Source organism: Mustela nivalis (assembly GCF_964662115.1).
Source record: "Mustela nivalis genome assembly, chromosome: 9".
Lineage (NCBI taxonomy): Eukaryota > Metazoa > Chordata > Mammalia > Carnivora > Mustelidae > Mustela > Mustela nivalis.
This window is the reverse complement of record NC_139028.1, coordinates 90345828-90634185: the sequence shown is the minus strand read 5'-3', so window position 1 is coordinate 90634185 and position 288358 is coordinate 90345828. Positions and strand designations below refer to the sequence as shown.

Here is a 288358-nt window from a genome sequence, read left to right as displayed (position 1 = left end):
CCACAGGCTCCAAGGCTAAAGATGAGAGAACTACGGGCCTGTTACATTTCTACATGTTTCCCAAATGAGATCGTTTGAAAAGCATTTGTGAAGTCTATTAAGAAAATGATAAAGCAAAATTGTGGCTATAGAAATGCAAGGGAATACACTGGAGGCAATATGATTGTAGAAACCTTGACTGGGGAAGAGACACTTAGAAAAGCAGGGAGGGGGAGATGTGTGTGTGAGGGGGAAGCAGTGGGCAAGGTAGCCATGACCCCACACCCTCTGATGGCTTTAAGAAGCTCCTCTTTGCAGAAGACAAGGAGAGCAGCTTGTATTTAACAGTTCTGGAGCCCTTTTCTTGGAAGAATGCAAGCTTTTCTTATCTACACATGACAGTAGTAAGACTGTTGTATTAAGTATCTTTATATCAAATATTTTTTTATGTGCCAGACTCTGTACATGCATTCTTTCATTTAATCCCCACACACTGACCAGTTATCATGTGGGTAAAATATAGTGGAAGCAGAACCCACACTTGTGCCTTTTCACTGCAAGTCATAAACCCCCTTCTCAAAGAGGTGATAGTCTGTTTTGCAGCTAGGATTCACATATGAAAAAGAGAGTATGTGACAATGTGCTAAACCAGAGGCTGGAGTTGGCTGAGAAGATTTGCTGATTTGAGCCAAAGTCATCCCAGAAGGAGGAAGGGCTTGGACTTACTATCAAAGGGTCAGTAGGGTGCGGAAGAGGAAGCAAAGAAGGAGCAGAAGCAGAAAGGCACCAAAAAGAAAGTAGACTGAGTACGGTTGTTGAAGTATAAGGCACTGGGCCAGATATAAATACGAAGTGAAGGAGAGGTTTCTGCCCCCGGGATTTTCCAGCCCCTGAAGGAAGGTAGCCACAGACCCAGTCTACCAAGTTAGATGTTCTGTAATACGTTCTGTACCGAGGGAATGAAGGGCTTTTGAACTGATCATGAAATTTCCAAGAAGGCATCACAGAAGAAGCAGGTGGCATTGGCCAGGGACGTACCATAGACTTGCTGACAGGGAGAAATGTGGAGATAAGGACAACGGGCATTTGGGGTAAGCATAGTGCAAGGCAGATTTAGGGAATGTTGAGCTCTGGTATAGCAGGAATAGAGATTAATCAGGGGAACAGAGGATATGAGGCCAGACAGGCAACGCGGGAATGCCTTTTAACAGAAAGAACAGCTGGTCCTGGGATGGTTTGCTCTCATCCCAGAACACTGGTGACTCAGAATTCTCATAAGAAGGTGGGAAGGCCCAATGGGGTCACTCAGTGCACTCATGGAGCTTTGTTCCCAGTATTTGGCTGAACTTTCTCTAGCAAGGACAGGGGTGGGGTTTCTCCCTTCAGAGGCAGAAGTTTGTGCAATCCCACTACTGACTTCTCTCGGATAAAGGAATACCGAAGCCTTTCTAGATACTTCGGTTCCTGGTTTCACTTGAGTGTCTCACAAGCATGGAGCTGTTTAGGCTTGATCCAGGAATGAGAAGTCAGTAGCAGAGAACACCAAATCTTTAGACCATAAAACATAAAACATTTATTACCTGGGGCCAGCTCCAAGGCATACCCATTCCAGAATTTTGCCTCCAACTCAGTTGAAGAGTTAAGACGTCTTTGGTTTATTATTTTTCTAAAGATTCTCTACCAGTATTTCTCGAGCAGTGCTTGTGTGCTTGGCACTGGGCAATGAAGCCCTTTATGGGGCTGGCCTGGTTCAAGCTACTCATGAATCCTTCAAAGCTGTGAGACTAGTAGCCCCCTTTTTCAATAAGGAAATGGTTCTTCACCCAGACCTTGAAATGGCAGAGCTGGTTGGGAACCTAGTGTCCGACATCAGAACCTGAGCGCCCGTCCACTTACAACTCAGAGATGAGGGACCTATCCTCATTCAACTCATCCTCCACTCTCCACTCACTGTCCAGGAGCCTGTGTGCAGGAAGACCTTGAGCCTCACATAGCAGCACCCTACCGCAGTCAACTAGAGTGCCTTTGGTTCTTGGGGATCCCTCAGTCCCAGCAGGAAAGGTTGCCTTTCTTGAGATCCCCATTTCCAGCAGCATTTTCAAATGGATTATGTGTCTTCCCCAAGGTGAGAAACCATACCAGTGTGACTTCAAGGACTGTGAACGCAGGTTTTCTCGTTCAGACCAGCTCAAAAGACACCAAAGGAGACACACAGGTTTGTAGGCTCCCTTCTTGTTGCTGGTAGTATGTTCTCTTGGGTTGCCGTTGATTTTGTGATTCTCTTTATTGTTGAATATAGATGTGAGAGGGTTAGCCATTTGCTTAGCTTTTCCCAATAATTATGTCCCCCTCTCCCACCGCTGGAGATTTTCCTTTTCTTAAGAAGGAAAAAAAAAAAAAGATGAAGAAACATCCCACGTTTCTTCTCCTGCAGACCACAGAACAGTGGACTCCCACTAGCCATTTCCTGATGATATGCTGAATAGCAGTGAACCACAGGGTGGTGGAGAGCACGATCAATTTATAGTGTGTGATTCACTTTTTCAGTCTTGGACACAGCCGAGACTCTAGTGGGAAGCTGGACATTTGTGCTTAAGGGTTAGCAGCTCCCCAGACAGAAGCAGCTCTTCAGGGATTACATTACGGAATCAGGTGGTCCATGCCAGGCCTGGGGTGCGGGGGACATCTGAGAGAGATGCAGACATCATCACAGGGGGCTGGAAAGGCCCGTCTCCTCCGGCCACCTCCAGGAAGCTGGCCCCGGGGGCCTCCTTATGCTCCCACATTGTTAGGGCTGCGGCTAGACCTTCTCTGTCCATTTAGGTGTGAAACCATTCCAGTGTAAAACTTGTCAGCGAAAGTTCTCCCGGTCTGACCACCTGAAGACCCACACCAGGACTCATACAGGTAAAACAAGTGCGTAAACTTTTCTTCACATTTATTTTTCATTATTTTTTTTTTTTAAAATAAGGTTGAATGAAGTTGTTTGTATTGGGAGAGATGGGAAAAGATGAGTGTAGAAGTTCTGAGCAGGTGTAGCAAGAGAAAGAACAGTGCAGGGCTCTCTTTAACTAATAACATTGTTTCAGAAGGGATGGGGCTGGGAACTACAGAGCAGAAGGGAGAAATGAAAAGAACACTCCTTTACTGTGTGTCCAGAAAGAAAGAAGGAGAGGAGCTAGGTCCCCACTGTTCCTAGTTTGCTGCATTACACGGTGTCGCTCCATTTGATAAGATCATCAACTTTACAGAAAAATAACAGAAATTCTTGCAAGCCAAATAGTTACTCTCTAGAGAGCTCACATTTCATGACGCTATTTTCAGAGACCTGAATCCTTGCTGGGCTAAAAGTTAATGTCCCAGGAGCAGACATGGTTTCTGCCAAACGCATATCAGCATGTGGATATTATTCCCTCTTTACTAGTGTCGAGAGGGGAACAGGGCTTTTATTCACTGGTCGCTGAAACTTTTTGCTTTTCCACAAGCTTGGTGTGATTCCTAATGAAAATAGCACCACCTTTGCTGTGTATTTTCTAGCTTCGGAAGGAGGGTCAAGGCTTAGGGTTATCTCGCTGTATCTTTGCAACATCTTTGTAAGAAGAGGAGGGTAGGCATGTTTTATCCCCATTTTTCAGATGAGGAGACTGAGGCCCGTAGTGATGAAATGACTTGTCTACAGTCCCAAAGCTAGTAAGTAGCAATCCCAATTCCTTCTGCTCCCAGCCCACCACGTCCCATAGCTTTCTTTTTTGGAGAAAGAGTGTAGGTTCGTCTCACAGCCCAGGGAGGGTAGGAATCAGAAAGAGAGCCAAGGTCAGCAAAGCTGAGTGCCATTGAGAGACCGAGGAGAGTGAAGACCAACGAGAGAAAGGGTTGGGCTTTGTCCATTAGAACATGACCTTTGACAGCGTGGCTGGAGGTTGGGGTGCATAGCCAAGGGTCAGATCAGGAAGAGCAGAGGGATAGTTGAGTGGAAGATGAAGGAAAACATGAGGTTGTGAGCCCCCACGCAGTGGCAGATTCTCAGCCCCAATAGGCTGCACTTATAAACCTGTGCCCGCCCCAAAGTTGATGGGACAGGCCTCTCTTTTGCCCTTCTCAGGTGCCTCTCGTGTTTCTTCTTTTTCTTAGTCCTGAGCTCATAATTTGGTGAGAAAATTATCATTCCTTATATCCCGGCCCCCTCCTCCTGTAACCCTGTGTCTATAGGCATATGTGCAAAATGACCCATGCCACTGGCAGACTGTTTTACCCTATTTTGATCAGCCCCCAGTTCTGACCCTGGGACAGTGCCTCCCCTGGGACATTGCTCCCTGCTTTTGCCAACCAGTAGTTCTCAGAGGAGCTAAAGTGGGACCAATGATATCCTGGGAAGTTCTCCTTGGTTTGACAGAGATTGGCTTCTGAGGGATTTTTACTTGGGAAAAAGACACACATAGCTCTATCTCCATTAGGGCCAGGCCTGGGAGGGGGGATCCTGCCAAGCGCATGGGCTTAGGAACAGACAGGCCTGGGGGATTAAAGCCCTGTTTGGGTCTGCCCTTGCTAGTGGTCTAGCTTCAGCTCCAGAGTGGGGATACTAATGCTTGTCTTGCAGAGCTGTTGTAAGGGATACGTGAAATAAAGTATACAGAAGAGTCCAAGCACAAGGCTGGGCATATATTAGGCATTTCATAAATGCTGATTATCCTCCCTGTCCAGAATGAGGCTTGGAAGGAACTTCTGAGAGCTCCTTAGGTGGGGAGGTCTCGATCTTTCGGCAGGCTCGTTAAAAATCTTAAAACTATGCCTCGACTAGAACAGGGATTATGCTCTGAGGAACAATTGAAGGTAAAGGAAGCAAACACCCTGCCAAGTGGTATCAGCAACTTATTTTAAAATACACAGCCCATCCAGAATATCGACACAGACAGAGATAGGCAAGCTACAGTCCCAGCTCTACTACAGGAGGGCGACCAATCAGTAATACCCAGGGTCAGGAACCTGAGCTCCTGCAGCCCAGTGAAGCTGGATTCCCTGGGAAGACAGTGGAGGGGAAACATCTATGCAATTCACAAAACGGTCTAAGAGCAAAGGTTGAAACAAATGTTTTCCCCCTCGATTACATATGAATTGCCCATTTTGATTAACTAGACTCTTTCCTTTCCTGTCATTTCCCCAGTCCTCTGACTTAATAATATTTCATGCTTTCGACAGTCATTTAATCCTGAAGGGTCCAGAGGTGCTGCCATTCCAAGGATGCCCATGAAATGAGCCCGATTTGTTAGTCTAGGGAAAGAACTGGCTGGGGAGGGGGGTGGGGTCAGGGGTGAGTGCCTTGGGATGATTTAACTCAGGCCTTTGTGTTGAACTTGTGCCCAGTCTCTCCACTGCAAGTGTCTCTGACCGGCAATTGTATCAACAGGTGAAAAGCCCTTCAGCTGTCGGTGGCCCAGTTGTCAGAAAAAGTTTGCCCGCTCAGACGAATTAGTCCGCCATCACAACATGCACCAGAGAAACATGACCAAACTCCAGCTGGCGCTTTGAGGGGGTCCGACCGGGGGACATGCCTGTGTCCCAGGCAGGACGGTGTGTGAACTCCTTTCAAATCTGACTTTAAAATTCCTCCTCACTCACCTCTCTAAGAAGGAAATGGCCGGTGGTCTTCTTCAACCAGCTTCCAAGACAAGATGGCTGTGCTGCTGGATCCCGCCAGGTTTGCCCCAGGCCGCTGGGCTCTGCTTGGCTGGCTTTTCCAGAGACCCTGGAGAAGTGGCTGACAAGGTCCACTTAGTTCAAAGCCCATCTCCGCCATTTGGTCTGGGTTTTCCACTGGGAGAAGAGCCATTGTTGGTAACGTCCCCCCCCGCCCCCTCTTCTCCTTTTACGTTCCTTTTCACTAGGAATGGAGTCACTGTACTATTTTCCATCATAGAATATGGGGCATGTGTATGTGTCTGCTAATGTAAACTTTGTCATGGTTTCCACTTACTAACAGCCAGAAATAAATCAGAGAGCAAGGCACCGGGGCTGAGCCCCGTCTGACATTCCGGAGGCTAGGCAGGCCGCTAACCTGGACAGCGCGATGTACTGCTCCCAGGCCTCTGAAAAGACATGTGTGTTTCAAGCAGCCTAAGAAAGAATCAGAACTAACCAGTACCTCTGTAGAGAAATCAAAAAGAATCTTCCCTTTGAGCTAATTCAATGTTAACATTTGCACAATGCTGTTAAGAAGCTGTGCTTGGAGATCTGAGATTTGGGGTTTATTTTTGACTTTTTGGAGTTATAATCACATTCCTCTTCAGAGATGTACATCTCTCCTCACACAAAGGAAGTGGAATTCATTTTTATCATCTGGGGTGTCCTTAGAATGTACAGACCATGTTGGGTATGTGGCTTCAAGTTGTAAAAATTAAGTGATTCTAGAAGAAAATTGGGCTGGTCCAGCATCCCCACTGATAAGACTATTGTTAAGTAACTTTGAGTCTAAGAGTGTATGTGGCAAGATGAGACTTACTAGTGTGAGGAAATCCATTGTTTAAAGGTGGTTGAGTGTGTGTGTGCGTGTGTGTGTCTGTGCATGTGTGCTAAAGGAGGGTGTTTATTATTTACTGTTGCTTGAAATTATTGTGTAAATGTATATATCTGATCATGATTTGCTCTTTGACAACTAAACTTAGGAAATGTGTAAATGTTAGATGCATCACTGTTTTGGTGTTGATCTTACAACGTATCAATGATAACACTAAAAATGTAACCTGCATTTTTCACTTCACTCTCAATTAAAGTCTATTCAAAAGGAAAGTGGCAAGATTGTATCCGCTGCATTGTGTTCAAAATCTTAAGAAGGGTTGAGACTGTCTTAAACAGGTAAGAAGATGATATGGGACATCAAAGGTCACTGGTATAGTCTATTCACATCCTGGCTACTCTCTGTTTCTCTCTGTTGAACCCCAGGAGGCAGTTATCCGTCCTGGAAGCAGCCAGCCCCCCCCCCCCAGGTGATGGTGCTCGTGCTGTGGTCAGATGCCTTTATGGAGGGCTTGGTGAATTTAATCAGGCTATCCTTGTATCCCTAACAAGTGATACAAGATTCCAGGTCAGCGAATGAGACTAGGGATGCTAATGATGACTGGGCTCTGTCTGGAAAGTTCACAGGTACATACGGCAGTCGGGAGGCCAGAGGCTGAACACCTTGAACACCTAGCACAACTGAGTTGCCATCTGTGGTTGTTAGAAATCACCTCGGCAGGTGGAAAAGTGCTTAGACTTTCCAGGGCAGCCGAGTGTAAACGCAAAGGTCTACATTATGTATAAACTATAAACTCTTTTTCTGGTTCTGGTGTATGGTCTCTGAGCTGTAAATAAGGAGGTTGACTTGGTGGTGCCACTCCCAGCTCCAGTAGCTTGGAATGCGCCTGCACCCAGGTTTCACATCTTCCTCCATAGTGTACCCCGAGCAGACGGCCGCTCTGCCACGGAGACTCTCTCCAGCAGCTCAGAGTTCGGGCCGTCTAAAAGTCAGGTCCTGAGGCCCCCTCTTCGTTTGCATCTGGCTCTTGCATCATTGTTAATTATAGCTAGTATGGTGACTCATTTGTATCAGCCAGTTTTATCTTTTCCTGCCAGAAGACAGCATTTCTCTGGAGAAGCTCAGGACAAGCATGGCCAACGTCAGCAAGTCAGAGCGAGCCAGGTCTCACAACGACAGCAAAGCCGCATTGTCTCAACCGCAGGAGGAAGACCAGAGATTCTCACACTGCCCTAGCAGTTTAACAGGCGACAGCTAAGGTCACGACCAACCTGGGTTCAAATCCTAAATCCCTAGTTTCCTCTTCGGCAAGGTAGGAACAAAAGATTCCCCTGCTTCCTAGGATTGTTGTAAAGATTAAATTTAAAAAGAAAGAGAAGAAGGAAGAAAGAGGAAGGGAAGGGAAGGGAATGAAAAGAGAAGAGAAAAGAAAAAAGAAAAGATCCAGGACAAAGCAAAGGCTTAAGAAGCATTACCTAGGAAACGAATTAGATAAGAACTCACCTGCTAATTTCCTTTAGCTCTCTGCCCTGGGGATGTTTCCTGGCATTGTCCAGCCATCTTCATTGGTCAGCCCTGCAAAATAACAAATCCAGGACGCCTGGGTAGCTCAGTAGGTTAAAGCCTCTGCCTTCAGCTTGGGTCATGATCTCAGGGTCCTGGGATCGAGCCCCGATTTGGGCTCTCTTTTCAGCGGGGAGCCTGCTTCTTCCCCTCTTTCTCTGCCTACTTGTGATCTCTGCCTGTCAAATAAATAAATAAATAAATAAATAATCTTTTTTTTAAGATTTTATTTATTTATTTGTCAGAAAGAGAGCGAGCGAGAGCGAGCACAGGCAGACAGAGTGGCAGAGTCAGAGGGAGAAGCAGGATCCCTGCGGAGCAAGGAGCCCGATGTGGGACTTGATCCCAGAACGCTGGGATCATGACCTGAGCCGAAGGCAGCTGCTTAACCAACTGAGCCACCCAGGCGTCCCAATAAATAAATAATCTTAAAAAAAAAAAAAAAAAGATAAATCCATTTTCCTATACCCCCAAGCAGAGGTGAGGTTTGCAGCAAGAGGGCTCTTGCCGGCATCCGCACAGAGACGACATCTGCTCGCTCTGTGTCTTCTGTGAGGCTCTGGGTGGCAGTGAGTGTGTGCCTCACACACACGAGACTTACGGAGCTGAGCCTCAGTCAATCATCAGGGTGAAAGTCGGGGAAAGTTGGTCGGGGGAGCTCTCTGTACCTCCAGTGAGGTTGTGTTTGGTTCGTGTGTCAAAATGTGCATTTTCCCCTCTTGCTTGACTAGAGTGTCTAGTTCAGAATATGGTTTAATGTCTTTGACAGCCCCCTTCCCCTTTGCTGGATTACTCAGACTGTTGCAGTCCTCTGTAGCCCCCTCATGTCTGAACTTGTGTTGCATTCTAAGTCTGTAACAATAAATCGTAACTTCCGTGGGTGTAGTGCTTTCCCATCTAGGATGATCTGCAAGGTCAACGGGTCAAGTGTCATTGCCACTTTACAAACGAGAAGCTGAGGCAGGACTTGGTCTTGGTATCCTATACCCACCAATCAGGCTCAGTGATGTAGACTCGCACTCCCTCCACTGTTTCAGATCGGTGAAACGGTCTTCCCAGCCGGACGGTGAGCCTCTGGAGAGGAGCGGATCTGCCTCTCCTGGGTTACTTAGAGGAAGGCCTTCCTAACCTTCAGTGACCATGGGCATCACGTGAGGGATCGCCAAGGGGCGTACTCAGCTTTGGAAGCCCTGGGGCAGGGCCTGAGAGTCTGCATTTCTTACAAGCTCCCAGCTGGGCCGTAAACTGCCCTTTCCACAGCAAGGACCTAGAGAGTGGGCTCAATAAATCCTTGCTGAAAGGTGACTGGTGAGATTTGCTCTTGACAGTCCTGGGGCCACACTGAACCTGTCTAGCCCAGAGAGGGAGCAGCCAGGGAAGACAGCCCCAGGACTGTGCTGTGGTGGCCTGTGGAGCTGTGGGTAGGGACGCTCATACTACAGGTGTTACCCCGGTGGATCCGGGAGAACCCATGGGGAGTTCTGGTTTCCAGCCTGGTCTCCCCATCCTCTGTTGGTGACTTGCCACAAGCAGGGAGGCCTCCCTGGGCGAGACGAAGTGTGCTACGGATCCAGCACTTATGCCTCTCATGGTCCACGTTGCCAAAGCAGCCCTCAACCTCCCTGACACCCACAACTTGGAATTCTGTGGCTTTGGAGAGAACTGACTCCCCGTGAGCCAGCAGCCTTGCTGACAGGCAGGAATTCCCCATGTCCTGCTCCTACCAAGAACCACTTGCTTGGCACCTTGGGTGCCAGTGGGCAAAGGCAGTGGGTTCTAGAACCCTCTCCTCCCTGCCAGGTGCTTGCATTTCTGGTCTTGGACCAACAGGTGTGTCCAGGAGAGATTGTGTGTGTGTGTGTGTGTGCTCTCTCACCTGGGGGCATTTTTCTTCAAAGCCTCACTGCTGGCTGTGTGGCTACTAAGAATTTCTCACAGGTAAATGCTTAGGACAGTAAGGGAAAGCAAGCTTCCACAGGAAGGAAGACAGATCCCTAAGAAAATTCGAAGGTGTTGGCCCTTTTCATTTAGGTCTTTGCTTCTAATGACCGTGTTATGTGTCAAGGGATTAAAATCTCTGCAAAGCATAATAAGCAAGTTTAAATGCTCATGATGATGAAGATCACACCTGGTCTGGTTTCTTGCACTGAGAAAGCAGCTGCTTCAGGGGAGGGCGCCGGGCTTTTCTCCATTTTTCAAGAGAAACCCTGATTCTGTTAGTTCTTGAACTGGCCTTGAGAAGGAATGAGAGAGCCAGACATTAGAGGAAGGGGCCGGTGGGTTTCCAGCCCAGCCAGCAGACAGCCCTGTCTACTCAAGTCCTGAATAAGGCCGGTTTTCAGAGACAGAGGAGAGCAAACTCAAGACCCAGGGCTCTGGAGACTCCCTTGCCTTTAGTCCCAGACTGAAAACCAGCCGGGTATGAGGGGAAGCCTCAGACAGATCGCAGATGTAAGCAGCGGAGGCAGACCAAATCAGCACATGCGAGCTGAAGAGATAACAAGATATTTTTATGGAGCAGGGGAGGACGGAAGGCTGGGCCAGGGGAGATGGGGCCGAGATAAATGCGCAGGGTGGGTTGCTTGAAACAAGCAGCTTTTCCCCTCGCAGCGTCCCAGGGGCTTTGGGGATGTTGACACCGGGTAAGAAGGATTGCCTGACACGGCAAGGATTCTGAGGGCCACTGAGGAGGCAGCTGGACTCGGGAGAAAGGGGGAAGGAGGGATGGCAAGAGGGAGACAGACAGCTCTGGCAAGAAGGATGAGACGGATGAGGGATGAAGTGTGGATGTCAGGGAGGTCTGACAGGAAGAGGGGGCTTCTGTCTGACAGGGCCTGACCCCCACGTGAACCGGCGCCAGCACTGTGAACACGCACCCGGGGCTCTCCCACGTCGGAGATGCTCAAGTGCCAACAGGCAAGTGATCCTAACAGGGGCCATTTATTGGTCCTTCGTGTGTGGATGGAGCCAGGAGTTCTCCTGAGAACATTCCCATTTTACAGGTGAAGAAACAGGTTCCAAGAAGTACGTCCTACGAGGTAATATACAACCGGCTTATATAACCGGCTTGTACATGGCAGAGTTGAGATTCTCACTCGACTCTGACTCTTAGCCCCTTCCTTGTATCCTGTTTATCCTTCCGTCCCCACACCCGTTGGCCCCACAAACCTGAGGAGCAACCCCAATGCCTTGCCCGCTTGTTCGTTTGGATACTGGGAACGTTTGTCCGGTGTGGGGAGAAAGGATATGCTTGATCGGCGTGGTGGTCTCTCCCCACATTGCCGAGTTCTTTTGTAAAATATGTTTTCATTCAGTATTTTATATTAAATACCGGAACTTAAGAAATGACATAGCATAATGTGAGCCGGACAGTGATAAAAGGGGAAAATTGAGAAACACATTTAAAAGTTCAAGGTCAATGAGTACTTTTAAAAAGCAGCATCCTGCTTTCCCAAGGAGCTGAACGTCAGAGGGAATGGGCTGAGGAGGAAGCTGTTGGTTTCTGGCGATGGTGGGGGAGGGGGAGTCCTGTGGATGTGTCTCGTACATAGGACTGTCCCCACATCTCAGCAGGCAGCCTCCATGTTTCTAAGATGTCATTGGGTCCTTACTATCCAAATGAAGAGGGCCTGGGACACTGTCACAGATGCCTCTTGGACCAATTTTTCTGAGGTCTAAAAATATAATGACCCATGTCCCTGGCCTCAATTTGGGCACAGCTTTCCTTCCAGCCTCAACCCTAGCAAACCTCTCCCCTAGCCAGAGAGGAAGGGCATGGTGATGCTTGGTCAGAGTTTGTGGAGATCTTATGGGGGAAGATAATCAAGTGGGGCTGCGTGATAAAGATGTCTTTGAATTCACTGTGTGGATAGCCAAAATTCATTCTGAGGAAGTCTCCTGATGCTGCCTTCTGGAGACAAGCTGCCACCACTTTTTGACAGGGACCCTGAGCCCTCAGAAGAGGCAGCTGAAGAGATGTGAATTTTGAAAGACTCCTACATTCCCTAGGTGTTCTAGCAACATCCAACACTAGTGGCAAGACAGAATGGTTCTGTTTGCTGATCCAGCCACTCACCTCTGATGAGAGCAGCCCAGAAAGACCCAGAGCAGAGGATGAGGGCCGCTGAAGCAGACCGTGGGGTGAACATGTCCTCCAGTAGGCAGGAACACTCCAGCAGCATGACACAGCCACTAAGAGCACAGGCTCTGCCTTCACACCTGTGAGACATCAAACACCTGAACCTCCTGCAGGTTTGCCAGAAGATGGAAGGAGACCTTGCAGGTGCTTAGCCCAACTACCCTCAGTCAGAAGCAGCCAGGTCTCTGGCTGTTCATCAAACGGGCTCTAGGGTACCCCCTCCAGCAAGTTATGGTTCCGCCCCACTGCACAGAAGGGGGGGGCTGCCCTGGAGGAAGCTGGCCAAATTCCTCTTGTCTCACACAATTGTCTCCATTTTCCTTGTGTGATCCACGAAACTCAGGAGGTTGAAGGGACTGGTGTTGTACTTCCCCACCTGTCAGTCACCTCAGAGAGGAGGGTGTGGGCAGGTGGGACCGGGCAGGACCTACCCTCATCAAGGGTCCTGTGGCATCCTTTGTATAAAGGTCCTCTCTGAACCCATCAAAGTGCCTTCTGCAGGTTCAGCTTCCCAAATGAAAGGGGGAAAGTATTCAGAAGACTTCAGCGCAGGTGTGCGTGGGCAAGTGCGACAGTATCAAGGAATTGGGAACTCTATAGGTTTGCAGGCCAGTGGGGGCCTCAGAGACAACTTGCCATCTAAGTTGATGGCTGCATTGCCTGGTAGGTGCCCCAGATGAGCAGAGCAGTAGCTCAAATAACCAAAATCATCAGTGATTAAAAAGCTCTGGAACTGGGTTCTGGGATGAATTTATGGCGTGTGTGCGTGTTTAATCCATAATGGTAGATTCAGCTCTCAAATTATGGTCATCTCCATGATGCTACCAAACCTGGATGAAATGGGGCACCTGGGTGGCTCAGTCGGTTAAGTATCTGACGTTTCAGCTCAGGTCATGATCTCGGGGTTCTGGGATTGAGCCCCAGGTTAGGCTCCAGGCTCAGTGGGGAGTCTGCTTGAGATTTTCTCTCTCCCTCTCCCTCTGCTCCTCCCCCGCTTGTGTGCGCGCGCTCTCTCTCTCTCAAATAAAATCCACACATGCACAAAAACCTGGATGAAACTGAAAAATTTACTCATTTCTCTGACCATCCACTGCCAAATCGCAAGAAACTTCCTTTCATTTTGCCCCTTTTCCTCCACACTTGTCCTTTTAGGCTCTGTGAATAGATGACACATGGTTTCATTCCCCAGATCTGTCACTTACCAGCTCTGTGACTCTGGACAGGTTGACTTAACCTTTTCTTTGTTCATCTGTAAGATGGGACTATAGCATTGCCTTTATAGGACAGTTGGATGGGTTACATGGGGCCAAGCACCCGTGTGGTGCTCGGCCCATAGTAGGAACTTAATATACAGCAGCGTTTGCTCTTGTTTTATCTTTGATACCGTGGGCACCCCCTGGGTATCTGGCTATCGGTCTGGCTTGGCGTGCTGGGGGAAACCTCTTGGCTTTTCTCGGCACTGCCTCCCGGTTGGAAATTAAGAAGGGGGCCAGAATGATGGCTAGACGGGCCAGTATAGACAGGGCACTCAGTCCCGGGTGAGTCTCAGCCCTTGTCTTGCTGCAGGCATTCCTGCCTACAGCTCCAGAAGATGGAATGCAAACACCAGGCGAGTTCGGTACCATGCCCCAGACTGCCAGGATGCACTCCCAGAAGCAGATATGTGCAGGCTTCCCTCCCCACCCCACGCCCCCCACCCCCTGGCGCCCCCCACCTCCCATCAGAAGAACTCATTAGGACAGTCTGTGATAGGGTGCTGAAACCGGAGGCTCGTTCAGGCGGGCCATGCATGGGGAAGTCTCGTCCCTGCTGAGCCTCTACAGCTGATAAAGGCAGCCTCTGCTGGCAGATTTCATTTTTCACCCGGCCATCTGCATCCAGTCAAGGGTAGCTTGTCTTTCCGAAAAACCTCCTCATCAGCGTCAACCCTGCACAACCTCTCCCCTGGGTTAGCCGCCACTCCTGGTGCCCTGGCGGGGCGCGGGGACGGTGTGGTGTCAACGAACCAACCAGCGTCGCCAGACGGTGCCCAGAAGCAATGACATGGACGGGCTGTTTCTATGGCGGATGCCCTGCTGCTTTTCACCAGGCCGAGTTATTGCCGAGTTAGCGCTGTGTTAGCTGCTCTAGAAATCTCCAAAGCAGTGTTTTCATTTTCTTCACTTTATCATTGCTGGGATGCACGATTATCACCTGCGCATGGAGAGAACGTTGCTACTCTCTCCTGTCACTCTTCTTCCTTTCTCTCTTGCCCTTCACCTTTCCATTCCTTCCTTCCACTTCCCTCTGGCAGGTTGGAAGTTCCCAGTTTGAGATCGTCGGTCTGAGGTCACCCTGCCCTCTGATGCTGGGCTTCTCATGGCAGTCCCGAGGGGACACCCTGCACGACACTCCCCTGCAGTGGGTCCCTATAGAAGCCTCTTAGGTTTGAGGAGAGGGTACTTCAGAGAAGGACCAACTTTGAGCCTCAAAGCCCCCTACCTTTTTTTTTTTTTTTTTGGTTCACCCTGGGTATTCCCAGACTATCCCTTCAGAGCTGGGATGGGCCACTGTCACCCAATGACTATCGTTAGAACAGCTCTCATGGACCTTCTGGAGAAACAGACATTCTATGCAGGCTGAGGAGTCCTGTCACTCACTGCCGAATATGAAACCGGAAAGAAGTTTATAATTTTATTCACTTAGCAAACATATATCGTGAGCCTTCTATGTGTCTGACCCCTAGTTCAGAGATGAAGCAAGCATGGCCTTCTCCCCAAGAGCCTCATGGTCTAGTGGGAGAAGCAGGAACTTAAACAGATGGTGCAAGCGTGGGGGTAAAGATCAAGCATGAGCTTTGCTTAAAGAGCTTTGGGAAGGTTTAACAGAGTGTTTTTCAGCCTGGTCTTAAAGGATGCATAGGAGTTTCTGAGAAGGAAGAGAAGGGAAGAGCATTCCAGGTTCCAGGCAGAAGGAACTGCAAAAATTAAAAAGATAGGGAATATCTTAGTATACCTAAAGTCGTAGTGGGTGGGGGGGGGAGCAACTGGGCCATTGTCCCAAAAACTGCTGCTTTCTCAAGATGGCGCACCCTTGGATCTGGTTACACAGTGGTGTGTAGAGCTGGCTTCCACTGGCTTGTGAGCCAGGAGTAAATATTTAGAATTTTGTTGGGGCACCTGGGTGGCTCTGTTAGTTAAGCATCCAACTCTTGACCTCAGCTCTGTTCTTGATCTCAGGGTCGAGTTAAAGCCCTGCATTGGGCTCCATGCTGGGTGTGGAACCTACTTTAAAAAAAAAAAAAAAAAGATTAGACTTTTGCAAGACAGTTGTTAAAACATTAGTCGCTTGGGTTGGGAGTATTTATACCATAGAAACTGGCAGGTGCTACAAAGCGGAACTGCTTTTGCTCATTTGTTTTCTGGAGAGCCATCTTACAGCACCAAGTGTGTTTGTCCTCGGTTCAGTTATTCCCTTTTCCCAGGAAGGCCCCACTTTGGTTCTTTGTAAGCGTCTGGCCTTCAAAGACGGGGTCAAAGACAAGTAGAACAGCACTCTGCTTCTCTCTGTTTAGAAGAGGGCTTGGTGTGTGCAGGCCTTGTGCCTGCCTCATACCATATTCTTTGGCTTCCTCCCATGGGCCTATTCTAAAGCCTCACTGGGGCCCAACCTAAAGTCAGCCCTGATGGGATCGTGGTTTCAGCCCCGGGTTCCTCCCTCCGGGTGCAGCCACCCTTGCCCAGAAATAGCTCAGACCCACGCAGGAGATCGCAGCTCAGCCAGTGTCAAGGAAGGACCGACTTTTTAAAGAAACACTTTTTTTCTTTCTTTGCACCAAAAGGACCAGTTATTTCATTGATGGTGGACACAGCCTTGGCCTTGATAAGTCTATGTATGATTGCTCAGGGCCTGAAATCTCTGCCTCCCAAATGTCCTCCCACTGCAGCTTGATAGAAGGGGCAAAACAAAACATGTTCCCAATGCGGCTTAGCTGCTGGCTGGTAGTATGTACAAGTGTGTACAAGTTTCTTTACCTCTCTGAACCTCACTGTCCTCATCTGCGTAATGGGAATAGCAAGCTCACCTCCTGTGGTTGCTGGAAGGACTTAACTCGACCATGTGCGTAAAGGACCCGGCTGTGCCATTTCGTCTCTTTCCTCCACTTCAGCTCTCACCACCGCCCGACTACTTCCACCCACTGCCTTATCGTCAGTTAGCTAGCGGAGTCTGATGCTTACTTTTTCTTGTTTAAATCAATGATGGCTCTAATTTCACATTTCTTCTGCTGGACCCTATTTGGAGCGTATTCCTTAGGTTGGGAAAAAATCAGTGACCCTTCTGGGGAGAGAACTCGTGGCTATGGCTTTATTACTTCCAGGTTCAAACCCCTCTGAACCTGTAAATGTGAGCTTTTCTAGGTTTAATTAATTAATTAATTAATGTTTTAAAAGATTTTATTTATTTATTTGACAGAGAGAGATCACAAGCAAGCGGTGGGGGCGGGGGAAGCAGGCTCCCCACTATGCGGGGCTCTATCCCAGAACCCTGAGATCATGACCCTAGCCAAAGGCAGAGGCTTAACCCACTGAGCCACTTAGGCGCCCCATAGGTTTATTCATTTAATTTTAGAGATTTTATTTATTAGAGAGAGAGAGAGAGGGAGGGAGAAGCAGGCTCCCTGCTCAGCAGGGAGCCTGATGTGGGGCTCGATCCCAGGACCCTGGGATCATGACCTGAGCTGAAGGCAGATGCTTAACCGACTAAGCCACCCAGGCGCCCCTACCTTATGGGTTTATAGTGCGAATCAAATGAGACAATGCATTTAAGGCGGTTTGTGGTTTGGCAGGTGCCCTGTGAGCCGCCAGTGATGGGTTTCCCTGCCAGGGTTTCACTTGCTACGACTAAATGGAGTTGAAAGAATCATAGAACTGGAAGGAAGCTTAGAATCTAGTTCTTTCATTTACAACGACTTGAAGGGCCACAGAATGAGCGGCAAAGCCAGGACTCAAATCTAGGGATCCTAATTCACAGGTCAGAGTTCACCATGTCTCATCAGCAGGAAATGGTTAATCCTCACACAGGATTTTTTTTCCCTACTGAAGTTGGAAGACCAGAACAACCCTCAAGGAAGATCATTAATATTGGGATTTGTTATTTTGAGGCTAATTAGGACTCACATTGCTGTGATCCCCAAGGGAGAAACTGTAAGAGGAGCCTGGGGCCTCATTTCCAGGAATATGGAAGCTGTTACATGTTCCCTCTGAGTGCCCCAGTGGGGACCTGCGCCCCTGATTGCTGAATGGACATACATCATCCAGAAACCTGGATGCTCTGAGCCAAATAAGAGTACAGGCAAGACCCTCAAACTGGGATTTTAGTTGTCTCTTTAGGGAAATGAGGCATTTTATCAGATTAAGAGAAAACTGGGAAAATTGGCAAAAATCAAATATCAGCCTCATAATAAGTGTATTTGGGAAAGATATTGACCACATGTAATATGCGTGAAAGTGATTTTTAAATACAATTTCTTTTTCTTTTTTCTTTTTCTTCATGTTTATATTGGCCCTTCATTTGAGATGACCATTGACATTCATCACTGTTGAAAACCTTCCTCTAGGAGCTGGCCTTTTTTTTTTTTTTTCTTTTGCATTTTTGGCCCCCGTTTTAGTCTGAATACTCAAGACATAAAAGCATGGGAAAGGAGGGCCGAGGGGAGGTCAGCCCATCTCTCTCCCCCATGTGATGTCTTTACACCAATCCCTAGTTAGTTCAGCAGAGGGGTGAAAATCGAAGGCTTTGGAACCACAGGGCCTGGGTTTGTGTCCAGCTCTGCTGCATTCCTCACATGTTCCAAGGAAGTCATTTCACCTCTGCTCATCGCATTCTCTTATCTCTAAGAAGGAAATAATAGTACTACTTGCCTGTATCAGTCTGGGTCCAAGCAGGAGGCAGAAACCACACAGTGATTTGAACAGAGGTGGTTTAATCTAAAGAAGTATTAAGCATGGAGAGGTCAATAACTAGAAAGATGTGAAGAGAATTCTAGAGGGTACACCAGAGTTGAGGGAAGGTACCCAAGGGAAGGACGATCTTGGGGTGGGGAGGCCTTCCTTGAGGCTGGGGTTCAGACTCAGTTGGAGGTCGCAGCCCACCAGATGGCAGAGACGTTTGCTGGGCTGTTTGGCCCAGAGCTGGTATACAGTGGCCAGGGATAGGTGAGCCCAGGTAGGTGGGCAAAGGGAAGTAGGATGCTGGGAGTCTGCTTCCTGACTGGTAACACTTGGCCCAGGATTTGTGGTGTCGGTGTTGGGAGGGCCATAAGAGACCATCCTCCAGGACACAGACAAACCTGGTCTGGTGGGCAGGTGCATAGGAGAGCTGGGGAGTCTCAGGGAGGCCTGAGGTGTTTGCAGCAGGAAAGACACAGCGAGGTGGTCACTGGGCTCTGGGCAGGGACTGTGAGGCTGCTGAGGGACTGGGTACCCTGGGCAGAGCAGAGCACCCCTGGATGGCCCCCACATGGGGAGGGGTGAAATGCCTGGAGCCAGCAGAAGCCAAGGAGCACAGCACAACCAGGAAGAGACGCTTCTTCCTCCCATCACGTTCCTCCATTGCCCTCTACTGACAGAGTTTCACACAGTGGTCACGGTGAAGAAGACAGGCTCAGAGTCCCGTCAGTCATTGCAAGGCAGGTACTGAAGGGTGAGTTTGGAGCGGAGCGGCAATACACTGACTGACTGGCACACGGGTTCAAAGAGTTTTTTGAGGGACAAAATGAAAGAGGCACAGAGGGTCCCTATCACAATGCCTGGTAAATGGAATCTGTTCACTTGATTCCTGCTGGGGGGTATCAATCCACATTTCCCAAAATGTGTACCAAGTTCTTCAACTCCATTGTTAAAGAGAAGCCAGCTCAGAAGAACAGCTTGAATAACCAATAAAAGCTCCAGCCGAAAGCCATCCCAGAGGCCAGAGGCTTTGGATGGTGAGAATTAGCAGGTAAAACCTTTAGATCTGCTCTCTGGGCACCTGCAGCCTGGGCGCCCTGGGATAGGACTGCCCCTGCCCCCCATCCACCAAGATTTATGGTGAGGCTGGGGTGCTCACCAACAAGGCCACCTGTTTGTGTCCTTATACCCTCTCCCCGCCTCTGTCATGGCTTCCTGATGGTTCTTTCCCACATTTCCCTGCACGCAAGCGACTCCATTGGGTCCCCAAATCTTGTGAATGGTTTCATTAAAAGAGACTTTAGAGGCCACCTGAACTGACTTCATTTGCCTGATGAGGCACAGAAAGGTAAAGTAGATTTTCCCAAGTCATTCAGCTCCAGGCAAGACAGTGACTAGAATGCCGGTCTTCTGAGTGTGAGGCCCGTGTTTTATAACCGCAGATGGCGTTTCCAAAGGTGTGTCAATATAGGGGAGTGTATCGGCTTGGATGGTGGCCCCCCAAAATCGTGTCCTCCCTGGAATCGCAGAATATGACTTTATTTGAAAATAGCCTCATGGCGGAGGTAAAGTTTGTTAAGACGAGGTTATACTGGAGTAGGTGGGTCCTTAACCCAATAGGACTCCTGTGCTCATCAGAAGAGAAGGAAAAAAAAAAAAGAGAGAGAGAAGAAGAAAAGATGGAGACAGAGACAGAGACACAGAACAGAGATTGGAGTCATGACAATCCAAAGGACGTGAAGCATTGCTGGCATCCGTGAGAAGCTAGGAGACAGGCATGAACAGATGCTCCCTCTGAGCCCCCAACCGGTCCTTCTGGCACTTTCATTTCAGACTTCTGGCCTCCTGAACTGTGAGATAAATTTCTTTTGTTTTAAGCCCCTCCATGGTGGGAACCTTAATCCCATGTTCAAAGACGAACGTCCAGTGGTTTTGTGTGTCAGGAGATACCGCGCCTGGTGGATACCTGCAGTTGCTTGTCACATTTCACAGAAAACTTTATCTCAAGTCGTCAGTCTTGCCATCAGGATTTACCGGGCGTCTGTCCTCCATCCATCCTTTTGCTCTGGGATGAAGGAGATGCTGAAGCATAGAGAGGTGGAGAAATTTGCCAGGTCCTAAGGCCGGTGAGCGGTCTGATGGCATTGGGAGCTGTTCTCTTTGCATCCCAAGCCACTGCTCTTTCTACGGCACCATAAATAATCCTTTTTATTATACAAGTTCTTCCAAAATATCAGAGGTGGGCCTGTTAACTGAGGCTATTCTATGAATTGAATTTGGTTTTGATCTTTAAATGGAGAAGGACACAGCCCCACCTTGACCCTGCTTCCCCTACCACCAAAAATTTCAACTAATTTTACATGGGAAAAGATGCAAAAGCGGTATATCAAATTGTGTCTGTGAGAATAAACAACACATATGAAAAGAATTGTCCGCTATGGTAATACGAAATTTAATCTAGGAATAGAAGATGTAATTTGTAGAAACTATCAACAGTTTCCTATTTAACAAGAAAAATAAATATCTTCATAAATTCAAATGCCTTAATAAAGAGTCTATCATTTTCCTGGGTCATACTTAAAAATTTAATAGGAAGACTTTCTTGACACAGGCACATACACACATACTTACACTTGCAGATTAATCTCAACAATTGAGATGCCATTTCACATTTGCTAGAACAGTGAAAAAAACCCTAACAACGCCAAATACTGACAGAGATGTGGAACATCTGGAATTCTCATACACTGCTAGTAAGAGTTTAAAATGGTAAAGTCATTTTGGAAAACTTTTTGGAAGTTCCTCATAAAGTTAAATATACACCTATCCTCTGACCCAACAATTCACCCCTTAGTATCCACTCAAAAGAAATGAAAACATGTATCACCAGTAAGAATTACACGAGAATGTTTATATCACCTATAATCACAATAGTGAAAAACTAGAAACAACGCAAATGTCCATCGACAGGAAGATGAGTCAATAAATGGTGGCAAATTCATATAAGGGAATATTAGTCAGCAATAAAAAGGAATGAATCACTAATCAATGCAACCATCCAGATGAATCTCAACAGTAATTTGAGTAAAAGAAACCAGACACAAGAGAGAACATACTGAATGATTCCTTTTTTTTTTTTAAAGATTTTTTTTTTTTTTTTTGACAGAGACACAGTGAGAGAGGGAACACAAGCAGAGGGAGTAGGAGAGGGAGAAGCAGGCTCCCCGCAGAGCAGGGAGCCCAATGCGGGGCTCGATCCCAGGACTCTGAGATCATAACAGGACCCTGGGATCATGACCTGAGCTGAAGGCAGACGCTTAATGACTGAGTCCCCCAGGCACCCCTGAATGATTCCTTTTATATGAAGCTCAAGAAAAGGCAAAATAACTCGATGGTGATAGAAACCAGAACCGAGGTTGTCTATGGAGAGAGGAGATTAGCTGGAGGAGGGCATAAGGGAATTTTCTAGAGTGATGGAAATGTTCTGTATCTTGATCAAGGTTTCGATGACTTACTTGTATACATTTATCAAAAAATCATCAAATTTTCCCTTAAAAATCTGTACATTTCATTGATTTTGCTCCAGTTAAAAAAAAACCCTCGTGTCTGCGTCATTATCCTTAAGGAGGAGGAAGGGAATAGAACATTGGTAATAGGGTCAGTAAATAAAACAAGAAGAGAAAAATGTTAAAAATTGTTGAGTTTAGTGTTGAGTACAGGGTGGTTTAGTATCCCTGTCTCTCTACCTTTGTGCATGTTGAAACTTTCCACAAGAAAAAGTTTTTTTTTTTTTTAATTAAATACAAAACCCAAGCCATCCTTAGTGTAGAAGGACCAAAGCAATTCTTCTTGAAAATGAAAGCAGACAATGCTATGATCTCAGTTTCACAGGGATTAGGATCTCCTGGCAAGATCCATTCGCACGGCACCTTAAGAAGAATTGCAAAACCAATCTGTCAACTCTAATAGACCAAGTTCTCTTAAATGTTACACTTAAAGTCCCAAACATGTACTGAAATCTTAACACAAAAATGTTAATATTTTTGCTTGTTTATTTGATTCCCTTGCCATCTCTAGGCTTCTGTATGAAAACTCCTCCAGGTTTCAGAATTAAGGAAATTTTACCACCTGAAGAAACAACTTCATTACCCGCAAACATTTTTGGAGTTCCCTTTGGTAGGGTTGATAAGAATCTGGATGCTGACTACGGAACTGTCCACTGGACTGATGGGATTCACCGAGCTTTATACCTCCGGTCCTGTATCTCAGTGTCCTCCCCATGCAAGTTACAATTCCCAACTGTTCTCTGTACACACAGAATTCTGCACACCTCCCAGCCAGCTACTTCATCACTTGACTGGATTTCACATTTCTATGATGCTTGAGATATTTAAATGTCTCTGCTCTAGTTTGAAAGACCTTTAAACTTGGTAGAATCCTTCATTCTTTGAATATTTTTCCAGTCTTGGAGCCCAGCAACACGTAGAATCCATGAAAACAACAACCAACTGGATTCTGGATATTTCTCATTGCATTGCCTGACCTCAAACTCACAACTTCGAAAGTTATCCTGGTGACAGTGAAGGCAAGCCAGGAATTTGAAATGCTGTAACTATTTAGAGGTTAATGGTCCTTGAATTCCATTTTTCTCTTACGAAGTTGCTACTTTCATAATGGTAATACTTAAAGGAAATAAATTGCCTCCGGTAGCTCATAGATCATACAGTTTTTCCTTGTACCAAATGGTACTTTTGCCCGGAAAAATTAATTCCTCTCTCTGAGGGGCAAGTACTAATTAATTGCTCTCTGTGAGGGGGACATATGAATATTAAACTACTGGGAGAAATTGTCTCAGTCTTCTTACAAGTGTGCCCAGATGTGCAGACAGAGCTCCCTTTGATGGCAATGCTGGGTCGAAATCAGAGCTAAGAGGAGAATCAACTCACGGCTGCCACTGCTGATGTTGCTCCTCCCTCCCCCCCATTAAAAACCAACCAGCCTGGACTTCATCTTAGTGATCAGCCTGAGGAGTTTCCCTTCCGATTCCTCCAGGGACCATTGTGCACTCAGGGTAGTTTTGTTTTCTCTGTACTTGGTTAATGCTAATTGATGCCCCAACTTCAGCGGGCAAACTGTCTACCTTTTCTCTCTTCATCGATGGCTCTGAGAGTGAGAGCATGGACATACGTGCAGCGGCAGAATCACCCTGGTCCCTGCTCTCCCCGCATTTACTTGCTTTCCTTTTGTCCCCATCCCCTGCCCCCAGTGGCTCTCAGGGCATGGTTTACTGAAGCACAGCCCAGAACTGGATATAAAAGTAATAATACTAATCCTCACATTTACTGAGCATGTACTTTGTGCCAGCCACTGGGCTAAATGCACTCCGTGGACATTTCATTTACTCTTCACACGGACACAATGACATCTCTGTAGCCAACTGCTTCCCAGGCATCTCCACTTGATTCTCCCACAGGTACCAGCAAGTCAGCATGTTTAAAATGGAACCCATCATTTTCTTCCTCAAGCCTCCTCCTCCTCCCTCAGTGGCTCCAGCCAGAAACCTGGGAGTCATCCTGGTCTCCTCCTTCTTCCTTATGCCTTCACCCAACATCCAATCAATCACTAAGCCCTGACAGTCCTAAATCTAAATCTTTCTACACTGTCTCTACTTGTCTAGGGAACCCCACCTCCATCATCTGTCTCTGGATTATTGTAACAACCTCCTAACTGTTCTCTCCACTACCAGTCCTGCCCATTCCCATCTATACCAGTATAGCAGCCACCCACGAAGAACTTCTCTAAAATGCAGGTCTTCTTGTCTCACTGCCCTTTGCCCTGATGATAAAGTCTAGACATCCTGGGGGGTTACCAGGCCTTTGAACACCTGACCCCTACCTTGCAGCCTTGCTCAACAACTCACAGCTCCAAAGATCGACTTCTTTTTCTACCACCTTTGAGCCTTTGCTCTAAATTTTGTCTGGATCCCTCCTTCTGTAGCCTCCTCTTCCCATTCTCCCAAATCTCTTTTATTCATCCTCCAGGTTCCAACCTAAACAGAGAAGCATTTCCTGAACTCCCAATCTGCCATCCCTGAGACCTGTCCTACAGCCCCACGTTTCTCCTATAATCGCCCCTACCACAGCAACTCCAGACTCTTACCTCCTATTGCAGGCAGAGTAACGGCTCCCCAGATCTCCCCCTGGAGCTTTCGTGGGAATGCAGCTCTGATGATACACCTTGATTTTAGTCTAGTGAGAACCACTTTGGACTGCTGATCTTCTGAATTATAATATAATATATTTTTGTTGCTTAAAGCCACTGAGCTTGTGGGAATTTGTTATAGCAGCAATAGAAAACTAATACATACTCTATGTAGATTTTGTTTGCCTCTGTATCCCTAGCACCCAGAGCAATGACTGGCCCACAGTGTGTGCTCAACAATATGTTGGCCGGAGATACCACTTTGGAAATATTATCCTTTTTATTTTTCTCCAAGCATTCTGCTCTCCCTCTCCCAACTCTAGTTGCTGTTTCCTGGCTTCTTTTCCTCAGGGAATAGGTATGATAGGAAGAGATGGCTAGCTGAGTTTTTATGTATTTTTGTATTTGTATTTGCCATGAAGTGAAAGAAATCACGGAGGGAATGACTCAGAAAAGAAATCACCACAATGTAAAAGAAAAAAGGATTTCTTCTGAAGATCAGTAAGACATTCCTTTAGGCAGGAGGAGCGGCTTGGGAAAGGAGATGGCAAGAGTCGAGAAAGAGGTGACTAAGTGGTATGTCTTGGGAGACAGAGTGGTAGGGCACCATAGACCTCCCAGCTGAATGTCTAGTGCCCTCCAGACCTGAAGGGGACAGGCAGACAGGGGAAGGGTCTCAGTAAATACTTGCGTGCAAGGATTCCTGGAACAGCAAAAAGACAGTATTCCAGGCTTTGGCAGTGAGTGTCCTGGAACTTGCACTAGCCCTGTTAATATTAAACAAGATTGGACCCCAGGGACATGGGACTTTGACATAGGAATTAAGTTCCATTCTAGGAAAGTCAAGTTATATTAGTTCTCATGCTCTTAGGTGTGGATTGTAGTTCAGCTCCCCCTCATGTATCCATACCCCCAAAAGTCAACTCTGTCACTTTAGTAACAACTCTTTCTTAGCTGTGGAAGGAAAGATATGTTAATAACCTAGACCACAGCAAGTGTTTTAAGTCCATCTGGGTTTTTGAAATGAAAATTTGGATCTCTGAGGCTTCTATTTTTGTGTGTCCATTCATTGCATACATTCAAATAGTAAGATCACCCAGGACAGTGCTTCAGGGCAAGCACTCTGCTGGGTTCAAGCTCCCTGCTCAGTGACTTGCTAGTTGTGACCCTTGGTTGACTCTCTTAACCTCTTTACAAGAAGCTTGTGAGTTAAACTAACCCATAACCTCTCATCAAGATTACTTGAATGAGGGGTACCTGGGTGTCTCAGTGGGCTAAAGCCTCTGCCTTTGGCTTGGGATATAAAATATTTCTGTTTGGGTGTGATGCCTAATTTACTTTGTGTTGAACTTTTTTTTAACCTGATAAATGCATACAGATTGAACTAATGTCCCTTGCTGTAATTGGAAAAGGAGATGACTTCTTCATACAAAAGCACCCCTCTGGCAACTCGGGCAGGCACGCAAGGGCTAGTTGTTATTAGCCAGTGCAAGCCCTGTTCTAGGTCCTGGAATGTCAATGGATAAAACCAAAATTCTGCTCCCACGGAGCTTCCATTCATTGGGGGAAACAGACAAAAACAATAACAACAAAACCAAATGAATATTTATTAGACCAGCTGAAGAACAATAAGCAGGGATAAAGGGATGGGAACTCCATTTTAAATAGGATCATTATATGGTTAGAGACCCAAAGGAAGTCAGAGAGGAGGGAAGAGGGAGCATCCCAGGTACAACGGTCACGTTCAGGAGCCCAAGGTGGGGCATCGCCACGTAGGAGGACAGGAGGAGGCTGGTGTGTTGGGGCCAATGGGCAAGTAATAGGTGAGTTCAGAGAGGTTGCAGGATCTACCCTGTAGGGAATTGTAAAGACTTTTGCTTTTATTCTGGGGTGGGAAACTGCTGGAGGCTTTTGAGCAGAAGAGTAACTTGATCTGACTCAAAGATGAAGAAAATCAAGGCCCAGCAATTCCAATCCTAGGTAAGTTCCTCAAGTATTGAAAATGGGTAGTCCAAGGAAAACTTAGATGAGAATGTTCACAGCAGCACTGTTCCCAACAGTCAAAAGGTAGAAACAACCAAAGGTCCGTCAGCCGATAACGGGATAAATTAAATGTGGTATAGTCACACAATGGGATATTATTCAGCCATAAAAAACAATGAAGTACGGATATACACTATAACACGAGTGAGACATGAATACACGGTATGCAAGAGAAGCCAGACTAAAATGGTCTCATATTGTGGGAGTCCACTGTATGAGTGTCTGTGGGCAAATCCATAGAGACAGAAAGCAGACTCATGGTAGCCAGCGAGGGAAGGTGGAGAGTGGGCAGAGATGGCTTTAGGGGGGCCAGCTTCCTTTGGATGATGGAAGTGTTTTGGATCTAGACAGAGGTGATGGTTACTCAGCCTTGAGAATGGACTAAAAGCCACTGGATTACATATTGTAAAATATTTAATTTTATGCTATATGATTACTACCTCAGTAAAGAAATAAATAGAAGGATCCTTCAGGCTGCTATGTGGGAACAGGCTGAAGTGGGTGAGGACAAAGACCGGCGGGATGGTTCTTGCAATAATCCAACCGAGGCATCATGGCAGCGGGACAGGAGGTGGTGAGAAGTGGAGAGATTCCCGATATAGAATTTAAAAGAAAAGTCCCTCCATGTCCTCTCTGAGGCCCAGTGTTCAAGGGACCCCATGTGTTCGACACCTCCTATGGCCCTCGTGATTACTCTCGGCTCTGAGTAGGACTGGATTTAGGAAGCCTGGGTATTCTCCATCCTAAGGCAAATACTGAGCCTGAGGATGACCACAGGGAATGGGGTGTTGTGGGCCACGGAGACAATTTGCCTGGGACAGTGTGTTGTGAGTCACACGACCCCCATTGAAGGATTACACTCCACTTAAGAGTGGAGAGCATGTTAAACCTTTCTATAAACTGTTTTCTTCCTTCCCATCAATAAACATCGCTTGAGAGAGAGCCAAATGCACTTACAGGTCTTAATTGTTCAGAACAGTGACTAAGCCCCTCTTGGTCAAGATTTTCTTGACTTAGCAGCTGTCCAGAAAGTGACAAATTTATGATTTGAGAGCAATTTTGTTTTTTTTCCCCCCTGAATCACACAATAATTTGTGGGAATTAGCCACCTGATAAGATAAGGTGTGGGGGTGGAGAGGGGGGAGGGGAGGGGAGAGGGCATTCAATGCCTCTCAGTGTTCCAGGGAGGGCTGTGGAATTTTCAGAGCGGCTGGGACGCACTGCAGGGACCATTAAAGGATTAACAGGCCCTGGTCGGCGGCTGCATAGCGGTGAGGTTAGTAAATCATGGGAGGCCCGGTCATTATCCTGGGAATTAGTTCAAGTTGTATCCGCAGAGACAACAGCTATCAATCGGAGTCTCCAAGGGGAACACCAAAACCCGAAGCTGAACTCCAGGACTTGAGGGGCCGAGATTTCCAGGTCACAGGCAACCCGGCTCGCTTTCCCTTTCTGGCACAAACCTCCCAAACCTTCAATTCCGCTGTCACTATCAGCACATTTTTGAGGGGGGCAATCTGTTGCAAGTGTATTTCCCTCCACTAAATTGTATTCGCTTTGCACTGAGTTGCTTTAGGGGGAAAAAGAGATTATTTGAAACGTGAGAAAAAGCATTCATTGCATAAAAAGAAAGTTTCTTCCACGTTTCTTCCAGCGTTTGTCAACAACGGAGGCTTAGGTTTTTGCTTTTTCTCTTTCTTTGTAGTTTTTCTTTTTAGTCAGTGGAGGTGGGAGGGGGAGATGTATTTCATGCAAACATGGAATTGTTTTAAAAAAGAAACCAACCCACCCCAATCCATCTGGCCTATGGAATATGGAGGTTCTTGACAAAGGCAATAAGTGGAAATAAAAAATGTACTTGAATTGCTTGCGTTTCACTCCCCAGATGCCCAGCAAAACGGCAGCAAATCTTTCCCCCGACCCTCCTCGGGACATTTATTAATTATGCTGCCGAGTGAGACTCTGTTTGAGGAATCTGTCTCTGCGTCCTCGTGGAGTTCCCCACCATCTGAAAGAGCAATTTTGCAGAAAGAAGGGATTTTGTGTTGCTGGTTTAAGGGCTCTTAGACCCCTAATGCGCCATCGCTGAAGGGCTGTTAACAGACAAGGTGGAAGTATTTGGCTTGATTCAATCAACTAGCCCGCTACCAAGCAAAGGTTCTTGTGTCAGGTCCTGAGGTGGGGGCCGGATAAATGAACCAAGGAACAAGCCCGCTGGGGGAAGGCGGCAGGCGCGGTGCCTGAGCATCTGGACCTCCGCAGGGTTGCAGCCTGGGCGATGAAGTCTTGGCATGACCACTTTCTGTCTGTGACAAGACACTGGATGCTCCCTGAGCCTCAGTTTCTTCATTCGTAACACGAATAATGGTACCTTCCACGCAGGGCTCTTGTGAGAATCAGGAGATAATATTTATGAAGTGTCTGACGTAGAGTGAGAGCTAAGAACATGGTAGCTAGTTTTTATTTATTTTTGTTTTGGGGGGGTAAAAGATTGCTTCCTTGGCTGGGTCCAAGAAAAACAGAGCTCAGGCCCTGGGATTCTCACCGGTTGGACTGTGCTTTGTGGTTACTTGCCTAACCTAAGCTAGTGGAAGGGAAGGAACACTGGACGTGGGGTCAGAAGACCTGGCTTCAAGCACCTTCTCTTCTTCTATTGAGATGATTAGACCTGGGAAGAATTCCTTATTTGCTACCAGCCTCACTTTTCTAGTCTGTCAAGTGGGCCCACTCCTCTGGGCTTCGCCGATATGTTGTAAAGACCAAAATAGATAACTAATTCGCGTGGTTCTGTTGCATGGCCAGAAGCCACACTGTGAGTATAAGACGATGGCAACCGCAGTGGCTAATAATGAAGTCATGTGGGTTGTTAATGTCGCGGGCTGTCCTGGAACTCTGTGATGGTCTTGGTCTCAAGATAGGCGGGGTCAAAATGGTCCCAACGGTGAACACGCTTTTATTCCCTGGAGGTGGGATGGAAGAGTCACTTTCACTCACAGAAGCCAAGGTCTTCGCAGGGCCAGTCTCTGTCCTGGAGTATCACTACAATCATGTTAATAATAGCTAACTTAACCACTGCATTCTCTTACCTCCCCGGAAGAGCTATTTTGAAGTGTGGCAATCAGCCCTGCCCAGTACAAGCTCAAGAGGACTGGCCAAGGACACAAGTAGATGGAATGACTCCAGGCAATGTAATGGGCCTCCCTTCCCCACGGCCGGGAGAAATGGAGCAAAAGTTGACCCAAGGCTTTTCTCAACATCTTTGGTTTCATGGAGGGAGGAAAGCAGCAAAGACAGGCCAGGATTTAATTCAGAAGAGAAAGAAACCAAAGTCTCTTTCTTCCCTGCATGGCAAACCCCCTTTAGTATACCATGCTTTGGACTAAGCTCTATGGTTTTGCAAAAATCTACCCTTAGAGCAGTAAATGATTCCTGAACGCAAGGTACTTTACTTAGTACTTTTCTATGTTCTACTTGCTACCTTAGCAGGGAGTACAGATGGGAAGGGTGTCATGATCTGAAACATGATAGACCGAATTTCTACACCTCCTTATTGGGATCCCCGTGTGCATCACCAAATACCCCCAAATGTTAGCTTTCCCTGTGATCCGGGCCCTGGTATGGAACTGTGGGAGTTAAGGTTATCACTCTTCTTGCTTTTTTCAACTTTGCTCTTTTCAGATGAGGACTCAGCAGAAGACTGGCATCGATTTCTAAGAATAGAGATCTTTGATCCTAATGCTTTATGTGGTAGACCTCTCCAATGTAACCTAAAACGATTTGAGGAGATCATTCCAGAGTAATTTGCTCTTTCCTCACTGGGGACAAATTCTTTCAGAAATACATTTCTAGGATGCCTGGGTAGCTCAGTCGGTTAAGTATCTGCCTTCGGCTTAGGTCATGATCCCAGGGTCCTGGGATCGAGTCCCGCATTGGGCTCCTGGCTCAGCAGGGAGTCTGTTTCTCCCTCTCCTGCTCCCTCTGCTTATGCTTTCTCTCTCTCTCTCTTTCTGTCAAATAAATAAATAAAATCTTGAAATAAAAAGAAAAACATTTTTAAATTATTCCATTGCTATCCATTTGAATCTTTAAGTCCAGCAAACTTACATCTAAAGGGCCCTGCGATAGACCTTCCACATAACCTTGTATTCAGCCCCTTATATTCTGGTCCACACTAGAGTCTTCTGGAAGCATTGGTTTCAGTCAAGATCAATCTCCCAGAAAGGATAACTGCACTGTCTGACTCGTGGTCATGATTTCTATTTTTTGAAGGCTAAATTTCATTTTTTTTTAAAGATTTATTTATTTATTTATTTGACAGACAGAGGTCACAAGTAACCAGAGAGGCAGGCAGAGAGAGAAGGGGAAGCAGGCTCCCTGCTGAGCAGAGAGCCCAATGTGGGGCTCGATCCCAGGACCTTGAGATCATGACCTGAGCCGAAGGCAGAGGCTTTAACCCACTGAGCCACCCAGACGTCCCTGAAGGCTCAATTTTTAAGAAGATTACTACCAAAATAATATGTTTGCTGTATAAAATAATTCAAAATGAGGTATGCAAAAAAAAAAAAGGTAAAAAGTAAACTTTTCACTTGATGCTACTCTTGCAGGTATCAAATGTTCATTTATACATAACATTTGAAAGAAAAATGGAATCATGCTGAATATACTGTCCGCAACTTATCTTTTTGCACTTAAAAATATCTTGGACATCTTTCCATGAATATAAATTTTAGAGCAGGAAACTAGGGTCCATGGATCCCCTGGGAGATCCATGGATGGACTTCAAGAGTTCATGGACCCTGAAATTTTATGTGAACGCAGATGTGTGCATTTTCGGGTTCACAGTGTTCCATAAGTCTCGGGGAGCTCTATCACCCCCAAAGCATAGAAGCAAAATCACCCCAATCCTATGTTTAAGGCTTTTGTGTACTGGCTGCTCCGAAAATCACAGTTAAAACCTTTAGACGTCATTGTTGAATTGCCATTGTGATTTATGAGTCTAATGATGACTTTATGAAATTTCCTTTAAATGCTAAGTATCTTCAAGCGTAGAAACTCACTCTAACTCAGTAACTTGCTCAGTAGACCACATTGTACCTCTCCTTGCTCTGTAAATTTTGCAGCAGCCTCAAGCCAAAAACAATAAAATTTGACCTGGACAGATCCGTGCGGTAACAACCATGCTATTAATGGGGTCCCTGTGCTGTAGGGCTGTGTGCAACGTTCTATCCCAACCAAATGGAAACTGAAAAGAGGACAAGGCAGTCCTTCGTCCGGGAGCCATTTTGGAAGAGAAACGATTAAGGAACTGGAAGCCGAGATCGCAAATCCATATCTAATTCTTTGCTTTCTCCAACCACGGCACAGGTTAATGATTGTTCGAAATGCTCCAAGCCACCTCCAACCCTGCTTCGTCACCTGCAGGAATTACCCGAATGTGTATGTTTCCTTGTTTATTATCTGTCTCCTTTGACACCCCCCAGAATGGAAGTTCCGTCATCAGTCTTAGTATATCTTCAGCTGCCTAAGACAGTGTCTGGCAAAGAGCATTTAATCAAATCACTTAAATGAATGAATAAATTGATCAATCAGTGTGTGGACGCTACACTGTGAGCCCTTGGACACGCAGGCTGGCGTGTGCCCACACTTCCTAACTTCCCAGAGCTGCGTGAGGCACAGGCCCGGGTTCCTAAAGGAGGAACCAAGCTAGAAAGATGCTGATTGGAATTCCTAACTCAGGCCTGCAGCCTCTCAGCTCTCAGCAAGTCGTTAATTCCCGTTGTGGAGAGGATAACAAAAGACAAACATCTTTTCCATTCCCCGATTACAGAATGGGAGAATGCTGCTTTTTAAAAAATTTTTAACCTCGTCTTCAGTTTTAGGATGACAAAATGCACCAGCGTGTACCATGCAATGATTTCACCCTCTCACACCAGCCGAAGGGTCGAGTGCAGACATGAAGCAGCTGCTGGGCTATTCCCTGGCATTCTGACCCTGTTCCCGACCCAGGACGGGCAGCAGCCTGTCCTCTCGGCCTGCCCTGCAGCCTGAAGCTCGGCAAGGCAGCCAAGACTCTGGAGGGAGACGAGGCCACCCCCTGCCCCCCACCGCCCCCTCTCTAGCACAGCCTTGTCGTTTCTTGGACTCATAAATCCTGAGCCAGTATTTGATCCCACAAAGCAAGATTGCGGTTATCTGGGTGGATGGGCCTGTCATGGGGCCTGTAGACAAACCCCAGCCAGGCTGGGCCGTGCGGCATCATTAGTCACCAGGACAGAAGTTCTGCACCGGGTCAACCCCAGGGCCAGTCCAGCTCTGGCCTCAGACAAGGCCCCAGGAGGACAGCTCATTATTGTTCTCAGGAACTCACAGTCAAGCCTTCCCGTTCTTTTGGGAGGTGCAGAGGGTGGGGGGGTAGGTGAGCAAATAAATCTCTTGCATCTGTGTGCAGTGCCTCTTAGACCCCAGTGTACCTGGGAATTCTCCTACAGAGGGTGTTATAAAAGCAGTTTACCCAGAGATTCTGATTCAGTGGGCCTAGTTCCAAGATGACCCTTACCATCGACCCATGACCACCTTGTGACTGTGTGAGCTGCATCCCCGGCATGGGTTTCATGCTGTCTAGGCAAGGCTCCCCTGCATCCCTCCCAGCAGCCGCTCTGCAAGAGGCTGGAGGCCGGGGAGAAGGTCTCTGGGTTTCTGGAACAATTCAGTCCTCACCTTGCTGCTTCAGGGACAGAAGGCGACGAGCATGAGCAGCACTGGGACGAAGGAGCAGGAGAGCGGAGCCTGGAACGTCCCCCTCATGCCCTCCCCCAGCACTGGGAGACAGGTCAGCCTGTCAAGTGACAAGACTATGGATAATCGTCACAGTGGTCACCGCTAACCGAGCACTTCCATGCGCCGGGTACTGTGCTAAGCGGTTTCTCCGCACCCTCTCTTCCATAAGGAAAAACCCTATGTGATGGCTTCCATCTTTATGTCCATTTTACAGATGAGGTACTGAGAGGTTAAGTGACTTTCCGACCTCAGCAATAGGCCTGTGGAGACTGTTCAGTGTGGACTGAGACCCGGCACCAACGATGTCTGTGATGGTTTTAAAAACACGGTCACAAATGTGTCGATTCTCTTCCTCTCAAGTAGGTAGAGTCTCATTCTTCTCACCTTCCGTGTGGCCTTCTGACCAATAGAACATGGCAGATGGGATGGCATGTCGCTTCTGGGGTTACGTGTGAAAAGACTGTGGTTTCCGTCTCAGGTGAAGGAAAATCCCAGGTAAGCAGCCCTCTGGAGAGACCCACGCTGTGGAGGACAGAAGCCTCTTGCAACAGGACCCAACCGGGACACTCCTGGAAGCCGAGGGCCTGGGCCCTTCAGAGACTGCAGCCCGCACGACGGCTTGCTTGTCACTTCATGAGAGAACTCATGCCGGAATCTTCCAGCAAGGCTGCTCCCAGATGCCTGACCCTCGAACACGGTGTGAGACTATAAATCGTTGTGGTTTCGCACTGCTAAATTTTGTGGTAATTTGTTATGCAGCAATAGATAACTAACGTGGTTATCATCTGGGAGCTTTTTAGAAATGCAAGCCTGAAGCCTCACCCCAGATGTACCGATTCAGAAGGTGGGTGTTCGCAGACTCCCCCAGGTGATTCACAGGCCCGTTAAGTTTGAGAAACAGGAAGCCACTCCATTCTTGGTCAAGAATGCAGATATACATACAAGTGTCTATCTCCCTGCGCAAGCCTTTTATGTTAGCTCATCTGTGTCTTTCCTTTCCCCCTCTATCTTTTTCCCTTCACCGAGGAAACCAGAGCTTCTGCCCATTGCCCCACCCTGGCGGCCATGTTGGACATTGTTCCACTTTGTCCCAGACCCACAGGTGACAAGGCCTCCTTGTCTGAAGATCTCAGTGATGGCTTATGGGGAACAATTGAGGGAGTGCTTTTGCTGGGAACCCATGGAGAGGGGAGTAGGGAGAGATTGGAAGGGGTGTTTTGGATTCAAGTTATGAACAGAGAGTCACCAAGAGAACCCACATGTGGATGAGGATTTTTTTTGTGTGTGTCATGATTTACGCAGTGTGCCTGCTCCAGGTTTGGGGCCACAGACACTTCCTAGGAGACCAAAACTGGCTGCCAGGCCTCCAGACTCTGGAGGCAGCCTCACTAGCTAGCGGTGGGAATCAAGGGAGGAACCTTTGCTATTTCTCAGTCCCCAGATGGTGGCACATGTGGCAAGGGACTGTGACTCTTTGAAATCATTCTTCCTGACCTTGTTGGTCAGGCCACCTGAGAGGGTTCTTGGGAGTATTTCGGTCAGGTCAGAAAACACCACGGAATAGTTTGAGCAGGGAGGTGATTCGTGGCTGCAGGTAATCTTTCTTAGCTGTGTTTCTGGCCTGTCTCCATGATGGCTGTTTTTACTCCAGCCAAACAGAACACGTTCTTTTCTGCAGAAGCACTCTGGGTTTCACACCTAGACCTTTGGATATATACCCCCTCTGCTTGCAGTCTCTTCCTCCTTTTCCTATGGGAAACTTCTACTCATCCTTCAGTGCCTGACAGAAGTGTCACCTCCTGGGGGAGGCCACCCTAGATTCCTCCAGGTCTGGTTTCTATCCTACGTGCTTGAACAGCCCCCTGCTCAGTCCTTCCTCCTACCGTTTATCACTCTGTAATGGCTGATTTCCTCCTCCCCCTACAAAACTGGAAACTCCGTGAGTGGCCATGCTTCATTCATCGTTCCATTTATCCCAGTGTCTGGCACAGGGTAAGGGCTCAATATTTACTGTTGTATGAATGAACGAAAGGATATTAGCTGTGCCGAGAATGGCCCCCGGTACATGCTCAGTGAAGGTGTTTGGAATGAGTTGGTGTCTAGCGATTGTTTCTCTGGAGAGGTTAGAAAGGTGGCTGAGCTCTTGAAGACAGAACCCACATCCCCCCTTGGAAGTCCCCAGAAACCCATGCAAACCAGGAGACGCTCTGCCTCATCCCTCTGTCTTCTAGGAGAGCTAAAGTTTTGGCCTCCACCTCAGCTTAGCCAGTGCCCTGCTTTCATTAGTGCCTCTGCTTCTCTCCCTTCTCTTGACTTGATAAATAGAATTGAACTTTCTGGTCTGAAAGGTGCTGCCTTATTGATTCAAAAGCTGGCAACAGTGACCCCAGCCCAGAAACATTTCCTGGGGATCAAATAACCAGTTCCTCTCAGCCCTCATCAATCTGCAGCCAGGCTACACGTCCACTTACTCTAGGACTTACTACCTGAACCCTAACCCTAAGTCTCCCAGGCCAGGGGATGGCCCAGATAATTTACTATCATCTTGATTTCCCAGGGTTGTAATTTAGAAGGGTTTGCTGTCTGAGGCAAAACAAAGCCATACTTCGGTTCACTCGGGGTTCGGAGGGGTGCTACTTCTCTGGATTTAGATAATAATCCTGAGTCAGAAATACTTTGTACACAAATTTTCTTGCCTGGGTTATATAAAAAGCTAGAGATAATCATAAATATCTCCAGTTCATAAATAAGGAAATAAGCTAATAGAAGGTGAGTAAGATGGTCCTCTGGCCAGAGATATAATAATATTCTTAGTGATAATGATAAATAAAGTAGTAATAACAGTTACTTCTTTAGTGTTTAGTATGTGTTGTTTAATACTTCATATAGATCATCTGATTAAATGTTCACATTGATGTTATAGATTATGTATTACTATTAAAATTTTGGGGGGTGAAAAAGGGGATTAAGAGTACCCTGGTTATATGAACAGACATTTCTGCAAAGAAGACATCCAGATAGCCAACAGACACATGAAAAAGTGCTCCACATCACTCGGCATCAGGGAAATACAAATCAAAACCACAATGAGATACCACCTCACACCAGTCAGAATGGCTAAAATTAGTAAGTCGGAAATGGCAGATGCTGGTGAGGATGTGGAGAAAGGGGAACCCTCCTACACTGTTGGTGGGAATGCAAGCTGGTTCAACTCTGGAAAACAGCATGGAGGCTCCTCAAAAAGTTGAAAATAGAACTACCCTATGACCCAGCAATAGCACTACTGGGTATTTACCCCAAAGATACAAATGTAGTGATCCAAAGGGGCATGTGCATGCGAATATTTATAGCAGCAATGTCTACAATAGTCAAACTATGGAAAGAACCTAGATGTCCATCCATCAACAGATGAACGGATAAAGAAGATGTGGGATATATATATATATATATATATATATATATATATATATATACATCTATAATGGAATACTATACAGCCATCAAAAGAAATGAAATCTTGCCATTTGCAACGATGTAGTTGGAATTAGAGGGTATCATGCTTAGTGAAATAAGTCAATTGGAGAAAGACAACTGTCATATGATCTCCCTGATATGAGGAAGTGGAGATGCAACATGGGGGGTTTGGAGGGTAAGAAAAGAATAAATGAAACAAGATAGGATCGGGAGGGAGACAAACCATAAGTGACTCTTAATCTCACAAAACAAACTGAGGGTTGCTGGAGGGAGGGGGGTCTGGAGAGGGGTCATCTGCTTGTGGAGGGGGTGGTTAGGTTATGGACATTGGGGAGGGTATGTGCTATGGTGAGTGCTGTGAAGTGTGTACACCTGGTGATTCACATACCTGTACCCCTGGGGATAAAAATACATTATATGTTTATAAAAAAAAATTTAAAAAATTAAAAAAATTGACTATTAAAAAAAAAAGAGTACCCTGGTCATGATGAGCACTGAATGGCATATAGACTTGTTAAATCACAATGTTGTACACCTGTGAAACCAATATAACACTATTTGCTAACAATACTGGGAAAAAAAACAAAAACTTAATTAAAAAAAAAATTAAAAACACCTTCACAGCAAAAGCAAAAATTTTTTTTGAGTATAGTTGACACAGAAATTATGTGTTGTTGTGATTTTCATTGGACACTTGCATATACTGGATCTTAGGCAAGTTAAATAAACCACCCAGGGTCCTAAAGCCCATCAGTGGTAGCACCTATGGTCTACCTCTGGTTAACACAGCTCCTGAACCTTTTCTCTGAGTCATTCCTCTGTGAACCCCACTAGGACAGAGATCGCCGAGCCCTCCACTATGTCCTCACTACCAGCCAGAGCCAGCACATGGTAGGGCGTAAGTGCCTGCTACCACTCCTTCCAAATTGAATGTTGTAGGCAGACCTGTGCCGTGTGTTGGGAGGCTAGTTAGGCCCATTTCCCATCTGTCCCATTTCATCCTCTGAGCCTCAGTGAGCTCAAAGTCAGAAGGATCCTAAGCAGAGCCCCCACGTATCAAATATGAGGCACGTCCTCCGCACACGGCCAGGCCCTCTGTGAGCGAGCTCAGATCCAGTCCTCTGCCCCGCCCCGCAAGGGTTATTTCTGAGAGAGGTTGCTTGTGATTCAGACAGTTGTACAGTAACTAAGCGGTGGAGCTGGGTGGATGGGGAACCCACATCCAGGCCAAAGATAGACTCCACGATGTTATCTCTCTTTTTAAAAACAGCTCTATTGAGATATAAGACACCATCCACTAGGTCTATATATTAAAATGCACTGGTTTGGGATGGCTCAGTCGGTTAAGTGGCTGCCTTCAGCTCAGGTCATGATTCCAGGGTCCTGGGATCGAGTCCCACATCCAGCTCCTTGCTCCACAGGAAGCCTGCTTCTCCCTCTGCCTGTACTCTCTCTATCTCTCTGATAAATAAATAAATAAAATCTTTAAAAAAAATAAAATGCACTGGCTTTTAGTATAGTCACAGAGCTGTGTGTAACCATCACCACACTTGGTTTGGGAATATTTTCGTTACTCCCACTTTGGCTCTCTACCACCCCAACCCCATCATTCTCTTTCAGCCCTAGGCAACCACCAATCTATTCTCTGTCCCTACAGATTTGCCTGTTCTGGGCATTTTATAGAAAGGGAATCATACGATATATGGTCATTTGGGACTGACTTCTTTTTCTTAGTCTAATGCTGTCAAGGTTTGTCCCTATTGTGGCATGTTTCAGGCCTTCGTTCCTTTTTTACTGCTCCGTAATATTCTGTTATATGGTTATATCACATTGTACTTATCCATTCATCAGTCGGTGGACATGGCAGCTGTTTCCAATCTTATCTCTCTTACCTGCCCTAGTTGCTTCCCAGGGATGTCCTGAGGACCAAATAAAAATTAGACAAGAAAGCATTTTCTAACTCCCAAGTAGGAGGCAACCATTTTTATTGAGCTGATGGAAACAAATGAGGGCGAGTTGGCTTATGGTTGTTTGTTTCCAATGAAGCACAGGGAGAGCATCCTGCCTTGGGAGTTGGAAATCGAGTACTGGCATAAGAGCTGTTTGTGCTCTTATTGCTAGTGCCTCTTCAGCATGCCGTTTGGTGATAATGTTTTCTATCTTGACTTTTATTTTTTACTGTAAAACAAATGAGAGCAAGTGGCTCTTTAAGGGAAGGGTTTTTATTTGGAGTGATTCAAAAGTCTGGCATCTAACTTTAATGGAAAACAGATCTATCTTCTGCCACTAAACTAGGGAATTGTTGACTGGAAATAATCTTACTAAACCAATTAAAAAAAACCTCTTCACGGATCTTTCTCATCAGCAGTTCAGGAATTCATATATCTTTCAGATATCAGAAGGGGCTAATCTTGTGTGTGTTACTAAGGAATCCACCGAGTCTATTTTGTAAACACACTTAGATGAATCCAAGAAGAAAACCAGGACAGTTAGGACACTTGCATCCTTTTCTCTTCCTTATCCTGGGGTGAAATGAAACAGAAGTGGAAGATTATGTTCTCTTCCCCATCTTAATTTAGCAAACCAGGAATTGTTTCAACCAAGTCCTATAAAGGTTGCGTGCACAGATAGTCCTCGCGTACAACACACTTTGGGGGTAGGTGTTTCAGCCGCCAATCTGAACACAGCATACAAATATCCATGTAAAATCCTTCCTATTTGCAGCAAAAGAGTGCTTCCATTATTTTTAAAAGGGGCTCTACACCATTCAACAGGTTTACTGAGTGCTGACTGCATCTGGCAAAGGACACAGAGACAGGCATACAAGAGGTACCAGCCAGACAATGAGAAAAGTGATCACCCAGATGGGAAGGAAGGACCTGAGTAGGGCTGGCATTGCAGGGAAGGGGTCTGTGGTGGGACAGCGAGTAGAAGGGCCAAGATGGGCAGGAAACACTACAAGCTAATATTTTTGTTTGGCATTTACTGTTTGCTAGACACAGTGCTAAACTCTTAACCCATATTTTCTTACCCAATCACTGCAATTTAATAGGGGTATGCTCCACAAAGGGGTACCACGGTGGGTATCATTATTACCCCCCGTCCCCCTTTAAGTTATACCCTTAGTAAGTGAAGGAATTCAGGCCAAGTTTCTAACCACTGCTCAAATCTCCTCTCAAGCAAACAGAAACCAGTCTATTCAGGTTGCCTCATATCAGAAAGTAGATAATGACTTTTTAAAAGGAAAATGAAATAAATTTTCTTACTACAAATTATGCAACTTAGTTCTGAAATCCAAGTGTTGAATATGAAAAAATCAGAGTTTTACATTTTTTTTACCATCTGAGCATTTGGGGACTGAACATATTATTTCAGTGGCCCCAGGCGAGCCTGGGAACAGGATGATTCCTGTCTGTGATACTTCCACACCCCACCCTTTCTCCAACATGCAGGCCCCTTCTGTATCACCTTTTCAAGTTACCATCTGGCTGCCTGTTCCATCCACGCTGTCCTACGTCCCAAATCTGATATTTGTTTTCTTAGATAAAGCCAGCAGGAGGCTCTAGAGCTGAAAAAGACTGGGAGACGTGATCTGGTCTCTCTCCCATTTTGTGGAAATCTGGAGCCCAGAGAAGTGAATCACCCCAACTCACAGAGCTGGATAATAGGTCTCTGGTGAATTGCATCAATTCTTATGTGCCACTGTGTTGGTTTTTGGAGAAACATGAAAGGGACCCACAGAATTCCCCCCAGAGCCTGGGATGAAGACCATGGGTGGGTGGTTCCATAGATAATTTAGATGATGTTCAATAGCTCTTAACTTTTCTGCCAATCCTTCTGGTTTATTTAGGTCAAGGAGACAATTTCCATTTGGCCCTGTCTTTAACACCTAACACCTGGTAATCTCTCTTTTTAACAAAAAAGAGAACAAAGCTGAGGCACAGAGTCTTTGACAGACAACTAGCTAGGTAGCACCTAATAACATTGTTTTGTTTTCATGGTGTTTATTATTATGCCTCTATTTTTCACAAATGACACGGACTTTCCATTGATACTATTGAAGCAAACTTTTCCCTAAAACATATCTATTTGTCTTTAAAAATAGATATAAATTGTTAAGCTAATAATAATGCAGATGGTTCACAAATATGACAAAAATCTTCATGATGGTAAGCAAATGCCTTAAAAGCAAGAGATGTTGCTGTAAACCATTTGAACGGCAAAGAGCAATGACTTGGGACCCCTATGCAGATCCCCGAGGTAAACATATCTCAGATCATACTGCCCTAGCCCCTGGCCTATTTTGAGAAGGGTCATCTTTGCTTGAGGATTGGGGATAAATGGATGAATCACTTAGCATCGTCCATTCCCCGCCCCATGATGTTGTCATTCCCACAGCCTGACTTCTCCATGGTGTATGCTCTTCCGTTCCCCTGCCCCCTCACTCCCCACGTCTCCCTCCAGTCCTGCAATGGCCTCCAAATTCCCCTCACTTCTCCCCATAGACACTGACAGTAAAGATGGCAGACAGCCCACAGGGAATTACTGAATGTTGAGGAACAGTGGTTCACTGTGGCGTCCTTGAGCACGCTTGAGTGAATGAAAAAAATGCTGTGGGCCAAGGTAAAACCATGCTGGTGTGGGGGTTCCCGGGAACTTAATGGGCCTTGTATGGCAAGTTGCTCTGTCTCTCGGCCTCAGTTTCCTTTCTTAGCAGCCGCTGAGCCACCAGCCCTAAAATTCTGAGTTCCAACACTCTTCCCCCCATTTACCTCAACTCTCTGCTTGCAGGACGGTGCGTTGAAGAAAGGAGGATGAGGGAGAAAAGATGTGGTGAGGACAATGGGAGTTTCCTGACCTGTGAAATGAGAGAGTTGTGTGTAGCCTGTTAGAGGTCCAAAGGCACAGAGTTGTTGTGAGGATTAATTAAGATATCGTCTGAAATTGTCTTACCACAATACTCAGTGCACAGTATTATGTCATGGTAGTTAGTCCTACTGTCATGGCTTTGCTGAGGCAGTGAGTCAGCTTCTAGAGAGAGTGGAGGCCCCTGAGGGGCATCAGGCTTCACCCAGGGTCGTTGTATGGAGGAGTCACTCCGCAGGCCTTGCTCGCCTCTCCAAGGGCTGGGCTGGGAAATAGGCCTATTCCCTTCCACTGGGTCTGAGGCACCGTCAGAAAATAACAAAACAAAACAGAGACAAATGGCGCAGTCAGAAAAAAATAACACCAGGGAGAGAGTAAGGGAAATAGAGGCCCCTGCGTAGAGGTGGGAAAAAAATGACAAGGAACCAGTCAAAGGTCAGGAAATCAATTTTTTTCTCCTTACAGATCTATAAGTTTAGAGGCTTGTAAAGGTCAGCGTTGTCCTTTTAAAGTACCTCCAGGATTTACATCCTGAGTAACACTTGGTTTCCTCCATGGTAAACATGAAGATCCAATTAGTTTTCCCTATAATTCAAAGAGATCCGAGAAACAGGGACCTTTCCGGTTGGGAGTCAGTTTGGCTATAAAGTTTCTTGCTACACTATTCTGAGGATGAACTTTAATCCATATCTTATCTCCTGTTTGAAAATGAACATCCCTTCTCTTCTTATCATAATGTTTCTGCTTTCTTTTTCACTTTTTTTTCCCCTTTCCTGAGGAGCCTTGGCCATATTCCTTTTTGGCAATTAGAGTAAATTCTTCATACTTGGTTATTTGCTGCACTCAGTTACCTTAAGAATTTTTCTCCCTGACTTGACTCCAGAAGGCATTTTAAGGTCCTGTCAAAGCAGAATGTTGCTGGAACCCAAGCTTTTTGGGCCCTGATTCTAAGTCTTTTACAGCGATGTGGAACGGGGATCACTGAATATTTCTCTTTTTTATGGCATCCCTGACCAGGGATGAAATCACCAAAGCAGCCGTTCCAGGAACCTTGTTTACAGAGGCTGCTTCTCAGTCTCCAGGTTTCTCCCTCTCCCTCTGGGTCTACGAATCCATCCTGGTCTTTCCCCGGCAGACTAAGGGGTGAGGGGGCAGCAATACCCAAATATAAACATGCCCCAAGCTGGGCTTTCTTCTCACGCAGGGCATGGTGCTGGTGTGCTGTCGGGCTAGTTCTGGATTCCCAGGGTAAGAGGATAGATACAGCAGGGGAGAACCCCCTTTTCACAGAGAGTAAGAATCAATAGCATTTAAGTGCTCCAGGTCCTTCTGAAAGGCAGGAGTGAACTTTGATTAGGAGATCTATGTGTGAGCTAAGGAGTTGTGGGTCTCTTTAGAAATCCAAAGGATGGGGCGCTTGGGTGGCTCAGTGGGTTAAAGCCTCTGCCTTCAGCCCAGGTCATGATCCCAGGGTCCTGGGATCGAGCCCCACATCGGGCTCTCTGCTCTGCGGAGAGCCTGCTTCCTCCCCTCTCTCTGCCTGTGTCTCTGCCTACTTGTGATCTCTGCCTGTCAAATTAAAAAAAAAAAAAAAAAAAAGGAATCTTATTTTGCTCTCTTTTGACTGAAAGAAGAGGAATGAGCTCTTCAACATGATGATATCTTGTTCAAAGATCATTGGGAATATTGGGCAGGAGATATTGGTCTCCTCAGGGCAATCCCTAGTTGACAGAGGATTCGTTATCATCATAATAATCAACATCTACTGAGAGTTGACTATGAACAGGCTCTGTCAGAGGCACTTGACATGCATTCCCACATTTAGCCCCCATGCCTCTCTATGAGATGGGTACCATTATCACCTCCATTTTACCTGTATAGACACCAAGACAGACAGGCCAATTACTTGCTAAAGCCCTACAGAGTAAGTGGCATGTGACATTACATGGGACAACTTGATGTGTCATATTTTTCTCCAGCTTTGGTGAGTGAAAAAAAGGACGAATGACCATACATCTACCTAATATGGTGGAGATATGGAGGGATGCTTTCACTTTCGTTTCTTAAAATGCCTCCATTTGGTGTTCTTCTTTGTTGCCCATCTGTCCAGATAGGAGATGTGTCAAATCAGAAGGAGAACAGAAAATGCAACTCAAACTGACTTTAATAAAGTAGATTCATGAGCTCATGTAACGGTAAAACCAGGGTGATCTGGCACCTCAAGGACATTATCATGGACTCAGTTTCTTTTCATCTTTCTGTTTTGCCTTCTGTTTGCATTCCAGGCTTCATATGTGAGTAGTTCAGAAGGTAAAAGACCACTCACTTCCTAGCATTCCAAATACAAACCCAAAGTCCTCCCCGGTAGGACAACTTAAGTTGCAGCGAATCCTTGAATCAATCACCACTCAAAGCCAGGGGCGTGGAATTTGTTGATTGACTTAAGTCAACACATGATCGCCTCCGGATGTGGGGACAGAATCTGTACCCACTGGCTACATGAAATACATAAGAAGACTGGATACCCAAATAAAAACCCAGGTAGCGTCAGAAAAGGGAGAGCAGAGGATGGTTAGCAGGTAAATAATTTATATCCCTGAATAATTTAAAGATAATGGGGAGCCTGGGTGGCTGAGTTGGTTAAGCATCTGATTCTTGATTTTAGATCAGTTCATGGTCTCGTGGTTGTAAGATTGAGCCCTGAGTTTAACCCCATGTAGAGATCTGTGCTGCATGTGGAGCCTGCTTAAGATTCTCTCCCTCTGCCTCCCCTCCTCCATGTGCTCTCTCTCTCTCTTAAAGAAAAAAAAAAAAAAGATATTCATGTTTTTGGTTAAAAGTGATAGAATGCCCGCTGGCTGAAGTGTAGATTACTAGTCACACTTAGTATGAAATGTGCCAGTCTAATTGGTGTTGTGGCTCAAAGATGGCCCCAGGGACCCGGGCTTTTTCTGCTTTATCATACTCAGTGTTTCAGCAATGGTTACCAATGGCTGCTAAAGCTCCAGGTGTTACATTCTCAAATGTGACCCACAAAGAAGGAAGCAGGAAGGACGGACACAAAAGGGCTCTCTTCCCATGCATCTTGTCTTTTACTGAGATAGGAAAATCTTTCCCCAAACCCCCTTTCTCTTCCATCTAAACAGCCTCAACTGGATCATATGGCCATCTAGCTACAGAGGAGGCTGGGAAAATAAATACCTGGAATTTTCAGTCGCTGTAGTGGGAAGCTGGTGAGGAGGAAGTGGATTGAGAATGGCCTTGAGCAGTTATCCAATAATGTCTTGTTTGGGTAATTTTGTGCTAATGAAGTAGAGGCCATGTTCTAAGATTTTGCTAGTGCCCATTACGGAGAATATTACCAGGATCTTTTTAGTAAACCTCAAGACTCCTAGGTAGTTAGCTTTCATCCATATTACCTTCAAATACAAAATTCAATATAGTCTTAGATATTCAAGTGTTGACATCACTGAGACATTTACCAGAACCAAATTTCGGCAGCAGCCTACTTCACATTGTCAGCAGTAAATGAACGCTGCACACCTAATTAAAATTCAGATGTCTAAAGTAGCCTTATAAAAACTGGAAATCCCAATATAGACAGTTAATTATTCTGAAATTGTTTTTTTTTCTTTAGATGGCAAAAATATTTCTCTGCTAATTGATTGCCTAATCTTTGGGGCTATAAGCTCAGTCTCAAAGTACGTTACAAATATCCTATCACTCAATAAATTGCAGCTAGTATCAGCAAAACATTTTTGGCTTATTGGAGGACTAGAGCAATGAGGCCAAGAAAGTGACTCAATAGATTAGGGAAACGGTAGAGTGAAAGATGCTGAGAACAATCTGATTACACACACACATACATCCATTATGTTTTCAGTTTCAAACCATTCCAACTTTGGACATTTTTTTTTTCCCTTTCTGACTTCCTTTGAAAAATGACATGAACAAATTTTTCACTGCAGTTGGAAGCAGACTCTGGGAGAAGAAAGAGGCCAATATTCGGGGAAACGGTGACAAATGAATCTGCTAGGAGGAAAGAAAAACTTAAAACATTCAGAGAGCTAAAGATCCAGGAGTAATTGCAGTTTGGCTGGGCAGGGCTGATGCAGACTTACATTTCATACTGACTCACAACCAACATCTCATGGTGCTTTTAGCATTTATGAGGCATTTTTACTTATACTGCCAATTGGCCCATGCGCTAATAAATCTCCTCTAGAGCATATTTGGTATGTACAATTACACAGGGATGTAATAGGTTTTATTTTGGCACCCCAGTAGTTTATTCCCCATCTTTCCCTTTTCTGGCAGCCAATTCAAGCCTGGTTCATCACAGTATCCATTCACCTGAACCGCTGGAGAACCAATCTGGGTCTTCCCCTGGGATTTGGATGTAGAACCGGTAAAGTCATCCACCCACCCCATTGGCACCCTAAGTGGCAAAGCTCCAAAGGTTAGACTAGGGCTGCAGAGGGGAGCCGTGGAGATGGAGAGCACTTAGCGCCACTTCTGGAACCAGGATCCATCTTTGCCGGAAGCTGGTGGATGTCCTAGTTGGGTGGACCCCAAAAATTCTACTTCCAGCTTAGCTGGTTTGGTTGAGTATCTGTCACTTGCATAGAATCCTGATCAATACCACCATCTACACAAGCTACCATCCATCTTGACAGGTTCAGCTTGAATTGAGCCTCCTGGATGGGGCCTTCCCCAGGGACGGCCCCCTGCCCATCACTCTTTCCAGGTGTCACCCCATTCACTGGCTCTTACCAAACAATTGGCATGGTGTTGAGCACAATCACAAAACCCTCCGATTTTTCAAATGCTTTTCAGCTGTATTGTAAAATCTTATGGGAATGGATAATATGGTCCCCAGTAAATAAACAGAAGTTCTGAAAAAAAATTTTATTTTTTTTTGAAGTTGTTTGGTTAGGAGCTACACATCTCTGGAGAAGTAGTATAATGGTTGCGTTCCCAGGTTAGTTCACAAAAGCTCGTCTTATGAAAATGTGCGTACAATGGAAGAGAATGATAGAGGAATCATGCAGAAAACTGCTGCTTGAAAAAAAGTGAGTTTGATTTGAGAAAATAAGGAGAAACAGACTTTTCTGGATCATCTGGAGGAGTTTCAGAATTGCGTTTGTCTTTTTTTTTGGTCTGTTCTTTAAAAATTTTTACCTAACTTCCATTTCCATGTGGTTTGAAGAGTCAAATAGTTCAACAAGGCTTATCACAAAAAATAGCAGTTTCCAAACCACTCTGTCTCCTTAGTTTTCTGCTTTTTTTAGAGACAACTGCTTTTAAATCTTTTAGTTGTTTATTTTGGTACTTAACACATGTGTCTAAGCCACTTCTTGGTTTTTCTTTCATAAGTATTATCGACTGATTCCCAAGAATTTGGTTTTCGTGATCATTTGCCCACCCTGTTACACACCACTCATCTTCTCAAAGAAGTTCTATCATAACTGTGATTGGATCAGTGTTCCATGGTCAACATCTTGTGATGAGATACATGCAATTCACAGCTGAGCCACAGAGTATAAGAGTACCAAGATAATTTTTTAATTTCTATGCCAATTTGAGGTTTTCCCAGACATGACGATCATCCTGTTTGTTTGCTTAGGTTTTCATGTCCTTGTAATGTAGCCTCCAATTATCTCCCAGTTAGCTATATAAGTTCAGTAGACATTCTATTTTTCATTGATTCCTCTTTTTGGAGATGTCACTCCTAGAGCCTTCTGACCTGCTGCATTGTGGAGTGTTGTTCTCTGTGTCTCCTGGACAGCTGCTATCCTTGGATAGCATCTCCATCCTTATCCTGGGGATCCTTCTGGCCTGCTCTTGAGTTAGATTTCTTGCTTCCTGTATCCCAACTTTTCTCCTTCTTGTTCCACTCCCTCATTGGGGTGGTGTACCTTCTTCTCTAGTAGCTTTTTTTTTTTTCCTTTTGGTCAACATAATCTAAAATTTACCATTCTAACCATTTTTCAGTGTATAATTCAAAGGCATTAAGCATATTCACATTATCGTGCAACCATCACGACCATCCGTTTTCAAGACTTTTTCCATCTTCCCAAAGTGAAATTCTGTACCCATTAACCACTCCTTATTCTCACCTCTCTGCATACCTGTAACCAATGTTCTACGTTCTGTCTCTGTGCATTTGACTATTCTCGGTACCTCATAGAGTTGGAATTATATATTTGTCCTTAAGAAAGGGTATGTGAAAGGTAGATTTTTTTTTAAAGAACATGCATGCCTAAAAATATCTTTATTTCTCACTTACTGATAATTTAGCTGGATATATAATTTTGTGTTGATGTACTTTTCATGTCAAATTTCAAAAGCACTGTTTCAGTATGATATATCAATGAGATCTCAGACTTTGGAGCCAGACAGCCTGGATTCAATCCTAGTGCTTACCATTTATTATCTAGGTCATTTGGGCAAGTTTGTAGTTTGTTCCTTTGTACCTCAGATTTCTCACCTGTAAAATGGAGATAAGAAAAGCACCTATTTCATAAGGTTGTGGTAAGGATGAATTGTAAAACACTCACTATAGTCCAATAGAGCTAAAGTTAAGTCTATAATATTAGCTACCATTGTCTTACAACTTCTAGTGCTGTTGTCAAGAAGTCTGAAGTTATTTTTGATTCTTGATCCTTTCTAGGTCACTCTTTTTTTTTTTTTCTTTAGATGTGGTTCAAATCTATTTGTACTAATATTCTGAAATTTCATAGTGATGTTGCTTTGTGTAGGTTTATTTTAAACCATTTTTTCTGAGCACTCAAGATGCCCTTACCATCAGAAAACTCATGGCCTTCAGTGGGGGGAATCCTACTGATTAAACAATTAATTATTTAATGATAGCCTCCCCTCTATTGTTTTCAATCTTGTCTCCCTGGAATACTATCGTTTAGTTGATCTGGTCTTTCCTTTATTTTCACTTATATCTGTTATGCCTTATTATTTTCATATATATAATGTTGAAGAGCTCTGTCTTTTCTTAGTTCCCTTGTTTTTTAAACAGACTGTTCTTGTTCCATAGACTTATATCTTCTTTTATCTCTCTGAGAATTGTAATTTTAAAAAATGTTTTTTCTTCTTTTTTAAAAAAAAATATTTTATTTATTTATCTGGCAGACAGAGATCACAAGTAGGCAGAGAGGCAGGCAGAGAGAGAGGAGGAAGCAGGCTCCCTGCAGAGCAGAGAGCCTGATGTGGGGCTCAATCCCAGGACTCTGGGATCATGACCTGAGCTAAAGGCAGAGACTTTAATCCACTGAGCCACCCAGGTGCCTTCTTTTTATAGTTTTCATTTTTTTCTATTTGCTCTTACCACTTCTTTGACATTAGCATTTTCCTTCTAACATCTGGTGATTCTTGATATCTGCCAAGTGGGCAGAGAAACTCTGATTAGAAGCTTCGTGTGTGTGGATGGGTTTGTCAACTGTGGGCTTCACCAGAGCGCAGTTTTATGGGATCTGATCAGGAACCCTTCATGACATAGAGAAGAAATCTTGCAATCCCTTCCCTGGAGGATGTATGTCAGGCTTCCAGCCTGCTGGGGGAGAGTGTTGGGGCAATATTTAAATTTTCATCGAGTCCTCTTGTTTTTGAAACATTCACCCTCTCCAAAGAATAAACCTTCAGGGTTTTGCTGCCGTGGGGGGCGGCAGATGACTTGGAGAGCTTATCTAATTGATTCTTCAGTAGATTTCAAACTAAAACTCTGTTTTCGGCTGTTTCTCAGGTCTGCAGTTCAAAATCGGGATTCTTTTCTGTGTTCACTATCACCCCCTTAGGAGTTTGCTTTTGTGGGTCTTATGTCAGTTACCACTAGATTTTTTTTTTTTTTTAAACAAGAAGGGAGCGTTTGTTCATGTTCCCTTCTCACTTTACTCAACAAGATCTTTCCAAGTCAATAAATAATCTCTAAACTATGCTAATAGTCGTCTTGTATTCCTTCATATAGATGTGCCATCATTTATTTAACCAACTTTCTACTGCTAGACAAATTTGAGTTATTTCCAATTTTTGATACTGCAAGAAAGAAGGTGTTAAATATATATTTTTTAAAGATTTTATGTATTTATTTGACAGACAGAGATCACAAGAAGGCTGAGAGGCAGGCAGAGAGAGAGAGAGAGAGAGAGAAGAGGAGGAAACAGGGCCCTTGCTGAGGGGAGAGCCCAATGTGGGGCTTAATCCCAGGACCCTCGGATCATGACCCAAGCCAAAGGCAGAGGCTTTAACCCACTAAGCCACCCAGGCGCCCCGGTGTTAAATATTTTTGTTGCAAAAATTCTGTTTACCCTCTTAATTATTTCCTCAACTTCAATGCACTGCTCTTTCTGACAGTCCACTTTTGATAACTCATTAATTCCATGAGATGCTTTGTAAAATAAACTTTCTGCAAACAAATATGTTTGGGATTACTGACATTCTATGTGGGTCAGTAGTCTAAGAAGCTCCACAGATGACTTTATTGCACAGTGCAAATTGGAAGCTGCCATCATCACAGGCTCAGCTTCCATTTTATCAGGAAGGCTGTACTGATTGAGGCTTGAGTGAAACAGAAGAAAAACCAGCAGGTGTCTTAGCCCATTTGGGCTTGTTAGGACAGAATACCATAGACTCAGTAGCTTATAAACAACAGAAATTCCTCACAGTTCTGGAAGCTAGGATAACACTGGCAGATTTGGTGTCTGGTGGAAGCCATACCCTGGTTCAGCCATTCATCCCCGAGCTGTGTCTTACATGGCAGAAGGGTGAAGCAGCTTTCCCAAGCTGCTTATAAAGTCCTGAATCCCAGTAGGGATCATCTGACTTGATCATCTTCCAAAGGCCCCACCTCCAAATACCATCATGCTGGGGATGAGGTCTCACCATGAATTTTAGGGGACGCAAGCATTCAGTCAATAGCAGCAGGACAGGAGTGGGTCGGGCTAAGATTGACAAATAGCCCAACATTAGTGGAAGGCACTCAGCATAATTCACTTACCTAGTGGGTTTTTTTTTTTTTTTTAATTATTAGGATGTGCTCAGAGCCCTAGACAGTGGGAAGTAATGCTTTGACATATTTCTTTCTTTCTTTCTTTTTTTTAAATTCATGAAATAAGGCACAGTTTGTTTGGAAGCCAAATTTTGTGGCCTAAGGAAGAAGAAAAAAGGAAGAAGGAGAAGGAGAAGAAGAATGTTTAACACTGTTGAGAGTCTGGAGGCAGTGCTCCAGATGGAAAAACAAGCACCATTTCAGCAGTATCAAATAAAGGGCTAAGTCTAGTAATTCTCAAACCATACTGAGCAGAAACCTCGAAAGATAAGCTTCTAAGGATGCAGATTCCTGGGCCTCATCATTCTGAATCTAATTCATTTAGCTATAGTGTAGGCCCTAAATCCTGAATCTCTACCAAGGATCCCAGGATGTAGGTGGCCCCTGGACCACGATTTGAGAAACTGGCTTTAGATAATGTTTTACCAGAAATTACTAGGGTTGCTTCAGTCTGGAAACTTTTCTAGAATTCCCTTTGTTGGCTGTCACAGGATCTTGGGGTTGGGGCCGAGAATACTTTTTCCCATCAAACAGGGCACCACGCCCAGAAGACATGCTGGGGTGACCCGATTTGGAGTTTTCATGGGACCAAATGTACAGGCAAACATTTGGGATGGGAGGCCTTCTCACCGTCTTGTCTGGCTGGCGGTTTCCTGGGGTTACTGAAAATTCATGCAGGGCTGTCGGAACCGAAGCTATACAGAGCCTAGTTAAGCGCTCTTAAAAGCAGCAGAGAAAAAGAAAGAAAGAAAGAAAGAAAGAAAGAAAGAAAGGAAGAAAGAAAGAAAGAAAGAAAGAAAGAAAGAAAGAAAGAAAGAAAGAAAGTAGTTTTGTCGTTTGGTCTAAGGAATAGTAAGTGGCCGCTCAAAAATTGCAACTGTATTTTTGGGGTTCCCTGTTCTCTGCTCCTTAACCGTTTGTAACCTAATAATGCTCCTTTTTTCTCGTCCCGTGGTCTCCACTTTGAATAGCTCTAGGGTCTGATGAAAGCGCCCACACTCAAATCTCTGACCCCCACGAGTAACCAACGCCGTCACCCCAGATGCTGGGTCCGAAGTGGGGGTCCCGGCCCAGCAGGACCAAGCTCTCCCAAGCTCTCTCAGGAGTTTCCCTGCCCGCTCGGGAGGGGGCGCGGTCTTCGTCCTCCCAGGCCCGACCGCCGGTCAAAGGTCGCGGGCAGAGAGGCCCGCAGGCACCCCGCGCCGCGCTGCCCCGAGTGCGGAGACCCCAGCTCCCAGCGCGCCGGCCGCCGCGTCCCGCGCCACTTCCTCCCCACCCCCGCGCGCCGGGCCGGGACCCTGGAGACGCGAGCGCCACCGGCCGCCGACGGTAAGCGCCGCGCGACCCGCGCGAGTTCCGGCAGCAGACGGCGGCGGAGCTCCGCAGATCGGCGGCTCGGCCGGCCCTTCCGCGCGCCCGGCTCTCACGCTCCGATCTGCGGTGGCCCCGCGGCCGCCGTCCCGCTCTTCTAGGCCCCCGCGGGCCGAGCTGTGGTTCTGGGGCTTCACCTGCGCGCCGATCACACTTTCGGAGGCGGGGGCGCAGTGTCCGTGTCCCCGGCTCACTTGGGGCCCCTGCACACTTGGCCCTGGCGCAGCCAGGCCGCGCGCGGGTCCGCCGTGACCACACGCCCCGTTTGCCCGCCCCGCAGGAGTTGCCAGCTTTCTCTTTGCTCAGCTCACGAATCCTTTCTAGAAAACACACCGGAAGGGGGAGCTTTGGGCCAAGCGAAGCCTTTTCTTTGCAAAACGCCCTCCTCCCGCGCACCTGGTTTTAATAAGAGCCTGGGGGGAAATACGGCCAGGATCCCGAAGGATCCCCAAGAAGTTCCGTCCACGGAGAGAAAGAAGGGTGCACAGGGATTGTGCGTGAGCCGAAGCACTCACTGTACGAGGGTTTGTAAAGACCTCTTTCTTGCACTTCTCAACTTTATTTGTAGCCGGGAGAGGTTGTCGGTGGCGGTGATGTTGGAAATGGGACATGAACAGCAGTTAAAAACACATTTATTCACATTGAAGACAAGCAAATTGCACAGTTAAGCACAATGTATCTTTTATTCCCAGTTTTAATAGTAACAAAGGAATATTGAAAAACAACTGCCACCCCTTCCTAGTCTCCCATCGTCTTAATCCCTGTGCACACATTTTTTTTTTTTTTTTACATAGTTGCAATTAGGGGTAGGTGGTATTCTTATTTCAAAATCTGGAACAAGGGAGGTAAATTACATCCGGACAGAACGGATGTCTTCATTAGTTCTAGGAGAAAGATCTTTCAGTGCTTGAGCTGGAAGAGAAAGATTGTATCATGCTTTCAACCTATATTACAAAAGTTTAAAGGATAAAGGACATGAAAGGCTTTTTAAAAAGATCTTTGTGAGACATATAAATGTAAATATATATTCAAAGACATTCTTTTTGCATCTTCGTTTAAAGCCAAGGACAAATTTCTTTCCAACACAGCGCTTTGATCTTTATGCTCTTAAGGAAGTAACTCTACCATGTACTAGAATTTTGAGAGCACTAGTTTTTCATCAAACATTTTTTTTTAAACCCCTAATCAGCGTTTAATCAGAGACCTCAGGGTCTTGCACTTCTGTTCTCTCTGCCTAGAATGCTTTTCCCTTGCCTTTGCTTTGCTACCTCCTCCTTTAGATCTTAGTTCATATTCATTTCCCTGTCCACCCCCATGGGACAAAGATATTTTATTTTCTTCAAAGCACTAATCACGATCCGAAATTATTAGTTTGATTATTGCTGTCCCCCCCCCCCCCCCAATAATGTAGGGGACTTAGCCTACATTATTAGCAGACAGTTTGGAACCGTACCTCCAATCCCAGTATCTGCCAGGGCTGGTATTGAGTAAGTAACTTTACTGAAAAACCAATCTTCGCGATATGATATAGCCTTGGGAGCACTCGCTGAATGTGACCCTGGAGGAAAGATCTTTCTTTAGTATCCTGTCCCCCACCCCTTGCTTCTTTCTCTTAGTGGCTCTGGTGCAGCTGCTTTCAGATCTGCTGGGCCTTCTTAGGGCCCCACCCACTGTGACCCAGGTCAGCCTCAGGAAGTAGGCCCTGGAGGCAGCTGGGGCCTCAGGCAGTTATTTTGGGGGCAGATTTTGGACTAGAAAGTGCCCGGGATTCTCCCCCAGAGGCCTGGGACTGTTGGCTGCACGAACCCCCGACCCTTTAGCACTTCTCAGTGCTGGGCTGCATGCATGAGGCTGCAAGGTTCATGGTGGGAGCTGTTTGTGAAAAACGCTCTGTTATTGTTGGACTCCAAGCACACAGAATAATTAGGGGAGTGACATGTGCTCAAGTGGAGGCCTTTCCTTGTGGGCTGGGCCACGAGGCCGTAACTGGCCTGCTTGCTGGCAGAGGCTGTGGATTCCTGCGCAGTCCTACGTGGTTCCCATCTCAGAGGAAGCCTTGATGAGGAAGAGGCCGGGGGAGTGGGGCAGACAGTTTGGAATTTCCCGTGATTCCTTGGGGATTGATTGTTGTCGAGACCCACCCTGGCCAACACCAAGGTGAAGTGGCTGGGCCTGCTTGCCTGTCCTCAAGGCCACACACAGCTCGCGGGCGCTTCTAGACTGCCTGGGCCTGTGAGAGAGCTGGAGTCCGCTCCTGTGGAAGGAACCAGTGTTCTGGGAACTGTCAGGTGCTGGAGAGGAAGATGCTTTTCCTTAAACTCTGCAGTCCCCAGTCCGGTGCCTGGCACATGGTGGGTGTTAAGTCAGTGTCTGGTCATGGAGGGCGTGAGAGGGCCCTTAACACCCTGTGTCAAGCCTGGGTGTGTGGGAGAACAGGGACTCCGGAGGCCCACTGCGTGGATTCAAATGCTGGCAGCAACGTGTACAAACTGCCTGGGAGCATGCTGTCATAGTTCCTTGTGCCCTACGCTCTGCATCTGTAGATTGCCAGCGAGAATCCTGTCCACTTCGTGGGGCTGTGGGGAGGGTGAGAGGTGGACATTTTGGAAGGCACTTTGGACAGAGCCTGGCACATAGTAATAGGGTAAGTGCTAAACAAAAATTAAAAATAAAATATGGCAAAGGTCTGTTCCCTCATGAGGGAGGACAGGGAACGGGATCACGGAGGGGTACACTGGGCATTTCAACAGTAATTGCCAGTTGGGAACATGAGTTCCATTATACTGCTATTCTTTATGCGTTACACATATAAATGTTTTAATAATGATTGAGTATATAATAAAACATTAAAACTGCGCACCTCAGTGTATCCTATACCACATTTTAACACACTGAAGACAATTGGGGCATACATTTGTCCAACACCATCTTGCTCTTGTACAACCTTATGAGGGAAGAACCATTATTATTTCCAGTTTTCAGATGCAGAAACTGAGGCCCAATAACTTGCTTAAGGTCTGCATTGTTAAACAGAGGGGAGCCAGGGTTGGGAGCAGACTCTAGGTTCTTAATTGCTGTGTATGGCTTTCTTAATGTGTCACAGATCTAGCAGGTTGAATCTGAGCTTTAAAAAAATAGAATGTGTTACCCTGTCGATGTCCGCTCACATGAAGGTGCACGCTGTGACTTAGTGATGTGAGTCAGGGTTTTCTGAATCATGTGAAAAACCCAGAAATAGCTGGCTGAGTGCAAATCACTACTCGTAACCCTCTACTTCACATTTTATATTCATCGAAACAGCCTGCTATTCTCATAGTTCACTTAATAATAGGAAATGCTATAAATTTTAACTTAAAATAAATGTACATAAAGTGAGATGCCACTTATAAGTGCTTTATTCTGTATATAGAACACATATAAAATCTTCCCGTAAGACATATATTGGGATTCCATCTAAGATTTCATTAGGAAAAATATCTGTGATGTAAGAAAGAAAAAGGAATATGATCACTGGCTTAAGGATATAATTGAGGTTTAGGAATTTTATGGTGTGTATTAAATATTATTCAACAGACATTAAATGTTTTTGATGTATAAAGCATTACGTTAAGCATTTGGGGAAAGTAAGAGATGATAGCACAGTTTTTTTGTTTTTGTATTTTTAAAATTCATCTCCTTTTCTTATACCATCTCTCTTTTTTTTTTTTTTTTAAGATTTTTATTTATTTATTTGACAGACAGAGATCACAAGCAGGCAGAGAGGAAGGCAGAGAGAGAGATTGGAGGAAGCAGGCTCCCCACTGAACAGAGAGCCCGATGTGGGGCTCGATCCCAGAATCCTGGGATTATGACCTGAGCTGAAGGCAGAGGCCCCAACCCACTGAGCCACCCAGGTGCCCTGATAGCACAGTTTTATATTCAAATTTGTTTGTGGTCCTCCAATATGGAATACTTTAATATGTAGCTGACTTTTGAACTATACAGGTTTGAACTGTGTGGGTTAACTTAAATGTGGATTTTTTAAAAATAAATATGGTACAGTACTGTAAATGTATTTTCTCTTCCTTAAGATTTCTTTTAAAGATTTGTTTTTTTTGAGTGAGCGAGAGAGAGGTAGAAAGCATGCATGCTCGCAAGTGCATGGTGGGGAGGGGCAGAGGGAGCGAGAACCCCCAATCAGACTCTGTGCTGAGTGTGGAGCCTGGCCCGGGGTTTGCTCCCACAATCCCGAGATCACTACCTGAGCTGAAACCAAGAGGTGGAGGCTCAACCAACTGAGCCACCCCGCTGCCCACACTGATGATTTTCTTAATAATGTTTTCTCTAGCTTGTTTTAATGTAAGAACACAGTATATAATACATGTACCATATAAAATATGTGTTTATAGACTAGTAAAGCTTATGTGGATTTTCGACTGTGCAGTGGGTCGGTACCCCTAACCCCTGTGTTGTTCAAGGGTCAAGTGTACGGTTGACTATTTTGAAACTTACAACACTAAGCCAAGCTGAGTATATTATGAACTATGAGATTCCTACTGTTGAAGTGTCTGGGAGAATTCAAAGAAAAGATCAATGATTTCACAAAGTCCCCGCATTTAAGCCAGACTTCAAAGACAGAGAAAAACAAGGAGAGGCGTGCATGGGTGGCTCTGTTGGTTGAGCGTAGGACTCTTGGTTTTGATTCAGATCATGATCTCAGGGTTGTGAGGTCAAGCCCCAAGTCAGGCTCTGTACTCAGCAGGGAGTTTCTTGAGATTCTCTCTCCCTTGTCCCCTCTGCTCCTCCCCTTACTCTCGAGTGCTCCCCACTCCCAGGTTAAATAAATAAATCATTAAAAAAAAAATACAAGGAGAAAAGGAGGGGGTTCAGAACTGATTGAGGATGAGCAAGTGGCTGGTGGCGAGGGAGGGCGGGGTGTGATGGGAAACCTTGAGGTCCATTCAGAGAATGGAGAATTTTTGACTTGACAGTAGGGTTAATTTCCCTGTGGTGGCAAAGGTAGGAGGGCAGTTTGGAGTGAGAACCACAAAGAATATCACATGCCAGACTAAGGGGTCTGGTCTTTTTTATCCAGTGGGTAATGGGGAGCCACCGAAGTTTTTTAGGCATAGTTGTGACATGCTCAGCACAGTGATCTAGAACATTCTTCCGATGCAGGCTGTAAAGAGGGAAGAAAACAGATATGAAGACCAGGGAGGAAGCTACTGAGGTAGTTATAAGGACATAAACTAGTATGATGGCTGGGGACAAGGGAAAAAAAAGGAGATATTGTTAGAGCTGAATTTAGAGTTTGATGACTAATGGAATGTGTTGATGAAAGGAGGAATAAAAAAGACTCTAAAGATTTGAGATTGGATGCCACTTACAAAATAGAGAAATCAAGACGGGGAGGAGCTAGGCATATTTTAAAAATGCTCAGTGGGTGAGGATTTGCACAATTCAAATTTCTGTCTTACAGGACTCCTCTGAGCCTTTAGAGAGAGGTATCCTCCAGAATTTCCCAGGTTATCCCCAGAGACCCCTTCTCCTGCACCCCAAACTTCAAGCCTTAGACCTTTAGCAACATCAGCCCGACGCTGATAACAAGGAAACGTCTCGCAGGAAGCCTTACTCCCAGGACACTGTGTTCTAGTACCCAGGTGGGTTTGCATTTGCCTGTCTCTTCAAGCAGTCCTTCTAGGGCCTATTTTGTCACGCCTCGGATTTGCAGCATCGGGGAAGTGCATTATCGATTTTGAGAGGGAGAGGAGTGAGGATTTCACACTTGTGCCTGAAGGGTTGGAAACTGTGGAGGAAATTGGAAAATTCTTAGGAAAAAGGAGGTGGAAGCTCTTTTCTCTTCTCCATGCTGCTACAGTTCTCCTTTAGACATTGTTTCCTTTGGAACAGGCCTTTGGCTTTTGAAACATCCTGTGTGGATTTAACACCAGGTCCTCCAAATGGACTTATCTCTAGATCTGCTACAAGCTCTTCAACTGACATTGAAGGACGCGATTCCAGTTAAATCCAAGTCTTCTCTTAGCAGAAAGCCATCAGTGTAATTTTTTAAAAAATCAAATTATATACCTAACCTAAAATTTATCATTTTAACTTTTAAGTGTACAATTCAGTGGCCTTAAATACATTGACTGTTGTATAACTATTCTCCGGAACTGTTTCATCTTCCCAAACCGAAACCCCGTATCCACAAAACAATAACTCTGCACTCCTCACTCCCCCGGCTCCTGGGGACCTCTCTTCTCTTTTCTCTCTGTGAATCTGACCACTCTAGGGACCTCATTTAAGTAGAATCACACAGTATTAGTCCTTTTGTGACTAGCTTTCTTCACTTAGCATAATGTCTTTCAGGTTCATCCATGTTGTAGTGTGGGTCAGAATTTCCTTTCTTTTTAAGGCTGGTTAAGACACCATTGTATGGCTCGATAGACCACACTTGTCTGTTCATTTGGACCTTTGTGTTGTTTCCATTTCTCTGTGATCGCCAGGGACTTGTGTAAGCAGTCTCTGCATGGGACTTCCCTCCCCACAAATTGGAGATGCCTTTTGAGTTTGTTTTAGTCTTCTATTAGAATAGTGTTCTAACGTGTTCTATCAATTAGATAATTGATAATAGAAAATCACAAGCCGTCACATTAAATCAAGATGTGAGACTGAGCTCATTAAACTTTAGGGAAAAATACTTCTTAATCCAGACTTCAAGTGGTTTTGGATAGTAATTGTTCTGTACTTGTTGCGGGGAGCAGGGGGGCTTGGTCCCAGGAGCTCTGCAGGGAAAGATGAGGGCCAACTCAGTTAGCAGTTGAGTCTCTCTGTGTTCTCCTACATCTTTGTGCTGTGGGACCTGCTCTGCTCTCCTACATCTTTGTAGGAGACCCTCAGACTTTGCGGCGGAAAAGTGAGTAGGTTCGTTGGAGATCCTAGACACCACAGAAAAGAATTTGGGTGTTTCCCAGGAACATGCTGCTTCAGAGATTGCTGTTGTTCTTAGTTTTGAGTAGGAGAATCATTGGCAGAGGAATTTGGTGAAATAGGGATATAGAGAAACCACCAGAATCCAGCACTCAGCCTGGCTTCCCACACCATCCTTTTCTCCTTCCCCGAAGACTTCGGTTTAGAGAAAAAAAAAATAGTGTCGACTGAGTTATTAGGTTGGAATAACTTCAAGTCTAGTTTAATGAGTTTCTCCTCCTTTGCCAGCCTTACAGGGAATCAGCTTTATCATTTGAATTTACTGGTTCCCAAAATGTGTGCCATGGTGCCCATGGGCGCTGGAGTAAACATGCAGGGATACTATGAGATAAATTAAATTTTTAGGGGAAACACAACTATACTGGACGGTTGTGGGATACCCAAGAACTATGAGTTCAAGGTGCTCATAGTTTCAACATTAGGTCGCACTGCATTCCTTCCAATGGTGCCCTATCTTTGTGAAGCTGGGTGTTAGGTGGTTGTAAGTTGTGCTAAAAACTGAGTACCTAATGAAAATCAGTGTGGAGTAGGAGATGAGATCCGGTTCCAAAGTTTAAGAAGTTGTATGATGCCCAAGAGGGGTACACTATCCATTAATAAGTAATTGTGGCCATTTAAGAATGAAATAAAAATACATTTTTTCAATTTATGTGTATTATTCTTTCAAATGGCCACGAAATTATTAGGACATAAATACTTGGTAAGTTGTTTGGATTTTGACACTTAAGAAATGGAACTGTTAAGTATTTCTTTCATTCAAGGGGTGCTGCAAAAAAATTACTGAGACACTAAGGGCCCCATGTACCAAGAGAATTTGGGATTCTTTGCTTTAATTTATCAGAAAATTCCCAAAATATTTACTTTTAAATATATCAAATATGGGGCTGGAGGTGAGGTAACAAGAGAAATAAAATAAACACTTTGCTTGGAGATTTCTTAAAGGATACGTCTTTATTTTAATGATTATAAAATTTAATATGTATTATTTATTTTAAAAAACCCAAAAGGGTTCAGAATAGAAAATAAAATCTCCATACTCCCATTCTCTGTTCCTCCCCCACTTCCCAGAGATGACCGCTGTTAACATTTTGGTGGATATTCTTCCAGACTTTTATTTCTCTCACGTGTATTTAAGATTAGATGTTATACAAAAATTGGATCATAGACCTTCTATTTTGCTTATTCCTTTTAAAAATTCACTATATCACAGCTATCTTTCCATGTCAACATGAATAGATTTGTAATCATACATAATGCATATATATTTAAACAGATTTACAAATAGACCTTCAAGGGGAAAAAAACCCTTTCAATTCTAAAACCTAATTTATGAATAACTCTAGGAGGATTCCACTGGTACAGTGGCTCAATCGTGCCCCCTTGTGGCTTGGCATGATATGTAACATTTTTCTTCAAAGATTTGCGTGTAGTGCCTTGTATTCTGACATGGAAGATATAAAAGTGAATGAAATTGGATCTGTTTTAGAAACTCACAGTCCATAAGAGGAGATGAATTGTATAGCTAAATAACTATAGGAGTCAAGAAGAAGTAATTAGGCACATCATAAGAGAGCTACAGTTAAATATCCCATAGGAGCAAGGGGTTAGTCCGTCTGTGAAGATTAAGGACTTCATGGCACACTCACAGGGACAGCGGTAACGACAACAATAACAGAAAATGTTTAATGAGCGCTTTTAAGCCAGGCACTGCTCTTTGCACTTTTTATAGCAAAGATGGAATTCCTCTCTTCTAAGCTTTACTCAAGGGAAGGATTTCGACTCGTGGGGTGATGATGAGGAGATGGAATGAAGGCAGGGGATAGTACCCTCGGTAAGGGAGCGGCAGGAGCACATGCAGTCTGCACAGAGAGGATTGGGCCTTGTAGACTGCCGGGAATGAAGTGGGAAAGGACATCAGAAAGAGGAGAGTGCCTCAAATCCTAGGCTAAGGAATGTGATCTTAATTCTGCGGACAGGCAATGGTAACAAATGATCCAAGTTTTGTGATCAGGAGAGCCATTTTATTGGAGCTGGACTTTTGGAAGATTAACTTTTCAGCACTGTAAAGATGAGAGGCTACTGCAAAAGTCCGGGCAAGATATGATGTTGCTCAGAAGAGGTGCAGCAGAAAATGGAACGGAGACATGAATCTGAGCTTGGTTAGGATGGCGGCAATGACAGCATCTCTTTCTTGAATTTCAGTCTAATTACTGATGTAAAGCCACAGTAACATTTGGTGAACTTTGAATGGAGGTCTTCATACCCCATGGTTCATAGATTGATTTGCCAGGGCTCACATGCTGATTTCCTCCTTCTCCTCCAAACTAGTTATTTTAGGGATACAGCTAGAATGCATTATTCAGCCTCTCATTTGGTAATTTTGACAGAGCTCAGGTCCTCTGGTAGGGCGTACTATTCCTAGCCATTTAATATGGGATCGTGGCATGGTATGTGGAGAATGGTGTTATAATATGTTTCTCTTTTCCAGTGAATGTGACAGCAGAGGGAATTCGCTGAATCTGAGCAAACAGGGTTAGGACTAGGTCTGAGGAGCTGATTCTAAGGATGGAAGATAACTGGAGAGAAGTGGAATTGCAACGGTCAGGTGCAATTTTGTGGCCCTTTAAAAAGATGAGATGGTCAAATGAGATGATGGGAGTTTAGTTTGCCTTCCAGAATAATCTATTTGGTTTTTTTTTTTTTATAAATGGTTATCTAAGAAATCCAAATCCTGCCTTTAATATTATAAGCACGCAGGGTGGTAATTCTCAAAGCAAGGTCACCAGTTCAGTGGTGAGCCTTCAGGATCTTCTCGATGGGCTTAAGCGTATCCCATAAATGGACAGGGTGTAAGGCGCATCGGCTCACATTTATCTCTAATAAAGCTATAACAGATGATTCGGATCGCTTCCTCCCAGTTCTTGCTCCTCTCCGGCTTTCCCATGCTGATGTGGGAGCGTCCCTTACACAGCTCGGGGCTCACTCATGTGGAAAGAAGTGACCATATTGATTGCTCTTCCTGCATTTTCCCAGTAACTGGTGAACTTCTCTGCACTTCGTGGGTCCTCTGGAATATTGTTCCTTGAGAAAATGTCTTGAGTTGGATCACATTTGCAAGATAAGTTAAATTGAATGAGGGAAAGTTATGTCAGGTGTTCCTAGAGTATCCAGCGCCTAGAATTCAAAAAGCTTCATCTGGCTTTCCTCTCTGACTATTAGAGGATATGCTTTTGCCGGTGGGTAAAGAGGTGTGACCGAATAGAAATATATAACATAACATAATGCAGTTCTTGAATTTGTGGGTCACTAATTAACATGCTTGAGCTGTTTCAGACTTCACTGGAGTCATAATTCAAAACTGGTTTGTCATCGGTGTCCAGCAGTATCATATTTCAAACCCTATCAGATTATACTTGTGTACTTTATCACTTTTTAACTATTTAAATTACATTCCTGTTAATGGGATCTATGTTTTAACATCAACAGGCGGACTGGCGGTTTGCATGGTTCATGTCTAGTTGAGTTTTTATGGCTAATTGGGCACATATGTACTAAACTAACCCCTCTCTTCAGAAGTGAAGGATTTTACTAAAAATGAGCACATTTTTATTACAGGCAGTTTAGTTTCATCTCCTTAAGTAGTTTTTTAAACATGAACCATTTTTCAGTACAAGTGTGACTTAATGTGTTAACTGTATTTTTTAAATGCAGATTTCTTTCACTAACTTAATGGGAATTCACAGAAATCATAGCCTTTTAATTAAAGCCAATCTGTTTCAGTGCCAGACATTCTGAAAGATTCCAGTGAACCAAAAAAGAACACATTTCTGCACTGGAAGTGTGCATATGGGACCCTTCAGAAGCCTGACAGAAATGCCCGATGGAAGGATTTGAAACAGGAAAAAGATTAATAAAAAGAATGTCAGAGTAGTTTTCAGAATAGCTTAAATAATGTGTGTACTGAAATAATTTTCTACACCAAAGGATGACTTGATTGAAAAACGGTGACTCTTGCATAATCTTAATGCTATAAAGCCTAAATCTCACTTCAGAATGTTTATAGGAAAAAAAGAGAGCCCACGATGGCAATATTTTTCAAACCTAAAATTGATATAAGTGACTGTATTTTCAGAACTAATTCAAGCAGTCTGACAAGTCCAATTTGGAAGACAAAGGAACAGAATATTTAAAATTGAAAGCATCCTGGAAAATCTGGAATGTACAGTCATTGTAATGGCGGTTGTAAGGAAATCACAGGAGACATCTGGGTACAGTTTGGTCAAAAAGAAAGAGCCAGGGACCAGAAGTCAGAGGCACTTAACTAGCTGTGAGAGTGGACAAGTCCCTTAACTTTGCTGTATTTCTATTTTCTCTGTTGTAAACGGTGATTATATCTACCTTAACCATTATTGTGAGGATCCTAGTGAACTACTGGGTGTAAAAGCTTCTGGAAAAGTAAAGCTGAAGCGTTAGACACGTGGAATTGTTTCTGAGGTTTTGAGTTACCATGGCCAGGCAGGGGACATGTTTTATTTGCCATGGCCTCCAGCAAGTGCCTGGTGTAAGGAAAGGCTCCCTAGACAGAGCTGAAGGATGGACGGGAGGAGGGACGGAGAGACGGACGGACGGAGGGAGGGAGCGAGGGGAGAAGGAAGGAAGGAAGGAAGGAAAAAAAGAAGGAAGGGTTCTTGTTGTTCTTGTTTTATTCTCTCCCTCGGAGACTTGGGCCAAAAAAAAAAAAAAAACTAAATGTGTGATTTGGGATTCTTCGGAGTTTTCCGCAGGTGCGCTGTGCTGGTACCCATCCAAGTCTGAACCACATGTATAAATACAGATAGAGTCTGGTAGATATCCTAGTCGTACATGTGTACAGGCTATTTGGTGGGATGTCTGTCTGTGGTACTAGAAGCGTGGTCGCAGATGCAACATTTTAAGGAAAGCCAATGATAACGTGCCCCCTGCTCCTTCCCTTCTGCATCCCTTACCTTCCCCCTACTGTGGGGGCAGCCTACTACATCCTCCTACCTCTCGTCATTGACTCAAGCCTTCTCTCATCCCGAAGGCCTTTCATGGAGGTTCTGGGGGAAGGAAGAGAGGGGAGAGGCTTGTTGGCTGTAGCCTTTTGGAGCAAGACTGATTGATCATCCTTTCCCCCCCTTTCTATAAGGGAGCAGCAGAGGCTGGGGGTAATTCCTTCAACAAATTGAGGGGAGAAATTCCCTTTTGCTTGCAAGGAGGGAAAATTGGCTTTAGATGACCCGTTGGACACCCGCTTGGGTAGCAGCAGCCTTGCGGACTTGTCCCCTGGCCTGCTCAGCAGAGGAGATGACCAGAGACGGACTGCATGAGGCTTCAGGGCTGGCCGCCGGGCAGCCTGGTCATGTGCTGGGTGATGTGGCAAGGATGCCTGAGTTGATTGTGGTCAGGTGCGTGCTATGGGGCAGGGCTGTTGGGTTTGACTCTTTTGCTGGTTTTCTGGCCCCGAAGAGAAGCCTGCTGGGTGAGGAAGGACTCTGAAGACCGCCCTGTAGGAGAGGGAGGTGATGAGATTTAAATTGAGTCACACTGACATTTGAGACTGAACTAGCACGAAGTGACAATGACCCAGGAGGTGACAGAGCTTGCTTGAGACCCACTACTCCAATGGTGAAGGGCAATTTGACAGGACAGAATAGAAAGCAGAGATTAGAAGATAAACAGAAAACAACGTCAAACCCAAACGTTCAATGTTGTGCAGCACTGAGCAGAGATGTTCATGGAGTTATTACATTAATTAGAAACGGTCCTCATGGGGTTTGACTCCAGTTCCTTAATCACAGAACCAGACTCCAAGCAGATAAGACCTTAAAGATGATTCCTTCTAGGCTAGTAGATTTCAGATGCTGTTCCAGGAAGTCCAGGGTGGGGGTGGCGGCCAACAGAGGTTGCCCAGGACCCCTGGGGAAGGGATGAGGTGGGTGTAGACAGAGGCGGTGGGTGAGGAAGGGAGGGAGATACGCTGAGAAGGTGGGACTTCTGGTCTCTCTCCTTTTAGCTAGAAAAAGTTTGCTTTTATCTGCTTTATACTTCAGGTTTCGTTGCAAGATTACTTTTGTCCAGAGGGTTCCCTGATTTAAAGAAAAAGCTCCCTTGTAATCTAACCCTCTTAATTCTGAGATTAAGAAATTGAAGTTCAGTCTGGGGAAGCGACAAGCCCCAGGCCATGGAGCCGTGAGTGGCACAGTCAGGATCATAGACCATTTGGTTCTGAGCCCTGTCCCGAACCAAAGAGTGACATTAGCCTCATGAATTCAAGGCACATTTATTAAGCAGCTACTAGACAGAGTCATACGGTAGGCTTTTTTTTTTTTTTTTTTTTAAATTTCTCCTTCCTAAAAGATTAATGCAGTTACTGCATCCATTTGGTGCCTTTACTGCCGGAAAAATAACAGCCAGCAGGGGCTTTCTTGGGTTACCTTGGTAAGAGATCTCTGCAAGTCAAACACTATTAACTTTAATGAAGCGGCTTTGATGGTGGGGAAGAGACAGCTGACACCACATTTCCCTAACAATAAACCACTCTGACAGATAAAAACAAACAGGCTCCAGATAACATATAGCATTTCGGAGAACAGGGCCAATAATGAATGTAGACGGATGTGGATGTGAGCCGGGCTTTCGTCTAACGCTGTGTCCCTCCATCTGTGGTGGAAACTTCTAAAAGGCCAGGCACGATGATCTAATCCGGCTTTTTACAGAAACCGCTGCCTGGGTTTATTATAAGGATGGCCCGGTGGGGGGTGGGGGTGGGGGGAAGAAAACCTAGTAGTAAAAAGGTAGTAGTAGTAGTAGTAGTAGTAGTAGAAAACCTAGTAGTGGAAAACCTTCGTAAAGAAACCTAGTAGTATGCTGGGCTGTTTCTGAAGACCTGTTCTGCTCTGTGTTTGGTATCACACCTGAGCACTGATGGTTGGCTTGGCCAGAGCTAGCCGCTGCGGTAATACGCTTCGCCACCTTCCTGGCCCTGGTGTGGCCTCACCCACTGATGTCCTCTCCATGGGGCGTGCTCTCAGCCTCCAGGAGTGAACCTGAGATTCGCAACCACCAACAGAGCGGGCTGCCGGGGCTTTCCTCCGTCTTGGCAAATCCCAGGAGAGAACTTGGCTTAAAACAGCGATAGCAACAGCCATGAAAACCAGTGAGCGGTGGACCAGGTTTGGTGTTAATGCCTGTTGGAGTCCAAGAGGGAAATGGTGTATGGTTTGGAGCTTGGTCATGATGTGGTCGTTAGTCATTAAACCCAGATTTCAGTTAGACTAGGATGAATAACACATATTACTTTACAAAAGGCTTATTTCAGTTCCCTCACTGGGATGTGCCTTAACAAAATACCCTAAGGCATGGCTTGTCACTGGGGGCGGCTTGTATGTGTGCAGTGGGGGGGGAATCGTTATGATTGTACTTGTGAATTTTTAAGTCGTCTTCTCCATGTATTTTGTCATTTGGTGTTTACAACCTTCCTAGGAAGGTAGAGTTTTGATAGTCCCTCTGATTTGTCCAGGGACATACAGGGAGTACACAGATGAGTCAGCCCTGGATAAATTTCAAGACTTGTTCATCTCAGATGGAAAGCTCGGAGAGTTCTCTCTCTCTCTTTCTGTCTATTGGAGGTGGGGTGAGGGGTACTGGCTAGCAAGCAAAAGAGCCCACCCTGAATTACTACTGGAATTCACTGATCATTCCAGAGCCCTGGTGTACTCTTAAAAGCCATGCTCTTTCCTTGGGAGTATCTTTATTAACACAGCAAGTTTCCCAGGTACCTGCTTTCATAATGGCAATAATTATTAATGGGTCTCTAACTCAAAGTTTGAAAATAAGAGAAAGTTCCCATTGCATCTTCCCACGTCCTTGGCCGAGATCAGATTTCTGTCTGTTAGCCACACCAGACATGGGTTAGTGAGACCCTTCCTGCAGAAGTGGGTGATGGGATGTAATTCGCTTGAGCCCTTGTGTTTGGGTCCTCCGACCCGTGACAGGGGCTGCAAAGGGATTTAGGGCCCTGCAAAGACATTCTCTTGTCTTCCAGCTTGAGAAAGCCTCTCAGAGGCCAAAGTGACTGGGTTTTGTGGGAGCCCTCAGTGGGCTCCAGTCAGCCAACGACTGATTCAGGATTGCTCCAAGAATTTCTCCTGGCCCCTTTTCTCTGCATCACAGCAGCTCTAAGGGTGCTCCCTTCATCTTTGACTCTGGTTGCTGCAGGCTAACAGCCCAACAGAAGATGGAGAGTTTTCAGAGGGGGCTGAAAATAAGGGATGCTTTGGGCGCAGAGTTGATTTGCCACCTCTTCTCACCCAATTTTTTTTTTTTTTTTCCTTAAGTAGGCTTGCTGCCGGCTGTGGGTCTTGAACTCACTACCCTGAGACCAAGTGTCTCATGCTCCACCGACGGAGCCAGCCAGGCCCCCTCACCCAGTTATTTCATATGCCGGTGAAATCATAATAAGATGAACATCAGGGGCTTGGTCAAGGGAAGGACTACAGTGAAAGTAGCCTCAGGTGCGGCAGTGGAGCGTGCGGTTTAAGAGACCAGGAGGATGCGCGGGACGCTGGCTGGCTGAGCCTGTGCTCCCTCTTGGTCCCGTTCACTTGGAGCGCCCCCTTCTGGGCGACTCGGTATCAGGCGGTCTTGAGTTCCGCCCTGCCACCGCGCGGTTTCCTTCTCCCAGGGGAATAAGGGCCCTTCGGAGGTCTTGGCGGGCTCGGCGGTTAGTAATTTCGGAACATCACAAAGCTCTGCCCTCTAGTGGTTCTTTGGGAAACATTCACAATCTCTTAAAAAAAAAAATCAATAAAATAAAATAAAATAAAAGAAGAAACAAAACAAGACGGTGTTTAGTGCTCGCTGTATTTGAAACAGAATGGCCAGAGAGCAAGAAGACTGGAGAGAGCAGAGTCAGCTCCCCAGCTGAAACCGCTTTCTGCTTCTGTTGTCACTCCTTGGCCATTGGTAAGTTTAGGAGCCATCCAGATCCACTTAGGCTGTTTTAGTGAAAAAATGAAGCAACACGTCCCTGAAAACAAGGCTCTGTTTGGATTCCTCTGTCTGCTCAGGACAGTGCCTCGTGAGCCCTTTTGCCTATGATGCCCTTTGTTTACATTACTGACCACAAGAGAGTCGGTTCTGGGATTGCATCAACCTCCCCTCTGTTTCTTTATGAAATATCCCTTTGGCATTTCTCACCCTCTAACAAGTATTCCTGCTTTCTTGCATGTGGGGAAGAAAACGCCTTTAGTAACGCAGCCTTTCTCATATTCAGTTTTCTCCGTTTCTTTAAAGTGAGGACAGATCTTAATTTATATGGCAAGCTGAACTGTGTGCTTTCTTCCGAAAGTTTTTAACTTTACCCTTAAGTTGACTCTTGCCTACTCGGTGACCTTGTACCCTAATTTTTCCGTTTACTTCCTGTACTGCATTTGAAGTGCCTATAAATCACGTCTTGGGTCAGCCCTTTCCTTAACATGAATAATATTTGTATTCTCGCTGTGCAACACAATTTTACAACAATGCCAATTTATTTTTTTTGGCAGTCTAGACTTTCTTTTTTCTTTCCTTTTTCAAAGCCCTATTGAATTTCAAGCCTCTCTCTTAGTTCTTGTGGTGATTACTGCTTTAAGGCACTAACTTTTCACCTCTCAAGGCATATCTGGAAGATGTCACATGTGAGGTTCTAGGTGGGCTGACCCAGTTTGATGTGGGTGTAAAAGCAGAACTGGGCCCAGTCAGGCTGTGACGTGGACGTAGACGGGGAAGGTGGGGTGGTGAGAAAGGCCCAGGTGAGTCTCACCCAGTGCTTGGGTTGACCACTAGCAGGCTTACTGCCCCTCTCCTCTCCCTCTCTACGTAGGACCCTCCTTTAATTAAAATAACATACTTTAATGATCTCGTAATCACTGGTTTGTTTCCAGAAGCTATCAGGTTGTGTGTGTAAAAGTCAGTGGAGCAGAAACAAGATCCACTGACCTCATCTCCCAGGCTACAGAGGAGGGAATTTCAGCATTTTGGCACAGGGAGGGTAGAACCAAATAGAATGTTTATCCCCATCATATCTTCCAAGAGCCTAGCTTTTTATTTTTTATTTATTTATTTTTTAAATATTTTATTTATTTATTTGACAGAGAGAGATCACAAGCAGGCAGAGAGGCAGGCAGAGAGAGAGAGGAGGAAGCAGGCTCCCTGCTGAGCGGGACTCGATCCCTGGGCACTCAGAACTTCAGATTGTCTTCCCCTGGCATATTAGTATTGTGGCCCAGCTTTCTGGTACATGTAGCAAAATGTGAAGCAGTCAGGAGACTTCCTGGATCAGTTTGTATGGTATAGACCTGGACTTGTGGGGTCAGGAAGGCCCGAGTTTGGGTTCCTAACTCATCTGTATTAGCGCAGTGACCCTGGACCCTTATCTAACCACATGAGCCTGTGTGTTCCCCTCCACGAGTTGATGACCGTATCTGTCCCCCGCAGGCCTATTGTGAGGCTTCTGTTAGATACAGGATGTACGTGCTTGGCCAATCTCCGGTTCTCCACATCTTCTGAGATGCTGTGTGTTGTCTCCAGTAGGCATTTCAACCCTTGTTCCACTTGATATGAGTCAGAGATTAAGAAAAAGGGATCTCTTAGAATGACACCACCCCCACCCCATATTAAAAACAACCATTTAATACTTTCTTTCCAATATCTTCAAAAACCCAGGATTCTTCAGCTCTGCAATTTAAAACACTAACTCAGCTGCAACAAATATTGCCATTCTGCTAAAATTAAATGAATGCAACTGTTGTAACAGAACAATGGGTTGAAAGTTCTCCTCGTCATTCTGTAGGAGAACACAACTCCCTGATGGGGAAGGGTACACAGTGCCACCAAAGGTCCTCGGGGCGCCGAGTGCTTTGGATGGATGTGAACAGTCTGGTTGGAAAGAGGTCACGGCACGTACCTTCTGAGTGCCTGAGTCTCCTGGCTTGTACCTACGGACGTAGCTCTGGGCAGAATGTTTGTTTGAGTGTCCCAAAGAATTTTTTTTCTTTTGTAAATAAAGTATTCCGTTTATAATCCATGCTTTCTGGGGTTGCAGAGGTGAGAGAGGAGGTCGTCCACGAACATGGGAACTATACGTGAAAGCATTGTTCTGCTCTGCTCAGACGTGGGGCCTGTCGGCTGCACGGGCGAGTCCATGAAAAACAGCACCCACTTTGGTGTGAGCAGTCCGTTTTCTGCTTACGTATACAGACTTGATTTATAATCCCAGTCCGGACAGCATCTGAGTCTAATTACCTGGGTCTATGAAAGTTCGGGAGATCTCAGCTAAGTTTGCAATTCAGGGATGCGCTTTACCAGAAGCAGATGGAAAAAATAAAACACTTTAGTTTATGACTATTTTTCTATTTGGGGGAAGGAGAAAGAACAAAAAGGGTTGCCAAATTGATCCTTGTCAAGCACTAATTAAATATTATTCATGATTAATTCTGATGTTGATGTATTCAGTGTTTTAGCGGTGTCATAAATATCAGGAGGAATGAAATAACTCACTTTGTGTAGCTCTAACAAATCATGCATACCACAGTTCCCATGTGGCCTCGTGAGCCTGCCCCTTATTATTATTATTTTTAATGCATACACTTGTTAGTGACTTTTATGGAATATTATTAGAGATGTGAGGCAATCATTTCCTAATTATGCCTTGCAGTTGCCACGACATTCAGTTAGCAAATACTTTTAAAATTACGAAGAATGAACAGTTTCTATCGCTTAGAGATAGATACTGAAATATTTACAGATGAAATGTCTGGTGTCTGGTTAAAAAAAAAAATACATGTTGTCTGAAAGGGGGGGGTGAGTGGGTGGGAATTTAGATGAAGCAAGAGTAGCCACGAATGGATAATTCTTGAAGCTTAGGGATGGTCCATGGGGGTTCATTATAATATTTTCTGTTTGGGGGTCTTGGAGGGATTTTCCATAATGAAGTATCTGAGTGATTTTTTCCTTGGGAAGGCACTCAAGTTTATTTCTCAAGGAAAATTAGACTCATCGGTTTTTGTTTAAGCGCATGTTCCTTAAATTACAAATCATGGATCAGAAATTGTTGTAAATTCAGTTTGGGGCTGATAGACTGATGATGATGGTGAGGAGGAGGAGGAGGAGGAGGAGAAGGAAAATCCCAGTCGTGGCTTCTACTTCACTGAACATCCGCTGGGTGCCGGTCACGGGGCTGTGTGCTTTACACGTTTCTTTCATCCTCGAGATAGAGATGCTTGAGATTGGGATCTTGTAAAGATCACATGCTCGAAGGACAGAAACGAGGTATCCAGGTTCCCACAGCCAATTCTTTCTTTCTCTTTTTAATTTATAAGGAGACTGTCCTTGGTGACACAGTTGGGCTGGAATGATGAATTCAAGTAATTTGAGCAGGAGGGGACCTTAGAGAGGCTTTCTTTGGAGATGGCCAACAGATGACATGCTGAGTCCCCGCTCCTGGGCCCATGGTAGCGGACATGGCTAATGAATGGATTGTGGCTCAGAATCCCACTCAACACAGTGTCCCAAACAGGTCAGAGGCTCAGAATTGGCAATTATTTTAGAAACCTATTCATCACCTCTCATTCATCTGACCACCTTACTGGATGAGAAAACTGAGGTGTGGGGAGAGGCAGGACTTGCTCAAAATTTCTTGGACTTCATTTCTCCTGGCATCAGTCCAAGGCTCTTCCCCCACAGTAGTCCTTTCAGGTCCAGCTGTCTGTGATTCTCCGTGTGTGCATACATGGAAACTGCTTAGAACAGTGCCTGGTACATGCTAAGGACTGGATCAATTGGCTATTATTATTATTATTATTATCATTATTTGTTATAAGGAGGCAAAATATAAAATACACCAGCTCTCAGGTGTAAGAATGGTGACTAAGGGGCACCTGGGTGGGTCAGTGTGTTTAGCCTCTGCCTTTGGCTCAGGTCATGATCTCAGGGTCCTGGGATCGAGTCCTGCATCGGGCTCTCTGCTCAGCGGGGGGCCTGCTTCCCTCCTCTCTCTTTCTCTCTCTGCCTGCCTCTCTGCCTACTTGTGATCTCTCGCCATCAAATAAATAAAATCTCAAAAAAAACAAAAAACAAAAAACCAACAACCAAAACGGTGACTAAAACCAGGTCAGTTTGCAAAATCATCTGCTAGTTTCCTAAAACGGTAACAGAGCCCCAGGCGGAAGCCAGCCACAGAGCTGCAGCCCCAGACCCCAGGGCCCCCTGGCAACACAGACCGCTTGGCCTTCTGTCCCCAGTCACTGCTCCTCAGGAATTTGCGAGGAGAGCACTGTTTTGAGGGCTCCGTCTGGGGTAGATTGATGATGCAAAGCAGCCGACCTTAACATTGCATTTGAATGGTGCCAGCAGCAACCCCCCCACCTCACCTCTTCTGGGCCTGGCTGGTCCATAAACCACGAGGCTGGCTCCATGAGGCCCTGTTCTGACGTGGCACCCAGATCTGCGCTTAGCTCATAATCACGGGTCTCCCTCTCTGCCCCTGAAGACTTTTGAATCGTTTAATGACTCTGACCAACATTCCTTCCACCACCCATGGCAGTATGAAAATTCTGCCTGCTGAATTTTCTTTCCTGCTGCTCTAGTCTTTATTCTTGGGTAGTTTTGTGGGTTGGTTCTGCTTTCCCCAGGAGCTTAGGAATGATGCAGGTATTGTGAGTAGAATTTGTTTTTTTTTTTTTTTAAATCTGTGAATTAAACAGCTAAGAAGCCCATGTAATTTGTGTGACAAGTGACAGCTTGTGTGAAAATAACTTACCCATATCCTGTTACACATTTGCATCCATTATGCTGGGTAAAGCCGTATGTCACTGGTAGACCATTAAGTCGTAGTCACCAGTGTTTTCCTAGGTGAAAGGGTAATTATTTTTGCTGTTTGTTCATATTTATTAATAGTCAGTGAAGAACATTAGGGTAAAGGATTATTTCAAACAAAGTGACAGATCAAATGTGTGGAAGGCATAGTGATCTAGCGGTTGATAAGAAAAGCTATTAGCGTAAAGATAAGCTTTCGGTTGGGATCTGCATTTGCTACTACTGACTGGCATTTCAGATAAAATAGTTGCCTCCGGAAAACTGAATGGAAACTTATGGAGAATACCAGTAAATGGGTTTGCTTTGGATGGAATCAGCTGTGTTGTAGAATAAGAGTAAATTCCCTATAATGTTATATGCATGCTGGAGGTAGTTTGCAGAGTGATTTTAAGTGACACATGAATATTTGTTCTTTTAATAGTTACGTATTTATCTTATATGTGCTAGGAGAACAGTGTAACTTATAAAACACATGATTTCTTGGATTATTTATCGTTTATTTAAATTAGATATTAAAAAATGAGTTAAAGAAAAGGGAGTCAAAGAAAAGAAATAAGAGAATATTAGTAGAAGTGGTGGTCAAATCTGACAACAATTGAGATAATGATATGTGAATAAGTGATGTTTAAAGAGCATCGGACTATAGACTGGTTGGAACTTTGGGATTAGATTCGCTCATTGGGGATGGCCCTATGCCTCAACATAACATGTCTTATGGAGAAACCATCTGGAGCTCTTACAATATTCCACCTTTGATTTAAATTTTCAGCCTAATATTATACTTTGACTTGGGAAGCAAAAAGCAAAACAAAGCATGGAAGGTGATTCCGAGCAGGTGATGGGAGGAATCTTTCTTCTGAGTGTGAGATGAAAAAAAGATGAAAGTCTTAAGTGTGTCCTTGGCTTAAAGAAAAATTGAGGTCTTGCACAAACTCTGCCCCTCACTTCCTACTTGATCTCTGGGATGACCTCAACTTTCCCTGGACCTCAGTTTCCACATCTGTAAAAAGAGGACTTGAATTGATCTCCAGGTTGCCTCCTGGCCCTGAGTTTTTGATTCATTCAGAATTCTGAGAAGTGGGAAAAGTGAAGCCACCCTTAGTGGCCTGATGTTCTGGGAAATTTAGCCGTTGAAGAAGGGGCTACTAACATCAGAAACTCACTTGCTCTCTTCAAGGGGACTAAATAACTTCTTTAAAGAGGACAGCACTCATCTGGAATGTAAATTTGAGTGTGCTTGTTAAAGTGAAACACAGTCCTGCTTCTTCATCATCACACGCGGGAGGCTTCTGGTAATTGGTGTCCCCAGCCGGGCTCAGGGACAGGGTCAATGATGATTTCCCAAGCGAGCAGAACTCTAAAGCTGATTCTTATAAACAGAGAGGAAGTTAGAGGAATGGGCAAGACAGGCCAGTCAGAGAGGGTAGTTTGAACCAAGACCTGGAGAAGGAAAAGAACACAGTTCACTTAGGAAAATGCAAGTACTCATGGATACAGCGTGTGATCGTTGTGGCACCGACCTCCCCTGCCTCAACCATGCCAGGCACGTGACAAGTGACCAGGACAGATGGTTGCTTGGCTAGGCTGCAGCGCTTGGTGGCAGCAGTGGGGGAAGAAATGAGACGTTGGTGAGTGGGACTGTCTCCCGAAGGGGCTCCTGAAGGGCTTCTGAGGCCTTGCTGAGGAGTGAAGGGTTTGCCACTGCTACTGCCCACCGTTAAGGAGGCAATGGTTAAGGGACACCTGGCTGGCACAGCTGGAAGAGCACGTGACTCTTGATCTCAAGGTTGTGAGTTCGAGCCCCACGTTCAGTGTAGAGATTACTTAAAAATGGAGTCTTAAAAGAACAAACAAACAAAAACCTAAAAAAAAAAAAAAAGAAATAAGAAAGAAAGAAAGAAAGAAAGAAAGAAAGAAAGAAAGAAAGAAAAAGAAAAGGGGCGTCTGGGTGGCTCAGTTGGTTAAGCATCTGCCTTCCATCATGATCCCAGAGTCCTAGGATCAGGCCCCTGTCCATGAATCCTGGTTCTCTCTCTCTCTCTCTCAAATAAATAAATAAAATTTTAAAAAAGAAGAAGAGAGCTTTGAGATCAGTTTTGGGAAGGATAGAGGCTTTAGGATGTACGTGCCCTCCTCCAATAGCTTAGTCTCTGTTGGGGCCTTTCTTGTGAGGGAGTCTTGTCACTTGAACGCCCCCTTGAGGCTCTAATGATAAACGTCCTTGCCCCTCTAGCTGGAGGCCTGGGGAGCTCTAGTGACTGTGCCTAGCAAGGGTCCCACAGAGGTCTCAGATGCTGATTCACAAATCCCCCCACCCCTTCTTTTTTGGTGAAAGCAGAGTCTTCCCTTTGAGCTTCTTGATTGGACAAGGACGCACAATCTCAGGAGATATTTCTGTGGATTAAGAAACATGGGCATGTTTCTTCTTGTAGAAATTCTTCAATTTGTAGCTAATTTGCACAGAACATGTAAGTGCCATTCCAGAGTCAAGCTGCTTGTTCCCTTCTGCTGATTTCAGACACAAGCAGCCTGTTCCTTCCTAACAAGTAGGTCTGGGGAAGCCACCCCCAATTTGGTCACAGTACCGCTTTGGAGCCCAGGAGACTCAGCACTGAGCCAGGTACCCAGGGGAGGGCTTGGGTTTTCTCGTTAGCTCCGATGCGGAGAGAGGAGATGCAGCCTCAGAACCAGCCTCGTCTCACATGGAGTTGCACAAGCTATTTGAAACTACAGTAAAGAGAAGTACCCCCCAGACACCCCAAAACATAAAGAGCTCCACCACCCCTTTTCATTTTAAGCTTTGTATTTGATGTCTATCCATTTGAGGATAGACTGGCAGACTCGTTGGACTGCTGAAGGTCAAAATCTGTCCCTGCTGCTTGCTAGCTGTGGGGCCCAGTGCAAACGGAACAATAATATGCCTTCTTTAGAAGACTTCGGGGTGGAGGGAATGGAAGGAACTTGGCCAGGCTCTCGAGAGGTGTTCCATGAATGGTAGCTCTTGTTATTACCTGGCAGACGTTGTCGTTTTTCTGGTAATGATCACCTTTCCCCTGACGCTGAACCCCGTAGTAACCATTAACAACTTACACGCATGGAGTATAGAGTTTAGCAAAGTTTCTATGTTGTTTACAAATAGGCATTCAACTGAGCTGAACAGTAAGTAGGGCAACTGTTCCTTCCTTTGTGAGTAAACAAAAATTGGAGCAGGTAACGGATATGACCGAATTCCTAGAGTGAATAAAAGACGAATCAGCACACAGATTCAGTCTTCTGATTGAAGTCCTGTGCTTTTAATGGTGCCACAGTTTCACTCTTACTCCAAGAATGTCTCCTCACTCCTGTAAGTGAACCGCACCGCCGTTGCTCTTAAGTCTCAGAACACCACCAGCCGGCTGTGCCCTGATGTGACGCTCATCTGCTTTCCCGGTTTCAGGGGCAGGCAGGCGGGAGAGAAGTCAGCAGGGATTTGGTATGGCGGTTACAATCATGCCTGTGACAAATCTTGAAAACCCAAACCCATGGGACGCCTGGATGGCTCAGTGGGTTGAGGCCTCTGCCTTCGGCTCAGGTCATGATCCCAGGGTCCTGAGATCGAGCCCCACATCGGGCTCTCTGATCAGCAGGGGGCCTGCTTCCCTTCCTCTCTCTGCCTGCCTCTCTGCCTACTTGTGATCTCTCTCTCTGTTAAATAAATAAATAAAATCTTAAAAAAAAGAAAAACCCAAACCCAGTATTCCATTCTATTCACATGTAGGGGAGGGCTCCTTGCTGCTTTGTGGCTGCCTTGGGAAAATGTACAGGTGACATCAGCTTGGACAGTGAGTGTGATTGAGCCTTTGCAGAGGCAGCAACAGTTCCAGTGATGCCCCCTAAACACCCCCTGTGTAATTCGCAGCAGACATCAGGTTTGGGTCTGAGAGTATAATACTCCCCTCTCTCAGAAGGCTCCGACTCCATCTGCACCCCCCAGCATCATTTCTTGTTGGTTCATTGTGGTTTGTGGAACCAGGTCACCTGTACGTTGTAGATTCTAGTCCTGTCACTTTCAGGTTCTTTCTCATTAGAATGCGTCTTGGATTCCATAGGTTTGTGTTATTGCTTAAATGCCATTTCTTCACATCCGCAGAGACTAATTTCACTGCAACTGAAGACTTCAGTGTGAGCTATTCTTGCAGAATGTGCTGTGACGTCAGAGAGAGGGCAGGCCTGGGAGCAGCCCTGCCTGGGTCCTCATCTGGGTCCGCTTGCCGGGTGGGAAGGATCCTTCATCTCCGAGGCTGACGTTTTGTCTTGTCTATGATGAGAGAGTTGACTTCTGTATCCAAATCTTCAGCTTTTAGAGTCTGTGATGTTTTAAGCAGTGATTTAGGAACAATTTAGAAGAATTGATTGGAACACCTCACCAAAACTGAGAATTGCTGAGTTGTGGACACATGAATATTTGTATTTTTAAAAAAATTTGTCTTGTAGCTATACCAGGGATTCAAAAATCATATTATTAAGCAGTTTCTATGTATTGCCTTTGCATGGAAGCTAAAGGCTTTTTTTTTTTTTTTCAATTTAAAAGGGTGTTATTCTTATTTCCTTCAAAGATGTCTTAAGAGGGATTGTCCTCCCATCCAGAAGTTCCTATGCCTGGTTTATGGTCAGAAACATGGAGGACATATTTAAAAGGTGCTGGATTCCTAAGTATCTCCCAGACCCATGGAATTTGAATCTCTGCATTGGAAGACCCAGCAGTCTGTATTTCAAAACAAGCAGAGAGACACACAAACTTTCTGGGTGATTCTGATAAACAGCCGGGTCTGGGAAATCACTGCTGAGTCGGCTGATATTGTGTGATTACGGTGGAGTCAGTTTCTGATTCCTGGCTCTGCCTTTCTCCTTCCGGTAGTTTTGGCGTGCTCAGGGTGAGCTGTAGGGAATGCTCTGGGTTCCTGATTGGTTGGTGTGTATGAGCGGAGCAAGGCCTGTGTGGGTTGATCATCTGGCTGCATAGCACATCCTGTCTTTGGTGCCCTCTCCCCGGGGACTTCCGATCCCACACGTGCCCCTGATCCAAAGCCGCTCCCTCCTCATACACGTCAATAATCCCATCCTGTTTGGATTGCTTTCTTTCATTTTGGGATAACCGTTTCATTGCGGTGTCACTGACATTTCATACAGTCCACCATTTGAAGTGGGTCGCACGCTGGTTTTTAAGCATATACACAAATAAGTGCAATCATCTCTTTTCGAAGAGAGCCTGTTCCCTCGAGCTACCATTCTTCCATTGCCTGCCACATCCCCTGGCACCAGGCAGCCACTGATCTGGTTTCTGTCACAACAGATTTGCCTCCTCTAGACGTGTTCTATAAATGGTGTCATAGACTACGTGGCCTTTTCGTGACTCTGTTCACTTAGCATGTTTCCAATTTCATCCATGTAGCAGTGTGTATCCAGCCCTTCATTGCTTTAGTTGGTCAAATAACATTCCACCGTATGACTAGCCTGCATTTGATTGATCTATTTGTCCACAGGTGGACATTTGGGTTGTTTCCACGTTTTGGCTATTATGAATAATGCTGGGTGAACACCTGTGTACAGATTTTTTTGTGGCTCTATGTTTTCGTTTCTCTAAAATATATACTGAGGTAGGATATTGTGGGCCAGATGGTAACTTAATGTCAAACTTGGACTGTTTTCCAAAGTGGCCACACCATTTTACATTCCTTGCCAGCAGGATAGGAGGGTTCCAGTTTCTCCTAGTCCTTGTCAACACTTGTTATTATCTGGTAACAAAAACAGCCACTTGAATGATAGTGGAGTGATATCTCATTGTGGTTTCCTTTCTTCCTTTTTAAAGGGGATTCCTGCTAAATAGAATTTATTTAATCCATCTACAAAAGGTCTTTTTAAAATCAAAATGAACTTTTCATTGTTCATGGTAAAAACAAAAACAAAAAACAAACAAACAAAAAGCAAACCCTAGAAAATACAGATAAACAAAAAAGCAGAAAACCCCAATCACAATCTTACCACCTAGGGAAAACCAGTGTTACACAATGAAGCATCTCCTCTTAGATTTCTTTTTTATGTAGTATTCACTCTTTAGAGGAGAATTTGGTAGACTCAGTGAAACCAATTGGTAGGATTACAGGGGAGATTTTTTTTTTTAAAGATTTTATTTATTTCTTTGACAGAGACAGATCACAAGTAGGCAGAGAGGCAGGCAGAGAGAGGAGGAAGCAGGCTCCCTGCTGAGCATAGAGCCCGATGCAGGACTCGATCCCAGGACCCTGAGATCATGACCTGAGCTGAAGGCAGAGGCTTTAACCCATTGAGCCACCCAGGTGCCCCTTTAAAGATTTTATTTATTTATTTATTTGTCAGAGAGAGAGAGAGAGTGTGTGTGCATGAGCACAAGCAAGGGGAGCGGCAGGCAGAGGGAGAAGCAGGCTCCCAGCTGGGTGAGGAGCCTGATGCAGGACTTGGTACCAGGACCCTGGGATCATGACCTGAGCCAAAGGCAGCTGCTTCACCGACTGAGCCACCCAGGTGTCCCACAGGGGAGATATTTTTGAGCAAGAAGAACCCTGACCTTTCCCCTTCCCCCCCCTGAGATGAGAACAGGGTTGGGCCCCTTGGCTGTAGCCCCGTGAAGGTTCTGACCTATGTGGAAAATGGAAGAAATCGTCTTTCTGATCCCCACGGTCTATTGAGAAATGTGTCTAACTTTTAGCAATGTAGCTGTTAGTTGCTGAATGAAAGTCCCCGATGCCACTTAGACTTTGAATATGGCCTTGGGGGTGTGGGTTGGGGGTGGCGAGGTTCTCTAACACCCTGAACCTAAGAAACTTTTGACACATGCTGTGAGAGGCCTACTTTCTTTTTTAAACATGAATCACATTGGACTCACTGGATAACGGAAAAGATCATGTGTGTTGCAACCCCGCGTTTGATACATGACCCACATGTTGGTATTGATTTTAAAAAGGCAATCTTTTTCTAGCTGATTAAGAGTTCAGTGGTAACTTCTTATTTTCATAACAACTGAAGTTGTCAAGAGTTCATTTAGGGGTGCTTGGTGGCTCCGTTGGTTGGGCATCTGACTTCAGCTCAGGTCACGATCTCAGAGTCCTGGGATCGAGCCCTGCATCGGCTGCTCACTTGGTGGGGAGTCTGCTTGTTCTCTGCCCCCTCCCACTCATTCTCTCTCTCTCCCTGTCTCTTTCTTTCTCAAATGAATAAATAAAATCTTAGGAAAAAAAGGAGTTCATTGTAAATCTGTGATTTTGACCTTAGAATATATTCTCCCTTATCAGCAGTGGTGTTCTAACTGGCAGCCAGGTGCCAAAGCTAACACAATCTATTTTATATTTTAGCTCCAATAATAAAAACTAAATATTGTGGAGCCCTTGCTGTATGTTGGGTGCCCTCCAGTCTTTTACACGGATTATTTCACTTCATCTGCACAGCCACCTTAAGAGGGACGATTAATCACTCTCCCTGTATTATGGATAAGAAAGCTGAGGCTACATGACTCAGCTTGGACAAGCAGTCTGGCTGTGCTCGCATTCCAGAAAATGGTCCTTGTCTAAAACTCACAATGAAACAAAACAGGAAAACAGTGCGATCATAGAAAGGTTTGCTTGTCTGGACTGCCTACACCACTCCCTGAATGTAAGGTTCCTTCTTCTGTTTTTCTGTTGGGTGTCACACACTGGGCGACCTCAGGGGAGGGTTCCCGCTGTCCTGTGCCTACTGCTTGGAAAGGAGGTCTAGAATTAAGTGAGGTAAATCTCTCCTGGAGGGGACACCACTCCAACTATATTCTTTTGGCCAATTAAGCCCTTTTTCTGGGAATGCATTTGAGGAGTGAGAAGAAGCTAGGATTGGTTCAGCTTCTTTTTGTTGATTTCACCATCCTGAGACACCAGGTCATGAGAGGGATGAGAGCTGTGTTCTGGGAGCCTTAGGGGGGTGGGGTGGTAGCTCGGGCATGGGAGCCCTTGAAAGGGCCTTGTTGGGGAGCTGGAGTTCTGTGAGTGGTCCAGGGCATGGGGGCCGGAAAACAGTATTAACCGCCAGCCCGCTGTGAGCCAGGCGCTGGCCTGGGCTCTTCTTGGAGATTGTGTCATAACAAGTGCCATTGTCATCAATAGCTAATAAAATTCTATTTCATTCGGATCACTGCTCACTGAAGTACGTGTTATCAGCTGCCCGAAACCCTTTTGGAATAGAGCTGGTGTGAACAGTTAAGAGTGTCATCCCTGTTGGATGGACACGGTTTGTAGGTTCAGAGAGATGAAATAATGGGATTCCCCATCCCCATCCCACAGCACTCCAGTTCTGCTGTGACTCCAGAGGCCCCGTGAGTATATGGTTAGTTAATTTTCTGGAGCCTATGAATCTAAGTCCCGAGCGCTCGAGTGGGAGCAAGGGGTGGGGCTGGAACGAGCGGTCCTTTGGCCTGGTGGGAAGGAGGCCAAGAGTCCGTGATTGTTGAGTTCCTGTCCCACCTTTTACCCAAAACTAATTGGAATGAGCTGGGAGTTTTAAGCAGTGTCTTTAAAGCCGTTAGTGGTTAGGGACTCAGGATTAGGGTCCGACCTGGGTTGGAATTCAGACCTTGGGCTACTTATATATACTCCATTTGCTGTTATTTGTGAGGAGGGGATAAGACTGCCAATTTAGCAGAGCTGTTGGGATGATAATGCTTTGTACCTGGTAAACGGCCAAGAAACGTTAGCTGTCACTGGTTACCTCCAGAAGCCCTTCGTACTCTGGATGCCCTTTGTACTCCCCTGATGCTTTCCTTTTTCTTTTTTTTTTTTTTTAAGATTTATTTATTTATTTATTTGATGGGGACACAGAGAGAGAGAGAGTCTTAATCAGACTCTGTGCTGGGCGTGAAGCCCATGGGGGGCTCGATCTCACGACCCTGGATCGCAGCTCGAGCAGAAACCAAGAGTTGGCTGCTTCACCAACTGTACCACCCAGGCGCCCCTCCCCCCACTTTCTTATGGTCCCCCGGAAGGGGCCTCCTGGACACCCTCTGCCGTCCACGTCCACTGAGACCCACAAGATTCAGTGACTTTATGGAAAGTTATTTGGGAATTCCATTGATTCTGCCTTTGTTTGGAGTTTGCTGTTTGGATGCCTTCAGGCTCTGGGAGACTCATTTGCCGCACTTGGTCTTTCAAGGCTGCGTGTAGCTGCTATATTGACACCTATCTGGGGCCAGAGCTGCTCTATCAATTCTTTATTAAGACCAGTTATTTTTTATTTATGATGCTTGCGTGTTCATTAAAAATGGCACTCCCTGTTGGGGATACCATCAAGGCTTTTAGCCAGTTTTTATCAGGTTGTTAGAGTAGATATGAATATTTTAATAGAGAGAAAGAGCAAAGCCTTCAACAAACTTAATTTGTTCTGGAATCTAAGTGACAGGCTTAACAGGGGTGCCAAGTAATTCAGTATAATCAGTCCAGATAGTGGACAAAGAAACACAATTAAATGGACCAGGGAGCTTCTCCAGAGAGGTCTTGAGGGGGTTTTCCACCACTGAGTGGCTGTAAATCACTGTATCCTGCACCCTCTGAGTCCAGGTAAGATCCTGCATAGCCACAGGCAGCTTCTAGCCCCCGTCAAGTTCCCAGGAAGCCACGGGGAGTGTTTTTTGCAGATTCCATTTTAACATTTATAGAGTTCTTTTCCCAGGGTGCTGATCTTATTAAATTATGTACAAAATGATGGATAAGTCAGGTCAGTGTTGTGATTAAAAGCATATATTTGGGGACTCAGTCTGGATTGCCATCCTAGATACCCTGGCTGGTTTCTTGGTGTAGTTTAAGGATTATCCACTTGGGGGAGCTTTATGATTGAATTTTAAAATCCATATCAGCTTTTTATATGCGATGTGAGATCCCGATGAATACCACCCCCCCACACCCACTCCAGTGACAAGCTACTGAAGCAAACGATGGTTGCAGAAATACAATGATAAATCAATGTGAGTGGTTTTACTTTATTGGCAATTTCTCCCTCTGGATTTTGAAGTTATTCTTGATTTTTTAAAAGCTTCCCTTTCAAACTGAAATAGTTTAAAGATAAAATAAAGAGCAGCGGTACTTTCTGCTGTTTCTCGGATGAGTGTTCCACGTATGCGTGCAGACATCAATGCATACTTAAATAAATGCTTGTCCCAGTTAATCTGAAATAGCCAAAGCACCAGAAAAATCTCCTTTGAAGTTTTATGAACATGGTCAATTGCAGAGAAGATGAAATCATGAAGCCAAATGTCTGAGCAGAGAATGCCGTTTTCCAGAGTATTTGCCTCCCAACCCTCCATCATTCTTTCTCTCTTTCACGTAGGTGGGACAGGGAGAGGTCTAATGAAGGACAGTCCCTTGCTGCCCGGGCATATGTCCAGGTTCCAGATGGTCTTTGGGGTCTACCCAGATTTGGACAGTTTTGAAATAATGGAAAGCTAGTTAGGGTTCCTAATTAGGACATTTGCTAGAGAATGTTGTCACAATATGGACGCACTATTAACCCATTTTACTATGGAATAAAATGAAACCAATTATAAACCCACGTACACACAAGCGTGACTCTATGCGCCCACCTGCCCGCACAGAGGGAGCGGGAAAGTGTTTCTCAGAGGGGGGTGGCTGGCTCATTGTCTGAAGCTCAGTGTTGTTCTGTTCCCTTCTTTTCTCCTCTTTGTCTTCTCCTTTTGAGTTGTCAAGGCATTTATAGATTCTCCCCTCATTTACTTAGGGTTCAATTATTATATGAATATGGCTCTGCTATTTTGACAAAGCCTCTTTCTCATTTTTCCTTTTCTCTCTCCGGAAGAGGAAGGGAGGAATGCCAGAGGAGGGTCGCCTTTCAGCCTTTTGTCCCTCCGGTCAAGGGCATCTCTGACTCGGAGCAGCTGCCGCTGGCCCAGTCTTCGCTTCCTTCTGCGCTGCTCCCTCACCCCAGCGCGCTCAGGCTCACCTTCTCCCCCTCCCCTCCCCGGGCAGCCTGGCCTGTCTCCACACGAGCATCAGAGCGTCCCCCTCCGTGGTCTGCGAGGACAAGTCTCAGGTACCTGCTCTAGTGGGGACCCCGCTCTCCTCCTCCCCCCTGTCACTTGTTCACCATCGTCATTGGTCACATCGATATGACTTCCACTGTCTGCTCAGTGGAGGAGAAATCTCGCTTCCTCAGGAACCCTGTTGCTCCCACCAGGAAGGCTTTTCTCCAGGAGGAAAAAAAAAAAATTGCTGCCCACTCCTATTTTTATTTTTTGGTCTTTGTCTTTAGCTGAGTGGGTTTCAAAGTTTTCTCTGTTAACCACGGACTTTTTTTTTTTTTTTTTTTTTTACATAACTCATACTCAGAAGCCCGGACCAGTCCTTGCTGGACTTCAGAGAGCTCTGTGGCAGGTTGTTTTCTGAGGCAGCTGAAACCATTTCTGCTGCCGTCTTGTGCAGAAGGCCTTTGCTGCTTCTCCCATTTGGGGGTGGAATCAGTTTCTCCTCCCCCTGAATCTGGTGGCCCTTTCACTTGCTAAGACCATCAGAATGGGGCGATGGGGGAGAAGCAGTGCTGACCAGGTCCCAGCCCAGCTTCGAGCGGCCTCGCGGCTCTCACTTCCGTTTTCACGGGTCCTTGCCCTAAGACGACCGGGTGGAGAAACTGCCCCTTCTGTCCTCTTGGGTCCTTCCCCTCAGACCTCCAGGGGAAGAGGCTGCTCTGCTCTGCCAGAGGACGAGAGCCAGTGGGCAAGAGAGCTCCTGAGTGCTGGACACACAAGGAAGCATCTCGAACCCTCTGGTCCAGGTGACTCCCCAGCTGGTGGCAGGAGGATGAGCAAGCCCACCAGAAAAGCAGAGGAACCACCCAGCCAAGTGCAGAATCAAGAGAAATAGTCAATTCTTGGGATTTTAAGGCACTAAATTTGGGCTTAAATAGATGGCTGAACTAGCCATAGAAATAGATGGCTGAAAGAGGCATCCTTCAGGAAAATCTTATGTGAAGCCTGTAGTGTGTGTGTAAGCCAGCTTATTTTTAATTATGAAATCAGTTTCTGCGCTATGACAGTGGAAACGGAGAAGAGACGGCTTCCAGCGGCCCCGTGTTGCTGCCTCCCCCTTCTCCCTGCATGCCACACCACATCAAGGCTCAGCTTATTGTGTATGTGTCTACACCGTGAGCATTTTATAGATGCTTTGTGGAGGGCTTCACATAAAACTGGGCTTATGTTTACAAAGTCTTAACATCTCTTTCATCTCTTACGTTAGTCAAGAGATCCCTGTATCTAAGGGCACAGAAAGGTCCGTCTGCTCTGACGGCAGCAGGGCGAGGATCTGGGCCCCAACAGCCCAGCCTAACCCCTCTCCCTTGCGGCACTGTGGACGGGAAGGACAGCGGCTGGGAAGGCTGCTGGCTGAGCACACTCCAGTGCCTGCTGGGAAAATTAAGAGTCACGAAGATCAGCCAAACCGACTAGGTAGATGTAAGGTACATATGGTACTTTTCCACTGCAGGTGTGTGATTTTTTAAATTCTAAGGAGATAGCTGCTAGGGCTACCGTTGCACATTAACCTATCCTTGAACCTTGGACTTGGTGTCCATTTTGCTAGTACTGCCTGGGTAATAATTGCCATATTCCGACTCCTTACTGCGTATTGGGCTCTGTGCTAAGCCCTTCACATACATTGTCCCGTTGAGTTTTCCTAAAGACCCCATGAGGCAGGTAAAGCAGTGAGGACTCACAGCCCAGAGACTTAACCCAGCAGCGCCGGGGACACCGCACAACTCCAGGGGGCACCATTCACATGGTTGTCTGTGCATGCGGTTCACATGGTGGCCGGACCCGAGGTAGCAGCCAAGGGGGTGCAGAGTTGGGATTTCAGACTCCCAAATCTGAGCACTTCATTTTATGTGACTTCACTAAAACTTTTCACTTCTCTAAGCTACTTTATTTCTTCTATCTCTAGCTCTGTGTCCCCGTGTCAGTCTGTCCAGCCACCTGTTCATCCATCTATCCATCCAAGACCCCTCCATTCATCCATCCATCTTCCCACCCATCCGTGCCCCTTTCTCTCTGTCTACCACTCACCCAGTCTGTTGAGTCGTGTCATTGAAGGTAGTGAGTGTCAACAATTAAGGTCTGAATTTCCAGTATCTTGAAATATACATGGACACGTGAATTCTCTAATGTTCTTATTTTTAAGTTCATTTGAAAGGCTAGCATTACTGAACGTTTAAAACAATGAGGAAAGAAAATCATTTTCTAGAAACCCATGTGTCCACAATACAGATTTCATATTGTGCCATATTTGCTTCAGATTTCTTTTGTCTGTTTTAAAAATGAATATAGAATAATGAGAGTCAAAGCTCTGCCTTCCTCTCTTACTCCTTTCCCTCGCTTAAAGATGGCATGTCATACCCATGTCACACTCCCAGGCATGATCGTGTGTATTTACCTCATCTGTGTGTATCCATAAATAATATTTAGTATTATTTTGAATTTTATAGTTTGCATTTACCATGGATGTGCTTTTGCCCTTCAACACTGTATTTTTTGAGATTTATTCATTCTGACATGTATACATCTAACTGATGAGCCGTTAAGTTGTTTTACTTCTTTTGCTATTACGGATGATGCTGTAGTGAACACCTTGGAACAGTCTCCATGTTCACAGCCGCATGAGCTTCTGTAGGGCAGACCCGGGGGAGTGGCGCTGCACGACGTCTGCTTTCCTGTTCAAAATACTCTTTGAAGTGGTTGTGGCTGTTTACCCCCAACAGCGCTCTACTGCAGTTTCTGTTTTCCACCAGGCTCGCTACCGCCTGGGTTATCTAGTGTGTATCAAATGGTATCTCATTTTTTTATTTCCCTGAGCATCACTGTATAGTTGTGTAGGTCATTCAGATTTCCTTTTTGTGGAGTGCTTCCTCATAATATGCTTTGCCTATTTTTCTAACGGATAGTCTTTGCTTCTCTAATTGATTCATAGCAAGTTTCTTGTTTTCGGTGTTGTTGTTGTTAAATCTTTTCTGGAAACAGATCCTTTGTCAGTTAATTGCATTGCAAGTACCTTCTATGTCAATAAACACAGTTTGGCAAGCTCCATTCAGTCTCTTGCGACTGTGGGTTTTCTACATCTCCTAGGTAAACGTTCAGAATGTTGTAAGTCATTACATATTATTGGTCCTTACCGATGACTAGGTCAGTCAGACATGGCCAGACACCAACATGGTAAGGATTAAGGCATTGCTAATGACCTCATTTACTGGACCTGTATTTCTCTTCTCCTTAACCTGTGCCTATCAAAACCACAATCTAGCAGCTGCTAAGTCAGCACAAGGAACTAAAAAGGCTTGTTCCTGGTGGTAACTAATGAGTCAAATCAATGAAGGAGAATTAATTCACAATAATTCTATCTTACCTAAAACAAGCCAATCTTAAGCATAAATAACCCACATTATAGTTCATGTGTCCTGGAGAGAATAAGTTCATTTAATTGAATCTTCTCAGCCAGCTGCATGAACAGCTTCAGTAATGACCTGCAGGGTAGGTCACGGAATCTGCTCCAGAGGATTGTGATCTGTGGCCATATTTGGAAATCTCTGAATTAGGCCATCTGGTTTTCTGGGTACCACTCTGCCTTTACTGTGTGGCCACCTTCTCTGGAAGAGGGTATTTTTCTGCAAGACGAGGCAGGAAAGCAAATCCAGGGATGGAAAGAGCATCCCAAGGACGAACAGGAGCTTCCTCCCTATCTCAGGTACCCCCTCCAGACTAGCTTCCGGCCTAAAAATCTGTCTGACTCCCCCCAATGGCCATCAGGAATCTTCACAGCTTTTCCCGTCACTTGCCCAAATGAAACAAGCACTACAGAATACAACCTGTTGCATTTCCTCCAAAGGGAGACCAGAGGTCAGAGTGGGGGGATTGTTTTCTTACTGCTAACCTGGGCACTGGTCCCCTAATACCTAAGATTTTTTATTTTGTTTTTAGAAATGTGCTCTAAGTCCATTTAGAAGAACGGTCACAGCCACTCAACCTCTTGGAACAGAACCTTTAAGACTTGGTGTGACTCTGTGTTTTGCTAATGTTATCGAGATGAACCTTCTTGCTGATTGCTGGTCGGTTCCAGAGTCAGGCAGAAGGAACCCCTGGGTGGGTCTGAGGAAGGATGTGGGTAATTATTGAGTCCTGCGGTGCCTCCTGCCGGGCCTTTATTGCCTGCAGAGCTCTGTGACTTTCTGAACTGGTTGTTAGGACAGATATGGACCCAGGATTTTCTGTGCTGCCTAAGCTAAGGAAGCATTATGTTGGAACAGGTTTTAAGGTTTCAGTTTAACAGAGTAACGCGACCATCCTTGATTGCTTTAGTTCTCCTGGCAACACAGAAGCCTCCGAGGAGTCGGCCAGTTACATGGGACATGGGACAATGAATCTGGCCTTTCCTTCCTGCAAATCAGGTTTCCAGGAAGGTGAAGGGGTGCTTACACCCTTTCCGTGTTCTGCTCACACAGTCTAGTGCTATGGAGTCTGGCATCAGCTACAGAACAGACTCTTCATGGGGTTGCTTTAACTCTCGGACTAAGTCCATGGCCTTGATTGCATTACTTAGGAGCTGGTGCCCAGGTAGATGAGATGTCCTAGTTTCCTGGCTTACTCGGCTGTTTGTTCTCCCTTTTCTTCTTCTCTGTCTTCCTCTCTCAGTTCTTTCTACAGTTTCCTATGGAAAGAGCCAGTGTTCAAATCCTACCACTTGCTAACTGTGTGACCTTAGGCAAGTCCCTTAACCTCCGAAAGCCCCAGTTTTCCCTTCTTTAAAATAGGAGGAATAATAGTGCCAATCTCATAAGGTAGAATGAGGACTGATAATTTGTAGGGCCCAGTATAAATGAAAGTGTTGTGGGGCCCTTTATTAAAAAATTACTAAGAATTTCGAAATGGTGACTGTAGAAGGTGAAACCAAGGATGAGGCCCTTCTAAGCACAGGACCTTGTGTGCGTAGGTTACACACCCATGAAACCATGGAATCAGTGAGATAAGTAATATTACTATTACTCCTATTGGTTTGTGTCTTCTGTTTCCGTTTCGTGCTCTAGGTTTGCCGGGAAAAGCCAAACATGCCCTCCACTGAAATACGCACGCATGTACTCATTATCATTTGTTCTTAGGGCCCCTTAAGTCTGTTGCGTTTGCTTTTCTTTTTCTCTTTGCTTAAACCTAGTAACAGAAAGCATTAGGTATAAGGTTCTGATTTCATTCAGAATGCCTCTGTTTGTATATTCCACTTTTCCTCTGTCCTTCTCCATGCCCATATCCGAGTGTAATTACACCCACTACTTTTGTATTCTCCTTATCTCCATGTGCTTCCCTGGTTTTCCTCAGTTTTTAAAAAGAAAATCATGAAATCAGAGAGGGAGACAAACCAAAAGAGACTCTTAACCGGAAATAAACCGAGGGTTGCTGGGCGGGAGGTGGGTGGGGAGATGGGGTGGCTGGGTGATGGGCATTAAGGAGGGCACGTGATGTAATGAACACTGGGTGTTATATGCAACTGATGAATCACTGACCTCTGCCCCCGAAACTAATTAATACACTACACTATTCGTTAATTGAATTTAAGTAAAATAAAATAAAATTTAAAAAATAATAAAAGTCACTTTAAAAATTAATGAGAGGTTAATTCACTGTTAACAATGAAAACAGATGCTCAAGAAGAAGACTGGGGCTAGCAAGGGAGGAGATGGGATACGACTGAGAACTGGAGAGCAAGACAGAAGAGGTTTCTAGGGCTTGAGTGTTTCGGTGACTGGGGTTTGGTTCATAATAATTGCAGCTGATACGCTGTGCTGAGTGCGTTCCAGAGTTCATCTCATTTGATCCTTGCAATAACCTGAGAAGGGTAGATGGGGTTGTTGTCACTAGTAAACAGGAGAGAAACAGAGGCATTGAGGTCAAGGAACTTGACTTAGGTCACAGAGCTAGTCAGCGTCGGCTCCAAATAGGAACTACTGAGGCAGAGAAGTGCACTCGGAGTTGTGTGTGTTTTGTTGTGGTGGCTGTTAACGGAGACCGCAGCGTGTTGAAGTCCGTCCTTGTCCTTTTGTCATTTCACCCCTACGTAGTTCATTATGCCTTTCTAGAAAACATGCGTATTTTCTTATGGAACTGTAGTGTCGTAATGATATGTGATGAAATTAGTAGTAATTCTTTGGTATTCCATCTAACCCAATCATATTCAGATTCCGTTGGTTGTCCCCAAAACGTAATTTTAAAATCTTGATCCATACACACTAGGATGCAAATAAGGATCTCTGTATTGCCATGGTTGTTATATTTCTTAACGTTATTTTCATCTAGAGCAGACTCCTCTTTGAAAAAAAATGCCATTCACTGAAAAAGCCTAGTCAGCTGTCCCATAGGAGTCCCCAGTTGGGGTTTGTCTCTTTGCTCCTCCCTGATATTCCCTGACTTGCAGAACTCATTTTTTTTAAATTCCTACACTGTATGTCGCGTCTCTTCGAGGTGTTGTTCTGGGTCATGTGAAAATCAGTCTCCTTTTTAAAATCTCTTTGGAAGATATCAAAAAAGATTAAATTTATTTCTCAGTGCTTTTCCTTTGGATTTTTGGATTTGTTTTTAAATATCAGTCTCCTATTTCCCCTAGGGATGGATCATCATTTAACTCTTTTCTCTGCTGTTTTATGTACAGCTTTTCCCTTCTTTAAAAATGCTTTAGGGAACTTCTTTGCAAATATAATACTTTTATTTTATTTTAAGATTTTATTTATTTGACACAGAGACAGCGAGAGAGGGAACACAAGCAGAGGGAGTGGGAGAGGGAGAAGTAGTCTCCCTGCTGAGCAAGGAGCCCGAAGTGGGGCTCCATCCCAGGGCCCTGGGATCATGACCTGAGCTGAAGGCAGATGCTTAATGATTAAGCTGCCCAGGTGCCCCAAATATAATACTTTTTACCATTTCATTAAAATACTTTTTGTCATTTCTAACCCAGAGTTAGGGTGTCAAAAGTTATGATCATTTTAGTGGTTCAGAAAATTACTTCCCATAGGAATGTGGGTTTTTTTTTTTTAACTTTAAAAAATTAAAACTTAAGATTTCTCAGATTCAGTTGGAAGATCCCATGGGTTCTCTGGGTAACCACAGACTCAGGGGTGAATGTATAATTGAAGATTTGTCCCTACATCTTTCCTAATATTTTTCAAAGAAAAAAGAGATTGCATTGCATGACCCACAGCAACATTTCCAAGAGAGGCAACATACAGTGTAGGGTTGAAATGAAGATAATTGAAGTATTGTCCAGACATAGTACCTTAGTATGTCCCATTGTTGTAATTTTGGGCTCATTTCAGTACAACTTTTTTTTTTTTTTAAGACTTTATTTATTTATTTGACAGACAGAGATCACAAGTAGGCAGAGAGGCAGGCAGAGAAAGAGGAGGAAGCAGGTTCCTTGCTGAGCAGAGAGTCTGATGCAGGGCTCGATCCCAGGACCCTGGGATCATTACCTGAGCCGAAGGCAGAGGCTTTAACCCACTGAGCCGCCAAGGTGCCCCTTTTTTAAGGATTTTATTTTTAAGTAATCTCCACACCCAACATGGGGCTTGGACCCACAACCCCAAAGTCAAGAGTCTCTTGCTCCACCAACTGAGCCAGCCAGGTGCCCAGTACACTTGTTTTAAAGGAGATTTTGTTTTGGTATGATCTAGCAGGTTCCAGGTTGGTTGTTCCAATGGATTCTACCAAGAGCCAATCCATTTCAAAAAGATTCTTCTTCTGTTTAGGTATCTAAAGCAGAGGAAAAACAAGAAATGAAAAATCCCAGTATGTGTGGTCTGTTACATCCCAGATGGTTGGTTTTTGTTGTTTTGCTTTTTTCATTAGATGAAGTTTTGCAGTTGCCTTTTGTAGAGAATACTTTATTATGTTTAGGAATTAAAAATATGTTACAGTGCTGATTTCATAGAGAGTACAGTAATTAGAATATCAGTCTTCCTGATTCTCTCACATCCTCATGTCTGTCTTCTTACCTAAGTCTGTAGCATCTTTACCTTTTTCATGTGACACTTGTTGGTGTTATTAATTAGAGATCAGTTAAGCTGCTGTAACAAAGATCCTCTAAAAGTACAGTGGTTTAAATAATGTAGAAATGACGACTTTCCTCTCATGTAACAGTTCCAAGGTGGTCCAGGTAAATGGGACAGCTCTGCTCTGTGTCATTCAGGAACTTGGGCTCTTCCAAGCTTTTAAATCTGTTATCCCTTAGGATCTAGCTTGATCCTTGATATTGTGAATTCCAGTCCATGTGCATTAGAGAGAGGAAGTCTGGGGTTAGGGAATTTCTTTTGTCTTAGAAGTTGCACATGTTATTTCCACTCATATTCCTGTAATAAGAACTTTGTCAAATGGCCACACCTAAGTGTAGAAGAAGCTTAGCAGTGTAGTTTTTGGTGATGCACACATGTGCCCAGGAAGAAGAAGAGAATAGAGTTTGGTGGGCAAATAGCTGTGTGTGACATATTATTTATGACAGTGGGTTCTAGAGTCAGACAGACATGAGTTCCAATCTTGGCTCTGCCACTCACCATCAAGGTGACTTAGAACAAATAATTTATCTTCTTGATTTTTCTCATTAGAAAAATAGAGATTATGGGCGCCTGGGTGGCTCAGTGGATTAAGCCGCTGCCTTCGGCTCAGGTCATGATCTCAGGGTCCTGGGATCAAGTCCCGCATCGGGCTCTCTGCTCAGCAGGGAGCCTGCTTCCTTCTCTCTCTCTCTCTGGCTGCCTCTCTGTCTACTTGTGATTTCTCTCTGTTAAATAAATAAATCTTAAAAAAAAAAAGAAAAAAAAAAGAAAAATAGAGATTATAACTTCTATTTTCTTGGGGTTGTTATGAGAATCAAGTTGAATGAGCAAGTTCATGCAAAGTGCTTAAGAAAAAAAGCACTGGTGGGTAAGAGCACAGAATTGGAATCAAACTGGTTGAGTTAAAATCCTGATTCTACCTTTGCTGGCTGTGTGGCTTTAGAGAAATTATACAAAATTGCCTGAGATCCACTTTTTTTGTCTATAAAATGGAGATATTATTAGTACCTACCCACTGAAAAATGTGAATAGAAAATTTTCCAATGAAGACATCCACATGGCCAACAGACACATGAAAAGATGCTCAACATCACTCATCATCAGGGAAATACAAATCAAAACCACAATGACATACCACATCATATCTATCAGAATGGCTAAAATTAACAACTCAGGAAACAATAGGTGTTGGGGAGGATGTTGTGAAAGGGGAATCCTCTCAACGCTGTTGATGGGACCACAAACTGGTACAGCGGCTCTGGAAAACAGTGTGGAGGTTCCTCCCAAAGTTAAAAATATAACTATCCTACAACCCAACCAATGTTGTACTAGGTACTTAAAGGTTGCAAAAATGCTGAGTCAGAAGGGCACATGTACCACAATATTTATAGCAGCACTATCAACAATTGCCAAATTATGGAAAGAACCCAAATGTCCATTGACTGATGAATGGATAAAGATGTGGTGTATACACACACACACACACACACACACATACACACACACACGTGTGCGTGTGTGCACACACAATGGAATATTATTCAGCCATCAAAAAGAATGAAATCTTGTCATTTGCAGTGATGTGGATGGAACTAGAGTGTATTATGCTGAGAAAAATAAGCCAGTCAGAGAAAGATGAACATATGATTTCACTCATATGTGGAATTTAAGAAACAAAACAGATGAAATTAGGGGAAGGGAAGGAAAAATGAAATAAGATAAAAACAGAGAGGGAAGTAAACCATAAGAGACTCTTAAGTATAACAACCTGAGGATTTCTGGAGAAGAGGTGGGTAGGGGGATGGGCTTAAACAGGCGATGGGCATTAAGGAGGGCACTTGTTGAGATGAGCACTAGGTGTCGTATGTGGGTGATGATTCCGCTCCTGAAACCAGTGCTGCACTGTATGTTAACTAACTTGAATTTAAGTTAAAATGAAAAAAAAAAAAAAAAAGAAAGAAAGAAAGGATTCAGTGAGGTCCTCCATGCTGGATTTATTAAATATTTATTCAGACTCGATAAATCATGATGGTCTTCTTATAGTTATTACTGCGTCTGTTTATTTTTTGAACTCTTGAGTGTATCTCCGAAAAAGAAGTAGTAAATTTTCATGGTGTAAGCATGCATCTGTCATGAGTTGCTGCTTTCTCTTAAGTCCCTATTAGTGCTTTGGTCCTGCATCCTGTTAATAGGTTTCTATGTTCAGATTGTATACTGGTTCCTGTTTGATTTCTTGGGGAAGCATCTACTGATGACTTTCTAGTCTAAATCACATAGACTAGGCTAGTTAGTGTGACCTCTATAGCTTATTTCAGAGGTTGAGTACATTTGTTTTCATAATGGCCTCAATCTCCTGCAGCCTTTTGAATGGACCAAGCTGGCCAGAAGAAATCTCTCTATGGATAGCTAGGCAATGAAATAAAAATGGAAAACACAGGGATGATACAGGGCTGCTTTAATCTCAGGGTATCTCTCTCTTGTATCATTGCAATCACCCTGGATTTTATTGTTCAGGTCTAAGTTTGGGGTATATTTATAGAATTCTGCTTCCCTGGTTTCATGCAGGTAACCTTAAGCCCACAGTTGCTTCTCTTCTCTTCCAGGGACCCTTCCATGATTCCCATATAACTGCAGGGACACTTTCCTCTTGCCCCTCTTGCCGCCCACTACTTACAGAGCTGACATGCTGCTGTGTGGTACCATTGTGCTATCCTGAGTAGGTGACATTCAGCCTGGCGCCAATGACATGAAATGAGGGGTTATGTATGCCTTTTTCAAACTTGAGACTAGCAAAAGACAAAACCCCCTTTTGTTTGAAACCATTGCAAGTGTAGTTTTGAGTTCTTGTTCTTTTAGAGAAACTGTGGGGTGGGCCCTTTTCTTCCCTACACCCCCATCCACTGGCTGCTGTAGTTTTGCATGGAGTAATTGAGCAAATGAAATACCAAACCTATAAAAGGTAGCATTATCAAAGTGAATGAACGAACGCTTACCTAGCAGAACTGTAAGACATGGAAAAATAGGAAGACAAGTTAATGATCTAGAAATTGTATAGCTTTGCTGTCTTAGAATCATGGCAAATGGAACATATGGCATTGGGTCATTTTTTGCATTGATATGAAAAGAAAATGAGTTTATTTTACAAATAAATGGAGTTTGTGTTTCTGTTTGCTATTCATGACTGTAATGTTTACTTCTCTTGAAATAGAAATATGTCACCTAAATATTAAATATAGAGAAAAATTTTTTCAGCTATTAATGAAGAATTTTTTCTTTACATGCCATGCCTTCATCCACTTCAATAAACATTTTATGCTTTTTTCTTCATTTGCTATTACGTTGTCTAATGAGGCTGTCTGTGAACAGAGGCATCTGAAGGAAAAAAAAAGGTGGGGGCAATTGGTGAAAAGACAGACATGTTAAAATTGTTATTTGCACGAGTATTAGAATTTCAGATTAAGGCCTAGAATCAATTCACTTCATTTTCTCATGGATTTTAAGATAGAACAGTATTTCTGTTTCCTATTTTGAAATTCAGAATAGCCCCAGAATTCCATTAAGGTTGCCATTAAAAATTTACCACATTTATTGTAATTCTAGTGAACATTTAGTATTTTTTTTAATCTCCACAGCATCCCTTACTTCAGAAGCCTTCTTTTCTTTGTAGAAACGACCCCTGCCCTATTCTCAGTTCATGTGACCCAAGCCTGGCCAATCAAAGTCCCCAAGTTAGTCCAAGTCAGTTATAAGACTTTAGAGAAAAAGGAGTTCTCTGCCCATTGAAATTGCTGGTCGAGATGCAGTAGGAAGCTGGCACAGGTGACCTAGGCTTCTGCATGGTAAGAGTCTCCTGAGACTGAAACCAGCTCAGAGAAAATTGACCCAAGAGATGGAGCAAGATTTCTGGCCTTATTTTTTGAATACTCATGCCTGAAGTGATATTTATAACTTACTACTGAATTTCTTATTTTCCCCCTCAAAATATTCTGAGTCGGTTTCATCCACTTAGAGTTGGAAGAGTTCTGGCCAATACGGTTATCATCATTTTCCTCAGGGTGCGTTTTGTGCAACACTTGGATCACTGCATATTAATCACTTCACATATAATAGGAAGAGAGAGTATTCATTGAACAGTAAAATTAGCAGGATCATGTGACAGCTTTCTACCCAGTGCAGAACTCCCTTCCTCAGGATCCTTCATTGATAGTCACGCTAGAATCAAAATCACTTTGTTTCTTCAAGGTTTTCAAGACACACTAGTGTATTTGTTTTCTATTCTGAGTTTCAAAATAAGTCCTGAATTCCATTATGGTCTTTACTTTAAAAAGTACACCCAATTCACCATGCAAGATAGCTTACTATCTTACAAAGTAGTGCATCCCAATTTGGAAGTTCTAATTCTCAGAAGGTTTTTTTCTTCTTTTGAGTTGAAAAAGCTTTTATACTTATTTCACCCATTGGTCCCAATTCTGCTTGAAACCACACAGATCGAAGCAAAATCCCCCTTCTACAAGATAATGCTTCAGATATTTGAAATACCAGTCTTATCTCTGCTCTTCTTTGCTCCCAGCTACATAAGTGCAGTTTCTTCTCCCATCCTTCATGAAATGGAGATGTCCAGACTACCATGGTTTCCCTCGCCTCAATTTCTATTTGTTAAATGTTCATTTTATATGGGATCAGCACTGAGTTGGCACCCTTTGTTTTCCTCTAGATGCTTATTTGAGTGCAGTCTTATACTGAATTATATTTTGGGGCTTCTGTTCCCACTTGCAGTTTCTGATTTATAATAAGCTTGCTGTGGCCTAGTACTCTCTTTCCCTCCCCCCCCCCTTTTTTTTTTTTTTTTTTTGTCCAAAGAGTTTTTAAGCCAGGTCTGTGTTTGAGTTTTGATTATTTGAATCTGTATTAGGATTTTGCAAACAATCATAAGCTTTCCTTTCCTAAATATCCAGCACCATATGAAGGGTATCGTTTTGCCCATGTGTTTCTGCCTCATTTGTGACCTCCATTGTGTGGAATGTTGGAAGAATTCAAACGTTGACACTTGGGCTACTAAAATAGCCTGCTGACTAGATAAGAGTATTCATTTGATCAATTAGGAAGGATGTTCAGATCTGTGGGTAAGAAAGAATCTAGAAGAATGGCTTAAATACAAATAAGGTCATGTGGAGTGAGCTGGGATGATGTTTGCCTAAAGACATTAAGGACTCAGGCACCTTCTGTGTTAGGTTCCACCACTGCAATGTCTGGCATCTGCGCGCTCAACATTGCTTTCTAGTCCAAGCTTGTGCTTTCTAATATCCTGTCACATATATATCCCATATATTCCAGATGGTAGGACAAAATCAGGACTAGAACTTGGATCCCCACCCCCACCCCACAACAGTCCATAGCCTTAATTGTATAGAGAATGGACAAAAAAAATTGACCTGATATGTTTGAAATTTGCATATTACCTTCCTTTTGGGTATTCTCATAGTAGGGAGTCTGGGAGGCCTCTCTGACCATGTGTGACATCTAGCTCATCTTTCCTCCCAATAAAATACCCATCATCTCTTTTCTACCCTGAAACACATTCAGAGGTACTCAGGCCAATATTGCTCGGGGCCAGCCTACACCTGAAAAATCAGATGAGGTGGATGTTGCAAGATCCAACCCAGTGGGCACGTGAATCAGGACCACATTGTCGGGCTAAGATTCAAACAGTCTTAGAACTTAGGTTTGGTGATGGCTATACATTGTATTTTCCCTTTGTTTGAAATAGCTTGGTTTTGGGTGTTTTTTGTTTTGTTTTTTTTGAAGATCATTTAGGTAAAAATAGCATCTTTGTATTCTTGTCTGATTCTGATGCCTACTGTTCCTTTAAAGTCCTAATCCTGTGAGACCTGTGGATTAGACTGGATCATCAGGGATTATGGCCTCAGAAGAAACAGCTCATTGGAGAATCTCAAACTGAATGAACATAGACCTACCAAGGAGAAAAGACCCTGATTATTATTAAAGAAAAACTCTTGCACAAAAACAAAACAAAATAAAACAACAACAACAACAACAAAAAAAAAACAAGGGCAAGAACATAGAAGAGGAAAATTTTTATGAAATAGAGTTTAAAGAATATTTACATCTTTGGTGTGGGAGAAAAACATAACAAATTGGTGATAGTAGATGCCTCTGGAAAGAGGAGTGGATGGTGGGAGATCTAGGTAGGACAGACACTTTTCTATTTTGAACCATGTCTTCAAAGCCTTACCAAAATAATGAAAGGAAAACAAAATAAGTGCTATAAACTGTTCCTTGACCAGAAGTCTGTGCTTTGCTTTGAGAACTTCCACTGTTTTTTAATGCTTCAAGCAAATTTTGGTGAACGAGTTATAAAGACATCTCCCTTAGCCTTATTCTCTGGACTTAACTAATACGGGTTTTCTTTAGCTAAAATTTCAATTGTTGCTACCCTTAAGGGATTTTTTTCCCACCCAATACATCTTATCTCAGTATTTTGTGTCTTGGTATTAGTTGATTTTTATCATCCTAAACATTCAACACATTAGTAACACTCCGTTTTCCATCTTTCTAGTCTTCTTGCCCAATAACTGATATTTGGAAAATAGCTCCCAACCAACCTTATTTTCATGACATTTCTCTTATCCTCTTTAAAATGTGGTCCTTTCATTAATGGACCAATTTTATTCACCCAAAAGATGGATTATTGTGCCATTTGCTGGCTGTTTCAGTGTGTAACCGATTAAATCGGGGTTGGTAACTAAAGGTTTCACATTGGCATATAGGGAGATAGCAGTTCTCAGCGGGTACATCTTAATGGAGATTTTTTCCATTTTGAAAGACATGTTTTTTTGACGGCTCTGCCATGGTTTTGCCTCCTCTGGAAATAATACCAGAGTTGCCGTTATTTGTGATAGGAGAGAGACTGTAGAAAGAAAGGATGTTGGCTTCAAGGTAAAGGTTTTGGCAGATCCAGTGCCATCTCATTGGTTACAAAGCCTTTCTGGAAAGCGTGCAATTATTCAGCTTGTACAGCACAATTAAGTAAACAATTCATTTAGTCTCTCTATTGATACTCCATTGCAGAGGGACTTGGGTGGCTCGGGAGATTGGAAATGGGAGCTGGAGCTTTTTCCCTCGACGTAGGTGGTTTGGATTTGTTCCTTAGGGTAGTGACCACATAGTGTCTCCATCTGATGGCTGTGCAGTGACCCGTGGGAAACAGATTGGTGGTTTCAGGCCCATGGAGAGGCGGTCACATCTCAACATCCAGGATCCCAGCTGGCAGAAATATGTGAGGATTATACTGACATGATTCTATTCAGTTTGTGCTTTAGTGAAATTTATATGGTGGAAATCCTACTTGCAGAAAAGTGAGCTTTAGAATATCTTCATAAAACTCGGAAGGAGGGTATCGCAGCCTTCCACATTTGTCAGATGATTAGCACACTTGGCCTGTTTATTTTGGCTTCAAGCTTTCAAGAATTTTTAGGGTTGTAAGATTTCTCCCACATTTGTGAATGTCGAGGATAATGTATGTACTCACAGCTAGTACAGACTTCCTGAAGAAACACAGGGCTTGGGTACAGGATTCTCTTTTCATGTTTTTGTAAATTGTGGTACAACTTGGGACTTTTAGACTGAGTGAGGCTTCCTGAAATGAAACAGATATGCTTATAAATTATAAAGATGTGCTTATAAAGTACCATTCAGACCTAAGATATTTTTTAACCTAGGTCTGGGGGCCATGTTGATTGGCCCACTGTTCTACCTCCAGATTTTCTCTTTCCAATTCTAGTATTTCATGACCTTTTCTACACACACATGTGCACACATACAAAAATTACTACGTATGTTACTTGTTCTAGTTGGAGGAGGGAATCCACGCCTGGACCTCAGGTAGATAAGCTTTTCAAAACTGAATACCGTACCAAAGAAAAGGAATATGAATGTGTAAAGTCCTAGGGTGCCACAGTTGCCAGTAACGTCTGCATAACCCTGTGACACCATAGACAGTTGCCATTTGTCTCAAGGTTCTTTGAAGACTCAGAGTTAACCGCAGTGTTGAGCAGGTGAAGTATTAATAAAAAATGGGTAATAAAATTCTCTTTAGCGCTTGGGAGGAAGACATGGGTCCATGCAGAGGAAAGTCTCGCCTCTTCTTTTGCCCCAGCTCACCTATCCCTAATATTTTGCTGTGGTGGAAGGGTTTTCCTAAGGCTTGGATGCCTCTTGGTGAGGACATCAGCTAGGTCTAAGATTTCTGGAGTTTGATTTGTCAATATCAGGCATTCAGATGCAACGTGCCGTCAGATGCCCCCTCCCTTTCCCACGTGTGCGACAAGAGGTAAAGACGGAGGAGGCCACAGGTGAGAGTTAGTGTGGTCGAAGTTGGGAACGAAGTTCTGTTACCAACCATGATTCGTGTCCTTCCGAGGAGCCGACCTCGTGGGGGGCGTTGCTGGAGGCGGCCCGTGATTGGCCATCTGACGGACTACTTCCGTGTTGGGCCACATTGCATGTCAGATCAGTGCGCACCCACCGGGTCTGGTCTAGGCAGTGGGGTAGAGTGATGGGGCCGATGGGCGAGTCCAAGTGGGGAATGTGCCTCCGTGGAAGGGATATTTGCCTAGTTGTAGCTGGTAGTGGTATTTATTTCTCTAGGTTAACTATAATCATGGACTCTAACTCTCTTTTGGGTCCCCGTGAGTAGTAGACCACTACGATGAGACTATTTTTAAAACCCCTTGCTTTCTTGGCAGAAAAATGGAACATGCTGGAGAAAGGCATGGGAAAAATAAGCAGGCTTGGACCTTTCATCTTCTCCCGTTCCCTTTTCTGCCCAAGCCTGATGGTGTCAGGGGCTCACGAATCCCTTGGGCATGGACAGAGCCACTCTGCATAGGTCCTGAGAGAGCTTGGGCACGTGGTGGAGTTGAATTTGTGACGGCTCTCTTTGTTTATGACATGCTTAAAAAGGTCGGGGTTTGCTTTATTTTGTTGCTTGATTTAAGTTTATTATTTAAACTTTAAGGTATCACTTAAATACAGAACTGAATTGGAAGAGGGTTAACTTGGATCTTTTCACTGACAAGAAAATTATCAAGTTATATCTTTATCACTGAGTTACAGAAACACAGTTGGGTTTGTTTTTTTTTTTTTTTTTTTAAACTCCTTTGGTGAAGACTGAACTAATTCTTTTTGAAAATTATTTGAGAGGAATCTTGTGGGAGTTTATAGAACGAATTCAGTCGCTTTCAGGGAGACTGATCTGACTTTTCTCTCCTGAGGTTGGCAGTAAATGCTTTTTTTCAGTTTGGAGGAGAAGGGCTTTATAGCCTCCTCTTATCCATGACTCATAACTCTCTGAGCAGTCACATTCGGCTTTACAATGAGGGGTGTAATGAGAGTTTGGGGGAAAGCGTTACCTGAATTGAGCCAGCCATTTTGAGGGGAGAGCGTGAAATAAAGAAAGAGGGGCGATTGACCTTTCCTTTCCAAACTTCAAATCTGCAGTGTGCCCAGGCCCTAAGAACTAACTTTCCTGTTAAGAGGAAAAAAAATTTTTTTTTGGTGGATATCTTAAACAGAATTAATTCTGGCTTTAAAGCTTTCATACAGTCATTTTCAACTTGCATAGGCTGTCCATAATTTCAGGAAAAGTGGGTAGCTTCAGGCTAGATTGTTTTCTCTGTTGGTGGGTGTAAATGTGTATGGAAGCTATTTGTTTCTCATGTAAAATTGGATCTGTTGACATAAGCATTTTTTTTTTAAAGCTTGGAGATGTAAGTCTGCATGAAAGACTTCACTCAAAGTTGTCCTCCTGAGAACTTGAATTTAGTCAAACATGTTGCTGTGAGATGAGTCACAATTTGAAATATTTTACATAGATTTCTCTCTGAATTTTGTATCAGAATGGGTTTGTAAAGGAGAGTTAAAAGTAAGTGTCAGTAGATTGAGGAGCGAAATGGAATGCCTCTAGTGTTGAAATGTCATTTGGGAGGGGAATATTCCAGCTAAAATAACGATATTTTGTATTTATCATCTTCTCTCTTTTCACTTGTTACCTCTTTCTGAATTCACAATCTGTTCCTTTCTTCATATAGGAAACGAACTAGAACTGGACCACTAGAAAAATGGAAAATCCAATAAAATCTATCCTTAGCCTTAGGAAATTAAAATATTAAAAATTTCATTGCCATGTGTAGCCTGGTAAAGCAAAGGAGGGCATCACAGGTTCATATAGGTCCAAATTTGTTTATTTTCAACAAGATAATTGAGGCTAACATTTTTAGCTTTTTCCCCTCCCTCTCCTCTGGCCGCACGCTTGTCTTCTCTCCTCCCTTCCCTCCCTTCGACTCTCCCTCCTTCCCTTGCTTCTCTGCAGTAATACTTAGAGCTCTGTGCGGTTTAGTATCCCTTAGCGTATGTTGAGCAGGCTCTCTTCAAAACAGGATGCAAAATTTTATGCTCTCCTCCACCCATTTGCATTCAAATTTATTAAGAATTAGTGGAGGAAGGAAAGGAAAATGTAAATACAGAGCTATTAAGTCCATGTCCTTATTGTACCCATTGGTCATGCTGCCTCATTCATATTTTGCCTTGTTTCTAGGACAAAGATTCTAGCCTCAGTTCTGTCATTAACTGGCTCTTTAACTTGGGTCTTGGCTCCTCAACATCTCTGAGTTACACCTTTCTCATCTGTTAAAGTAAAGTGGTTGCAGCAGATGATCAATAAAGACCTTTGCTGGATTGTATGCATACTCTACAAATTCTCAGTTCTCTTTCTGCGGGCATTTTAGCCCATTTCCTGTCTGACTTCCCAGTTAATGGGGGATTTCACCCATGGCTGACAGGATGAAAAGTGAGAATTGAGTTCTGCAGAATTTTTCTCAAGGCAACTGGGAAGCTGCTTTCTCAAAGCCAGAGAGATGGGTCACAGTGCTCACCAGGTTGTTAATCCAGATACACAGAAGTCATCCATGTAGAAGTCATTTCCCTCTCTCCATTTCCCTCTCCATCTCTCTCTCTCTCTCTCATTTTCTCTCTCCACCTCTTTATCACCACCCCACCCAATCTCTCCTGTCATTTCTACTTCCTAAATATTTCTTGCCTCTGACTTATGTTTCTGTTGACAATGCCCCAGATCAGGCCACCACCACCTCTTCCCTAAATGACTACAGCAGCCTCATAACTGGTCTCCCTGCTGCCAGCCCTGCCCTATCCGTTTCCCAGACGGTAGCCAGTGAGATCTCATTTGATTCCACTCTTTGCCCCATTGGCGGCCTTCTTGATTCCTATAGCATGCCAAGCTCTTCCTCTTATCAGGAAACGTGCTAGCCCCTCTATCTGGAACATGCTTATTTATTTATTTATTTATTTATTTATTTTTACACATGCCTGGAACCTTCTCTTTCATCTCCTCTCAGCTTAAATATCACCTCTTTAGAGAGACCTTCTTTGACTAAGCACTTCTCTTTACTGTCTATCACTTTTCTCTTTCCTTCTTGGCACTCATTACAGGTTGTAATGTATGTATTTACATGTGTAGTGAGTGTCTTTATAAAAACTTAGGTGTACAGGGAGATGGGACGCTATTTCTCTATAGCTGAACCTAAGCCAGCTCATGAATCTTTCTCTCAATGATTTCCTCTCACCCTTCTTTTCTTCTCCCTTGAGGCCATTAAAATTCTGGAGGAGCTGAAGTGTTTTCACATCAGGGATGCAATGTCCAGTTTGTGCCATTTATCACTTATGGCCTCTAGTAGATGTATAGTGAGTTTTGAAGGGAATCAATAAATAATACTCTTCTTCCGCTCCCAAATTCTGGTCAGTTGAGCTGTAAGCAAAAGAGGGCAGCATAAGGAGATTGAAATAGCACCACTCTCACTAATAAAGCTGATGTTAGAGAATGTGTTTTACATTTGTGGGCAAGTGGATTTGCTCATCAAAGCTCTAGCCTGAGAACGAACACCTTCTTAAAATAGTTGCTAACTATAAATGCTGAGGTGGTTTTAATTAGAAAAGAACAGTAGTTGTCTTAATTTTTATTCTCCTGCATCTCTGCTTGTGGGAAGAGGAGGTTGGTCATGTTCTTGGTGAATTTTAACGATACAATTTCAGTTACTCCTTTTAAAGGAAAGTTCCAGAGCAGTGAGTGTCTGGTCCTTTTCAGCCCTCTGTAATATTTGTTCAAAGAAATAAAGTGTTTGTTATCCAGCAGCATGTTCTTAAATGAGTTCATTTAGTGTTAAGCCAGAAATGTTGGAAAACAAGAGTTATTTTCTAGGTGTTCATTTGTGTGTGTGTGTGTGTGTGTGTGTGTGTATCCCTTGATACACACATTGGAGACAACATTGGAGATAGGTAGGCTCTAAGGTGGCCCTAAGTGATCCTTGCCTCCTGGTTTGCAAACCTTTGTGTAATTCCCTTCTGCCTGAGCATAGGTTGGACCTGCCGGTGACTCACATGTAATGAATGACTATGGCAAAGTGGTGAGATGTCATTTTTGAGATCAGTGACATAAATACTGCCACTTCTCTCTCTCCCCTGTCATTTTCTGTCTCTGAGGGAAACTGGCTGCTACAGGATGAGCTGGCCCATGGAGAGACCCACGCAGCAAGGAACTGAGGGAGGGCTTTGGCTAACAGCCAAGAAGGAACGGAAGCCTTCGGTCTAACAGCTCTCGAGGAACTAGACCTTGCCAACAACCCGGTGAAGGAGCTTGGAAGTGGATCCCTCTCCACTTGACTCGAGTCTTCAGATGAGGCTGCAGCCCCATTTGATGGTTTGGGTGCAGCCTCTTTTTTTTTTTTTTTAAGATTTTATTTATATATTTGACAGAGATCACAAGTAGGCAGAGAGGCAGGCAGAGAGAAAGGAAGGGAAGCAGGCTCCCCGCTGAGCAGAGAGCCTGATGCGGGGCTTGATCCCAGGACCCTGGAATCAGGGCCTGAGCCCAAGGCAGAGGCTTTAACTCACTGAGCCACCCAGGCTCCCCTGGGTGCAGCTTCTTGAAAAATCTTGAGCTAGGGTCAAGCAAAACTGAACTGTGCCCAGATTCCTGACCCACAGAAACAGTGAGGTACTAAATATTTGTTGTTTTCAGCTGCGAAGTTTTAGGGTCAACCATCATGCTATAATACATAGTAATACATTATCCGTGTGAGGTAGGGAAAACAGAATGTATCCTATCCAGCATCTAGTGGCAGAAAGAGAGCACTGGGGAGGTATGCAGTAATGCTTATTGATATTAGTAAGTGATAGACAACCAAAATATCTGTTAAATTATTTTAGGAGTTAAAATTCTCATGTTGCCTTTTGGGGAGAAGGCAGACAACTGTAGAGGGGTACTTCTGTGTCTTTCATCTGGGTTTATTGTTAAGTGCGTGTTTCTGGATTAATAGCTGCTGCTAAGGTGAGGAGGGCATGGAGGGGCATACGAACAATTACAGCACATCACGGGTAGAATATGAAAAGTGATACCTACAGGAGAAAATTCCATTGAAAGGCAGGTCAGAAAATCTGGTGGAGGAAAAGACAGCTAAACCAAGTTTAGATGGACTTGGGATTTTGATGAGGTTAACAGATTTAAGTTGAGGGATAGTCTTTACATACATCAGTCTTAATGGTCTCCTGCCACTGCTGTATTTTGTTAATGCAAAATATTTTTATCATGCTCTTTGCCATTCTGCAGGGACTCAGAGGATCCCAGTATTATTGTAGATAGTCTCTGAACTAAGGTAATATATATGGAGTGGGAAAGCACAGTGGTGGGTCTTAGAGTCAGACGGGCAGTGCTCGAACATTTTTTTTTTTTTTAAGAGTAATTTATTTATTTATTCGAGAGAGAGAGTGTGAGAGAGAGAATGAGCATGAGAAATGGGAGGGTCAAAGGGAGAAGCAAACTCACCGCCGAGCAGGGAACCTGATAACGGGACTCGATCTGGGACTCCAGGATCATGACCTGAGCTGAAGGCAGTCGCTTAACCAATGGAGCTATCCAGGCGTCCCAGTGCTTGAACCTTCTGAGCTCCCCTATTTTACTCACTGAGCCCCAGTGTCCTCGACTTTAAAATCATAATGGTATCTACTGGGAGAAATAGGAATCCATATAAATATTTATCACGTTATAATAGCTGAATGGTAGCTGTCAGTCTTGTTACAAGTACTGAACACCATGGCTGGCACATAGGCATGCAGTAAATATCAATTTCCTGCCCCTTCTGTTTTTCCTCTACTTCCTAAAATCTAGCCCCTGGGGCACCTGGATGGCTCAGTGGGTTTAGCCGCTGCCTTCGGCTCAGGTCATGATCTCAGGGTCCTGGGATCGAGTCCCGCATTGGGCTCTCTGCTCAGTGGGGAGCCTGCTTCCCTCTCTCTCTCTCTCTGCCTGTCTCTCTGCCTACTTGTGATCTTTCTCTGTCAAATAAATAAATAAAATTTTTTTAAAAAATTAAAAATAAATAAATAAAATCTAGCCCGTATATTTTTATTTCTATTTATTGATTTTTTATTCTCCAGTGCAAGAAATATTTTGATGCAGGAAATCTTAAAAAGGCATTGCTCGTCTAAAGCCTCTTTGCTTTCTCCATTTATTCCTAAAGGTTTTATTGTTAGCAAAGCCTTCTGAGAGCTTTCAACATAAATAGCTTGAAATCACCAGATAACAGAAGATTTTTTTTTTTTCTTTAAATTTAGAGATTAGGAGCCAGCTGAGCTAGAGGGGAGATCTTTATCATGTCATTATTCTGGCTATGTAGGATTGAGTGCCATTTTGTGTCTTCTCTATGAGTATCAAATTAGCAGGAAGGGCTGTAGTTGTATGAAACTGGGGGGCGGGGGTAAGACAAGGGAACTGTGCTATATCAACAGGATGGAGTATAGTAGGAAAATTAGAGAAGAAAAATGAACAATAGGGGGTTGTTTTAGACAGAAGGCACAACGGTTAACAAGGGTTAACCTACACTACAATACATTTTAATTTTTCCTATTAAATAAAACTTTAATTTCAATTTAACAACATTGTGACTCTCAACAAGTTCTCAAAAATAATTCTGCTTTTGTAAGCTGTTGCATTTAAAATAACTCATTTGAAAGGAGTAATTTTTCATCTCAGCTCAGTGCCTATGATTGAATTGAATTCATTACTGAGTTTCTAGAAAGGTATTAGGCATATCAAAGACAAAAAAATTATGGTATTGCCAAGGAGCTGAATTCTCCACGGTCAGGTTTTCATGACATGTAAAGGAACAGGGGTGGGAGGGATTGTTAGGATACTTAGCAGTGAAGAAGAGTTTAAAATGCAAAGTAAACGTAATATAAGGAAATAGCATCTTGAAAGTGAAATCCAACAAAGTTGAGAGTTGATTCAAGTCCCTTCAGTTCTTCTTTTGTGTGGAAATGATTTTGTTTTTAAATAAAATCTTATCCGTGGTCATGTTCAAGTGTCCACGGATTATCCCTAAGCAAAACCATTGAGGGTTCACATCTTTGCTCCTTCATTCATTTGTTCACTGATCGATTCATTCAACAAATATTAATGAGTACCAGCTAATTGGCAGGCCCTGTATTAAGTCCTGAGATATAGTGGAGAGTCACACATGCCTGGGTTTGGGGAAATGCTGCCTTTTCTATTGAATCCCATTCCCCCTCTGCAGAAATATTCATAATGCCTGTTAGCACATTAAGGGCTCTGAGAAGTCCTGCAGTGAAGAAACCTGTTTAACCTTCTCTGATACAATGTTTCCTAGACCTTTGTATCCTTAAGGGACTATTCTTTCTGGGAATACACTGTGGGAAATCTAGGTTAAGATGAAAGAGGCTGTGCCGAAGGACAGGATGACTTTGGATAACAAGGCAGGTAAAACACTGCTTTAATTCATACTTGTTGATTCCAGGGGCTCTGTCACCAAGCAGTTTGGCCCTCCACTTAATGAAGAGGAAGCATGGACTGCCTCAATTTGGTCCAAGACCCTTTCTATTCTCTGTATTTCCAGTGGCCACATTTTTCGGCTCAGAAAATAATACAAGTTCAATATGACCAGCGAGGTTTTTCAGTCCATTCACAATGGTCCTGGAGCTAGCTGTTGGCCAAAAGAAACTTCCTTACTATTCACAATGCTTCATTTGGGGGAAATAGATGAAAATATTTAATATATGGTTAAATAGGATTCTTTTAAAACCATTCCAATACATCTACCATCTGAGAGACGAGGTAATCTTTGGATTGCCCTTTTTGAAGTTATGTACTTTCATAAAGTGAAAATACCCCTCAAAAATTATATGCGTGTACTACAAAAAAAATTAATACGTGGGAACTAATGTAAGCACATGGTACTTTTAATTTCTCTGTGGCCCCGGGGCACAGTTATCTGCTCTTTTCTGGGAAATCACTCATCATGTAGCTATTGGGGAAAGGGAGCATTTTGGCCCCCTTTCTGGGAGCAATCCAATGCAGTATGGATATTAATTAAATTTATTAAACAAATAACACAGCGACTCGGGGAAGCAGGGGTCCATCTGCTCGTTCTGCAGACAGATCTCTGCAGAGACGCGAGCTGAATGGTAGTTAAAGCGAAGTTGCCGAGCTCAGCAGATGGGCTCTTGTCTCCAGTGGGGGAGATTTGGTGGCGGTCCAGCAACTCTTCCCCCCACCCCCAGGTTTTTGTTCCTTGCAACTGTGATTGAAGAAGCCCTTTTCTGTCTTTTCCCAGCCTTGTGGCCCTCTCTCCCACCCCACCCCGCTTTGTTTATGTGAGCAATGTTTAAATCTGAGTGATTTGTTAGAGAGGCAAGTCCCGGCTGATCTCATTTTGTGTATGTGCTGTAAAGCTCAAGCAGAAGATAATTAGGAAAATGTAATCCCATTGACTTTACACCCCACTTGTGTACATTACAGCAACTCAGCCTCGTGCCCTGGAATAAAACCTCTGAACAGATTTGAATTTAGTCAGCATTCCCATTCCTTGCCTTTGGAAGTTATTATTCTGAGGTTTAGATGCTTATGGATCTTAACATCGTTCCTTGGATTGCCTTCAGACCTAGGCGCCTTTTAAGCCATGCAATTTAAGGATTCTTGTTTGTTTGCTTTTTCCGTATGTCTTCATATTCTGTTGGCAAGAGTCTGGGTGCCTTAAATCCCGGTGTCTCCTTCACTTGCCATCTGGGATGAGATGACAGTGTTAGATCAGCCCATTCGGGATCTGCTGTGTCTTTTAGAAACCCACCTCCCCACCTCCCCACCAGCCTCTTCCATGACAAAAGGTGGTGAGTTTGAAACCTTTCTGTAAGGAAGAACCACTTTACTTTCAGTGGATGACCGCTTCCCCGTATTTGTTGTAAGTTTTGACAAAAGCCCACTTGGACCCAATTTAATGCTAGCATGTTAGGTTAATGCAAATCACCCCTCCCGGCCTTTTATCCCTAACTGAATCTTTGCAATAATTATTTTTGTAGAAGGCTCAGTCATTTCTGGCATTTCATGTCCCCTCACCTGAGACCAGGGCCTTTTCGGGGAGGGGGGGGTGTAGGGGGGCAGACGAAGCCTGCTAGGCAGACTGTGTGCTCTATTCATGGTAAAGTTTTGGGCTAGATAGATGCCACTTTGGGCTGAGTCCTGAAATGCCCTTGTCTCAGAGAGATAGGTCTGGTTCCAGCCAAACTGCCAGTGGGACACATTTACAGAGATAAAGGCACCTCTGTGGGATAGAAACTCTTCCCATCAGAGTGTGTTCCCTCCCTGGCCCGCGATGCTCGGCCAGCAGAGGTCTCTGTTGATTACAGAACCCAAAGACAGAGCGGATGAATCTGGGGTTTCCATTATCTCCAGGTATGCCGAGTTTTGTGGGACGATGGAGGCCAAACCTTTTTTCCAGTTTGTAAGAAGAAGTTGGTTGTTTCTGTCGCTCATGAAGGTGTTCACCAAGTCCAGTTTTGATATTGGGCTGTGTTTGTGCTTTATGATACCGAACCTGAAACCCCAGTCTCATCACAACCAGGAGATGCAGTGTTTTAGCTGCTGGTGCCAGCCCCTGCCCCTCACTGGGGATCCAACAACCCCCCCCCCCCGCCCCGCCATGCTAATATTCATAATAGGAAGGCTTCCGTTACTATGGCAAATTGTTGGAATGAGGTGGAGATTTTGTTTTTCATTAGAGCCCTGCCAGCGATTATTGTGAACTCTGAGAGTTATCGTTCCATCCCAGTTTTTTTTATGGAATTTAAAAAGGCACAGCAAAAAAGACAGTCATGAAGTGTCTGGTGAAAAATGTTTGTTTACCAGCAAGTCGTAGGTGAACTGCCAATTTATTTCTCTAATTTGTTGGAAGTCAGAATTGGCTGGGGGCAGGGGGAAGACTCTACATTTTGAATTCATAGGCTATTTACCAGTGTCTGCTCCGTTTCTCCTTCCCCCCTGGTGTACCTGGGCTAATTCTGTTCTCTGATTTAAATCGCAATCTACTGGCTCTGGCATCTCAATTTAAGGGAAGATTGGATGTTGTTTTTCAAAGGGAATTGCAAGTGTTTTACTCTTGTCTGAAAACAGATTGTGGCTTCTTTCCCAAGGATAAGCTTAGGAATTACATATAAATCTCAGGGTTTCATTCTTAGCAAAATGTTTTCAACCCTCTTGTCCACACATTAGTATAAATGAATAAAACAGAGAAAAAGCCAGAAAACACCCTGACAGACAGTGTGTGAATATTTCTGATCTGCTTCCTCAGCCTGCCATTCTACTGAACACATTTTGTTTACTCTACGGCTTCTAATTGCTTTATTGCAGATTTTGTAGGCAGCGTGACAACTTGGGAGTAAAGGCATCAAAAAGCTCTTGATGGGCAACAGAAGTTAACACTCATCTGTAAGGAACCAGGGAGCAGCTTGAAAAATAACAATTTATTTTAAAATTCTCTGATAAGGGCAGGTATTTTTCAGATGTACTTGTTTATTTGATGATGTTGTACCTTTCTTCTGGGAACTCAAATGCAGACTTTAAAAATATTCACTCTGGGACTACTCCTTACTGTCTGTCATGCTTTTGCTGACTCTTTAGTCAAGAGGCCGTGTTTGGGAAGATCACCAACAGCCTTTTGTAGCCACTATCTCAGAATGACAATGTTGTAGCTCTTCAAAGCATGGAGCTCGCTGTGTAGGACAGAAACTGACGAAAGGTCTCTCCAAGCGAGACCCAGGCCTGGCAGCTTGTACCTGAAAACACTGACGGTTGACCTGGGCCTCGGGGGACACAGCCCAGCTCCTGAGAGAAAAAGTAAGGTTCATGGCCCTTGTCATCCCCCAGCCTGTTCCTGTGACTCTGTCTTATTTCTGTTACATGTCTAGAGCTTTTCATAATCCTGGATACAATAAATATTGATTGATTGTTGATTAAATTTGCATTTGGTTTCCAGGAGCCACGCAGAATAAGCCAGCACACTATGTTTTGGCCTCGGGCCATCTGAGTCTTCTCAGGTCCAGGAATCCCTTATCTTTGCTGTGCTGCAGAAAACAGCCTTCCATTCTTCTGATCTAGTCTTCTGAGGTCAAGCTGACCGAAGGGCCTTCTTGAGGCTGTGTGATTCTTTGTTCTCACTGTACTACTGTGTATTTTAATTCAAATTCAGAGTCTTGTGGCAGGAAGGGAATTTATAGACCCGTAGCCCAGCCCCCTCCCAGTGACAACCATGGTGGAGGGATCTCGCTGCTTGTCCATTTGTCCAGTTATCCAACGACAGAGAGTTTACTCCTGCGTTGTTGCAGTTTTTAATTTTGTGTTTTTAAAATACTCGAGATGTTAGAAGCTCCTTCTTTAAATTCATGAGTAGAAGTCACCATCTAAGGCAACCCGGACTTGGTTTCGAGAAGTGATGAAAATAAAATCCCAATTCAGCTCCGTGGTATCATGATATCCTTTTCTACATACTATGTCTTCAAGTAGGCTTATGTATATTTAATGTTCCCATATTTATACATTTCCAGATATGCATATGTTTAATGATCACTAGCTACCACTGCTAGTTCCTGGGCGAAGTGCTTTATATGCGTCATGCCGTTTAATCTTCCCATCGTACTGGTATTCTTATTTTAAAGATGAGAAGATTGAAGCAAGGAGATGCTGAGTGAGTTGCCCAAAGTCTAAGGAGTCTAAAATAATCTAACGTCGTAGCTCATAGCCAAGCCTGGAGTTGCAGCCAAGTCCACGGACTCCCATTTGGCCTCATTTAACTGCTCTGCTATGTTGCTAGCCTGTATTTACTCATTTCTCATTTCCTTACATCCCTAAGGAATCTGAAGCCTGTTCAAACAAAGGTGCACATAAAATAGCATAGTTCAAAGCCAGAAGAAAAAGAGAAATCATATGAGAACCCTTCAGATTTTTGGAGGGAGCAATCCCATTGTGCCTAACTTGGTACTTTCTAAGTCAACGTTGCCAATTTCTGAAGCTTTCTGCCTATTGGGAGGAAGGTGGGTTCCTACACCGGTAACTCTTTGGGGGCAGAGGCCTTGTCTTGCCACCACTGTGCTCCTGGGTCCTACCCGACAGCGTTAGGATTGGAGGAGAAGACTGGTGACAATGAAGCTGGATACCGAGGTTTGATTCAGGTTGTTGCTGCTGAAGCACGCTCATTCAGAGCAGGTGTGGGGTCAACTTGGATGGCATTTGTGACTTGGGAACCCAAGGCGAAAATGGGAATGGGAGGGGCGCCTGGGTTAAGCCTCTGCCTTTGGCTCAGGTCATGGTCTCAGGGTCCGGGATCGAGCCTCCGCATCAGGCTCTCTGCTCAGCAGGGAGCCTGCTTCCCCCGCTCTCTCTGCCTGCCTCTCTGCCTACTTGTGATCTCTCTCTCTCTCTCTGTCAAATAAATAAATAAAATCTTTTTAAAAAAATGGGGATGGGAGAGGAGGAGTGGTAGAATAAATATTTTATCATCTGTATGCTATTTTGCATTTTTTGTATGTATCACTGTAAAACACCTTGTATCCCTTTTAGAATGAGGCAGGGCATTAAAAAATGCTTATATATTATATAGAAGCACATACAAACACAGAAAATATTAGATCGAATTGACCCGTTTAATGACATCCTTTGCTGTCTGCTGACATAGACAGAGAAAGGGTGGAGGAGGCTAAGGATTGCCAGCTTTGCAGACTAGGTGGGGAGGCAGAGGGGCTCTCCGTGTGCTGTGGGAGCCACCCTGGCGAGCATCCCGGAGAGTGTGGCTTCTAGGCCTTTGCCACGCAGCTCATCTTCTTCTGGAACTTGAGAGTTCCCCCCCCCCAAAACTGAATGTACCTCAAATTCATGCAGGAAGAACAGACATGTTCTTACTTTATTACAAGCAATGGTACTTCCATTCACACAGCTGGGGATAGTACTGAAAACATTGCATACATCACATGCATGTCATATTGACTTTAGTCAACCAACCTCCCCCTTCCCCCCTGGTTTTCATGACAGATTCCCCGCCTTAGATTTGTGCACCTGACGTTTTATGCCTAAGTTCGTGGCTTGGCATTCGTTACTCCCATTTTTTGGGGAGAAGCAGGTTCAAGGAGGCTGGTTCAGTCTTCCTTGTCTTGTGTGGTCCCACCTTTTCTCTCCTGCCCTTGTGGCCCCTTCATTTTTATTTGTTTGCTCCCAGTCCTCAGCGTCATGTCCCTTGCTGTGGTTGATTCCATGTGTTTGTGACCAGATGGTACCAGAGCCCAGAGTGATGGGTTTTGAGGGAATTTTCACAATTATCTTCTCTGGGTGGGGAGTATTTGTAAAACACGGTAAGCAGCCCGTACTGGGGGTCTCTCATACTGTCTCATAGTATGCTAAAGTGACTGCCAGCCTTGCCCTGTCATCTTCACGTGCTAGGCCTCCAGCCCCTGGAGGAAGGGGAAGGAAGGAAGAAATCCTACACGGTTCGATCAGAACTCAACAGTCCAGTCATCACCGGGTGCCCTCGGCACACTCTTGCTTTGTTCTCCCCAGAGAAAGTTAGAGGGTGAGTGTGGCAGGCCTGTTCCACAGAGCTGCACGTGGCTCTCCTTGTCTAGTAACCGGTGCTGCTTGGCTGCGTTCAGGATGCCCAAGTCAGGTGGTGAGGTTTTGTTGTGTTCCATGGGAGCTCGTGGTGCACATCACTTACTTTCCATCAAGACAGGGAGTCGGTTCTTGAGTGGCTCTTTACAATCCAAGCCAGGCTGGATGAGTCTCACTCAACCTAAGAGTCTCTCAGACATCAAGACCTTTTGTTTATGAAGAAGAAAATTTTGGGATAGGGAAGAGCCTGATGAAAAAGATTCTTTCCTTTGGATAGGTTGCATCACAAAGAGGAGATTGTTTTCCTGTCTCCTCAACGGGGCTGCTGTTTCTCTGCTGGGATGACTCAGAGAATAAGAGTCATGAGACTCTTAAATAATGAGATAGTCCTTTTCATCTTAAATAATGAGATAGTCCTTTTCATCTCTGACATCTGTGTTTTTCCCAGCCCTTCCCAGGGGTCACTGAGGTGCAAAGACAAGCTTTGGGTCAGTTCTCCAGAACTTTTACTGTTTGTAATACTTGTTGTTCATTCATTCACCAAATATTTGTTGAGTGCTTTCTAGAATCAGGACAAACTAAGAAAGCAACAACAATGGGTCCCTGCCCTCCAGGAATCTCTGTCTAGAGAAGGAGAAAGATATCAATTAAAGAATTGATCATAGCAACAATATTATAATTACAAAAGTGGTAAATGATTTTAAAGAGACCGGACAGAGAGACCTCATTAGTCTAGTCGTCATGGGACAATTCCAGTAATCCCATCCACGAATGTGGATGCCCAGATGTGGGTTGGGGGCGGGATGAGAGTCAAGAACTAGTGTGGGTGGACAGTAGGGAACAAGATATTGAATAATGTGGTGGTAACTCTTTATAAAGGCAATGAGTTGATCTGTTTCATGTAATCCTCTTTTAGAGCTGGAATGTTTTAATCAAGTGTATATTTCCCTTTCATAATCAAAACTTATAAAATAAAAACTAGAGAAGATGGATTGTTGGCGTATACACAACATTTACTTCTCGCTGTTGTGGAGGTTGAGAAGTCCAAGACGAAGGTGCCAGGAGATCTGGTGTCTGGCTAGGGGTGACTTCTGCTTTATGGACACTTGTCTTCTCACTGTATAGATGGTGGGAGGCGTGAGGAAGTGCTCTGGAGTCTCTCTTATAAGGACACTAATCCCATTTCCTGAGACTCTCCGCTCATGACCTAAACACCTCCCAAACTCCCCACCTCCAAATACCATCCTGTTGGGGATTGGATTTCACCATATGAATTTTGGGGGGATATAAGCATTCAGTCTATAGCAGTGTATGATGCATCAATCTATTTATTCTTGGCCCTGTCCAAGGTGGGATGCCATTCTAGTGTGGAATCCTACTCTTCCTTAGGACATCTCAGGTCCCACTGTGAGCGAGGGTGTCAGCATCAACCCATATAACATATTCCAGTGACACATCATTTGTCTTTTAGTCTTGATATAAAAAAAAATAATAAATACAAGTGAAAGTTCTAGTATTTTCTTCCCACCTCTCCATGCTTCTCATCATTGGATCATCCTGGATAGACGCTTGAATGTATATCCCAGACTTTGGAGATCACTGGACTAGAGGACAGGAAGATTGTTGGGGGATACTAAAGGCAAGCAGAGTAAAGCATCATTTAAAAAATGTAGGGGTGGAAGTGAGTGATTCTCTGTGCAGCAGGTGAAGAGTTTGTTTCTTTTATTTGTTCATTCAACAAACAATAAATTGAGCATTCTGCCAAGTGCTGTATTATACACTGGGGAGAAAAAGATAATTCACTTGGTCCCTACCCCTGCGCAGCTCCCAGCTTCAGGAGGAAGACTGAAATGCAGATGAGAAATTGCAGAACAGTATGTGGAAAGAGTTAGTACAAAACTTTCAGAGGCCCTCACCTTCTGGGTGTCTTTGTTACTTTTTTAATGGACTCGACTCTGACCACTGCTTTCAGTTGCACTGCCTCTTCCGTACAGCCTTACCCCCACACGAGAGATGTTACCGTAGGTTTTATTCTACGTGCATCTTATCACCTTATAACAGTCTCTGTAATTACTTATTTATTATATTTATTTTTACTGTCTCCCACCCACAAGAATATAGCTTCCCAAGGGTAGGGATATTGGTCTGTTTGGCTCATTAAACTGTCCTAACTCCAGGAATAGTTTGTTGACTGACTGAATGAATGAATGGAGCAATCATCCATCTCTGTCTGATTGTTGAAGGTTGTAGACAGAGGCGGGGGGTGGGTGACCAAGGAGGATGTAATAAAGAAGGTGATGTTTGAGTGGGCTCTTAATATGGGCAGTTGAAATTTTAAGAGGAAAAGACATGTTGTGCAGAAGGAACTGTATATACAAAAATACAGAGATGAGAAATAGCCTAGTGGGTTAGGAAAACACAAATGGTTCAGTGTGGTTGGGACTTAGGGTATATGGTGGGGAGCAATAGAAGATGAATTCAGACAGTTGAGGAAGATTGTGAAGCCCCTCATATGTGGTGTTTATCATTGGGGAACTTCAGCGGAAGTACCTGAAGATCTGTAAAAAGAGAATTTGATAAAATTTGTGTAACATACAGAACATCTTACTTCCTTTATTTTCAAGCCTGATGTGCTTGTCCAGAGCATCATAGTCAAGGAAAGGACTTTAACGATGCCCTTGGGCTTCGGATGAGGCCTGAGAAGAAACGGAAAATCTAGGTTAGGAAACAGGTTGTTTCCGGCTGGCCCATCAACCACTCCATAGTAGTTGTTCCTGTATATATAGAGAACTAAATGAAAGAATACACTTTCTAAGCAGTGTCCAGATGACCTCCAAAGTGAAAAGGATAACACTTAGGTGGTGTTTGGTTTCATCCCATTGTTGCTGGTGTGAATGCCCCTGGATGTGTTTGTAGATCATCTCCAGAAATCCTTCCTGATGTTACAGTTTTGTGATTAAAAGCGTGAACTTTGGCTTTAGAACAACTTGAATTTGAGTCTTGACTCCTTCACTTGCTAGCTGCATGCCTTCTGTAAGTTCCTTAGCCTCTCTGAGTTTCACGTTCCTAATGGAAGGATGTCAGTGTCTAGGGTTGCTTAAGGATTAAATGAGGTGGTCTGTGGAAGAGTTTCAGGTACTCATGGGAATGTAGTGGACATTCAACAATGGGTGAAAGAAGATTCATTCCTTATGTTCATGGGGAGAAATGAGGTGTTTGGGGTCAACCTTGATAAGCGTGTATGGGGTTGAGACACATTGATGTTTCACTGTCTTTAGTCAAAAGCAGAATAAAATGAACATGACCCATTCCATTACTTAAAAAGTTGGTTAACATTTCCTTTGTGCCAGACAGTATTGATGGAAATAGAAACTCAGCAGTAGAATTACAGAAAAGATGCAGTTTTTCTAGTGACCCATAAGGACTGAACGTACCAGGTACTGTGTTCCTCTTCCACGCTGACACTTTGGGGTGCAATGTAAGAAAGAGAGTTGGTTAAATTGGGATGATACTAACAAGGTCAACGTTGTAAGTATGATGCCTGAAACCAACCAATCAGTGCCACATAGGGAAAGGGCCAGCCCTTTCATTCCACACAGCTCTGGAATGTTGAAAATGACACAGGATGGGTAGGAGGAAGGTTGGCTCCTCACTCATGGAAAGGTCCTTGAGCCTTATGCCCTCTTGGTGGTTCATTAATCTCAGCTACAATTTGATCTTGGTCTATCAGGCCCTGTGCTACCTGCTTTCTGCTGATCATCTCACTGTCTATGCATAAAAGCAATTTAAACATTATTTCCCCTACTATATATTCATTTGTGAAGCTTAGAGAAGTGAAGAATCTTGTCTAGTTTTCCTTGAGGAACAAGTGGTGGATTTGGGACTTGAATTTCTGTCTCGTTCACCCTGAATTGGTAACGTCTAAGCTATGCATTTTTGCTCCGAGGTACAGCTGTCCTGTGCTTCTTTGTTAATGAAGGTTAACCATTTTTTTTTTTTTTAAACATGCATTGGAGCAGTTTGAATTCCTGTAAGACACAGATGAATGTCTTTTTTCTTAGTATCCGGTGTCTAATGACTATGAAATGATAGCACAGTCATTTGTGAAGGTGACTTGGACAACCGTCCCTCCAATGAGCTCAACAATAGACCATTCTCTTGCTATTCTGTGTGTTCATTAAAACAAGCTTTAAAAAACTGCATGTGTTCATTTGGATACTGACTTCAGAGGGTAGGAAGAAGTGACATACCTAAGTAATCAGTTTGACTTATCTCGTGATGTTTTGTACGTTTGGGTATAATATGCTTAATTTATGTGTCATCAAGCTAAAATAAATTTTAACGTTCCTAGTTTCAGATAAGTATATTTTATAATAAAACATTAACTTTAAAAAGTCAGTGAAATGATCATTTGGGTAATAGGCTGGATTTAAGATACCCAAAAGATCAGATTACTGCGGTTGAAATTCTTCGTGGAGCATGAATCAAGCATTTTGGGAAGTGGCATTCATTCTGTTAGACTTGTTCAGGATAAAGTTTCAGCGGATTAACACAAGGTTCAAGAAGTCCAAACCTTCTGATATTCCTAAAAAGCCTGGACATCAGCCTGGACTGAAAATTTGATTTTTACACAATCACTTAGCTTTATGTTATTAACATGCCCAGGCCTGGCTTCCACCTGGACTGGTTATGAGCTACACATTGGCTTTTGGTCTTACCAGGGACTTGGTAAAATAGGGTAAATTGCTTGTGCAAATTTATCACCACTTCCCAAAAGGAGAGCGTACTGCTCCCCCCCCCCCCCTTCAAGCATGTGCTCTTTTCATAAATTCAGAGACTCTTTCTAGAGGGAGTAAGTGGTAACAGAAAATTTTAAAATGTTACCATGTGCTGGAATTTGGCCTTTGTTTACTTAAACATTATTCAGCCAGAGTTAAAATACACTGCTGGGGCCCTTTAAAACATTTTTTTGAGTTAGATTTTTAATTCAACTATAAAGACAATTCAAGTGAGAAACTTCAGCGCGTTGATTTTCTTCTTTGCGTCATTGCACTGTAATTAGCTGAGTTGTGTTTTAAATGCAGCACAAGAACATCTTTCTTGTCTGTTTATGTCAGAAAAAAATGGCTAATGAGCACTTATCAAAAAGATGAACATTTTTTCATTAGATTAAGTAAAATCAAAAGAGATTAATAATGTACTATTATGTTCCAGCTTGGAATAAATTGAGTAAAATAGCTAATATCTTCACAGCTTCTTGAGAATTTCTTCGCATGGCAGGATCCTCCCCCACCTACTTAGGCTTCCAGGATGTGCCCGTTTGTGGCGACTAGCTTTGTGAAGTCAAGGCACATTCTTAAAGGATTTGGAATGCCCTTAATATTATTTATAAAATCCGAGTATCTACGAAGCAGGTGTCAAAATTGATTTCCTTTGGATATGCTCATGTTCTTTGCTCCTTATCAATACAGTTCTTAAAAATCGTTTGAGAAAAGGATTTCCCTCTACTTTCTCTCAGAGATCAGTCACAATGCCACCTGGTACTTAGGACACGCAGAGCATTCTTTTATTTTGAGATTTTTTTTGGTGTTTGTTCATGTGAATGACTACTAGCCTCCGTGTTCCCAAAAGGTACAGGTGATAAAGGTTGATTCCTCGGGGAAGTTTAATGTAAAAATGTACAAATTTAAGAAACCTTCTCCTTATAAATGTCACTTAGATGGCAGGTTTTTTCCAGGTCATCAAAGGTTCTAAGACATTGCTTTCTTTTTTACTATGTGGAGTGAAAATCCATTTTTATCAGTGTGTTCTTGGGGCTGTATGTACATATCCACAAAGCAACTGATAGAACAAGGCCTTATATGGATAAAGAAGAATTTAACTTTCTCAAGTTTTTTGAGTTAGCATTAAGGTAAATGGAGAAGAAATAAATTCTCTATATAAAAAAAATGAAAAATAAACTGCTAGAGACTAAATATAATCATGTAACTTCTGTCCACTCAGCATACTTTTTGGGAAAACATTTTATTTTATTTTTTTAAAAGATTTTATTGATTTATTTGACAGAGATTACAAGTAGGCAGAGAGGCAGGCAGAGAGAGAGGGGGAAGCAGGCTTTCCTCGGAGCAGAGAGCTCGACTCAGGGCTTAATCCCAGGACTCTGGGATTATGACCTGAGCTGAAGGCAGAGGCTTTAACCCACTGAGCCACCCAGGCACCCTGGGAAAACATTTTAATTGAAGTACAGTACATTCATAAGTGAAAGAAGCCTGATAGGTTTCTACAGAGTGATATACCCATGTAAACATCACCCAGACCAAGTTGTAGAGCATTACTAACCCTGCAACAGCATTCTTTACTCCCTAGTACTTATTGAAAGTAGTAATTGTTCTGATTTCTGTCACTGTAGCTTACTCCTGGTGTTTTTGGAACTTCACACAACAAGTATTCTTTTGTGTTTTGCATCTTTCCCTCAAAATTATTTCTGTAAGATATCGTAATGTGATTATGTGTACCAGAAAGTCATTTTTCGTTGTTGTGTAGTACTCCATTCCAGCAATCTACCCCTGTTTATTTATCCATCCTTCTATTGGTTTTGTTACCAGTTTGGGGCTACATTAAGAATGTTGCTATAGGTATTCTTGTATGTGTCTTTTGGTGGACATATGAATGCATTCCTTTTGGATACATTCAAAGCAATGAAATTGCTGGGTCACAGGGTATGCGTGTGTGCAGTTTAGTAGCTACTGGGAATTCTGAGTTGTAGCTACCATTCACGTTCCCACCAGAAGAGTAATAAACTTCTAATTGCTCTACATATTCACCAACAAAATAAAATTTTAGCCATTCTTAGGGGTTTAAAAGTGAAATCATTGTGGTTATCATTGCATTTTCTTGATGGCTAATGATGATTAGCACCTTTTATCATGCTTATTGGCCATTTGGATATCCTTTTTCATTATGTGCCTACTTAAATCTTCTGCTTATTTGAAAAAAAAATGAATAGTCCATTTTTTTCTCATTGATTTTTAGAAGTTCTCTATATTTTGGATATGAATTCTTTGCTGGATATGTGTGTTGCATATCTTACTGGTATCTTTTGATAAATATAAATTCTTAAGTTTGAGGAAGTTATATTTATTAATCTTTTCTTTGTATGGTAAATGATTTTTATGTCCTGTATGCAGAAATTATTTTGCTCACCCCAACATTAAGAATATAGCCTGTGTTACTTTCCAGAAGGTTTAGTGTTCTTTTTACATTTACATTTACATGTAATTCATGTGGAATTGCTATGTATGTGTGCTCTGAGGTGGGTTAAAATTTCATTAAAAAATGTCAGTTATTAAACATACCATCTTTTCCCCCATTGCTTTGAGTAGTACTTTTTTCATAAATTAGGTGGTCTTATATGAGTGGTCTATTTTCTAGACCCTCTATTCTGTTTTGCTGATTTATTTGTCCATCGTATACCAATATCACTATTTTAATCAGCCCATACTTTATCGTACATCTTGATATTTCATAATGTAAATTCCTTAACTTTATTCCTTTTCATGGGTTTTTGTTTTGTTTTGTTTTTTGACTATTCTAGCTCTTTTGCCTTTCCATGTAAAATTTTAGGATCGGTTTATTAATTTTTATAGAAAAACCAGCTCAGGTTTTGGTTGGGTGTATAATGAACTTCAAGATCAATGAGGAGAACTTGACATCTTTGTAATACTTAGTTTTCTAATCCATGGACACAGCTATCTCTCCAGTCTTGTAGCTCTTCCTTAATTTCTCTCAGCAGTGCTTTATAGTTTTCAATGTATGGATCTTACACATTTTTTTATTAGCTTTTTTCCTAGGTATCTGGTATTTTTGATGCTGGGGATTCTTAGATAGCTTACATTATAGTAATGTAAATGATATTGTTTTAAAATTTCATTTTCCAGTTGTTCATTGTTAGTATAGAGAAATATAGTTGATTTTTTTAAAGTATGATGTCTGTATCCCATAATGGCTCAATTCACTTTTTAATCAATAGTTTATTTGTAGATTATTTTGAATTTTTAATGTATATAATCATATCATCTGTGATCAATGACACAGATTTTTCTTTTAAAACTTAGAAAAAAATAATTTTAATTTTAATTTCTTTTCTTTGGACCACCATGCTTAATAGAAACACACTGATGATAATGTAGCATTAAGATACCTAATAGAAGTGATGATTTCAGACACCCTGTTTCATTCCTAATCTCAGGGGAAAAGGAGGTTTCCTTCTATTACTAGTTTATCAAGATTTTTAAACATCATGAATGGGCACTGAATCTCATCAAATGTTTGTTTGGGGGCATCTACTGAGTGACTATACTTTTTCCTCTTTAGTTAATGGGGTAAATTCTATTGATTGATTTTCAAATGTTAAACTAGCCTTGTTATTACTGTTATAAATTAACTTGGTTGAAAAATCTTCTTTTTTCTGTATCATAGGACTTGATCCATTAATATGTTTGATTTTGTCAGATTCCTTCATCTATGTTCATGAGAGAGATTGGCTTATACTTTTCCTTTCTGGTAATAATTATTTTTTGGTAAGTTTTGGTAAAGGCCTCATAAAATGAGTTCAGAAGTGATTTTATTTTATTCATCCTATGAAATAATTTATATAAGATTAGTGTTGATTCTTTCTGAAGTGTTTAAAGAATTCACTGATGAAGCGATTTGGGCCTGAAGTCTTCTTAGGTAGACTTTAAATTACAGTTTCTTATTTTTAATGGACATAGGACTGTCTGGATTATCTATTTTTTTCTTGTATCACTTTTGATAAGTTAGTATTTTAAAAAAAGGTATCTGTCCATTTCATCAAAATCATATAATTTATTGGTCTAAAGTTATTTATAATGTCTCTTGTGTTTTTAATGACTATAAGTTCTGTAGTGATGTTCTTTTTTCCTTTATAGTATTACTATATTTTATGAAAAAAAATTCCTTTTTATTTAGAGAGCCAACTTTTGGTTTTGTTGTATTCCTCTATTGCATGGATTGGCAAAATATGACTCCTGGTTAGATCTACCCATCACTTGTTTTTGTAACTATAGTTTTATTGGAATACAGCTAAATCCATCCACTTATGTATTGTCTGTGCTTGGTTTTGTACTCTAATGGCAGAGTTGAATAGTGGTGACGGGTCATGTAGTCCACAGGGTCTGAAATATTTAGCCTTTGTCCTTTTACAGAAAAAGTTTACAGACCTGTGCTCTATTATACTTTTTTCTTTTTTAATTAATTTTTGCCTTTATCTCTTATTACTGCTCTTATATTTTCTATGAGTTTAATTTGCTGTTCTTTTTCATGCTTCTTGTTAGGCCATTGATTTTCATCCTTAGATTTTCATTTAACAGTTATATTTTCTCTAAGTACAGATGAGCTATATCCCACAAGTTGTTTTTTTTTTAAAAAGATTTTATTTATATTTTTATTTATTTGATGGATTGAGAGAGAGAGAAAGAGAGAGAGATCACAAGTAGGCAGAGAGGCAGGCAGAGAGAGAAGGGGAAGCAGGCTCCCCGCTGAGCAGAGAGCCTAATGCGGGGCTCTATCCCAGGACCCTGAGATCATGACCTGAGCTGAAGGCAGAGGCCCACTCAGCCATCCAGGTGCCCCTACCACAAGTTTTTATATGTCATATTTGTGTAATTATTCTGTTGAAAATGTCTTATTTTTCTATTGTGATTTCCTACTTAACTCAAAGGTTATTTACAACTTTATTAATTGATTTTCAGGCATTTAAGGATTTTCAAAGTTTTTTCCTTGTTATTAATTATTAGATTAATTTCACTCTGGTGAGAGAGCATACTCTGATTTTAATTCTTTGAAATTTGTTGAGATGTGTTTGATGACCTGGTATATGTTTTATTTTGGTAACTGTTCCATAGATACTTGAAAATAAAATATCCTGTAGTCATTGAGTGCTATGTTAAGTTTGTTGATCATGTTGTTCTAATTTTTTAAATTTTAACTAATTTATTTTCTGCTTGTTCTTTTAGCTACTGAGAGAGGTGTGTTAAAGCTTCCCACGGGGTTTGCGAATTTGTTACTTTTTTGGTTTTGTTAGATTTTACTACATTTGAGACTATGTTATGAGATCTTCATGTTGAATTGACCTCCTATCTTTACCAAATTTTTCTTTATATGTAGTAATATTTCTTGCCTTAAAATCTATTTTGTCTGTTTTTAGTACATTTATACCAGAATTTTTTTGGGTTAATGTTTGTATGTTTTCCATCTTTTTCCTCTCAGCTTTTCTGTGCCCTTACATTTAAGTAATGTGCAGTTGGGTTTTTAAAAAAATCCATTTTGACAATCTTTACCTATTATTTGGAGTATTTAATTACAACTAATGTAATTATTGTTTTTTTTTCCTCAAGTCTACTACCTCACTTTGTTTTTTGTTTGTCTCATCTGTGTTTTGGTCATTTCACCTTACATTATTTCCTTCTTTTGGATTTGAAGATTTTTTTATTGCTTAGTTTTCCTTTTGTTAACCAAATACACATTTTCTGTTATTTTTATGATTATCCTAGAGGTTACAACATGCATCCTGGATTTACAGTCAACCTTAAATTAGGATTGTCACCACTTACTGAAGAATGTGGAGACCTTGGAACACTATATATATATAGTGTTGTTATATATATGAACACTATATATATATAACAAAGTATTTATATGTATAACACTATTGTTATATATAACACTATATATATCACTGAATTTACTATCCCTTTGCTACTGCTGTGGAATATTTTAAATATCTACATATTTATATTATATATATTAAATACCATAAGATATTGTTATTATTATTTAAGGATTCAGTATTAATTTAAACTTACCTACTTATTTGCCCTTTCCCCTGCTCTTCATTCTTTTCTGCATTATTATGCTTTCATAGGAGGATCATTTTCCTCCTGCTTAAAGAGTACCATTCTATATTTCCTTTAGTGTAGGTCTGCTGGGATGAATTCTCTTAGGTTTTGTTAAAATGGCTGTTTATTTAGATTTTATTTTTGAAGGGTATTTTCTCTGGGTGTAGAATTCTAGCTTTGCAATTATTTAAGAGTTTTCAAGGTGCCATTCTTTTGTCTTCTGTTTTCCATTTTTTCATCAAATAAGTCAGCCTGTTGTTGTTGCTTTGAAGTTAAAATTTCTTTTTTTCTTCAAGATTCTCTTTGTCTTTGTCTTTGGTTTTCAGCAGTTTTATTTTGGTTGCTTTTCTTTAATTTAACAAACTTGGAGGATAATGATTCTTGAATCTGTGGTTCCATCTCTTTCAGTTTGGGAAAATTTTTCTGTCAGTATCTCTTCAAATATTGCTTCTTGCCCATTATCTGCTTCCTGTTTATCAGAACTTTAATTACAACAATTATATCACTTAAAAAAAAGTTCTGTCCTATGTGTGTCAGTTATGCTTGTTTGTATTTTAAATCTTTTTATCTGTTTGTATTTCAGTCTGTATATTCAAACTGATCTATGTTCCAGTTAGTTATTTTTTTTCTTCTACTGTGACTAATATGTTGTTTAACCTATCTACTGAATTAATAATATAATGATTATATTTCATAGATTCCAGTGCTCTGGTAAAATGGTTTTTTAAAATCTGTTTTTGAACATATGGATGATAGTTTTCAGGACAACTTTAATTTTTTTAATTTCAAATTTACAGAAAACCTGTAGGAACAGTGGAAAGCATTACTGTATATCTTCTACCAAGAGTCACAAATGTGTTACATCTTTTTTCCCCATTTGCTTTATCATCCTTACCTCCACACACAGGTGTTCTCCCAAGCCACATTCACACACACACTGTTTCTTTCTGAACCATTTGACAGGATGTTGCAGATGTCATGCTTCTTTATTCCTAAATTCTTCAGTTGAGTTTACTAAAAACAAGGAATTCATCTTACATAATTACAGTCCAGCTCTCAAAATTAAGAAGTTTCATATTGATACAATACTATTGTGTAATCTACAATCTAAATTCAAATTTATCAGTTATTCCAATAACGTCCTTATAGCTGCATTTTTTCCCCAGTCTAGTATGTGATTTAGGATCATCCATTACGATTAGTTGTCAGTGCTATTTAGTCTCTTTTAATTGAAAGTACCTCATTTGTCTTTCATGATCTTGATATTTTTTAAGAATATAGAACAATTATTGTGTAGAATGTTCTTCAATTTTGGTTTTTCTGATGTTCCATTATGATTAGATTCAGATAATGCCATAAATAACACAGAAGTGATATTGTATCTCTCAGTCTTTTGGTTTGTTATTGGTGTTATTGACTTGAATAACTTGTAAAATCATACTGTCTTTGTGTGTGATCCACCATAAAGCTACTGTTAGTGGTTTGTAATGAGTGAATAATTTGTGGAAGAAATATTTGGGGACCAAGAAATAGTATGTTCCTTACCAAACTTGTACCTAGTTTATTTTAGCATTCATTAATTATTCTTGACTGAATCAGTTATTACTATGATATTTGCAAAATGATGATTTTATAAATCTATTATCCTTTCTACATTTATTACTTGGCACACTTATGTAACAAAAAACTTTTCCCTTAACCCCATCTATTAATCTCATTTGTCTTTCATTTAAGAATTCTTATTTAATTGAGAAGATGATACTCCATCAATCTTTTTCTTTTAGAGAATGGGGAGAGGGGGCAGAAGGAGATAGATAGAGAGAGAATCCCAAGCAGGTTCCGTACCCAGCATGGAGCCTGATGCAAGGCTCATTGTCACAGCCCTGAGATTATGACCCAAGCTAAAATCAAGAGTCTTGTGCCCAACTGATTGACAACCCAGGCACCCTCCCCCCTTGATCTAATTTTTAAATCTAATGCTGAAATATTCCAAATTTGGCTATTTCAAATCCCGTTAGGCAGGGTCCTATGAACTTTTGCCATCTTCTTTGAACATTCTTTACCTGCTGGCACAACAAGATGTTCCAGGATCATCTTTTTTTTTTTTTTTTTATCTGCCTCAGCATTGGAATCAGTCATTTCTTTAAGGCATCCTGGTTTCTTTTAGTGGAGAAAGGTATTTAGAATCTAAGATCTGGACACTTAAGTAAGATCGTTTTGCTACTGGAGTGCCATTGTGTCTAGGCTCAATGGGGATAAGAAATCTCTATTTGTATTTCTAATCTATGAGTTCATATTGGTACTCCAAAATTTAATCTAACATCAGAAGGTTCATTTTAGTTTTTTCTCTTTTCTATTTGTAAATCCTTTCTCCAAGTGAGAAACCTGGCTCACATTATCCTTGACATATCTACTTGTTTTCTCAGTCTTAGAATTGCTAGCCATCCCACTATAAAAACACATGTGCACAAACCAGTGTTTAGAATTTGTTAAAAGATTTTTGTCTTTAGCCTGAGGGTATATAGTCAAAACTCTGTATTCAAAAATAATTATTTTCCCCTTCAGTGTGATTGTTAGTCATTTGAAATATAGTTGGACTCATTTGGTTGTGTTTATATTCCATTTTGTATCTCTTTCCCTTCCATCATTGTTAATTTCATTGCCATCATCATCATCATTACCATTATCATCATCATCTTATGTGAGTATGTAAAACATGAACATGGTCCCCAAACCCAAAATCACCCCAAAAGCTATATTCAGAGGAACATTACTTCCCCTTCTTCACCACCCCCCACCTTGTTAATGTACCCTCATTAGTTTCAGGTTCAACCTTCCTAAGTTTCCTTTTGTAAATATAAACAAATAATTATCTTATTAAACCATCAGCCTGAGGGATAGGCATCGGATCTAACACATCTAGTAGCCTTCTGGAACACCTCTAGGGATGGAGACTGGCTGGTGCCATCTTTATGCCCTCCCTTTGCCGTGCTCTAGAGCACCAGCTTCTCCTGGAAGGGAGCTTTTATGTGTATGGTGCCCTGGTTCTTGCAGCTGTTGCCCAGAGGACACCCCCTGATCCCTTGGCTCTAGTCGCCCACAATGGGGTAGGGGTATGTATACCTGGGTCCCAGGAAACTATGGCAGGCAGAGACAAAAATCTTTTAACAAATTCTAAACACTGGTTTGTGCACATGTTTTTTGTTTGTTTGTTTGTTTGTTTTATAGTGGGAGGGCTAGCAATTCTAAGACTTAGCAGGGTGTCACCCCCAGGACATTGCACAGATAGCAGACTGAAGCACCCCCCCTCCCCAGTCCTGTGACTGGCCTTTTTGCCAGGCCTGGAACTTGGGTCTGAGGAGCAGGCTCCAGGTCTGGCACACACCTAGTGCCCTGTAGAGCTGCTTTCAAGACATACAGGCTGTGGATATCACCTTGGTGCCCTCCCTCTGCCTCGCTCCAGCTATTTAGGATCTCCCAGAAAAGAGTTTATTTTCTCTTCTTTCTTATACAAAAGTAGCATACTGTGTATGTTTTCTTGTCTTTCGCTTATTTTGACTGACTGCAAATATATCCTGGAAATCCCTCCTTATATGCCTTCTTTAGTTTTTTTTTTTTTTTTTTTTTCCACAGCTATGTATTATACCATCATGTGAATGTACCATAGTTTATCAACCAACCTTCCATGTTGGTTTTATCCCAATATTTTTTTCAATAATAAATAATGATGTTCCTTATTTATATGTATTTTTGTATTCTTGAAGGTGTACCTTCAAGGTAAGTTCTTAGATATAGGTCAAAAGTTAAACTCACTTGTGATTTTATTAGATATTGCCACATTCTTCTCCCAGAGAGGTGGAGGACATTCCCACCCGCCGTGTGTGAGAGTGGCTCTTTCCTTACGGTCCTGTCAAGAGAATGTGCCATCAAGCTTTGTATTTTTACCAAATTTAATCACTGAGGAACAGTAATACAGCATAGTTATAATTTCTCATATTTGGACCGAAGTCCATCTTTCCATATGTTTAAAGGTCATTTAAAAACATTTGTGAATTGTCTCTTTGTGACTTTCACTTATTTTCCTTTTGAGTTTTTAAAACTCTTAACCCCCTCAATTTTAGAGATCTTTATGGGTTAGGGATGGATATTAGCCCTTTCTCTCTGAAGTCTAGTAATCATGGTTATTACAAAATTTGTGTGAGTCTCTGAGTCTCTTTATTGTCTTTTTTTTTTTTTTTTTAACAATTTGGGGTTTTGGTTGTTTGTTCCTCTATCCTGGTAGGTTTTGACTGAGTGCAGACTTCGTGCATGAAACGCTACTGAAGCTGTAGGTGGTGTTGTTTCCCTCCAGAGGTGATTTAGTTATCCACTGGCTCACAGATGATGTTTGGGTAGGTGAGCTTGATCAAGGCTGGTCAGTTTAAGGTTTGTCCTCCCTGTAAGAGAGGAGCCCTTCTCAGATTGCCCCTGAAAGTCTGGGGTCTTTGCCCTCCTCCTCAGCATCCCTGAAAGCTGATTTGTGTATCCACAGCAGTGAGACTCCTACTTTCTCCTTAGTTTTTTTTTTTTTTTTTTTTTTTTTTAGCCTTGTAGTAGTTGCTTTCCGCGGGTTTGTCTATCTCCTGAGAGCACCTGCTGTGTGGACGCAGTAGATGGCCTCCAGGGAACCTGTACCTCCCGGCTCACTTCTCTGCAGCTGGCCTATTACTGCTTGTCCCCTTTTCCAACACGACAAGACTCTCTTGAGCTGTAGGCTGCTGCTGTCTCGCAAGCTTTGTTCCCCCACACAGTGAGCCGGCATATACCCGAGTGAGGAACAACAGTGGCAAGTGCTGGGCTCCCTTGCATGTGTCTCCCTGTCCTGCTGCCTTGATTATTTGCTCCTAGCTTCAAGCAGCTCTTCTACATTTTCTGTAGCTTTGATAGTGCTTCTCGAACAGAGGGGTCACTCTGATACTGGTTATTCTATCAGCTGGTGGCACGAGTCCTCTCTCCACTTAGCACGTTTCATTGGATTTGTTTAGAAATGAGAGAACACAGTCAAATCGACAAAGTGTTTTAAAATTGACAAGGAAATTGACCTGCTTATACACTGCTGGGGAGGGTAGAAGTTGGTACCACCTTTCTGGAGGACACTGATTTATATCAAAGTCTTTAACAGTTCATTTGCCCTTGGACAATAATCGTGGGTGTGTGGGAAGATTTATTTACCAAGATTCTAATCCCAGTCAATAAAATTGGAGTCAGAATCCTAAGTACGCAGCAACAGAGGGTTTGATAAATTGTGCTGCTTCAATACAATGGAATGTTACCAGGAATCCAACCTTACAAATGATGTGGAAGAATATGTACACATGGTAACGACTTACTGTAAAGCAGAAGAGATAATGACATGGCGTGTGCAATATGGTTCAACTTAAGAATGCATATCCAGATACATGACTATAAAACTGGAATAATGCATATGGTTAGGGTCATTGGGTTGTTGGGTATCGCCCCTTTGTTATGCATATTTAAAATTTTTTCCATTTTTGGAAATTACCTTTGTTCCAGGGAAGAATATTCATAACCTTAAAAAAGTGCTGATAGTTGGTAGACCCAGCTGATGATATTTTCTGGCAAGCATTTTATATTATACTCGTTGCCTGAATTCTCTCTTTATACCCTTAGTGGTGTTACAGATTTCATCAGAAACGCACCCACCTCAGGGTGCCTGGATGGTGACATCAGTTAAGTGTCTGAGTCTTGGTTTCTCGGGCTCTTGAGGTTGAGCCCTGCCTGGGGCTCCATGCTCAGTGTAGAGTCTGCTTAAGACTTTCTCTCCCTCTGTTCCTATCCCCACTCTCAAATCAATCAATCAATCAATCAATCAATTGGAAAGGAAGGAAGGAAGTATAGAAGGAAGGAAGTTGCCTTGAAAATACTTTATGGAACAGAAGACCTCCTTACAAAATATACTTAAAATTCCCACTAGTCAGATTTAACAGAGGCTTCACTTGTTTTTGTCACTGTTTGCGAAAGCTTTTTTAGTAAGGAGTCCTTTAAAAAAGTAAATAGGTTTGTGATGAGTACTTGGATTATAAGGGAAGATTTATTTCCTAGGAGAAAAATCGAATTTCCTTTTGAAACCGATGGCCAAAATTTAATGAAATTGCTTTTGTAAACCTGAAATCAAGATTTCGGCACCCTATCTTTATCCTTTGTTGCTTTCTTCTTGAAGGTCGGCTCCAAGACCACAATCACCAGCTATGACCTGCTGGGTTTCCAGGTTGCTTCCTTGGAATGTCCGTTCCTTGAGCACATCACCAAAGAACCAGAGATTTGTGGATTGCTGTCGGCACCATGAGGCCTATGGGTACTTCTTACCCATCCAGACAAGGTGGCAGGACAATGACCAGTACGGCCATGTGAACAACGCCGTGTATTACAGCTACTTCGACACTATTATCAACCACTACCTGATCAGGTAGGCTTGGCTTCCGAGCCCCACATCCTCCTGTCATCCCTCCAGCGTGCCCTTTGCCGGGAGTCCATGCAGGGCATGATGGGAAGCGATTCCTTCCATTTTCTCGCACTAGGGCACCCTTTTGTTGAGCCCACTGAAAGTCACATGATTCAGGAGGGGAACGGGAGGACCCACACGTGAGTGAGCGAGCATCGCCCTGCTGCTCCTGCAGTCTCAGGTGTGCCTATATCTTGGTCCTTTGCACTAAATTGGCAGCAAATGTGCCGGCTTTGAATCTCAAATGACTGTCTACACAAAAAACCACATCTTTTTAAACTTGAGCAGACAATAACATCAGCCCTCAGGCCTTTTTGTGAGAAAAGCAGCTGCTCCCCCCAAACAGCGTACATAAGGGGGAAGGAGAGAGTAAAGATGTTGTTGTAGCCTCTGAATGCAGTGATGACATGATTGCCTTTGGATGTGTGTGTGCAAGGTGGTTGGTATATATTTGGTGAGTATAATTCTCTATATGAAAGATTGTGTTGTAGAAAGAAAGATTATGTCATGTAGACAGATCTGAGGAAATCCTACCACCACTTTGCATAAGCTGGGCCATTTTGTCAACTTATTTAATCATATTGAGTTTTCTGTAAAAATAACTACATCTATTGAGAGCTTTCTCTGTGTCTAGTTCTGTGAAGCATTTTATACAGACTTAAAATTGAGGGATAATTGACCTATAACATCATTACTAGTTTCAGGTATATAATGTTATGATTTGATATTTGTATACACTGTAATCACCGCATGAAGTCTGTTACTATCCATCACCATTCAAAGTTACAAAACCTTCTTTTTTTTTTTCTTGTGTTGGAAACTTTTAAGATTTACTCCTTCAGCAACTTTCAAATATACACAACAATACTATTGACGAGAGTCACTGTGCTTACATTACATCCCCATGATTGACTTCCTTTATAACTGGAAGCTCGTACTTTTTGACCCATTTCACCCCTTTCAGTCACCCTCTAGCCCCTTTCCCCTGTGGCACCACCACTCTGTTCTCTGGATCTGTGACTTTTAGTTGCTTTTAGATTCTACAAAGAAGTGAGTTCACATAGTATTTTTCTCTGACTTAATTTCACTCATCAGAATACACTCAAGGTCCATCCATGCTGTTGCAAAGGCAAAGTTTCATTATTTTTTATGACCGAGTAATTTTCCTCTGTGTGTGTGTGTGTGTGTGTGTGTGTGTACTCTGTCTTCTTTATCAATTCATCCATCAATGTGTACTTAATGTTGTTCCCATATCCTGGTTATGGTGAATGATACTGCTGTGAACATAGGGATGCATGTATCTTTCCAAATTAGTGTTTTCATTTACTTTGGATAAATGCCCAGAGGTGGAATTGCTGGCTCATATGGTATTTCCATTTTTAACTTTTTGAGGAACTTCCGTGGAACATTTACACTGTTTTCCGTGGTGTCTACACCAATTTTAAATCCCTACCAACAGTGCACAGGTGTTCCTTTTTTTCCACCTCCTTGCCAAAAGTTGTTATTCTTTGACTTTGAAATAGCCATTGTAATAGGTATGAGATGACATCTCATTGTGGTTTTGATTTTCATTTTTTTCCTTGTGCTGAGTGATGTTGAGCATCTCTTCCTGGTCTGTTGGCCATCTGTATGTCTTGTTTGGAAAGGTAGGTATTTAGATCCTCTGCCCATTTTTTTTTTTTTTTTTGGAGTGTTTGCTTTTTTGCTGTTGATTTGTATGAGTTTTTATGTATTTTGGATGTTAACCCCTTATCAGATCTATGACTTGCAAATATTTTGTCCCTTTCAGTATATTACCTTTCATTTTGTTGATGGTTTCTTGTGCTGTGCAGAATCCCTTTAATTTGATGTAGTCCCACTTGTTTATTTTTGCTTTTGTTGCCTTTGTTTTTGGAGTCAGATCCAAAATAGCACCAAGGACAATGTCCTGGAGTTTACCACCTACATTTTCTTCTAGGAGTTTTATGGTTTCAGGTCTTACATTCAAATCTAATCCACTTGTAGTTAATTTTTCCATATAGTGTAAGATAGTAATCTCATTTCATTCTTTTGCTTGTGGCTGTCAGGCTTTCTCAAAACCATTTATTAAAGAGACTGTTCTGGGCCGCCTTGGTGGCTCAGTGAGTTAAAGCCTCTGCCTCCAGCTCAGGTCATGATCCCAGGATCCAGGGATCGAGCCCTGCATCGGGCAGTCTGCTTGGCAGGGAGCCTGCTTCCTCCTCTCTCTCTGTCTGCCTCTCTGCTACTTGTGATCTCTGTTAAATAAATTTTAAAAAGTCTTTTTAAATAAATAAATAAATAAAGAGACTACCCTTTCCCCACTGTATATTGTTGCCTCCTTTATTGTAAATTCATTGGATCAATATGCATGGATATATTTCTGAGCTGTCTATTCTATTCCCTTGATCTATGTGTCTGTTTTTATGCCAGTATCATACTATTTTGATTATGATAGCTTTGTAATATAGTTTGAAATCAGGGAGCATGATATCTCCAGCTTTGTTCTTCTTTCTCAAGATTGGTTTGGCCATTTGGGGTCTTTGTGGTTCCATACAAATTTTAAGGTTGTTTGTTTTCTATCTCTGTGAAAAATTCCACTGGAATTTTGGTAGGGATTGCACTGAAGCAACCTTCTTCATCAGTGACTGGTGGGAGTAGGTATATAAATACCCCAGCTTCCTCACTTCTTGGATGAGATAACGCTGAGCCACCCACTTTACATAGGCTCCCAGCTTCTCCAGTGGGATTAAGCTCCAGTTCCCAGATTGGCATTTTTTTTTTAATTGAGTTAAAATTTATATAACATAAAATCTACTCGTTTATCTATTTTGAAGTATACAAATTCAGTGGTTTTTATTATATTCACAATGTTATGCAACCATCACCATTATCTGATTCTAGAACATTTCCATCACCCCTACAATGGGACCCCATACCTTTTAGCAGTCCCTCTCATTTCCATGTCCTCTCTTCCCTTGGCAACCATGAGTCTACTTTTTATCTCTATAGATTTGCCAATTCTTGACACATCATATGAATGGAATCATACAATATGTGCGCTTTTGTGTCTGTCTTATTTCACATAGCAAGATGTTTTCAAGGTTGATCCATGCTGTAGCCTCTCATATACTCCCTTCCTTTCTATGGCTGGATAATACTCAGTTGTACAGCTGAGCCACATTGTGTTTATTCATTCCTTAGGTGATGGACATTTGGGTTGTTTCCACTTTTTGACTTTCACGAATAATCTCATCTTGGGAACTCCACCCTCATGACCTCGTCTAAACCTAATTACCTCCCAAAGGCTCCATCTCCTAATACCACCCTATTGGGGGTTATGATTTCAAAATATGAAGCTTGGGGGGAATATAGTTCTGTAGTACATAACATGGCCTCTTTTGGCTTTTGAATATCTCTCATTTATGAATCTGGGAAGTCAATGTGCAGGTTGCAGGTGATGATGATTGAGTCCTCTATCCATGGAGGACTGTGTCTGTGTGGTTCCAGTTGTTTGAAACTGTTTCACACAAGATCTGTTTCTGCCAGTTTGGAGGGGGAAGGATAGGGGTTAGCAGCATGTAAGGAAGAACTCCTGACAAAACAGATTGTCCTTTCGCAGGTAGGGGTCTCCAGATGTTACACGTTTCCTCTAAAATTGTGAAAACACTCCGGCCACCAGGGACTTCCTAGTTGTGACATACTTTTTCTCAGAGACCTGAAGATAGTCTAAGAGGTGGCTCACTGACTGTCAGAAGCCAAGTCAACACCACATAAAGGTGTGAGAACATGGGGAAGATGAGCTGAAGAGAGCCAACCTCTTGTCTCACCGGCGTGAGGTAATGTGAGGAAGGGCAGCTGGTCTAGTCAAAGCAACGTGTCCTAGCCTGGCTGGCGCACTCCCCTCCTTTCAGCTGGCTCTCTGTGGATGGGCAGTGCTGTACGTGCACCAGACACCCATGGGATAGTCAATGAGCAACATCCCCAACTAGAACATTCTGTCTTTGAGGGGGACTTTCTGTAGGAGAGGGGACCAGGGAGTTGTGGAAGGCATGGTGGGGGAGGCTGAGAGAGACAGCAGAAGAGGCTGCAGCCTGCCCAAAGTTCCCATCACTTTGACACACGGAAGGGGTTAAGTCATTCTTGAACAGTTTATCGCTCATCAATTGTAATTAAATATGTTTATATTAAATTATGTTCTGTAATTAATGTAAAATCCTTTAGCCTGTGCTGTTATTAGAACCAGATGCTGAAGTACCAACAATATTTCAACATGACTGTGCTGCCTCGCCAGCTGTCTGACTGTAATTACTTTAATCTCAGCTTGTTATCTAATTATCACCTTTGTAAAGGGAAAAGTGCTCTCTAATGCTTACTGATTGTTTCAGAGGATGATGAGGAGCGGGGAACAGCTGTCAGAGATCGTGGGCCCTGCTTATCACAAGGAAGGAACTTATCCTGAAGCCTATTCAGGGCAAAACTGTTGGTGGGGGGGGCGTCCAGGGCGGGAACGGGTGCCTGGCCCGCAAGGCGAGACATTTGGAGCCGTGGTAAAGGGTGCGGGCCCTGTGGGCAAACTGTCAGGTGACACCGGCCCCTTCTAGGGATGGCTGGAGGATGAGTTACTCTGTGTGACGCTGTTGCTGTATCACATGGAGATGGTCACAGTGCTAGAATCTGCCTCGGGATGGTTGGGAAGATGCAGGGGGATAAGGAACCTGAGGAAGCCCTCAGCCCCGTGCTTGCCAAGATTTAGTAAATGTTAACTCTTGTTCCTTTAAATAAAAAAAACCCACTACTGCTTTTCTCCATCTTAGACTTTACAGACAAATCTGAAACGCCTGAAAATGGCTATCTACATGCCAGCAACTTGTATTGTAGAGACCAGGTTGTTTTCCAAATTATGTGTAAGTTCTGTCCTTTGGGGGCTGAAATTGACCTTTGCATTGCTTTTTCCGAAGTGGTTCATCCAAATCGGTCAAGAGTATAGGTAAGTATTGTCAGGGAAATCATGGTGCTCTCAAGGGGGAGGAGACTGGTTAGAAGTATCTTCTAGTACTTCGCGTACCCACTCGCATGTCAGCAGCTGAAGCGGTAACTGTAGTTCATTCTAAAATAATCATTACAGCATGTTCCCTTAAGAAGTTCATGAAGCTTTTCCTCTCCTCCGTCTTTACCACTCAGGAGCTGCGCTCCCGTCAGAGGGGAGGGGGCACCACTTGCCCTGCCTTGAGAATGGCAAGTCTATCTCCCCTGTTAGACTGTGAGCTCCTCAAGGGCAGGGGGTACCTTCGTCGTTTATCTAGACCAGGTGTATTGTCTTGCTGGGCACATATTTTGTTCCTCAGTGAGGGTCTCTGAAGAGTTACGCAAAATAGCTCATGGTGGGACCGTGTGGGATCACTCAGGGGTTTTTCTTTCCCGAAGGTGTGAAGAAGGACCCCTCCCGGGGCTGTGCAGGAGGTCTGTCTCCATGATTGTTCTTGCCCCCTCCATTACTGCCACGTCCTCATGTCAGGAAACAGCAAAGCAGGCCCGTGGCGGAGCACCCTGTCCAAGCACCCTGTGGCGGCTGACTGTAATGGTGATTAGCTAGCTGTGTCTGGAGCAAGAGGCCACAGCTGGCCTACTCCGAGGCATGCAGCCCAAGGAGGGCAACGCACTGTAATGGCAGGAGAGCCCAGTTGCAAAGGGGGATGCTTTATGAGTGGGGCTCCCACTGTTCATCAGAAGAGCATCCGCGTTACGAACTTCACGTCAACTCCCTTCAGTTTAAGGTACAAACCAGGCTCTGGAGTCACTTTTCCAATAGGGCATCCTTGCCTCTTAAAGGAAGTATCTCCAAATGAGAGAAATAACCCAGTGTTGATTTCCTTCAGGAAAGGTCTGCCTGTAGTCTCATCTCCCATCACTTCTGTTGCGGTTCTTTCTCTCGTGCAACAGTGAGCTGCGTGTGATTCCTTGCCAGCAGCTTGCTGAGGCTCTGCTGTGCCTTTGGTCCACCTGTTGTCTCTTCCTTGCATGTCCTGTTCCTGTTCTTCAACGCTCTCACTCTTCCCAGCTTCTGGTGACCATCCCACCACCACCTGTCAGGTAGACTATGTGCCCATTCTCGTTATTTCCATAGGCTCCTGGATTTTCTATCTCAGAGACCCAGCTACTAGATATGTTAGGCTTGGTTGGCTGTGGGTCTCTCTGTTGCAGCTACTCAGCCCCACTGGTGTAGCGGGAAAGCAGCCATAGGCCACATGTCCGCCAACACATGGCCGTGTTCCTGTAAAACTTTATGGTAGCTCCCTACTTACTCTGCTTTCTCTGTGCTCTTGTGTTTTTATAGCTTGAGTCATTGTTCTGGCTACTCGGTCATGGATTCTTAATCTCCCATTACTGAATTGTTCCTCTTGTAATGACCTGTCACCCTCCTCAACTCCTCAAGCTAGGAACATTAGTATCTTCACCTTGATTTCCCCGCAAAGCAGAGCTGAGACAAGCTCTTAACTATGAGTAGTGTGCTTTAGAAATTGATCCCAAGCAGCAAGAGTGAGGATCTAGGAGGTATGACCTAGAAGAAGGAAAGCCAGCCTGGCATGCCTGAGCTGATCGGCAGTGTGGACAACCGCGGCTGAATTCCACTGGGGATGGAATTCATCCCCGAGGAGCTGTGTAGAGGGGGCCTCAGAATTGTCTGCCTACAGGACTGAAACAGGGAGCCCTTACCTATTGGTTCCATCCCTCATTAGTCAAGGCTTGCCCTATGTGGTGTTAGCTCCCTGATTTTTCTAGGTCTGTGCAGGAGTCAGAATCGTCACCTGCTTCTGTTGGGGTTGGGGCAGAGACCCCTGGGGGCAGAAGAGACCCTTCATGCTGCCGAGGCAGGGTGCTATCAGGTCACTCCTCGGCATGGACAGTCGCTGCGGCAAGGCTGGAGGAGAAAGGAAGCTTCGGGGGATGCGAGGCAGCATAGCAGAGGTGTCCCACATGCGTGACATACATTTTTCTTCACCTAGCATGGGGACTTGTGTGTGCTGAGCAGCACTGCTTAAGAGGATGCCTGTTGGTACCAGGCTGCCCACGTTTTGATCCTGGATGCGCTCCTTACTGAATGTGTAATCCTAGGCAAACTCTCTCTGGTCCGCATTCCCTCATCTCCAAAGTGGGGATAATAGTACTTACAGCAGAGGCTGTTGTGAGGTTCAGAAAGGACTTAGAAAAGGACCCATATCACATGCTCCGCAGATGTTAGTTATTAATAGGCACTTAGTAAATACTAAAAAATTTTTAACAGTGGTCTTTTGTAAGTCAACACGGCTATCTTTGCTTATTTATTTTTTCTTGTTTTATTATGTGCCTTTATTTTATTCATTTATTGTATCTATTAAAAAATGGAAAAGCGAAGGACAAATTGGTAGGGCTACATGTCTCCAAGAAAATGAGAGGAAGTGTATTTCTTTGAGGATGTGAAGAATTTCCCTGTGTGTTTTCTTTTTTTAAAAAGATGTTATTAAAGTGTAGTTGGCATACAGTGTGACCCTATTTCAGGTTATCTTTGCTTATTCTTTCCAAATTGAACTTGAAATACCTTCCCAAATAAGACACTTAGAAATCATTCTTTTTTACTGGAAATAGAAAAATAAGAAGATAGAAGATAAGGAGGAAAAAGACCTAAAAACATCAACCCAATGCTGGTGTTTTATGAGGCTACTGTGCAAGACCTTAGTTTCTAAGCTTCCTGGCACCCAAGGAAACAGGAGAACGAGATGAGCCACGCAGTTCTTATTACCTTCTGGAAGAAAACATGGTATTTCTTTCAAAGAAACAGACCATTTTTTTTCCTCTCACATTAAATTTTAAAAGGAATTCAAAGGAATTTCCCAAGCAAGCTTGAACCATAAAATCCTATGTGTGTAAATAGCCTAAAAGAAGGGTTTTCTCTGTTTTGGGGCTTGACCCATGCTCAGTGTATATGGTGCTCAATGAGTAAAAGAATAACGGGAAGTGTTTCAGTAGCAGATTTGGTAAGAGGCCGCATGGTGCCGCGGATGACTGATATACAGGGGAGCTCTACTGGTAAGGTTTAGAGCCAGGGTGGAGGACAGAGGTCAGCGGGTCTGCCCCTGGGGGTTTGCTTGGGGGCTTGAGGAGCAGCTGGTAGGTCTTTTTGGCTGCCTTCCTTGCTGACCCCCCCCCACCATCCCCCGCCAGCCTCTACTGCGTCCTCTGTCCCATGATCTTGTTCCTTATTCCCCACCTCGGGCTCGACAAGCGGACTCAGCCGAGCAGCCCCCTCCTGTGGGCAGGTGAGAACAGCCTTCCTGGGGCCCTCGGCCAGCGCCAGGTTGCTCTGCTGGGGAGGCCGTGAGCTGTCCCAGGCAGGCAGGCAGCCTACGGGGCTCAGTTGTCACTTCTGCTGAGTGGCATCTCCCGGAGCCCAGCCAAGGCCACACTCCCTCTTGAGTACATTTGCATCTCAGGGCTTCTATTAACAGATGGATCCTCTGTCAGTCTGAAGGCCTCAGTTAAAATACTATGATCTGTCTCCTTGAGCCCAAGGAAATCTCATTATAAGTAAAGTAATCTCATTTGCGGGTGTGTTCTCTAACCCACAGGCCCGGGAATGTACGGATACAGTATGCCTGGGAAGGAGGGCTGTCAGATTAATACATTGTGTGAAAATTGGGGCCGGAGGTCATCAGTCTCCTGATACACAAATCTCCCTCTGAGAATCTCATTTCATTCAGACTATCAGTTAGATTAGAAATACCCTAATTATCCCACTGAAATTAAATTACTTTATGTTCGGGTGATATAATGAACAACCATAAAGAGGATATCTACAACCAATCATCTTATTAGTCACAGCAAGACCAGACCAGACACTCACCGGACCTTGCTGGTTATTGTCAGTCAGGCTTTCATACAACAAAGAAGAGAAAGAGGAAGATGGGAGAGGTCAGCGCTAGTTGTCCTTCTGGAGGGTTGTGTGTTTTTCCTGGACAGCTATGGGTTCCTCCTGTGTTCTTCCGCTGCGTCGCTAAGAGTTTTTCCCCAAAGACGCCCCACCCCCCCAGTCATGAATGAAAGAGCTATGAAAAGTCCACTGCATTCTTGACCTTATTCCCTGCCATCGTGGTGTGAGGCCTACTGACTTAACGGATAGGACCGAGTGTTCACTGCCTTTTACTTTTTATTCCACAAACATTCACAGGACCTGTCAAGTGATAGGACTCCATTGCTAAGGGAACTAATCTCTGTCACTTGTATTTGTTGATCATGCTTGCTGCTGTAATTACCTGCAAATCTCAATAACATAACCCAATAACTTATTTCTTGTTAAAGTCACTACCTAACAAAAGTCAGTGCGTGGTGTGTGTGTGTGTGTGTGTGTCCGTGTGTCTGTGTGTCCGTGTAGTCATTCAAGAACCCACCTTGTGGCTCTGCCCCCCTCTAGCTCAGAATTCACAGTAGTGGGACTATCAACGTTTTGGGGTAGGCTAATTCCTTGTAATGGATGGAGGACTGTCCTGTGCATTGTAGGATGTTTAGCTGTGTCCCTGGCCTCTCCCGCTAGACGCCAGTAGGACATTCTTCTAGGGTGACAACCAAGAATGTCCCCAGACATTGCCAAACGCTCTTGGGGAAAGGGGGAGAGAATTTCCTCCCAACTGAGAACCACTGCTCTATAGCAGTGGAACTGCCTGTGTTCACCAAGGGGTTGGGAAAATATAGCGAGGAGGATTCTGCAAGAGGTTTTTATAAGCCACGCCCAGAAGTGGCATCACTTCCATCTGTTGTCTGAGGCAGAAATCACGTGGCCTCACCTAACTGAAAGAGAAACGTAGTCTGGAAGTGTCTCCAGGAGAAGAAAGAAAGGGAGCTAAAGAAAGGGAGTTCAACATGAGGCATTTCGTGCCACACTGACCTTCTTGAAGGACAAACCAAGGATACACAGGAACTTGAGATTTACCTGCATGTGACACTTCAGCACTGCTGGTTGCCACCAGGGGAACCCATCCAGGCCTCCCTTTTTTTGTCTCCACCTTCTTTTGCCTCCCTGTCAAAGCTCATCCGTCTTGCCTTCCATTATTTGTGCAGAGCCCTGATTTCTAACTAATTAAATAATCTGATCCATGCTGATGTGGTCCAAAGAAGCTGATGGTCTCGCGTGAAACTCTTCTGTGGAGCATAGTTATGAATTTTTAACAGAAACAAAGAGAGGGAGAGTATGGGAGCCACTCTAGCAGATTGGGCAGAGGGGAAGGGGCAGAGCTCTGGGTAGACTCCGGGCAACATGGTCATAACAGGGTTGTTACAGAAAAAAATATTGACAATAGTTTAAAAATTAATACCATTATTTGGGTAGATCTTTTTATTAAATGATTAGCAAATAAGGAAGAATTTAACAAAATGAGCATGCTATGGACTACATGTTTGTGTCCCTCCAAAATCCCTATGTTGCAGCCCTAACTCCCAATGGAATGGTATCAAGAGGGCCTTTGGGAGATAATTGGGTTTGGGTGAGGTCATGAGAGTGGAGCCTTCATGAGGACATGAGGACATAGCAGTAGGGTGGCCACTGTAAGCCGGGAAGAAAGGCTTCACCAGAACAAAATCTGCCTGTGTCTTTATCGTGGACCTCAAGTCTGCAGAGTCATGAGCAGTAGATCTCCGGTAAGCCACCCAGTGCATGGTGTTCTGTACTGTGGCTGCCCAAACCAAGATGGAGCACACCGTACCCTAACTCTTCGATACCTAAACCTCTAATGAGGTGAGCCTGTGTTCACACACTTTGGTCCTTTGGGTGACCAGTTCTCTTCCTCATCTCAAGTGCATAAGCACATAGATAGTGACTGGAGTTAAATGGTTTTTACTCTTATCATTTTTGAAGAGCACACACTTGAACTTCTCTCTTAAGCATAGGATATGTCAACAGAGATAGTTGGAAAGAGATCACCAGGTGGGTGCTGCTTTCCCATTATTGGAGTTGGTACCTTACTGTTTGATTATTAGATTACTTGTTACTGTCAGTGCTGTCGTCTGGGACCCTGGGCTGTTTTCCAGAGAGGTCTAGGGTTTTGGTGCCTGGTTTACCAACTTACTCCCAGGAGCAAGTTGTGCTGTGCTACTAGGTAACACTGCAGTAGAAGGAGTTCTGGGGTAGGAGACTGGTACCCTGAATTCCTGAGTTGGCTGTGCCATTTCCCTTGTGGTTGTGGTTGAGTCAGATTTCTCCCATGGCAGCTAGGGCTCTGAACACCTTCTTGATGGGTTTTTGGCAAGCAGTTCATAGTCCCCCATGCCACCTCCTGCCCCACCTCCTAATATGGCCTCCATGGTGCAGCCAGAGAGACATTTCCTAATGGCATGATACTTACTATCTTTCCACCCTCACTCGCACTTAAAACTTCTCCATGGCATCAATTTGCATGTCAAATAAAGACCAAACTCCTTTGGTGTACTGCAAAGCCCTGCAGGGTCTGGTCCCTATTCAGGCTCCTCTGGTACCATGTTCCTCCTTGTTCACCAAACCGGATGATCCTAGCCTTTTCCCCAGTCCTCAGCACAGCCCTGCCCAGGAGGGGCTCTGGCCCTGCCATGCCCTCTGCCTTGAGGGTTTTCCTGTCTCTCTTCTGTTGTTAACTATTCCTTTTAGTTCTCAGCTTCTTCAGGACACCTTCTCGATGTGTTGGCTTGGCCTGTTTCCCCTCTCTGGGCTCTCCCAGGACCACCCACTACCTGACCTAGAGCATTGTCAGAGCTGCAGTTTTCATTTGTTGGAATAATTATGTGAAAGCATCCTTTCTCCATCGTTTGATTGCAAGCACCATGAGAGCCGTGACTGATAGCTGTGTCCATTGTTCTATCCCAGAGCTTGGCACATAGTAGGTGTGAATACACTTTCCTTGCATGAATGCATTAAAGATTTGGTCTCTCTGGAAATATTAGTCAATAAGGCTTGACACTGAGACGCAACCTGTTTGATTCACTGTGAAGCTGCTGACAATTTGGAAATCTGATTTTTTATGTTTTGGAGGGGCGCTTCGAAGAAAGCAAAAGTAGTTGGTGAAAGAAAAAAAAAACACAAATCGGTGTGGCATTCATTAAATCTTTGTCAGCTTGACTTCATTGCTTCTTTTGGAAATCTTAAAGAGCCCAGAAACCCCATAGTCCTCCAAAGCCTTTTATTTGAAATGCATGTCCCTGGGCCAGGCTTATTGTAGCTGGCAACCCCAGGGGCCTGACTCTGGTCAGAAAGCATGGTTTGCAGGTAGATAGCCTGGTTTGGGGTAGGAGAAGCCTGCTAAACATAGGGCAGGGACTCCAGCCCTCTGAGTTCACTAATTCCTGACCCAGGTTAAGGGATGGGGTGAGCAGCCCGGCACTGTGTAGATGCAGATGTGGGAGGAAGGCTGGGCAGCCCTTTGAGAGCCTCAACCTCTTACGATTCATACCATGCAACTGCCTCTCAGCTCTGAACAGAGTGAGGTATGAAATCATTTCCAAAGCAGCGTCTATGAAATTCCATTACACGGTGCTTTTCAATTTAAGGGGAAAGACCTTTGCAGAAACTAATTTGCAGTTGCTTTAATCATGGAGCTCAGAGACCGCACACTTTCCCCATCGCTGCTGCTAAAAAGGCTCACACCGGTTTTGCAGATCGGGTCTCCCTCCCCCCCACCCTCAGCCCCATCTCAGCTCCTGGATTCCTTCTGTGGTTGTTGTACATCCCCTAAGTTTTGCAATTTTTGAGACACAAAGGGAGTAATTATATTTGTTCCTCCTGGTGAATGTAAATGTTTTGGAGTCAGAACTCAGTTGAAAAGACTCAGAGTTAGATCAAAGCAAAAGGATTCACTCTAGGGAGGAGATCATCTTGGGCTTGTTTCTTCCTCCCTGGCAGCCTGTCCTGCGTCCCAGGGACTGTCTGTTGGATTCCCCTCGTTCTCTTATTCACGGACACCACTGTGATTGTCCTTGAGACCTGTGTCCTGGCCCAGCTCCCCTGTTTGCCAGATTTAGTCCTTTGGGAGACACGTTCAACCTTTCAGGATATCTCATTTAGCACATGAAGGCAGTAACACTTCCCATGAAGATCACATGGGGTTTGGGGGGAGGTTGGGTGAGGTAAAATCCGGGGAAGCATGTGAGTTCTCTCTACAGGTAAGAGGTTACTAGGGAGTCAGTGATCCTGGTTTACTAAGGTTCTTTCTTAAAGAGCAGTTGCCTCAGTGGAAAGACTTCATTACCGACCCCACACTCCGCAAGGTGAATTGCATAGCTGCTTGAAATTCTGCTGGGTTTGAAGCTTTATGGCTCCTGGAATCTCATGTGAAAATAGAAAGACTCGGGGGGGCAGTGGGGGGGGGGTGGCGGGAATCACACTAAGTAAACCATTTTCAGTTATCAAACATTAGGAGAGATTTCTTTATCAGATAACCAGTGACTTCATGGGGGAAGAACAGAGACACTGACATGTGGAAATAGGTAGATTTTCCAGACCAGAAGTTTTGTGGGGGTGTTGGGGGGAGGGGGGAGGGAGTTGGGGATGTCTTTATAATGGGGATGTCTTTATAACACAGATAAGGTACAATGAGAAAAGGGACAGGACGGTAACACATCAGGTACTAGATGAAGCATTTCATCTGCTTAATGCACATTAGTCGTTCTTGTTGGCTCTTAGCAACTAAACACACTTCCTATGATGACAGGAATCACCTCCTCCGCAACACACAGTACGGAGGCTGGAAATGCCAGGTACTTGTTTTCCCAGCCTCCTTTGTGGCCTCCTAGCTGCTGGCAAACGATCCAGCCTCTGCCAGTGCATCAGGCCCAGGCTGTGACCTAGCGGCGGGTGATGTATAGAAGTGGGGACAGTGGAGGGTAGGAGAGCGAGGGCAGCTGCCTCCTGCTTGCGCCGTGACCGTGTTTCTGGTGTCAGCCTCCACGGTGTGTCTGGGGACGGCGGTTGTGGCAGAGACTTCTTCCAGGGACTTGCTCTCTGATGTGATTTTGGGTGTCATTACAACATCGGCTTTAAACCTGTTTTTCAGCCTTTCTGGAGATCTCTGGGCTCTCCAGAATCCTTCCAATAAATCCCTTTTCATCCTAAATTAGCTGGACTTCATTTCTCTGGGTTGCAGTGCAAGATCCTGATGATAATATCTATGTCTGTATCTATATTTATATAATGTACTTTAATCTTCACAACCACCCAATTGAGATTGTGTATCTGTTGCTTGCATTTTATTATTGTGAAACTGAAATGCAGGGGTGGAGGGGTCAGGCAGAGGGGAGCAGATATTTCAGGGCAGAACCATGGAAATGTCGCGTGTGGGCCCGTGAGCCTGAGGCTGCGGAGAGAGACCTCACAGCCTCCCCTGCTGGGGACCCCCCCCCCCCCCGGGTAGGACCTGACTGACCTGGTGCAGAGGAAGGAGTGCTGAGCCGCTAAGGCCCTGCTAGTCTGCAGTCGCACCCCTCACCCCCAGGGGAGGCCCTGCTAGATGTCTGAAACCACGGCTAATACTGTGTTTTTTCCTATACATACATAACTTTGCTAAAGTGTAATTTCTGGATTAGGCACAGTCAGAGATGAACAACAATAACCAATAATAAAAAAGAATGGTTGTAACAATATACCGTCATAAAAGGGATGTGAATGGGGTCTCTCTAAGTATCTTACCATCCTGTACCCTCCCCTTCTGGCACTCCCCCTTCTTCTTGTGATCACGTGAGACGGTGAGATGCCCGCGAGCCGAGATGAAGCGAGGTGCGGGGCGTAGGCGTGAGGACGTAGCATGAGGCTCCTACTGACCTTCTGACCCTCTCTCTGCTTGAGGACTGCAGCTGACCTCGGGGGAGTGACCCTGTGGAAAGCAATATCATGGATAAAGGGACCGCCATATTCGAAGTTCTCTGGAAGCTACAGGAGGGGCTGTAGAAATGTGTTGGAGCCACAAGAGTAGTCACTACATAATGATGATGATGATAGTGATGGTGCCTCGTTAGGGGGCGCGAACAAAGGCCCCGATGATTCCCGGACACTTTTTCCAGGGACAGTGAAGCAGTCATTTTTACAGGAGAACTCAGTTTAGCCCTCTCACCGCAGGGGGGATTCCTGCCTCTTTTGTGGTTGGCCCCAGCAGCAAGAGAGTAGGTGCCCATTCCCTGGCTGGTTTGCGGAGCCACCGTGGGAGTGATCTACCCTGACTTTAGGCACAGGCTGGGTTTGCGTTACCCCAGAGCTGATTTTTCAATTTGTCTCACAGACACAATCCTCTTGTTTTTGAAGACTTTAGATTTGGTTGTAGTGAGTGCTGTAGGGGCTCCTACCTCTCCGCCCAACCTGACCCCCCCCTCCCAGACTCTGGAACTAAATGTGCCCTTGGTAAACTTTATGACTGTGTGATAAAATTACAACAAAGGAGAGTCAAAAGAAAGCGCGCAGGTGACTTGCCAGTCCGAAGCCGTGGCCGTGCGGAGCTCTGCTTCCTACTTGGGGAGCGTGGGAATGATTCATTTTACCTGCGCGTGTGTTTCTGAAGTAAAACATTTGTAGGTGGGCTTCTTTAGTAAGGCCAACGCAGGGAAGACATTCATCCCAGGTTGTGGGGTATGTTAAAATAACTGACAGAGCAAACGTATTTTCTTTTCCCTCACTTGGCATTAGAAATAGATTTGCATTCCGTCGTTAGCGCCTAGAGCTTATTTTTAAAGCAAGTTCCTCTCGATGGCTGCACGTGAAAGCCTTCTGCTGAGCAGGGAGGCTGATGGGGGGCTCGCCGCCTGCTGCCTGGGCAGGGGATGTGGACACACTTGGTCACACTTCCTCCCCCTCTGCCTGGGACCCTGTTTCTGAATCGCTAAGAGATGTAAAGTCAAGGGTAAGAGGCCCGTGAGTAGAATCATTTGAGGAGCCCCTTTGGGAAGAACAGCTCATCTGACAAAGGAAAGAGAACGAAAAAAAAAGTGAAGAGAATGAAAAATTGTATACTACAGTTATTTTCTATTTCTGTGGCTCTTTTTCCTCTCCTGCTGTTACCGGCAAGGGAAGCATCGCAGATGAGAAGCGGTGGAGGTTTTGCTCCATTTCTGATAGGCTTTGTAAGTTTTGTAATTATGCAGAAGGATTCTGATAAGGGCAGGAAACCCGGGAAACGGGAAGACACTTGTTCTTGCCACGTCAGGTAATGGAAGTGGTCAGTGCAGGTCCTGCAGCAGACCGTGTAGGTCGGAATCATGGTGGACAGGGCAGGGGACTTAGCCTCCCCATGTCTCAGGGGCCGCATCTGGAAAGGGGGGTAATAATGACACTAACCTTAGGGATTCTTGGGTGGAGCACTTAGAGGAATACTTGGTACATCCACAGACCGTGCTGGCTGTGTGTTCGCTGCTGTAGCTGTTGTCATTCACACTCTCACTCTCGTCCTCTGCATGTAGTGCCAGACACTTGTTGTGAGGTTTGAGCTGGGGGTCGGGGGGCGCATACATCCCCTTTCCGGGTCACACATTACTCCTCTTCTCACTGGCTTTCCACATTGCCTAATTCCTGTGCTTCTGTGAGAGGGGTCCCCTTTCCAGTGACTCTGAGCTTCGTCCTCAAGCATGGCTCGGTCTGTAATGGGAATGGGATACCACGCCAGTACCTGGGTTTGGGGAAGGGGAACCACTGGTCTGAGAATGAGTGGCTGATGAACCACTGACCTAGGCCAGTTTGCTCTTTGGATCAGAACTCAGAATACTCACCTTTTGCCAGGAGATACAGGTGGGGACAGGAATTCATTACTCAGGCATTACTAGGGATTCCCCAAGTTTCTCTTTCCCACCGCGTCTCTTTGCATGTGAGTGGTGTGTTCCACTTGTCCAAGATCCCCTGTTGTATGATGTCACTTGAATTTCACAAAGGCTATGCGAGGTGAGAAGGCAGATATGATCTTCCCATTCGAGAAAATTGAGGCCCAGAGAGGTTAAATAGTGTCCAGGGTTACATAGGTAATTAACTACAGAACCTAAACCAGAATTCAGGTCTCTTCTCATGCTGCCACTTGGATTTCCAAAGGTGGGAGCCACTGCACTATAGTGACATAACCTCTGATGTGGTCTCGTGTTCCTTTGCCCTTTGACTGTGTTTATCCTGGCAACATCACCCTGAGAATAGTCAAAATGCCCTTGCTAAAAATTTTGCTACTTCCTTACACGCCAGCCTTTGCTTTGTGGGAAAAGAAATGATCCAATATTTTCATACTCTGCTTGCTTCCAGCTGTTTGAGTCTAGAACAAAACTGCACACAGAAGTTCAGGACCCTGCTTCTGGCCTCCGGCAGGCTGTGCTCCAATCCTAGACCTTTCAGTTCCCTGTATCGCTTTGGGTGATTTATTTAGCATCTCGGGTTTCAATTTCTTTATCTCTAGAATGGAGATAGGAATAGTCCCATGTCATAAGTTTGCTCAAAATGAAATACAATAGGGATTGTAAGAGAGGTGAGAATCAGGAGTGGGTGGGGTCATGGGGGCAGTTTCAAGGAAGGAGTAACAAGGGTGAATCCTCTCTGAGGCCAAGGGTTGAAGAATGGATTCCTTGACATGAGGTCACTGGAAATGTTAACTTGGAGTCCTTGTGCAGTGTTGGAGCATAACTTTTTGCGGGGTAGGCTGGGAGTTTAAGAGTAAATACTAGCAGAAGAGATAGGAACAGAAAGTGTAGATGATTTTCTTTTAAAAGATTTTATTTACTAGAGAGAGAGAGTGCATATGCACAGGCAGGGGGAGGGGCAAGGAAGGGGAGAAGCAGACGCCCTGCTGAGCAGGGAGCCCAATGTGGGCCTCAGTCCCAGGACTGAGATCATGACCCGAGCCCAAGGCAGATACTTAACTGACTGAGCCACCCAGGCACCCTAGACAACTCTTTTAAACAATGTTGCTGGGAAGTGATTAAGAGATCATTTGAGAGTAAGGGATGGTGGGTGTGATCAATACACATATTTTTTATCATTAAGATGAGAAAGACACAAGCATGTTTAAATACTGCTGTGGACACAATTGAGAGGGCGAGGTTGAATCATGAAAGAGAAGAGATGACTGATAATCATCATTCCCTGAAGGGTAAGTGGGAACATGGGACCCAAAGCCCTGATGGAAATCCTGGCCAGGACAGGGTGGGGGACACCCCCACGGAGTCCGGAAAAAGGTTACATAGTGGAACCTGAGAGAGAGTTCCTATATGCTGGCCCCCTCTCCTCTCTGATATAGATCAAGTTGTCTGCTGAGAATGCGGGATCGGGTGACTAGGCAGGTCCGAGATTTGCGGAGAGTGGAGAAGGTTTAAATATCAGGTCAGAGACCAAGAGTACGAGTAGTATGTGGGCTAGGTGGCTCTAACAGGAGTCTCCCAAGTGCTGTGCTTTACCCAAGTAAAAGGTTTATTTCCCTCTCACACGGTGGTCCAGGTGGGGGGTCTGGGGCTGATTGGGAGCTCAGCAGTGTTGAAGGGAGCACTAGAGCCAGATCATGTAGGACTTCATTGGCCCAGGGAAGGGCATTGGATTTTATCGTGAGTGGGATCGAAGGTACCAGCTGGGATGCATCAGGAGGCAGTGGGCGGATGTCATGAGGGCAGTTGGGGAGGGCACCTGGGACCCTGTGTCTTACTAATATCTAGAAAACTGAAAAAGTCTGGGAAAATGCAAAGGGCAGAAGGTCCCTCCACCTTTGTCCCTCGAGTACAGGGGCGGTGTGGGCACTTGGCTGCATATTCCCAGTGTTTGGACCTGTTAGTGGAGAAAGAGAAGAGAGAGTTTGACTTTATTCTGTGTCCTTCCTGCTTCTCGCACAGTGAATGCCCAGGGTGCTTACATTTTATGTTAGGTCATCTACATACACACACACATAGCACAGGCTTTGGAATCGGGTGGATGCAGGTTTAAGCTTCTGAGACTGCACATATGCACTAGGTGTCTTTGGGAAGTGAATTAACCTTTTGGAGCCTGCACTTCCTCCTCCATAAAATGGTCATATGAACAGAATATCCTTCACAGAGGTGTTGTGAAGACCAGGTGAAAGAGGGAGGGTGAGGCATAGTTCCTGGCATGTAGTAAGTGCTCAATAAATCGCTGCTACCATTATTATCAAGTGTGATCCGTAGCTGCTATCGGCACCACCATTTTACTTTTTTCCAAGAAATGTCTTTTTTCTATTAAAACAAAATGCTCAAACAACTCAAAAAGTACATTTGCATTCCAAACAAAAAACCAAAAAAGGCTCTGTTTGGAGCCAGCGCATGTCTTCCTCTCCAGGCCTTCCTCTCCCTGGAGTCTGGAGAGAAAGTGATGGGTGATGCTTTTCAGTGGGAAACCACTTGCCCACCCTTTTGTGTTTTCCCCAGAGAAATCTATTGTCCTGGGAAGTCTTTTTCTTTGGATGGCGATTTGGCTGCTAAAATGAAGCCAGGCTTCTTTGTTTCTGAGCACACACTGGTTCCAGGGCTCGGCATGGGGATGGAACAGCTTGTTGTTGGCAGGTGATGGTAGAGCTTCCCGCTGTGGCCCCTTCTCCTCCTCACAGCCACGTGAAGTGCTGCCTTCTGTTCGCGAACACCTCCACGTGTGTATACATGTGTGTGGCAGCCGCGGCAGACTCCCTCAAGGATCTGATCTTAGTCTTGTCTCTTGCTTCGAGAGACCATGTGACTATGTGTCACAGATATAGAAAGAATCTTCCCTTGTCTTCCAAGAGTTAGGATGCTCTGTTTCTCCCTGGGAAGGGTGTGAGTAGCTCCAGGTGAGGAGTTTCAGAGTCTTGGTGATTCACTCCTGCAGGTTGAGGGGACCCCTGTCCTGGGAGGCTGTCTGATACAGAGAGTAAGTATTCAGGTCTCTGAGTCAGACACTCTCATGGTCAAATCTCAGCTCCAGTCCCTGGTAGGTGTCTAACCCAGGACAACTCACCTCTCTGAGCCTCAGTTTTCTTCTCTGTAAAATAAATGCCTGGCACATAGTAAGTGCTCAGTAAACACTAAGTCATTTATAAGACTTGCCTATGCCATTAGCTGAGTAGCCCTGCCTATGTTATTTAACCTTGCTGTTCTGGTGGGCAGAAGCTGTGGGGAACTCAGAAGTCCCCTTTCACTCTGGGGTTCTATGATTTAGTCTAGAGGTCCTGGTTCCTTTGGCCATTGCCTATCCCTCCTGAATTACTCCTCCCTACATCTCCAGTGGATCATTCCTGGAGTGTAGATCCACGATCCACTGTCTCCTATCTTCAAAACATCCTTCACCTTTTAGTATATGTCCTTCCCAATAAATGTCCTAAATGGTTTCTCCTCTACTCAGTTTTTTGTTTCCTCTGGGAAACAGAAAAGGGAAAACAAAAACATGATGTGAAAGCGGGAAGCTGCACAGAAGTCTTACCTTTCCCAGGTCTTAGCCAAGGAGATGTTCTGGAATGATACCAACTTTGTCCCTTCTGTGTGCTTATAATGTTCATTTTATGTCAACATGGCTGGGCCATGGTACCCAGATACTTGGTCAGACATTATTCTGGATGTTTCTGTGATGGTATTTGGGATGAGATTTCCTTTAAGTCAGAGGACTTTGAGTAAAGCAGATTGCTCTCCATAATGCAGGTGGGCCTCATCCAATCAGTAGAAGGTCAGACTAGAACTAAAGACTGATCATTGCTGAGCAAAATGGCCACCCCTGCACTAATAGAGTAAGGCTAGATTTAAGATGCCCTCTCTTCTGTGGTCCCCTTTGGTGGTGCCCTCCCTTCTCTGGTCTCCTTGGGGCGATGGCACAGACATGATTTGAATGCAGATAAAGCAAAGCCCCAGGAATACAGAAAAAAAGATTCTGCATCCTGCCCTTTCACTTGATGAGAAGACACTTGGTTTGTTTGGTGTCCTAATGGATACCTTTTGGGGAATTTTTGCTTTGCTCTGGGGTGAGCCTTCTCCTTAATTTAAAACTGTCAGACCATACTTTCAAAAGAAAATTCCCTAATTGCAGGTATCTGGGAACTTGTAAAGATTTCCAGCCATGTATCCTGCCTGACTCAACATTCTTCAAAAAACTTAACCTGATTCATGAATAGAGAAACTAGCTTTATCTCAGATCTGTTTTCAGCACAGAGACACATAGAAAAACCACATTGCCTGATGCATCACTCCCCTGTACTGACTTCTCGTCTGTGGGGTTCGCAAAGTCATTGACGCATTTTTAGTGCAAGGCTGCTAGATATGTTCGTGCCAGTTATTATGGAGACATACAGAAGAAAAGAAGAAGACATGGCAACTTGTTCTCAGGGAGCGTGGGGGGCTTCTCACTTTGAGGCAGCTTGTCCCCTTACCATATCCCGCCTTTCACCCTTGGGCACCCCATCACCAGGTGGCCATACAAATTATCATCCAGAATGGGACACTTTCAGGAATGGAAGTTGGTGCTATTAATAGTGGCATCAGGATGACAGATATAAATTGAGGAATCTGGCCACCATATTTAATATTAAGAGCATCAGTTAGAAAAGTGGAGTGATTGGGTCTTGATCTAAGCACCAGTCCCATGAGCGTCGCTGATGGACAGACCCCAGCCATTGCCTATCCTGACACGAGGCATTGTGGGCTGAGTCGATCCAGTACCAGCACACCTGGGCGAAATCGCTCCCCAGCACTGCCGGAACCGGAACTGTGGGGCTCAGAATGAGGATGGTCGAGCGAAATGAGTGAAGAGACTTTTTGCTCGTGGATGCTAGAAGCATTAGCCATCAGGACCCCACTCCTGACAGGGAGCCAGAACCCTCCCAGAAGCTCCAGCGGCTGTAAGTTCAGGACAAGTTTCACGAGCGGCTGAGCATTTCTCCCCTGTTCTCGGATAACAGTTTTCGTAAGTGACATTTTGTTTCAAAGTCTTGTCCATCCATCAATCCTTGTCCATCCTTCTGTTGCCTCCCCAAGTCAGCCGTGCCTCTTCCCAGCCCACCTGGCACCAGATGTTCTGTCAGCCACCACTGTGTGTCCCGTGTCCTCCGAGTGGCAGAATGCGAAATCTCCGGCGACGTTCCCTGGAAGCACTTAGCCCTCAACAGCTGCAGCCCCTTGATTACCTTGCCCGCCTCGGCAGCTCCGTGCCGCCACCGTATCAATTGCTTGTCAATTCGGTTTAGCCATGACTTTGACTGACTGGATTGAGGGGAGTGGAAGTGGGGTGTAAGCGAATGGTTAAAATTAATTGCTACATAAGAAAAAATTGAAAGATAATTATTCCTACTTTCCTGTCAGTGCTCGAGGGTAGATGACCTCATTAACTTGCAGCTTGTACACAATTCAATTACTAGGAGATGGAAAATACATTTTTAATTACCTCGGTGGCCTGCGTACCATTCATCTCCATTTGCACGGCTCTTTTTTTTTTTTGTTTTGTTTTTTTTTAACTGTTGTGCTCTGAAGAAGTAGCACCATCTTCGGAAGGTTGTCATAAAAGCTGGCTCCTGGTTCCTATTATTCCTATTTAAGGGAGGACAGAAAATGTGTGAGATTAACCCCTAGATGCTGGGTGAGTTGCAAGGCAGTCCTAGTAATGCGTTCTGCATTAGCTTGTGAGGTCAGGAAATTCCCAGTTCCTAGCAAGAGAGAATTTAAGAGGGCAACATCGTGTATTTGGTTTCCAGTGATTGAAAGGAGAAATTAAAAACTGTGGAAAGCATGGAAATCAGGAAAGGGGGCCAATATCAAACTTTATATGGATCCTGAAAGAAACTTTTGGGGCTGTTTTTTTTATGTCTGTTTTTTTAGTGATTGAATTAAGCAATGACTTCATTATCTCCTGTGTATTGATTGGCATCCCCTCACCTTTTTTTTTTTTTTTTTTTTTTTTTAATTCCAGGCACAACGTAGAGAACTCTCTAAACGTTGGGTGGTTTTGCAGCCAAGTCAAAAATATGTGTTGCCTGTGATTGGTCTCAGGATCATGTGTTCTGGAGAGTAGCTGTTACCTCTCTGCATCTCAGTCTCCTGTCCACAAAGTGTCCTGGGCATGGGTTCCCAGATATCTGAAATAAGGTAGACGTAAGCCCCTCTGGATAAAATTGTACATGTGGGACCTGCTCCCACTCCAAACAGCCTCTCAACCACTGATAAGTTGCTCTTCCCCCTTCTCTACAAATATAGAATTTGAAGTGGTGAGTCTAGTGTCTTTGTTCATACATTTGGGGATTTAAGAGCCATATCTGCGAAGGCAGCTTCTCTATTTGTAGGAACTCCATGGATGTTGCTCAATAATGGTGATGGTCACGTGCCTTGTAGAGTAGGAATAACAACTATACATAGCATATTTTGAAAAATGTGGATGACTTTTTGAATTGACTTGCTATTGCATCCATTTGGATGTAGCATCACAATCAAAACATTGCTCTTGAATCCTAACGGAAATACCTAAATAACAGGTGAGACCTCTTAATTATGCCAGTGCCAGGTTTGTAAAAGTGATCCTTTCCTCTCTACTCTGTCAGTTCAGGCACTCATACACGAGCCCAAGAATATTGAACACTCGCTGGGCAAGGCCTGGACCAGAGACACCCCAGTTTCCACGTTTCCACGCAGCTCAAGGTGTAGCAGAGAAGACTGGCATGTAAATCAGTAGCTAACAATGTCATGTGGTAAATGTGACAATAAGATATTCACATGGAACTGAGAAGAGAGTTTGGTGAACTTCTCTCAAGGTGCTCAGGAAAGCACCTGTTTCACCAGGCTTGTTTTGTTTCTAGATCATGGTCAAGGAGTGAGTTTCTCTCTATTGAGTAAGCTGTGGTTAGCTCTCGCAAAGGTGGGCCCAGAGTTCACATGACTGTAAGAAGCTGGGAGCTGGGGCCTGTGTTTGCAGGAAGGGGCAGGTCTGAAATCTCTCTTCCCCAGGGGGTAACTGGGACTACTGAAGACCTTGTCTCTTTAATTATAAGAATTTATCATTGAAAGAGCTATGTAAGTGTCCATAGTCCTATGCAGTGGTATGCTTTAAATGTTTAACAAGTGACTGACTGTCCAGGAAAAAGAAAGTTTACAATAAATTTTACTGTTAATAAAAGAGGTATAGCTCACAACTTACAAATAATATTAACATAGGCAACACACTTTATTTGTAAGTCTCAGTATCACAGAGTGCTTTCGTTTGCTTTTGCTGAACTCTTGTATCCGAAGCCAACCTGCGGTTGCCATCTAACCAGTGGAACGAAATCAGACTACAGATAAACAGGTGATGGCAGTCTGGGTAAGCAAAGAAGTTACTCACATCCCTGACGAATGAGCACGGCTCCAACACGAATGACCCAACAAAGACACATATCAGAACTCGACTCGTTTGTCAGTGACGTGAGCTGCTTCTTTAGTGAGGTGGATACTAGCTTTCAGATACCAGAGGAATATTTCTGCAATTTTTTTGTGCTAGTCACAATGTGACAACTACAAAGATGGCACAGTTTAAGTCTAATCTATATTATTAACATTTTCTTCATAACCTCCTGAAGTCTAAACAACAAAACAACAAATCAAGCTCTGATTTCTAGTTTTGGCTGATTTCCATGGTATAAATACTATCACTGTAGCTGGTTTCAAGCTACCCAGGAGATGTCGTGGAAAGCAGAGTGGGGAGATACACAGCAGCGTACATTTCCACCGCACAGATAGGAGTGTCATTGTAGAAAAGGTAGTAAGTTAATTAGGAAGTGAGGAGTTTTGAGTGCTATATTCATTACCCTGGCCTTTAATAAAATTTATTTGATTGTCACCATTGCTACCTATTCCCTTATATTTGACAACTTCCAGATGGAGGTTTTCATGCCAGTCCCAGGAATTTTGGAACACCTCTTTGATGCAGATGCATTTTCTATAAATATTAATGAACCGGATCCTAAGAAGGAAGAATTGTCTATGAAAACTCAAGGCTTTGGTGTCAGACAGACCAGAGTTTGAAACTCTGTTCTTTCTGTTACTGGTCGTTGGGGATTGGGTCAGTGCCTTGTGTTCTCTGGGTCTCTGTTTCCTCATCTGTAAAATGGGAGTGATGGTCCCCAACTTCCACGGTTGTTGGCAGGATCAGTGAGATATTGGGAAGCTGCTCAGCACAGAGTCCTGCATGGAGACCACGCAGAATAAGCAGCGGCTCTTACAGCGGAAGGGTTAGCCTACACACCCTAGGTAGGAACCGAACGAAAAAAAAAACATATATATATATGGGTTTTTTTTCCCCCACTGAATGAAATAGCAGTGATGGCGTGCAACTCTACTTGCTGTTACCCAGCCTTGAATTCTTTTTTTTTTTTAAGATGTTATTTATTTATTTGACAAAGAGAGATCACCAGTAGGCAGAGAGGCAGGCAGAGAGAGAGGGGGAAACAGGCTCCCTGCTGAGCAGAGAGCCCGATGTGGGGCTCAATCCCAGGACCCTGGGATCATGACCTGAGTCGAAGGCAGAAGCTTTAGCCCACTGAGCCACCCAGGTGCCCCTCCAGCCTTGAATTCTGTGCCTTGGAACAAGCCAGGTCATAGAAATAAGAGTCAGGGAAAGCGGCCAACCATGTACTTGTTCTGGGTCTTGACCCTGGCTGGGAGGAACACTTAAAATTGCTTGTATTTTTTAAGTAATAAATCATTATTATAGAAACTTTAGAAAATGTAGATAAGCCCAAATCACGAGTAATTGCACACTCATCAATAATCAGTAGCCTCTCTGAACACTTTGATGTTTTTCTTCATGCATTGATATTTTCTTCTTTTGTATGAATTGAATAATACCATAACACTACTTAATAGTTTAATTTCTTTCACTTCACAGTGTCAGGAACATCTTTCATGTTAGTGTTTGTCCTGCGACACTAATTGTAATAGCTATAGTGTGTGAGGGGAGGGGATGCCTTCATAGATCTACCGTGCACCCTGCTCTTGGACATTTATGTTACTATAATATTCACTGCAGTCACATGTCTCTTCTTGAGGAATTTTCCAGATCAAAGGGAATGCACATTTTAAATTGTATGTTAAAAATAAAAAGTTCTGGGGGCGCCTGGGTGGCTCAGTGGGTCAAAGCCTCTGCCTTTGGCTCGGGTCATGATCCCAGGGTCCTGGGATTGAGCCCCACATCGGGCTCTCTGCTCAGCAGGGAGCCTGTTTCCCTCTCTCTCTGCCTGCCTCTCTGTCTACTTGTGATCTCTGTCAAATAAATAAATAAAATCTTTTTTAAAAAATAAAAAATAAAAAGCTCTGTTCTCATTGAGGCTGCTCTGGCCTCGTCTTCTGTGGAGAAAGAGGTGTTCACCCCCAGCCCCACCCTGGCTGGTGAGAAGGCTTTGCAGACTCAGTGAGGTCGGGAGCTACAAACCTTTCTCTAGCTTCCGTTCATCTTCCTCTGCATTTCTTTCTCAGGATTCTAGCTTCCTGAAGGGTGTGACAAAGGGAACAAAGGCTCCCAGAGCACTGACTGCCGGTCTGAGGGGTTCCTCATCCCTAAAATGCCTCCTCTGTCTCCAGGTGTTCCTCTCTGTGCTCATGACCTATGGATGGCTTTTTATCCTCTCAACACAGCTTCCCCTCCACAACGTCTCCCTGCCCTCATGAGTACAAAGAACTTCTCTGCCCCTCTGTAACCTGCACCTGCAGCAAAACCTTCCCCTGTCGCCTGCAGTTGGCGACACTGGCCCGCTCCTGTGCTCACTCCCCTTTGCCACGCTTGCCTGGCACTGTTGCTGTTTGGTGCGATCCTTCTCTCCACCAGAAGGTGGAAGGTGGGATGTCAAGGCCATGTCACGATGTCTGGTTTGTTTTCGTAATGCTGCCGCCAGCACAGGGAGCATTGCATACAGTCAGTGATTAATATGTGTCTATTTAGTGCACCCGATGGGTGGTTGGAAGTAGGCATGAACCAGATATGGTGCGGTACTGTGTTTAAAAACATTTTTTTTAAAGAGTGGAATCCTTTCATTCCAGTAAACCCTTAGCTGGGGCAGCTCAAGCCCTGGTGGATAGCAGGTGCAAGCCCTAAGGTTTGCCCCATGAATCTGTCCTTCACCCTAGCCAGGACATCCATGGAACCCTCAGGATCCTTCCTGGACTTAAGTCAGAAGAACTAGCCTTGAGCCCTCATTCTGCTATTGTGTGATCTCGCACAATTACCATCTATACATGGGATGTGTTCATTCCTACCTCCCGGGGGAGTTGGGAGGACTAAGTGATAGGACTTATCCAAAAGCAAATAGCACAGAGTTTGGTGCCTGGTGAGCACTCAGAAAATGTCACCCTCTTTATTTCCCTCTTTCCCTCACACTTAATCTCCCTCACTTTGCGCTTTCCTGTTCTCTTATCTTGACTAATAGAATTTATTAGTCTAGGTTTCTAAATGGAATGGGCCCAACCAGTTCGGGTGCTGACCTACCCAACCCCCTCTCTGCCTCTGTCTGCAGGGAACCCACCTTCTGGGACCCTCTCCAGCCCCAAGCCAGTCTCTGGTTCAGGGACTCTTCTGCATCTAATGAAGAGATTAAAGCACAGGGGGCAAGTATGGTGGGTTCCTGTGCTGCACACTGTCTCTGACCCTTACTGTTTTTATTTTAAAGGCTTCAGTGTTCCTTTTGGCTTAGAGGCAAGGCTATCTTGAGGGACTTTGTAAACCAACCACCACTTGTGTTGGGCAATAGGAAGTGTCCCTACCAGGGGCTTCTGTCCCTAACAGCTTGGTGTAGTGGTTAAGGATGGAAGCTTTGGGATCAGAAAACTTAGGTTCAAATCATGACCATCTCTTTTAGATCTGTGTCCTTGAGCAAGTCACCTAAGCATGCCATGCCTCAGTTTCTTCATCTGTAAAGTGAGAATGATAATTGTAATAGTACCACCCTTGCGAGATTGTTGGAGGAATAAAATAAGATAAAAGTATGTAAAATGTTTAACAAATACTCACATTCTTTCAAAATGTAATCCTATTTCAAACCTAAGAATATAGATTGCTTTTCAAACTAAATGATAAGCTTTGCCAGATTTCTGGTGAGTGCCCCCTGCCAGCCCGGAGGAGGTGGGAGCACATAGAGATGTTCTCAAACAGTGCCTTGCACAACATCAGTCTTAGCTATTATTATTGTGCAAATATTTATAAAGAACTTAATAATTTTATAGTATAATACAAAGAATAATCACACTATACAATAAATAATCATACTATGTTCTCATATACTTAATACAACATAAATAATTATATTGTGCAATAAACAATTGTATAACTGAACTGACCAAAAAGATGCTCAAACTCACTAGTAATAGAAATGGGGATTAAAACAATGAAAAAAATTTTTTTGTCCTTTTGTTTTAGCCAAGATTAAAAACAATGGTGGTACTAATGTTGGTGAGGACCTGGTGAAACAGACACTCTTTGGCACCATTACTGGGAGCAGTTAAAAGTGACATTAAGTAGACCTTTTTGAACTAGCATGCTACTTCTCAGAATTTATACTGAGGAAATGATCATTTTTCTAAGCTGTAATTTCAAAGGTTTTCATTGTGCTTATTAAAAAAATTTTAAACAACTGAAAGTTTCCATCAATAGAGGAATGATTAAATAAACTTTGATATTCTAATACTATGCTTCCATTACAAATTATAATATAAATTTATATTTGTTTACATAGGGAGATTACATAATCTGTTAAATGATAAGAACAGGTTACAAAACAACAGGTGATAGCATGATTTCTCATCCTTCAAAAATGTGTCCATGTATCCATGTGTTTGAACATGTGTGTGTACATGCAGTAAAAATTCTGGAAGCATTACACAAAAAAATGTAGCAGCAGGGGAGTTTTGGGAGACGTATTTTATTTTCTTTTTAGACTTATTTATTTTGGGGGGGGAGAAGGTCAGAGGGAGTTGGAGAGAAAAACACAAACAGAGCCTGAGAGACCACCCAGTCCCACAACCCCGAGATCAGATGCTGAAACCAAATGGGCAGTCAACTGACTGCACCACCCGCGAGTCTCAGACATACGTTATTTTCAATATCTCCATAGAATTTGACTTTTTTTTTTTTTTGCAATAAGTAGGTACTACTTTTATGATCAGAAGAAAATAATAGTTATTTTCTCTCTTCATTAAAGAAAAGGGGACTTTCCTTTTGAGAGAGTGGGGGCAGGTAGAGAGAGTGAGAATTTCAAGCAGGCTTCAAGCCCAGCACAGAGCCCAACACTAGGCTCAATCTCACAAGACTGACAACATGACCTGAGCCAAAATCAAGAGTCAGTCATTCAACCAACAGCCATCCAGATGCCACCAAAAAGGGATCTTTTATTTGCAAACCAAGGTGCTCTGTGTGAGTGGTTAAGATAACGGCTCATTCTCAGGACTAGAGAAAACTATAGGGAGTAGGCAGTGGTGTGCAGTGGGGAACGGAGTGATGAGAGACTTATTCTAATTCTGTGGGTAAGAGGAAGGGACATTTGAACTTGGCCTTGAAGGATGAGAATCGGTGGGACATAAGAAAAAAGTGTCAGGATTGATAAAACCCACTATGCATAAGCTGCATATAGTCTGAACTCAAGTAATGGACTTTCCCCCAAGAACTGCCCCTCAAAAAAGAAAAAGTTGCCTTATATTCAAGTCTTGTAAGTTCCCTCATGTTATGGGATTCTCTTTTCATTGTTTTATTTTGAAGAATCATATCAGCCTGAAAGGGCCTAAATCAAGGTTAGTTTTCAGTTCCTATAGACGTTCCCAGCGGCAATTTAGGAATTATTCCTTTAGGTGTGTCTTCACAGTGGCAACTGTTAGAATTTGTCTTCACGCACCTTTTAGACATCATGCTACACAGCACTGGGGTTACACCGTGAAGGTCATGAATATACATAAAAGCACAAATACACGAAGGAAAAAAAACCCCAGTTATCATGGTAGGTGAACATAGTACTTGGAGATTAGGACAAAATTTTCACGTCAGCATCACTTACAGATTCAAAAGTGCAGCATCTCCAACAACTTAGATGGAAAGGAAGGTGAAGTTCTCTTGAAAATGTCTCAGGGGAAAAAAAGCTTCTAAGATTGATGAAGACTGATGTTAGAATACAATTATTTCATGAACTGTGAAACTAGAAACCACATTTCTAAGATCAACATGTGGTTTTCTTCTGCATGTGATTTTACATGTGTGTGAACTAGGTTAAACTGAGTCTTGCTGGGAGACATTTGGCTACTTCCTGTCTAGCCCTGAAATTTTCCCCCTGGTTTTCTCATTAGAAAAATGGGAGATCGTCATTTAGGGAGTTGTTTTATATTCAGACAATATGATACCTCCTGTGTTCGTCATACACGTGTATTTGCTGTCTGTGTCATGTTCCACTCCTGGCACTCTGATCCGTAAGCCCAACAGCAACCAACTTCACACTGCAAGGCTCTCTGTTGGTTTCCTGCCGTAACAAAGCACGCAGCACTACGTGACTGAACTGACAGGGATGTATTGCCTCACAGTTCTGGAGGCTAGTGGTCTGAGATCAAGGTGTCGACAGGGTTGGCTCCTTCTGAAGGCTGTGAGGGGGACTCTGTTCCTGCCACCCCCCCATCCTGGTGCTTGGCTGGCAGTCTTTGGTGTTCCTTGGCCTGTAGAAGCATCACCCCGGTCTCTGGCTTCATCTCCACATGGTGTTCTCCGCGTGCGCCTGTCTCCAAATGTCCCCTTTCTGGAAGGATACCAGTCATACGCAAGCAGAGCCCACCCTCCGGACCTCTTTTAAACTAGAGTGCATAGCCTTTCCCCCAAGTAAAGTTACAGTCTGAGGTACTGGGAATTAGGGCGTCAGCATATGAATTTGGGTGGCATGGGGGACACCGTTCAGCCCAGAGCAGCAGGTGGATTAGTGCTCTTCTGCACCTGGAGAGAGGCAGACTTGAAGTTGTACTGAGAAGGTTGTGGAGCCAGTAATGGAACCCAGCTCGGTTGGGAGCCAGTCCTGGTGCCTGCTTGGCCACACAGCCTTCCCGGTCTGTGTGCCCTCTCGGGCACTGCCTTACAGAAATTCTCAACGCAGGCGTGTGGGCTTGCCAGATTTTATCTGAACTTGATGCTGCCATTAAACTCTTCAGTCCTGATGGCTTTATGTCTAGTTGTGAACCAGAGTAGAAGCAGATAAGCTTTCATGTTTGTATAACTAGTCTTCATCCTTAGGATGAACCTGAGGTTAGCTAGAACCTGAGGTTGTGGCTCTTTCCTTTGTTCATTTACTGTTTATTAGGCACCTGCAGTTAGGTCGGTAATGCTGAGAAAATATAAAAAGACAGAACCCTGGCCCTCGTCCATTCCTGTTGCTAGTCTGAGAGGTGCATAATCAAATTAAAATTAAAAATGCGTAGCCCACATGTGAGAATAAATTTGGCTTGGAAATGGTGGCAGAACTTTTGATTTTTAATTAGTTTCAGAGAAATAAGCCGATTCCATTCTCCGGGCTTTAGAGTTTCCTCTGGCTTGATAGTGCTTTTTTGAAGAACAGAGGGGTTCCAGGAGGAAATCGTGGGACCCCTCAGGATTCTGAAAGAGCTAGCAGGTTTTTACTAGTTTTAAGATGGAAGGATGTGCGCCATTCATTGAACTGTGTGTCCAATTCTGTTCCAGGAGCTTGATATACACAGTCTCATTTAGTTTAGTTCTTGCAACAACTGCTGTCTTAGGTGCTAATCCCTGACCCCATCTGAACAGGTGAAGAAATGAAGTTTGAAAGAGGGGAGGTGAGATGGAGAATGGGTGGCTATCCTAGGGCTTTCTGGAGAATGGAGTGTTTCCCAAGGATGGTCCCCCTGCAGGCACTGAGCACAGTGGCCCAGGACCCGGCACGGTCCCACCCTTGGGGACTGCACAGGCCCAGCCACTAGCAAAACAGAGGGTAGAGTCGGCCTCTTGTTTTCCGAAGCCCTGTGTGTGACAAACACAGAGGAAGAAATGCCGTTCAAGTTAAAAAGCAGGTAAATGGGACCAAACCCAGTGAAGTCCACGGATTGGATAAAAGATCGTCACACCAGCCAGAACAGCATTAGCTGGCTCATGATCTCAGCCAACACTGCGGAGCCACAGCCTGACCCCGCAGAGTGCTAGCAGTGGGGTCCTGAAACGCCACCCCATGAATTGTAGGGTCATGCTATTGCTCACTGAGAGGTGAATGGAATCTTGGGGGTGAATTTGCTGCTGATTGTAGATTGCCTCATATCCAAATCAGCATTATCCTGGGGCTGGGACCACAGGGTTTTACTGTAATTTGTCTAAAATCATAAACACTACTTAGAGGAATATCATCTAGCCAATGTGTCAATTTTAAGTGTATTTCCCCAGTCTTGTTTCTCTTTAATTTTCTGTTTTTTAAGTTTTTTTTTTTTTTAATTTATTTGACAGTGTGTATGAGTACGAGCAGGGGAAGGGGTAGAGGTAGAAGCAGACCGCCCAAGTTGGGGCTCGATCCTAGGACCCCAAGATCATGACCTGAACCAAAGGCAGATCTGAGTCCAAGACCTGAGCCATTCAGGCGCCCCTTTCTTTAGTTTTCCTATAGCTCTAGTCCAGATTCTCTCAGTTTCAGCTCTCCTGGCATTTCAGGCATGTTGTGGGAGGCATTCTTTGTGGGAGGTTGCCGTATCGTGCATTGGGGGCATTGAGCACATCCCTAGCCTCTACCCTCTGCATATCATTAGCACATCCCCATAGCTGTGACAATGAGAAATGTCTCTGGACGATGCCAAATGTCCTCTGGATGGGGGAGGGGAGGGCAAATCACCCCCTGGGGCTGAAGGTTGAGAACTCCTCCTCTAGTCCTATGATACTTTGCATTATCAAAATTCCAGCCAACCATCAAATGTTTACTGGATTTTACTGTGCTGTGCACAAGGCAATATACTAGAAGGCACCAGGCCCACAGTCTGATTGGGGTCATGCTGGGGAGACAGATCTTGTGTTTGTGGGCAAAGAAGGAGACTGGAAATCAGAGAGGACACAGGTGGTGAGCCACACCTGTTGAAGGGGGAATTGGGCAGATAGTGAGTGTGGCTGGGCCCTGGAGGATATGGGTGTAGGGCGTGGAAGAGAGTGAACAGGGATGCTTGTGGTCTGTTTGGGTCCCAGGAGTGTTATGTGTAAAGCAAAAGTAGAAGAGAAAGCAGGACAGAGAAGTTGGGATTGGAGAGTCTTGAATGGTTACACACAGCTAGAGCCAACAGGGTCTTAAGGAGCTCTCTCAGAAAAAAGGGGCTTCTTGTCAGGATGTGGGATCTGTAGTTGGGTAGGGATCCCATGGATTCACTGTTGTCCCGTTTCCAAGTTCTCGTCCTCCATACCTGGAGCTTGAGGTCTTCGCCTCTGCCCTCTGTCAACTAGGGAGATGCTACTCTCTGTGCTCTCTGCATCTTCTTCAGTGTTTTCTTATTCCTGGTCCTCTTTCCCATTGGTTTGCGTCTCTCTGAAGCTTTCTGCTCACATCTGGAGAGAGGCTGAGTCTGACTGGTTTCACTAGGTACCATTATCCATACAGAGCGAGGGGTCTGTGTGGGCTGCATTGGGTCTTGGAAAGCCTATACTTGGACCACTTTGGGGTCAGGCGCCCACCTGTGGTCCAGTTAGTGGCTCTGCCTTTCTTGGGGATCAGCCTGGGGCTGCTTCCCACAGTCAGGGGTATGAAGACGGAAGTAGGGTTGACAGGTATGCAGTCTGGCCTCAGGAGTCCAAATTCTAACTCTGTAGACATGAGCATGGTCTGTACGGTTGGGAAAGAGTGAATCCGGCCCTGAAGGCTTCATGTTGAAGGGGATGGTACTCTAGTTAAGTCCTGGCTGTGTTTGAACCCCAACCTATTTACTTACTAGCAGATAACTTTACTTACTAGCAGATAACTAGCAGATAACTTCAGATTGAAATATGCCCTAAGTCTCACTTTCAAGATTGATGATGATGATCACAGCACCTACATCTCTAGAAGGGACTTTGTCTTTTTTTGCTGCTGGATCCCCAGCAACTAGCACAATGCCTGGCACATAGCAGGTGCTTAGTACCTGTTTATTGGACGAGAATGGCTACAGTTACTGAACACTAACCATATCCCAAAGTGCTGTTACCTGTCCCAACTCATTCATCCTCACAAGGGTGGCAAGAGGTAGATACTGAGACTATCCTCTTTTTGTAAACAAGGCAACTGAGAACCAGAAAGGTTAAGTCGCATAGCGAAGACACCCACAGGTAATCCAGGCACCCCGGCCACTGAGTCCAAGCTCTTAGCTGCTCTCCTGCATTCCTATGTGGTTAATTGATGTACTGTATGAAAGGGGTCAATCCTTAATGAATGGTAACCTCTTAAAAAAACACAACTTCCCATTAAAAAGTAGTTCCTAAAATCAGTGAGAAGGAAAGACTAGTACTTCAATACTAGATATCACATAAATGCTTGTTAGATGGACAGTGTCCGTCCCTGTCTGGGATTTAAAAATAATAGTGTTGTTTTAGGGTTTACTGTGTTCTCAGGATTTTATGTATACTAACTCAGTCAGTTCTCCTGAAGATTCAATGAGGTAGGTATTTACCAAACTTTCTCCATTTATAGGAGGAAAAGAATGAGGTGAGAGGTTATGGCATTGCCCAGTGTCACCAACAAGTTAAGTGGCGGTCCTGGGATTTGAACTTGGGTGTTCGGGCTCTTAACCAACAGGCAGCACTGCCCCCAGAGAGCTTCCTCTATGGACTGATGGCAATTACACAATCTAACAGTCGTGGGCAACAATACAAAGACTTTTCAGAGAATCTTTGTTTCTCCAAAGCAAGCTGGTAGAATTTTAAATCCTAGAGGTATAATTCAGAACCAAGACATGAAAACACCTCTATGGGCTTCATAAATTATATGCAATCTCTGCTTTATTTTTGCATGCATGTTTGAAGAACGTTGTGTTTCCTTACATTGCTTTGTGGCTTTTCATGTTGGACAATCACCTCTATTATCTCAAACATACTGCGAGCCCTTGAAGAGCCATTTTCTCCTCCAGAGCTGCTTTTCAACATGATCCTGACCATGGTGCTTTTCAAATCCACGTGAACCTATTTCAACACAACTCATAACTTCGATTCATTTGCTTCATTTGCAGTTAATGGAAATACACTGAGCGTCTGTTGTGCTCAAGACGACGTAGAGGATTCGAGGTGGATGAGGCGGGATTCTTGTCCCCGAGAGCTTGCCGTCTAGCAGGCCAGTCTGCAATAAAAGCAAGGAAATGTAATAATAGGCAGAATAAAGGGGGGCTCGGTTAACACATACACTATGCGTTGCAGAAATGCTTTGAATGGAGAGATTGATTTTACCCAGAAAGAAGGGGAAATTATATCTGGATTGAAAGGAACAGTGATTATTATGTTAGCAAGGAGGGCGAGACCCTTGTATATAGATGCTCGGAAATGAGATGACAAAGGTAAGTTGGGACTAAATCATTAGAGGCTCTTAAAAGGCAGGTGAAGGAGTTTGAACTTCATTCTGTAGGCCGTGGGGAGCCACTGAAGGATCTTGAGCAGCAGAGTGACAAAATCACCTTGTATTTTAGGAAAGCAGTCAGCTCATAGGAGGTCACTTGCATTGGTCACTTCCATCAGGATGGTGCAGGCCTCCTGAGGGCAGTGGAAGTAGAAATGGGAAGGGGAGCTGGGACAGGATAGGCCTGACTGTGCGGGTGAGAACAACATAACCTAGTTACCAATCAGCTGTCAGAGGTGAGGACAGGAACTGCAGGTCAGGAGCTGGGTGTCCACCAAGATGAGTTTGTGAGGACAGAGGACCAACAGAGTGTACCTATGCAAGACAGATGCCATATCAGTGCTAGAGGCAGAGGTGAATTCACACCATGCTCTGTGTTGTGGCGGAGGGGGTTGGGGGGACACGACCACACCATGAAGGCGTGCAAGGGTGGAGGAAAGATGGCAGCCTGTACAGTAGCCCAGACAGATGTTAGCAGCTGGCCTTTTGGGACAGAGTATGGAGTAGAGGCTCTACAGTCACCGTTGGGGATGTAGAGTTGACAGTGCTTGTTGACAGTGGCTGCACAGGAAGAAGGATACTGAGATGGTGGGTGTCTGGCCCTCACCTCACCCGGTTGTAGGATCTGCCTCCGAGTCGCCGGTCTGCTGTGTTCCTCTTCAGGAGGCTGGTGTCCACAGAGGTCACTGCTGAGACCCTTGCCCATCCCGCCTGGTGTCTGTTGTGAAGCAGAAGAGCTGCCCACAAGCACACTACCTTAACAAAAGCAGCCTTGGTAAACTGCCAGAGGAAAAGGGATTTCATTGTCATCTCATGAACCAAAATCGCAGTTTCAGGAAGACTAGATTTTAGCTTGTGGTTGACAAAGGAGTCAGAGATAGCTCCCCTAGTCAAATGAGGGCAGCCATTCAGCACTGGTGCTCTCTGGCCCCTCACAAAGCCACGAGAGGGGTCTGTCAAGAGGATCCTATGTGGACAAAAAATGAAGCAGGGTTGGGGGAGTGGTCAAAAATCAGAAACAAAAAACTCAGGCACCACTCCAAGCCCGGCTGTGGAGTTGCTAGGAGGCCAGGGACCGCTGCCGGAAACCGTGCTTTCCGCTTCGCTTCACTCTCTGTCATGGCGGCCTCCTGTGCGTGGCCCCGTGGGGCCCAGTCTCCCCACCGGTGGGCACTATAGCCACGGGCATAGAGGGGCTTACTGAGGTGGTCTCAGAGAGATCAGTGTCTGAAGGTCCTGTGAAAAATCTCTCTCTCAGGGGTCAAGGGGAGGCGTAACAATAGACTTGATCTCTATTTTGCCTGATGCGTCATGTCCTGGTTTCTGAGAATGTCCTGGGGAGAAGTTAAGGCCTTCTCCTGTCCCATATCTGCACATCCTTCCCAGGGAGGAACGTGTGCCTGGTACATAATGAAGACTTGGTAGGGGCCAGCTTTAACCCTAAGCAAGAGTTTAGCTGGAAGCTTCATAGGAATGCTATGAACAAGCTTCATCATGCGGCTGAGGAAAAGCCTTACTTGGTTGGCCCCTTTCTGGCCTCAGCCCCAGCCCTATCTGCACTGTGAGTCTCTGGAGGCTCTTCAAGGATGCCCTCTGAATCCTGTTCTGAGTTTGGAGCCATTGTCTTCTGGAATCCGAGCATAGGCCTGGGCCTGCTTCCAGGTTGCTGTTTCTTAAGGGTTTTTTTTTAGCTGCTGTTGGTTCTGTTTTGATTCATAGTCTTTGAATCATACTGCAAGGCCTAGGGTGGGCAATTAAGCTTTCCTAAGCCTCGTATCCTCACTTATAGAATGTACATGTCCCCACTTCATAGCACTGCTCTGAAGGTTACGTGTGATGGCTCTTCTAAGGCGCGATCAGCCCAGCGCCCCCGCATTGTAGGGACTCAGTAGGCAGCGGCTGTTATGATGAGAGACTGGCCTCAGGGGTTGTGGGAATGCCAGAGACAAGGCCCTAACTGAGCTTTATCTGCAGGAGGGACAGTGGACTTGAATAGGTCAGGCAAGAGGGAGGTGCCTGGAAGCTTCCATTTGGGGAAGGATGTGGTTCAAATGTCACCTTGGAAGCCTTGTCCAGCATCAGTGTTATGCTCAGTGACCGGTTCCTTGAAGGGCATGATTAAACGTTCCCCAAAGGGTCTTGGGAGTTAATGCTCTGCCTTCTGGGGACCGCAGGGGTGGGAAATAATGACAAGACAAAAGCCCCACAAAAGCAAGAAGTGTCGTGGTGGTATTCTGGCTTGTAATTTGCATTAGACATAATTACATTTCCTAGACATAAAAGGAAATATTTGTGGTCTGCAGAGAGGAGGCTCTAACAGACAAAGGCAGGTCTCTCTTGGTTCCCTGACCCATTAAGTGACAATCACAGTACCCGTGTTCAACATCTTCTAAGTGAAACAACTTGCCATAGCTCTCTGTGGCTAATGCTGGCCAGAACGACATTTCCTCCACCAGTTCCACAAATGTCAGCATTTATGATTTTAAATAATGGCCCATGAAAGCCCAACCCTGGAGTATTTGCTGGCTTTCTTTGCCACCCCAATTAGACTTTCAAGTCCTTTTCCTCCTTTATTTTTTCCCCAGCTAGTTGCTGACCCACTGTAGCAGTGAGGAGTGGGGTGTCTGCGCAGAGCAGAGAATCCTAAATAACGGGGCTTGTCGGAACTTCAACCCTTGCAGCCGCAAGTGGGAGGAAGGCGGGAAGGACCGAGGGTGGGCGGAACTTCCGGGGGCGTCTGCTTCCTCGAAGAGTTTTCTGGGAGACCCACACGGCACTTTTGTGTCCCTCTCATTGGGCAGCACTTGGTCTCTGGGTTCCGCAAGGGAGGCTGGAGATGCAGTCATTTAGTCATTTAGCTTGTCACCCTGGGGTAACATCAGGCTTCTGTTACCGAAGAAGGGAAGAATGGGTGCTGGGTGGTCATCAGTCTTAGCCAAGTATGGTAACGGTTTTGTAAAACCCAGGATCATATTTGGTAATAAGAGATGGGAACAGCTTTAAAGTTGCATGATCAGCTTTTAAAAAAATAATTACAAGTAACTCCTATTGCCTTTTTCCTTTTTCAAGAGCAACACAATTTTATTGTTAGAAAATTTAAAATGCAGATTAGCAAAAATTTTTCAAAATTATTCAAAAATTAGCAAAATTTTTTGCAGATTAGCAAAAAAAAAAAAAAATTACAGTGGAAAGGCCCCGTGACTCCATCACATGGTGATAACTGCTGTGAACATCTTGGTAACTATCCTTCCAGAAATTTTGGGGTCCATTCACACATGTAGATTTCAAAAAAAAAATGGGATTATACTCTAGAAATGTTTGTTCTATGCTCCTTTGATTTAATAAGATAGGATGAGTGCTTTTTCTGTTGATAAATATTATGCTCTTGTAGACTGCTGGTATTTTATTGAATGAATGCCATAATTTCATTAACTAATCAATCTATTATTGAGCGAGTTTCCAGCTTTTCACTAAAAGATACCATGATGTATGTCTATAGAGCTACATCTCTGAACACATCCATGGTAATTTATTTGGCATAGATTCCTAAATAAACTGAGAATCCTAAGAACGCACACCTTTTTAAGATTTAAGTGAGTATGCTAGACTGCCCCCCTGAAGTCTCTCCCTATCAGTGCTGAGGGGTGCCCTCGGGGGTGGTCAGCTCAGAGGCCCAGGGCAGCCATCTTGCCTTTGCCCCTCCGATGGAGAGTGGAGCCCTTTACTGGTTCCATAACGGCTTTGGCACCCCACCCCCCGCACTGATGTATCCGATGGCTATGAAATGTATATATTTTTATTCTGTAGAATAGCTCTCAGTAGAGATGGGCAGGAAGGGATCAGAGTAGGAGCCCCCAAAGCACGTGACAGGATAGGATTGACCTCTTCTGTCCGATGGCTTGGGGAAGCGAGGCACCCAACAGAGTAAGCCCAGCAGACAGACCAAAGCCAGGGAATTGGCTGTGTGCCTCTGAGCAGCTTTCGCTCACACCCTCCTCATCCAGGAGTGGAAAACTATCCCCGTGAACAAATTTGGCTTGAAATGTTTGCATCTTCCTGAAACCTGTGGAAAAACAGTGGACGCAAGTGGTTAATGGAGACTAAGAGGAGGAGTGGAAGCAGGCCAGGGTCCCCGAGACACTAAGACGCCATCTCCTCTTTGTGAGGGACAGGCTGCCGGTCTGTGAGCAGCACGAGGCTTCTCCCTCCTGCCCTGCTAGCCTGGGCCTCGTGAGCCTGACCTACACGTGATTCCCAGGTCCCAAGCTTTCCAGTATAGCAGGATCGGTCCTGTGTCCCTTGCTGGGGCCGACCCAGGCCCTGTCTCTGTCACCCTGCCCCCTAGCCTGTTAGAGTGACCCCACTGCTGCTGGTCTGCTCACTCTGCTGGAGCGCTGGGCTTTAGCACCTTCGGACCTTGGGCCTTTCCCAGCTCCAGGAAACAAGGCCAGCTGGTCAGAGTGTCTGTGAGGAAAGAGGCCGCGCTCGTGGGTCCTCTCGACCACTCTATTTTTCTCTTTCTGGTTCCTTGTATCTGTCCTCTTTGCCAGCTAAAGGCGGCGGCTGCTGCTGCCTCTTCTCCCCCTCCTCCTCCCCCTCCCCTTCCTTCTTCTTCTTTAAGATTTTATTTACTTTTGAGAGAGAGAGAGAGGTAGGGGGTCAGGAAAGGGCTGAGGAAGAAGGGAAGAGAGAATCTCAAACATACTCCCTGCTGAGCACAGAGCCCGACGCGGGGCTCGATCCCTCAACTGTGAGATCATGACCTGAACCGAAATCAAGTGTCGGGAGCTCCACCAACTGAGCCCTCGCCAGGCTTCTTTGGTGAATAAAGGCTCCTGAGAGAAGAGAGAAGAAAGCAGACAGATACATGGACAGTTGGTCAGTGTGACAGACTGTGAGAGGTCTTCCCACAAGAGCAAGCAGAGCGGATTGCTTTCCCACCACAGAGGAGCCTCCCGAGGGACACAGAGAAGCAGAGCCCCGGAGCCCTGTTGCCCAGGACCTTTGAGTCTGGTGGGTGTGCTTGTGATTGAGGATTTCCTAGCGATGTCATGCAACTAGCTCTATTAAGTGCCGGGCACTGCTAACCCCAGGAGACTTAAAAAGAAGAAGAAGAAGCCATGAAAACACTCAGCCTGTCCCTGAGGAGCTCCCAGCGGGCAGGGGAGATAGAAGCCGACCTAAATATTCACAGTGAATTGGTGGGTGTGGAAGAGGTGAGGGTGGAGGAGACCTGCCCTGTCGGGGGAAACCTCCCAGAAGAGGTGTCAGGTGAGCTGCATCTTGAAGGAAGGTGTGCTAGGTTGAAAGCAGAGGGTGGCCAGCAGGCAGAAGGATGATGTGGGCAAAGATGTTGGTCATGAGTTTGGGGAGAAGCAGGTGTTCGTAGCCTGAAGCTTGGGATATGTAGAAGGTAACTGCAGAAGCAGGGGTTGGGGTCGGATAGTGAAGAGCCTTGACTAGTTATCGTGCAGAAAATTAGTCTTTGAGGAGAGTGTAGAAAGGTTTGGTGGAGGAAGGAGGATTTGAAGATGAGGGAAGGCAAGCCAGGGCAGAATGGGGGAATGGCGTGAGCAGGGATTTGGAGGCATGGTGAGGTGTTGGTGAATGACCAGCCTGGTTGGGCAGAGGATTTCTGTGAGGCAATGTTGAGGGACGAAGCTGTAAGTAGATCCGTGTGGGCAGCAAGGATACCCTGCAGGATTCTGAGCAAAGGGGTATATTAAAGCAAATGATTTAGAAGGATTCGTTTCTTAGCTATGTAGAGATGGTTTAGAGCGGGGAGAGACTGAAGGCCATCCAGTCAGTTGTGAAGTTCTTAGAAAGATGCTGTAAATGGTGGGTGAGGAAAAAGTCCTTTTTGCTTCCTGCTTGTCTGGATCCTAAAGCTACTATTATTATCAGAAGGATTCTAGAAAGTTCACCAGAAGGCATATACCTAGACTGGATTATTTTAATACCCTACAGAAATTGTTTTGCCAGTTTCAATATAAAGTTTTGTCCTTGCCTATTATGGAGTGTTCACATGAGAAGTACTTTCTGAAGAACACTTTAGTATCTTTTCTAAGCCATATATACTCTGCCTATCCCTCTTACACAGTGGCCCTCTATAAGCAATCACATAATCAATCTCAAATTCATGCCAAAGAAGTAAACATATTCTATTCAGACAAACTTGTATGTTACCTTTAGGACGTCAGATAATGAGAACTAGATTTCCCAGTGCCCTTACCACTTTCTCCTTGGCTACCAGGAAGCTCAGGACTAAATTAGCTTTGTGAAGGTGGTAACTACCTTATGCTGTTGATCTCTATTCTCTTTCTCACCGACTTACTATTAAAAAAAAAAAAAAAGCAACACTTTTGTATTGATTCTGTTTGTGTGTTTGAATAATGTATATATCTCAGACACATCTGGGAAATAGACGGGGCGTATAATATGATTAAATCTTAAATGAAATAATTTCCTCCTCCCCGGGAAGGCAGCTCTTACTATGCTTTTTCATGCAGCCAAAAAAGCCTCTCCCCACTCCGCTCATTGGCCCCAGCTCCGGTCCGGTCGTGGTGCCCAGCCTGCCTCTCCATCGGTTCATCCTGGCCAAGCTCCTTAGGAAGATACACTCACTCTAAGCCCATCCGCCTCTGTTCGCTGGCCCTTTTGGCTTGAGATGTTTTCTAGCCTTTCTATATTTCAAAGCATTGTGGTAAATAATCAATTCAAACCAGCACCAAGTCTCTCTTTCTGTAATTCTAAAAACCCATTAAATTATATTGTTGGGAGGAAACAATAGCTGTGCTAATCATGCCCTGTGCATGCGCATCTTAATTTCCCTAGAGGCCTGAATATGAATTTTTACTAACATGTTAATTTTGTGTGTTAATCAGTAGCTGTAGGCCGAATGAATGGATTGACTATGTAAAACTGTTTGATATTGAAACAACTCCTTTTGACCCCCTCAAATTGGCTTCATTCCCCTAAAGACGGTTAAAGTTAATTAAGCACTCAATAGGTTTATGGTGTTTAAATTAAAATATATTACTCCTCATTGTGTAGTCATCAAGTGAGAAAGACATCCTCCTCCTGGCTGCCTGGCTGGCTAATGGGCTTATCAAAATTCATGATGTAATAAGAAGGCCGACAAGTGCATAAGAGACTCTGGCTGTCACTCAAAGAAAAACAGTGACCACTTCTGTCCACTAGAGGGCACAAGAGAGCCACAAATGCCTGGTGGGCTGGCGTGTTGGTTTTGGGACGGGAAACAGGAAAGGCCCCTTGTAGGCCTGATTCTCTCATTTGTAAAGAAAGCAATCTGTTATTCTTTTTTCCCCATAAATGAGGAGCTCTCTCTTGATTTCTGTAATTACCTTCTTCTCTTCCATGTTCATATTTTACACCACTCTTCTGTCTTCTTGTGTTTGTCTGTGACTGTGTTTATAACAGCAGCATGCGGCAGAAAGCAGCCTACATAGCTCTCAGGAGAAAAAAAAATGTTGCCTTTCTTAGTCTGGATAAGTTTTCTATGAAATTTTCATGGGGGGGGTTGGTGGGGGAGAGAAAGCCTGAGGCTTGTGCTTCCCGAGAAAAATCACTGACATGGTGCAGAGAAAATATATAAAATAACACTTAAGTCTTCGCTCCAGAAAGACACATGAAAGCTGTAATTGTGCCTGCTGACTTTCCCTCTGGGCCTCTCAGGGGCTGGGGGGTAGGGAATGCGGCTTTGTAGCCTGCCAGACAGTTAGTATTTAGATCTGGGGAAGAACTGCTTAATGAAATGGGCAGAGTGCAAAGAGGGGGAGGTAGTGGGGAATCCTGCAGGAGCACTTACTTTGAATTAAAGCTGGGCCTAGGTGAGGCTGACCAGGGTCGCTCTGCTAACATGTCCGACCCCGCCAGCCCCTCCTGGGTCCAGCAGACTCTCAGCCATTAGTCAGCTGGGGACAATTATTTGTAGTCACTTTGGGAACCTTGGCTGGTGGTAAGGATCATAAGGGGATTCCAAAGCATTCTTATCAATGAATCTGTAGCTCATTCTTCCTGGACTGGTTTTAAGAAATTTGTACTTTTATCAAGCTGTGTGTGTGTGCGCGCGCGCGCACGCGTGTGCACACATGCACATGTATGTGTGTGTAGGGCTGATTCACAAAATGGATAGAAGATACCTATTTTAAAGGTTATATAAACACAGGTATAAGACAAAGAGAGAGGAGGGCGGCATGGTGAATGAGACAGGTGGCACCATGCGGATGACGGGCTGTTGTGAGAAGAGGTGTATACTCAGACGAGCGAGTCTGCCCTTCCTTGGGTCTGATGAGAATAAGCACTTGAAGGTCATAGTGGGCTAGCTTCTGTTCATTATGTGTGATAGCATGGACTTTATTTTCACAATGCTTTGGATGAGCAATTATCAATAGTGACTGTTGGTGGAGGGGAATGGTTTTCAGATTGTGAAGCTGGGAACTGATCTAGAGCATACGGCAGAGCGGGTGAGGCTCAGACTTTCCTCTCTCTTACGTGTTGGGGCTCCACTGAAGACAGCTTTTGGAACAGAGGTGCTGCTGCTGAAAGAGAGAGGGGGGGAAGAAGAATTTTTAAACTTCTTGTTTATTGCCTTCTGGGTTACAAAATTTTCCACTTTCTCATTTGAATCTTACAACAGCTTTATTCCTTTTTCAGAAAAAGAAGCAAAGATCAGGGAATCAAGAAATGTCTTCATTGCCACTCAGGGAATGGCAGAGTTAGGACATGAACTTGGGTCTTCAGACTCCGAATTCAGGACCCCTGCCCTACAGCAGGGTAGGGTGAGGGCCTCAGACTAGACTGGAAGAGGATCTTGGCTTGTGCAGGCCAGACTGAGTGAGGGTGGTGATGATGAACCAGACTGAGGGAAAAACCTGAGATTTTAAAAAGCAGGACAGCAGGAGGCAGCAGTGGCCCAGGAAGGGATGAAGGTCCGCGGGGCCTCCGAGGGCCTAGGACCTGCAGCTGGCTTGAGTCCTCCTTCCAGCCTGGCCTCTCTGCTCTGGAAGGGAGGAGAGTCCTGCCCCTGGCTTCTCCTTTCATTTGGGGATTGTCAGCCTCATTCCAGGCCTTCAGTGGGTGAGGAACTGAGTCCCAGAGGGCCTTGGCTGGTAGGGAATCAGCCCCACAAGTCTTAGGGCCCAGCCAGCAGAGGTTCCCATGTCTTTCTGGGGGAAAGGATTGATTTTGGGGTGTGACATGTGATCAGTTATTACCCGTCAGCTCCATGTGTTTAGGAAAGCCCCCCCACTGCACCCCTTCCCACCCCCCACCCGCAGCCCCCTTTCCAGAATTCCTCCCACTGACTCCTTTGACAAATGGGCTGGCGGGGCCATTTCATTCACTGTATTAGGACGCCCGTCCCTCTCCCCGGTGTGTGCAGCTCTTTCTTCAAGTTAACCAGTAACTGGTCTTTTTGTTATCCCATTTCTGTGTGAGGAACCCTTCCAACAATTCTCACGGAGGAAGCACTTCTGATTTTTGTCTCCTTTCTCTTTCGAGTCTGCAGAAAACCTTTCATGTTCCTTTGTGTGAGAGAGCTTCACACTGGCCCCCAGGATGTGCTTAGCTGCCTTCGTGTTCTCCTTGGCATTCCTAATGCTGCCCTCAGCCATTCCCTTAACATGCCATCTTGGGCAATAAACCAGGCCAGGGAGATTTAGGGCTCCTCCAATAAGACGGACTTGTAGGAGACTCTCTTGGGAAGGAGCGGCAAGCAGAGAGAAGGGATAAGTACATCTAAAGTTTGTGCAGTTTTCTTCCTTTGTGTGGAGTTCCTTCCCCAAAGAGGGGCCTGATAAACAGCAGAAAGCCTACAGAACCAATTGGCTGGAAAAGAAATGACAATAAAAGTCACACAGAATAAAGTCTTCTGTCAGCACCCATTTAAGTTAAACAGGTTTACAAGTTGCAGCAGAGAATTAACTGTTTGATTTCCTAGAAGCCAAGAGGATTTTTCGGCACTTAGAGGGAGGAAAAAAAAATCATTTTACTTTTAGTTCATGTCTTAACCCCCACCCCCACCCCCAACCAGGACCTAATTGTGACATTTCCCCCGTCCAGGTCAGAGGTGTTCATTGGAAAGTCCAAATGCAAGGCTCTCGGGCTTGCTGGACGGGTCTATGGTTTGCAGCCTGGGAGCGTGCTCTGTTGCAGAAACCCCTCCGTGTCATCTCTCCTAATTTGTGCACTTAATTGACAGCTTGTTAACAGTTCATTAGGAACACTGAAAACCATGTGGCAAAAACAGATCTATCTAGCAGAGAGGATGTGGTCCCTTCTTCTGAACCACTCTTTATTAAATTTCACCAGAAACAAGATAGCATGGCAGAAACAACCTACTGCCTCTTCAAAAGCAAATACTTTCTGCCCATGCCTGCTAAACTCTTCAATTCCGAGGACACTGGGTTGTCTCCTGGCTGTGGCTTTGTTCTAATGGATTGGGACCCCGTGGGCCTGTGATGGGGACATATGCAAAGGTTCCTGGGGCAGCAAAGGGAGGAATCGCTCATCTGTGAGGACACTTTTAAAAAGCTGTAGGGATTACATGGCCCCTCTGATCTTCCCACCTCCCACTCACCCCTCCTCTGGGTCTCTGGAGACCTTGACTATTGTCTTTGTGGAGGCTGCTGGTAAGAACAATTAGAAGCCAAAATTCTTTCTTGTAATCTTCCCTCATCCCGCTAGGGAAAATTAGTTGCCCCTTCATCTTTGTGCCCATAACACTTCACATCTCCTACTCTTATCTATGCCCTTGTGTTATTGCTATACAGGTGTTCCTCTTGCCTTGAACATCTATGACCTTGTGTTATTCCCATCTCTGGATCCCCAATCTGGGGTTGAATTGTTGGGATGATTGCTTTTAGGTCACCTTTAAGTGTTCTGTTCTTGACCACTCCCTGACCAGCGTCACTACCTGCCTCACCTCAATCCCAGCCACCTAGAGGAATTATATGAGAGTAGTGGAATAGTCTTCAGGCCAAGGCGGTGTGCTTAAAATAGGTTGGCTTCTTCCAAATAAATTCAACCTGATTTCACTGCGTCAGATACATACTGAATGCCTACCGGGTTCCAGGACTTGGGTTCATGGTGGCGAACAGAACAGTCACAGTTCCTGCCCATATGGATGTCACTGATTATTAATTACAGTAATTGCTATAGATTATAAACTTAGGAGAAGCAGTCCATCTTTCAAATGAATGTGATATTTTAAAGCCTTCTGGAGCAGAAAAAATGCTAAAGGATACTTGAGTGTCAAGATTTACTCTTTTTCAAAGTGTACCCCCTGCTTCCTACTTCTGGGGTTCCCCCTCCGCCCTTAAACGCATGGCGCCTTCTTGTCACCAGAAAGAACTAGCACAGCAAGCTCTGAGCCTGAGGAAAAAATAAAATTATTTGAGGAGCTCATCACAGAAGTTTGACATCACAGGCTTCCTTAAATCTTTTCACTCGTTGTTGAAAGATGAGCTAGCCTCGTGCTTACACAGGCTCACTTGTGTCATCTTAGGGTACTACCTGATGACACCCGAGCTTTGTTCCTAAAATCTTTCCATAGTTTTTATCTTTTGTGAGACATTGATGCCTTTACTATCCCTGGATTATATTCAGGATTTCAGGAGAGCGCTCCGGAAAAACCCATCCAAAACGGGGGCTTGCTTTCTTAAAAGCTTTGGTGCCAGGGAGATTCTTCTCTGCCCAAAGAAGTCTAGGAGTTATGAGAGTTCTCCGGAGGGACTGAAGTAAGTTGAGTGAGGCACAGTTGAGGCTACCCGAGAATCCAGCAGTTCTCCAGGTCAGTCCCCACACAGGAGGCAACATGTAGTAACAGCCTCGGACACATCATGTTGATTGTAGTGGACGTGTGTCGGGGACCTTTCCAGTGTTCCCCGTCCGCGTCTCACATGGAGTGACCTTGACCTTTCCTGTGGGGACTGCACCCCCCTCTATTCTCTATGTACAGTTCGGGTGGGATGAATCCTGCCTCTAGCGCCTCAGATGGGCTCTGATTGGCCTAAGCCGGTTGGGGGAGGTCAGGGATCCTGTGCAGTTATTGGCTCAGACATGGACATGTGGCCCGGTTCTGGCCAATGGCAGATGGTGAATCTGAGGGTTCCTAGGGAAACTCGCGGAGAGGCTATTTTTCTCCTGCTGGGTGTGGGGGTTGCTGCGGTCGAAGTCGCTCTGAGACGTCAGAGCGTTTCCAGGTTTCCTGGAGCTGGGGTGGGGGGACCACTAAGGGAAGTCCGAAGATTGTGTCAGTGTGGAGGAACGCAGAGTGGAGAGACTGTGAAATGACGCCGCTTCCGCTGAAGCTCGCCCTCTCTGGGCCTCCGTACTTCCGCGGACCGGGAAAGCGCTCGCGTCCTTCGCCTACTTCTGACTGGAGTTAGTCTGGATGGGTTTTTCCGTCACTTGCAGCTGCAGCGTTCCTAACCGCTGACTTTACTAATAATACCCAGAGTCGTATATGTTAGAATCAATTGGCCAGAGATCAATAATACAATGAAATTTAGCCAAAGGTAGACACTATGAAAGCTTTAGGGTAGGATCACTCCCCTGGGGTCCTCTTTACCCCTTATAGAAGGTCGCCGTAGCAGCAATCCCAAGGACGGTGATGCTGTTAGGGGTTGGGCAGTCTGGGGTGCTACCGGTGCCCGGCACTGGCCGTGTTCTACTCTCCTGGGTCTGTTCCATTGCCTGGAGTAGAGCAGTTAGTCCACAGAGCAGGTAGCCTTAACGGGTAGCCTAGGAAGTTCACGCCGGGAAGCCCTGGGTCACCATCCCTGGGTTAGGGAGGAGACAAATTCTGAGTCCGAACATGACTTTGTGTTATGGAAGGAGTGGGAACAACTTCCAGCTCCACTCGCCTGTAGCCTCTAGAGCTGCTCTGTCCGGTAGTGGCCACTAGCCACCAGCGGCCACTGAGGAACGTGGCTCGTTTGAACTGAGATGGGCTATCCATGTAAAATACCTGTGGGACTTTGAAGACGGAGTGTGAAGAAAACGAAAGTATCCCTCTCATAATCATTGGTATTAATTACATGTTGGAACCATAATATTTTGATATATTTGGGTTAAATAAAATAAACTATTCACATGAATTTCACTCATTTCTTTTTACTTTTATTAATGTGGCTACTAAGGTGGAAAATTTAACTTTACCTTTTCTGTTTCTGTTAGTGCCTCTCTGGAGGTCAGAGACATGTCACTTGCTTCCTGTGCCAGAGAGAGTTCTCCGTGTTGTTTTTAAGTGACTACTAGACCTTGACTTATACGTGCCTTTAAGAGCGGCCATCAGCAAACGCTCGCAGCCTGTGTTTCCACTTTGTTGGTGGCCTTTCTGTAGATGTATCCAGGTGTGGGGATGTCCTGAGCAAGGTCACACACCTGAGAGTAAAAGGCAAAGTCTCCACTGAGGAATGAGACCATCCCGGAGTGGAAACAGGAGGAGTCAGACAGGAAAGAAGCCTTGGAAGCTAGTGAAGGGAGCCCTCTCTTTGGCTCTAGACCACAGGGGTTCTAGATACGCCTGAAGATGCTTCTGGGGGTGGGGATAGGGAATGTGGCTTCTGCCACCAAAGAGCAGACTGAAAGCAAGCAGGGAAAGGTTCAAGGGACCCAGCTGGCAATGAGAGAGAGCTGACCCTTCTAATCCAGACTCTCTGGCTGTGTGTTACTCTGTGGCACTATCCTTGAGCAAAGCCTGATCTACATGCTGCTCTCTGGCCTCTGTTGGGTTGGGTCTACTGGTCAGGACTAGGGTGAGCCATGGCGGTCGCGGCAGCAGAGCTGAGTGAGATGTCCACGGTAGAAGGAGACCCCTGAAATGGTCTTCTCCTCTGTAGTGTGGGCATGCTTGCTCCATGGACAACCCCAGAAATGCAGGTCTGAAGCTTGTGGGAATTATCTTTCAAGCAATACCCTCTGAGTTAATGTCTGGTGGGACTGTCGCAATGAAACCAAAAATGATCTAGTGACGAGGAAAGATGTCCCCAGCACATGCTTGCTCAGGCTAATTCACAGAATGACCTCCAGGACATGCCTAAACCCATGGCCCAATACCAGGAGTCACTTCTAGAGTCACTTCCCATCCTACTGAACAGAAGGATATTTCCTATACCTTGTATGTACTTTGGTTTTGTCATTATTATGTGCTAATATATTTGTTAATGGCTGTCCTCTCTACCAGGCTGTTTCCTTTTCAAGGGCTCATTGCTATACCTCCTGGCCATGGCACCATGTTTGACAGCCAGCAGGCATTCAAATAATAGTTTTTAGAAGAAGGCAAGTGTGTAGTTAGGGCTGTGGGTTTATACGGACAGACATATGTGGATAGTGCTAGGCACTGGCATCAAAGAGTATAGGCAAAGTGCTTAGCAAATGTGTTTCTTTCTACATTACATATCCATCTGCATCGATGACCACATTGTCCTTAATAATCTTGATCTTTGGTTCTTGTTGGAAAAATACTGCCTCACTGCCTCACCAGACTAGAAGTGAAGAGACCCTGCATGTAAATATACTTACCTTGCCCTGATTTGAAATGAGAATGATGAGGGGACAGATTGAGAATTCTGTGGCTTGGTATAATTGAGGTTGGAAATGTTGTTGAGCTCAAGCAGGTGCTTTACTCCCTGGGTTATCTGAATTTGCCCAAAGTTTGGTATAGATAAGCAAATGACCCAAGTCACCACATATTCCTGGGAGCTGCAAAGCTAAGGAATTCCTTATATTTTACTCCCAAAAGAGAAATCAGATTTGAATCCTTTTTCTGGCTTCTCTATAGCCCCAAAGGAGCTCAAGTGGGCTGATGACACAAGAATGATCTTTTAGGGAAAGATGATTTGGACAAAGTTATTGATACTTATCAAGGTCTTATAAATTTTCCGACGGCCAGCATTGGCCCTTCCCACAGTTTTCCATGGTAGAGTAATAGGTTTTAGTTATTTGGGGACTCTAAGGAAATTAATAACAGCATTTATTTTAAAAGTAGTTTTCAAGGGGCGCCTGGGTGGCTCAGTGGGTTAAAGCCTCTGCCTTCGGCTCAGGTCATGATCGCAGGGTCCTGGGATGGAGCCCCACATCGGGCTCTCTGCTCAGCAGGGAGCCTGCTTCCCTTCCTCTATCTCTGCCCCTCTCTCTCTCTGCCTAGTTGTGATCTCTGTCAAATAAATAAATAAAATCTTTAAAAAAAAAGTAGTTTTCAAAATTAGACATTTTTTACAAATTATTCATGAAGTAAACAGTGTAGCTTCTTAGGAAAATCGTATGAAAGTGGCATCAAATGCACCAGAAGTTCCAGAAATTCTGGGTGAGAGGCTGGTGTTTACTTTTCAAGGAGGGCTGTTGAAACTTGCAGCTTTCAGGTTCACTGGTACATTCACGGAATCAAGATCTTTAAGGTTGACACTAAGAAAGATTGACAGTTTAATAAGGAATTGGCATTGATTCTCAAGATCAAATCGAGTGCTGCTGTCATTTTTATCGATGCCAAAAGACCTAAAATCAACCCTATGCCCCAAATTCATTTTAGAGTTCCATTCTTCTGTTGCCAAAGACTGTCCATCTTCCTTGATTTGGTGTTTCAGCTTCTGTCCATTTCTCATTCAGTCTGTCAGTGTCTAGTTTTATAACTGGGTGGGTACTCCTCGGTCTCCACTGAATCCCGCTGAGAGATCTCAATGACATTACTTTCTGGAATTGTTTTCTGATCTTTGACTTGCAGCCTCAGAATCTTAACTTCTAAATAGATACTGTCTTGATTCCATCCTTTTTTCTTTATTTTTTAAAGATTTTATTTATTTGGGAGAGAGAGAACACACACAAGCAGGGGAAGCAGCAGAGGGAGAGGGAAAAGCAAGCTCCCTGCTAAACAGGGAGCCCCACATGTGGCTCCATCCCAGGACCCTGGGATCATGACTTGAGCCAGAGGCAGACGCTTAACCAATGGAGCCACCCAGGTGCCCCTGTCTTGCTTCCATCCTGACAACCTTTTCTCTTCTCTTTAGAGTGTGGGGTCTGATGCCAAGCCCAGTGCCTCTAAGAAGGGTCTCCCCTCCTTCCTGGTCTTGATTGCTCTGGGTAACCTCGATCAGTTTTTAGCAGCATCCCAAGAATTTCAGCACTTTGGTTTGTTTTTCAAGGAAATATTATATTATCCTTTATCTTCCACTCTTCCCAATTTCTGCCTGTCACACTGCTAGTAACACGTGACCAGGATTGGGAGGGGCACCTGGGTGGCTAAGTCAGTTAAGAAGCAACTCTTGATTTTGGTTCAGGTCATGATCTCAGGGTCAAAAGATCGAGCCCTGCACTGGGCTCTGCATTGGGTATGGAGCTTGCTTAAGATTCTCCCTCTCTCCCTCTCTTTAAAAAAGAGGCTTCACTTTTCACGCTTCTTTGTCCTTGACGATGCTGTTATCTTCCCTAAACCCCCACCTTCTTCATGGTGGAATTGTCAAACTGTATATATTCATTTTTGAGAACTATAGATTGGGGACAAGTTCTGCACTTCTCTTAGTGATTCTCTTCATGCATACTGTGAGAACGGTTTAGTACGTATTCAAGTAGTTAGTTATCTAGTGTAATGGAATTGATTGGACTCCATACTTGTTCAGTTACTAGTTAGTTACGTGACTTGATTTGAACTAGTTACATTGCCTTCCCGAGCCTCAGTTTCTGGGACTATAAAATAAGAATAGTGGTATTTACCTCATGGAATTATTCTGAGGCTTATATTAGCTACCTACTAGCAAATACCTGGGAAAAGTGAAGTGATCAATAAAATTAGATCTTCTCACCCATTTTCTTAATGCTATATTCCTAAGAAGTTCCAAAGTGAAATGTAATTACGTAGTGATTTAAAAAGACTCCAGACATCCAGCATCACAAGGCCGTGTTTTCAGAGAACTGCAAAGTCAGGGTGCCCCTTTTGTGCTTTCCTTTGGCGTCTCTTTAGAAAAATAATTATTTTGTGAAATCTGCAAACTTTTGAATAAAATGGAAAAGAGACTAGATACTTTAGATATTTTTATGAACTTTGCAAAACATTCTGGATTGAGCTGTGCTTGCATAAATTAAAATTTTAAATCAAAGTAAAATTAGAAATGGAATTTTTAGGAAATTTTCAAATGTTTAAACAGAAAGCCAAACTATATACTATTTTGCAAGTTTGAAATTTTTTAAAGACCTATCCTTGCTCAAAATTGGTCAAAATCATTATCTTTGGAATGCTAGGTTCACTCCAGAGGTTATCTGTATATTTGCATTGCATATGAAAAACAAGGGGTCGTTGATGAAAAGCTTCTGTTCACAAAAGAAAAAAAATATCTCACGACATCATCTTTTCCTATATAGTTTTGGCCTCCATTGTAAAAGAGAGTCACCCACAGACCCTCTCATTCATGGTTACAGCTGCTTTGTATTCTGTGTGTGATATAATTTCAGGAAACGTACCCTGGTTGTGAAGGGATGAGGAAGGGGCTGGCAGTTTGCTCTACATGACTTGACTGAGATGCTTCAAGAAGGTTCTTCAGTTCTACCAAGGGACAGTTTTTATAGGCTTGAAATAAATACTTTGGGGAAGACTCGTTTACAAAAGAGAATACAAAACTACAAATACGAAATTAGATCCAGGGCCTGAAAAGGACCCCAGTGGGTGAAGGGACTTTAAGATAAGGCTTCAGGAGCTCCTGTGAAGAGATCTCAACCAGATCAGTATGAAAGGTAGAAGGAGCTGAAATCCTAGAGACTGAGGGAAAAGCTCAGTATAAGGCTGGTAGTGGTGGTCCCTCATCTCTAGTGGCTGAGCAGTTGTCAGAAAACTGGGAATTGGGATGCCTGGGTGGCTCAGTGGGTTAAGCCGCTGCCTTCGGCTCAGGTCATGATCCCAGCGTCCTGGGATCGAGTCCCACATCAGGCTCCTTGCTCAGCGGGAGCCTGCTTCTCCGTCTGCCTCTGCCCTCTGCCTGCCACTCTGTCTTAAAAAAAAAAAAAAAAAAAAAAAGAAAGAAAGAAAAGAAAAAAAAAAAAAAGAAAACTGGGAATTGCAAAAGATGAATTTGAGGATGAACACCAAGATGTTTTCTAGTGAGAATTTGTGTTTCATTACACTGGGCAAAATGTCAATGCTAAAGTCACTTTTAAGCTAATAAAAGCACCAAGAACTACTACGTAATTTGTTTTCTATAACTTCCATAGATGCATTATAGTGCCGTATGTGGTCTTTCAAAATAATTTGCAAACTACATGCAAAAGAAATGGAGTTTTTCGCTAGAGAACATGACTCGGAGGCCCAGTGTGATTTCTCAACTATATTGGAAATATTTTTGTAGAGGGTGAAGCATAATTTTTCCTGTGAGTTCTTTCAGTAGCATAAATATCAGAAGGATGATTTTGAAATTTCTTTTCATAAATTAAAAGTCTTTAAAAAATGTTTTTTTACCTTATTTTATTTTATTATTTATTTATTTATTTTTAAAAAGAGAGCCTGGGTGGCTCAGTCAGTTAAGCGTCTGCCTTAGGCTCAAGGTCATAATCTCCAGATCCTGGGATGGAGCCCCTGTCAGGCTCCTGCTCAGCGTGAAGTCTACTTCTCTCTCTCTACTTCTACCTCTTCTCCCTGCTCATGCTGACCCTCTCTCAAAAAAATAAATTAAAAAAAAAAATCTCTTTAAAATGTTCAAAGAGAGATTTCTTTTCAAACTCAGGATGGGACATTATTATTTGGCTGTTTTAATCTTCATGCTTGTATCGGTATGCTGACTATCATCAAAGTCTGTCATCTATTTTAATAATTTAAATGGTATATTTCCCTTTTTAAACATCCCTTGAATATAACCATATGGATTCGAGAGTCTGAAGACTCAGATTTATTTCGGGCACCCTCCTAGGAGTTTAGGAATAGCATTTGTTTTTATCTTTTAAATATTTTCTTGGTGGAACATTTTGCTACATGTCCTGAAACGGTTAAATTGGCCTTCGAGCATCACAAGGCCATGTTTTCAGAGAACTGCAAAGTCAGGGTGCCCCTTTTCTGCTTTCCTTTGGCGTCTATTCCTCTGGCCCTTTCTTGCCTGGATTCTGTGGAATAGCAGCTGGTTCCAACCCCCCCCCCCCCCCAGTCTCCTGTTTTGCTCTCAGGCTTACAGCCTGCTTACAGCCGTTGTGATGTACAATTAGCACCAAAGCACATGCAGATAATAAGAGAATCACCATAAAAGTACTAAACAGAGCAAATAACATTTCAGGCTGGATTTAATCCCAAATACTTGTTCTAATGCTGGGAGGTACAGACACCCAGAAGCCCAGTAAGATTATACTCCAGTTAGCTGTGGAGGGATGGAGATATATATATATATATATATATATATATATATATATATATATCCACTGTAATGGTCAAATTTAGACGTTAATTAGGACTGCATGCAAAGTGGGTAAATATCGTAAATTCGAAGCTAAAAAGAACCAGGAAAAAAGAAGGAAAACCTTTAGGTTTAATGTAGCATTAAACTGGTTAACTGGTTCTTCTGGTTTAAGGATGACAAGAGATGCATTCAGTTTAGATGGAAAGAGTGAAACCTTCGTGAGATCTTGGGCAGACTTTAAACCAGGGAGCTGAGCTACCGCCTTGACCTTGGCCTGGCTGTTGACATCTCTGTGCGTCAGTTTTCTCTTTAAAATATAAATAAAAATAATCACATGCATTGCTGAACAACTTCTACCAAGCAATCTGAGATGATTTTTCCTGATAAATCAGAATCCACCAGAGGATGTTTCCTGATGGTGAGATGCTCTTGCTTCTTTTCTAAATAAGTTCATTTAAATCACAGTAATAGCTGATAGTCAAGTGCTTACTTTGAAGTGGGACTGAGGTTTGGAAAGGTAAAGTCACTTTCCCAAGTTCATAGCCACACAGAACCTGCGTTTGAACCTGTTCAATCTGATTCTGATTTAAGGGTACTCCTGGAGCTTCCCAACGAGGTCTCCTCCTTCCCTCTGGGCTTTCTTGAGGCTGTCATCAAAGGAGGGGCATTTGGATGGGCCCTGGAGCCCCACTGGGGTACTTGAGCTTTTCCTTCCCCTTTCCAGATGTGTGGTTGAGATGGGTGGTAAGCCGGCGCTTGGAGAGCACGCATAACAGGGCGATGCAGACAGAGACAGTTCTGTGTGCTTGGAGGAGAGGACCACATTTGTCCAGGTAAATCTAAGCACCTTGTTTTTCAGAGGCTCAGGGATACTTAAAGTCTGCAGGGCAGTGCTAAGGGCTGATACATAATAAATACAGCTTAGTCTTTCTTTGTCTCGATTCGGGTATGCTTTAGACAGCAGCGTGCAGGGGCTGAGAGCTGATGATTTATTAATTACATTTTCCAGATGGAATGGCAGCCTAAGGGGTGATTTTTCTACCTAAAATAGACACCGAAAATGCAGAGATGCTCCAGATCTAGTAACCGACCTTAATACTTTCATCTTTGCAACTAAACCTGTAAAGGCTGCCAAGTTGGAGGCAACTGTTCCTTTTCTGAGAGGTTGGTTTCTTACTTATTCATAGTTCTTTATGAATAATCTGCAGCCTCAAAACTTCAGTTTTTACCAAATTCAATCACAAGTCTGAATTATATTAAAAACTTACTATTACATTTATATCACAAGGTCTTTCCAGTTTAACTTTTAACAGAGCTCAGAGAGAGTGAGCTGAGGATAGAGTACAATTTCTGACTTTGGAAGAGAAATTGTTTGAAAGTCTGCATGATCTTGGTAGCTTAAATGCACCCAGGGACATTTTTGCCCAGTTTTTTTAAACAATATGTTGGATCTGACTTCAGTGCACTGGGTATTTACATCCAAAGTTATGAAGCTATTTTGCAAAGCCTAAGTGTCTGTGTGTGTGTGTGTGTGTGTGTGTGTGTGTGTGTGTGTTGCACCCTTTCTAATCTCCTGATAAAGCTTCTGAGCCTCAGAAACAAATCACTGGCCTCCAGAGCTTGTTGGAAGTTATTATTTTTGTTTGTTCAACGTGAAGATAGCTAATCCCCCAACACATCGCACTGTGTGTGTTTTTCTCCTCAAGCATTTGGGTATTAACTTCAGCATGGTATATACTTATTCCCTGTTTTTCCAGTTTTCGTGGTGTGCATTTTAATAGCAGAAGGGGATTTGCTGTTGATTAGGAAGGAAAATAGAGGGAGAAAAGTTCTTATTATATAAAATGATCCTTTGCTTGCATCAAGAGGATTCTCTGGGGGCTTCGTTGGGGAAAAAAAACAAACAGGAGGTAAATGTCCTAGATGTTTACAGGTTAAAACATTCCATAAGTGGCTCGGAATCAGCCCTTCCTGGCAGTCTCGAGGTGGCTAATTGCTGGAGCGTCCAAACCGTTCGAGCGACTTCATTTTCCCCAGGGATCGACACTCACAACAGGATAATGCTTACCCTGATGGAAGTGTCACAGTGGGGACCCAGCTTAATTTGCTGATATGATATCAAAAATAGCATTAAGGTAATTACGTTGTGCACTTGTAATATTTCACAGGCAATAATACAGTAGAAAATTGCACTTTTTTTTTTTTTTTTGGTAACCTGGTCATTTAAAACTTTAGCTGCAGTGAAGCTGATGTATTTGATGGGTTGTTGTTTCTTAAATGTGTGCTCAATTTATAAATGCATAAATGCAGTTATTTCTCCAACCATTTGACTGAGATTAAAAGAACTGAAAGTAGTAAATGGGAACTGTTTCAACGGGTATCGTAAGAGGAGTCTTTTTAATTGTAGTAGCAGAGAAATGAGGAAAGATAAGAGCCTCCTTTGCCAAGACAGTTTGGTATAGTAAAAACACTGCCTAAAGAGGCCAAAGACATGGGATCCAGGCTCTCTTCCCCTATCCTTGCTGTGTGACCTTGTGCAAGTTCTTGAACCTCTCTGAGCTCTTGCTTCAAACAGTAGTGCTAGATGGACTGATCTTTTGCAGACCATATCAGCTGTAGTGTCTGTGATTCCAGAAAGAATTAAGATTTTTTTCAATTTATTTATTGATTTTTTTTAATTGCAAAATATTTTCAGGGGTTTCATTTTACCACAGAGGTAAATTTTCTTTTTGCCAAGGGAGCATCACAGCCACCTGAATATTGGGGCTCACACTGTGTTTTCTTCAGACTGTTGAAATTTTGGCAGTGGCTTCAGGTGAAAAATGTTACTGATTTAACTTCACTGAAGAAACCCTCATCCTTCTGTTGTTCCAGGTGCACTTGGTGAGGAGTCTCAAATGCTGCCACTTTCTTAAACCACACGTGTCACTACTTTCTCATCCAGGCATTTATTTGGCAAATCCTCAGGGCGCCTGGCTGGATTAGATGGGGGAGCTTGTGACTCTTGATCTCAGGGCTGTGAGTTCGAGGCCTATGTTGGGGGTAGAGGTTACTTTAAAATAGATAAATTAAAAACAAATATATATATATATATAGTTTCATTATTTGGCAAATCTTTATTGAGCAACTATTATGTGCTAACGCTGCTAGGCTCTGAGCATACAGTAGTGAATGAGATATAGCCCCTGCCCTCCTGCAGCTTAATCACAACTTGTGTATATGTAATGTATAATGTATAATGTATATGTAATGTATAATATATATATTTATGTATTACAACAGGATATCTTTAATCGCAAGAAACAGAAATCCACTCATTAAAGCTAATTAAGGGAGTTTCTCAGAAGGAGAGTAGGACACCTCCTACAAGCCTAGGGCAGGAAGCAGAGCTGGTTGTTACAGAGAGTGGAGCAAAGAGCCTGATACTTTTCAGGACCCAGGCAACATCTCCCCCTTTCCTTCTCCCTGGAGTCACATGTCTCTCATCACTGCTGCTTAGCTCTTTCCTTCTTGTCTTTGCAGACCACAGGTGTCTGCCCACATTCATCTACTTGCACTGCTAGCTTGCTTGACAACTTTGTGCAAATCAGGAGAAAGGACCGCTGTCTGAACACACAGTGTAGCAAGCAGAGTTTGGTGCTCACTTGCCCCCTAGCCGGGTGCTCTCATGCATTTAGCCTTACGTCCACATGGCCTTATCTTAGTGAACCCAGCAAGATGTTTTCAGCTCCCAATTCCACATGACCTTCTAGTTAGTTTCCCCACAGGTCAATGACCATGTCTTCATGACCCAAAGTCAGTTTCCTCAGAGAGAGAAGTTAGTTGGGCTGGGTATCCCGTGAAGACAACCAAATGTGCCGAGAATGAGTGAGAAGCAGACCCATGATAAATAGGGTTCTAGGGGGAGATGCTGTACATCTCTGGGAAACACACCTCTGCCTGGGCTGGACATTCCTTAGAGGGGAGACACTACTGGGGACATGTGGCATCTGAATCAGATAAAGCTGTGTGGTGTGCTTACAGGAACCCGAGTCTTGGTCTTGCCATTCAGACCCAGTTGGTTTGGAAGAGTAAGATGTTGGATGACAATGACAGCTGTTCACCATCCAGTGTCAGAAAACCCTAGGGTCTGTTGTGAAAAGCGGCAGATCAGGTCACTATACACTATACACTTTCTACACTCAGCTCCTAATATCTCATCTGAAATGGAGATCCCTGCCTTGAACATTTCAGAGTTGTCCCTTTTCCATACAGCAGTTCTCATAGGATCACCAAGACACAGGAAGTGGGAACATATGTCACAAGGGAGGAATCTGTATTTCTTGTGAAATGCAGTTCTCAAAAATCTCCACCTGCAAAAAGTGCAGACATTCATCAGGGTTATTTTTTTTTAATACCTGCCCCTAACATGCTTTTTGGATGGAGATCTATTGAAAGGCCTATTTTGGCTGCTGCAAAGTAACTGGGAAGATTCTGTCTAGGCGGTAGGATCTCATTATACCATGAGTTGTGTCAGAGTGTATTGCACAATATCTGATATCGTACAATATTGGATATTTTTATCCAAAAATAAATAAATTAAAAGGGCCAAAAAAATGCTTGATTTAGGTAGACTCGCCCCATTAGGAAGCTGGCCTGGATCAGGGTGGCTCAGTGTGTTGTTTATGCTTTTGCCCAGTATCTCTGCTCCACATCCACAGTAATGAGAGATAAAATATGGAAGTAGAAAACTAAAACTCTATAAAAGGCTAGGCTCAGAAATAAGATAATTATGTGGACGAGAAATGCAACTTGAATTCCCATGAGTCCTTGGGCTTGTTGACGGGGTCTGGAAGTCAACAAGGGTGATGAAGAGGTCTACTAGGGAGGAGTAAAAAGGATGAATAGTGTTCACTGGGCCATGTTCAAGGCTGCTTGAGCTGGGGGGCTAGGGCGCAGCTCTTTTGTGGAAGGGCTAAAAGAGCGGACGACTGCTTGACGCTGTGCCAGCGTTTCTCACCTTCAGTGCTGTTAACACTTTGGACCACATAGTTCTTTGTAGTAGGGTTATTTTGTACACAGTAGGGTGTTTAGCAACATCCTACTCGTGGCCTTGACCCACCAGATGCTAGTAATAGCAAACACCAACCTCCTGTTGTGACAACCAGAGATGCTCCAGACATTGCTATATATTCCCTGGCATTGGTGGGGTGGGGGGAGGAGGAGGGTGGGGATCAGCCTTGGTTGAAATCACTGGACAGGATTATCACAGGAAAATGGTAGAGGTTGGAGAACACAGAGTCTCCCAAGTAAGAACTTAATCAAGTTGCCCACTCCCTCGTGATTGAATCTGTTTTCCCAATAATACATGGGACAGGACCCCTGAAATACCATTAAAATACCATTAAAAGTTTTGATTGGGGTAGCCTTATGGAGGTAATTGCAAAGCTGTCAGACAAGGGGAGCTGAGCAAGCAATGAAAGGCAATCAGTCTATCAGTCAATAACAAATTAGAAATATTGGAAATAAATATAATCACTGGAAAAAAGTTAACAGGATAAAGTCTAGATTTGTACACAGTTGAAGAAAGAGTTCGTGACTTGGAAGATAGCACTGAGGAGATAATTCAGAATGTGGCACTAGCAGGAAGGACATTTTAATAAAACAAAACAGTAATATTTAAAAAAATAAGTTAACAGACATGGAGATAGATCAAGGACTACAACATAAGAAAATGGCACAGATATAGCATCTGAAATGAAATTGAAGACATGACCGTCTCCTTAGGTTCAAAGTGCATGTCAAATTCTAAGCAGTAAATAAAGAAAAACTCATATCTCGACACATCATAGTAAAACTGCAATACATAAAGTATAATTTCTTATAAGTAATAACAAAGGCCAGCAGACACTGAAGTAATATGTCCAAAGGGACAATATCTGTCAACCTAGAATTTTTCTACCCCATGAAACCATTATCCCAAATCAGGGGTCTGCAAATTTTTTCTGAAAAGAGCAGATAGTAAATATTTCAGGTTTCAGGGCCCTATGGTCATTTTCACATGCTAACATCTGTGTTATATTTGGGAAGAAGATAGAACTACTGAGTAATTTGAGACTTTTGTGTACAAATATACAGTTAAGTGGGTAGGTTAAAATATTAAGGATAACCATTCCAAGAATAGCATTACAATCTATTGCTTTTAAACCAACTGAATAAACAAGAGGAATTACCAAAAATTTTGTCAATCTAAAAGAAGCCAGAAAAAGAGAGGAGGTAAGAAGCCAGGAAAATGGATTAGTTAAGAGGAAAAAACAAAATATGAAGACAGAAACAATTCAGTAATCACAAGAAATATAACTAACCCATTAAATGACCAAGACTATCAGACTGGACCAAAACTAAGTAAAATTAAACACCACCAAGCTGCCAATTTTAAAAGACCATCTATCATAAATTGCATTAGAAGGCAGAGACTTTCAGATGATTCCCATTGCAATGGCTAATGCCAGTTCCTACAGACGATTTAATATCTTGGGGTTAGATAAATTCCAGTAGTCCCTTTTCTGAACTGAGAGCTCAACAGTGAGAGAATTGGATTAGAAGATACCTAAAGTCTCCTCAACTCAGAAGTTCCAAGATTTAATGCTTTTCTAGTGTGGCATCTTTGTGGGCAGAGCTCTATACTGACATTCTGGGGAATTAAAACTCTGGATAACACTGTCCATTGTGATGAAGCCTGGCCTTGTCACTTGGCCATTTAGCATTTTGATTGCATTCTCAATTCCAGTTGTCACAAGTCTATGGTAAGGAGCCTTTTGCAGAAGGACAGATGCTTGTTATTACCATACGCTTATAGGCAGCATGGAGATTGACTTGTGAGAGGCAAGAGAGGCTTTTTATTCCTAATATGTTATGAAAGTTTGATCAGAGTGGGAATTTTCTGTCATGGGTGATTAGAATCAGCTCAGATTAATATTCACTTTCCCTAATTCAGTATGAAAAGTGCCAACATAAGAACACTTTGCTATGAGATGGAGAGAAAATGCAGAATGATGCTGATCACAAGGTCTAGTGTCTCCTTTCTGGAAAATGAGAGCCTTCCTTGACCCCCTGTTTATTCTTTTTTTAAAAAACATTTTAAAAAATATTTTATTTATTTCTTTGAGAGAACGAGAGAGAGAGAGAGAGAGCACAGGAGCGGGGGGTAGAGGGAGAGGGAGAAGCAGGCTTCTCTGGTGAACAGGGAGCCTAAAGTGGGGCTCAATCCCAGGACCCTGGGATCATGACCTGAGCTGAAGGCAAATGCTTAACCGACTTAGCCACCCAGGTGCCCCCCCCATTTGTTCTTTTTTAGAAAAGCTTAGCGTCCTTTTTTAGTATTAGTTATATTAGTTTAATATTAATTTAATATTAGTTTAATATTAATTTTCCAGCTTTATTGAGATGGAATTGCCATGTAACATTGTATCACTTGAAGGTGTACAGTGCAATGATTTGATATTTGTATATATTGCTAAATGATTATCACAATAAGATTAGTGAACACATCTATCATCTCACATAGTTACAATTTTTTATGTGTGGTGAGAACTTCTAAGATCTACAGTCTTAGCAACTTGCAGATATGAAGTATCATACCCTATAGTCACCATTATGTATATTACATCCCCAAAACTTATTCATCTTATAATTAGAAGTTTGTACCCTTTGACCACCTTTACCAGTTCCTCCCGCCTCCCTCCCCTGGCAACCATCAATCTACTCTCTGTTTCTATGAGTTCAGGGATGTTTTAGATTTCATATACAGATGAGATCATATAGATATGAGTATTCATTTTTCTCTGATTGATTTATCTCAGCATAACGCCCGCTAGGTTCACCCATGTTGTTGCAAATGGCAAAATTTCCTTCCCTTTATGGCTAAATAATATTCCACTGCACATACAGACTACATTTTCTTTATCCATTCATTTATCGATGGACAACTTAGATTATCTCCGTATCTTGGCTTTTGTAAATAGTGCTGCAGTCAACATGGGGATGTATTCATCTTTTCAAGTTAGTATTTTAGTTGCCTTTAGAGAAATATCTGAGGTGGGATTGCTGGATCATATAGTAGTTCTAGTGTTTTGTTGTTGGTGGTGGTTTTGTTTTTTTTGTTTGTTTTGTTTTTGTTTGTTTGTTTTGAGGAACGTTCATATTGTTTTCCTTAGTGGCTGTACCAATTTACATTTCCTCCAAAAACACAAAAGCGTTTTTTCTTCACATCCTCACCAGCACTTGTTATTTCTTGTCTTTTTGATAATAACCATTCTAACAGGTATGAGGTGACATCTCAGCATGGTTTTGATTTGCATTTCCCTGATGATTAGTGTTACTGAGCACCTTTTCATATACCTGTTGGCCATCTGTATGTCTTCTTTGGGAAAACGTCTTTTCAGATCTTTTGCCATTTTTTAGTCAATTGTTTGGGTTTTTTGTTTTGTTTTTTCTTTGTTTTGGGTTATAGGAGTTCTTTATATAATTTGGACATTAATTTTTCAATAGATTTGTGGTTTGCAAATATTTTCTCCCATTCTTCAGGCTGCCTTTTCATTTTGTTGATTTTTTTTTAGTCGTTACACAGTAGCTTTTTAGTTTGATGCAGTCCTACTTATTTATGGTTGCTTTTTTTGCTTGTACTTTTGGTGTAATATCCATGAAATCATTTGGAAAAGAATCGCTTTGAGATGGCTTTGGATAGTATGGACATTGTAATAATATTAATTCTTCCAATTCATGAGCAGAGGATATTTTCCCATTTATCTGTGTTTTCTTCAAATTATTTTATCAATGCTTATAATTTTCAGTGTGGATCTTTCACTTTCTTGGTTAAGGTTATTTCTAAGTGTCTTAATGTTTTTGATGCTATGGTAAATGAGATCACTTTCCTTACTTCTTTCTCATAGTTTCTTATTGGTTTATACAAACACAACTGATTTTGTATGTTGATTGTCATATCTTGCAACTTTACTAAATTCCTTTATTATTTCTCATTTATGTTGTTAATCTTTTTTCTTTTTTCCTATTCTATGTTTCATCTATTTCTGCTCTAATTTTTATTATTTTCTTCCTTCTGCTAATGTATGGCCTAATTTATTCTTCTTTTCCTAGTTCTTGAAAATGTAAAGTTTTTTGTTTGAGATTCTTTTATTTAAACTTCCCTTTTAGATCTGCTTTTGTTGCATCCCACAAATTTTGATATAATGTGTTTTCATTTTTATTTGTCTTAGTTTTTTTTTTCTCATTTGATTTTTTCTTTGATCCATTGCTTGTTCAGAAGTGTGTTTAATTTCTATGCACTTACAAATTTTCTCACTTTCCTCCTATTACTGAATTCTAATTTCATAACACAGTCAGAAAAGATACTTGATGCAATTTTTATCTTCTTGAATTTGATGAAACTTGGTTTGTAGCCTAACAATCCACTCTATCCTAAAAGATGTCCCATATATACTTGAAAAGAATATTCTGCTGCTGTTGGATGGAATGTTCTGAATATATTTGTTAGGTCCATTTGGTCTATAGTGTTGTTCAAATGCACTATTTCCTTATTGATTCTCTGGATAATCTTTCTATTATTGAGAGTAGGGTAGTAAAGTCCTCAACTCTTATTGGATTCTATTTATTTCTCCTTCAGTTTTGTATTTATTTTATATATTTAGGTGTACTGATGTTGGATGCATAAATATCTAGAATTGTTTTATATATATTATTTTTTCTATATATATAATAACTTTTTGTGTCTTATCATTTTTAGCTTAAAGTCTGTTTTTTTAAGTATAGGTACCACTGATTTCTTTCGGTTACCATTTGTTTGAAATATATTTTTCCATCTTTTCACTTTCAGTCTTTATATGTTCTTAAAGTTAATGCGAATCTCTATAGGCAGCTTATTACTGGCTCTTGTTTATTTACCCATTCAGCCATTCTATGTCTTTTGATTGGAGAATTTAATCCACTTACTTTTAAAGTTATTACGAATAGGCAAGAACATACTATTGCCATTTTTCCCATTGTTTTCTCTTTCATAGGTATTTGTACCTTGCTTTCTGTCTTGCTGCCTTCCTTTGTGATTTGATGGGGATTTTTGCTTTTTTGGTGTGGTATGCTTTAACCTCTTTATCATAATCTTTTGGGTAACCACTAAAGGATTTTTTATTGGTGTTGTCACCATGACACTTACAAAAATTATCTTATGTTTATAACATTCTGTTTTAGGTTGATATCATCTTGGGATCCATAGTATACAAAAACTTTATACTTCTTCCCCCTCATATTTTAGGTTATTGATGTTACATTTACATTTTTATATTGTGTATCTAATAACAAGTTATTATAGTTGTTTTTAATATGTTTAATTTAGTTTTTTTAATTGTTTTAAAAGATTTTATTTACTTATTTGATAGAGGGAGAGACAGAGCACAAGTGGAAGGAGTAGTGGGCAGAGTGAGAGAGAAACAGGCTCCCCACTAGGCAGGGAGCTGGATGCAGGGCTTGATCCCAGGACCCTGAGATCATGACCTAAGCCAAAGGCAGATGCTTAGCCAACTGAGCCACCTAGGAATCCTATGCTTAATATAGTTTTTTAGATACTTTTTAAACTTTTAAACAACAGTTGTAAGTGGATTATGCATTACTATTACAATATTAAAGAATCTGACTTTGACTGTATATTTACTCTTACCAGTGAGTTTTACACATTCATGTGTATTATGTTAATTAGCATACTTTTATTTCAGCTTGAAGAACACCTTTTAACATTTCTTATAAGTCAGGTCTAGTGGTGATGAACTCCCTCAGCTTTTGTTTTTTGGGGAAAATCTTTATCTTTTCATTTCTGAAGGACAGCTTTGCCAGTATAGCATTCTTGGTTGACATTTTTTTTTTCTTTTAGTATTTTAGTTTAAAGTATCATTCTACTTTCTCCTGGCCTGCAAACTTTCTGTTGAGGAATCTGTAGATAGTCTTATTTCCATTCACAAATTAATAAGAGTAAGAATAAGAATGGGAATATTGATATGTAACAACCATATAATGAGTACTTAACTGTGTACCAGTAATGGGACTAAATCATTTATAGCTATTAACTCCCACTGAATTCCCTCCAACTCCACTATTATCTCATTTTATATACATGGCTCAGGGGTGTTGTGGCTTCACACAATACTCAGCCAGCAAGCTTCCATGTACGATCCTAGTTCAGGAAGTGGGGCTGGGATTCAACCATTGCGAACATTGCTGTACCCTTTATGGATGTGAAGGCTGTAGGTGTTTGTTTGTTTGTTAGTTTGTTTGTTTTTGAGGCTCTTGTAGGCTCTAGACCAGGATTTCTCAACCTTAACACTATTGACATTTTGAGCCAGAAAATTCTTTGTTGTGGAGGCTCTCTTGTGCCTTTTAAGATGCTTAGCAGCCTCTTTGGCCTTTACCCATTAGCTGCCAGAAACGCCTCATCCCACCCCGACCCCACCCCTCTGCAACCCATGTTGTGAAAACCAGAACTGTCTCCAGAAATTACCAGATATTCCTGGGTGACAATCTTCCCTGGTTAAGAGCCACTGCTCTAGATCAAGCCCTTTCACCCTCTGCTTCAATGTGTCACAGTCTGAGGTAAGGTTCACTTCCTTCCTGCCTCTCTATGCTGTTAGGAACTATTGTTTGCAGAGGTGGGAGCAACTCCAAGTTTTATTTCAGTTGAGGGTGGGTTTCCTGAGTCCTGAGCTTTTTTGGTGATAAAGGCATCTGGGCTTCTACTAGTCCAGTAAAAACAAAAGACTTCTTTACGTCTCATGGCAGTCACACTGGGTTGTCTGCCCAGCTCTTCCTTCCTAGGAATTGCACCACACATCCACAGTCAGCTGTGTGTCTGGCCATAGCTGAAGGCCCAGGGTGAGTACCGTACTGCAACTGAGTCAGTCAGTTCTGTCTCCCAAGAAGTTGCCATGGCATGAGAGTGAGTATCTCCTGGTGACTAGAGCTGTGTCCTGCAAACGTAGCCATGCTGGTGGCCATCTTCCCACCCTGTGCACTGACAGGGAGGGAGCAGAGGTTCTCTCTGTTGGTGCTCAGACCAGCCACAGTGGCATTGCCTGGAAATGGGTGAAAAATGCAGATTATCAGCCCTTCCTCGGGCCTACTGATATGGATGCTCTGGAAAGGAGCCCAGCAATCTGCATTTTACAAGTCCTCCAGGTGATTCCGACATACACACTAATTTAATATAGAGGGTGAAAGAGACCAAGGAAATGTGATCCACGAGAGAAAAAGAGAGCTTCTGGAGATGGGATGACTTCCCAGTTCTTAGTTCTCTGCCTCCTGATGGCTGGCTTGCCGTGGGCCCTCTCGTGGCTTTGCTGAGAAACTTCTGTGTCCTCATAACAAACTAGACCCTGACTTATTTTTGCCCCTTAGTTGATTGAAATCAGTTTCTTTTGCTTGCAGCTAAAGATCCGTACTCATTCATCTCACAATATGACTATATGCAATTCATGTAGAGAGGAAATTATATGGAGCAATATCACTCCAGCTGCTCAAGAAAGACTATTTTTATCAAGGACTCTTGGAAATATTTTAAAAGCTACAGATAAAATGCCCATTTTTTTCTTATCTTTTGCTTGTGTACACACACAAGAGCAAGAATTTGTGTGTGTACATGGGTGTCTACTTACAGAAGCTTATCTACTGAAGAGAACCCCACCTTTCCCCCCTCCCCTCTCATCTCTCTTTGTAATTTTTATTCATCGTGCTTAAAGACATGGAGTTTTCTTGACTTCTCTCTCTAACTTGTCTATCCTAGGTTAGCCTATAGTTAAGATAAGTATCAGTCAGCTGACAAATATTATTGAAGGCCTACGATGGGCCAGATATTTGGAGGGTCAGTTGGTCATGGTTCCCAGGTAGTCACCCCTCAAAGAACTTACAGTTTAGTAGGAGAGAATGCAGTCTTTTTTTTTTTTTTTTAAGATTTATTTATTTATTTATTTGACAGACAGAGGTTACAAGTAGGCAGAGAGGCAGGCAGAGAGAGAGAGGAGGAAGCAGGCTCCCTGCTGAGCAGAGAGCCCGATACGAGGCTCGATCCCAGGACCGTGGAACCATGACCTGAGCCGAAGGCAGAGGCTTTAACCCACTGAGCCACCCAGGCGCCCCGAGAATGCAGTCTTAACTACATTCTTTCTTACAATGCAGTGTTAGAAGTCCAGGATTATGTTTGTGTACAAGGTTCAGAGGAAACCCAGAAGAAAGAGTGATGAACCTTCAGAGTAAGGAAGTTCTAGGAAAAGGGGAAGGAAGGGTGGTAGTAAGAGAGGGCTTCCTGAAAGAAGTTCCACCTGAATTCAAGAACTTGGAAATATGATTAGGTTTCCACTAGGCAGAAAAGATGAGGGAAGGAGGGTATTTCATTTGTGATTTGGAAGTATCCCAAGGGATGAATTGGATGTCTTGTTCCTCACCCTGTTTTGATTCTGACTGACTTGTATGGCTACTGTATGCACATAAGGACTGAAAATAAGACAAAGAACTTTCTAGTTTCTTAAGGCCTCTAGAAGCTGTCTCCTTTATAGCACTGGCAATTCCTCTTCCTGGACATAATTTATTAACTGGACTTTCAACATGATGTAGCTGAACATAACTGGCCTTTTAAAGTCATCCTTGTAAGGAGAATGACTGTATGTTGGTTTATCTCGACCAGGAGAAAAATAAAAAGTATGAAGGGGAAAAAAATTCCCTATTAAGTTTTATAATTATAATATGAAAATTCAGTTAATTTCTTTTATCATGGTGAGTCATTAAAGACTGAAGTAGGTTCCCAGCCTTTTGTTTCCAGAACAATCCCCTAGAGGCTTAGTGCTCCGTCATCCGAATGGGCCTGATTAAAGCGAGGAACCTCTATCTTCAGATTACTGCCCTCCGTCATTAGCATTACGTTATCTTGCTCTTCAGACTGATTTTTAATTTTTATGCTTGCAATTATAAATGATTTACAGGGACATTCATCGCCCGACCTGTCCTGAGTCATTAAATTCACCTAGGTTGAATGGCCCGATGTGCACCTGAAATTAACCAAATCAGTGACATTATCTTGCTGGAGTTTTTCAGAGGCTTTAGAAATAGAGGAGACTCCTTTCTCCCTCTCAACTCCTTGGCTTAATGGGAAAATATTTTTAATTGATAAAAGAGGTAATTAGCCAAGGCTAAGAGGTGCACACTAATTGTGCAGTATATCTTGCAGAGTTAGTTTGGCTGTGGTTTCTGGAATAGAAGGGAAGATGACCCGAATACGGACCTGGCCGTAGTCACATGAAGCTAGTTTGAATGAGTTTTATCTACCTCAGTGAAGTTCAGGGGAAGAACTGTGCTAATGTTTATTGGGCACCTACTACGTGTCGGAAACAAGAACTCTCACAACACTCCTTTGCTCCTCTCACTGTTGTAATCTGTTCTGTTCTGTTACAAGGAATGGAAACTTCCCAGGGAATGGAGACTGGGATGTCACTCAAGCCAAGGAAAATGGAGCCAAGGGCAGGCTCTCCCCTGTTCTTTTTCTCATTCAGGAGCCATGTCATTGTTCTCATTCGGATTCTTTCTTATCTGTTTATCTCAAAGCTCTCTTTTTTCTTGCCTGCCTTCCTCTGCTCATCTCTTTTGTGCTTGGGCACAAAGAGCTGTGCCAACCCCATTCATTCACCCAGGGTCTGTCGCACCCACCAATGGCTTGGTAAGAGAATTACTCTTCTTAGATGAAATTCTCTGTGGAACATCAGTGGTTTCTGATCACTAGTGATTTTTCTTCCCTTGGGTCAGGAATATATCCCTGGTCCACTGTGGCCAGAAGGGACAGAAGTTATAGGCAAAACCACTAGAATGAGGATAATGCATCCTTAAAACAGGTGTGGTCCTTCCCACTTTCCAGATGAGGAAACTGAGGCTAATTTGTTAAAGGTCATATAGCTAGCACAAATCAGAGGCAGGAACGAGGGACCAGTTGGTACTGACTCCAGTCTTCCGCCTTCCACTTGATGTGCTGAGTCTGCAACATCCATTTGTTCCACAAGGTATAACAAGGACGTTCAGGAGCCTGGTGGAGTGGAGGTTAATTTGGGTAGGGACCCTGTGACCACTTTGGCAGTGTAAGCAGCACCACATTGCCCCATTTTCTTAATTCCATCTCTGTCTGTTCGGGGACAATAAAATAGCACATCCCATCCTCCTCAACTCCGAGATGAAAGAGGAAACATCTTGTACGTCTTGAGCTGTGGAAACAGCCTAAAGAAAATCTGGTTGGAGGGTCACAGAAGATACCTGTGGGGCTCTGACAATGAAGCTTGATAAGAAAGGGGACAGGAAATCAACAGTTTTCTCCCTGCCAGAGGATGGAGACCTGTACCTCCATTTATTGGTTCCAACACTGAGTATCTGGGTGACATTGGGCAATTATTTCACCTTCTGATCCTCTGTTTCCTCATCTGTAAAATGAAGCTGATGTAGTTACAAAAACTAAATGAGTCAGTGTGTGCACCAGCAAGAACCGTCTCTCACATGGTAGTCATCCTGTGATTGTTAATTCTTCCCTCCTCCCTGTCTTATCAAGACCCTAAGGCCCTGGCCTCTTAATAATTATAGCCTTGGTATTAGCCATTGCTCTGGGTCTGAGAATCCCCTGGAAAGTTCTGCTAACCAAGGGCCTTCAGCCTTTATTTATCCAGCATCCCTTTCCTCCTTGGGTAACAGCACCCCCTTACTTGGTGAGAAGTGCCCCTTTCTTCCATGGGGTTCTGGCAAAGCTGCCAATTCAGTAGGACACCAGGCCTGGGCAGCCATGACACCCACCTGCCTGGCCCTGCTGATTGGACCAGAGATGGCCACATGACTGGATGTGGACCAATGAGAGTTTATATTCAGACATGGGCAGGCTGCAGCTCACTCCCTTTTCCGTGAGTGTTGAGCTGGGACGATATGGCCTTGCTGCAGGAGGACATGTCCCTTGGAGCAAACGGAAGCAGAGTCAAATAGGAAAGCAGGACAGGGCTAATTTCTGTGAACATTGCTTCAATCCCTAGTGTCCTGAGGCTACTCTTAAACTTCCCAGTTCATGAGCCAATAAACTCTCCTTTTCTACAGCCTTTTGAGCTGACTATCACTTTTAACTGAAAGAGCTTTGAGGAGAACAGGCCGAGTTTCTTCTAGTCAGGTGCTTGGGTGTTCTAATCAGGTGCTTTTATGTCCCAATGATAACCTTCCCAGCCAGAGCCTTTTGGCTGCTGGAGTCCGCAGAAGGCCCCCTGTAGGAGTGGTGCTGCCACGGTGATGTTCTCTTTGCTGTCGCTCGTGCTCTTCCAGAGTGTACGCCCGAGCTCTGAACCCCCTGCTGTCTTCCTTCCTTACCTCCCGAGCTATAACATCAGCTCAGTACCTTCTAATCCACCGGCACCGTTGGCAGCCATGGTCCAACACCTCCTATTCATCTCTGCCTGGATACCACCTGAAAAGTATGCTCCATTTCCCTCCACAAAGCCATTTAATTGGATTATAGATGCTTGTGCTCACAATTTCTTCATCATTACGAACCATCATTGATGAGATGAAATGTGCTTTCGGTGGCAGCACTGGCACCGGAAGTTCTCCGATCCCACCTCGGTGTCCAGATGCTTGCTCTCAGCTGCATCTCAAACCCATACCTGCGTATGTGCCCCAATCACAGCCTCCCATATCCTTCTCATGGGCCGGCCTGCCTGCCTGGCCTTCACCTGGGTATTGAGCCATCTGGAATTTCTCTTTTCTAGCCCATTTCCAAACCAATTCTCTTTCATAAATTCACTACATTCTCCTGAACCAAATCCATGGTTTCTTCGTGAGGCCGTCTCGAGGGATGGACTTTGGAGTCAGATAGACTTATGTTTGGATTTCATTGCTATCTGTTGCTAGTTATGTGACTCTAAATGAGCCTCAGTTTTCTTATCTATAAAATGGAGATGTATTAGGGTGCCCGGGCAGGCCTGAGAGGAGATTCAGAAACATTTGGCTTGTGATATCTGGGAATAGCTCCCTCCTCCTGCACCCATCGCCACTCAAGTATTTCTAGTGGAGCCCTACTTCCTCTCTCATTTTCTCCTTCCGGGCTCCTAGGAAATCATTGTCTCCTGGATATTCTCACACCACTTGGACCCCTCAGTCTTGTTCTTCTCAGAGCCTTCTTCTTTGTGTGCCTCTGTCTTAAGTTGGGTTCTCCTAGAAGACGACTTTGAAACAAGGGTTGGAGTATAAGTGGTTTACTTGGGAGCTGATCCTAGGACAAGCCGGTAGAATAGACACGTGAGGCTGTGAAGTGAAGGAAGCCAGAGCAGATAGGAATGAGGAGGTAACTGCTGTGAGCAGCGGGGACGCCATCCCAGGGAGACCCCTGGGAGGTGGTGCAGGACACAATGGAGTGAGGAAGCTAAGCTAGTTCCCCTCTGCCTCCCATCTGTCATCTGCTGAGGACTGTTGACCCAGGCATTTGTGGCTGCAGCCTGAGAGAAGGCCCTGGGAAGAGAGAGTCAGCAAGATGCCATGAGCATATTTGGAAACATATTTCTGAGCAGAAATGGGCAGGGCACTGAGGGTATCTAATGGCCATGGCCCCCAAGGGTTTGCCCTCTCTTCTCTGCCTCCTCTCTGTGCTCTCCATGCGCCTGCCACACGCTTTATGACTTCACCAGCCCTCTATGTCTCAGCAATTCCCTAAGCTCTGGCCCCAGCTACACTGTCTTCAGGTTCCACTGCCCACCGAGCCTCTCCCCTGGGGCTGTCCCATAGGCATCTTGAAGGAAGTACCAACAAAGCCACGCTCATCATCCTTTCCTTGTGACCCTACCCCAAACCAGATCTTCCCTTTATAGTTCCATTCTTGGTGGACGACATCACTCTATTTCCGTTCTCCTAAGCTAGAAATTTCAGAGTCATCTTTTTGCAGCAGCCCCGTGATTCATCCTCTCATCATCAGATTCTCCTGCTCCAGCCTGTCCTATGTTTAGCTGCCAGAAATATGTTCGTACACATGGCTCACACCACGTTCCTGTAAAATTGTCTAGTATCTGTTGTAAAAGACACCCTTGAGCTATTTGTCTTGCTCTGGTAACCCTCGTAACTTACCCCAAATGCACAAAAATGGGCCGATAGCCACCATATTATCTATCCCTAAGATTATCCCCATTCTCACCATCACGGTTCACTGGACAAGCAATTCATTGGTCAGATTCCCCCAGGGGTTTTGAATTGGAGCTAAAAGTTCTTAACTAGAGAGAAAGAGTAACTTGAGCTGGGGATGGCAGTATTTGCTTGGACGCATGGCCCAGGCTTGGCCAACCAGGGTTCTCCACTCCTAGGCTACTGTGATTGGTTCAGAAGTGGTCCAGGGCCCAACACCAGGCCAGCTGGTCATCCCCTGAACTCTTGCTGGAACTTTCAGATGACAGTCTTGCTGCTGGCTGCAAACATTAGCTCTGCAGATGATTTCAGTGGAGAGTGGCCATCTTTGTCTGCACTTAAGGATAGCGTTTGGGAAATGAAGCCAACACAGAAAGTGAAGTGAAATAGAGTGTCAGGACCCCGATAATGTCCCTCGACTCCTGCATCTAGCAATACCGGAAGGTGTGTGTTCATCTTAGATTCTCCACATTTTTTATTGTGTTAACCTGTATAACATAAAATTTAACATTTAAACCATTTTTAAGTGTACAGTCCAGTGGCACTAAGTACGCTCCCAGTGTTGGGCAGCCGGGATCCCAACCATCCCAGACCTTTTTCATCTTCCCAAACTGAAACCGTTAAACAGCAACTCCCCACGTTCCCCTCCCCTCAGCCCCTGGCAATTACCATTCCGCTTTCTGTCTCTGTGGTTTTGACAACTCTAGGGGCCTCATCTCTATGGACTCATACAATGTTTGTCCTTTTGTGAGCAGCTCATTTCACTTACCACGTCTTCAGGGTTCACTCAGGTTGTAGCATATGCCAAGACTTCCCGCTTTTAAGAGCCAGTTCATTTCTTTTGGCTTGAACTATTTTGAGTTATGTTTCTGTCACTTATGACCAAAAGAATCCCGGGTAATACAAACTAGATGCGAAGAGAGAAAGAAAAAATAAGACAAAAGGTAGAGGAGAGTTCTGCTAGAAAGCTTCTACCCCCTTTCGAAGCCTGACCGCATGAGGCCCTTGAGGTCTCTCAAGACACATGACCATCTCTTTCTCTCTCTCTCTCTCTCTCTCTTAAATGAATTCATTTCTGTTTAAATGGGGAGTTGTACCCAACACACTTCCTTGTTCCCTCTAACATAAAGCCGGAACTCTCTCTGCATGGGATAAAGGGTCTCCTTCTTCAAGTCCTATCACCTTCAAGAGGATCCTAATCTTAATTCTCACCAAAGCTCTTAGCATTTATCAAATAATTCAGCATTTTTTAAAGATTTGTATCTATTTATTTGACAGAGAGAGTGAGAGACACAAGCAGGTAGAACAGCAGAGGGAGAGGGAGAAGCAGGCTCCCCACTGACCAGGGATCCTGATGTGGGGCTGGATCCCAGGACCCTGGGATTGTGACCTGAGCCGAAGGCAGTTGCTTAACAAGCCACCCAGGTGCCCCTAATTCAGCATTTTTGATGCCTCCCTGCCTTATGCTGTCCTCTCTGCTCAGAATGTCTCTCTTTTTCTAGGCAGAGAACTCCTATATACCCTTCAAAACCCTGCTTCAGTGTTACCTCCTCTCCAGTTTCTCTGACTTCTTTTTTATTCTCTCAAGTCACAGATACTTTGTGCTGCAACTGTTAATAGATTTCTTAGTCTTTAGATTAAGAGCTCTGAGAAGGCATGGGTTATATTTGCTTCTTTATATCCTAGGACATAGCCCAGTGACATTTGTTGAATAAATAAACATAAAAAAATTACTTGATCAAACTCAGTACTTGATATCTAAATAATTAGTGCACCGAGGGCTTTAAAAACATTGCTTACCATCTAAGTAGGTAAAATATGTTCCCTGAAAACTTTTTTAAGAAGTTGTTATTTTCACTATTAATAAAAGTCCAGAGTGAATCCTAAACTCAGTACAGACAGTTTTAGCAAATATTTCAAAGAGTGGAAACCCAGATAAATGATTCTTCACCATATTTGGTCAGATGTGGAATAGCATTTTTCCATCGTCTAACTTGCACTTTGCAGTATGTATTCTTTTTAAGGATATACAATGTAGATTACTTGCTAATTATGCTGGATTATCCCTTAATCCTTATACTCCTGGGTGAACGCAAGAAATGATGGGTCATGACATCATGTAATAATTCACCCTCTGTTGCTCTCTGGCATTGTCTCTTTCTTTTCCATATCCCTTGCCTCTGTCTCCCACTGATGTATTGGGAAGACATTTGAGCTGGACAGTCCAGCTGAATGAGACATTTTGTTAATGTGGTACCTTCTCTTTAGGTTGCTTTAGAGTAAGATATTTTTGTTCTTGTGGAACACATAAAACCCGCTCATAGTCCCCTCTGGCCTACCACAGCTTTGAAAGAAAAGAGGATCTTTGCCATTTGGTAGGGGAGAGTGAGAAGCAGGCTCCTTGCTAAGCAGGGAATCCAACACAGGGCTCCATCCCAGGATCCCAAGATCATGACCTGAGCCAAAATCAAGAGTCATACGCTTAACTAAGTCACCCAAGCATACCCCACAAAAGTAACTTTTTAAATTTTAGTAATATATATTCTCATTTAGGTCAATTTGGAAAATTCAGAAAAAGATAAACAAGAAAGGCATCATCATTAACAATCCTATAATCCCATGATGAGAGCCTGATTTTGTTAAGATATTGGTATATCTGCTGCTGCTAAGATATTGGTTTATCTCCCTCCATTGTATTATTATTTTCTAAAACAGCCTCACTATTATGGCATAAAATAAGCTGTGCATACTGAAAGCATACAGTTTGATGACCTGGGGCATAATTCCACTTGCAAAACGGTCACTGCAACACAGATAATGAACGTCACCCCAGAGTTTCCTGGTGACCCTTGCTCATCCGTCTCCTCCCCACCCCGAGGTATCCACTGATCTGCTTCTCTCACTAGAGATTCAGTTGCATTTTCTGGAAATGTTTGCAAGTGGAATCATTCAGTATGTACTCTTTTTTTGTTGTTGTTGTTTTGTTTTGTTTTGTCTGGCTTTCACTCAGCATACAATTATTTTGAGTTTCATCCACATTGTTGTATGTTCATTCCTTTTTAATTGGTGGCTGATATTCTATAGCGTGGAGGCACTGTGCTTTGTGGACCTGTGGACCAACTCTGGGTTGTTTCCAGCTATGATAAATGAAGCTGCTGCAAATACTCACATACAAGAATTTATGCACATGTATGCGTTTGTTTCTCTCAAGTGAATACCTAGCAGTGGAATGGCTGGGTGGTCCAGTAGGTGCCTTGTTCACTTTGTTTCAAGAAACTGGCAGAGTATTTTCCGAAGCAGTTGCAAAGTTTTACATTTCCATCGGCAATCAGGATTTACATTTCCAGTCCTCTGCATCCCCATTGCTTGGTTTAGTCCATCTTTTTTAATTTTAGCCCTTAATTTTAGCCATTTAATTTTAGCCATTTAGTGTGCAATGGGTATCTCCTTGTGGTTGTAACGATCACCTCCCCAATGACTCATGATATTAACTATCTTTTCATATTTTTATTGCCATTCATATGTCTTCTTTGGTGAAGTATCTGTTCAAATCTTCTGCACATTTTGAAAGTATAGTGTATGTCTTTTTATTATTGACTTGCAGGAATACTTTATATTCTAGATCCAAGTCCTTTGTTGGAGCGGTTTGCCCAATATTTTCTCCTAGTTTGTGGCTTGCCCGTTCATTTTTTCTAATAGGTTTTGAGGAGCAAAAGATACTGATTTTGGTAAAGTCCTGTTTATTGATTTTTTTCTTGATAGCTTCTACTTTTTGCATCCTATTTAAGAAAATCTTTGCTAAACCCCAAACCACTAAGATTTCCTCCTGTGTTTTCTTCTGAATGTCTTTTAAATTTCAGGTCTTAAATTTTGATCTATGATCCGCTTTTTAATTTTTGTATATGATGTGATGTATGGATCCAAGTTTGTTGTTTTGTTTTGCATATGGTTCTCCAGTTCTAGCATTTTGAATAATTTTATATCATCTCTTTGTACATGTGCCATGATGAACCTGGTATCTCTGCTGTACCATTGAGTAGTTGTGTGGCTTTTTGCAAGTCACTCTGACTTTCCGGATCTCAGTTTAATAATCTGTAAAATGGGCATATAGTTACTGGCCCTATCTGTCTGACAGTGGTTATAGTGATCGGCTTGAGATAAGTAATATTGCTCATGATTTCTTTTTTCTCTGAAATGTTGGAAACTTGAAAGTCAATCTTGATTCTTCCTTCACCATCATGGCCACACTCAGGCACTTCTAGATATTTCTTGAATCCACTGTCTTCTCACAACTCCTACCCTCATTGTCCTCATCAGGTCAGTCTCTTTTCTCACCCAGACTATTGCAATATTCTACCAGCTGGTCTGCTGCCCCTGGATTTTCTGCCTTCTGACCTGACCTCTCTGCTGCCTCCAGGGTGAGTCATCAGGACTTGTTGGTCGGGTTATCTTCTGCTTACGCTCTATCATCTTCAGACTCAGGTCTGAGCTCACACTCAGGGACTCTATGCTCTGCCCTGCCTCTACTCCAGCCTCATCTCCCACTGCTCCCTGCTGATAGTGTATGTGCAAGAACACACTCCCTCCTGGCCCCCCGAATCCCGGAGCCCCCACAGACATGTCGCTCACCTCCATGTGCCTTGACTCTAGCTGTGAGACTTGCTACTTTTCTGTGCTTCTATTGAACTTTGAGAGCGACCTCCGAGCCCGGAGTGTCATGTGGCCTTCACCACACTGCGCTGTGAGTACTATTAGTGTCACTTCCCTCAAAAGACAGGTCGGTCAAGGAAAGGCGCTGTTGCTTTATGCATTGTTATTTCTTGACATCCACCGCAGAGTCTGGCTCAGAGTAGAGCCAAGAATTATTTGAAGATCTAAACATGATACCAGACAAGGGATGACTATTTTTGTGAATAATTAAGGCAATTCAGGACAGAAATGGCTCTTGGAAATCATCCAGGTGAGCATTTCCTTACCCAGATTCAGAGCCTGTGACTGTAGAAACCTTCCACCCATGTCTCTGGAAGGAGGGAAAGGTAAAGAGGAGAGGGCGGGAGTTAGTGTAGGGCATTGCTTACTCTTCGGTCTTGTGGAGATCATTGGTGGATATTAAATAGGAAGGTAGGAGGTAGATGGAAAGTTATAAAGGACAGTATCTGAGAACGAGACTAAGGTAATCTCAGTATCTCCCCACAAAGTACTCGTTAAAAGGAAAAATAAAAACTAGAGTAGAGGCAGTTTATGGATGGCTCAGTGGGTTAAACGTTGCGACTGTTGATTTCAGCTCAGGTCATGATCTCAGGGTTGTGAGACTGAACCCCATGTCAGGCTCCAGGCTCAGCCGGGAGTCCACTTGAAATTCTCTCCCTCTCCCCGCCCCTGCCCACATGTGTGCATGCACCTGCATTCTCGCTCCCTCTCAAATAAATAAATAAATAAATAAATATTAAAAAAAAAAAAACCCAGAACAGATATACAAGAATGTGAATATATTTACTGCCACTGAACTATACTTAAAAATGGTTAAAATGATCAATTCTGTGTTGTGTATAGTTTACCATGAAAAAAAAAAATAGACAAAGGGAAAAAACTATCTAGTAGAAAAACTGGACAATAAATACCTTAATCAAAGGGTCAAAATTAACATGACTGATTGAAGGCAAATGGACACCGTGGGCCTGTGGATGTAATGCCTGAGAAGGGCCCAGTAGCTCTTACGTAGCGTTCCAGCAATAATGCAAACCCCAGTCCAACCCTGAGGGGTCCCCAGGGAGACCCCCAGTTAAGGGTCATGCTGTGCAATAACTGGCCCATATTCTTCAAAAAATATCAGTGTCATAAAAGGTAAGGCCTGTCCCAGATTAAAGGATGACAACTCATGAGCCCAGATCAGGTCCTACACCAAAAAAAAAAGAGAAGTTTTTCTTCCCTCCCACACAGCACACAGTGAAGGGCCTGACATCCAGCATCTTGCTATCAGGAGAAATTGCTCTCAGGAGAAGTTTTTCTTCTTCTTCTTCTTTATTTTATTTTGTTTTGTTTTGTTTTGTTTTTTAATAAAGCACCTTAGAGGGACAGCTGGCAAACATGGAATGTAAACTATAGATTAGATAAACCGTGTTCCTTTTCCTTTCCCTGAGTGTGGTCACTGTGCTATGATTATGGTAGAGGCTCTCCTCCTTTTTAGAAAATACGCACTGAACTGTGTGTTTGGAGGGAATGTGCCACAATGTGTACAACCCCCTCTCCAGTAGTTCATGAGTTCTGTGAGTTAATGAAAGCACCTGTGGCAAAGTGTTACCAGTGGATGACTCTGTAGAAATGATATGCAGGCATCCTTTGTACTGTTATTACAAACTTTTCAGGGAACCTGGGTGGCTCAGTCGATTAAGCATCTGCCTTCGGCTCAGGTCATGATCCCATGGTCCTGGGATCGAGGCCCACGTCGGGCTCCCTACTCAACGAGGAGTCTGTTTCACCATCTCCCTCTGTCTGTACCCCTGCTCCAGCTCTCTCTCAAAATAAATAGGTAAAATCTTAAAAAAAAAAAAAAAGTTTGAAAGTATTTCAAGACAAAAAAGATTTTTATAAGCGGCAGTGATTAAAAATAATTGTAAGAAATTTATTGATTGATGTGAAAACAAATTCATGATATATAATTGAAGAGAGCAAGTTGCAGTACGACCTTGGTTTTATTCAAAACAAAACAAAAATCTCCTGTTCTAAAGAACAGTCTGGAAAGATGTGTACCAAAATGTCAACTCTGGTCATTGCTGAGTTAGGAAATAAAGGATGATTTAAATGTTTTTCTTTGTGTTTATCTACGTTTTCTATTTTTCTATTAATGTGCATGCATTAATTGTACCATAAAATTAATTATTAAATATTGTGAAGAAACAAATGACAAAAAAAGCTTTAAAGCCATGCCCGTGCATGGACTGATGGGGGCCCTCTCAGCTGGGGTACCTACCTTCTTCAGTAACCTCTTACTTGGCAGAAGCTCAACATTCTGTCAACTTCCAACATCACCCTGTGGTGATTGAAAAGGAAGAACTCTATATCCCCCACCCTCTGTCTCCCGCAGCTCTACCTTCTCAAGGCAGAGCCTCAGAAAGCCCCTTCTCGTGTATTTGGTATTCTAGCTTGCTCTTTGTGTGTTCTCAGTGTTTCCTGCTACCTGGCGGATTTCAGGGAGGTTTTTCAACTGCTTTTTAGTCTCCTGCAATTTCTCCTGATAGCAAGATGCTGGATGTCAGGCCCTTCACTGTGTGCTGTGTGGGAGGGAAATATCACCCACCTCCGCCTAGTTCCACTTGAACCTGCTCTTAGCAGGTGCAGGACTGATCACTCCATCCCTGCCCTGCTGAATTTGAGGGCTTGGAAGATGGAGTACTCCCTTGTCGGAGATATCTTCTTTGGAATCTCTCTCTCCAGGAGCAACTCTAGCATGGACAAAAAGCACAACAGTTAAAACATTGTTAGTGTGTAGATAAAAAATTTCTGTCTACCCTAATCTGTCCTGCAGGGCCATCTCTCATGGATGATTCGGCTTCTGGATGTCCGAAAAAATCAGATCATCATCTACCACATTTACCCTGTAAGACTGTGTTTTCCTGTTAATTGAGCATAATGTCACGGTCTTCTTATTTTTATTCAAAATGTTTTAATGAATTTGTTACACTTCCTTTGTTTTCTTGTCTTGAATTCTTCATCAGACCCTTTAACGTTGTTTCTGAACATAGATTTGGAGTTTTTTGCTTGTTATATATTGTATCTCTTGAGACAGTTTGGGTTTTCTTGTCATTTTGACGCTGATTTACCAGAATGAACTTCCTGAGAGAACACTGTTGCGGAGAAATTGTTCTGCTCTGACAGTAAATGATTGTCGTTCGCTTTGCTCAGTTTGGGGACCCGGACGCTGTGGAAATTGCAATGGTGATGATCTGCGGCCCACTGGGTCTGGACATTTTCCTAATGCGAGCCACTGCCAGCCCATTACATCAGCTTCTTGAGGGGATAGGCAACCTGGTTTAGAAGTATCATTTTTCTTATTTTTTTTAATATTGCCAAGTGACAAGATAAACATAGCAGGGGTAAAGGCTTGCTTAAATATTTGTTCAGGCTCATGTCTTCCTGGACCTTAGTTCTAAGGAATCTTTCTTGTTGCTTTTTTCTTGACATCATTTGTCCTTTAAAATAAAGCCAGTATTTCAGCTAAAACTAATCAAAGGAAAAACTCAGTATTCTTCAGGTCAAGACTGTTCAAAATATCCCTTTCATCCCTTTGGAAAACAAAACAGCTTACAAGTTTGCAAATGAATTTATTTGCATGGGCATTCCCTTGAGGTTTGGAATAATATTCTTCTTAAAGTACTTGGAAGACTTGGACCTAAAATTATACTCGGCTAGAAAGTAGGAAAATAACCCCAAAGGCTAGAAAGGAGTCAGAGGAGGCCCCGCTCTTGCTGTAGGTGCTGTTACCATCAAACACTGACCTTTGTGAAAGGCGGAAGCCAATCAGCCTGGAAGACCCAGGTTTGGGCCCTTTGAGCCCCTCCCTGAATGTGTCTGGAGCCACAACTTTCAGTCTCAGGACCGCCACCCAGCCGGGTTCTCATCATCCTCTCGTGTCCTCCTGCTCCCTCTTCACCCACTCTTGCCTTCCCCAGCCTGTTCCCTCAAGTTCTGCGCTTGAAATGCAAGTGGGATCATGACTCTGGTTCCCCTCCTAGAGCACCGCAGTGGCTCCTCACTCTGTTAGGGCTGAAATCCAGCTCCTGCACGATTGGGCCCCTGGTCCTCCGCCGCCCTGCTCCCCTCCAGCCGTGCAGTCCCTTCTCGGGGCTACCCTGGCCTCCCTTCCATTCCTTAGAAGCTCTGCGCTCCCGCCTTACTTAATTTTCACAAAATCCACTCTGGACTGTGTTCTGAGTGTTCATTCCTGTTTTGGAGATGAGAAAAAAACTGAGACTCTGGGACACTGAGTGACCCATTGACACAGTGGCAGGGCCACGAGTCCAACCTAGGTCTCGCCATGTTAGCTCTCACCCAGTCTTCTACCTGCAGGCCGTGGGGTTGGGCATGGCTGCCACCGGGACTTGCTTCCGATTGATTTCAGTTAGCCCCAGTCTGAAACGGTCCTGTAAAGGCAATATTCAGATAGGCTCAACTAAAGACAGATTATTTCCAGAAAGACACATAGTGCATTCCTAAGCGTCTGTTCTATCATCTTAATCTCTTAACTTCATACGTGCTCACATGTAAGGTATTTTCTCCCAAGTCTAGATTTCTAAATGTCTGTATTTCTCCTTGTAGCCTCAGGACTTCCTAGCGCCACCCAGACAGGGACCTCCTTGTACAGAGTCCCAAGAGCTGACCCTCCCTTCAGCTGCCCACGTGACGCTCCTGGAGGACTTGGCATGGTCATCAGGTCATGCTGCCAAGCTTGTGCTTATTCTTAGTTTCAGGAGTGTGGGATAGACTTTTTGCCAGAATCCTGTTCTGGCATTCCAGGTAGCTGACCATAAGCTAAGGCCCATTCTGCTATTTATAGTGAGTGCTGAAAATAGCCTTGTCCCTTTGAAAGGTGTGCCTGTGCCATATGCCCACTGGCCTCCTACCATCTGAAAGATGCTTCCTTCCAGACCTCACATGGCAGCAGAGCTTCTGACACAGACCCAGAAGCACCAGAGCCCGGGGAGATGCCGGTGTGGGGAGTAGAATCGAGTTACGGACTGATGGAGGCAGGAGCTTAGGAAGAGGGGAATGAGGCAAGACCGAATCCAGCTGTTGGAGTGGGGTACAGATTCAGGGTAGAAACACGAGCATGGCTGGTCTCATCCTGAGCCATGAATATAGCAGAGATCCACCAGTCCTTACCCCTGGGCTGGGACTTAGTCTGAGTGTGAAGGGTTAGTGGACCCAGCTGAAAGGGCTGGGGTGACCAGTCGAGTGTAGGCAGACCCGGTTCCTTTCTAGCTGCATGCAGGGGAACAGCCTACTTCATCTCTGAGCTGTTTTCTTATCCAAAGCGGTGGCCCCAGAGGAGTTGCTGCTGTCCTAGGTGTGTGCATCAGAATGCCCTAGAAGCATGTCAGAATCAGGATGCTGGAACCCTCCTTGCAGACTGGTTCCCCAGGGGGTTCCGGGAGGATCCTGGGGATCTGGAGGTTTCCCAGGTTCCCTAGGAGACTCTGGTCCACACCAGTGTGGGAGAGCCCCTGTACTAGATGGACACGAGGGGTCTTCCCTAACAGCCCCGTGTTCTCAAGTTTGCCCGGTCAGCGATAAGAGAGAACAGATGGTAGGCATTGGCCTCACACAGTAGTCAGGCAACATCAGAGTCAGACACTTCATCAGTTGCTCGCTGCACCCCAAGAAATCACCAGTCGGGAACTTTCCTAAGCCAGTTTTTCATGTGCATGTTCACCCACTTCTACTTTCTCTCCTAGGCGACCCCTCCCTCTCCCATGGCTTAATTCCTGTCTCTCCCAGAGGTCACAAATGAGGGGTCAGAAAGACAAACCTGGCCTGGCCACACATGAATTTTATTTAGTCTGCCCAATATTTTTTTTTAAGTCTGCAGCCGTGTGGGGTCAGCCTGAGTATTTACTTCCCGGCTCCCCACAGGCCCACCACGCCCGAATATGTTACACCCATCCAGCGTTATGGCTTTCCGTTCCCTGCCTAGACCCCGATTTTAGATTTAATGCAGCATCTTAGCTCCTGTCCCCAGACCCAGCCTCTTTCTGAGCATCAGGCACATATAGCCACATGCCTTTTGAGACAGAATCCAGCTGTGTACTTAATGGGAGACCTGGCCTGTAGTGCAGGGCAGGGTAAACACGAGTGATGTTATTATCCCGACGCTGCACCTCCTCTCTGGGTCTTGTGGGCACCTCAGCTCCACCTACAGTGTTAAAAACAGAGCCCAGCACTGTCCTCACCTTCACCCCCGGCCTCTCTGTGTTCCCTCTCTCCACAAATGAATCACCAGAAAGTGTGTAAGACTGGAAGCCATCCTGGGCCCTTGTGTCTCCCTTTGACGGACCTGGACGTCAGACCTTGTGCAGAATCTCTTTGGGTTCCATTCCATTTTTTCCACCTCACGACCACCATCCCAGCTCAGGTCACCATCGTCTTTGTCAGGCCTGTGGTCGTTGCTGGATTTTTCTCCTGCGGACATTTTTGTCTTGGTCTGACCCATTGTTCATTTCAAAGCCATGGTGCATCCAGCCATCTATGTTCTAGACATCTGGGGCTTGTGTTATCGCTGGGATGTGCCTACTACGTCTCTGGCCTCTGGGTCCTCGCACATGCCGTTCCTCCTCCTGGAGGACTCTTCCCCTTACTGTGCACTTGAATAGTTGCTACAGTTTCTTCATGTCCCACTTCGAAGTCACTTCCTATTCAAGTCTTCTGTGATACGCAGGTCAAGTCAGGGCCCCTGCTCCGAGCTCACCGAGCCCCTGTGCCTTCCCTGGCATGGCACCCCCAACACAGCAGCCTGACTGCATGCTCTCTGGACTAAGGCTACATGAGGGCAGGAGGGGTCATGGTCTGGCTTATTCCCTGCTCTCTCTTCCAGGCCTAGCACATGCTTGGAACAGAGAAGTGTGCAAAGTTTGCTGAGGAAAGGGAGAGAAAAAGGAGAGCGTGGAAGGGGAACTAGAAAGGAACACCACGAGCACCTCCTTCTTGCTCAAGGGAAGACAAGAGCCGATACAGCCCACCTCCAACCCCAGTCTCCTAGAGTTGAGCACTTAAGAGAGCAGGAATTCTCATAATCAGTGCTGTGTCCTCAGTACCTAACAAAGAGCAGGTGTGCCATGGAGGTCATTGTAAGAACTTCTTGACCTAGACGATAGCCCATAGCAGAACCAGTCAGAGAACTACTACTTTTTTTTTGTAAGTATATCTATATGTATATATATATTTTTTTAAATAAAATTCATATTCAGACTTTTTTTTAATAACATTTTTTTCCTTATTTCAAAGGCAAATTGTGTTCATTCTGGAAAATTCACACAAGCCAAAAGAAGGAAAAAGTTAGCCAGAAACTCCTTAGCAGGATGGCTCCTGAAGACTTTTTTGGAGTCCATTCTTTCAGAGTTTTTTCTAGGCCATAAGTATGTCAACCGATAGTTCTTATATGACAAATGAGATCAAATGGTAGCTACCGCTCTATAGTCTGATCTTTTCTCATGGAACAGCTTCTATGTCCGCAAATGAACGTTATCTAATGTCCCCATGAGCAACATCAACAGACGCCCAGGGCAGCTGGAACAGGTACTCACCGTGCCCCCCCTGTGTGGGGTCTGGCAGTTTGTTTCTGTGGACGGTGACTCAGTGAGTGACTTTGTAGTCAAGCCTCTATACCACCCCTGATTGTTCCATTACAGTGAATTTTCACATTCAGTGTTAATTTTCTCAAGAAGATAATAAGCACGGTGAAAATGTTTAGGTCGCAAGTGGGCCTCTTTGGTGGTGGTTGGGGGTAGACCGTAATTGGGCATTATGCTTTTATTTCTGATCCTGTTCAGCCTCCAAATTTATTTCATGTGCAGCCTCATTTCTAGTCCTCCAACTTAAAAAATAAACAAAGCGCAACCACTGTCCTTTAAAGAGATTATAATCTGATAGCAGAGATGAGAGACATGGTAGCCATCTATATAAAAAGTGAGTTTTCACTCCCAGAAGTTCCTGGCTCTTCACAATAAGAAGCGAGGATAAAATAGAAATGGTAACGCTAGTAATAGCTCATGTTTAATGAACACTTACTATGTCCAGGAACCGTTCATGTAGCGCACGGTACTGTGTTAAGTGACACACACTGCTGATTCTCACTGCTAGCCCACGGGGTAGGGGTTACAGTTAGGAACATTCTATTGTTGTAAAAACTGAGGTCCAGGGAGGTGAGCTAACTTGCCCACCTAACTCCGTAACTCGGCTAGCAAATGGTGGCCCTTTGAGGCTAGAGCCCTTCACTCTGGAACACACATCCTTGGGCTGGGAGAGAGGGTCATAAGGCCTGAAATAAGCATTGCGATTCAACTTTCTAGATACTGTGGCCTGAGGACCGGCTTGCTGACGTCCCCCATGGTGGGGTTCATGGTGACCAATCAGTGTACCTTCCACACACCCATCGGCTTTCCTCAGGTCCCAGTGGCTGCTTTGGCCGTGGAGAAAGTGGGTCACTCCAGTGTGCATTACCGCTTGGCTCTGTTCCCACCCAAGGCCACCGACGAGAAGCCTTCTGTAAATCACTGCGACCTCAGGGATGGCTTTTTCTTTGGCGACCCCAAGCTGGCCCATTTTGACTCTTTGGCCTGTACCACCGGGTCTTCAGTCCATGTCTTTGTGAATCCAGCCACAAGCAAGCCAACGGGCCTTCCAGAAGACTTCAAGAAGGGCCTGCAGAGGTTAATGAGCCCAGCTTCCATGTGAATCATCTGTACGTGGCATAACGCCCGTCAGAAAATAAAATTCAGATGATTTTCTAAACGAGTTCTTTGGATTCCGTGGCATATCTTATAATTCTTAAAATGACTGTCAGTTAAAAGCTTTTAGGACACAGTCCTCTGGCCCCACCAAAGAAGTCAGGCCAGGGGTAAAGAGCTTTACACAGCATCTCCCCGAGCCCTCTCAGCCACCCAGCAGGGCCGGTCCGGCGCTTTCTGCCTTTTTCTGGAGAGGAAAAGGAGGTTTGTAGAGTAGAAGCAATGGGCCTGGAGTCATTCCAGGAGTCCGTCTGACCCTCGGTCCCCCAGGGGTGCTGTCCACATGCATCTTTATGGCTAATGTCTTCGCAGCCCGGCCACACACTTCCCTGGTTTGGGATCACTGATCTGACAGGACTTGGTAATAACCATGTGACCTCTATTTTTTTTTTTTTTTTTAAGATATGAACTTTAAAAAAACAAAACAAAACAAAAACCCCTGCCTTTCTTCATTGTCCTTAAACAATAAACAAGCCTCTGACAATTTTCTGATCCACAACCTCGGTAGCTCACTCCTGCCATGGGTAGAGGCCCAGAAGGAAGCACCAATACATCCACTGTCTGCTCTGAACGGTGGGAGGCCCCTGCTGTGGCAGACTAATGAAAATGGTTCCCATGGGCTGTTCCCTGGCTTCCTGAAGTGCTTTACAGGCATTGCCTTGATCAATCCCTCTTCCTCTTCTCCAAGGTAGGAATTACTGTTGCCCTTTTTCTGATGCGGTGGTTGAGCGAACAGTGGGAGTAGGGGAAGGAGTTCTAGTCTAACCTGTGCCTCAGTGCAGAGGAAGGAAAACCAGAAGCTGACTCTTTCTGAGCCTCGGTTTCCTCCTCTGGAAGCAAGACCCGGAGTGATGGTTTTTCAGTCGGGTCTCTGGGTGGTTTTTTTTGAAAGTGTAGAGGCTCTTTTGGTCTGCTCTCAAAATGAGTTCTGAGTCGTTGCCACTTCCACACAGAACTTTGGAATGCTGTCACCGTGATAACAACAGTGCTGAGGGCAAGTCCTTTGTCATTTCATCCAGTCAGTTCCCTCAGGTGGTAGATCCGTCTTGAGAAAGCTTCTCACAGGGAGAGAATGCGAACCGGCTGCCTGGTGTCTGCAGGTCTGGCCTGACTGCAGCCATGTGACCTGCTCAGAAATGAAAAACTTTTCTGTGTGTGTCACTTTTCAGTCCTTGTGGTTCCTGCATGTGCCTTATTTTATGCATCTTTGTGACTACTCTGAGAGCTGGGGATTATTATTATTATTATTATTATTATACATGTCAGAATAGGCCTTTCAGGAGGAAGGTGACCTACTGAGATGACAGAACTGTGTAGCAGAGCTGGAACTCAATCCAGCCAGACCTCTGGACCTGTCTTTCCATGCTACCAGCTCTGCATCTTACCCCAGTGGTCCTGAATTCTCAAATTACACCATGCATAGCCACCAGTTTTTAAAATGGTAGGAATATTAGCAGCGGATTTACCAAGAGGCTCTTTAGCTGGGGGCCACATAGTGGGGTGATTAAGAGAGTGGGGTCCCCCATCAGACGGGGACGTGGATTTGTATCCTGGCCCTGCCATTTCTAACTAGGAGAACATTCTTTGACATGCAACAATGTCACTCCTGACCACACCGGCTTGCCTGTGTTTGACTCTCACCCCGCTGAGCCCCCACACCACAGCTACCGTGGACGACTGGCCTAGAGCAGCCTCTTTAGACCACTGAGGCGGTAGGGTTGTCTGTTCCCACAGCACAGCACAGCTTATCCCTCTTTCCTGTGGGTACCAGCCTCATAGGTTGTGATGAGGGCTCCAGGAGAAATGTGTGGAAGAACTTGGCTTAGTGGCTGGTATGGCTATTAGTGTAAGAGAAAAGAAATGTTTTGTGCTCTCGCTCCACAAGCACCTTCAGGGTGGGAAGTAACCAAGCCTTATATTCATTTTCTTTCCCACGCCTCAGTGGCTAGATGCACAGTTTTCTATTTTATTTTATTTTTTTAAAGATTTATGTATTTACTTGAGAGAGAGCGTGAGTCGGGGAATGGGCAGAGGCAGAGGAAGAGGGGGAGAGAATCCTTAAGCAGACTCCCCATTGACTGTGGGGCTCCACGCAGAGCTCGATCCTACTACCCTGAGATCATGATCTGAGCCCAAATTGAGTCTGACACTTAACTGAAAGAGCCACCCAGGCACCCCTATTTTCTATTTTATATGAGAAAAATGACAGAGGTACTGAAAACACATGGGATGCTGGGATGCCTCCTACCTAGGGTATGAGGCATTGAGTACCTTGAGGGTACATTGAGCCAGCCTCGGACTGTGGAACTGGCCTGAACTGAGAGTGCAGATGGATTCTGTGCAAAGAGCTCCAAGTTCATGTAAACTGCAGGAGTTTAAGTACCGATGACACAGTCTTTCCCCTGCCCAAGTTTTTAATACTTCAGCGTGAGCCAAAGCAGTGAACATTACAGCGCTCATTGGTTTTTAATGGGAAATTCTAGCATTATAAACTTGTTTTAAGACTCCAGAGAGAGCCAAATCCTAGTTGCATATACTTGGGAGGAAGCCAGACTTTATTATAAAGGTGGCAGAATCAATCTAGAAAGACTTTTAAAAACATCCAGTCAGCCATCCACCACTTAACTCCACAAAATATTTTTGCTGGGCGGCTAACAAGTAGCCGTGTCGCTCTTTTTTTGCTGGGCACCTCTCAGCAGACAGGACTCATGCCTTTGCTAACAAGAAGCAACTACAACAATCCACACAGGTGAAGAAAGCCTCCAGGTGTTGCTGATTTCCTAACTAGATTTTTTGTTACACTTGAATTCATTCAAAAACCTATAGTAAGAGACAGGCAGTACAAAATGGGTGTTCATGTTTTGCTTGGACAGATTTTGGCTCCTAGCAATTAATGCTTTGAGTCACATTAAGCATATAAATAATGCTTTGTGACACTACAGTATTTCCCATTACAGATCAATTTTGTAGCATTTGTCCATAATCTGACTTGAAATGTTACCTAGGAACAAAATATGTTTTCCTTGAAACAGTCAGACCCTATTAGAAATCTAAGGCTTTACAAATCACCATGTTAACAGTTATGTCCCCTAGCTAAGGTTTTTGTTCTTTAAATAGTGTTAAATTCAGCCCCAGAAGCACTAGTCTCTGTGAGGGTTCTCTTCTTATGTGCACTGACTTGAAAGGAAGAATTTAGTGTTCAAAATATATTTAACATCTTACTATGCATAACTTCATAAATCAACCAGCAATCCCTTTGGGGGTAAAAATAATATTAGCACCTTTTACAAGTGTTATGCTTCTAATTAGGTTACAAGATATTATTTTCTCATTTTCCAAAAGACAGGTTTTCATTACCAAAAAAAAAAAAAAAAAAGAAAGAAAGAAAAAAAGAAAAAAAAAGGTGTCAGCCTCGTTCTGGGTAAGAGGAGTTATTCTCATTCCCGGACCATATAATCATACACCGTGGGTGAGCAAAGAAATAAAGGGGATATGTATCAGCTCTGAAAGTTGGAGCAGTAAGGCTTAGTGCTACCCAGTGGAGATCTGGGGCTGGGAGCACCTGGGTTTGATCCCAGCTCTGCCATTTAATCATTGTGGAGTCAGGCAAATTACTTAACTTCTCACTCAGCAAATGTGAGCTATTTTTTAATTATTTACACACTTTTTCCCCGGGAAGAACATTCTCTCTGATGAAAGCTAACAACCTCTCATCCATCCAGCGGGTAGTTACGGAGCACCTATTACAGATTAGGCTCTCCTCCTCTTGGTCCTGGACAACGGCAGTAGAGAAGACAGACCAGACCATTGCTCTCCCATTGCATTTTGGGGAAGATGGACAGTATACAAACAAGAAGACATCAAACAGTACAGTGGGCTGCAGGTACCCCCCGCCCCCCCAAAAGACAGGTCTACCTCCTAACCCCTGGAACCTGTGACTGTGACCTTAACTTGGAAAACCAGATTTAAGGAAGGATCTTGAGATGAGGGGGTTAGCATGCTGGATTATCAAGGTGGACCCTACATCCAATGACAAGTGTCCTCGTAAGTCACACAGAGGAGACAGAAAGAAAAGGCCATGACACGGAGGCAGAGAGGGGGTGATGAGCCACAGCCAGTGAACAGCTGGGGCCACCAGAATCTGGAAGCAGCAAGAAAGGATCTTTTCCAAGAGCCCCCCAGGGGGTTAAGCCTTGCCTACACCTTTGTTTCAGACTCTGGCCTCAAGAACTGGGGAAGACTTAAGTTTCTGTTGTTGTAAGCCTCCCTCTTTGTGGTAATTTGGACATCAACCCTAGGAAACAGTGGCTTAAATGTGTACCAAGAAGAGAACAGGGAAATGAGACAAAATACAAACAGGGACTCAAATGGGACCACCATAGATGATGGGAACGTGGGAGGCCCCATTGTGGAGGCACCATCCGAGTTCCCTGAGGACGCGGGAGATGGGTGTTTGGATCTCCGGGACAGCAAGTGCAAAGGGCTCAAGCTGGGAATGACCTTGCTGTGCTGGAAGACTAGAAAGTCCGTCGCTACGGGAGGTGGAGGGGAGAGCGGTAAGGAGATGCTGATACAGGAAGGGCCCAGAGCCTGTAGGGCCTTGTAGGCCTTGAAACCGGTCTAAGAGAGACTTACAGTTAAAATGACTGGCTAGTAGCAGAGAAAGAAGGAAGTTATGCACTTGTTACATAGGTAAAGGCGAGCATAATCTAAACATTTTTGTAGTCAGATTATAAACGGAGCCTTTATCATCTTAATGAATATAATCCTATCCCACTGTTAATTCTATATGAACAAGAATGTCACAAATAGTACGTCAGAGGTCAAACACCACAGCACACAGTAGAAAATCCTCAGTGGGATCCTTTATTTTGTTCACTATTTATAAGGTGAAATTTCAACCTTTAAGAGCTGTTTTCTACCAGTTCAGCCAAGGACTTGGAACACCACCTTTTCCTAATTCCCTGGTGTAGCAGTCCCCAGGGCACGTCCAAGGGTCACAGATTCCCCAGGACCAGCAGGAGTGGGTTCCAGGGCTCCACGACGCCAGCCTCCCCAGGATCCTACCGCTCGTTCCTGTCGGTGATCAGCGAGGAAACGGATTGTACTACTGTTCACTTTTTCAAAGCTCAGACCTACCTCATTTACATGTCAAGAAAATGTTCTCAAGTATAATAAAGTATTCATCATTTTCCTGGAGTTCTTCGAAGGCCTGACATTCATTTCTTCCCTACGGCTAAACTTCCTTTCTTTTTCACATTATCTTTCTTGATTGCTGCTTATTGTAAAAACAAACAAACAAACCAAAAAAAAAAAAAAACCACCACAAAGATATGGATTTGTTGTGCACATTAGCAGGTCTGTACAGAAAAATGCACAGAGGTTTTATATTCCATTTACAGTGACAGCTCAGAGTATAAGGTCAAGAAGGAAGACTCGGGAATATTAGACGTGCTCTGAAATAAGCCTGCAGAGGGGGGACACCACTGTAGCTTCACCAGATGTTTCCCTCACCCGCTGTTCAACAGTGGCAGACCCAAAAACTGTGCAGTTAAAATACACAGCAGTCGCTCCATGTACTGTCCCCCAGCCCCCCAACTTCTGAATCTGGGGCTCTTTCACATTCTCTTGCTCTTTCATTTATGTTTAACGGAAAAACTACCAAATCATGTTTTAGCAATTATCCCCATAGAGTGTCGCGACTGACCAAGATTTTAATGTGTTTGCGGAGAAGTCTTACTGAAACGAGCGCGATGACTATTTTCCAGGAAACAGTGAGTGAAAAATCATTTTAACCCCAATCTGAGGTCAGAAACTTGCTTTTTGGGGGTCCGCAACTGCTGTAAGCGAGACATATGTAGCAAACCCTCCAAGACAATGAGAGAAAGCCTGTGACAGTCTGCTGTATGCACCATGGGAGGAGGTATCAAAGTTCATCGTGGTTTTTTGTGAGATCTTCCCCGTAATTGGTAGCCTGGCTCCCGACGAACATGTTCCAGTTCTCCAATATCTCCTCTTTAGTTAGCTTTTCATCCTGCAAGAGGAAAGATCTGTCACAGAAGTTCTGGTAACTCTGAGGAACGGTTCAGCGTGAAACTCCCCTAATTTCATGGATTCTCACCATTTAAAATAGCACATGTCATAACTAAGAGAAGCTGCCAGGCACCCCCTTCACCCACCGTCACCACCCTGCAAAAACCAGACCGCAGTGAGAATCTGGTTACGTCTCCAAGCAGTGCTGGCTTTCCCAAAACAGGCCCTGAAGAAGAGATCCACTCCCCTTTTATGGCCTGACTACAGAACTTGCCTGTCTCCCAGGAACGTGGAACAGCAATCGAACTGGGAAGAGGCAGGGCTTCTTTCTAAATCTCATTTATTTATGTGGGTATTTAGCAAAAGATGCTCAAGGGCTGGGTGTCTGAGCCAGCAGGACGAGCTTGCTTGGGAATGTCTGGGATGTCATGGGATGGGCACCCTTGTGCCTTGACACATTACAGATGTTTGCTAAGTGTCTGCTGACCCAACTGACAGGATGAACAAACCGGTCCTCGGACAACTCAGGGTACACCTCTGAAATCCATGCCCAGCCCACAGCCAAAGAAGTGACGGTTTCTGCAATCCTTAGGGGAGGGAATTAAGTCTGTGGCCCTTAGCGGACTATCCAGAACTGTTTGGGCCTCTAATGAGTTCACCGTGGGTTATCACGGTATTGGCTTAAGCTCCCAAGTCTCCAGTGTAGGGCAAATATGAGAGAAGTCGATAAGGACGCGGCTGCGTGGGCCACGGGCCAATGCTATCACCAAAGAAGCAAACAGAAGCCATCTTGTGTAAACGGTCTCCCTTCAAGGAATGACTCCAGGAGAACGTGAACTACCTTGTCTTTGTCTGATTCATACACCAGGTGCCTGGCCTCGGCCTGAGCATGGTCGTAGTCCTGAGGGAGGATCCAGTGGCGAATCTCATCTTTGTCCAACTTCCCGTCCTTGTTCAGATCCCGGAACTCATTAAACTGCTCCCGTTCTGACAGAACCCAGTCTGGCTCGGGGCCGTTCTCCTCGTGGGAAAACATATCCGCTGGAAGGGAAGGGGGTTCTCGGTTAGCAGGACAAACGGGAAGGCAAGTCAAGGAAAACCTGAGCTGCTGAGGTTTTGGAAAGATGATGGGGCCCATCGGGACCCCTCACCCAAATGTCTGGCGGGCAGTGTCTGCAGGATAATGACGTAGTGACTTAGCCGCCGTGCAGGCCACCTCATGGAACAGAAAGAAAACGGAGCTCAGGAGCCAGAAGATGAATCCTGGCTCGTGCCTTAGTTCAGTGACCAGGATTAAGTTACTTAATTCAGTGAGTCTTAAGTTGCCTTGTCTGTAACTTGGAGGTAGTGATTTACAAATCAGAGTTTCTATGAAGATTAAGAGGATCCTCTCTGTGAAGAAAACTCTACAAGCCAAACTGGCACTATGTGGGTGAAAAAACAGTAATAAAGACCAACATCAAGCACTTCCTATGGCCCAGATAGTATATATAAAATACTTTACACATTTTTTGTTGTTGTTGTTTAACTTTCATAATAATTCTAAAAGTAGCTACTGTTACTGTTCCCATTTTATAGATGAAAACACTGAGGCACAGCCTTAACCCAAGGACCCACAGCTAGTATGAGCTCGAGGCTACATGGGAACAGAGCCACTCTGCTCTCACCCCTGGTCTCAACCATTTATTCCTATTGTTGTTTATATCATCTCCAAAGGGCTTCCCCAGAGATCATTTTATTTCATCCTTATAACAATTCTGTAAGATGAATTATTATATTTTATGAAATGACTGGGAAAGGAAAAAAAAATCTAAGTACATTGCTTGCTAAGTCACTAGCTCTCCTTTGAAAAGACAGATACCCTGCGCGCAGTTTTCTCTTTAATGGAAACACAGCTTGGAAATGCCAAGTGGTAGGGAGAGTGCGTAGTGAATGAAGGAAAAAGAGAGGCAAGACCCTTGGTTCTGCTACAAGGCAGAGCCACACCTGGCACTGCAGACTGTTTTAGAGCAAGGCTGTCACATTTATTAGCTACCTTGGGCTTCATCAAGTCCCACATGCATGTGTGCTGTGTATTCCCATTTTCTGGATGAGAAAACTGAGGCTTATCAATATGCCGTGACTCCCACAGCTACTAAGTGGAGAAGCCAGGACTCCCAAGCCCGGTGCTCTTCCCACCGCACCAGATCACCACCGGTTTTCTGCTCACTCCCAGCAGAAAACAAGGCTCCTCCGTAAATGAAGTCACTTGTTGGGCAAGTCCACACGTCGGGCCTCCCCTCTGCCTGCGAGCCACTCAGAATTGTGTTTTCAAGCACCATGCCCCACACCTGAGGTTGTCAAGAATGGAGTGTTTCTTTCAGGCAGAGCCCCTCAGAGTTTTGCCCCTGACTTTGCACCGGTTCAATGCAGAGTTCAGGAGGGCCAGGAAGAGCACACACTTTTAATCAAAAGGGTGACATGGCTTGTTTCAACGCGTCAGCCTTTTCTAATTCCATCACCACCATCAAGGCGAGGCGTCCGCAGCTCTGAGCTGTCCCTAGCTCGCACCCCAGGCACGGGGAAAGCTCCACGGCTTGCACCCACGAGGGGCCTGTCAGTATGTTATTCTCTGGAGGTAGTGCCACCGAGATCGCTTTAATTACCACGGCCAGAGCGAACGGTCTGTTCCACACACCCGCGGACAGCGCTCGGGCCTTCCGATCAAAGATCACCTCTGCTTAGTATATGTGCTGCCGAAGCGAGCACAAAGATCACCTCTGCTTAGAAGAAACTTTGCTCGTCATTACAGAAGGCACGATTCTCGGGCCTGGGGTGGCCAAGCAACGCAACCATGGACCAGGGACCAACGGCGACGTGTGCGTTGGTCTTGTGCCAACAGGTAATTAACTGCCTCTATTAAGAGTGGGCACGAAGATTATATGATCCCATCCGTCAGATGACTTTCCAGCATTTACTTTATCAACACTTGGGAGTACTAGAGTCGCCAGGGGAGGGCACCTGCTTTAGGGAGCCCTGTACCAGAGCACCCACGTGACCGCGGTGAGGATGAAATGGAAAGTTCCAGTTGGCCTGCCCCAGTCCTCTATGCTGGGAGGCCTACCGGCTGCTCGGAAGGGCTCTAACCAGCAAGGCAGCTTCTGACCCGGCTGCATGAATTTGACTCCCACTCCCGCAGCGCCCAGTACCAGAAAAACCCACTTCCTGACGCTTCAGTGGAAGCCACCGGGGCAAAAGGCGGGTTGCGGTACTCCCAATGAAAGCATCAAAAACCAGAGGCACAGGATGACCAAGCATGGGGCAGCTGTGCCCTCTGTATAAGGAGTCACCTCTCTAAGGAGAAGGCCCTTCCTGCAGATGCCTGGGCCTGTAAACAGTCGCATTCACCTGCTCAGTGCCTCGAGGCCCCACGGACCCACCGTCTGCCTTTGGGGTCTTTCCCCTGACCCAGTCTGCTCTGGCCTCACTGGAAACCTGTGGGATTTCCATGCCCATTTTGCAAAGGTAAAACCAGACAGGGGAGTGGGGGCCACCTGTCGGAGCCGTGGGGCCTGCTGTTGGCCTCTGGGTGAGGTCTCCCAAGTGCATCCCAGATGCTGTACCCTGGGACTGGTGTGACAAGTCCCTCTCCAGTGGAAGGGCATAGGAGTGACAACTTCAGACTTGCAGCTGTTGCTAAAAGAGATGTGCATGGAAAGCAGTTTGAGATGTGGGTGGAGTAATGGTGTCCCTTGGCATGTCCGAGGATGGCCTAGCAAGACCCCAGGCCACACTTACCAATATACTCATCTTGATCCACAAACCCGTCCCCATTCTTGTCAATGTCCTCCAGGGTTTCCTAGGAAGCAAAGGGCAATAGAGAAGGCAAGTTGGAGGCGTGCTCTAAGTAAATCTGAGAATTCTACCTACTGTCCTTCTCTGTCTGGCTTTTATGGCTGAAAGTGCTTGGAAACTTTTGGCTCACCTCCTTACCTCCCAGGCCAGTAGTTTCTTACCTGTGAAAAATAGGTAGTGGCTTCTGTTAGTCCTTCTTCTTCCCCCAACTTTAAGAGCAGAACACTCTCTTCAAATGCAAAAGCCCAGAGGGACTCCGATTTTTATCAAGAAGCCCTGCCAGGCCAACCATGCCCACCATCCCGCCAAATCATCCCCTGGGGTACTGTGAGGAACCCAGCTTGAGAACCACTGGACCGGGTAATCACAAACAGTAGATTCCAGGGTCGAGTGGATGATGAAGACTAAGTGGATGTCATAAAAATACGAAACAATAGGCAATTAAGACATAAAAGTATATTATAGTTTTGGACGTATATGTGCTACACTTTGTGCATTTGACTTCTTAATTAGGTTTATTGCTCGGGTGAGTAATTAAATGACTCTCCTTTGTCAGATGCATCCTGGGCTGAAGCGAACAGCCAACCTGAGAGCAGGGAGCCAGTCCAGAGGCACGTAATGCACTTATAGACAATTCCCCCATCTTCACGGTCCCCTGGCAAAGTAGCTATCGCCACATGGATGGTGGGTGATAGAAAGAAATGATGCTGAGAGCCACTGCCCAGTCCTTGGTGTCACGGTGATCACGAGAGGGAAGCATGAGGCAAGAGGGGACTCCATCCACCAGCTGGGCAACTAAAATAGTCCAGAGCTAATTAGGAACAACAAACCCTAGCCCCTTGTTTCCCAGCATCGAAGCAGTTAGAACTGGCCTGGGCACCTGCTCAAGAAATAGGTGATGGCATTTATTTTACTGTCACAGAAAATGAAGACGTTTGGGACTCCACCAGACACTGTGGAATGCCCATTCACACCCCACCCCGAGCCTTGGTCAGACCCACGTACCCTCCCAAGCCCCACTCCTAAGAGAAGCGTCCTTCCAGCCAGTTTTAAATCCCCCTGTGGTTTAACAATCACTTTCAAGTTTCAAGTAACAAACCACTTTCAAGTGGTTTAACAAGACACTTTCAGTGTCTTTTTCTAGTTCCCGCAAGGCTGAAAAATGGGACATAGACTAGCTAGTGGATCACTGAACCCATCTGCTCTTTCCTGGCACACATCTAAACTATATCTCCCTGCCTCATCCTATCCAGAAGGAGCCTGTGGAAGGTAAAAGGGAGGGACAATCTTGGCCACAAGAGTAATAGCAGACCGTTGCCTTCTCTTCATTCCCCTTCTTTTCCTTTGTCTCCCGGCTGGTTGTTCCAGGATGACCAGGAAGTCACGAGATGGCAGCCTGTCTGAGTGTATGGTGTCTGGGTATCTGATAGTACTCGCGGAAGCACCCAGAAGGCCCACATGACTCAGACCATCTGCATGGGACTTGGTAGAAACAAAAATAACCTTTGTTTCCCAAGGCTGGGATTGGGGCTGTTTGTTACAGCAGCTAGGCAACCCTGACTAATCTATCAGGTAGACAAGGATTCCCAACGTAGTCCACTTCAGAGTTCTTTTCCAACTCCCGTCCGGCCAACAAATGCACTCTCTTAGCAAGGAGGGACAAGCTTTTAGTACAGATGAAGCTCTGGTCTTTTCCCAGCTCAGGTTCTTTAATGATCTTACCAAAACCACAATTTCCTTCATATGCTCAAACTCCTCGGGGTGCAGAAAGGCGGTGAACTCCTCCCGAGTAGCTGTCTGGTCACCATCAAGGTCTGCGGCCTTGAACCTTCTCTCATCGCGTGGCAGCATCTTTTTAAAGGTGTGATGATCTGAAGTATCCTGAAACTCTGTGGGGTTTCCTGCAGGATGTATGCAGAAATGTCTGAACTGGGCTGCTACAGAAAGCATTTCCTTCCAGACCACTCATCCTTCATGCTCAAACAGTACACACGGGACAAAAGGTCCCAAATCCACTGAGTTCTTTGAAACATTTCAGAATGCCTTTATCTGTCCCTTCATTCCCTCCCCTGCAATAATCCAGGCCCTAGCAGTTTACTGGGGGCATTATAGCAAGTGGTTAAGAGTGCTGGCTTTAGGCCACATGGTCATACTTTTCTTTGCAGAACCCTGCTTTCATATCATTGTTCAATCTAGAACACACAAAGCCTCCCCAGTACCCACAACATTCTGTCTAAATGTTTCTGTCTGGCTCTTAAGATCTCCCTTAACCTAACCATGAGTGTGTGCATCTTCGGCTCTCCTCAGACCTATCTCCTAGCTCTCTCTCCCATGCACCCAGTGGGGCCGCACACTGCGCCTGCACACATCCCTCTATCATTCCCCACGAACAAGCACGTCTTCTATCCAAACCCTGTCCGCTGCTGAATACACTCCTGTCCCTTTGCTTCCCCAGCTGACCCACCTTCCCCTCTTGTCTCTCTCCAAATACATATCCATTCTTCAAAGCCCAACTCCCAGGCCACCCTCCCCCAGGAAGCCTTCCCTGAGGGCTCCAGCCATCTTTGGTATCTGAAACCAGGCAGCATTTTGAAGCTGTCCCACAGACAGGCTTCATCTCTACTCTGTTCTCTTTGTTCTTTATGCCTCCGAGATCGTAAGCTCAGATTGGGCAGCAACCGAAGTCACATCTCACGATCCTGAAATGATGGCCTGAACCCGAGTCAAGATTCGGATGCTTAACCACGTAAGCCATCCAGGCTAAGTCACTCATTATTGGGCCCTGGACGCCTCCCACGACTCACCACCTACAGCCTCAGTCAGAGTAAGCAGCTCTGTACATTCTTACTAAGCAGAGGAGGGTGCTACACAAGGAGGTTCTGCTTAGGGGGTTGTGACATCTCCCCGAGGCAACAGATGTGTCGACAGAGAGGACAGGCTCGAGCAGGAAGCTTGTTCTGAGGGCCCCAGCTGTGCAAAAAACTTGGGCAGCACCTCTTACCTAGGTAGTAACCATAGGTGGCTTGTTTGTATTCTTCCCAGGAAATCTTATCGTCTTTGTCCCGATCATAATCCTTCCAGACTTTGGCAACGTTATCATAGATGTATCTTTTCTGCACTCGTTTGATCCACGTTTTCAGCTCCTCAGTGGTAACAAAGCTGTCCCCATCACTGTCAATCCGATCAACAATCTTCCTGCAGTTAAAAAAAAAAGCCAACACCAAACCCTCAAGTCTATTTTCAAGACTTAACATGATCCTGATCCAGAAAAAGATCAAACACCATAGAATCTAAAATGCATAAACAACTGAAGTAAAATCAATGATCTGATCATGCTGGGAGGTATCTTAAAGTTTATCTTTTCTGAAGATAATACGCCTCTCCCGACCCAGTGCCAATGGCAGACACGACCAGGGTGGGCCATGGCCTCTGTCCTGATAAACCCAGATGTGCCTCAGAATCCTTCTCAACACAGTGCCCTGCAGCTGGACAACTGATCAGAGCTGATCTGTAAGATGAAATCTAGCAGTCCTCTCCAGGTGCATTCTGACCCCCTCTCTTTAGAGTGATGGCACCGAGGCTGAGGGAAATGAGAGGACTTTTCCGAGATCACACAGCTAGTATGTGCTATGACCGCGTAACCGGGCTCTAGGGCCAGTGCAAAAAAACAAACAACAACAACTTGAAGCGTAAAGCAGAAGGAGACCAGACCTTGTCAGTCAAAGCCTAAGACGTCAGGGGTGAAAGAGCCTTCACGGCACGGAAACTATTCAAGAAATTTGACCAGCTGAGCACATGCAGGAGCCCACACCCCTGTCCTCAGGGTACAGATGCCTCTGTCCAGTGGCGTCACCTGTTCCACAGCTGGCCCCCAGTCCAGCGACTGCCCGTGCAACTCTACTGAGGTACCCCAAGCCCGAGTCCAGAACAAACTTCAGGTCGGGAACTCCCCAGTGTCCACCTCTAGGCCTGAGGGTCCCAAGAGAAAGAAGCTGTCCCTGTGGGGAACTTCAAGGACACCCACAAGCTATTTCTAATGCTTAAAAAAGTCTGACTCCATTCCCCTGGGATGGGGTCACCCAGGCTAATTAGCGATTAGGTTCTTTGCTTTGTGCTGCAGCCTGTCACCTCACTGGTAAAACTTTCTTACTGTCAACTGAAGTTCTGACTGACAGCTACTCTTTAATTAATTAGAAATGGGGGATGAATTCATTAATACGCGTAAAGTCTCCATCGTCTACCTAAGTCTGGGTAGGGAGCTGCTCCTCTTAACTCAGGAAAACGTAAGCACTCCCAACAGCTTCCGGGTGTCCCCTCCTCAGCGGCCATTTTAACAGGTCTCAAGACTGACAAAGCCTCGAGGCTTCCTTCCAGGGAATCACAGCCCCTCGGAGTCTCAATTTATAGTCAGTCTCCCCGACTATAGTCAGTCTCCCCTCACCCAGAGAGGAACAGAGCGAGCAGAGACCCCCGGCAGGGCCTCGGGCAAACCCGGAGATGTGCTGCGGCCACTTGCAAGGCTGGCCATCTCCGCTCCAGACACTGCCTAACACGGGGGAATAAAAGTCGACCGTGTCAAGAGAAACTAGGAATCAGGGTCTGCATGTGACATCACTTGGATGGTACTCTACGTTTTCTCCAAGACCGTGCAGCATGTCTGTGACTGCATGTGGCCCCTGGGCCTCCACTTTGCAGCTCCCCGGCCTACGTGTCTCCAGTGGCTTTAGGACAGGTCCCCTTTTCAGAATCTAACATCAGGCAGTGATTGCCCGGATCCAGCCACACTCCCCCTCAGCAGCCCAAGCTCGGTGGGGGCAGGGGACAGGGAGGTGGCTGTTCCTGTTCCAGTCTGTCCCAGGCGGCACCCACCGCTCCCAAGCCCTCCCCTCTAGCCTAGATTTACCTGACCGATGAGTGGTGTGTCCAGTCCCCATCCGGTGGTTCAGGCCGCAGACCGGCTGGGTTCCCTCCTCTTCCCCACCCCCACGCTAAGCCAAGAGCAAGCACGCACAGTTCTACCTCCCACTTGTGTCTGGATTCACCCTCTCCTGCCCTCGGGACAGGCTGGGCCTGCTTCAGGCCCTCATGGACACTGCCCTGTCCCTGGTTTCTCCATCCATGCCTCGGTCACGTTCTCTGTCCTGCTGCTGGTCTTGTGTTCCTAACAAGTTTTGAGGATGCTCACGTTTTGATCATGTACAGAGTAATGTCCAGTCTCCACCTCACAGAGACCCTTTCTGCTCTGCCCTGTCCCTTTACTGTCCCACTACTCCTCACCCCCAGGACAGGTCTCAACACCTTTGTGAGCAGGTCGTTTTCACTTCAGGAAAGCCTCGCTCTGCTGGTACCCCCAGCAAACTCGGACCATCCCGCTGGTTCTGATCAGATGGCGTCCCCAGGCCCCTAGGCCCGTCTGGAACCTGCAGCCCTAAGGGCTCCTTCTCCCGATTGTGGTCATCGTGGTTTGTACGTGGCACCATCACAGCAGTTACACACAGTGTCTGCTTGTGTCTCTCTCCTCTACTCCTGACAGTAAGGACTTGGAGGCCTAGCGTACAAGGTCTTAACTTTGTATCTGCCTGGTACCTAACAAGGTGCCTGGCACACAGCAGCCATTCAAACGTTTGCTGCATGACTAAATGAGTGACGTGGGGGTATGCCCAAAGGGACCAAATGCAGACGGACCACCTACACTAGTTCTTACCACTAGGCTTGCCTGTAATGATGAAGGCACTAAAACCGGAAGCTGTTAGGACAGCAAACTACTGAGTTCCCTACTCCACATCCCAAAACCTGTCCTCCTGCTCTCTGGTGGCAGTGCTGCAAATGGCGGCCTCTCAGGGTCCCAGAAGAAATCAGTTACCAAGTGCTTCAAAGCAATACAATAGACCGAACCCATCAATGGCCCTCATTGTTAAGTGCCAGACAAGAAGAGAAACTACTTCTCTGCAAAATAAAAGGTGATTGTTTGAGGATGACTTTGAAGTTCAAAGATCCTTTTATCTTAGAAGGCAGCTGGTGCACCTACACAATAGGTATAATTTAGCCTCCTATTTTAACCAAGCACATTGGCCTTTGGTAGCACTGGCAGCACAGGGATGGCTGTGTTCTTTTTCATGTAGCAGGACAAGAAGATCCTCCACCCCCAGGAAGCAAGTTCCGGGAGGCCTGGTGCCCAGTAGGCCAGGCTAACGGGAGCCCCCACCCCACCCCAACACACACACCAGAGCAGCCTAGCCTCCACCTGGTACCAGGTCTTGGGGCTGATTGCTCAGTGGAAGGGTTCCCAGGTGCCTTTGCACAAGCCCAACGGTATCCCCAGGGGACCTAGAGAGAGAGAGAATGCAGTAATGTACCAAAGTTTTGTGTTCCAGGTTTGGCTCCTGATTCAACTGCCTTCACCAGTGAAATCCACAATCTGCCACCAAACCCGCCAGCTTTTTGCCCTCGTTGCCAAAGGACTGGGTGCCTCCGCAGACAACTGCAGGAAACATAAACTGGGGAACCAGTTTCCACTCTCACTTCCCACTCCCTATCCCCTAATGCCCCTCTTCTCTTGAGAGGATCTTTATACCCCTATTTCTGCTATCCCTACTATTAGCCAGATGGCAAGAACATCTCTGCCCCCCGCCCAGAAATCAAGCCTTTCCTTCATCTGCCCCTCAATCTTTTATCCATTTCTGTTTATCCTGGAGACCTTCTTAGCAGTGCCACTAACCCTAAACCCCGGGGAATGGCGGGGTGGGGGGAGAAGAAGGAAACTGGGAGGGTGGGGAAGAGCTCATGTCACTAAAATGCCACGGCGCACAAACTCTTTTGTACACCCTCCGCCCTCCCTTCTGATGCAACCGAGGGTAGGGGGCGGGCCCTGACCGCCTTGGCTCCCGCGGCCGCTGCCACGTTCTTGCCTCCCCGCGGGAAACCTCCCCGGCTCGGGCGCGGTGGCCGTGTCCACGCCGCGGTCCCGGCACCCCCGGGCAACTCCGCGCGAGCCCGCCGGCCGCGCCCGCCGGTCCCCGCCCTCCGACCGCGCACCCGATTTCGCTTTCGCTTTGCGGCGCGAGTCCCGCGTGGCGGCCGCCCGGGTGTCCCCGCGGGCACCTGCGACGCCCCCCGAGCGCGGCCCGGACCGCGGCCTTACCCCAGCCTCTCCTTGCTCTCCTCCGAGGTGAGCTGGTCGAAGGTCTTGGAGTCTTCTTTGCCCAGGAAGGCCTCGTGGTCGTACTGGAAGCTCTGGTTGTCCTCGGGCGGCCGCTCGCCCAGCTCCGAGTCGGGCCGCACCACGCGCTCCTTGCGCACGGTGGGCTTGGCCCGCAGCGCCCGGGGCGCCAGCGCCAGCGCCAGCAGCAGCCCCAGGGCGAGCCCCAGGAGGCGGTCGCGGCCGCCACGCGCCATCGTCAGGGCAGGAGAGCGGCCCGCGGGGAGGCACCGAGCGAGCGAAGAGGACGGCGACTCGGAGTGGGGGCTCCCAGCGCGGCGGCGGCGGCGGCGGCGGCAGCGGGGGAGGGGACGGGCCCGCCCCGCGCCGGATAGAAGGGGCGCGCCCCGGGCCGCGGGCAGGGAAGCTTCGGGCAGCCCGGCTCACGCGCCCATTGGCCGCCGGGCTGCTGGGGGGAGGCCGGGGCAGCCGAGCCACGTCGCCAGCCCGGGTGGTGGGCGCGGGGCTCGGGTTTCGCCTCGGCCCCTCCCAGCGATCTGGTTGCGAGGGGCGGGCCCAGGCGTACTGGGCTGGGGACTGGAGGGCTCTTAGGAAGACGGGCAAGAAGTTCTTTGTCAAGCAACAGATGTTCGGGATAAAATTCTCCCTCTCTTCTCCCAGTTCCGGAGAATGAACGGAGGGAGGGAGGAAGGCGCTGCCCCTCCCCAGCTTCCAGCGGGGCGCCCGAATCCCAGTCCTGGACCCCGTCCCAAGATTTGCTCCTACAGCGAATTCAACCCCACTTACCCAAACTTGGGAGTCTGGTAACAAACACAAGAGACTGGAAAGAAACCAGGGTGGCCGAGGTCCCCTAGAAACAAGGGTCGCAAACCCAAGTGTCGAGGAGGGCCAAGCAAGTGGCTTCAGTATGACGGGGGCCAACTAAACTGAGCAGTCCTGCGCGTTCCAGCTGCCACGAGTGCAAGGCCCCAAACTGGGAGATAGTTCCGCTTCCCAAAAGAAATCAGAATTTCAGATGTCCGATGTTTTCACTTCTGAACGATGGCAACTCATTTTACAAAACACCGAGTGATTTAAACAAATCTTGTCTGTACATTAAATGCAGAGTAATGCTACCAACATTGAGAAGCTCTGCAGAACTTTGTGCAATCATGGAAATGCTCTCCATCTGGGCTGTCCTGTGGTGGTTATTGAGCACTTCGTGTGTAGCTACTGTTACTAAGCCTTTGAAATTTTAATTTAAATTTAGACTTAAATAGCTACATACCGCTAGTGGCTGTCCTATCGGACCAGGTGGGTGTATGGCAATGATTCTGAGTCACAGCCTTTTGAGACTCATTGAAATCCATGGGCCTCCTTCCAGAAAAAGGCACATACAGCTATTGGCAGGAATCGTTGATAAAAGTGTCAGGAAATCTGCCGATCTTCTGAAGCCCTACTGATGAGCCTCAGGTGAAGCATCCCTAGAAAAGTAAAGGTGTGGTTGAAGAGAGGAGAGATCTTTTCCTTTATCTTGTTCAGTCCCCCATCCTGACCATCTAGAAAAGGTCACTGAGCTGCCCCTTGCAACAAGGATACCAGGACATTATCAACATAGATCCAAATACTGTTTTTATGAGGACTTCTTTCGTTCTTTTTTTTTTTTTTTCAAGATTTATTTATTTATTTGACAGAGATCACAAGTAGGCAGAGAGGCAGGCAGAGAGAGAGGGAAGCAGGCTCCCTGCTGAGCAGAGAGCCCAATGCGGGGCTTGATCCCAGGACTCTGGGATCATGACCTGAGCCGAAGGCAGACGCCTAATGACTGAGCCACCCAGGCACCCCTGAAGACGGCTTTCAATCAATGAATAATTCATGTGTGCCCATCATGGCCTAAGCTCTGGATGGGATGCTGAGGATACAATGGAGGACAAGGCAGTCACGGTCCCTGCAGAGCTTCGTGTTTTGTAGACCAGTCAGTAAACTAAGCACCTGCTAAATGACAGGGCTGTGATGGCTACTGGTTTACTGAGTAGCAAATTGGCGTGTCAGGTGCTGAGGGAGGAAGGCATTCGGTGTTATGGGGGTAATCAGTGGGTCAAGACCCAGCTTTGGGGATCCATTGAGGAAGGCCTCCCAAAGAAAGGGACATCTGAAGAGAGACTGAAGGTGAATAAGCTAAGCCAGACAGCAGGGGTGTGGGTATATGTGCAGAGGACAAGGTCATGTGTGACCTGGCACAGAGCGGTGGAGTTTGAGGTCATATTCTTGTGACCCCATACATTCCCAACTCTGCAGTGAGATGTGGGGATATAGTCCTTGGTGCCTCACTAAACCTGAGCTGACTTCTCATGGGGCAGGAAGCATGGTGCTTGAGAACACACATGCTTCCCACAGTCAGTTTAGAGGCTTGACTTTCTAGCAATAGAGAGACATTACATACTCTTAAATACTTTGGGTGTAGAGGAGCTCCCTACTAAAATGCGAGGGCCCTGAGGTGGGTGGCTTTGTCCCTTCAGTACTCATCACACAAGCAGAATGTGAATTGGGTTGGGGGGTGGGAAGAAGCAGTTGGAGGAGGCCCAGAAAAAGATCAAGGCTAAAGAGGAGGAGGATTAGAAATGGACTAGAGAAGTGGGTGGAGTTTGGAGACAGTCTCTGCTTTGCTTATTCACAACTTTGCCACAGGCAGGCCTGGGCCCCTGGGTTTGATCCAGACTCTCAGGACTGAGGGTGGCACATCGTTTGCCCTGTTCTAGTTGGGTTTCTGCCAGATACTAGTAGTTTCCAATAGTTAGACTGTTCCAGAGGTAGTCTTGGCTCCTGTGGGAATTACCAGAGAATTCCACTGCTGTGAATCTGGAAGAGTTTATATAATTTCCCCTGGGATGGCAGACACTTTTTTTGTTTCTTCTGGTGGAAGCTAAAATGTCAAAATACCGGCCCCCCCACCCCCCGTTTATAAAGTACCTTGCTTATTTGGTGTTTAAGTTTCCTTTACCATTTCAAAAATTCCGTTTATTTAAAGTAAAAAATCCAACGGAACAGTTCACTTACATTGAGCCCCACGTCAGGCATCCCAACTTTTAAGACATACACTTGAGAGATAAGCCTACAAAATGTTAACTTTGAAAACCGACAGAGCTCATATCCCAAGCCCCACAAGCCTGTAGGGAGCCCAGGAACCGCTGTTAAAGGCCTGGAGGGTTCAGGCTCATCAGCTTCCGGGCCCAGCTCGGGAATGGTCGATGCACCCAGACTTAACGTGAGGGAGGTTCACCTGTTTATATGAAGGCATCTGTGGGAGCCACAGTATCTCCTGGAAAGGAGCTTTTACACACATGAGGCCCTGATTTTTGCTGCTGTGGCCTAGGGAGTCTCTTCATCACTTGGCTCTGGAGACCAGCTTGCAGTCCCTGTCCTGTTGGACTCTAATAATTGGTGTCACCCAGAAAGGAGCTCATAGTTGTTATCTGGTACCCTGAGTTTTGTGGCGGCTGCCAGGGGTGCCTCTACATTGCCGGGTTCTGGTGGCCAGTAGGACTTATATGCTGGGTGCACAGGATTATAACCAAAGGTGGCAGAGTTCCTAAACAGCTGCCACCCCTGGGGCCCAGCAAGACCCAGGAGCTCAGTCTTTCTAAGAAAGAGACCAGCTGATCATCATCAGGCTGAGACTTGAGGAGCAGACTTCTATTTAAACACGCATCTAGGGACTGACTGCGATCCTCTCCAGAGACGTTGGAAGGCAGGCTCTACCTTTAGGCTCCCTCTCTGCTGCAGTCCAGAGCACCAGTGTCTCCTTGAGGGTACCTGTGTCTGGTGCCCGTTTGGGTGGTTGCTGCCAGGGGTCCCTTTACCTTGCTTGGCTCTGGAGGCCACTGGGACCTATGTTTGTGATCCCACAGGGCTATATGTATTTGCATACTTGTAAAAACTGATGCCTGAGGGTCTGGCTTCTAGTAAGTCTGAATCTGACTGCTGAGATCCTCCTCTTTGGGACACTTCAAGTCTTGGTACATCCTTAACTACAGGGAGCCCTTAAACCTGTAATTGGATGCTTGGACAAGTGCCAAGGATTGAGCAATAAGTTTCATCCCCTACACAAGGCCACTCTTTAAGACTAGGAGAAGGCACATTTTCATCTACTATATAGAAACCAACAGAGAGAGTCAAACAAAACAAAAACAAACAAAAATAAAACAGAGGAATATGTTCCAAAGGGAAGAACAAAATAAAACCTCAGAAAAAGCTTTAGTGAAATGGCGATAAGTAATTTATGCTTATCTTTGATAAAGAATTCAAAGTAATGGCCATAGGGATGCTCACCAAATGAGGGAAGAATGGATGATGACAGTGAGAACTTCAACAAAGAGATGGAAAAATAAGAAAGTACCAAACAGAAGTCACAGAGCTGAAGAATACAATAATGCAACTGAAATATACACCAGCGGGGGATGTGACAGCTGACCATGTGAAGCAGAAGAAAGGATCAGTCAACTCAAAAATGAGTGGAACTCAATCAAACAGAGCAGGAAAAAAAAAAAAAAAAGTGAAAAAGAGTGGAGACCACTTAAGAGACATCAAATGGACTAACATTCTCATCATTGGTCTCCCAGATGGAGGAAAGAGAGAGAAAGGGGACAGAAATCTTAATTGAAGAAATAATGGTTGAAACTTCTTTACTTGGGGTAGGAAATAGATCATGGAGCCCAGAGTGTTCCAGATAAAAGGACTGCAGAGAGACCCACACCAAGACACAATCAAAATATCAGAAGTTAAAGACACAATGACAGTCGAGGCACAAGAGAAAAAAGAAAAAAAGAGTGCTACAAGGGAATCTTCCTAAAATCATCAGACTTTACAGCAGAAATTTTGCAGGCCAGAAGAAAGTGGCATGATATAATCAAAGTACTGAAAGAAGAAAAGCTTCCAAACAAGAATACTCTGCCTAGAAAAGTTATCATTCAGCAGTGAAGGAGAAATAAAGTGTTCTCCAGAAAACAAAAGCTAAAAAAAAAAAAAAAAAAGTAAAATAAGAAACAAAAACAACAACAAAAGCAAAAGCTAAAGGAGTTCACCAACAAACTGGCCTTATGAGAAATGTTAAAGGGCTCTCCTTAAGCTGAAAAGAAAGGGTGCAAAGTAGTAATAAGAACACACATGAAATCGTAAGCCAGCTACTTTACCAGAAACAACCAGGAAAAGACAGCTAAGAAAAGCTCACCTGGGGTCAGAGCATACCTCAAACATGGATCTCAAGAAACTACCCTACAAAAGATTATGAGTTTAATGGGATCAGACTGGGGAGCTGTCTTTGCCCCAGGACATTATCTAAAACCATAGAGTAATTAACTGGCAATTCATGGTGCCTAAAGTTGGTTGCAGCGTAGGGAATTGTCAGAGAGCTCTGCTTAGAGACTCGTTCCAGGGTGACCACGTGCTTGTCCGAGCTATATTGGATTGTATTAGACCAGATGATAACTCAGATAAAGTTGAGTCCACAGGACAAATGAAAAGAACCAGAAATGACAAATACAAGGTAAATATAACAAAAGCTATAAATATATATTTGCTTTATTTTCTTTTCTCAGCTCCTTTAAAAGACATTGAATTATATAAAGTAATAATTATAGCAATGTACTATTGGGTTTGTAACATAGCTATAGATGTAATAGGTGTAAAAATAATAGCACAAGGGGGAGAAGAGAATAGTTGTGGAGAATGGACATTTCTATATCTCATTGTAATTAGGTTTTTATATCTAAAGTAGATTCTAATGAGTTAAGACATACAGCATAAGCCTTAGTGCAAGGACTAAAGAAATAACTAAAAAAATACACAGTGAAAAAAATCACTAAGGAACTGAAAATACAACACTAGAAAACATTCACTTAATGCCAAAGAAAGCAGGAAAGGAAGACTAGAGAGACAAAAAAGGCAGAAGGAAAATGTCACCAGCTGGGAATCTGGCTGAGCACACAGAAACCAAAGGCGACAAAAATGGTCTCTGAAAGAGTAAATATATAAGACCTTTTCTTCTTATTACTTAAAACATTAAAAAATGTAACTGACTTCTCAAGCAAAGACAGTCACATTGTATTGTGGGGTTGATAGCGTGTGCATAAATACCACACATAATGGTAACTGCATGTAGGATATAGGCCATGAGGAGAGAAATGTATGTCCACTGTTTTAAGGTTCTTCTATTACACCTGAAGTGGTGAAATATCACTTGATGGGAGACTATGATATATTAAAGAGTGTGCTGTAAGGTCAATTCCAGTGCGCTAGGAATTAATCTGAGCCATTTTGCTAAAGTTTCTGCATAGTAAAGGCATGACCCCTAGTAAAGGAATGAAACATACCCATTTATAGTATTGCCTTGAACCCTAGGGTCCAAGAAATTTGGGAGCGATTTTTACAACTTTCCAGCATCATTTATTGAGACTACTGGAGGAGTCTATTGCTGTGCAGCAAGAACATGACTATATGACTGGACAAGGTGCCATTTGGGGCTACTTGGTTCTGAAATGTTCTGTACATACAACAGGGGTTCCTGATCCAAGATACACATTTCATTTGGCCATGGCCCTTATAGAAAAGGGAGGCAATAGAGGACTCCTTCTGACATTTCCAGACCCCCCATTGTGAGATAGCCTTTGGTTGTGATGCATATTTTTACTTTAACGCTGTTATGTATGTATTATAATGTTTTATACCTTTTCCTTTAGCTTTGTAAGTATGGCCATTTTGAGTCCCACAAGTCTTAATTTTTAGCAATTGACTCATCAACTTCCATACTCTAAACCCTAAAGCAACACAAAACTACCAAAGCAAAGAGTTAAATGAGCCAACAAAGTTTGTAGAATGGAGTCATAAAGAGTAATAATCAGCTAATCCCAAAGCAGGCTGATAAAAGAGGAAAAAAAAAAAAAAAAAAAGAACCCAGAACAGAGGAGACAAAAAGAAACAAATAGAAAGATGATAGACTCAAACATCATCATGTTAATGGTCATATTAAAGATAATTTGTATAAAAACTGCAGTCTAAAATACAGAGATTGTCAAATTGTGTAAAAAAACAATACCCACGTATATGCTGCCTACAGGAAATGCATCTTAAATGTAAAGGCACAAATGGGTTAAAAGGATAGAAAAATAGACCACACTGACACTAACCAAGAGAATGTTGGAGTGACTATATTTATATCAGATAAATTATATGTCAGAGCAAAGAATATTGCCAAGAGTAAAGAAGGTCATTTCACAATCACATAGGGGTCACTTAATCAAACAATTCTAACAATAACAAATGAGTATAACAAATGTTCATGCACATAATAGCAAAACTTTAAAATAAATGGAGAAGAAAAAACAACAAAGAGAAATAGACAAATACACAATTATAGCCAGAGATTTTTAGAAAATGCTCCCTCCATAGCTAATGGAACTAATAGCAGATCAGCAGAAATATAGTAGACTTGAACACCTCTAGCAATGCTTGCCCAGACTGACGTCTTGAAAAAACCTCCACCCAGCAACAGCGAGATACACATTGTTCTCAAGTGTACTGAATTTACCAAGATAGAACATTTTGTGGCTCATAAAACAAGTCTCAGTAAGTTTAAATGGATTCAAGTAATATAAAGTGTATCCTTCAGGTGGAGGAACCTGTTACTACCAACTGTTGGATTTCATGGTCAAAGCCAAACTGGCCAATGAAAGGGCTAACCTTGGGCAACAAAAACCTAGCCTGTCTCACGACTTCTAGTTTCAGCTTCAACAAACAAAGAGCTTAGAGGTTGTCACTCCTGACTTTAAAACAAGGAAAAAAGCTGAACAAACTGGGAACCAGTGACTTTTCTTGATCCCATCAGAAAACTGAGATTGCAGGACAAACCAGCATGCTCCAATCTGGACAGATAGGTGATCACAGAGCACCGAGCGCCAAGGTCAGCTTACCTGCAGCAGAAGCTGCTGGAACCCCTAACTGATAGGAACACTCAGATGGCAATTTTGATAAGTTGCTGGAGGCAATGTGTGGACTACAGGGAGAATGAGACTGTCCTGAGTGCTGACGTCATGAGGTCAGGGGTCAGGCTTTTATAGGTTTCGCCTCCAGGAGCCCCACTAGGTTCTCATGGGGAAGGGTCAAGAGAAAAATCACCTTCTGTCTCTGGCAGGTAGAAGGGGGAAAGCAGCCATTCTGAACCCAGTAACCATAAGTAACCATGATGCCCAGAGTGTTCTTCATTACAAAACCCTAGTCTCCAGTGAAAAAGACTTTCCAGAGCCTCGTCTCCCCTGGGGGAAGGGCACTTTGTGGTCTCCATCCCTCCAGTTAATGATGACTGTGTCAGGAAGGGTAGATTGAAGCTTTTGTTCTCAGGTTTGGTAGAGGGATCAAAAAAGCATGTTCTGCTACTGCACTCCTTAGTGAGTCTCGAAAGAAGCGATATTTCCAAGTTTCCTGCACCCAATGCTGTAGAACAATTATGCAAGCAACATGTGTTTTTACAGAATAACTGTAAATGCAGATAAATAAAAAATGAAAAACACCCCAAATTCTACCACCCACCCAATTTTACCACGTCAGCATCTTGTTGTATATCAGACCTGACACTTTCATTTGCAGGTGCAGACATGTATGTTTTATGAAAATGGTGTCCTATTCTATACAATGTTTTGTATTCCTTTGGAAATGTATCCATCTATTGTGAGCATTTCAAGTCAGTATACATCTATACAACGTTCCTAATAGCTGCGTGATATCCTACCATCCTTTGATTGTTGGATCTACTGCAATTGCTTCAGAGAGCCATGGACACAATAATGCTATGTAGCAGCCACAAAATTGCAGTGGCACACAAGAATAATCATTTGTTCAGTTTACAAGATTGCAGGCGTTCAGCTGATCCCGGCTCACTCACACCTTGGCAGTCAGCTGCCTGTCGGCTAAGCAGCCCTCATTTTGACTTGTTCCTGTGTCTGGACAGGCTGGCCACTGGCTTCTTTAGGGAGGCTCACCGTTGGGACAACCGGGGTAATTCTGTCCTGTTCCAGGTGAGTGATCCTCCAGGAGGCTAGCCCCGGCATGTTCTCATGGCTATTCAGAGGAGCCACAGCCAAGAGGAAATGGGCAAGCACTTTCGTAAGCCTCTGATTGTGGCATATTTGCTCTCATCCTGGTGGCCAAAGCGAACCACGGGGCCAACTGCACAGAGTAGAAGGGCTCAGCACAATTATGGACAAATGGTGTGGATCCAGGAAAGGATGAAGAATTGGGAACTTTTTTTTTTTTTTTACGGTAAATTCTTATACAAGTATATTGAGTGTCATGTGTGAAATATAAGAAACAGCACAGAGGATTGTAGGGGAAGGGAGAGAAAACGGAACTGCAAGTCATCAGAGAGGGAGACAAAACACGAGAGGCTCTTAACTACGGGAAACAAACTGAGGGTTGCTGGAGGGGAGGAGGGTAGAGGGCGGCATAATTGGGTGATGGACATTAAGGAGGCCATACGATGTGATGAGCACTGGGTGTTACACGCAACTGACAAATTAATGGAACACGACATCTAAACTAATGGTGTACTATATGTAGGTTAATTGAATTTAAGTAAAAAATAAAATATACTTGCTGCTTAAAAAAACCAAAACCAAAAACAAATGTCTTTGAGTGTTAGCTTATTATTCTGTGGAACAAACCCCTACAAGTAGAATTGCTAGGTATATCCTTTTCTGAAGACTCTGAAGTAAAACTACCAGCTTGCTCTCCAGAAGAGGCATGCGGCTTTCCATTCCCATTAATGGCAAGTGACAGTGCAGATTTCTCTATGACTATGATGTATAGAAAAATTGTGCAAACTATGGACGTTCTAGGGGTCTGTGGTTAAATTGTATGATGTGCCCCCAAAGGTTCACAAACATAAACCAGGAAAAATAAGGTCTTCTCGGGAGTTGCAGGATAGGTATCCCAGTGTGGTCCTTTGGAAATGCACGCCCTATTCCTTCCTTAAGAAGGATTGGAAAATCTTGAAACGAACGAACAAAAAGAAACACCCACAAACAACAGCAACAACAACAACAGAAGTATTGGAAAGACTCTAGACAATGTGGAGGGACAAAGAGAGTCAACATAGTTCCTGGTTTTCATGGAACCAGGTTCCATGAAATCTTGGTTCACCCAGTTGTCTTGGTTTACCAATTAAGCAAACTCCCCTTTCACTCGCAGAAGATTTCCATTTTGGGCTACAGATTTTACAATGCCCAGGGAAAAGTCACCTTAACAAAAATCATTCCCTTTGATTTCAAGCTCCTTCCTTCATACAGTCCACGATGTTTTAAGTTCTGTGTTTTGGTGGTTTTGTTATGTGTCAGACATTGTCTTAGGCACTGATGATCCAGTAGTGAACAAAATCAGACATAGTCCCTGCTTTCGGTCTGAAATGTTTCAGGGGAGAACTAGTGATGGTTTAATCACAGAAATCAATGCAGAAGTGCAGCAGTGGCGAAGGTTACAAGGGAGAAGTGCACGATTCTAAGAGCATTTATGTAACAGGAAGATTTGATCTTCTTGCAGAAGGCAGGGACGAATCCAAGGGGAAGTAATGCTTTAGCTGAGATCGGAAGGATACTTTGAATTTACCCAGTGGGAAGGATCAAGTGAGAGCATGTAAGAAGACTGACAAAAAGGAAGCAGGTACAGACAAGGATGTGAAAGACATTTCCTGTAGCCGCAGTGGAGAGGATCAGGGGAACTTGGAGTGAGATCAGAATGGAGACCCCACCCAGCATCCCCTACACCTCTGTTCCTCCCAACAGAATCCCCATTTTGTTCAGGAATGCAGACAACCCCCAACACAGTGCTCTGCCTTTGGGGACACTAACTTCACTCCCAGTGTAAAGGGGTCACTCCCTTAGACTTGTGCCCTGATTCTTGCAACTGAGAAGAGAAGGAAAGTTTCCCGTGGACTTCCAAGGAAAGCTACCTTGCTCCTAAGAGTGAGTCAAAAGAAAAGATGGTCCTTAATTGTTCCTCTGAGTTTTGTCAAATCTAGATGGGAAGTGGGGGACAGCTGCAGTCGTCTTCTCCTCCTGAAGATGGAGCTGGCTCCAAGGATGGTGGAGTGGACACATGAGAACCTTTCCCCTTGATAAAGGCTGAGGTGCCGAATCAACGTTCCCCGAAGGCCACTCTACCGCAGGACTTCCGGTTACGTGGGGTGTGTAATTCCTGAAATCTCTTATTGTTCAATTGAGATTGAGTTCAAGTCTCTTACTTGTGGTCATAATGTCATAGCAAGAAACAAGAGACCATGTCTCTTCTTGATTTTGGAGGTTATGTTAAGAATTGTTTTTTCTCTGCCTTTATCCCAAGATCGATTAGAAGTCATTAGAGAATTTTGAGCAGAGTGCATGATCCAAAGGTTACTTTTGCTGCTGCACGAAGAAATTCTAAAGAGGCAGGAGTAGATGCGAGGAGACCAATTAGCAGGCCTTTCGCTTGGGTAGAAAATACAGAGGATCTTTCTCAGCCCTACACAGTTTGGGAAGCTGCAGAATGAAGATCATTTAATTCAGTTTTTAAAAAGATTTTATTTATTTGTTAGAGAGGCAGTGTGCATGAGCAGGGTGAGGAGCAGACAGAGGGACAAGATGGAGAAGAAGGAGCCCAACGAGGGACTCAGTCCCAGCACCCTGGGATAATGACCTGAGCCGAAGGCAGATGCTTAACCAACTGAGCCACCTAGGTATCCCTGAAATTCAATTTTGATGTTGCTATTTTTAAGAATATCTCAGGGGATCATAAAAGATGCCTATGCAGAATGGCCTCCTCTCAAGGGCCAGCATTTTCAATGAACTCTGCACTGGCTTGCGTTGCCCTGGATCTCACCCTCTTCAAGGGAGAGCCCTAGAGGTGACATTTGTGAATGGTAGTCTGGATAGTAGGTGGTGATAATGGAGATAGAGGTGGGGAAGATGGGGCAGAAATATTCTAGAAATAATGTTTTGGTGAAAGGATGAATAGAGCCAATAAAGAAGAGAGAGACAGAGACAGACAGACATTGAGGATGAGCCTCAGGTTTCTGTGCAAAAAGAGGAAATGGGGGTTCCATTAGATGATATAGAAAATGCTGGAAGAGGTCCCCCAGTTGGGGGCAGAGGTCCATTCAGAGTTCAGCTGGACATACTAAGTTGGATGTACTTTCGGATATTCAAGGGGAAGTTTCAAGAAGGTGGAGGATGGTGCTCAGAGGATAGATGGGGTTGGAGTAGTTAACATTCTCATCATGCACATTTTAGGAATTAGTAAAAACTGTGGACAATGAAATGGCTTTGGGAGAGAAGAGACTTAGAAGAGAAGAGGCTTAGGGCCGGGCCTGGAGGACAAGGGCAGAGGAAGATGAGGCATGCAAAGACCATGGAGAGACTTTTGTCAGAGAGGCAGAAAGAGAATAGAAATGTGATGTGTTATGGGAACAAGAGAATAAAGTATTTCAAAAAATAGATAGTTCACAACGGTTCTGATAACTGTTGAAAAGTCAAAGAAGTATGACAACTAGTCTCCCAAGATGGTCCCCCAATGAGTGATGCCTCCTGAAATTCATACCTTTGTGTGGTGTCCTTCACATTGAATGAGGGGTGGCCCAGTTCAACCGATAAACTGCACGGAAGGGGCACTATGTGATTTTTGAGGTTAAGTCATGTGAATCCTTACAGTGTCCACCTTGGTCTCTTGAAAGGCTTGTTCAGAAGAAGGCCAGTCATGACTTCATGTAAGAAGTCATTTTGCTCTTAGACCATCATGTTGTGAAGAAGCCCAAACTAACTGTGAAAATGACTCATGGAAGGAGACGGGAGAGAGAGAGAGAGAGAGAGAGACACCAAGCAGAGAGAGAAATACTGGCCAGACCCCAGTTAATCTAGCTGTTCTAGCCTGGGAATCAGCCATATCAGGAAAGAAGCCATCTTGAACGTGAAGATGACTCCAGCCCTTGGAGAGACCCCAAGTGAGAACTGCCTAGCTGTTCTCAGTCAATCCACAAGATTGGGAAAGATAATAATAAATTCTTATTTTAAGCTCCTAAGTTTTATACTGGAACAAAATAGGAATTGAAAAAAAAAAAAGTCTCTGATTTGGTGGTATAGAGGTCATTACTGTTTCTAGGAGCAACAAGGGCAGAAACCAGATCTGAGTGGGATAAAAAGTGGGTAGATGCTAAAAAAAGTTAAACAAGTGAACGAGATGCTTTTGGTAAATGTTTAACTGTGGATGGGGAGGAGATAGAAAAGTTTATAGTTAGAAGAGGATATGATATAAAAGAGAGTTTTTCTAAAAGTGGTCTCTATTGTGTCATGTTTAAAAACTCTAACCTCTGAAGTACTTTTACTAAAAATAAGACTGAACCCAAATCTAATGAAATCTTTTGATGTAATTACCAGTTTACCAGAAATGTGATGTATACAGACACAAGTTATCAACACTGTAAGGATATGATCAACCAAATCAAGAATTTGAGATAATCTTTGTAATAAATGGCCCAAGAAATAAATGTTTAGAAAAAAATAAAGGCAAGGAGACTGCTACAGGATAAAAACAACTTGAAACACAACAATGAGATACAATATGGGCATCCTGACTGAATCCTGATTTTGAACAACCCAACTTCCAAAGACATCTTGTGACACTTGGGAAAATGGAATATGGACTGGATATTAGATGATATTAAGGGATCACTGTCCATTATCTAGCTATGATAATGGATGGATGTAATGTTTTTTGAAATTTCTTTTCATCTGGAGTTGCATCTTGATACCTAAGATTGACTCTAAAATATGTTCATAAACTCGTGACAGTTGCTGAGGCTGGGTGATGGCTAAGTGGAAGTTCCTTACACTAGTTTCTCTGCTCTTGAGTACATTTGAACACTTCTATAATCACAAGTGTTAAAAACTCTACTGAATCATATTCGTCATTCTATTGAGGATTTATGGACAACATAGGATAGGTCGTTATTGATGCAATTATTCTCCAAGCAGGATATGGGAGACAACCACCATCCTAATTTTTTACTCTAGTGATGCTCTACAATGGGAAAAGAAAGCCAAAGGGAAGGGTTCAGTTAAGAGAAGGTGACTAAAAACACAGGAGAGAGGAGGTGTATGAAAGTGTAAGGTTCTGAGAAGGAGGGGAAGGTGGGATTCACCAGACTCAAGGTGAAGGATGGGGCCAGTGGAGACAGGTGTGTGTGTTTGTGTTTGAGTGTGTGTGTGCGTGTGCATGTGTGTGTGTGTGTGTGTGTGTGTGTGTGTTGATTTCTAGAGGAGGAGAGAATTTTCATTGAGTAGCCTCTAAATCCTTGGAGAATTAGGCATTGAGGTCCAATGCTATAAGGTCGTGGGGCTGGTAATTAGGAAATTATAATTTCCAGAGAATAGAAGAGATTCGACAATGTTATTGAGGTGTGTGAAGAGTGAGTTTCCTGGGGACACAGAATAGAATTGCAAGGCGCAGTAGAATTGCAAGGATGATTAGAATAAAGCAATGGCTCAGACACCCTAAGTTGGAGAAGGGCAATGGACGGAGAATGCCAATATCCTGGGAGAAAAATGAAGCCTTGCTAGTCTGACTCCACAAAAATAGTGTTGAAGCATGAACCCACCTTCTGAGATTTGGGCTCAGGAAGCACAGACTAGAGACCACGTATTAATGCAAATGTAGGTAGTTCTTGGACCATGATTGGAGAAACACCACCCTAGTGGCTGGAAAGGGAGCGAAGCCCGCTTGGGGCCAGAGGTGTGTCATGTGCCAATGGGGCAGCCTGGTGGACAGACGACAGAACCTGGGTCTGCTGGTTGTTTCACGTAGCTCTGTAGCTTTCTTGGCCCGAGGGATTTCAATTTGTCCAGGGGGCTGCCCTTCGCAGAGTTCTGAGAGGGGATCAAACATAGGGATGGGCACTGTTCAAAGTTACCCTGCCTGTGTTTGCCCCAGGGGCTTCTCATCTGTGGACCACGCAGCTACTGGGGGTCTTGTTTGCTGGGTTTGGGTTTTTTGTTTTGTTTTTTTTTTTTTTGCAACTTTTGATTCTAGAAATAAAAATGGGCTTTCAGAATCAACTAACCAGCCAACCAACACTGTCGAAGCTGGCACTTTTGGGCTAATTGTCTTCCTTTTCATTTAGACTTATTTCCCACAGAGTGTGAGGTAACACTTTCACGTAAATCTTGGTAATTCCCAGGCATAAAGCAATTGCCTTCATTTCCCAGCGGGACATACTAAAGTGGGTTCATTTGTGGTAAGATCGGGAATAGCAGTTTTTACAGTTTAGGTCCTATTTAAAAAAAAAAAAAAAAACCTGCCCCCCCCCCATCATAATCCACTCATGCTTTAAAAACGCATCTCAAAAATCAAAAGGACTCTGAATGTCTGGAATGTGCCAGGAAGCTGTGTTAAGACACATCTGATTAGCCAATTTATTTATTATCTAGACAAACTTACCTCTCATTTCTCCTCTTTCATAACTTCCTTAACCACAGACCCTGTGAGTAGCCTGGATGTCAAAGAATTAAGCCTGTCTTGAATGAACAGAAGTAACAGGAGTACGGAGGGAATTTCTTTCTCTTTTCCTGGTCTCCACCGTGATTCTCTGATTTGAATCTGCAGTGGCAGAAAAGAAAGGAGAGGCGAGGTGGGTGCTCTGGGGAGGGAGCATAGCCTGAATAAAGACTAGAGGCCAACAGGTCAAGGGGCCCCAGTCTGGACAGCTTGGCTGAAGCAGTATAGATCGAAGGCGGCTTGGTGTGGGGGAGCTGGATTAGAGAGCCGGAGCGGAGGGGCTTTGAGTGGTGCCTGGGGAAATCCTGAGCCATTTAAATGAGCCATTTAAATCTGACAGACAAATTGGTGTTTTAAGAAGATTTACCAGGCAGTGATGTGCAGGATGAGGGTTGGGGGGGGGGGGCAACAGGAGGAGGAGGTTACAGAGGTAGGAGGAGAAGAAAGCTAGGAGAAGAAGGATTCTGCTTTGACTTAGCAAAGAGTGAGCACCTACTGTGTACCTTATCTTGTGCTGGGCACCACAGTCAAGCATTCTTTCTCTCAGTGCGCAGAACCAGCGTCTGCCCTTCTGTCCAAGCCAGGACCTAGCATCCTTTGGCATACCTTCCTCTCTTTCCCCACGGAGCAGTCATCAGGCTGTCCTGTCCATGCTGTGCTCCTGCAGGTCTGCTCTCCCTCCTCCCCACTCCCTTTCTCCTGCTTCTGCACCTGAGCCCCTCTCCCGGCCTTCAGGTCTCCCTGCCTCCAGCCTCCCCTTTAACTCCTCTGCCTGGCAGCTGTTGTGGGTGGGGATAGCCTTCCGAAACAGTCAGGCCACCTCCTCCAACAGAAACCCTTCTGTGGCCTCCCCATTGCCTTCAAGGTTAAGTCCAAACCCTGTAGCAGAACCAGGAGACCCTTGACTGGGTCCTGCTTAGCTCTCCTTCCTTCCCAGGGCTCCTGCCTCCCCTCCTGGAATCTCAGGATGTGGCCATGCAAAGATGCTTCCAGTACCTTTTGTCTTCCTTGCAGTAATAATAGCTTCCATTCTACCCCCATCCCCCCTGACTTGTTCTTCAACAATTCATTGAGAGATCCCTTGCTTCCAGAAGCTCTTTCTGGCCCCCAGGTGCCTCCTGGGTGCTTTTAAAGAAGTGTCTCTGGCTATTCTAGGGCTTACCACAGTGTGCAGTCACTGGCTTCCTTTGCTCTGCATGGGAGCAAGAGGGCGGGGGCGACACCTTCCTCCTTGCCCAGCACCGTCTTGATGCATAAGGGGCTCTTGGTAAACTTGTCATCAAATGGAAATAGATGAATTTATAGGAACCTAGGTGGCAGGAAGCAGAGGGCATTGGTCCCATTTTACAGATAAATAAATCGAGGCTCACAGAGTGTTTTAATAATTTGTCAAAGGCGTCTCAGCCTAGCCTAGAACGCACTTCGGGGTGGCTGAGTTCTTACCTAGGGCTTTTTCCTCTCCCTTGCAGGCACAGAACGGAAATCATCAAAGAAAAGCATCCCATCTAGTGCCTTCGATTCTGGCTGATCATTGGGAAAGCCTCCGGGGGGGCCACTGGGGGAATGAGTATGACAACAGATGAAGAGTCTTTGATAGATTAGTAAGGGATTTCATAAGCTGGAGTATTATTAGCTTTGGAGATTGCAAAAGGCTAGGAGTCCAAATGAACAATTTTCCAACATAATTTGAACATTTATTTCACTGAAGTTATTATTCACAGCACAAATCCTCCCCGTTTTCTGAAAGTCGAAGGATACGGTTGCATGTGTTTGTTGCTGTTTTTATTTTATTTATTTCCTCTCACTCCAATAAATGCTCTTTGCCTATGGTTTTTTTTTTTCTTTTTTCTTTTTTCTTTCTTTTTTTTTTTGATTGGGAGAACTGCTGTGCAGAATGATAGATATTGTTCATTTAACCCTAGCATTTACTTTCCCCCTAAACGAGAGCTCTGTTCGTGATTGATCAGACTTCTCCCCCATTTAGCGCCCATGTAAAACATTGCGAAAGATCGGGTCTGCAGCTCGGATAGCATTTTTGCAGCAATCTGTTCAAGCCGCAGCAGACACGCCGGCTACCACGGGGGCTCTTAATGAAACGTCGGGGGATATTAGGGGTTTATGGCCTGGAAAACAGTACAAATCAAAACGCGATGCTTCCTGTTTATCTGTTTAGAACATTTTTATTTTCTAAACCTAGCCATGTTCATCTTTTTCTTCCAGCATTTGGGTTTGGTTCTTTACATATTGATTTTCCCGTTGGCTGGCACGCTCCGATGGCGTTGGAGCACTCAGGTGTGCTCTCTGTATGAGCGCTGGCCGGGTATCAGCAACAGAGGCAGCCTCTGTCTTAGACCCCTCAACACAAGGGCCGGGAGAAACTACAGCTCACTGATTAAAAAAAAAAAAAAAAGATTGCTACACGTCTCTCTCCCCTTTGGGGTCTCCCCTTGGGCCAGCAGGGTTGACCTTTTGTATAAATATTTACATACAAATCTCACCGCAAAAGTAGCACTCTCTTCTTAAATTTTATAAGGAAATGCAGTAGGGTCCCAGCAGGACAAAGTCCATCACAGATGGTTCTCCCAAGGGTCGGGCATTTTTCCTGTGAAGGACCAGATATAAATATCATGGCTTTGTGGGTTGCAAGGTCTCTGCCACAGCTGACCACACAGAGCACCTTAGTGATGAGTGATGGGCGTGGCGAAGTTCCATTCTGGTAAGACCGTCTTTACACAAAGAGACAGGGACGGGGGTTTTTGGCTTGTGGGCCAAAGTTTGCTAACCCTTGGTTTAAATGAAAAGACTTTAAGGGACCATGTACAGGTCCTTATATGGACAAGATCCTATATGGACAGGATCAAAGGAACACAAAAAAAAGGGCACTGGTACCCAGAGATACAGCAGTGGGAGGCTGACCAGGCAAGAAGAGAAATGACTGGCATCCTGGTGAGAATGGGGGCCTGAGAGACACTAGGGCAGGGAGGGAGCAGGGAAGAAATACCCCCATCCCTCAGATCACGTACCTGTGCCTCTCACTGTCTGATCCAGTCAGGGCCCACCCAGCAAGCGGCCTGGGGATGAAGTCCCTACAGGGCAGCATTTGAGAAGGGAGAACAGATCAGGAAAGAGGCAGGCACTGGGAGAGGGAGAATGAGCAGCATGGGTGATGTCTCTTTGGGGACTAACTTCTTAGCACCCACTCCTTTTGGGATTAAAAGTAAGCTTGGCTGGCCACATTCCTTGACCCTGACTATATTCTAGAGAACTAAGCCTCCCCCTACTGCACCCGCAGCTCCAGGTTCCGCATGCCCCTGGTTACAGTGAGAGGGTCAGGGATAAGCGCACGATCTAACTCAGGCTAATGAGACCCAGGCAGAGAACTTTTGTTTGTCTGAACTGTTGGGAAAGATAAGCTTTCTTTTTTTCTGGTGGATCCAAGACTAGAACTTTGGCAGTCAACCGACCATGTGGTGAGGCCATCACAAGGGAGAGCCTGTGCCCAGTAATCATGGGGGAAAGCAGAGTGTCAAGGGGTGGGGGAAAAGCTGAGTCCTATTTTAGTCACTGAGCCTGATCAAGCTATTCCTGACACAAACCCTCCATTCTTAGTTGGGTGAGCCAATTCACTCACCTCTCATCAAGACCCGTTTTCTGCTTCTAGCTTGGCTAAGAGAGGATTGATCTCTGGAACCAAGGCCTGCCTCCCCACCACTATGTGGACTTCACGTGAGGCACGTCTCAACGCCAAAGCATGCAAGCAACAATGATTCTCCTGTGTGCATGAATGTTTTTGCGTGTGCCGGCGGTTGCATTCCAGTAATGGCGTTTGTTGCTCGCGTGTATTTTTCTCAGACACGAAAATCTTTTCTGAATATCTGCATGGCACGGGCCTCATAAGTCACACAGACAGCAACCTCCTAGGTAATTACATAGGTATCTGGATAACCATAGCAACCCAGCAGTTCTGAGATGTCACAGGGATCGCTGCGGCTCATACACAGCTCGCCCGGCTCCACGTTTTGCATGTTTTCCACGACTTCTTCTTTGCTTGAAAAGAGCTCTTCTGACCAGGTAGCCCCTCCCATTGGTTAGGACTTTCCAAAGTTATGAATTTTACAGACCTGAAAGATGTCCCAAACAGAGAACCGACAAAGTTGCCCACTTAATCTTGCTTGGTTGAGAACGTGTCACAAAAGAGATAAAGCAAACAAAGGCCATCTACTCTTACCATCATTTCATAAATGAAAGGACATTTTCACATGTCTGAAAGGAGAGACTAAAAGAGGAGCCCTTAAACAGAGAGCACAAACACATGGCACCGTTGGTGGGAACGCCAACTGGTGCAGCCACCATGGAAAACAATATGGAGGTTCCTCAAACAATTAAAAATAGGACTAGCATATGATCCAACAATTCCACCACAGGGTAATTTACCCAAAGGAAACAAAAACACTATTTAAAAAGATACGTGCATTCCTATCTTTACTGCAGCGTTATTTACAATAGGCAAGATAGGGAAGCAACCCCATGTTCATTCACAGAGGAATGATAAGGAAGCTGCAGCATATAACAGGGGAATAATACACAGCCATAAAGAAGTTGAGGTTTGGGGGCACCTGGGTGGCTCAGTTGTTAAGCATCTGCCTTCAGCTTCAGTTCTGGGATAGCCCCACATTGGGCTCCCTGCTCGGCGCGAAGCCTGCTTCTCCCTCTCCTACTCTCCCTGCTTGTGTTCCCTTTCTCGCTCTTTCTCTCTATCAAATAAATAAATAAAATCTTTTTAAAAAAATGAGGTTTTTCCATTGACAACAGCATGGATGGACCTAGAGTGCATTATGTTAAGTGAAATAAGTCAGACCGAGAAGGACAAATACCATATGCTCTCACTCATTAAAAGATTTTTTAAAATAATAAATAAACACAAAAGAAAAAACAGAATCGGACCTTTTTTATTTATTTTTTAAAGATTTTATTTATTTATTTGACAGAGAGAGAGAGCTCACAAGTAGGCAGAGAGGCAGGCAAAGAGAGAGGAGGAAGTATGCTCCCTGCTGAGCAGAGAGCCCGTTGTGGGGCTCGGTCCCAGCACCCTGGGATCACGACCTAAGCCAAAGGCAGAAGCTTTAATCCACTGAGCCATCCAGGTGCCCCAAAATTGGACCCTTTAAATACAGAGAACAAACTGGTGGATGCCAAAGGGAAGGGGTTTGGGGGATGAGCAAAGTGGGTGAAGGGGAGTGGCAGACGCAGGCTTCGAGTTCAGAATGAGCAAGTGTCAGTAATAAAAGGAGCAGCTAAGGGACAGAGTCGATGGCATTGTAATAGGGCTGTGTGGGGAGCACAGTGTCGTGTTTAGAGAAGTCAAATCCCTTGGTTGTGCACCTGGAACTAAGGTGACATCATGTGTCAACTCTATTCAAATAAAAATTTCTTTAAAGCATGATTAAGGGGATGCTGCCTCTGGAAGGACCCTTGTGCCTGACCAGGCCCCTGGATGAAGGGTAAAGAGGCCTTCAATCCAGTCCTCACTCGGCCAAACCATGGGCCCCGCATGTGCTGTGTCTACTTGGATGAGGGGACACTTTTTTCCTTACACAAAGGGGCCTCCTACTTGCCAAGTTGTGTGCCAACCAGGTTGTGTCTGCCCAGAAAAGGCAACTTTTTCTAATCTTCACAAAACACTTCTGGAGCCAGCAGTGGCCCTGCACTATATTGTTCTACCTGAAAACATTTCACTGGAGGGGTGCTGGGGTGGCTCCGTGGTTAAGCGTCTGCCTTGGGCTCAGTTCATGATGCTGGGGTCCTGGGATTGAGTCCCACATTGGGGTCCCTACTCCGTGGGGAGTCTGCTTCTCCTTCCGCCTGCTGTTCCTTCTGACTGGTGACTCATGCGTTCTCTCTCTCTCAAATAAAAGAAACCCTAAAAGATAAATAAATGAAACATTTTCCTGGGACCTGCGCTCTGATCAGCACCTGGCCCCTAGGAGGTGCTCAACAAATGTGTTCAGCGAAGGGCCACCGACCACCCCAGAGAGGGCCATTGGAGGTCTGCGGGTTGACCTTCGCTGCCCGCCTACAGGAATCACACACAGCACAGACCATTTTCTCCTGCTCCTGGTGTCCAGCTGGACAGGGATGGAGAGGAGGCTGGGAGAAGCACCTGCTGTCTTCTCAGGCCCTTGAGAGGACCAGGAGAAAAGCTGCTCTGTGCTGGGTGAGGCACTGCGTCCTCTGTACGTCACCACACGAAGCACATTTACAGCTCAGGGAACTGAGTCTTTGGGTTTCCATAACCCGCCGCAGGTGACCCCGAGGCAAAGCGAAATTCTGACTGCAGAGTCCGATCACTAGGATTTGCGTGGCATTACACGAGGGCCCTACCCTCAAGAAGGACTACACGGATGCAGGGACATCTGTCTGATGAGGAAATGGCCCCGCAGGGTGCTGGTAGCCAGCTTCCCCATCTCCCTTCTTAGCACCGCCGGCGCAATACCCGCACTGTCCCAGCTTGTGTCTGGGGTCGTCCACACAGACTCCTAGAGGCTACGTTAGTTCCTAGGGCTGTGATCACAAACTGCCATTTATGACTTAAACTCTTGGCTTAAAATAACGGAAATGTACTCTCTCGCAGCTCTGGAGCCAGAAGTCCGACAGCAGTTTCAGTGGACAGAAAGCAGGTGCAGGCAGGGCTCTATGCCTTCCAGAGGCTCTGGGGGAAAATTTGCTCCCTCCGTCTCCCAGCTCCTGGATCTCCGTTCTTTGGCTCACGGCCCCTCCCTTCATGTTCAAAGCCCGCGGGAGGGTGGATTCAGATCCCACTGCTTCCACTATCACTTCACCAGCTGCCTCCTGTGTGTGGGCATCAGCTCCTGCCTCTCTCTAGTCCGGATGCTTGTGACAGCATTCAAGGCCCACCCAGCTAATCCAGGATAATCTTCTCATGACAAAATTCTTCATTCAGACAAACCTGCAAAACTTTTCCCACATAAGGTAATATTCCCAAGTTCCAAAGGTATTTTTGAATGGCCATCTTTCAGCCCATTATAGAGGGTGAGTGATTTGCCCCAGGTCCCATAACAAATGTGGGGCTCAAACCCAGGCAGACTCTCTCCAGAGCATACCTGTCTCCCCACCCCCACCCCATCCTGCCGAACTGCCAACAGCCCAAACCAGTGCTGACATTAGGGAAAGCAATGACTTGAGAAGCAGACATGGCTGGTTTGCGTAAAGTTGTTAAATTGCCTTCGATATTTTTGAAAGTAAAACAGGATGGAAGAGGGTTCCTCTTTTTGTTAAAACATTAATTTAACCAGCTTGCCCCTCTTCGCAGCTAGGCTAAGTCTCTGATTTCATGAAGTAACTAGGAGGAAACACTGGTTTGTTTGTTGTTTGTATCTCTGTCATTAGACTTGGAATTTATGAACACATTTGAAATATCTCCTTAAAAGCCAGAGAAGGGGAGGCGCCTGGGTGGCTCAGTGGGTTAAGCATGGACTCAGGTCATGATCCCAGGGTCCTGAGATGGAGCCCCACGTTGGGTTCTCTGCTCAGCGGGAATCCAGCTTCTCCCTCTCCCTCTGCCTGCTGCTCTGCCTATTCATGCTCTGTCAAATAAATAAAATCTTTTTAAAAAATTTAAAAAGGAAAAGAGAACGGGAAGGGAAAATGGTATTAAAGAGAGGTAACGATAAATTCCCAAGGAACTTGTTTTCTTCCCAGCCGCATTTTTATTCCTAACTGCAACAGTGGAGTCTGGTGTTAAATAAGAGACCTTAAAACTTCTGAGTGCCAATGTTGGACAGAGCTGTCCGGTGATCTGGTCAATGCTTGGCTAGTCTAGAAACTCCCCTTCATCAGACACGTCTCTTTTCCTTTGTTCGCAAGCCACAGAGCTGAGTAAGAGTGACAGATGGAATGTTGTCTGAATGGAATAAAGATCCTTGTCTTAGAAGAAAAGAGAACAGAAGAACAATTCATACCTAACATTTACTATGCACTTATATGTGCCTAATATATTATATATTAATTTTCTTTTATCCCACTTTACAGATGAGGGAACTAAGACCTAGGAAGGTGAAGTAATTTGCCTACAATGAAATTTCTAGAGGCACCTGAGTGGCTCAGTTGGTTAAGCATCCAACTCTTGGTTTTGGCTTAGGTCATGATCTCAGAGTTGTGAGATTGAGTCCCACATCGGGCCTGGTGCTGAGCATGGAGCCTGCTTGGGATTCTTTCTCTGGCCCTCTGACCCACATGCACACATTCTCTCTCTCTAAAAAAATTAAAACTAAAACATTTTTTAAAAAATATTTTCTTTAGGGCGCCTGGGTGGCTCAGTGGGTTAAGCCGCTGCTTTCAGCTCAGTTCATGATCTCAGGGTCCTGGGATCGAGTCCCACATCCGGCTCTCTGCTCAGCAGGGAGCCTGCTTCCCCCTCTCTCTCTGCCTGCCTCTCTGCCTACTTGTGATCTCCCTCTGTCAAATAAATAAATAAAATCTTTAAAAAATATTTTTTCTTTAATTAAATAAATGAAATTTCTGGGGACACCTGGGTGGCTCAGTGGGTTAAGCCTCTGCCTTTGGCTCAGGTCATGATCTCAGGGTCCTGGGATCAAGTCCCGCATTGGGCTCTCTGCTTAGCAGGGAGCCTGCTTCCTCCTCTCTCTCTGCCTGCCTCTCTGCCTACTTGTGATCTCTGTCAAATAAATAAATAAAATCTTTTTAAAAAAATGAAATTTCTGGTAGACAATGAAGCAAGAACTTGAACCTAGGTCTGTCTGTCTCCCAAAGCCATCCCCTACTACATGACTGATTTTAGAAGGCTCAGGTTTTCTCATTCTTTCCCCATCTGGCCTTAAGTGTAGAGGTTAAGGGCCTGGGCTCTGGAGGCAGAGCACAGGGGTTCAAACCCTGGTTCTAGCACCCCAGGCTCTGTAACTTTAGCCAAATAACTCAAACTTTCTTCTGCATGGCTTTCTGATTTCTGGGATGTTGACATTCATAGCACTGACCTTGTGTAATTCTTGTAAAAATCCAATAGATTAATACAAATAATATGTTTGAAGCAATAACTGGACATAATAAGTGAACTGTTATTATGGGAACATCCAAGAACTTCAGCAAGAGAGTCAATTTACCAGCAGCCCCTCACTAAAAGCCACTGACCTCAAGCCAGAATCAAGTGCAACTACTGGATAATTAACAGGGCAAATTCCTCCTCTTGTTTAAAAAAAAAAAAAAAAATGTCCGCGAGGCGCCTGGGTGAGTTAGTGGGTTAAAGCCTCTGCCTTTGGCTCAGGTCATGATCTCAGGGTCCTGGGATCGAGTCCCGCATCAGGCTCTCTGCTCAGCAGGGAGCCTGCTTCCCTTCTTCTCTCTCTGCCTGCCTCTCCGCCTACTTGTGATCTCTCTCTGCCAAATGGATAAATAAAACCTTTTTAAAAAAATGTCCAATATAAATAAGTAAATGAAAAACCCAGAAGCCTGGAAGAACAGAATAATAGACTAATTAAGATAAAATGTGTTTTTGTTTTCCTTTATCTCCTTACAGACTTCAGCTGAGTAACACTGTCCCTTAGCAACTCTGACTGGTTTTCAAGAAAGAAGGGTCTCATCTTACCCCATTGCTGTGGATGCACATGGAGACAGTTTCCCGGGTTTCAGCATGATCAGATGTCCATGCCACAAGAGCTGGGGCTCGTTCATTCCCCCACCCAGGGCCCGGAAAGCAGACCTTGACAACCACACTGCAAACCTGTGCATTGAGACATTCCAGAAACTAGGTGTTATAAAACTGCTGTGTGCCTAGCCCTGTGCTATCAGGGAGGCAGAGGGCATACGAGGCATTGCCCCAAACTCCGGGAGCTTCCAGGTAACTTGTAGAGTCAATCATCACCATGGAAGTCAGACAAAAACTTGAGCTCCAAGGATTAGCCCAGGGATGGAGACGAAGCAGCCCTATGGGTCATTGTTGGCTGCAGAAGTATGAATATGTGCTGAGGAGGTGGGATGTGAGCTTGACCTTTGAAGAATAGTTGGAGTTTGGATAAAGCAAGAGAAAAAGAGGGGCTTCTGGGTGGTTCAGCCGGTTAAGCACATCTGCCTTTGGCTCAGGTTATGATCCCAGGATCCTGGGATCGAGCCCCACATCAGGCTCTCTGCTCAGCGGGGAGCCTGCTTCTCCCTCTCCCTCTGCCCGCCTCACCTGTCAGTGAAAGGTGACCACAGATGCCTCTAGCTGCCTGGCTCCCCCTCCACCCCTTTCTCTAGCTCCGAAGAGACACAGGTTATTTTGGGCTCCCCTACACCTCACAGCCGCCTGGGTGAGGGTCTGGGCTGCAGACCTGCAGGAGATCCTCATCCGGCATCTTGGTCCATGTAAAGGAGGGCTGGAAGCATCAATAGAAAATGTATTGGCGAGTTCTGATGTTGTGAAGTGAGTGGAAGATTATTTAGATAAACGGATTAATCTGATTGAAATGGTTCCCAGAAGTAAATGTCAATGAACCAGACGTAATAATTTCTTGCTCATGAAGTAGTGTTAGTATGCATATGATCTGAAGTTTATGTTAAAGTACGAGCACGAGATTGCCTCTTGGGCCGTGGATGGTGTAAACAGGGGATTGGGCCACCGCGAATGGGAACTGTTTGTGTCAAATCTGGTTAGCTCAGGCAGGGTGATGGGCCAGAGTCGAGGGTCCTAGAGTGTAGTTGTTGAATCATAAACAATAAGTCAAGGCCAGAAATGTATCTTTTGTGTGAAAATTAACGTAATGTATCTTTTGTGTGGAAATTAACGTCGGCTCTCTGTAAACATCTGCTAAGCAAATTCCGAGTGGCCTCTCTGTACTAGAGGTTTTGCTTCAGTGCGTCAGGAGAACAAGAGCTGCCTTCAGAGGGAACAATTGCCCTCTTAGAGTGTGTGTGGGGGATCTTAGGAGAGAGAGAGAGAGAGAGAGAGACCCAGTCACGTGTGCATGTTCTCCGAGTTAGGTTGCTGTTACAAAGTGTGCTCCAATTGAGTTCTGTGATGAGCTAACAAAAAATGGAGAACAGGCTGAGTTAAAGTTAAAAGACGTTTCTTCACTGCAGAACTTCTCAGAGCCTCCAACTTGTTAATGTCAATGTCATTGTCCAGAAAGGGCTATTACAGTATGCGGCAGTCACAGCTTCCCAAACTTTTATGACCACAGAACTCAGAGAGATGGATGATAGATAATAGATCGATAGAGGGGTGGAGGGGTAGAGGGATGCAGGGGTGGGTGATATGGGCAGAGGTAGCATTTCGCAGGCCTATTTGTAAATGAGGAAGAGAAGTAACGGAAACTGTATGTATACCTGTGACTAGATAAACCAACGTCCTTTGATGTGAGGTAGTGCTATGTAAATTAAATCAGCTAATTAGATTAAGATGCTTTTGGATGCAGGGAACAGACTTCCATTTAAAGGGGCCTTAAACAATATTATGTAAGCAATCTGGAGGCCAGGTGACTTCAGAAGGAGTTAATTCTTAAGCAGCTCTACAGTAGCGGTAGTGTTATGAATTCACACTTTTTTTGTTTTCTGCTCTGCCTTCCTCAGCACAAAGACCATGTCTTCCTTCTGATTGCAAGATGTTGCTGTAGTTCCTGGCACCAGCAGATGCAATCCTCCAGAGTTGGAAAGAGCCATTTCCTCCAGGGCGGCTCCTTTTTTTAGGAGAGAAACTCTTTTGCAGTAATCCCGCACCCCATCCCCCAAACTCTCCTTTAGGTCCACATGACGAGATGGGGTTTGCTGGTCTGTGCCCTGAATGAGAAGCTGAGGAAGGGAGTATTGGCATTTTAAGTCTTTATAGTGGGAGGTGGGTCCTACCAGCAAGGGGAGTGGGATGTCTCAGCCAAGAATGTCTATTATGTAATTGTGTGATCTTAGTATTTTAGTCTGTGTTCTCCAGAGTAACAGAATATAATAATACTATGCATGCACGCACGCGCGTGCACACACACACACACACACACACACACACTTCAAGGAGACACTGAGTTAAAGAAATCTGTATATGACTATGAAGAGACTTATTACCAGGAAATGGCTCATGTGATTACAGAGGCTGAGAAGTCCCAAGGTCTGCAGTTGCAAGCTAGAGACGAAGGAGAGCCAATGCTATAGTTCCAGACTGAGTCCAAAGGCAGGAGAAGACCGGTGTCTGACTTGAGACACTCAGAAAAAGAACTCTCTTATTCTACTTTTATTCTTTTATTCTGTTCAGCCTTTCAATGGCTTGGAGGAGGTCCACTCACATCAGCAGAAGGCAATCTGCCTTCCTTGGTCTACTGACTCAAATGTTAATCTCATCCAAGAATACCATCACAGCCACACCCAGAATAATGTTTAACCAGATATCTGGGTGCCTCATGGCCCAGTCAAGTTGACCCATAAAATTAACCATCACCTTTAGGTAAGCAACCTCTTCAAGCCTTAGTTACTTCCTTCATAAAATAAGATATCTGATTGGATTGCTGTGAGAATTACACAAAATAACATATTTAAAGTACATGGCATGGGATCTAGCACACAATTCACTCTTAATACAGATTTTTAGAGCACAAAATTGGACTCCTTATAATAGTAGCCACCCCATTTTCATTGATTCTTTCTCTTATGTTCATATGAGGCCACCTGTTAGTCCCTTACAAATGCTGAGTTAGTTAAGGACCCCTGGGATATCCCATATAGACTTAAAAATTAGTACATCTTCTGTAAATTGCCTCACAGCCATGATATTTCTTTTCTACGCTGGCTCTTGCAGATGTCAATTTCCTGCAAAGTCCCTTGTGCTAAGGAGGCTGTTGTCCATGCCAACAAGGCATCTCTCCCCATGCTGAACAGTGCCCTTGAGCTCTCCGGAGCTGGGTTCTGAGCAGAAGTCAGTGAAAAGCTCTCTCAGCTGCATAGAGTCTTCTGTGAAAAACACTCCTTTAGCTTCTTCTGCAGCTCCTCTCATCATAGCTCATTCACTTTGCCAACGAATATTTATTGAGCATCTACTATGTTCCGGGAATGTGCCAGGGAGTGGCTCACGGACAGCTGGCAGTTGAGCTGAACTACAGGGGTCTATGGAGTTAGCACTGGAAGATTGGAGGGTTCGGGGTAGATGCTGCGTCTTCCCCAGACCCAGAGTGCCAAGAGGCCACAGTATTTGTGCCCTCCTGAAGACTTGGCACTTAAAGGGATGAGACATGGGGGTAGAGGGAGGCATAAGGATTTTGCAGTGATGGCCTTCAAGGGTAAGAACCATTGTTTCTTAGAGTAACCATTCTCTACATTGGATTTTTGCACTTGGCCTCTGGCCACAATGTGCCATTTTAGATTAAAGGCGGATGCAAATAACACTTCTCCTTCTCCTTGTTTCCTCTTCTGTCTGCCCTCTTCTGGGATTTTCTTTCTATGCTTGAGCCGGAAAATATCAGAAGATAGAGCTCTGAATTTTCTTCCTCCTGCTACCCCAACAAGAGCATATGTTCTAAAGGATAAACGAGGTTCTGATGTTGGTTAACATTGCCAGCAATGTCACGGCTAAGTCAGTTGGGTTCTAAACCCAGTGAGCATAGTAAAGATCATCTACCATTAAAATAACGTGTAGGAATCCGAAGTCCCACAGCTACGGTTCTGCAGTTTCCAAGCTATTAGCTTAGTATGCCCAGCACAGCAGGCTTTCTCTCAACACGGGAAAAGATTGCTATTTTGGGGTCTGAGCACCAGATCGGTATTTGGCTTGTGTTTAGGCATCACGATGAATGCAAACTAGTTGTGTTTTTTGTTCTCTGTTCTGTATTAGCGGAGGGTGAGTGGTTTGCATATATTTAAATAAGTGTGTGGCTGATGCGAATGTGTGGCAGAGGCCCCTGCTGATATAGAACGTGCCAGCCATTTGTGGGGCCAGGAACATTTTTACAAATACTCTAAAACCATTTCTGTTTCCCCTCAAGTTTTTACTTTGGAAAATTTCAAACCTAGAGAAGAGTTAAAATAATAATATAGTTAATAATAAATATTCATATATCCTTCACCTAGATTTATTAGTTGGCAATACTTGGCCACAGTGATGTTATTTTTCTCTTCCTCTCTCTAACAGACACACACGTGCGCATGCACACACACACAGAGAGGGCGCTAGCTACAGCAGATTTCCCCAAAGTGAATGTGCCTTAGTAACCAGCAAGATCAAGAAACAGAACATTGTCAGCAACCTGGAATTCTCCTTTGGGTCTCCTCCCTGGCCTCATGCCCAAGGAAAACCACTGTCCTGACTTCTTCTACCCAAATAGGTTTTGTCTGTTTTCTAACTTTGTGTGCATGGAATCATCACATTTTTATAAACTCTCTTTTGAGTCTGGCTTCTTTTGCTCAGTACTATGTATGTCAGATATGTCCAAGTGACATGCCGTAATCTGTTTTTGAAGTATCCCTAACGCTCTAGATGTTCCTGTTCAGGGCATGGACTTTTTTGAAGAATCTGGGCAAGTTGTCTCACAGAATGCCCTGAGATCTGGACTTGCTTGGTCATTTCCTCCAGACTGGGCAGCTTGGGCATTGTTTGCAAGAATACAGCAAGGGTGAGGCTGTGTTGCTTCCCCTTGCATCTATGAGGAAGCTCGAGTACCTGTGTGTCCTGTTACTGGTGGTGCTAAGATGTATTGCTTCATGGGACAGCTGCTGGCAGAGCTCTTGAGTGCAAAGATACCTTCCGTTTTGTGATGATACCTTCCATTTTATAATTAACAAGTTATCTTTGGGAGGATACTTTGAAATCATGCAAATATCGTGATGGCCAACCAACTAATCACTCAATGGTTTTAGCAACTCTGGATGATTTTTGTTTGAAGTCAATTATTTCATCGATGTTGAAATTCTTAGGAAATTCTCTTATAAAATCAAAACAGCCTTGGCTATCTTCACTTTTCCTACCCTCTAACCCCAAACGGATACAAAATGAACATGCATGTCTGACTCTCTTTGTTTCCTGAGTTCCACCTTCTGCCTTCTCTGCCCTATTCTGTACCTCGGGAGGCTGATCTTGAGCTCTGCACGACCTGAATTCACTTGTAATTGGGTTTCTGGTTGGGTGAGGCCCATGGAGCATGTTCTTGGCAAGACACCCAAGAGCAGAAAGGGTAAGCGGTGAGGGTGCCCCACCTGTCCCTGCTTTGGCTCTCCTAGCTGGCAGGAGCCGTGTCCCTTGTGCCTGAGTCCCCACCTGGTGGCTCTCCATGAAGTAGCTCTTCCTGGCGCTGGCAGCATGTTTCTTCCCTTTGGCCGTTCAGCCTTATGGTGACAAGAGATTCTTCCTCTTCTAGTCTGGGTGCTTTGGTAGTCCTTATTTCTATACTTAACCCCGTCCACTTCTGTACAGAATCCTTTTATTAAAAACCTCTCTACTTAAACCACTTGAGAAATTCTGCTTCCTGCCAGGACTCTGATTCAGTGAATTTCACTCGAAATCTCCAGGGCCGATCCAATTAGTGATTTTAAAATTTTACTTTTGTCGGTGGCATCACTGACAAGGCTGCATTTAATGGTGGAGACAATGGTCAGGGGGAAACAGAAAAGAAGTGGAACAGAGTGTCTTCCTTGTGGCCGATTTCTTGGAGGCCAGCTTCCCCGAGCCCAGATCCACAGTTTGGGTCGATGAACTAATGAAACTGGCTTTGGCTTGAGCCAGTCTGAGTTTGTTTCACCTGAATCCAAAGCGTCCTGACATCGGGGGTAGCACAAAGGGTCAGGAGTTGGCATGTGCAAAGGGATCAGAGGTTCTAAAGACACCCCGTGTCCACTTCCATTTGCCTGAAGAGTCTAACACGGCCATAGCTCTTTATTCTGGTCTCAGCTTTCTGTGGCTGTTTAAACAAAATATCAAAAGATTTACTATCTTTCCCTCTTCTCTGTCCAGTTCCTTGAAAGCAACCTGTCCTGGTTGTACTTCGGAGCAGGTCTCCTGTGTGTCACTCATTGGTCAAAGGCAGACTGTAGAGAAATTGCAAGAAGGGGAAACACCAGGCTCCGGGGCTGAAGCGGCAGGGAGGGGGCAGCTATTAAACCTGGAGACAAGGAGGCCAGTGTGATCACTTGACAGGAGCCTCGCTCCTCTGTCTCCTGCCATTGCTCCCACTGGCCAGACTCAGCAGATCCACCAGCTTTCCTTTCTGGCCTCGAGCAAGTGCAGAAGCGGGGAATGGTCGGCATGATATCTGGTACAGCGGTTCTGCTTAGCTCCTGGCCCAAAATGTACATCACAACCAAACATGCCAGATTTCAAGTGGACTAAGTGGCCCAGATGCCTTAGCCTGGCACTGAAGAGCTGTCTTTGAGCAAATTTCCCCAGAAAATATCTTGAGGCAGAGAGAATCTCCCTCGACTTACGATGAGGTTACGTTAAACCGATCGTTAAGCTGAAAATGTAAGTCGAAGAAAATACATGCAGCATACCTAACCTACTCCACATCCTAGCTGAGCCTAACCCACCTTAAACGCGCTCAGAACACTTAGAGTAGCCGACAGTTGGGCAAACTCCTCTAACGCAAAGCCTCTCTTATAACGAAGTGTGGAATATCTCATGCAATTTAGTGAATACTCTACTGAAAGTGAAAAGCAGAATTGTTGGGCAGGAACAGGACGGTTGCAAGTGTGTCACTGCCCCACCACCCCCCACCATAGGCGTGGCTGACTGGGAGCTATGGCCACGACTGCATATCACTGGCCCCAGAAAAGATCCAAATTCAAAATTCTGAGGACGGTTGCTACTGACTGCGTATTGGTTTCGTGCCATCATAAAGTCAAAAAATTGTTAAGTCGAGCCGTCATCTGTGGAGGACCATCTGCACTTGCTTTGCAACTGGAACATCTGGGTCCCAAGACTCTACCCCTCCCCCCACAGAGGGTCACCCCCACTGTGACCTTACTTTCTCTGAGCCTCCATTTCCTTTCGGTAAAAAGAGCACAACTCTCCACTTCACAGACGTAGATACAGACCAAAGCAAATGAGACAAATGTACAAGAAAACGTTTTCTAGAGTGCAACAGCATTCTGCTAATGGAAGGAATTGTAATTATTAACCCAGCGAAGAGTGTTCTATGGCGAGCGTTTTTCTGATGATTTTCTTTGCCGCTCTCTTGTTGACACAGTGCATGTCAACAGATGACTCCATTTCAACCTAAATGTCCCTTGCCCAAGCTAATTGCTAATTTAGACTTAAACTGTGCCCAGCTCACGATTAGAATTCAAACCTTGGAACCCCATTAGGGATGCATAATGCTACATTTTCCTTCACTGAAATTAATCAGCTGCAAATGATTAAATCACTATATATAGTGTGAAACACAACAAAGCTGTAATTTTTATATAAATTCCAGAATGTTACATTATTTCCCTTCAGCACTGACATTGGAATAATTCTTCCACAATCATTGCTTTGTCTTCTGTAAAATAAAATTAAAAAACCCCGTTGCTCTTCGAGCGTACCGAAGTCTGCATTCAATATTTAATATGATTAATGTTTACTGTATTTGTTGTGGGGTTGTCTGCTAATTGTGGCGTTAAACCGCACCCCCTTCATCATCTTTGGGGGCTGAGGGATGTTGGTTCAGAACCACTGTTTGAGAAAGTATCAATTAAAATTCAGCTCCATTGAACACATGAATCTTTTTTGTTGTTTGTTTGTGGTGCCCGGCTTCTCTGGTGGCAGCCCTCTCCTTTTCTCCCCCTCTTAGCTGCAAAAACAGACTGAGATGCCAGGCAACTACGGGATATAGCCTATGGAGAGGCCCCACACTCGCTCAACAGGCAAGCGGGGGCCACAGATCCCTAGTTTGCCATCCCGGCAGTATGCTTCTCTGGCAAAGCCTTCCACCCCTGAAGAGCCACGTGCCATTTAAGGAAGGTCTTGTCAGGGGTGAGGTGGGCGAGGCATCTACGAGCTAACTTTAAGATGGCCGACTGTGCATCTGCAGGACCCGGAGACTCACTTCCAGCATGTTCAATTCTGTGCCCCAGCCACCTCCTTCTTCAGGGCCTTGCCACCTTATGTATTACACCCCATGAGCCCCACTTGTATCCCACTCTGATTAAGAGTATCCCGTTGAGGGGCGCCTGGGTGGCTCAGTGGGTTAAGCCTCTGCCTTCGGCTCAGGTCATGGTCTCAAGGTCCTGGGATCGAGCCCTGCATCGGGCTCTCTGCTCTGCAGGGAGCCTGCTTCCTCCTCTCTCTGCCTGCCTCTCTGCCTACTTGTGATCTCTGTCAAATAAATAAATAAAATCTTAAAAAAAAAAAAAAAAGAGTATCCCGTTGAGAGGGCAAATGAATGATGACCCAGTGTGGCCTGATACCTTCATGATAGACCTTGACTCTGTTCCTTAATCTCTTTGCTTTCTTATCTAGAAGATGGGAGTAAGAGTTGGGGTTGAGTCAGTGCTTTGTGGACTATAGGATGCTCTCCAGATGTGAAGGTCATTGTCATTGAGTGGTGTGCACTTCTCTGGTGGGACGTCCCACAGCAGCACGCCCTCTGGTTCCCTCCTCAGAATCTCTGAGGGAAACTCTGAGCCAAGTCTTGAAAATGCTGCCAAGGGAAGGTGTCTCCCACTGCTGTTGCTGTCCACAGCTCCTTCCAGATGTTGGGGCCCTAGTCTTCTACTAATGTGGAGGCCAACCTGCACCAACTCTAGGCCACTTGGCAATTGTGGCATCTTGTCAGTTCCAAAGGAAAACTGCCTCACTCTCTCATGGTCTCTCAAGGATTATGGGGACAAAGCATTCTTCCAGCTTCACTCTGTAGCCCTCTCTTTCTGGAGCCCACACTTGAGACCACAAAGACTGTCTTCAGATCCTTTCTTCACCATGCTTCTCGTTTTTTCCCCTCATCTTCCTCACCTTGGTGAAACTCGCCCCCAGATACATGATCACTCCTATCTGACCAAAGATTGAGCTCCACACGAACCCCTGGCCACACTGAGTATTGAGCAGGCACAGTGTTTTGGGGGTTACACAGAGCCTGGCATGCTCTTCACCCTAAGAGCTCACAACCCATGGGATGTTCCCTTATGGACCTGTGCCTCACCAAGCCCACATCAGAAGATTCCTTGTGTGTTAGTGGGCTCTCTGTTCATTCCTCCTGAACTGTTGACAGTCAAAGGTGGGGTCCTGAAGATTTTAGCCTCTTCCCACCACAAAAGATTATGAACCAACCATATACCATTTTGATTTTGTGTTATCCTTCCAGAACTGGGGAGAGATTTCTCCTAAATCAATTCACACATCTTTCACTGATCTCTTTTGCCAAAGAAGGCATATTTATAAATGGGCTGTCCAGACTGGCTGATGGAAAAGGGGACGTTCACGTGAGACTGAGACTGAACCCTATACCTTGACCTAGAACTGATACTGAGGCTGAGTGCACCAGTGTGTCCACGCAGGTTATGAACATACTGAACTTCTTATGTAGCAGTTGGTCAGTAGCCCCTGCCAAGTGTCCCTCTGCATTCTGGTTGCCCGGTTCCCACCCTGGGTTCCCCAGATCTACCCAAAATCCAACAAAGGCGCCTGGCACCCAGGGGTTCTCTAGGACCCTTCTCCATCAATTGGCCAGCGTTCTTTCACATTGACTGGTGTTTCTGCCATGCTGGTTGGTAATTAATTTGACAATCACCAGACCCTCCCAGCTAACTCATCCCATAGGGGTCCCCAGACAGTGACTTGAAGAGCCTGTCTCAAAAAAGTGTTGGGGGGGGGCGCCTGGGTGGCTCAGTGAGTGAAAGCCTCTGCCTTTGGCTTGGGTCACGGTCCCAGGGTCGTGGAATTGAGCCCTGCATGGGGCTCTCTGCTCAGTGGGGAGCCTGCTTCTTCCTCTCTCTCTCTCTGCCTACTTGTGATCTCTGTCTGGCAAATAAATAAATAAATAATCTTAAAAAAAATAACTGTTGGGATCTGCTTTGAAACATACTAAATGTCTTTTAAAAATTACTTTGGTGGGTGTTGGGGTGGCTCAGTGGGTTAAGCCTCTGCCTTCGGCTCAGGTCATGATCTCAGGGTCCTGGGATCGAGTCCCGCATCGGGCTCTCTGCTCAGTAGGGAGTCTGCTTCCCCTCTCTCTCTCTGCCTGCCTCTCTGCCTACTTGTGATTTCTCTCTGAGTCAAATAAATAAATAAAATCTTTTTAAAAAAATTCCTTTGGTGACAAAAAGTCATCACTGACCCTAACTGCCCCTGATGACATTTCCAGTTAATTGACAAACTCGACTTTGGGGATCTCAAACTGCCCCTTTGTGCTCGGATTTTGGGTCACCGCCAAGCACGGCACCAAGAGCTCCATGTGCAGGTCTTGTGGATCCGCTCTGTGTTATGGTGCCTCATAGACATTATTATTGTCATTTAACAGATCTGGAGACTAAGACTCAGAGGGTTGAGGTAATTCGTCCAAAGTATCACAATAGGAAGGGGCGGGGTTGGGCCTCACGCCCAGGCTGAGTGACTCCAAAGCTCTTAACTTTGAAGCGAAACTGATATATAGTCTCATATGTGTTACTTACCTTCATCTTCCTGTTGTTATGTGATCTCCACTATTCTCCTGCACTGAGGAATGCCCATGTGCGTGCATACATGTGTGTGTATGTGTGTGTGGGGTGGGGGGGTGCCGGGGTGTTGGGGGGTTGGAGAAGGGCCAGAACAGGAATGGACATCTGTAGGATGAAGTTCTGTGTACGCACATAGTTAGTGTCATGTCCCTGTTCCCCATCATTTTTGTGGATCCTTTTGATTGCCTGGGTTGTCTGAGATTGAAAAAAAACATGGGTCAAGAGCTTTGATTCCCTTGCCCAGCTGGGTGTCCCGTGCAAGCCAATCCTCTGTTAAGGCATCCAGATCACAATGAGGGTGAAGAGGAATAAGAACCAGTAAGTGAAAACTTCTGGGACTGGGCAGGAGGAGCCTGTTAGCTTCTTTCTGCCAAGATGAGCTATGATGTCCTTCCCCCCGCTTTCCTCCCCTTCCTTCCTCCCTTCCTCTTCTTCATGTCAACCAGAAAAAGGCAAGAAAAGCTTATTGAAGAGCTATGAAAAATAGTAAGGGCCCAAAACTTTCCTTATCTCCAGACTATGCATGTTTGTGGGTCTGGAAGGAATGGAGATCATTTTGGAAGATTCTGGTGGGTTTTCGTTGTTTTGTTTTTAAAATTTTATTTATTTATTTGACAGACATTGATCACAAGTAGGCAGAGAGGCAGGCAGAGAGAGAGAGGTGGAAGCAGGCTCCCCACTGAGCAGAGAGCCCGATGTAGAGCTTGATCCCATGACCTGAGCGGAAGGCAAGGGCTTAACCAACTGAGTCACCCAGGTGCCCCGGGTTTTTGTTTTTTTACCTTGAATTCAGAGTGTTTTTCTTGGGGACAATTTAAAAGTCAAAACAAAAGAAGACCCGGAGGTAATTCCTCTGAGAGCTCTTCCCTTTTGTACCCCATTTATCCCTCCTGGGTGTGTCCAGGCCTGGAGAGGCTCCGTCCCATTTACTCCCTGGGGGCTGGTTAGCCAGCTGTCAGGATCCTTGCCCTCCCATCCCCATGGCTGACAGTGGCCAAAATGTCCTTCATTTCTGCACACAGAGTTTGCTGTTCATTAAAAGTCCCCTGACCAAATAGTGCTGTGTATACAGAATTACCTTTTTTACTCTTTTTCACCTTTGAGCTCAAAATTTCACCTATCATTAGGTTTTGAATGAGCTGCAAATCCAATTTAATCCAGAAATGCCCACCAAAAAGTTGAACTTGAATTTTTCCGTAGGCTAAATTATGGCCCAGGGAGTAAGTTGGGGGAAGAGAGAAAATGCATCTTCTTGCATTTCTAACAACATTGTCTTTCCTGGTGTGGGAAGAATGGAACCCTGGGGCTGTGGATCAGAGTGTGGGCAGCTCCTGGGTCTGGGTGTTTTCTTCCCAGTGCCTCCCCCTGGGAGGGGAGGGGGACGGGGGGGGGGGGCGCCCTCTGCCACAGTGGTGGCCCCAGGCAGAAACCTGCCCTGGCCTGCGGACAGCAAAGCATCAGATTCTGTACGTCGGCAGTGAAACTCAGCCGGAGGCTGACATTGCCATTGCGCCACCTGCCGGAAGTTTGGAAAAAGACTCTGAAACTCCCAGTTTGGCTCTAACTAGTAGTAGTATAATCCTAGTGATTGTTTTTAAATACTTCTCATTTTGTCTTATGATACAACTTACACAGGTTTATTGAAGACAATTTAAGAAGTTCATATAAGTAAGACAAAGCACAAAAAATCACAATCCTGTCCCCCAGAGATCACCATTTTTTAATGTTTTGTTGGCTTTTTTTCTAGTCTTTTTTCTACTGGGATATGCGTAAATCCATGCACCCTATTAGTCTCATTCAACACGTTATTTTATAGCCTGATTTCCAAGCTTCACAATATGTCTTAGGTATCGTTGTACATCATCAATTGTAATCGACAACCTGACTTCTCCTAGCAGTTTTTACATCTCTCTACCATGATTCTAGGACATTAATGACAATGTTGTCTATGTCTTGTGTTTTTACTAAGCCTCATTTCCCAGCTCCCCTTTTCTCCCTTTCTTACATTCTCTTTCTTTCTCTCTCTCTCTCTCTTTCTTCCTTTCTTTCTTTGTTCTCCTTCATTCTTTCTTTCCTTCCTTCCAGATTTTTGTCTTTATTTCTTTATTTTCCCTCTGGTAGAAAAGGTCTCAGCAAATGTTGTTTGAGGCAGTTTCTTGCAGTATCTCTTTCTCCCCCCGCACCCCACCACTTTCATACAAGTGGCTCCAGAGACTTCTGGAGGTTTTCTACTAGGTGGGCTCTCTCCGCTGCCCTGCCTTGGAAGAGGAGACACTCTATATTCTGAATCAAGGTAGGCAAGACAGATAGGACCTTAGTGTAGTACTCCTCCAGCAAAAAAACAAAAAGCTTCTTACTCTGTGCCGGTCAGGCTCCATTCTAAGAACCTTACATGAATTATCACAGGTCAGCATCATAAAACCCTCGTGAGAGAGAGTCCTTCTCCTTCCTTCTTTCCACTCACTAGACAGCTGAGGACACCATACTTGAGAAAAGCAGATGAGCTTACCCAAGATCATCAGTTTTTAGTCCCAAACGTCAGTGTGCAGTGACTGCTATTAAGAGAAAACAAGGGGCATCTGGGTGGCTCAGTCGGTTAAAGGTCTGACTCTTGATTTCAGCTCCGGTCATGATCTCAGGGTCCTGCGATCGAGCCCCAAGTCAGGCTCCCTGGTCAGTGGGGGGTCTCCTTGTCTCCCTTTTCTTCTGCCTCTCCCCCTGCTCACTCTCTCTCTAAAATAGAAATAAATCTTTAAAAACAAAAAAAAAGGAAAGGAAACAAAAATTAAACAGAAGAGAATTCCAGATTCCCTTTAAAAAACTGGACACCTGGCAACATGGGTTTGTGTTCCCCACAGCAATAACCAACCCCACTGAGTAGTGGTGCCTGCGTGAGACCAGCAAGGACTCTCCAGTGGGACCATCTCCACCTTTCGTACATTCCCCCCACCACGGAGGCGCGTCTCCCGTCAGCCGCACTGGGGGGTGGTCTGGCCTCATTTGCCAGACCAAGGGACTTACAAAAAGATAATGAGAGTCTTGGGGCTTTAAGTTCCTGGCTCTCTCAGAGAACCGGAGTGTGTTTATGGCTTCCCGAAAAGAACTGCCTATCTTTCCTGTCCGTGGGTGTGGGGATGGCTTCTGAGGGTGCTAGACCAGGAAGGAGGGACATCAAGACAGATCAGACTGAAGCAGTCACCATGGGTGCCATTACCAGAGCCATTGGAATAAGCGCGCGTGGGCAGATGGGAATGTTTGGTCAGCTTGCTTGGCTGATTGAAGTCAGAAACCACCAGCAGCCTGAAATGAAGTTGCTAAAACATAGAACAGGAATTGGCTTTCTCTCTAAACGGACAGTCAAGTGAAAGTTTTAGGCTTTGTAAACCCCGCAGTCTCTGTTGGAATCTCTCACTAGAGTGGCCATAGGTGATATGTAAATGAATGGGTGTGGTTGTGTTCAATAAAACTTTATTTACAAAAACATATGATGACCTTTTTTTTTTTTTTTTAAACAAAAGCAGGCCAGTTTGCTGACCCCAATATAAAAGGCTAAATATAAAGACTTAAAAATGGGAGTGTTGGAGTGACTTTATCCTGTGAAGACCACACACTGTTTAAACTTAGTAGATTCTAGTTTTCGATTTTCTTCAACCGAACCTTCCATACATTGCTTCTTTAGTTTTGGTGATTTTGGAAAAGAGTCAAAATAAAACTTCTGTCTGGAGATGATTTGAAATTGAGGGTGGGAATGCAGATTTGGATTCTCTGGCCTTATTTTCTAAGCTGTGTTAGCGATTGCTTTTCCAGAAGACCAGAATCCTGCATAGGAGGTTCCCCAGGTCATCAGACTGATTAAGTGAGGCAAGGCAGAATCATCTCCAAAAGGGATTGTACCTGTTGGGTCCCAACAGATGCTTCCTTCAAGGAACTGGCTGAACGATATCATCATTAACATTAACACAGCAATTTCCAGGCCTTAAGAGGTGACTTGAGTCAGGTGAGGGGGAAATAAAAAGAAAAAGAAAAGACTGAGAAGTCAGGCAGGTGTCTTTCCTAAGTCTCCAGTCTCCAGATTTGAAGGTTAGCCTCAAAAAAATGAAAAAGTGGGCTCAGAGAGGGCCAGAGAGTGAAAGACCATGGGAGGGTCACCTCTATTTGTGTTTTCCTTGAAATATTTGGTTGTGCGTGTGCACAGGGAAGAAGGGGGAAAAGAAACTTCTATGCTGCTCACTTTAGATAGACAAAATTATGTAAGGTTGGAGGGGAAGGGGCCTTAGGAATCCAGGAATCCCCTTCATCACAAGGCATGACTCTCTTATACCCACGGAGACACTACTGGATGGTTCTGGCATTCATTTCTAGTGAGCATTGATGGGGTCCTGATGGGTCTCATCTCCTTGTCAACACAACATTCCTGGCAGCCTCTGCTCTCTGTCAGGGTCAGAACTTAGTAAGAACAACAGCCATGATTACACTAGCGATAGAGCGTCTGTTGAATCTCAGACGTTGGGCTAAGTGTGCTTTACACATCATCTCCTCTAATCCTCATGACCCTACAAAGTAGTTGCTATTATTTTCCCTATTTAGCTCAAGATGCATTCCATTTCCTCGCATCCCAGATTCAGGCCAAATGCCTTCTGTTACACAAGGGGACACTGAAATTTAAGATCACGTCACAGCAAGTTGTGGAACCAACAAGGCCCCAGACCTCTAAAATGCCAGTCTATCGCCCCACGCTGCTGCCTTGGTGGTTGCATGACGTAGAAGCGAACAGGCCAAGAACACAAAGGCTTAAATAAAAGTGTTTTGTCTCTCTCTCTCTCTCTCTCACTGCACAGTCCCAAGGAGAGCATTGCAAGGCTGATGTGGTATCTCTGCTCCGTCACATAATTCAGGGACCCGGGATTTCTCCATCTTTAAGCTCCACCATCTCCTACGGTATTGACCTAAGAGGATGAAGACTGGTTTGATTCCACATCTGCCTTCCAGTCTAGGAGCAGATAAAGTCCCAGGCAAGGGATTTTTTTCTTTAAGGAGATGACCCAAAAGTTGCACACAACACTTCTCTTCACATTCCATAAACTGGAGAAAAAAAAAAAAAAGTCACGTGACTTCCTAAATATAATGAAAAATTTAATCCCTCTATCGCAACAGCTACATCTGATGTGCTCAGTAGCCAGGAGAAGCTCATGTCCACCACCTTAAACCACGCAGTTAGAGAACATTTCCATCACTGGAGAAAGTTCTATTGCACAGCACTGGTCTACAGATGATGGATTCAAACATGAAGACCTCGAAGCTTCCAGGCTCTCTTTGTGAGGCAACTGGAGTTTTATTTACCACAGAAGGTTGCAAAAGGAGTGGGGGCTGATGAGCGATGAAGCTCAAAGGTTTTGCGCTGGATACCTCCCCTAGACTGGAGAAGTTGAGTCGAGCCTGAAACTATGACACGGTCAGGCCTACTTTTTAAGCCACTGGTCCCCAGGCGCTGCCCCTCCCCTTTTGGGACCAGTCACTGGTGTCACAGATAATTCTCAAGATTCAGAGGCAAAGTGGGAACCTTGGCAGGAGTTTGTGGCAGACCCACAATCCCACAGATTAGGGTCTCTTGTAACCCCTTGCTGTTATTATCTGCCCGGGGTCAACCTGCTCTCCTTTTGGTGACAACAACCTTATTTTCTCTTCGAAACACGCTCCCCTCTTTCAGTACATGTGGATGTGTCAGACTGCAGAGTTGGGCATGGGATCTAGGTCTGACCAATCAGAGTCATGTTAATTGGCCCAAAGGTAGGCGTGTGTCCCCAGCAAGATCAAGGAGAGTTAGCCTCAGATTTCTGTGGGAACTATGGGGAAACAGGCCCTCTCCTTACACTAGATTGCTAAACAGATAAATTCTGGACATGTTTACCACCACACAGGAAGACCCTGACAGGAATGAGGACAAGGTGGGAAACCAGAGCCAAGAGAGTAAGAGAGACAGAATCCCAATGATGATGTTCGAGCCTAAGAATTTAGCTTATGCCTGAAGTCAGTCTACTCCTGGAGTTTTTAATTTTGTGAGCCAATAAATTTGTATTTTTTGTCTAAAACAAATGGGGCTGATGGGGCTGGTGCCTGGGTGGCTTAGTTAGTTGGAAGGATGACTCTTGATTTTGGCTCAGGTCGTGATCTCCGGGTTGTGAGATCAAGCCCTAGGTTGGGCTCCATGGTAAGCATGGAGCCTGCTTAGTATTCCCTCTCTCCCTCTGTCCCCTTACACCCCCCTCACACCCTGCCCTCAAAACCAAAAGACAAAACAAAAAAAATGTTTATGATGGGCTTCCCTTACTTGCAACCAAAATAGTCCTGGTAAATATAGGGTCATTTCCTCAAGACTCACATTTTCTGCTCGTCTCACATTGGTGTAGCTGAGCCATGGATCCCAGCCCTGGTTTTGGAAGAAGAGAGAAATTCCACTGAATAAAGAAGGCCTGGTACCCTGATCCATGCCACCAACCCCCTCCTCCCTCCAAGGCACCTCCTGGGCACTCACACCTCCTTATCCAAACACCATCCTCAGGCTGCTCTTCTATGACTTCTTTTCTCTTTGATATTTATCTTAATTTTATTTCATCTGGATGTCAGTCCGTGTGTGTGTGTGTGTGCGCGCGTGTGTGCGCGTGTGTGTGCATGCCTCAGCACGTGTGGCCGTGCTCCTCAATCTTGAGTGTCCATCAGAAAGTAAACACAGTTTTCAAGGCTGTACTCCTGATTTTTTATTCAGCAGGTCGGAATGGGGTCTAAGAATTTGAACTTCTAGCAACTTCCCAGTGATGCTGATGCTGCTGTCGAGGGACCATACTTTGCGCACTACTGGCATATGGGATGGGAGTAAATAGAGAAAAACACCTGTCATTTCTAGAATGTTTTATAATTTGTAAAGACCTTTGATGCAATTTATGTTAATTGAGCTTCATAGTCATCATGGAAAATGGAGAAGGCAACTACACTTGACATAACTATTATTCTGACAAGGAAACTGGGTTTCAGAGGAATTAGATGACTTACCACATTCACACAGGAGGACTTGCCAAAGCTGAAACCATGACTCCCGTCTCCTCACTGCAGGATCTACTGCATTACAGTGTGCCATCTTGCACGGAAGTGGAATCCAACTTTAAGGAAGAGAAGAAAGAGGGAGGGGAAGAAGAAAGGGTGTCAGGAGCAGGTAGGACAGAAAAGGAGAGAATGAGAGAGAGAGAGAGAGAACCTGCAACTGAAACCTAGGTGCATATCGCTTACTGAAGACCATCATGGCCTTATCATTTGTCAGACCTGGATTTGGTCACATTTCTGCCACATTCTAGTCCTTGAACCTTAAGAACATTTTTTTTTTAAAGATTTTATTTATTTACTTGTCAGATAGACGTCACAAGTAGGCAGAGAGGCAGGCAGAGAGAGAGAGAGAGGAGGAAGCAGGCTCCCTGATGAGCAGAGCCCAATGCAGGGCTTGATCCCAGGACCCTGAGATCACGACCTGAGCCCAAGGCAGAGGCTTTAATCCACTGAGCCACCCAGATGCCCCAGAACATTTTTTAATCTCTTTGAGCTCCAATTATAAAATGGGGATGATGACGCCTACCTTAAAGGATTATTGTGATTATTTCATGAAACTGTGTGTGTACATGTTTAGCACAGAGCCTGGCACTTGGTAAACTCTGCATAAAGGTTCCAACTTCACTTAATCCCCATAACCCTTCTGAGTCAGATGCTGTATCAGTGAAGAGTAGCCCGGTCACTGTAATAAACTAACTTTGCGGTCCCTTACAGAATAAAAAGTTTATTTCTCTCTCACGTGATAATTTGAGATGAATGTTCTAGTTGGTGGATGGCTCTGCTGCACACAGTCATTCAGGGGCTCAGGCTGATGGCAGCTCTGCCTTCTTCAATACTTGGTTTCTGACGTTTCTCTCTCGTTGCCATTCCAACCACCCAGCCAAAGTGAAGGGGAAAGAAGGAGTAGATGAGGCATGGCTTGATCTTAAGTTGTTGCCCCAGAAGCCTCCCCTCCCCACACACACCCTCTATTGCAGAAAACTAAGTCACATGGTCACATCCAATCTCAAAAGAGGTGTGGTGAGAGATTACTTTATGGATCTCTTACATGTCTTGCTGGGTGTACCAGAACTGTTAGACCCTCTCTGGTCTTTGATCCATTTCTCAGAGCTGTTTATCAGACAATAACCTTGGCAGATGAACACACACACACACACACACACACACACCAAGCACAGTGAGCAAGCTTGCTCATTCCTTGCTATAATAATGGTGGATTTCCACCATTCAGTGTTTCTAGTTGTAACCCAGACCCACTGTGTGCATAATATCCCTCTGGGTCTGTCATATCACCACCATGAGACTTGGTGGGGAAGAGGAACCAAGGCTCTGGGAGGGACCTTACCAATGTGGTCAGGTGGCATCAGATGCCAAGCTAAGGAGCTTAGATCTTATCATATAGACAATGGGAAGCCACTTGAAGTTCTTAAACAGGAATATAATGTTGTCACTGCAATGTGGGAGGTGAACTGGATGGGTGGTAGAAGCCATTGGAGGCCAGAAGACTGTTTTCACGGTGCCTGGCTCAGAGTAGGTGCACAGAGTGTCCTCAATGAATGACTTTGGTAACAAATGATAATGGCCTGAAGCAGTAGAAGGACAGGATACACGGGCTTGAGAGCCAGATAACAAATTCATGTGACATTGCATGCTTATGAATGATATATCACATTGTATTCAAGATGGTGGTTACTTCTAAGGGCCAGGAAAAGGTTGTGATTAGGAAAGCAGTCAAAGGGGCCTCAGGTTCATTGGTAATACTTCATAACGAATTTGGGCAATGGTAATTCCTTACATTTTATAAAATCTAAAATATTTTGTAATAAAACTTGTAAAAGAAATTTTATAGGTGAGGAGAAAGAGCAATCCTTCCCAGAGATCTTTGCATTTCACCAGAAGATAGTTCATTAACGTTAAGGAGAGAATGTCTAATGGAAGAATGTCTAGTCTCGGCAACCTATAGGTGGGAAAGATATTTACAGAGCAAGGAAGAGTCTTGAGGGCCTGCGTGTAGTCATTTACGCATGACTGGCTCAGTCTGTTCTACCCAATGGCCTATAGGGCAGCACTTGGGGGGCCCTTAGGGAGACAAACAGTGCCTCCCCTCTGGAGGGGCTCACCAATCCAGCAGGTGTTTGCTCTGAGGTCCCCAAGGATCATGTCTGCAGTGGCCATTTTAATAGTCGCACCTCTCACCCCAAAATGTCCGAGTTCCCTTTGTAAATTTCTCTTAATTGTATTTTAAGCCAAGATGAACATGCTAATCTTTCTCCTCCCTCTGCTCACATCAAACCCTGCTGCACAGCCTTGCATTATTCATGGAGGTTTACATTAATCAAATGCTTCAAAGTTTCATAGAGTTTCTATTTTGGTGCATACATTCTTTGTAGAGTTGGCACTTAGTGGACAATGGGATCATATTTTGGAGATTCTCCAGCATTCTTAATTCCCATCTGCTTTATTTGCTGCAGCTGTTTGATTTCTTCCCCAGAGACCATATCTTGGAATTCTGCAGCATGTAGACTGTTTTCAAATAAATGCAAGCATCAGGAGCTGCTTTCTGGGTTGAATGGATATGAAAATGTTGGAAACAGTTACACTTGGTTTGTCTCCTCTGCTCAATGACACCCTGTGATACCCACATGTATGATTTTTTTGGAGAGGCTACTACTTGCCCTCTAATATTCGTTTTCTCTTTTTTCCTTAAAACTTTTAACTGAGCCAGGTGGAGTAAATACATGTTCCAGGTTCTCGCAAAAACGTCCTTGCAGGAGCCATGTGACCAAGTCCTGGTCAATGGTATGTCTCGCCTGTGATTTTAGAGTAGGGACACAGTCTCATTTCCTCTTCTGCTTCCCTGTCATCTAGAACGTTCTGTCATGGCTAGAGCTTGGACTATGAGGAGGAGTCAGTGTGCTGAGGGTAATAAAACAACAGGATAGCAGTCACTGAAATCCTAACCCTATAAACACTTTACCAGCCTTGGTCTTCCTAAAAGAGAGAAAACTACCTTTGTGCTTTACGTGTGGAGGTGGGGGGAGGGGAATGTTGTGACACAGAGGCTGAGCTGATACTTAACTAATTCGCTCTTTTAAAAAACAATGAGGAATCTGAGCGACAAGACAGAAGATCATAAGGAAAGGAAGGGGGAAATGAAACAAGACAAAACCAGAGAAGGAGACAAACCATAAGAGACTCTTAATCTCAGGAAACATACTGAGGGTTGCTGGAGGGCGGGGGTGGTGGGAGGAATGGGATGGCTGGGGGATGGACATTGGGGAGGGTACATGCTATGGTGAGGGCTGTGAATTGTTGTAAGACTGATGAATCACAGACCTGTACCCCTGAAACAAATAATACATTACATGTTAATTAAAAATACATACATACATACATAAATACATACATGCATACATGGGGGGAAAAATGAAATAGTACCAAAAGCTTAAGAACAAAAGCAAAAATGAGAAATCTAACTATTCAGAGAGAAGAGCTAACATTTGGTTATCTTTTCAGAAAATCCATCATGTTTATACACTAAGAACATTATATAAATTTGATAAAACAAGAATTACATTCTCTAGCTTATTTACCAAAAATAATAACTATTTAGGGGCAACTTTTAATATCCATAACTATCAAACAACAGCCCAGCTTATAATAGTGAAATGTTTCCTGTTTGATTGTACCATATTTAACTAATCCTGTATGATACACATATTTCCAATTTTTGTAACTACAAAATTCCGAGCATACCTAAGGTTTGCATCTTTATGTGTATATCTGATATTCTTTATGAGAAATTCTTTATTTATTTGACAGACAGAAATCACAAGCAGGCAGAGGCAGGCAGAGAGAGAAGGAAGCAGACTCCCTGCTGAGCAGAGAGCCCAATGTGGGGCTCGATCCCAGGACTCTAGGATCATGACCTGAGCCGAAGGCAGAGGCCTTAACCCACTGAGCCACCCAGGTGCCCCTCTTTATGAGAAATTCTTAAAAGTAGAGTTATTATATGAAATTTATTCATTTTAAATTTGAATGTATTGTGCCAAATTTTCAAGGAAAATGCTTAGTTGTAGTGTTATACTTAATTTCTCAAGCTCAGAGATGCCTATTGTCTTGGGTTTTACTATATTCTCAATGTCGGAACTATCTCTAGCATGTAGTCAGCACACAATAAATATTAGTTGAATAAATTTTAAAAAACAAAAACAGAAAACAATGCCATTTGGAAGTCTTGTAAGAAGGGGTTTAATTTAACAATGAGAGAGTATTTTACTGGCTTAATAGCAAAGGTCATACGTGGAAAGGACTGAGCCCAAGGCGCTAGGTTCCGGAAGCATAAAGAACTTCCTGTCTAATATCAGACCAACGTGTTCCATATCTCCTTTTGCCAACACCGGTAACACTGAATCACCCAGGGATGTTCCCTGCTGCGCTAGATGAAAAGAGGAGCTGATCCAGCTAAGCAGGAATAACGCACCATTAAGTTGCAAACGGTTGAATAATATTGGATTACCGGTGTATTTCACATTATAAAAGCCCAAGAATGAAAATTACCAGTACTCCCACTACCAAGTTATCAATTAGTATCTATTTCCTTTTAGCCTTTTTCAATGCAAAAATAGGTGTTTATCTTTTCATAAGCAATATCAGAGCCTATATATTCTTTAGAGTTTGCCTTTACACTTTTTATGCAGTGAACATTTTCACATGTCATCATGAATTCTTTTACAACATGATTTTTTTTTTAAAGATTTTTTTTTTATTTATTTGACAGCAAGAGATCACAAGTAGGCAGAGAGGCAGGCAGAGAGAGAGGAAGGGAAGCAGGCTCCCTGCTGAGCAGAGAGCCCGATGCGGGACTCCATCTCAGGACCCTGAGATCATGACCTGAGCCGAAGGCAGCGGCTTAACCCACTGAGCCACCCAGGCGCCCCTACAACATGATTTTTAATTGTCTTTACCTCCAGGCCATCATATGTCTACACCGTCATGTACACATTTTCTTTCCTCTTTGGCTTCCTTCTTTCTTTCCTGCTATAAATAACACTGGGATGAACATCCCTGTGGATCAATAAATATTTGCACACATCCTGATTTTTTTATTAGGATAAATTCCTAGAACCGCAGTTGCTACTACCCTCTTTCTAAAACCTATTTTGATGTCAGTGGTATTTCACTGTCTTGTCTGGTTGGGCAACTCTCAGTCAGGTTTCCTGAACAATAACCCATTGTCTGATTCAATAAGAGAACTTGAACATTTCTTGTTCTGAAATATTCATAGGTTTTTGTTTTCATCTTTCTACCACTGCAAGCACTTAAAAACATAGCCTAGAGAAGTGGCATTTCTCTTTCAGAAAATGAATTGGTAATTTATTTAAATGAGGATGGGTAGTTGTTTTAAATTATTACCTTACACAAACCTCTAATGAAATGAAGTCAGTTTACATCTTTAAATAACCTTTAATATTTGTACAAGTAAATATCTCCATTTGACGATAATGGAAATTGTCAGAAATTTTCATTTTCTCACAGTTTAGCTCACTCACAATGGCTGTCAGACAGCCAAATGATATGACGCAGAGCGCTGCTAATCGTTTCAGCCGAAGACAGTATTTCAAAGGTAAGGGAGAGGAGGTGCAGACACTAATGAAGTTTTATTATCAGAACATAGAATTAAGATTGTGACAAGAGACAATGGTGCCAATGACATGTAGTTAGAATGTTAAAGCTTGCGAAGGCTTGAGCTGAATCTCGGGCACAGAAATGTTGAGAAAGGTAGACAGATGAACACCATTTAATGGAAACAGATGAGGTCTCAGCTTATCTGGCTGGAAGAAAAGCAAAAAACAAAGCGAGACAAACAAAACTTCAGGTAACAAACAAACAAAAAAGATCCAAGCCGATGTCTGATCTGTAAAATAAACAAGGTGCAGGGCTGTGTAAGTGTCCCTCCCTTAGGCGAACGATGAAGTCAACATGCTTGGGTTTGTTGTTTCTCCTGAAGAGCAGGGTAGTGAAACCTGGCTCCAGTCTACTAAGGTTCTAGGTCTCACTTATCAGGGATTTGTGATGATTTGGGGAAAGAGGGGGAAGAGAAGTGAAGAGAAAAGGGTACAAAAGGAAGGAGATGAGGGTCTATCTTCATCCAAAATGGAACCCACAAATATCATGATTATTACTGTTCTAGTCACCGTTTGGGGGTGATCTGTTATAAGGCAGTAAAGAACTGAAACAGGGTAATCTAGAAAGTTTCTCTGAGAAGGCTTCCCTGAGGAGATGACGTTTGAGCTCTACACCTCAGCGACAGGTAGGAGCCAGCGGAAGCGGAAGAACATTCCGGGCAAAGGGAATGGTACAAATATTCTAAGGCAAAGATGGATTTAGCCAGTTCAAGGGAAGAAAGGTCAATGAGGCTGCAGTGTAACATGAAGAGAGTTGGAGGAGTTGAGTGCCCGTAGCAGGGCTTTAAAAATAATACTCTTTATCAGGATTACTGTGTACTTCTTTATGCCAGGTTCTCTCCTTGGAAGTGGGCTGTATGAACTATAGTTTTTGACCAAAAATATGGTTTTTGACTATGGTGCAGACTTACCCAAATAAGATACTAATGGGATGCCAAGTTTGGCCATAGTCCCTTCCAAGTTCGTACAGAGACACTGGTACAGCGTGAGCTCACTTTCCATCCCATCCTAGTGGCAAGATTGGTGATAAAGATACTTGCCCAAGCTGCTTCTCATATCACTGAGATTCAGGGGAAAAGAGTGGGTGTTTGGATACCGCCATTTTCCTCAAATAGAAGAATATTTACACCTTCTTGTTTTTTTTTTTTTTTAAATATCAATCCTTTAAAAACGTTTGGAAACAAATAATTCAAAATAATACTATATAGATATTCATTTCAAGAACTGCAAACATGCATATGAATACCTTTGAATTATCAAATCCCCTGGACTTTAAAACTTTGCTGATTTTGCCTTCTTTGAATTGGTGGTCTATCTTGTGACTAATGTGTAATGTGCAAATATAAATGACATTATCAAAAAGTGTAGGGAGATTGCTTGAATCTGCATTTTGTCCTCTAACGTAAATGAAGGTTTCTCTGATTGAGGAGCATGACCAATGAATGAATGACACACCAAAGACCTGCTCCCAACACAACCTGGCAGAGGATCCTGTCAAGGAACTGAACGGAGAAGAGTTGAAAGATAGTGAATCATTGGATATTTTATTTAAACCCCCACAGAAAACTGAGACAGAATAAAGACGTAGAGCCGTGTTACATCCTTCAAGCAAGTAGAAGAATATGTGGTGTATCTCTAGAACCTCTGATCCCTTTCATTTCACTCATGCAAAATGTTGCCTCTTCATGCTGTCCCCAAACATCAGGACTGTTTGCATGTACTTGACACAAAAGCAATTTAAGTCGACTTCAGCAAAAAAGCAGACTTCATTAATTCATGGACTCAAACTGTGGGAAAAGTAAGGTGGATCTGAGCTCTGGAAAGCCAGGATCCAGGACCTTCACCGCCAGGAAGATGCTCTCTTTCTTTCTTATCTGCTTGTCTGGCATGTTAGCTTTACTCTGTAGATGATGTTCTCCAAATGACAGGACGCATGACCTTGGGCCACTCCAGGATTCCATTCTTACAACTTGTTACAAAGATGAAAAAGAGCTGTTTCTCCCAGTTTATCCTTGGGGAAATCCCCCCAGATGGACTCTGATGGGCCTGGAGTCACTTGGCCATCTTCTCTGGTCAGTCATGGCCAGTGAGGGCTTGTGACCAGCACAAGAGGAAGCAAGATCTGTCACTGGAGGAAGTTTGGCAGGTGAGAGAGGTCGGGCAAATAAAAACCTAGCACCCTCTTCCCAAAGGGATAGAATTTTGTGCTGTCTGATGTCAGAGCTCACAAATCTGTGCACTACCCCTTTTACTGCTGTCCACCATCCAAGACAAAAGACTCAGGGCTTACAGGTTGCTTCACAAGCTGTGAAGGCACAGTTTCTATAATTCAGCTCAATCAGGGTATGAATTCCCTGCGGCGAAGTGCTTACATTTCAAGAATGTGGATTTCGTGGAACCATTGGCTGCTCCGATGGAAGAGACTGTTTGGCCCAACACCATTCTTTTATGCATGTGACAGGATTCAAGACATTGGTATATAAGATTTCACAGATTTTGGGGGGATGCAAGGGGGAGAAAGGGAGCAGCTGTCCTGCCGAATGTGTTCTGCTGAGAAAGACGAGTGAAGAGAATCATTAGGACCCTGGCTGAGCTATGCTCTTCAGTTCTCCTCGGTGGCCTTCGGTAAAACACATAGGACTTTTTCAAGATACTTTTGTCAAAGTTGGACTTGGTTTAGATACATCACAGTGTTAAGAGTGACTGGAAGCAGGCTAATTATAGTATCTGCGGTGTTTTCTGCTCATTCTTCATCCTCCACTCCCCCTTACCCACCCGTCACTCCCCGCCCTCACGCGCACACCACTTACTCAGGTTTTTCCGAAGCACCTACCAACCTGAGCTTTTTGCTACCTCCTCGCAGATAAAGGAAAATCGTAGGAGAAATGTAGAACGTAAGGAGGCAGCGAGATTTAAATCACAAGGACAAGGAACTACAGTCCAGAGCAAGAGACTAGGTAAGGAGAGGTGAATAGAATAGATAAGAAAGAATGCCTGTGAGTTGAGTTTTAGGCAGTCTTTTGTGGTACTTAGAGTGAGGGAAAGGAAGACCTTTGAGTGTTCCGCTATATGGGCAGGAGTTAGAGAGTGGAGGTGGGGAGGGGGAGGGAGTTACAGAAAAATAATTCCGAGACTTCTTTTATGTATTTAATATTTTAATATTTTAAATGGGCAAAATATTTGAATGGATCATCACCAAAGAGAAGATAAAATCCTGTTCTTCAAATATCTGTTACTGCCTTTTTCTTTTCTGCTTTCTTCTTTCTCTTTAATTGCAGTATGTTTGACACCCAATGCTGCATTAGTTTCAGGTGTACAACATAGTGATTCAACAAGTTTATACTTTATAAACTGTGTTCAGCACAAGGATAACTACCATCTGTCACTATGCAATGGTATTTTATCCCTGTGACTTATTCTTTCCATAACTGGAAGCCTGTACCTCCCACTCCCCCTCACCCATTTTGCCCCTCCTCCCAACCTGTTGTGTATTTTTAAATGCAAGCCTTTTTATTCCTAGGTACATACTCAAGAGAATCGAAGATATATGTTTCTATGAAATCTTGCACATAAATATTTATAGCAGTGTTATTCATAATAGCCAAAAAGTGGGAACAACCCAAGCGTCTGCCTGCTGACGACTAGATAAATGAACTGTGGTACGTCCATACAGTGGGCTGTTACTCAATGATTGATAAAATGACATGCTGACTCATGCTACACCCTGGATGAACAGTGAGAACCAGTCACAAAAGAACACATATTTTATAATTCCTTTTATACGAAATATCCAGAATAAGCAAATCTTTAGAGAAAGTAGTTTTGTGGTTGCCTAGGTTTAGAGGAACTGAAAAATTATTGCTAAGGGGTGTGAAGTTTCTTTTCGGGTGGTGAAAAGTGTTCTAAAATGGATTATGGTGTTGGCTGCATAAATCTTGAACATATTTAAAAAGATTAAGTTGTGGGAGCGCCTGGGTGGCTCAGTGGTTTAAGCCACTGCCTTCGGCTCAGGTCATGATCTCAGGGTCCTGGGATCGAGCCCCACATTGGGTTCTCTGCTCAGCAGGGAGCTTGCTTCCCCCTTTCTCTCTGCCTGACTCTCTGCCTGCTTGTGATCTCTCTCTCTGACAAATAAATAAATAAAATCTTTAAAAAAAAATTAAGTTGTATACTTTTAGTGGGCAAACTGATCTGTGTATAATATCTCAATAAAACAGTTACAACAACAACAAATGAAAAAACAGACTGATGGGTGGGGGGAGGGAAGATTCCTCCAGAATCCGTGTAGTTGTCTAACTGCAGTGAGTTTGAGTGAATAGACAATCTTTAAATTGCAGGGTCAGCCCAGAAATGATGTATGTGTACAAGGCTTGTGTGGTTTTGTAGCTTGTTGCTAAAAAGCCATGATGTGGTGGACCAAATTGGAGTGTCCACTTTAAAAAAGCCACCAGCACTCACATCCAGGAATTGTCATCCTCTTAACCATTGCATATCACAC

At 44.4% G+C, this 288358-nt stretch overlaps 3 protein-coding genes and 4 long non-coding RNA genes across 14 annotated transcripts in view; 4 read left to right on the top strand and 3 right to left on the bottom strand.

Annotated features, from left to right (window-relative positions):
• Nucleotides 1-6762, top strand: part of WT1 (WT1 transcription factor) — a 48533-nt gene extending 41771 nt beyond the window's left edge. For 3 of the 5 annotated variants that reach the window (XM_082748925.1, XM_082748923.1, XM_082748927.1), the window contains 3 exons: nucleotides 2105-2194; nucleotides 2803-2895; nucleotides 5384-6762. In XM_082748925.1, the coding sequence (XP_082605051.1) occupies nucleotides 2105-2194; nucleotides 2803-2895; nucleotides 5384-5505 (305 nt within the window). In that variant the 3' untranslated portion in view covers nucleotides 5506-6762. The remainder of the gene's footprint in view (nucleotides 1-2104; nucleotides 2195-2802; nucleotides 2896-5383) is intronic. The other 2 variants (XM_082748926.1, XM_082748924.1) reach the window with 1 other exon arrangement.
• Nucleotides 6763-50215: 43453 nt separating this feature from the next.
• LOC309841354 lies at nucleotides 50216-52158 on the bottom strand. Its single transcript, XR_014299080.1, has 3 exons — nucleotides 52046-52158; nucleotides 51168-51256; nucleotides 50216-50636 (listed from the first exon to the last, which is right to left on the bottom strand). It is a non-coding gene; the product is annotated as an uncharacterized lncRNA (long non-coding RNA).
• On the top strand, nucleotides 51428-217946 carry LOC309841351 (uncharacterized protein). 4 transcript variants are annotated; one of them, XM_082684240.1, is made up of 3 exons: nucleotides 51428-51866; nucleotides 131035-131280; nucleotides 217465-217943. In XM_082684240.1, exons 1-3 carry the CDS (start codon nucleotides 51580-51582, stop codon nucleotides 217847-217849), a joined length of 918 nt encoding a protein of 305 aa, XP_082540366.1. In that variant the 5' UTR covers nucleotides 51428-51579; the 3' UTR covers nucleotides 217850-217943. The 4 variants fall into 4 exon arrangements, with proteins under 4 accessions (XP_082540366.1, XP_082540367.1, XP_082540368.1 ...); XM_082684241.1 differs by lacking the exon at nucleotides 51428-51866 and adding an exon at nucleotides 54043-54259 and having other exon boundaries at nucleotides 217465-217946; XM_082684242.1 differs by lacking the exon at nucleotides 51428-51866 and adding an exon at nucleotides 81057-81108 and having other exon boundaries at nucleotides 217465-217942.
• A 4794-nt stretch (nucleotides 217947-222740) lies between these two features.
• RCN1 (reticulocalbin 1) lies at nucleotides 222741-235461 on the bottom strand. The gene is made up of 6 exons (XM_082684239.1): nucleotides 234911-235461; nucleotides 230771-230964; nucleotides 229492-229670; nucleotides 227713-227773; nucleotides 224777-224976; nucleotides 222741-223936 (listed from the first exon to the last, which is right to left on the bottom strand). Exons 1-6 carry the CDS (start codon nucleotides 235162-235164, stop codon nucleotides 223829-223831), a joined length of 996 nt encoding a protein of 331 aa, XP_082540365.1. The 5' UTR covers nucleotides 235165-235461; the 3' UTR covers nucleotides 222741-223828.
• Nucleotides 235462-235541: 80 nt separating this feature from the next.
• Nucleotides 235542-252300, top strand: LOC309841353. The gene is made up of 4 exons (XR_014299079.1): nucleotides 235542-244132; nucleotides 244379-246134; nucleotides 250453-250604; nucleotides 251941-252300. It is a non-coding gene; the product is annotated as an uncharacterized lncRNA (long non-coding RNA).
• Nucleotides 252301-252631: 331 nt separating this feature from the next.
• LOC309841352 lies at nucleotides 252632-261126 on the bottom strand. The gene is made up of 5 exons (XR_014299078.1): nucleotides 260815-261126; nucleotides 260091-260225; nucleotides 253495-253557; nucleotides 252970-253073; nucleotides 252632-252859 (listed from the first exon to the last, which is right to left on the bottom strand). It is a non-coding gene; the product is annotated as an uncharacterized lncRNA (long non-coding RNA).
• LOC309841355 lies at nucleotides 253068-262370 on the top strand. The gene is made up of 4 exons (XR_014299081.1): nucleotides 253068-253417; nucleotides 257103-257461; nucleotides 260022-260342; nucleotides 262052-262370. It is a non-coding gene; the product is annotated as an uncharacterized lncRNA (long non-coding RNA).
• The last annotated feature ends 25988 nt before the right edge of the window (nucleotides 262371-288358 follow it).

Excerpts from the sequence above, each read along its gene's own strand:
- LOC309841351 (XM_082684240.1), top strand. The coding sequence starts at position 51,580 with ATGCTGGGTCCGAAGTGGGGGTCCCGGCCCAGCAGGACCAAGCTCTCC. Across the intron at positions 51,867-131,034 it reads AGCGCCACCGGCCGCCGACG|GTCGGCTCCAAGACCACAAT; the intron begins GTAAGCGCCGCG and ends TTCTTCTTGAAG. Across the intron at positions 131,281-217,464 it reads ATCAACCACTACCTGATCAG|ATACTGTGGCCTGAGGACCG; the intron begins GTAGGCTTGGCT and ends TCAACTTTCTAG.
- RCN1 (XM_082684239.1), bottom strand. The coding sequence starts at position 235,164 with ATGGCGCGTGGCGGCCGCGACCGCCTCCTGGGGCTCGCCCTGGGGCTG. Across the intron at positions 224,977-227,712 it reads GGATCAAGATGAGTATATTG|CGGATATGTTTTCCCACGAG; the intron begins GTAAGTGTGGCC and ends CTTCCCTTCCAG. Across the intron at positions 223,937-224,776 it reads ATGAATCAGACAAAGACAAG|GATGAAAAGCTAACTAAAGA; the intron begins GTAGTTCACGTT and ends TTCCTCTTGCAG.